General features: G+C 36.9%; 1 pseudogene; it reads right to left on the reverse strand.

Annotated features, from left to right (window-relative positions):
• Positions 1 to 102,164: 102,164 nt before the first annotated feature.
• On the reverse strand, positions 102,165 to 102,701 carry LOC115526232 (annotated as a pseudogene).
• Between the last annotated feature and the right edge of the window lie 185,657 nt (positions 102,702 to 288,358).

Here is a 288,358-nt window from a genome sequence, read left to right on the forward strand (position 1 = left end):
AGTTCTGCCAGCTTTTTTATTAATGGGAATATCTTTAATAGGCATGTATCTTTCATTAGTGTGTCTTTTTACCTCCCCTTCTAATTTGCAAGAAGGTACAAACCCTTGCTTTCTAATACCTCCTTCCATATTTTGATCTCTAAGGAGATCTGTCAACCTCTCTCCAGGCTCATACCATTCACCTCTCCCCCTGCTACTGTTTTTGTTGTCATGCTCTTAAAGGTATCTTTTTATTATTAAAAAAAAACTCATCATGTATATGACATATCTAAATCTTTGACCTATTGATATTTCTACCAACTCTTCTTCATCATTACCCAATAGTGTCCATATCTGACTAGTTACTAAGCCATATTTATTATTATTATTATTATTATTATTATTATTATTATTAATTTTTCTAAATAACTTTCATGTTCATCCTTTGGTCCATGTCCTCATTTGTTCCTTCTTTTGTTATGGTATTCATCTGGTTTCTTCAGGAGAATTTAAAAATAGCTTATTGGGTATTTTCCCAATTATTAGTTTCTTCTCTGGTAACGTATCCTTCATATCCTCACAAAGTGATCTGTTTAAAACATGGATTTATTCATGTCCTTCCTGCCTTTATGTCATTTTTATAATAATGATAGGTACTATTTGCTAAGCATCTTATTGTGTATGTGCCAAGCGCTGTGCTAGATGCATTATAAACATTGCCTTTAATACTCATGTCAAATCTATAAGATTAGCTATCTTTGTTAACAGACGGAGAAATTTAAGGTTTCTGGTGTTTAAATAATATGGTAGAGATGGGCCCAGTTATACCAGTACCTAAAGCTTTTTTCTGTTTATGCAGTTTATTATCAGTAGGATAAAAATATTTAATCCTTGGCCTAGCATATGAGGACATCCATGATTGAACTCCTCCTGTCTCTTTATCAGCCTGTTCTGCTAATTCTGCTTACTTTATTAAGCCATACACAGCAATATGAAGCTTGTCATTCTTTCATTTTTTACTGAGTACCTACTTAGAGATAGGGCCAGGGATTGTAGATGTAACAAGATGAATACGCCTGCCGTCTAGTAGAGGATAGAGATGTGAACCAATAAATAACATAGTATAGTGCATACAATTATAGGAATATGTCTAAGGTGCAGAGATAGTTCAGAGGAGGAAGTAGGGATGGATCAAGGGAAACTTCACAAAAGAATGAGATTGGATCTTAGTCATGAAAGATAAATCACAGTTTTCAGGCATCTCCTCATTTGGAAGTGGGGAAGGGTTAGGAAAATGGAAATAAGACTTTTGAAAGAGAGAAAAGGGTGTCATTAGGCTGAGAGAAGGGGGCTAGCATATGGAACCAGACTCTTGCTCAGAATGAGCATCTGACCAGAGTGGTAACTCTGACACCATGTCTGGCTGAGTTGCCATTTTGGTAGTGTGTGTGTCCTACTAAGAAAAATACCTGCAGTACTGAGCATACTGTATTTTTCTTCAAAACAGATATTTTTTCCTCAAAATATTCATATATTGGTTTCATATTTGTTGGATATTGTATATTTTTTGTTTATTATCTGTATTTTTCCATTAGAACAGTGAATGTGAGTATTTTGCCTGTTTTGTTCATTGCTGTGCGCCTGGTACCTGGAATTCTACTTAACATGTAATAGAGACACAAAAATTTATTAAATAAGTGTTGAATGGATGATTTTAAGTGACTTACGTAGGTGTTTTAAAGATCACTTAGGGGCGCCTGGGTGGCGCAGTCGGTTGGGCGTCCGACTTCAGCCAGGTCACGATCTCGCGGTCCGTGAGTTCGAGCCCCGCGTCGGGCTCTGGGCTGATGGCTCAGAGCCTGGAGCCTGTTTCCGATTCTGTGTCTCCCTCTCTCTCTGCCCCTCCCCCGTTCATGCTCTGTCTCTCTCTGTCCCAAAAATAAATAAACGTTGAAAAAAAAAATTTTAAAGATCACTTAGGACCTACATGTTGACTGTTTGATGGAGATACACTTTGGTGTAAACTTTTGCATTGAAATGATTTAACTCCATGGAACAAGTGGTTAAAAGCATGGGTTTTCCAATTAGTCTTCTTGGGTTCTTATTCTGGCTTTACACTTCCCATTAATGTGTCCTTCTGCAGGTTATGTTAGCCTTCTATGCCTTATTATAAAATGGAGGATAATTATAGTACTTATTTCATGGTGTTGCTCTGAGGATTAAATGAGATAGTACATTAAAGTGCTTAGCACACTGTGTGACACATAATTGGTGTGCAGCAACTATGAGCTATTTTGATTTTGTGAAATATTTTCATGAGCACTAGGGAATGAGTGAAGTGTTATGGAATATGTCAGTTGGCAATATTCAATGAATGAAAATTACATGAGGGATATTTTTGTATAAAATCATTGATATAAATGTTAAAAAATAAATAATTTGCTTATGATATAAATAAGACAGGCAGTTTAGAAGCAACCTTTTTATTCATAACACTCAGTAAATGTTTGAAGAACTGTTTTGTAATTTCAATGTCAAATTGAATATAAAGCTATTTTAGACTTTAATTTTAAAAAATATGTAAGCTTGTCCAATGAGGCATTATCTCAGTAGCATATTTTTCAAATATTTAGTTTAGAGTCTAAAATATTATTTAACTATAAACTGCTATGGAAAATGAATATCATACTGAATTTACAAACATATTAGTCTCACTTAGTTTTTAACGTTTCACATGTGTTGAATACAATTATTCACCTCGTACTCATTCCAGCCCAAATATTAATTAATTAAAAAATTAACTTTGTTATCCTCTTACTTCATTATTTTAAGGAAAATGTTTATTTTTGAAGATTCCTCCATACTTACATAACCTTGCCAGAATACTCTTTTTAAAGCATAAATGTGCTAACTCCCCACTAAAAGCTTTGAATGCATCCCCTTTATTCCTAAATGAAGTATAAAAATCTTGGCATGGTATTTTTTACCTCTATGATCTGGTCCTCAACTGTGTCTCCAGTTTGATTTTATTAGTACTGTTCACTCATAGGTTGCCTTGCCTGTGGTTCCCTAAGAGATCCATTACTTTTACTTTTGACCTTCCTTGGCATATATTGTTGTATCCATCTAAGTTTTTCTTTCTCTCCTCTGAATGCCTAGGATACTTTTACTTGTTTTCCAATGCAATTCAATTTTCATATTTTGAAGCCTCTAAATTTCCTGTAGGAAGTGCTTTTATCTTTGGGTATAGATGCTTTACATATTATTCTTAGGGTGCTTTCACAATATGTAGCATTATTATTATTTTTAAAATATTTATTTATTTATTTTTGAAAGAGAAAGAGAGGAGCAGAGAGAGGGGGGGACAAAAGATCCAAAGCAGGCTCTGCACTGACATCAGAGAGTCCTATTTGAGGCTTGAACTCAGGAACTGAGATCATGACCTGAGCCAAAGTTAGGCACTTAGCTGATTGAGCCACCCAGGTGCCCTGACAATAGATAGCAATATTCTTTATATCTTCTAAAACAGTGGGTTAGTTTTTTTTTTATGGATTAGTTATTTTATTTTAAATAGAGTTGTTAAATGCATATTTAAACTTTAGTTTGTAATGTCTTTAGTTTGTAATTTAATTAGCAATGTCTCTTTCTGTTGCTCAGCTTAATTTTTACATGCCATTGGTTTTAGCATGCCTGAGTTTTGGGTAAGATGCACTCTCTACTGGTAAGCCTGGATTAATCAAATTTTATTTTATTTTATTATTTTATTTTTTTTAAATGTTTATTTATTTTTGAGAGAGATAGAGACAGAGTGTGCATGGGCAAGGGGCAGAGAGAGAGGGAGACAGAATCTGAAGCAGGCTCCAGGCTCTGAGCTGTCAGCAAAGAGCCCAATGCAGGGTTGAACTCAGGAACCATGAGATCATGACCTGAGCCAAAGTCAGACACTTAACTGAATGAGCCACCCAGTTGCCCCTAGATTAATCAAATTTTAAAGCAACATCTTATTTTGAAAAAAAGGGGTGAATTAACAGACTATGAATTCTCTAAGTATGGCAGATCCTGTAGGCAGAAGATCTAGACATTTCATGGTGGTGAAAACCTGGGCATATGTGATTAATATGTGGTCAAGAACTTGGGCTCTGGGGTCAGACAGGCCTGACTAAACACCTATTCCACCACTTACTGGCTGTGTAAATTTCAGCAATCTCTAAACCAGCATGTCTGTTTTGTAAATTTCTTAATCTCTAAGACTTGGTTTTCTCATCTTTTAGAAGGGGGATATTAACAATATCTATCTTAACGTTTAATGGTGCTTTGCACATAAGATGTGTTAAAAATGATAGAGGAGGAGGAAGAGGAGGAGAAGAAGGAGAAGGAGAAGAAAGGGATGAGGAGGGAGGGGGAGGAGGAGGAGGAGATGAAGATCAACTGTGGATCAATTGTTCATGTGTTGACTCCTCAGTGAAATAGAAACATGATGTTACAAGAATCAACTAGGACTTGGCATACAGGACTGGTAAACTATTTGTTAGTGAAATAATATGAGAGAAGTATCTGAAGGAAAAAAAAAGGAAGGTGAACATTTGAATTTGCTACTTTTGCTTTATAATATTACTTTTGTGTGATGATGACACAGCTATTCTGTTTGTTAGATTGTCACTCATATAGTGGAAATTTGTAGGGTTTGTAGGTTTGTGAATCATATATTCATAAATGGTAATAAGATTTAGGTTTGAGAAGTCTGGTTTGTGATGAGTTAAAGCACTATAATAAATCATTATCACAGCCTAGATATAGTCCAAGTCTAACAGAAGATGACAAGAGAGAAATAGAATCAACTCTGCTTGATTGCAGAGTAAGGTTATGTAATTTGTTTTAAAATAGCATTAAAAATTTCTGTAATTTGTAGGGTGAAATCCCAATAATTTTGCTGATTGAATTCTATTTTCCATTTACTTATCCTAATCAAACACATTGACTCTCACTACTAAATCTTAATATAATTTGGCCTTTTAGAGAACATTAAAAAAGAAAAACAAGTCAATGGAGGCTTAATCAAGGAAGAAAGACTAAATATGTATTCTTCCTTTCTGTTCTGGCATGGGGAAGAATGTTAATTTATTCACTCACTGATTTTGTGCCCTTATCCAAATGTACTGTGTTCTCTTTTGTGTCTATTGAATGTTATAGATCCTATATATCTTTTTGTATTATTTTGAACTTGAAATAGAGCTTAATTGGATAAAATTTAGCACTAGAGTATAAGCACCTTAAGACCCAGAGATTTGGCCTTTTCACATTTATATTAGTACAGTGATAGTACAGTGATTAGTACAGTAAACATAGTACAAGTTTACTGATGGTTGAATGAAGTTTTTGGCAAGTGAGTGTATGAATGTGGAGGGTGAGGAGGAGATGAACCAAGGAAAATGTTCTCCTAACTAGTGGATATTGAGGTAAATTAGTACTTTTAATAATTATCCTAATGGTGTTTTTTAAAAGTCCTATTAAGAGGACATTAGTTATATCTAATGATGATTCATTTAGAATGTTGTCACCAGACAAGAACAAAACAGAGTTAGATGGATGTAGACACTTAAATTGAATTGACATCCATGGCTTAATGTCTGTTTTGTTTTATCTTATCTGTGGATGACAGGTATTGGGTATTTTTCTTTCTGGGAAATTTCACTTTACATAAAAAACAGAACTATGTTTCAATGTAATATCCCAATACTTTTGTTTCAGATAAGTTGATTTGATAATCATGAATACTTTGTAACTGAGAAAAAACTGTATGAAAGACAATGTACTATTTTCACACACATTTCCATCTTTTGCTTGAATTATAGAAATAGTTCTTGGTGTGTACTCTTCTAATCCATTTTCCACACAGCAGTCAGAGGTTTCTTTTTCATGCAAATCTTATTCCCCATTCCTTTTCCACTGTTTGTATATATGTGTAGTCACATACACACGCACACTTAAAAATAAAAGCAAAATAAAAACAATGCTCAATGTCTTACAGTTGTATTTTAAGAGAAGAACAAAATACTTAACTAGTATTGGACTCCATATAATCTTGACTCTGTTGAGCTTTGTTTTCATCTTATACCACCTCTTTTTATCCCAGACTCACATGTAAGAGGCAACTTTTTATTTATTTATTATTTCATTATTTTCTTAATGTTTATTTATTTTTGAGAGAGAGAGAGACACACACATGGAGTGTGAGTGGGGAAGGGGCAGAGAGAGGGAGACACAGAATCTGAAGCAGACTCCAGGCACTGAGCTGTCAGCACAGAGCCGATGTGGGAGTTAAACTCATGAACCACGAGATCATGAGCTGAGCCAAAGTCAGAAGCTTAACCAACTGAGCCACCCAGGTGCCCCAAGAGGCAACTTATTAAATGTCTTCTATTTTTTTCCCAACTTTACTGAGGTATAATTGACAAAATTGTAAGACATTTAAATGATTTGATTAATGTATACACTGTGATAGGATTCCTCCTATCTAGTTAGTTGATATATCCATGTATCTATATCAATTAATTGATTTTCAAAATTTTTTGTGACATTTAAGTTGTACTGTCTTAGCAAATTTCAATGGCACAATACAGTGTTATCAACTGTAGTCACCATGCTATACATTAGATTTTCCAACCTTATTCTTTTTATACTTGAAAGTTTATACTATTTTCCAACATTTCCCTATTTCCTCCATCCCTCTAGTCCTTGAAAGTCAATTTTCTACTCTCCATTTCTATGAATTTGGCTTTTTAAAAATTAGATTGCACAATTAAGTGATAACCTGCAGAATTTGTCTTTCTTTGTCTGGCAAGTGTGTGTATGAATGTGGAGGGTGAGGAGGAGATGAACCAAGGAGATGAATCATATCTCACTTAGCATAATGCATTCCAGGTCCATCCATGTTGTTGAAATGGAAAGATTTACTTCTTTCTCATGGTTGAATTATATTCCTCTGTGTGTGTGTGTGTGTGTGTGTGTGTGTGTGTGTGTGTGAATTTTCTTTATTCATTCATTGATGAAACTTAGATAGTTTCTCTGTCTTGGTTATTGCAAATAATGCTGCAGTGAACATGGGAGGGTACATATATCTCTTCAATATCCTGTTTTCATTTCCTTTGGATATATAATTATCCAGAAGTGGGAGTGCTGGATCATATGGTAGTCCTATTTTTAATTTTTTGAGGAACTTCCATACTGTCTTCTTAGTGGCTGTATCAATTTACATTTTGAACCTTTTCCTCCATATCCAAAACTCATTGTGGTTTTGATTTGCATTTATCCAATGACTAGTGATGCTGAGCACCTTTTCATGTACCTGTTGGCCATCTGCATGTCTTCTCTGGAAAAATGTCTATTCAATTCTTCTGCCCATTTTTTAATCAGAATTTTTATTTTTTTTTTTGCTACTGAGTTGTGTGAGTTCTTCATATATTTTGGATACTAACCAAATAGAATTTGCAAATATTTTGTCCTATTCTGTAGGTTGCCTTTTAATTTTGTTGATGGTTTCCTTTGCTGTGCAGATGCTTTTTAGTTTGATATAGTCCCACTTATCTATTTTTTTTGCCTTATTTATTGCCTTTGCTTTTGGTGTCAAATCCAAAAAATCACTGCCAAGACTGTTGTCAGGGAGCTTACCATGTATGTTTTCTTCTAGGAGTTTCATGGTTTCAGGTCTTGCATTCACGACTTGAATTCATTTTGAGTTGATTTTTTGGGGTGTGAGTGAAGATAGTGGTCTAGTTTCATTCTCTTGCATGTGGCTACGAAGTTTTCCTAATACCACTTATTGAAGAGACTATCCTTTCCTCAGTTGTCATAGACTCTGGGTCTAAAGTTCTCTCTTGTCTAGCAAAAGAGTGGGATGCAGTATTGAAAGCGAGAGATGACTAATGTCTGGGAAAAGACAAGAGTCCTGTATAAGGGTCCTTGTCCTGTTTTTATTAGGATCAGAAAGCTTACAAACATGGCGATGGACATGAACAAAGAGACAATGAATCTGTGAACGTTAACTTGTGGACATGAAGGAAAGGGGTTTTTGAGGATATTTGTGGTTAGGGGTTTGGGTTAATACAAAAAAAAATCTGGGCGCTGGGCAGCCGGGAGGAGGGTTGTTTACAGAGGACGTGAGGCAGCACCTCTGTTTATCTTAGCTAGCCTAGGGGATGAGACAGATAGGGGAAATAACCTCAGGGTTGACAAGGCACCTTTTCTTTTGTTAACCATCTCTGCTTTAGGCTGCTTTGCCTGCAGCACAGCAGTCCATAGTCCAATTCACCAATTTATCTAACCTAGCCCTATCCTCCCGTGAAAGCAGCTTTTCTGCTGTAGTACTAAATTGGGGGTGCTTCCACCCTGAACATCTAATCTTGTTTGTTTCATATACCTATGTATTGGGCACCTTTGTGCTGTTTCTATATCAGGACTTTAACTCTCCCTCTCTATTTTGGAGGGCCTTTCCACCTTCCTATTCCTGGCACCTTTGTGCCTCCCTATTCTCGGGGTGCCTTTGCACCCCCTATTCTTGGGATGCCAATCTAGTTTACTCAAACTTGGATGTGAGCATTTTATGGCTTTGTATTTCTTTATGCCTTGTGAACCCATTGGTATAAGCCCAGGGGATTCACAAGCTTATCCCCCACACTCAGTGTATATTCTTGGCTCCTTTGTCGTAAATGTATGCATGTGTTTATTTCAGAGTTCTCTATTCTATTACGTTGATTAATGTGTCTAATTTTATGCCAACAGCATACTGTTTTTGACGACCAATAACTTTGTAATATAGTTTGAAATCATGAAGCACGTTGCCCCCAGCTTTGTTTTTCTTTTTCCAAATTGCTTTCTTTGGCTCATAGGTTTTTTGTTTGGTTGGGTGTTGTTTTTTGTTTTGTTTTTCCTTTTGGTTCTAGACAAATTTTAGGATTGTTTTTTCTATTTCTGTGAAAAATGCCATTGGAATTTGGATAGGGATTACACTGTATCTGTTGATTGCTTTGGGTAATATGAACATTTTAACAATATTAATTCTTCCAATCCATGAGTATGGAATATCTTTCTATTTATTTTCTGTTTTTCAAATACTTTCATCAGTATCTTATAGTTTTCAGTGTACAGGTCTTTCACCTCTTTAGTTAAATTTATTCCTAGGTATTGTATTATTTTTGGTGCAATTGTAAATAGGATTATTTTCTTAATTTCTTTTTCTAATAGTTTGTTACTAATGTATAGATATGGAATAGATTTTTGTATATTGATTAATGTGCAGTAATCCCGGGCCGTCATTTCTTCCTGTTCTTTCTTTTGGGGTGAATTCCTCCATCTTTTCATTTTGGAGGAAGAAAAAGAATTAATAAAAAATCAAAAGTAAAAATCAAAAACAAAAAAACCCAAATCGAATAAAGGAAGCTAAAACCTAGGTGTGTTTCGGTCTGCTTGTTGAGAGAAACTTGATAGAAAATAGAAAAAAGACAAAGAAAAAAAGTGAAAAAAATTAAAAATTAAAAAATTTTTAATGTTTATTTATTTATTTTGAGAGAAGGGGGGGATAAATGGAAAAGGGGTAGAGAGAGAGGGAGAGAATCCCAAGCAGGATCTGCATTGTCAGCCCAGAATCTGATATGGGGCTTGAACTCATGAACCCTGAGATCCTGACCTGAGCCCAAACCAAGAAGCAGATGCTTAGCCGACTGAGCCACCCACATACCCCAAGAATTAAAAAAAAAAAATAATAGAATAGAATAGAATAAAGAAACCAAAATAGAATAAAAAAATAAAAATGTGTTTTTTCTGTATCCAGGAAAGAGAAAGAAAAGAAAAAGAAAACAACATAAGCAAAAACAGAATCAAAGAAAACAAATAAAAGAACAAGCAAGCAGAATGAAACTGGAATGAAATTACATCCAGTTTCCCCTAGAACTGAAATTTTTTTAGCACACCATAGACTAAGCAGGTGGAAGGTATTTGTGCTGGTCTTCTGGGGGATGGGCCTGGCAGAGGCGGGTGGGTGGGGCTTGATGTACCTGCCACATTGGCCACTTGGTGGCACTGCTTAGCTAACTGGAGTGGATCCATGCGTTTGCATGTGCCCCTGTGCGTTCGCTAGAGGTGAAAATGGTTTCACCCAGTTCTTTAGTCTCCTGCGTGAGAATTTTGTGCCCTCACAGATACATGATCAACCACTCTTCCTTTGTCTCAGGCTTTTGTCCGTTCCCTGCCTCTGTCTGTGCCCAAGCTGTCTGCCTACCAGGTGGTTCCTCCTTCTGGACCCACACTGATTCTCTGGGCGAGGGTCTCTTCAAGCAATAGCCAGGTGCAGTCTTGTCTCAGAAAATGTTTGCATGATTGTGCAGAGGCAAAGGCTCAAAGTTTATGGTAAATCACAGCACACAGCTGGCACCAGGTTTTGCTGCACTCTGGTGTCTTTATTCCAATATCAGTAAACATGGCACCTCTCCAGGGTCTGTTGGGACTTTTGTCCTGGGGAGGTCGTATGGCCTCTACCAAATACACTCCAATCAGGGGAACCACTTCTCCCCATGTGGCACCCAAACCCCTTAGACCATGCCGCCTGCTCCTGGGGATTTGTCCTGTTTCCTTACTAGAGCACTGCCAGGCACTGAGCTCTGAAAGTTCAAACTCTGCACCCCACTGTTTATAGAATCCTGGCAGTATTGAAATCCCCTCCTTTCTCCCCTTCACTGGTTTTGGGGAACATATTTCTTGTCCCATTCCCTGCAAGTGTTTTCACTCTTCCCCCCACCTCTCTCCAGCTACTTTTGGAGTGAGTGCTTTTCTCCATCTCAATGGGCTGCATTCTCCCCTTTCTCTTTCTCTGTCTTCTCTCTGTGAAAACAGCTCCCTACCCTCTGCAGCTCTGGCTTTTCTCTCCGTAATTCACCTCTCCACACCACTTACCTGCCAAGTTCCCTGGCTCAAATTATGCAGGTTGTTGTGTTAAATCCTCACATGAATTTCCTAGGTGTTCAAAGTGGTTTGATGTTGATCTAGCTGTGTTTCAGGGATGAGACAATCTCAGGGTCCCCATACTACCTCACCATCTTAACTCTCCTAGTTCAGCTATGTAAATTTGAATGAAAAAAGTTAAAAAAATTATTTACAGCATGATACATGGTTTTAAAGTAGGCTTTCTAAGCATACAGATACAAGCACAGCAGAAAACAAAGAATGATGAAAATAAATTTAGAATAACAGTTATCTTGCATGGGAACTGGCAGGGAATAGAATGGGGCAGACTCATACAGGTGGATGCAAGTTATTGTCAGATATCTAGTTTTCATGTTAAATTATGCTTTCATGGGTATTGATTATCTTATAAACAAACAAAATCAAATGAATGTAGAAGACTTTACATGGACCAATAGTGAGAATATGACATGGACCACAAATTATAATGAATTCAGTTTGGATCCATTAAAAGTAAAAAAATAAAATCAGGCAGCAGCCAGATGAAGGGGGGTAAATGTGCTTCAGGCAGAGAGAGAGGTAAACACACAAGTCTTATATTTGGAAAGCTGTGAGTGAATATTCTAGGAAGTGACAAAAGGCCTGATGGGAATGAAATGTTGAAAAAGGACAGAGGCCTGGCGAATGGTGGGAGAGGTGTGCAGGTGAGAGATCATGCAGGATCCTGTTTACAACGTGGAGTTGTTTGGATTTTATTCTAAATACATTAAGAAGCTATTGATAGGTGTTAAGCAAGGGCAAGGCATCATCAGTGTATGCTTTTAAGAGTTCATTTAGCTGGAGTATGTAGAATGAATTAAAGTGGGATGAGAGGGAAAGGTATCATAGAGACCAGTTATGAGGCTATTGAGTAGGACAAATCAGAGATAATGGTGTTTTTCTAAGGTGATTGTACAGAGAAGTGGACAGACTGAAAATTTTCTTACTGAAATTGCTTAAGCAATGGAAAATGATGCAAGGAAGTATTAGTTGAGAGAGATGAAAAGAAAAAAAAAGGAATATGTATTTTAGAGGTTTGAAAAGTGTAAGACCTGGGTGGATGGATGGATTTTTATCCAATAGTAATTCCAGCTCCACCTAATGTAGTTGTGTCAAGTTCAGCTTTCCACCTTACACCACTATTGCTCCTAATGGGATTTTTTCCTTCTGTGATGGACAAGGAGGAAGGAAGTAAAGATGAGATGGGGAAAGAAGAAAGAGCTATATATATGGGAGTCATTATTATTTTTTAATGAATGTAAGTTTTTGGGTCACATTGTACTACAGTTAGTAATAAAACAGTAATTTCCATTTTACCCACCACAATTTTTAGACTTTATACTTTTAAAGTTATTTTCTATAAACTTCAAGAATCATTGACCTATGTCAATGTTATTGTGTTTAGTATTGGTCATATAAAATGTTAGATGTACATAAAAGGAAAAAGAGATTTGAATATGAATATCTGTTTTCTATAGACATGTTAAATCCATAAGCCAAGAGGTTCACTGTGATTGTAGTGTGTGGGTGTTTCAGAACAAAAGTATTTCCAACATTATCCAGATGAATAGACAGTAACAAAAATAAACTTTATTCTTAATCTAGACCCATAATTGAGCTGGTGAGTGTTTATTTCCTGCTTCATTTCTGTGACTTCTCTGCAAAGGCAGAGCAAATATCCCTGACCCATATATTTTGTATTCATGGCACAGATATTGCATCGTTTCATGTTCATAAATGTTTCTGCCTTTTGTAAATGGACTTCTGACAACAAGAAACTGGGCCTATGCCTGATTTTTTGTAATTTTCCTCTATGATTTAAGTGATGGAACAGAGGCCATGAATATCAAACTTAAAGATGGCATCAAGGTGTCATTTTAAGCACTGGGTTAGAATTCAAAATGATTCTGCTAACTAGAAAAAAGTGTTCAAAATGGAACAAATTCAAATTTTGATGTAACATGTATGGTACTATATGATACATGATGGAAAATAATTAGACACTGAAATGAGAAGGGGCTGAGGGCTAAAGGGCTGGGGCTGGTAATATGCCAAATGAATAATCCTGCAAGTAGATGTCATATACACTTCTTTGTGCACCAACTATCATGCGCCTACTCTAAGAGTATGATATGAAGAAGTTGGTACTAGTATAACACCTATTACATTCAGCAGAAATGAGCCTTGCTAAGGTAAGATAGTGCTTTACTAAGTGATGATATTGTCCACTTTTGACAGGGATAGTAAAATAGGCACTGTTTAACTAATGTTATCTATAGATATGTTTATGTTATCATTAGATAACAGGTCATATTATATTATTTATAGGTATGGTATCCACAGGCACTTAACTCAATTTTTTTTTTTATATATATGAAATTTATTGACAAATTGGTTTCCATACAACACCCAGTGCTCATCCCAAAAGGTGCCCTCTTCAATACCCATCACCCACCCTCCCCTCCCTCCCACCCCCCATCAACCCTCAGTTTGTTCTCAGTTTTTAACAGTCTCTTATGCTTTGGCTCTCTCCCACTCTAACGTCCTTTTTTTTTTTTTTTTTTTTTTCTTCCCCTCCCCCATGGGTTCCTGTTAAGTTTCTCAGGATCTACATAAGAGTGAAACCATATGGTATCTGTCTTTCTCTGTATGGCTTATTTCACTTAGCATCACACTCTCCAGTTCCATCCACGTTGCTACAAAAGGCCATATTTCATTTTTTCTCATTGCCACGTAGTATTCCATTGTGTATATAAACCACAATTTCTTTATCCATTCATCAGTTGATGGACATTTAGGCTCTTTCCATAATTTGGCTATTGTTGACAGTGCTGCTATGAACATTGGGGTACAAGTGCCCCTATGCATCAGTACTCCTGTATCCCTTGGGTAAATTCCTAGCAGTGCTATTGCTGGGTCATAGGGTAGGTCTATTTTTAATTTTCTGAGGAACCTCCACACTGCTTTCCAGAGCGGCTGCACCAATTTGCATTCCCACCAACAGTGCAAGAGGGTTCCCGTTTCTCCACATCCTCTCCAGCATCTATAGTCTCCTGATTTGTTCATTTTGGCCACTCTGACTGGCGTGAGGTGATACCTGAGTGTGGTTTTGATTTGTATTTCCCTGATAAGGAGCGACGCTGAACATCTTTTCATGTGCCTATTGGCCATCTGGATGTCTTCTTTAGAGAAGTGTCTATTCATGTTTTCTGCCCATTTCTTCACTGGGTTATTTGTTTTTCGGGTGTGGAGTTTGGTGAGCTCTTTATAGATTTTAGATACTAGCCCTTTGTCCGATATGTCATTTGCAAATATCTTTTCCCATTCCGTTGGTTGCCTTTTAGTTTTGTTGGTTGTTTCCTTTGCTGTGCAGAAGCTTTTTATCTTCATAAGGTCCCAGTAATTCACTTTTGCTTTTAATTCCCTTGCCTTTGGGGATGTGTCGAGTAAGAGATTGCTACGGCTGAGGTCAGAGAGGTCTTTTCCTGCTTTCTCCTCTAAGGTTTTGATGGTTTCCTGTCTCACATTTAGGTCCTTTATCCATTTTGAGTTTATTTTTGTAAATGGTGTGAGAAAGTGGTCTAGTTTCAACCTTCTGCATGTTGCTGTCCAGTTCTCCCAGCACCATTTGTTAAAGAGGCTGTCTTTTTTCCATTGGATGTTCTTTCCTGCTTTGTCAAAGATGAGTTGGCCATACGTTTGTGGGTCTAGTTCTGGGGTTTCTATTCTATTCCATTGGTCTGTGTGTCTGTTTTTGTGCCAATACCATGCTGTCTTGATGATGACAGCTTTGTAGTAGAGGCTAAAGTCTGGGATTGTGATGCCTCCTGCTTTGGTCTTCTTCTTCAAAATTCCTTTGGCTATTCGGGGCCTTTTGTGGTTCCATATGAATTTTAGGATTGCTTGTTCTAATTTCGAGAAGAATGCTGGTGCAATTTTGATTGGGATTGCATTGAATGTGTAGATAGCTTTGGGTAGTATTGACATTTTGACAATATTTATTTTTCCAATCCATGAGCAGGGAATGTCTTTCCATTTCTTTAAATCTTCTTCAATTACCTTCATAAGCTTTCTATAGTTTTCAGCATACAGATCCTTTACATCTTTGATTAGATTTATTCCTAGGTAGTTTATGCTTCTTGGTGCAATTGTGAATGGGATCAGTTTCTTTATTTGTCTTTCTGTTGCTTCATTGTTAGTGTATAAGAATGCAACTGATTTCTGTACATTGATTTTGTATCCTGAAACTTTGCTGAATTCATGTATCAGTTCTAGCAGACTTTTGGTGGAGTCTATCGGATTTTCCATGTATAATATCATGTCATCTGCAAAAAGCGAAAGCTTGACTTCATCTTTGCCAATTTTGATGCCTTTGATTTCCTTTTGTTGTCTGATTGCTGATGCTAGAACTTCCAGCACTATGTTAAACAACAGCGGTGAGAGTGGGCATCCCTGTCGTGTTCCTGATCTCAGGGAAAAAGCTCTCAGTTTTTCCCCGTTGAGGATGATGTGAGCTGTGGGCTTTTCATAAATGGCTTTTATGATCTTTAAGTATGTTCCTTCTATCCCGACTTTCTCAAGGGTTTTTATTAAGAAAGGGTTCTGGATTTTGTCAAAGGCCTTTTCTGCATCGATTGACAGGATCATATGGTTCTTCTCTTTTTTTTGTTAATGTGATGTATCACGTTGATTGATTTGCGAATGTTGAACCAGCCCTGCATCCCAGGAATGAATCCCACTTGATCATGGTGAATAATTCTTTTGATATGCTGTTGAATTCGATTTGCTAGTATCTTATTGAGAATTTTTGCATCCATATTCATCAGGGATATTGGCCTGTAGTTCTCTTTTTTTACTGGGTCTCTGTCTGGTTTAGGAATCAAAGTAATACTGGCTTCATAGAATGAGTCTGGAAGTTTTCCTTCCCTTTCTATTTCTTGGAATAGCTTGAGAAGGATAGGTATTATCTCTGCTTTAAACATCTGGTAGAACTCCCCTGGGAAGCCATCTGGTCCTGGACTCTTATTTGTTGGGAGATTTTTGATAACCGATTCAATTTCTTCGCTGGTTATGGGTCTGTTCAAGCTTTCTCTTTCCTCCTGATTGAGTTTTGGAAGAGTGTGGGTGTTCAGGAATGTGTCCATTTCTTCCAGGTTGTCCAATTTGTTGGCATATAATTTTTCATAGTATTCCCTGATAATTGTTTGTATCTCTGAGGGATTGGTTGTCATAATTCCATTTTCATTCATGATTGTATCTATTTGGGTCATCTCCCTTTTCTTTTTGAGAAGCCTGGCTAGAGGTTTGTCAATTTTGTTTATTTTTTCAAAAAACCAACTCTTGGTTTCGTTGATCTGCTCTACAGTTTTTTTAGATTCTATATTGTTTATTTCTGCTCTGATCTTTATTATTTCTCTTCTTCTGCTGGGTTTAGGCTGCCTTTGCTGTTCTGCTTCTATTTCCTTTAGGTGTGCTGTTAGATTTTGTATTTGGGATTTTTCTTGTTTCTTGAGATAGGCCTGGATTGCAATGTATTTTCCTCTCAGGACTGCCTTCGCTGCATCCCAAAGCGTTTGGATTGTTGTGTTTTCATTTTCGTTTGTTTCCATATATTTTTTGATTTCTTCTCTAATTGCCTGGTTGACCCACTCATTCGTTAGTAGGGTGTTCTTTAACCTCCACGCTTTTGGAGGTTTTCCAGACTTTTTCCTGTGGTTGATTTCAAGCTTCATAGCATTGTGGTCTGAAAGTATGCATGGTATAATTTCAATTCTTGTAAACTTATGAAGGGCTGTTTTGTGACCCAGTATATGATCTATCTTGGAGAATGTTCCATGTGCACTCGAGAAGAAAGTATATTCTGTTGCTTTGGGATGCAGAGTTCTAAATATATCTGTCAAGTCCATCTGATCCAGTGTCTCATTCAGGGCCCTTGTTTCTTTATTGACCGTGTGTCTAGATGATCTATCCATTTCTGTAAGTGGGGTGTTAAAGTCCCCAGCAATTACCACATTCTTATCAATAAGGTTGCTTCTGTTTATGAGTAATTGTTTTATATACTTGGGGGCTCCGGTATTCGGCGCATAGACATTTATAATTGTTAGCTCTTCCTGATGGATAGACCCTGTAACTATTATATAATGTCCTTCTTCATCTCTTGTTACAGCCTTTAATTGAAAGTCTAGTTTGTCTGATATAAGTATGGCTACTCCACCTTTCTTTTGACTTCCAGTAGCATGATAAATAGTTCTCCATCCATTCACTCTCAATATGAAGGTGTCCTCAGGTCTAAAATGAGTCTCTTGTAGATAGCAAATAGATAGGTCTTGTTTTTTTGTCCATTCTGATACCCTATGTCTTTTGGTTGGTGCATTTAGTCCATTTACATTCAGTGTTATTATAGAAAGATATGGGTTTACCCTCATTGTGATGTCTGTATGTTTTATGCTTGTAGCGATGTCTCTGGTACTTTGTCTCACAGGATCTCCCTTAGGATCTTTTGTAGGGCTGGTTTAGTGGTGATGAATTCCTTAAGTTTTTGTTTGTTTGGGAAGACCTTTATCTCTCCTATTCTAAATGACAGACTTGCTGGATAAAGGATTCTCGGCTGCATATTTTTTCTGTTCATCACATTGAAGATCTCCTGCCATTCCTTTCCGGCCTGCCAAGTTTCAGAAGAGAGATCAGTCGCGAGTCCTATAGTTCTCCCTTTATATGTTAGGGCATGTTTATCCCTCGCTGCTTTCAGAATTTTCTCTTTATCCTTGTATTTTGCCAGTTTCACTATGATATGTCATGCAGAAGATCGATTCAAGTTACGTCTGAAGGGAGTTCTCTGTGCCTCTTGGATTTCAGTGCCTTTTTCCTTCCCAGTTCAGGGAAGTTCTCAGCTATTATTTCTTCAAGTACACCTTCAGCACCTTTCCCTCTCTCTTCCTCCTCTGGAGTACCAATTATGCATAGATTATTTCTCTTTAGTGCATCACTTAGTTCTCTAATTTCCCCCTCATACTCCTGGATTTTTTTAATCTCTCTTTTTCTCAGCTTCTTCTTTTTCCATAATTTTATATTCTAGTTTACCTATTCTCTCCTCTGCCTCTTCCATCCGAGCCGTGGTCGTTTCCATTTTATTTTGCAGCTCGTTTATAGAATTTTTTAGCTGCTCCTGACTATTCCTTAGTCCTTGATCTCTGTAGCAATAGATTCTCTGTTGTCCTCTATACTGTTTTCTAGCCCAGCGATTAATTTTATGACTGTTATTCTAAATTCACTTTCTGTTATATTGTTTAAATCCTTTTTGATCAGTTCATTAGCTGTTGTTATTTCCTGGAGATTCTTTTGAGGGGAATTCTTCCGTTTGGTCATTTTTGATAGTCCCTGGAGTGGTGGGGACCTGCAGGGCACTTCCCCTGTGCTGTCTTCAATAACTTGCGTTGGTGGGCGGGGCCGCAGTCAGACCTGATGTCTGCCCCCAGCCCACTGCTGGGGCCACAGTCAGACTGGTGTGTACCTTCTCTTCCCCTCTCCTAGGGGCGGGATTAACTGTGGGGTGGCGTGGCCCGTGTGGGCTACTTGCACACTGCCAGGCTTGTGGTGCTGGGGATCTGGTGTATTAGCTGGGGTGGATAGGCAAGGTGCATGGGGGCGGGAGGCAGGCTTATCCTGCTCCTCCTTCCGTGATCCGCTTTGGGAGTGGCCCTGTGGCAGTGGGAGGGAGTCAGGAGGTGTGGGTCCGCAGAAGCACAGGGTTGGGTGTTGCGCAGTGCCAGCAAGTTCCCTGGCAGGAATTGGTTCCCTTTGGGATTTTGGCTGGGGGATGGGTGAGGGAGATGGTGCTGGCGGGCACCTTTGTTCCCTGCCAAACTGAGTTCTGTTGTACTGGGGCTCAGCAACTCTCCCTCCCATTGTCCTCCAGCCTTCCCGCTCTCCGAGCAGAGCTGTTAACTTATAACCTTCCAGATGTTAAGTCCCGCTAGCTGTCGGAACACACTCCATCCGACCCTTCCACTTTTTCCAGCCAGACTCGGGGGCTCTGCTTGGCTGGCGGGTCACCCCTCCGCCCCTGCTCCTTCCCGCCAGTCTGTGTAGCACGCACAGCCTCTTCGCCCTTCCTACCCTCTTCCGTGGGCCTCTCGTCTGCGCTTGGCTCTGGAGACTCTGTTCTGCTAGTCTTCTGGCGGTTTTCTGGGTTATTTAGGCAGGTGTAGGTGGAATCTAAGTGACCAGCAGGATGTGGTGAGCCCAGCATCCTCCTACGCCTCCATCTTCCTCAATTATCTATATACCACATCTTCTTTATCCATCCGTCCATTGATGGACACCTGGGCTCTTTCCATACTTTGACTATTGTTGATAGTGCTGCTATAAACATGGGGGAGTATGTGCCCCTTGGATACAGCATACCTGTATCCCTTGGATAAATTCCTAGTAGTGTAATTGCTGGTTTGTAGAGTAGTTCTATTTTTAATTTTTTTAGAAACCCCCATACTGTTTTCCAGAGTGACTGCACCACCTTGCAATCCCACTGGCAGTGCAATGCTCACCAACATCTGTTGTTGCCTGAGTTGTTAATGTTAGCCATTTTGAAGGCTGTGATGATTTTGATTTGTATTTCCTTGATTATGAGTGATGTGGAGCATTTTTTCATGTATCAGTTGGACATCTGGATGTCTTCTTTGGAGAAGTGTCTGTTCATGTCTTTTGCTCATTTCTTCACTGGATTATTTGTTTTTTGGATGTTGAGTTTGTTAAGTTCTTTATAGATATGGATACTAACCCTTTATCTGATATGTCGTTTGCAAGTATCTTCTCCCATTCTATGGTTGCTTTTTAGTTTTGCTGATTGTTTCCTTTGCTGTGCAGAAGCTTTTTATTTTGATCAGGTCCCAATAGTTCATTTTTGCTTTTGTTTCTCTTGCCTCTGGAGACATGTCAAGTAAGAAGTTGCTGCAGCCAAGGTCAAAGAGGTTTTTGCCTGCTTTCTCCTCTAGGATTTTGATGGCTTCCTGTCTCACACTTGGGTCTTTCAGACATCTTGAGTTTATTTTTGAGTAAGGTTGAAGAAAGTGGTCCAGGTTCATTCTTCTGTATGTCATTGTCCACTTTTCCCAGCACCACTTGCTGAAGATACTGTGTTCCAATTCCATTGGATATTCTTTCCTGCTTAGTCAAAGATTAGTTGGTCATATGTTTGTGGGTCCATTTCTGGGTTCTCTATTCTGTTCCATTGATCTGAGTGTTTGTTCTTGTACCAGTACTATACTGTCTTGGTTACAGCTTTGTAATACAACTTGACGTCCAGGATTGTGCTCCAGCTTTGGTTTTCTTTATCAGGATTGCTTTGGATATTCTGGATCTTTTCTGGTTCCATGCAAAGTTTAAGGTTGTTTGTCCTAGCTCTGTGAAGAATATTGGTGTTATTTTGGTAGGTATTGCATTAAATATGTAGGTTGCTTTGGGTAATGTCAACATGTTACCAGTATTTGTTCTTCGTATCCAGGAGCATGGAATCTTTTTCCATTTTTTTGTGTCTTCTTCAATTTCTTTCATAAGCTTTCTGTAGTTTTCAGTGTATAGGTTTTTAACCTATGTGGTTAGATTTATTCCTTGGTATTTTATGGTTTTTGGTGCAATTTTAAATGGGATATAATTTTTCATTTCTTTCTGTTGCTTCATTATTGGTATATAGGATTGCAACCTATTTCTGTGCATTTATTTTATATCCTGCAACTTTGCTGAATTCATGAATAATTTGGTGGATTCTTTTGGGTTTTCCTTACAGAGTATCATGTCATCTGTGAAGAGCGAAAGTTTGACCTCCTTCTGGCTGATTTGGATGCCTTTTATTTGTTTGTGTTGTCTGATTGCAGAGGCTAAGACTTCCAATAATATGTTGAAGAACAGTGGTGAGAGTGGACATCCCTGTCTTGTTCCTGACCTTAGCGGGAAAGCTCTCAGTTTTTCCCCATTGAGGATGATATTAGTGTTGGGTCGTTCTTATATGGCTTTTATGTTCTCGAGGTATGCTCCTTCTATTCCTACTTTCTTGAGGGTTTTTATCAAGAAAGGATGCTATATTTTGTCAAATGCTTCCTCTGCATCTATTGAGAGCATCATGTGGTTCTTGTCCTTTCTTTTATTGATGTGATGAATCATGTTAATTGTTTTGTGGATATTGAACTGGCCCTGCATCCCAGGTATAAATCCCACTTGGTCATGGTCCATAATTTTTTAATCTATTGTTGAATCTGGTTGGCTAATATCTTGTTGAGGATTTTTGCATCCATGTTCATCGGGAAATTGATCTATAGTTCTCCTTTTTAGTGGGGTCTCTGGTTTTGGAATCAAGGTAATGCTGACTTCATAGAAAGAGTTTGGAAATTTTCCTTCCATTTCTATTTTTTGGAACAGCTTCAAGAGAATAGGTTTTAACTCTTCCTTACATGTTTGGTAGAATTCCCCTGGAAAGGCATCTGGCCCTGGACTCTTGTTTTTTGTAGATTTTTGATTACTAATTCGATTTCCTTACTGGTTATGGGTGTGTTCAAATTTTCTATTTCTTCCTGTTTCAGTTTTGGTAGTGTATATGTTTCTAGGAATTTGTCCATTTCTTCCAGATTGCCCATTTTATTGGCGTATATTTTCTCATAATATTCTCTTATTGTTTGTATTTCTGCTGTGTTGGATGTGATCTCTCCTCTTTCATTCTTGATTTTATTTGGGTCCTTTCCTTTTTCTTTTTGATCAAACTGGCTTGGGGGTTATTAATTTTGTTAATTCTTTCAAAGAACCAGCTTCTGGTTTCATTGATCTGTTTTACTGTTTTTTGGTTTTGATAGCATTGGTTTTTGCTCTAGTCTTCATTATTTCCTGTCTTCTGCTGGTTTTGGGTTTTATTTGCTGTTCTTTTTTCCAGCTCTTTAAGATGTAAGGTTAGGCTGTGTATCTGAGACCTTTCTTCCTTCTTTAGGAAGGCCTGGATTGCTGTATACTTCCCTCTTAGGACTGCCTTTGCTGTGTCCCAATGGTTTTGGACTGTGGTGTTATCATTTTCATTGACCTCCATGTACTTTTTAATTTCCTCTTTAACTTCTTGGTGAGCCTGTTCGTTCTTTAGTAGGATGTTCTTCAGTCTCAAATATGTGTTATCTTTCCACATTTTTTCTTGTGGTTGATTTCAAGTTTCATAGTGTTGTGGTCTGAAAATATGCATGGTATGATCTTGATCTTTTTATACTTGTTGAGTGCTGATGTGTCCCAGTGTGATCTATTCTGGAGAATGTTCCATGTGCACTGGAGAAGAATGTATATTCTACTGCTTTAGGATGAAATGTTCTGAATATACATGTTAAGCCCATCTGGTTCAGTGTGTCATTTAAAGCCATTGTTTCCTTGTTGATTTTCTGTTTAGATGATCTGTTCATTGTTGTGAGTGGTGTGTTGAAGTCTCCTACTATTACGGTATTACTATCGATGAGTTTTTTTATGTTTGTGATTAATTGGTTTATATATTTTGGTGTTCTCACATTTGGAGCATAAATGTTTACAATTGTTAGATTTTCTTGGTGGATAGACCCCTTGATTATGATAGAATGCCCTTCTGCATCTCTTGATACAGTTTTTATCTTAAAGTCTAGATTGTCTGACATAACTATGGCTACTCCAGCTTTCTTTTGTTGACAATTAGCATGTTAGATGGTTTTCCATCCCCTTACTTTCAATCATAAGGTGTCTTTAAGTCTTAAGTGGGTCTCTTGTGAACAGCATATAGATGGATCTTATTTTCTTATCCATTCTGTTACCCTATATCTTTTGAGTGAAGCATTTAGTCCATTGATGTCTAGAGTCAAAGATATGAATTTATTGCCATTATGTTGCCTGTTGAGTTGAAGTTTCTGGTGGTGTTCTCTGGTCCTTTACAGTCTTTGTTGCCTTTGTTTTTGTTTTTTGTTTCATTTTTTATTTGTTATTTTATTTTTTTGTCTTTTCTCCCCTCAGAGAGTCCCCCTTAAAATTTCTTGCAGGGGTGGTTTAGTGGTCACAAACTCTGATTTTTGTTTGTCTGGGAAATTTTTATCTCTCCTATTTTGAATGACAGCCTTGCTGGATAAAGAATTCCTGGCTGCATATTTTTCTGATTCATCACATTGAATATCTCCTGCTACTCCTTTCTGGTCTGCCAAGTTTCTGTGGATAGGTCTGCTGCAAACCTGATCTGTCTTCCCTTGTAAGTTAAGAATTTTTTTCCCTTGTTGCTTTGGTGATTGTTTCCTTGCCTGAGTATTTTGCGAGTTTGACTATGATATGCCTTGTTGATGGTCAGTTTTTATTGAATCTAATGAGAGTCCTCTGTGCTTCCTGGATTGTAATGTGTGTGTCTTTCCCTGGGTTAGGAAAGTTTTCTGCTATGATTTTCTCACATAACCCTTCTACTCCCATTTCTCTCTCTTCATCTTCTGGGACCCCTATGATTCTGATGTTGTTCCTTTTCAATGAATCACTGATTTCTCTAATTCTTAAATAGTGCTCTTTTGACTTAGTCTCCCTCTTTTTTTCTGCTTCATTGTTATCCATAAGTTTGTCCTCTCTTTCATTAGTTCACTGCTCTGCTTCATCCATCCTTGCCACCATGGCCTCCACTCAAGATTGCAGCTCACTTATAGCATTTTTTATTTCATCCTGAAATAGGTTCACTATTTCATCCTGGCTTTCACTTCTTTTATCTCTGCAGAAAGGGATTCTAATATATTTTCAAATGCAACTAGTATTCTTATTATCGTGATTCTAAATTCTGGTTCAGACATCTCGCTTGTATCTCTGTTGATTAAGTCCCTGGCTGTCGTTTCTTTGTGCTCTTTCTTTTGGGGTGAATTCCTTTATTCTGTCATTTTGAAGGAAGAAAAGGAATTAATAAGGTAAAAAAATAAATTAAAAAATTAAAAGCAATACACACAAAAATCAAATAAATCATGCTAGATCCTAAGTGTGTTTTGGTCTGGTTGTTGAAAAGAGTTTGATAGATTAGAGAAAAAAGAGAAGGAGAAGAAAAAAAAAGGAAATGTTTGAGAATTTGAAAAAAATGAATGCAATGAAATAGAATAAAATGAAATGATGGGAGTAAAGTGGAATTTGAAAAATTTACAAAAAAGTAAAAAAAAGTAGAAAAAATTAAAGAAAAATAATTTTAATGATAAAGGAAAATAAAAATAAATGTTTTCTCTTCCTGTATTCAAGAATAAGAACAGAAGAAGAAAAAAAAATTGAATAGATGGACTAGCAGACTGAAATACGATTGAAATTACATCAGTTTCCCCTAGAGGTCAAACTATGAAGCACTTTATAGCCGATAAACTAAGCAGGTGGAAAGACTTTGGTGTTCCTGAATAGCGAGGTTGGCCAAGTTGGGTGGGGCTTAGTGTAATGGCTCCATTCTCTACTAGATGGTGCTGCTTGGCTTACTGGGGTGGATTTTTGTTGCGCATGTAGGTGTGTATGCACACGTGTGTGTTTGGGGGCGCGGGGTGAAAATGGCATCGCCTAGCTACATAGTCTCTCGTATCGGAACTCTGTTCTTCCCAACCAGCAATCATGCAACTGCCCTTTCTCTCTGGCTTCGTCCACTCCCTTCTTTTACACTGTCTCTGATCAAGCTATCAGGATGCCAGGTGTCACCTCCCTCCTGAATTTTATCTCAGATGTGACTGTGTTTCCCAACTCCTCACTTCTGAGGGACTGCAGCTCTGGCCCATTCTGACCCTCTGGGGGAGAGTCTCACTAAGCAATGGGTGGATACCCACCCAGCCCCAGGAATGTTCGGGGGACTGTGCTGCTGCCAATGCCCAGAGACTGCAGCTGGTTGCCAGCCTGCCACAGAAAACGTTCACACGATCATGTAGCAGCAGCATTTCAGTGATTATGGTAAATCACAACACACACACCTGGCACCAGGTTTCCCGCTTAATGTTCTTGTTCCAGCACCAGCGAATGTGGTTTTCTCCATGGTCTGATAGGACACTTGCGTGGGGGGGTGGCCGCACAGCCTCTACCAGATATCCTCCCAGCAGGGAACTGCCTCTACCCATGTGACCCACAGACCCTTGGACCTTGCTGTCTGCTCTTGGGGATTCGCCCTTCCCACCAGAGCTCCACCAGGTATTGAAGCACAGAGTTGCAGACTCTGCACTCCCCCAGTTTATGAAGTCTTAATGGAATTTAAATCCTCTCATTTCTCCTTTCTCCCTTTTTTTTGTTTAGTCCCTTGCATACTCTTTTCTCTCAAGCTACTTTTGGGCAGGGACGATGCTCTCCCCAGGGAGCAAAAACAGCTCCTTGCCCTCTGTGGCTACTCTCTCCCCCAGTTCACCTCTCCATGCCATGTACCTGCTGAGTTCTGTGGTTTAGGTTGTGCAGATTGTTGTGTTAATCCTCATATCAGTTTTCTAGGTGTGCAAGATGGTGTAGTGTTGATCTGGCTGTATTTCAGGGACGAGAGATGAAAAATTCTTCCATGCTATACCACCATCTTGGCTCCTCTGCAAGCAATATTTTTTAATAGTTAATACCAATATTAATAAAGTTAAATAAAGTTATACTCTTCAGAGATGCTGCATTTCTCAGATGTTTAAAGGCAGATAATAATTCTTATCTGTTTATCCTCAAAGCCAAATGAGACTTTTATGAAAGTCAGGTCTAATGTCCACTCTTGCATTTTTAGCTCACACTTTATCCCATTCATCCTAAATGTATCCATTCTTCAGCTGATAAACAGCTATTAACATTTTTGTATGTGTATCCTGATGCACATGGGTTTTCCTAGGGTATATGTCTGAAAGACAAATTGTTGGATTTCAGAGAATGCAATTCTTCTACTTAAGTAGGTATTGATAAACTGTTTCCAAAATGTATCAGTTTAGACTTCCAACAGCGATGATGTCACATTGTTCCATATTTTTGCCCAACTTATATTATTAGGATTTTTTGTCAGTCTAGTGAGTGGGCATTGGCTCATTGTGGTTTTAATTTGCATTACTTCAATTACTAATAAAGTTAAGAATCAAGTCATATGTTTTTTGACTATATATATATATTTTTTTTTCTTTTCAAACTATATATATAATTTTAACTTGTTTTTTTATTATTTAAATATATATATTTTTGGTTATATATATATTTTTCTTTTCAAACTATATATATATATATATATATATATATATATAATTTTAACTTGTTTTATTTTATTTTTTTTTAAATTTACATCCAAATTAGTTAGCATATAGTACAACAATGATTTCAGGAGTAGATTCCTTAGTGCCCCTTACCCATTTAGCCCATCCCGCCCTCCCATACCCCCTCCAGTAACCCTCTGTTTGTTCTCCATATTTATGAGTCTCTTCTGTTTTGTCCCCCTCCCTGTTTTTATATTATTTTTGTTTCCCTTCCCTTATGTTCATCTGTTTTATCTCTTAAAGTCCTCATATGAGTGAAGTCATATGATTTTTGTCTTTCTCTGACTGACTCATTTCAGTTAGTATAATACCCTCCAATTCCATCCATGTAGTTGCAAATGGCAAGATTCCATTCTTTTTGATTGCCAAGTAATACTCCATTGTACATCTATACCACATCTTCTTTATTCATCCATCGATGGACATTTTGGCTCTTTCCAAACTTTGGCTATTGTTGATAGTGCTGCTATAAACATGGGGGGGTGCATGTGTCCCTTCGAAACAGCACACCTGTATCCCTTGGATAAGTGCCTAGTAGTGAAATTGCTGGGTCGTAGGATAGTTCTATTTTTAGTTTTTTGAGGAACCCCCATACTATTTTCCAGAGTTGCTGCACCAGCTTGCATTCCCAGTGTGTGTGTGTGTGTGTGTGTGTGTGTGTGCATGTAAATATATATATATATATATATATATATATATATATATATATATATTTAGTAAATGCCTGTTCAAGTAATGCATCAAGTAAATGCCTGTTATTAAATATATATATTTAGTAAAATGCCTGTTCACGCTTTTTGGCCCTTTTTCTACTGAGGTATCTTTTTCTTATTCATTTCTCGGAGTTGGTTATTAAATCCATGAATAAATTCTTTGTTGTATAGGTATTCTATTTTATGGAATATTTTTCATTATTTTTATGGTGTCACTTTTACTTTGTGGTTGGTGCTTTTTGTATCTAGATTAAGAAAAATCTTCCACAACCTGAGGCCGTGAATATATTCTCCTGTATTTCTTTGAGAGCTTCATAATTAAGTCTTTTACATTTACCCTTAACTTTTTTAAGCTCAAGCTCTTAATGGTTTATTTTACAAATGTGCTTCTGAAATACTTAATTTATAAGTTTTATGAAGTTCATTAATCTTTGGTCTCTCTAAAGATAAAATACACTGAAGACAGTTTCTCGGAGTGCAACACATTGAAAACATTTTCCAGGAGTGTTGTATAAGCTTATATAATACAGAAAAAATATGTCAGCAGTCTAGTCCAGGAGAGTGTCTCATTTTAAGATAAAAAAAAAAAAGAAAACCTTTCAAATTCAAGCACTGCTTATTCTCTTCTTATTATTTACATACTTTTTTTTAACTTAAAGGAGTGAAATGGATGAGATAAAAATCATGGTTCAGTTTTTCCTGGTACTCACATCAACCTAGATTTTAGCCTGTAAATTTATGACATAACTAAACAGAGTAAGTGATTTTGCTCAGAAAATTATTGTTTTAAGTGTTTATTTTCCCTGTCATTTGGTATATGGAAAATTTAGCAAAAAAAACCCAATAAGTATTATAAAGGAAATAAAACAGGGTAAGATAAAAAGAATAATGGGGATACTTTGGATGAGGTCAAAGAAAGCCTCTCTGAAGAAGTAACATTCAAGCAAAAAGTGAGTGAAATGAGGACTAAGGCCCAAGAAGAGAATCTTGGGGAAGAGAATTTCAAGCAGAGAGAGCAGAAACCACAAATGCTCTCAGATGGAAATGAGTAAAGATAGTGTGGCTAGCATGGGGTACAGTTGTACATTTATTCAGTTTCTGGCTATACTTGAAAAGTTTTCAAAGCCAATTCTAAATCTGTTGGTTTTAATCCACTGTGATTATATATGACACTGTATATACTTAAGTATCTAATTTCTTAAGTACTTTTACTAGCTCATTAGTAGCTCGTTCATAAACCTCCTGTTTATTAGTTATTTCTGGTTATTTATTTGTGCATTCATTTATAGGTAGCCTGTCAGTGTGACTCAGGAAAATCATTAACCATAGTTAATTAAATTAATTCCTGTTTTTGTTGACCTTGGAGGATGATCCTTAGAATTGTGTCCTTGAGAAGCCACTCCATCAAAAATCAACATTTGGAATATCTAACATTGTGACTTTAGTTTGGGGAACATATTTGGAATCAGATTTTTTTTTCTTTCTGTACCTTAACAATATGGCATGTTTATCCCTATCAGTAATTGTTGAGCCACTTACTATACTTCAGGTCCAGCTGTGAAATGGAGACGATTGTTTGTCCTAGATTGTTTACCTACCTAGGGCCACTTAGTGACTTTTAGTATGCGTTGTAGTCTGTATTTTAAGCCAGATCATCCCCCAAATACATTACAATTTCGGTAAAAATCTTGCTGCTTTTATATGGCATGGGAAAAAGCAAAGAGAAACTTAAATTTATTTATATGTATTTTCTAAAAGGAATTTGAGATGATGAAAAACAAAACAAAAATTTAAAATATAAATAGAATATCAATATTAAAGGAAAACAGGAATACAAAAAAGCAAAACAAATTTTAAAAGTATAATAGAATATCAATGTTAAAGGAGAAGGAGAATACAAATAAATATGTATGTGGGGTATTGTGGTCATGATTACCTGAAATGAACATGAAGGTCTGTAGTATAGTATGTTTAGAATGTCACAGAATGTTTTTATCCACTTGGATGGTTCATTTTCATTAGTTAAAAAAACAAAAAAAGTAAATAGCTTAACCAACTATTAATAGCACTTCTCATCTTTATTTTTTCTCTATTGATCAGACTCTGTTCTACTGATATAGGCACAATTTGTTGAGCACTTATTATGTGCCAAACATCACACACAAACACAAATCTTTGGTAATATGATTGAGTAGAAATTTACAAATGAGGAAAATGAAGTTCATATGATTCTACAAATGGAGAAAGTGAGGTTGAGATAGGTTAATGATTTGCTAAGGCCACACAGTGAGGCAGAGTCAAGATTTTGATGCATATGTTAAGTAAATTTAGTGTCTTTCTATTTATACTATCTCTTTTGCCTATTTCAAAGAAGTTTTGCTGAAATGTGCACATGGCATGTTTTGCATGTGTGCAGTATAGTTTAACTGTACTTGAACATGACATTTAGTTTTTATTTCTGTGTGCAGTTAAAAAAAACTCCAAAGGCTTCAGAATAACTTCTTTTTATTTAGCTGTCATTACCATTTACACTCCATTTGATTTCTAATCAACTTGTGTGTGTTTTTGGTAAGAGCACTCATTCCTCTGGGCCTCATTATGAATTTATATTTTTGAATGTTTTAGTGGCAAAACAGTTAACATTTGGGGATTTTTTGTTCATTGGTTTAAAAGTACTTAAGTTTGTATTATATATGCTCTTGTTACACATGTATTTTGATAAATATGTTTCATTTTGTATATTTTAAACTATATTTAAATATTATTATATTGCCTTTATTCTTCTACAGTTTGCCTTTTTTATCCCATATGTCTATGAGATTTATTCTTATGGATAGTTGTAGCTCCTATTCATTGATTTTTTTCCCCTCTGTGTCATAGTATTCCATTATAAGAGCATTATAAAATTTTCTTGTCCATCATCTTACTGACAAATATCTAGAATGTTTTTTAAAAAAATTTATTGTAATTAGAAAATTCTCATACATTGGGACATATTTGCCAGTGTTTCTCTAGACTAAATACACAGATGTGGAATTATTAGATTATAGTGTCTATCTTACATTGTGAAATGATTACCATAATAGGTTAGTTAACATATTATTCATCTCATGTAATTACCTTTTTTTTTTGCCATTGTTGTTATAATGAGGACATTTAAGATCTGCTCTCTCTTAGCAACTTTCAAGTATACAATATAGTGTTAACTCCAATAACCATGCTGCACATTAGATCCCAGAATTACTCCTTTCATAACTGGAAGTTTGTACTCTGACAAACAACTCCTCATTCCCCCATCCCCCAGCCCATGGCAACCATCAATCACCGCTCTCTGTTAATTTGAGTTCAGCTTTTTTAGATTCCACATTTAGGTGAGATTGTATAGTATTTGTCTTTCTCTGTCTCACTTGTTTCACTCAGCGTAATGCCCTCAAAGTTCCCTCATGTTGTTACAAATGGCAGGGTTTTCTTCTACTTCTTTTTTAATGGCTGACAATATTCCATTGTGTATATATACACCATATATATTTCTTTTTTTTCAGCTACGATTTTATTAAAATAATCAGATACAGCAACTAGATTTCCTCTTGAACCCTAGCCATTCCATATTATTTGAACATCCTTGACATAGAAGATTGGGACGGTACATGACAGGAACATTATGACTCATATACTCCTCCTTTCTGATGCAGGGGATTTTAAGGACTAGACTGTCAGGATGGGTGCCATTGATCCCACCAAATGGAATTAGTCCTTGAATTGATTAACCCTAACATGAGATAGATTTTTTTAGTTGATTGATATTTAAGTCAATGGGAGACGAATCTAAAAGTTAGAATTGAGGGAGAGCAGGAAGGGAATGTGGCTCCAGAAGGCTGATATGCATATTGGAGAGCCATCGCTAGTGTATAAGACAATAACGAAACAGATAGAAACAAAAATCTACATGTGGCATGAGTTCAGGATCTCTATGCTTTGGAATCATGGAGGGAATTAAATAACTCTGGATGTCGTGGGCTAATTAACATAAAGAACTCAACACTTTTGATGTTTATATCCATAGAATATCTGTATTTGTATGTATTTTTATTAACAACTGTAGTCGTAGTCTTCTTACTGACCATGGGAGAGGAGGTGAGTCCTTTGCATTTTTTGTACATTGCACTGTATGTTTGTTGGTTAGGCTAGGGGTCACACTCAGGTAAAGATTTGGGACTTCATGACAGATGAGACTGGAAATTGTGCATGGGACTAGAGTTTCATTACTTCCTTTTTCATCCTCAGCTTTGCCTGCTTAGTGCTTGGATTGTGGCAGATGCGGGTCCTCATAGTTTGAAGCTGGCACCTCCTTGGTGCTTTTGGAGGGAACAAGGGTTGGGTTCTCCTCCAGGGCTGTGGGCAAAGCCTATATTTTCGTTATCCATTTATCTACTAGTGGATGCTTAGGTTGTTCTCATGTCTTGGCTATTGCAGTGATCACGAGGATGCAGATTATCTCTTCAAGATAATGACTTCATTTCCTTCAGATAAATATCCCATAGTGGGATTACTGGATGATATGGTAGTTCTATTTTTAATTTTTTGAGGATCCTCCATATTGTTTTCTGTAGAGACTGTACCAGTCTACATTCCTACCAACAATATACAAGGGTTTCTTTTTGTCTTCCCTTTTCTTATCTTTTTGATAATGGCTATGCTGTCAAGTGCTATCAATGAGGTGATACCTCATTGTGGCTTTGATTTGCATTTCCATGATGATTAATAATGCTAACAACTTTTAATGCACTTTTTACCATTTATATGTCTTTTTTGAAAAATGTCTATTCAGGTAATTTTCTTGTTTTTAATTGGATCATTTGTGGGTTTTTCTTTTCTTCTTTCTTTTCCCCCTCATCTTTCTCTCCACCTGTTCCTTCTCCACCTCTTCCTCTATCTCCTCCTTCTCCTTCTTCCTATTGAGTTGTCTGAATTTCCTAAATATTTTGTATAGGACTCTATAGCAGATATATGGCTTGTAATTATCTTCCCCCATTCTGTATGGTGCTTTTTTATTTTTGTTGATTATTTTTTTCACTGTGCAGAAGGCTATCAGTTTGATTTAGTCCCGCATGTTGACTTTTGCTTTCATTGCTTGTATTCTGGGTGTCTTTCCAAAAAATTGTTGCCAAGTCCATGTCAAGAGTTTTATCCCTGTGTTTTCTTTTAGGAGTCTTATGGTTTCAGGTCCTACATTAAAGGCCTTCTTTAATATATTTTGAGTTAATTTTTGTGAGTGATGTAAGGTAATGGAAAAAAAATTCATGCTTTTGCATATGAACATCCAGTTTTTTTCAATACCATTTATTAAAGAGACTATCCTTTCCTTAATGAGTATTCTTGGCTCTCTTAGAAATATGAGTTGAAGATACAGGCATGGGTTTATTTAAGTGCTTTCAGTTATGTTCTATTGGTCTGTTTTTCTGTCAGTACCATACTGTTTTGATTACTACAGATCTATAATATAGTTTGAAATCAGGAAGTTTGATTACTCCATCTTTCTCAAAATTGCTTTGGCTCTTTGGGGTCTTTTGTGGTTCCATACAAATTCTAGGATTTTTTTTTAATTTCCATGAAAAATGCCATTGGAAACTTGATAGAGATTGCATTGAAAATAGAGATGGCTTTGGGTAGTATAGACATTTTAATAATATTAATTCTTAAATCCAAGAACCTGGGATATCTTTCCATTTATTTGCATCTTTTTCAATTTCTTTTATAAATGTCATATAGTTTTCAGTGTACAGGTCTTTTATCTCTTTAGTTAAATTTATTCATAAGTATTTTATCCTTTTTGATGCAATTGCAAATTATATCGCATTCTTTTTAGTAGTCTCCCCTTATTCATTGGGATACATTCTAAACTCTCAGTGAATGCCTGAAAACCATGGATGGTACCAAACCCTATATAATTTTTTCCCTATATTTTTCTACCTATGTTAATTTAATTTATAAATTAGGCACAGTAAGAATTTTCAATAGCTTATAATAAAAGAGAGTAATTTTAACAATGTATTGTAATATAAATTTTATGAATGTGATATCTCTCACTCCCTTTCACATTCAAAATATCATACTATACTCATTGTTCTTGTGATGATGTGTGTTGATAGCATACTTATGTGATGAAGTGAAGTGGATGATATAGGCATTGTGATATAGTATTAGGCTACTATTAACCTTCTAATGATAAGTCTAAAGGAGGATCATCTGCTTCTGGAATGTGGTTGACTGTGGCTACCTGAAACTGGGAAAAACAAGATTGTGTATAAGGTGGGACTGCTATATTTTTTTTTTTTTAAATTTAATGTTTATTTATTTTGAGACAGAAAGAGTACAAGTGGGGGAGGGGTAGAGAGAGAGGGAGACACAGAATCTGAAGCAGGCTTCAGTCTCTAAGCTGTCCGCCCAGAGCCTGATGCAGGGCTTGAACCTAGGAACAGTGAGTTCATGACCTGAGCCAAAGTCAGGCACTTAACCTACTGAGCCACTCAGGTGCCCCAAGGACTGCTGTATTTCTTTTTCAGATTGTTCATAGTGTATACAAACACAACTGATTTTTGTATGTTCATTTTGTGTCCTTGCAACTTTACTGGATTCATTTATTAGTTCTAACATTTTAGTAGAGTCTTTAGACTTTTCTATACATAAGATTATATCATCTGCAAAAAAGAGAGTTTTACTTCTTTTCCAGTTTGGATGCCTTTTATTTCTTTTTCTTTCCTAATTGTTCTGACTATGAGTTCCAGTACTATGTTGAATAGAGGTGGTGAGAATAGGCACCCCTTATCTTGTTCACAATCTTAGAAATAAAACTTTCAATATTTTACCATCATTTATTATGTTAGCTATGTGTTTGTTGTATGTGGACCTTATTACGTTGAGGTATGTTCTTTCTATACCTAGTTTGTTCAGAATTTTTATTCTGAAAGGATATTGAATTCTGTTGAATGCTTTTTCTGCATCTATTGAGATGTTGTATGATTTTTATCTTTTATTTTATGAATGTGGTTTATTGCATTGATTGATTTGCATATGTTGAAACATCCTTGCATCACAGGGATAAGTCACACTTGATCACGGTGTATGATCCTTTTAATATATTGTTGAATTTTGTTTGCTAATATTTTGTTTAAGATTTTTACATTTGTATTCATTAGGGATATTGCCTTATAATTTTCTTTTCTTGTAGTACTCTTGTCTGATTTTGGTATCTGAGTAATTCTGGTTTTTTAAAATTATTTTTCCCTTCTCTTCAATATTTTGGAAGACTTCGAGAAGGAATGGCTTAATTCTTATTTAAACATTTGGTAGAATTCATCAGTGAAACAATCAGGTCCTATGCTTTTCTTTTTTGGGAAGTTTTTGATAACTGATTGTCTCCTTATTAGTAATTGGTCTGTTCAAAGATTCTATTTCTTCATGATTCAGTCTTGGTAGGTTGTGTGTTTCCAGACATTTTTCCATTTCTTCTGGATTGTCCAATTTGTGAGTGTATAATTGTTGATAGTAGCCTCTTATGATCCTTTGTATTTCTGTGGTATCAGTTCTAATGTAATGTTGTTAATCTTTTCTGTTGTTTTTCTATTCTCTGTTTCATTTATATCTACTCTGATCTTTATTATTTCCTTCCTTCTACTAACTTTGGGGCTTAGCTTCTTGTTTTTTCCTAGTTCCGTGTGGCATAAATTTAGGTTTCTTATTTGACATTTTTTTTGCTGCTTATATAGGCATATATTAATATGAACTTACCTTTTAGAATTGAATTTCCTGCATCTCTTAAGTTTTGGTATATTTTGTTTGTTTTAATTTGTTTTAAGATGTTTTTGATTTCCCTTTTCATTTCTTCTTTGACACTTTGGTTGTTCAGGAATATGTTGTTTAGTTTCTACATATGTATGAATATTCCAATTTTCTTCCTATTATTGATTTCTGGTTTCATACTATTGTGGTCAGAAAGGTTCCTGGTATGGTTTCATCCTTTTACAGTTTGCTAACATATGATGTTTGTGGCTTAACATATGATCTATTCTTCAGAATCTTCTGTGTGTGCTTGAGAAGAATGTGTACTCCACTGTTGTTGGATAAAGTGTTCTGTATATGTGTGTTAGGTCCATGTAGTTTAAAGTATGGTTCATGTACAATGTTTCTGTATTAATTTATATCTGGGAAATCCATCCTGTGTTGTCCCCTACTATTATTGTATTGTTGTCTATTTCTCCCTTCAGATCTGTCAGTATTTAAAAAAGTATTTAGATGCTCTGATGCTGGGTGCATATATATTTACAATTGTTATGCTGCCTTGATGAGTTGACCCTTTTATCATTATATAATGACCCTCTTTGTGTCTTGTTACAGTTTTTTAATAAAAGTCTATTTTGGGGGCGCCTGGGTGGTGCAGTCGGTTAAGCGTCCAACTTCAGCCAGGTCACGATCTCGCGGTCCGTGAGTTCGAGCCCCGCGTCGGGCTCTGGGCTGATGGCTCAGAGCCTGGAGCCTGTTTCCGATTCTGTGTCTCCCTCTCTCTCTGCCCCTCCCCTGTTCATGCTCTGTCTCTCTCTGTCCCAAAAATAAATAAACGTTGAAAAAAAAAAGTCTATTTTGTCTGAATTAAGATTAGCTACCCCTGCTCTCTTTTGGTTTCCATTTGTATGGCTATATTTTTCCATCCCTTCACTTTTAGTCTGAATGTGTTCTTAAACTTAAGTGGGTCTCTTGTAGGCAGTACATTATTGGGTCTTTTTAAAAATTTTAATCCAGTTACTCTGTGCCTTTTGTAGAGCATTTAGTCCTTTTATTATTTGTTTTAAATTAAAAAAAATTTTTTTAATGTTTATTTTTGAGAGAGACAGAGCATGAGTGGGGGAGGGGCAGAGAGAAAGAGAGAGAGAGAGAATGAGAGAGAGAGAGAGGGAGAAAGACAGCAGGCTCCAGGCTGTGAGCTGTCAGCACAGAGCCCGATACGGGGCTCAAACTCACGGACTGCGAGGTCATGACCTGAGCCAAAGTAGGATGCTTAACCGACTGAGCCACCCAGGCACCCCTGAATTTAGTTTTTTTAAATTTAAATTAATTATTGATGGAAGGACTTACTAATGCAATCTTATTTATTAATTGTTTTCTGGCTCTTTTGTGATTCCTTTGTTCCTTTCTTCTTCTCTTGCAGTCTTCTTTGTGAATTGATAATATTCCATAATGGTAGACTTTGATTCTCTTTTCTTTATCTTGTTTATATTTATAGTAAGTTTTTTTTTTCTATGTAATTACTGTGAGGCTGATAGAAGACTTCTTACAGATATAGCAACAGTTTATTGTAAGCTAATAATAACTTAACTTCAATTGTGTATAAAAACTCTGTCCATTTACCAGCACCCCATTTTCCATGATGTCACAGTTTATGTCTTTTACATTGTGTATCCATTAACAAATTATTACAGATGCAGTTGTTTTTAGTGCTTTTGTCCCTTAACCTGTATGCTAGGGTTAAGTGATTAATATACAATCACACTGCAGTATGGGAGCATTTTGAATGTGGCGTATACTTAGTTACACAAGTGTGGTTTATATTTTCAAAAATTTTCATGCTACTAATTAGCATCTTTTCATTTCAGCCTGTAGAACTTCTTTATTTCATTTCATGTGGGTCTAGTGGTAATGAATTTCCTCAGCTTTGTTTGAAAAACCTTTTATCTCACCTTTATTTCTGAAGGACAAGTTTGTGGGGTAAAGTATTGGTTGGCAATATTTTTCTTCCAGCACTTTGACTATTTCATTCCACTCTCTCTTGGCCTACAAAGTTTTTCCTGAAAAACCTTCAGATAGCCTTGTGCGGATTCTCTTGTAATTATGTGACAGGAAACTTTTCTTGTCTCTTGCTTGTTGCTTTCAAGACTTTGTCTTTGATTTTGAGTTTTATTATATGTGTCTTGGAGAAGATTTATTTTGGTTGAATTTGGGGACATATTAGTTTCGTGAACTTGGATATACAAACCTGTCTTCAGATTTGGGAAATTCTTGGCCATTATTTTTTAAAATAAGCTTTCTGTGTCTTTCTTTCTTCTTCTGGTGCTCTAATGATGCATAGATTGTTTCTCCTAATGGTGTCCTATAACTCCCATAGAATTTCTTCATTCCTTTTCATTCTTCTTTTCTTTTTCTCATTTGATTGTATAATTTCAAATGATGTGTCTTGAGCTCACAGTTTTGTTTTGTTTTGTTTTCTGATTGGCCAAGTCTGTTGTTAAGCTCTTGATTGAATTCTTCAGCTCCAAAATTTCTCTTTTTGTTTTTTTTTAATGTTTATTTATTTGGAAAGAGAGAGGGGCGCCTGGGTGGCTCAGTCGGTTAAGCGGCTGACTTCGGCTCAGGTCATGATCTCGTGGTCCGTGAGTTCGAGCCCCGCATCGGGCTCTGTGCTGACAGCTCAGAGCATAGAGCCTGTTTCGGATTCTGTGTCTCCCTCTCTCTGACCCTCCCCCATTCATGCTCTGTCTCTCTCTGTCTCAAAAATAAATACACGTTAAAAAATTAAAAAAAAAAAAAAGAAAGAGAGAGAGAGCACGAGCAGGATGAGGGGCAGAGAGAGAGAGTTGAGAGAGAATCCGAAGCAGGCTCCATGCTGTCAGCATAGAACCTGACAAGGGCTTGATCTCATGAACCATGAGATTATGACCTGAGCCAAATCAAGAGTCAGATTCTTAACCAACTGAGCCATCCAGGAGCCCCTTCTTTTTAAGTTTTTGATCTTTGTTGAAATTCTCATTTTGCTCTTATATTGTTTCTTGATTTCATTAAATTGTTCAGTTGTGTTCTCTTGTAGCTTCTTCAACATCTTCAGAGTGATTATTTTGAATTCTTTGCCAGGCAGTTTGTCTATCTCCATTTTTTAAGGGTCAGTTACTGAAAGTTTACTATCTTCTAAGTGGGATCATGTTTCCCCAATTCTTTGTGATTTCTGTAACTTTGTGTAGGTGTTTTCACTTTTAAAGAAGTTATCTTTTCAAAACATTATAGATGAATATTGGTAAGGCAAAATATTCACTTATAGGTGGGAGCACACTGGAGCATGCTGTGACCCCGAGTTTATTGGCTCTGGGCACCAAGTACCAGGGCATGTGGCAGCTCTGGGTCTAGAGGACGTGTGTCTCCTTGGCTTAGGATTTTGGGAACCACGAAATTCACAACTGTGTGATCCTTGCTGAGGGCCTGGGGACTCCTCAGTGGTTATAAGGGCTGTTGGGGTCCTCACTGGCATTTTTATGTCTACTGCATAGGGGCTGGGGCAGGTGGCAGTGGTAGGCAGAGGTTGTGGTGTGCACATGGCTCCAGGGACTGGCCGCAGGTGCCTGTGTAGTGGGCGGGTGGCTACAGACACACATGTAGTGGTTATGGATGGAGACAACTTTGGACACAATAGTAGCTTCAGAGGCCTTGGCCATTGGCATGCACTTGTTGGGTATAGGGGTTAACTGTGGGTGCACATACAGTAGTGGAGGCTGTTGATGGCAGTTGGGCCACTGGTGTGCAGGTTCGCAGCTACAGAGGCTAGCCACAAGCATGTGAACACTAGTGGGTGTCAGCCAGGAGTTTAGGCCGGCATCTTGTACATGTGTAGCAGTAGAGGCTGGGGCTGGCTATGGGTTCCTATCTTGAGTTTAGGCAGCAGTAGGGGAGGGGTTCAGGCGACTGGAGTCTGCAAATGTGAAAACCTGTGGAGTGGAACCTCAGCAACAAAATCTGCTGGAGTCTGTGGCAGCTTTGATGGCTGTTGTTTTCTTCACTGCTGAAAGCTGCTGGGGTCCTCTCTGGAGCAGTCTACTGGAATCTGCGATGAGGCTCCGTGATAAAAGCTGTATGAATCTGTAGCATCCACGGAGGCTATTGAGGTCCTCTGCAGAGCAGGCCACTCAGCCCTGTGGTCACTCCTGCTCCATGGCTGATACTGGGAGCTCCTACCTTCTTCCTGCTTCCCAAATACTTATAGACATCTCAGCTTTGCTGATGTTGGTAGTATGAAACCGAAGCAGGTCCTCCATGTAGTTCCCCAAAAGGCTGGGAAAGCTGGTCACCCTCATGCTCTCCTTTTCTCAGGGAGGGTAACTTTTCTCAGCTAGCGAGTTCTCTTTTGCTACCGAGCAGTGCTGGCCTGGAAGATGGGATGGTGCAGGCAAAGTTAAATTGTTTTTTTCTCTACTTTTTGTAGGGTTAATTTCAGGTGTTTTGTTCCATGTGTTGCTGAAGTTTCTTAAATGGGTTCTTGAGCTCTCCCAGAGCTATTTTCAGTTATGGATAACTGTATAACTATTGATCTCTGTAGGGGGATGGAGGCTGAAGTCTCCTTCGCTACCATTTTGGTGACATCACTCAGTTAATTATTCTTGATACTAAATCCTTTGTTGAGTGTGTATAGAATAAGTCTCTTCTAGTCTGTAGTTTGCTTGTTCTCTTGTAATGATGGCCTTTGGTGTGTAAAATTAAAAATTTTACATAGTTAGTTTAATCAGTCTTTTTCTTCATTTTTTACACTTTCTATGTCCTATTTACAAACTCTTTTCCTGTTCAAAGATCATAAGGATAAAGCTTTTATATTTTCTTCCAAAAATCTTAAAATTTTGATTTGAAAACTTAGATCTATTTGGACTTTGTTTTAATGCATTAAGGAGTCAACATTTGTGTTGATTTACTTAATTGGTTAAATAAACCACTACCAATTATTTATTGCATATGCTATGTACAGTGCAATGTGTGAAATGCTGCAGGAGATATAATTCCTTTCCTAAAAGAGAGAGATGGAACCAACATCATACCAATTACCATCATACCATCTACTATCCCCTACTTACATCTTCTATTAAAGCCTAGCAACTGTCTTAGTAGGTGGTTGTTATTAATCTGCATTTTACAAATGAATAAACTCAAGCTCTGAGAAGTGAAATAACTTGTTCAAGGTCACATAGTAAGTGGTAGAGTTGAAATTTTAGCTTGGATGTTTCTGACAAACTAGACATTTGATATAATGCGAAAACTATTGAGAAATTAAATAATTTAGACTGATAACATATGGTGGGATCAAAAATACTTATGGTGTGAATGAATATATTATATGGTGTCACAAGATAGTACTATAAAGATTAATCATCACATGTGGGCTTGGAATAGAGAAGTTCCCTTCTCTAAAGGGAAGATTTCCTTCTGTGTTGTAATTTTGAATCTTCCATGTAGGAAATGGGGCTTGAGATGGAGCTTGAAAAAATGGGGAGAATCTGGTAGGGTGGAATGAGGTAAGGATTGAGAGAAATATCAAAAGGGCTAATAAGCCAAAGCACTACAGGTGGAGAGATTTTTAAATAAATTAATTAGGGATTAAGGATGGAGGGAATTGAAGGCTCATTTGACTTTAGAATACAATAATTATGTGAATTGAGACTGGCAATGTAGGTTGCAGCCAAGTTGTGTTGGATGTTAAATTTAATTCAGTACTTACTGAGAACTTACCATCTACCACATTGTATTTGCTAAATCTTTCTTTGCTCTTTTTTCAGACAGCCTTCATCTAATCTATGAGGAAGTAGTTCAGAAATATCTGCAAAATCTGATGATTTCTACCACTTCAACTAGTTCCACCCTGGTTGAAGCCATCATTGTCTCTTATTTGTATTATTGTAATATCTTTATGACTGGTCTCCTTCCTTCCTGCCTTCCCTCCCTTTAGTTTCAACTAAAGAGCTTACAGAGGGATTTTGTTAAAATGTAAATCATGTCACTCTACTGCTCAAAACTTTCGTGGGCTCCTTATCTTACTCTGAGTAAAGCCAAAGTCTTTACAATGGTTTATAGCTCCCTATACAACTTTTTTACCTTTATGACCTGATTTGCTCCTGTATTCACTCAAGTCATTCTCCTTCAGCCACACTGGCCTTCTTTTTGTTCTTATATGTCAGGGTTTTGGACTTACTTCTGCTTCCTAGAATTTTCTTTCTTCAGATGGAAGTGTGGTTTGCTTCTTCAACTCTATTAAGTATTTGTTCAAATATGATTGCTAAGAGGCTGTCCCTGATCATCCTACTTAAAACTGCATTGTTTCCCTCTTGGCACTTCTTGTTCCCTCTCCTGCTTTATTTTTCTCTAAAGTATTTGTCACATTTGACAGTCCATATTTTGCATCTTTGCATCTCACTAAAATGTTAGGGGCTTTGTTTCTGCTATATCTGTAGCATTTAGAACTTGCTGAATGAATGAATGTGGAGTTTTGAGCACATAGATAATGGCTCATTTACCAATCAAAGGTGTTTTGAGCATTCTTTTCTTTTTCAGCTCAACATATATGTCATCTATAATAATCCTCATGCCTTTCCTTGGAATATGCTTCACTTATTCATGCCTCTTTGATTTAGACTGCACTGTCCTCACAGCTTACACTGCCTTCCATTTACTTCCACACTGAAATCTCTTACTGATCATGTAAAACCCAGTATGATTAACAAAATGAAAAGGCAACCTACACAATGTGGAGAAAATTTTTGTAAGCTATGGGTTGGAATATATAAAAACCTCATACAACTCAATAACAACAACAGAACCCCCCCCCCAAAAAAAACCCAATTCAATTAAAAAATGGGCAGAGGAACTAAATAGACATCTTTCCAAAGAAGATACCCAAAGAGCCAACAGGCACATGAAAAGATGCTCAACATCACTAGTCTTCAGGGAAGTGCAAATCAAAACCATAATGAGATATCACCTCAATGAGATATCACATGGTTTATATATGTGTATTCAGGCATGAGAAAGAAGAATATCCTGCCATTTGTGACAACATGAATAAACCTTAAGCATATTATGCTAAGTGAAATATGTCAGAGAAAGACAAGTACTATGTGATGTCACTTATATGTGGAATCCCGAAAGCCAAACTCATAAAAAAAAGAAAGTAAAATGGTGATTACCAGGGTATGAGAGGGTGGGAGATAGGATAGATATTTAAAAGTATAAAGTTGCAATAGGTAGTAAATAAGTCCTAAAGATATAGTGTACAATATGATGAATATAGACAAAAATATTATAATTATCAAACTTGCTAAGAGACTAGAAGTTATTCCAACCCCTAAAAAGAAATGATAATTCTGGTAAATATGAGTGAGGTGCTAATTATTGCTACAATGGCAATCATATTACAATATATAATAGTATCAACATGTTGTCCACTTTATATTTTATTTTATTTTTTAGAGAGAAAGCACAAGTGGGGAAGTGGGACAGAGAGAGAGAGGAAGAGAGAGAATCCCAAGAAGGCTCCATGCTCAGCATAGAGCCCATCATGGGGCTCAGTTTCACCAACCATGAGATCATGACCTGAGCCTAAATCAACAGTTGGACGCTTAACCACCTGAGTCACCGAGGTGTCCCTAACATGTTGTCCACTTTAAATTTACACAGTGTTATATGTCAAATATATTAAAAAAAAAAAAAGACCCACTACAAACGCTCCCTTTTTGGAATGCTTTGCCAATAGTCCTTCCATTTTCAGGCATAGTTTTTCTTTTCCTTATGGTATTACAGCTTTATTCACTTTCTTCTATTACATTCTACTCTATCCAACCCCCCTCCAACTTTTCCTGGTCAGAGAATTATATGTTTTGTTTCAATATTTTACTTGTCCTAATGGATGGTAGATGCCTTAACACACAGTAAATGAATAATAAATATTGTTGAAATTATAAAAGAAACTGTATAAATAAGTTATTAAATTAGTACTGGAGATAGAGTTTAAGAATACTTTTCTGTTGTCCTTTTATGATCATTAAATCATTGAGCTATCTTGAGTTTCAAGTTTGAAATACCTACCATATTACTATTTTTTGGCACTCAAATAGTATTAAATAACATAAATAGCATGATTTGAAGCTTTTCCTGCAGCACAGAAATCACTGGATGAAAATGATATATTTCAGGTAGAGATGATCAGTTCTGAGGTCATGATCTCACCGTTTGTGAGTTCGAGCCCCGCGTCGGGTTCTGTGCTGACAGCTCAGAGCCTGGAGCCTGCTTCAGATTCTGTGTCTTCCTCTCTCTCTGCCCCTCCCCCACTCATGCTCTCTCTCTGTCTCAGAAATAAATAAACCTTAAAAAAAATTAAAAAAAAAGAAATCCTTTTCTACCTTCAAGTCACAAACATATTCTCCTTTAAGGTTATAAAGGTTTTGCCTTTCACACACACACACATCTTAAATCCATATAGAATTTATTTTTGTTTGTATATGAGGTTTTGGTTTGGTTTTATCTTTTATCATATGGATAGCTAATTACCTAGAAGCAAGGAGGCATTCTTTCTTGTTTTAATGTCCTTAAACAGTATGCCTTAACCTTTTATCATGAAGTAATATATTTGCTAGTAATTACCCTTTCTCATATTTTAGAATATTTTCTCTATTCCTAGTTTGCTAAGATCCCTCCTCCTTTCCCCCAAAATAATAACTAGGGTTTGAGCGGGAGGAATATGTGTTGTAGTTAAGTGCGTGGTTTTTAGGTTCAGACAGGCTGGATTCAAATCCTGGTCCTGCTACTTGTAAGCTGGGTGATAAATGGACTTCCCTGTGCCACAGCTTCTTTATTTGTAAAATGAGAAAAATATACATCAGAGGTTGTTGTGAAGATTAAATAAGTTTGTGGATATGTAACTTGGATGGGAACACAGCCAGCAGTCTTAATTGTTACCTGTGTTACCTGGTACTATTGTCTTTTGAGATAATTTTTTTTCTCCTTTAATGTGTTGATTGGAGAAATTACAATAGACCTTTTATTGGCAGGCAAAGCATCCTTGCATTCATAGATTATGTGATATAACTAAATATTATATTATTAGAATATATTCTATTATTTTATTAAATAGTGACATGTCAATGTTCATAAATAACATTGGCTTATTATATGTATTTTTGTATTCTTTGTGGCTGCTTTTGGTTTTTAGTTCATATTAGGATCATTCATGAGTTGAAGAGAGTTCCTTTTTAAAAATTCTATTCTCCGTAACTGTATAACATGAAGAATATATGCTCTTTGAAGATTTGGTAAAGTTGATGTAAGCCATCTGACAAAGTGTTTTGTTCTGCTGCATTTTGATGTATAGATTTTGCTATTAATTTGTTGTCTTTAAAAGATTTAGGTCTATTCAATTTTTTTTTCTTTAAAAAAATTTTTTTTAACGTTTTATTTATTTTTGAGACAGGGAGAGACAGAGCATGAACAGGGGAGGGTCAGAGAGAGGGAGACACAGAATCTGAAACAGGCTCCAGGCTCTGAGCTGTCAGCACAGAGCCCGACGCGGGGCTCGAACTCACGGACCGAGAGATCATGACCTGAGCCGAAGTCGGTCGCTTAACCGACTGAGCCACCCAGGCGCCCCTAGGTCTATTCAATTCTTATGAGTTTTTTTAACTTTTAAAATTTCTGTTTTTTAACAGAAAAATAGATGTCTCTTTCATCTATTTCAAATTTTGGTCATGAAGGTATTATTGTACTTGCTTAGGATTAAAAGTGCTTATTTTTATTATATTTTTTCACTCCCCAAATTGTATATTTATGCATTTTCTTTTCATCTTTCCCCTGATCATTTTTGCTGAAAGCTATCTTTTTTTGTGATTTATTTGATTTAGGGGAACCTGGGTGGCTCACTCGGTTTAGCATCTGACAGGGTCAGTTCATGATCTCATGATTCGTGGGTTCGAGCCCTGCATCGGGCTCTGTGCTGACAGCTCAGAGCCTGAAGCATGCTTCAGATTGTGTCTCCCTCTTTCTTACTTGCATTCTGTCTCTCTCTTTCAAAAATAAGTAAACATTAAAAAAAAAAAGATTGATTTGATTTGAAGAGAAACAGGAGCATGGGGTTTGTCTATTCTCTTAGGCTTTTCAGGAAACCTAGTTTGACTTTGTAAATTTCTCTTTTTTATAAATTTTCTGTAGCTTTGTTTTCTATGTTACTATTTTCTGCTCTTTATTACTTCTTTAATTCTTTGTTCTTTGGTTTTATATTTTTTCTTTGTTCTTAGTGAAGACACTTTGCTTGTTTATATTTAGCCTTTTTTCTTTTCTAATATAAGCATTTAAAGATACAAATTTTCTTCTTAGCACTACTTTAGCTTTACACTATCCAATATGGTAGGTATGTGGCTATTCAAATTTGAATGAGTTAAAATTAAATAAAATTTACTTTCTTACTTACATTTATCACATGTCTAAATGCTACTCTGAGCAGATAACAGTTTTATCATTGCAGAAAGTTCTACAGAACTTTTATATATAGAATTCGTTATAGACAGTGTTGCTCTATATCTATGCATTTGTAGTTGAAAAAAGAACTCAAAAGAGCATAGTTTTCTCCTTGATACATTTCATAAGTTGGATTTTTACAAGAGTTTGCTCTCTAATATTTAGAAGTTAAAAATCTGTCTTACCCTTTAGATCATCAGAGTCCATCTTTTTTTCCTGCTTTGTCTATCAATTACTGAGAAAAATGTGTTTTACAACTTCACCATGATTGGGTGCTTGATAATTTTTTCTTGTAATTTTGTCAAGTTTTGCTTTATGCATTTTGAGGCAATGTTGTAAGATATATTAGAATCAGGTTATTCTTTCAGTTTTTGTTTTATGTATTGAGAGCTCATGTTGTGAAATATCAGTTAAAGCTTGTTCTATCTTCTTGGTAAATTATTCCTCTGATGATTACATAAATACCTTATTTTAAAAAATGTATTCATTATTATATTTTTTAATAGAAAATACCTTCTTATCAATAATAATACTTGCTTTGAAATCTATTTTAGCTCATAGCAATGTAACTATACAACTTTTTGGTTAACTTTTTCATGATTTCACATTTGCTGCTAGCTTTCCTCATTACCATAGTTTAGGTACATCTTTTTTTTTTTTTTTTTTTTGTATTCAGATGGCATTTATTTTTCTCTGTTGATATCAAAGGGATTAAACAAAGTGACCTAATTATTCCATGTTTTAATGTTCCTGTGAAATTAAAAAGGAAGGTAACATTTTCCCTTTCTTTTAATATAAGGAGGGTGTGAATGAGCAGTTTCCAATCGTATCTCATAATCAGGTTTTCTGTTGTGCCATCTTCCCCCATGTAGGCTCATTTACTGACCAGCCAAGCCAGTCCCAGGACTGGATCTTGTTTGAAAGGATTTTTATCTTTTTTCTTGACTCCTTGCAATTTCTTAACAGATATGTTTGTCTTTTCTTTTCCTTTTTTGATTATCTGTTTCCTCTCCATTCCCCACCCCCACTTCTGATTCTGGGTCTCTTTTTTCTAGGAACTTCTGGGCACTTCCAGACTTCCGGCACCTTTGCCCTCTGGCTAAATGCAGCCTGCTAGTCCACTGAGAATCTGACCTTGAAATTCAACATTTGTAGCTAATGAGAAAAACCTGTTCTGTAAAAAGGAAGAGGAGCTTAAGGAAAGTTTTAAAAGGAGTCCTGTAAACAGAGTGCTAGTTGTTGAGTAAGCCATAGTGCTTTAGCATTCTCTTTAACAATTAGGGCTTTTGTGAGTTTCAGGAGTGAATTATTGCAGCAACAGAAAGAAGGTATGATAGTGCTTAAGATCAGAGCTTTTCATTCTAACCAGAGATAAGATAACCTAAACTTTCATTCACTTAGTATTGCTATATTTACCTTTAGAAAATACTATCCACAATACAAAGAAAGAGTGGCTTATCTCTTACATTCTCAGCTCTTTCAGTGTGTGGCTTATTAATTATGCTGTAGTGCCTCATGTAATATATGAATTTTCTGTTCAAGTAAGAGCACTGGCTACTTACAAAGCCCACACAATGGAGTACCAGATCATCCAAGTCTTCAGTGAATATTTTAGTCCAGTAAGAGACGCAAAAGAGCCCACTGGAGAGGGCAGTGAAGGTGGGCAGCACTTTCTAGCAGGAGTTTGGTTATGCACTATAACTGTGTAATTATTTTAAATTAATTAATTAATTAATTAATTAATTTATCTAGCATAATTTTACTTTTTTAGTTTACATCCGAATTAGTTCACGTATGATGCAACATTGATTTCAGGAGTAGATTCCTTAATGCCCTTTACCCATTTAGCCCATCCCCTTCCCACACCCCCTCCAGTAAGCCTCTGTTTGTTCTCCATATTTATGAGTCTCCTATGCTTTTCCCCTCCCTATTTTTATATTATTTTTGTTTCCCTTCCCTTATGTTCATCTGTTTTGTCTCTTAAAGTCTTCATATGAGTGAAGTCATATGATATTTGTCTTTCTCTGACTAATTTCACTTACAATAATACTCTCCAGTTCCATCCATGTAGTTGCAAATGGCAAGATTTCATCTTTTTGATTGCCGAGTAATACTCCATTATATATACATACCACATCTTCTTTATCCATTCATCCATTGATGGACATTTGGGCTCTTTCCATACTTTGGCTATTATTGATAGTGCTGCTATAAACATGGGGGTGCATGTGTCCCTTCAAAACACCACACCTGTATCCCTTGGATAAATACCTAGTGGTGCAATTGCTGGGTTGTAGGGTAGTTCTATTTTTAGTTTTTTGAGGAACTGCCATACTGTTTTCCAGAGTGGCTGCACCAGTTTGCATTCCCATAGGTACATCTTTTGTAAACAGTGTGTATAGTTGGATTTTAAAACTCTAACATGAGAATCTCTATCTTTTAAGTACCTAATTATTTTGTTTACATTTATTAAAGTTTTTCATATGTTTGGAATTATTTCTACCATCTTATTTTATGGCTTTTACTTATTTACTTATTTTCCTATGTTTCCTTTTCGTTCTTGCATTGCATTAGATTGATCATTGTATTCTTTCATTCTTCCTTCTTCTGATTTAGAAGTTGTAATTTTTTTCTATTTTTTGAAGTGTTATCTTTATATTTTTTAACATGTGTATTTGATTCAATAACTCTAAATTCAAACAGTATCTTTACCCTTTTTCTTAATTATAGAACACTTTATTTTTTTCCTTTTTTCTATCTTACATAAATTATCAAACTATTTTCATCTTGATTTTTAAATCCTTAAAATTGGTCATTGTTTTAATATTTTGCTTTTATAATCAATGATTTTTCAAATGTACCCACATATTTACTAATTTATTTCTTCATCTTAACCTCTTATTTTGTGTTTAATTTATTTATTCATCAAGTGTTTTCTTTATTAGTTTTTTTAGCAAATATATACTAATGGTAAACATTACCTTTTAAAAAACTATTTGAAACTGTTTTTATTTCTTTCTGCACCTTTGGATTTTTATTTAAGTGGGCACAAAGTTCAGAATTGATAATTATTTTACCTCATTATGTGGATATCATTCCATTATCTTCCAGTGTCTATTGTTCTTAAGAAGTCATATCTGATAAAGAGTTAGTATCCAAAATTTATAAAGAATTTAGACAACACCCAAAAATAAATAATCCAATTAAAAAATGGGCAGAGGACATGAACAGACATTTCTCCAAAGAAGATATACAGATGGCCAACAGACACATGAAAAAATGCTCGGCATCATTCGTCATTGGGGAAATACAAACCAAAACCACAATGACATATCACCTAATATATCACCACATGCTTGTCAGAATGGCTAAAATAAAAACCACAGGAAACAGCAAGTGTTGGTAAAGATATGGAGAAAAAGGAATCCTTATTGACTGTTGGTAGGAATGCAAACTGGTGCAGCCACTGTGGAAAACAATATAGAGGTTCCTCAAAAAATGAAAAATAGAATTACCATATGATCCAGTAATTCCATTACTGGGTATTTACCCAAAGAATACAAAAACACTAATTCAATTAGATATATGCACCCCTATTTTTATTGCAGCATTATTTACAATGGCTAAATTATGGAAGCAGCCCAAGTGTCCATTGAAAGGTGAGTATCTTATCATTTGCAACAACATAGATGGATCATCATATGTGGAATTTAAGAAACAAAACAAATGAACGAAGGGGAAAAAAGAGACAAACGAAAAAACAGATTCTTAATGATAGAGAACAAACTGATGGTTACCAGAGGGGAGGTGGGTGGGTGGGGGATGGGTGAAATAGATGAAGGGGATCAAGAGTACACTTATCTTGATAAGCACTGAGTAATGCATGGAATTATTGAATCACATTTACATTCATATACAATACAATCCTACTGTACCCCTGAAACTACTATAACCCTGTATGTTAACTAACTGGAATTAAAAAAGTCAAATAGTGGTTCATTATAGGTAATTTTATTTTTTTAATCCAAAGTTAGTTTAATAATTCTTTGCCACTGGTGTCTAGATTTGTCTATTTATTTTTAATTTTGTGTGCTTATTCAACATAAAAATTTTATGTCTTTTCATAAGCTCTTGAAAAATTTCTGCCTTTAGCTTATTTAAGAGTATTACTTCTCCCACATCATTACTATTTATTTCCTGGGACTTCTCTTAGATATATATTGGATTTCATCATTCTAACCTTCATATTTCTTAACCTTCCTTGCTCCTTTTCATGTTTTTATTGCTCAGTATTGTACTGGGATAAGAACATTAAGTTTGTTTTTTCTCTTCATTAGTGCTCCTTTCATTGTTGTCTAATCAGTTTTTAACCAAAGCCATTGAGTCCATTGAGTTAATTTCAGCGACTACATTTTTTTTTTTATGAAATTTATTGACAAATTGGTTTCCATACAACACCCAGTGCTCATCCCAAAAGGTGCCCTCCTCAATACCCATCACCCACCCTCCCCTCCCTCCCACCCCCCATCAACCCTCAGTTTGTTCTCAGTTTTTAACAGTCTCTTATGCTTTGGCTCTCTCCCACTCTAACCTCTTTTTTTTTTTTCCTTCCCCTCCCCCATGGGTTCCTGTTAAGTTTCTCAGGATCCACATAAGAGTGAAACCATATGGTATCTGTCTTTCTCTGTATGGCTTATTTCACTTAGCATTACACTCTCCAGTTCCATCCACGTTGCTACAAAGGGCCATATTTCATTTTTTCTCATTGCCACATAGTATTCCATTGTGTATATAAACCACAATTTCTTTATCCATTCATCAGTTGATGGACATTTAGGCTCTTTCCATAATTTGGCTATTGTTGAGAGTGCTGCTATGAACATTGGGGTACAAGTGCCCCTATGCATCAGTACTCCTGTATCCCTTGGATAAATGCGTAGCAGTGCTATTGCTGGGTCATAGGGTAGGTCTATTTTTAATTTTCTGAGGAACCTCCACACTGCTTTCCAGAGCGGCTGCACCAATTTGCATTCCCACCAACAGTGCAAGAGGGTTCCCGTTTCTCCACATCCTCTCCAGCATCTATAGTCTCCTGATTTGTTCATTTTGGCCACTCTGACTGGCGTGAGGTGATACCTGAGTGTGGTTTTGATTTGTATTTCCCTGATAAGGAGCGACGCTGAACATCTTTTCATGTGCCTGTTGGCCATCTGGATGTCTTCTTTAGAGAAGTGTCTATTCATGTTTTCTGCCCATTTCTTCACTGGGTTATTTGTTTTTCGGGTGTGGAGTTTGGTGAGCTCTTTATAGATTTTAGATACTAGCCCTTTGTCCGATAGGTCATTTGCAAATATCTTTTCCCATTCCGTTGGTTGCCTTTTAGTTTTGTTGGTTGTTTCCTTTGCTGTGCAGAAGCTTTTTATCTTCATAAGGTCCCAGTAATTCACTTTTGCTTTTAATTCCCTTGCCTTTGGGGATGTGTCGAGGAAGAGATTGCTACGGCTGAGGTCAGAGAGGTCTTTTCCTGCTTTCTCCTCTAAGGTTTTGATGGTTTCCTGTCTCACATTTAGGTCCTTTATCCGTTTTGAGTTTATTTTTGTAAATGGTGTGAGAAAGTGGTCTAGTTTCAACCTTCTGCATGTTGCTGTCCAGTTCTCCCAGCACCATTTGTTAAAGAGGCTGTCTTTTTTCCATTGGATGTTCTTTCCTGCTTTGTCAAAGATGAGTTGGCCATACGTTTGTGGGTCTAGTTCTGGGGTTTCTATTCTATTCCATTGGTCTGTGTGTCTGTTTTTGTGCCAATACCATGCTGTCTTGATGATGACAGCTTTGTAGTAGAGGCTAAAGTCTGGGATTGTGATGCCTCCTGCTTTGGTCTTCTTCTTCAAAATTCCTTTGGCTATTCGGGGCCTTTTGTGGTTCCATATGAATTTTAGGATTGCTTGTTCTAATTTCGAGAAGAATGCTGGTGCAATTTTGATTGGGATTGCATTGAATGTGTAGATAGCTTTGGGTAGTATTGACATTTTGACAATATTTATTTTTCCAATCCATGAGCAGGGAATGTCTTTCCATTTCTTTAAATCTTCTTCAATTACCTTCATAAGCTTTCTATAGTTTTCAGCATACAGATCCTTTACATCTTTGATTAGATTTATTCCTAGGTAGTTTATGCTTCTTGGTGCAATTGTGAATGGGATCAGTTTCTTTATTTGTCTTTCTGTTGCTTCATTGTTAGTGTATAAGAATGCAACTGATTTCTGTACATTGATTTTGTATCCTGAAACTTTGCTGAATTCATGTATCAGTTCTAGCAGACTTTTGGTGGAGTCTATCGGATTTTCCATGTATAATATCATGTCATCTGCAAAAAGCGAAAGCTTGACTTCATCTTTGCCAATTTTGATGCCTTTGATTTCCTTTTGTTGTCTGATTGCTGATGCTAGAACTTCCAGCACTATGTTAAACAACAGCGGTGAGAGTGGGCATCCCTGTCGTGTTCCTGATCTCAGGGAAAAAGCTCTCAGTTTTTCCCCGTTGAGGATGATGTGAGCTGTGGGCTTTTCATAAATGGCTTTTATGATCTTTAAGTATGTTCCTTCTATCCCGACTTTCTCAAGGGTTTTTATTAAGAAAGGGTGCTGGATTTTGTCAAAGGCCTTTTCTGCATCGATTGACAGGATCATATGGTTCTTCTCTTTTTTTTTGTTAATGTGATGTATCACGTTGATTGATTTGCGAATGTTGAACCAGCCCTGCATCCCAGGAATGAATCCCACTTGATCATGGTGAATAATTATTTTTATATGCTGTTGAATTCGATTTGCTAGTATCTTATTGAGAACTTTTGCATCCATATTCATCAGGGATATTGGCCTGTAGTTCTCTTTTTTTACTGGGTCTCTGTCTGGTTTAGGAATCAAAGTAATACTGGCTTCATAGAATGAGTCTGGAAGTTTTTCTTCCCTTTCTATTTCTTGGAATAGCTTGAGAAGGATAGGTATTATCTCTGCTTTAAATGTCTGGTAGAACTCCCCTGGGAAGCCATCTGGTCCTGGACTCTTATTTGTTGGGAGATTTTTGATAACCGATTCAATTTCTTCGCTGGTTATGGGTCTGTTCAAGCTTTCTATTTCCTCCTGATTGAGTTTTGGAAGAGTGTGGGTGTTCAGGAATGTGTCCATTTCTTCCAGGTTGTCCCATTTGTTGGCATATAATTTTTCATAGTATTCCCTGATAATTGTTTGTATCTCTGAGGGATTGGTTGTCATAATTCCATTTTCATTCATGATTTTATCTATTTGGGTCATCTCCCTTTTCTTTTTGAGAAGCCTGGCTAGAGGTTTGTCAATTTTGTTTATTTTTTCAAAAAACCAACTCTTGGTTTCGTTGATCTGCTCTACAGTTTTTTTAGATTCTATATTGTTTATTTCTGCTCTGATCTTTATTATTTCTCTTCTTCTGCTGGGTTTAGGCTGCCTTTGCTGTTCTGCTTCTATTTCCTTTAGGTGTGCTGTTAGATTTTGTATTTGGGATTTTTCTTGTTTCTTGAGATTGGCCTGGATTGCAATGTATTTTCCTCTCAGGACTGCCTTCGCTGCGTCCCAAAGCGTTTGGATTGTTGTATTTTCATTTTCGTTTGTTTCCATATATTTTTTGATTTCTTCTCTAATTGCCTGGTTGACCCACTCATTCGTTAGTAGGGTGTTCTTTAACCTCCACGCTTTTGGAGGTTTTCCAGACTTTTTCCTGTGGTTGATTTCAAGCTTCATAGCATTGTGGTCTGAAAGTATGCATGGTATAATTTCAATTCTTGTAAACTTATGAAGGGCTGTTTTGTGACCCAGTATATGATCTATCTTGGAGAATGTTCCATGTGCACTCGAGAAGAAAGTATATTCTGTTGCTTTGGGATGCAGAGTTCTAAATATATCTGTCAAGTCCATCTGATCCAATGTCTCATTCAGGGCCCTTGTTTCTTTATTGACCGTGTGTCTAGATGATCTATCCATTTCTGTAAGTGGGGTGTTAAAGTCCCCTGCAATTACCACATTCTTATCAATAAGGTTGCTTCTGTTTATGAGTAATTGTTTTATATACTTGGGGGCTCCGGTATTCGGCGCATGGACATTTATAATTGTTAGCTCTTCCTGATGGATAGACCCTGTAACTATTATATAATGTCCTTCTTCATCTCTTGTTACAGCCTTTAATTTAAAGTCTAGTTTGTCTGATATAAGTATGGCTACTCCAGCTTTCTTTTGGCTTCCAGTAGCATGATAAATAGTTCTCCATCCCCTCACTCTGAATCTAAAGGTGTCCTCAGGTCTAAAATGAGTCTCTTGTAGACAGCAAATAGATGGGTCTTGTTTTTTTTATCCATTCTGATACCCTATGTCTTTTGGTTGGCGCATTTAATCCGTTTACATTCAGTGTTATTATAGAAAGATACGGGTTTAGAGTCATTGTGATGTCTGTATGTTTTATGCTTGTAGTGATGTCTCTGGTACTTTGTCTCACAGGGTCCCCCTTAGGATCTCTTGTAGGGCTGGTTTAGTGGTGACAAATTCCTTCAGTTTTTGTTTGTTTGGGAAGACCTTTATCTCTCCTTCTATTCTAAATGACAGACTTGCTGGATAAAGGATTCTCGGCTGCATATTTTTGCTGTCTAGCACCCTGAAAATCTCGTGCCAATTCTTTCTGGCCTGCCAAGTTTCAAAAGAGAGATCAGTCACGAGTCTTATAGGTCTCCCTTTATATGTGAGGGCACGTTTACCCCTTGCTGCTTTCAGAATTTTCTCTTTATCCTTGTATTTTGCCAGTTTCACTATGATATGTCGTGCAGAAGATTGATTCAAGTTACGTCTGAAGGGAGTTCTCTGTGCCTCTTGGATTTCAATGCCTTTTTCCTTCCCCAGTTCAGGGAAGTTCTCAGCTATGATTTCTTCAAGTACCCCTTCAGCACCTTTCCCTCTCTCTTCCTCCTCTGGAATACCAATTACGCGTATATTATTTCTTTTTAGTGTATCACTTAGTTCTCTAATTTTCCCCTCATACTCCTGGATTTTTTTATCTCTCTTTTTCTCAGCTTCCTCTTTTTCCATAACTTTATCTTCTAGTTCACCTATTCTCTCCTCTGCCTCTTCCATCCGAGCTGTGGTGGTTTGCATTTTGTTTTGCATTTCCTTTAAAGCGTTTTTCAGCTCCTCGTGACTGTTCCTTAGTCCCTTGATCTCTGTAGCAAGAGATTCTCTGCTGTCCTGTATACTGTTTTCCAGCCCAGCGATTAATTTTATGACTATTATTCTAAATTCACTTTCTGTTATATTATTTAAATCCTTTTTGATCAGCTCATTAGCTGTTGTTATTTCCTGGAGATTCTTCTGAGGGGAATTCTTCCGCTTGGTCATTTTGGATAGTCCCTGGTGTGGTGAGGGCCTGCAGGGCACTTCCCCTGTGCTGTGGTGTATAACTGGAGTTGGTGGGCGGGGCCGCAGTCAGTCCTGATGTCTGCCCCCAGCCCACCGCTGGGGCCACAGTCAGACTGGTGTGTGCCTTCTCTTCCCCTCTCCTAGGGGCGGGATTCACTGTGGGGTGGCGTGGCCCGTCTGGGCTACTTGCACACTGCCAGGCTTGTGATGCTGGGGATCTGGCGTATTAGCTGGGGTGGGAAGGCAAGGTGCACGGCGGGAGGGGGGCAGGCTTAGCTCGCTTCTCCTTAGGTGATCCACTTCAGGAGGGGCCCTGTGGCAGCCGGAGGGAGTCAGATCCGCTGCCGGAGGTTTGGCTCCGCAGAAGCACAGAGTTGGGTGTTTGCGCGGAGGGAGCAATTTCCCTGGCCGGAACCGGTTCCCTTTGGGATTTTGGCTGGGGGATGGGCGGGGGAGATGGCGCTGGCGAGCGCCTTTGTTCCCCGCCAAACTGAGCTCTGTCGTCCGGGGGCTCCGCAGCTCACCCTCCCTTTGTCCTCCAGCCTTCCCGCTTTCCGAGCAGAGCTGTTAACTTATGACCTCCCAGACGCTAAGTCGCGCTTGCTGTCGGAACACAGTCCGTCAGGCCCCTCCGCTTTTGCAAGCCGGACTCGGGGGCTCTGCTTGGCTGGCGAGCCGCCCCTCCGCCCCGGCTCCCTCCCACCAGTCCGTGGAGCGCGCACCGCCTCGCCGCCCTTCCTACCCTCTTCCGTGGGCCTCTCGTCGGCACTTGGGTCCGGTGACTCCGTTCTGCTAATCCTCTGGCGGTTTTCTGGGTTATTTAGGCAGGTGTAGGTGGAATCTAAGTGATCAGCAGGACGCGCGGTGAGCCCAGCGTCCTCCTACGCCGCCATCTTCCTGCGCCCTCGACTACATTTTTTCATATCTAGAACTTTTCTTTGATTATTTTTCAGATTTGCTTATTTTTTCTCCATGCTATATTGTTTCTTCCTTATGGTTTTATAACTTATTTTATCTTTTTACACAGTTCAAATACTGTTATTTTATAGTCTTTTTCAAATTGTTCTCTTTCCTCAAGTTCCTAGGGTGCTTATTCTTCTGTTTGCTGTGTCTACTATCTTTCATGATGAATTCTTTTCCCATGTATTCTGTGAATTTATATTTTAAATGGTAAGTTTAAAAATCCATATTTATTTATATTATACTGAATATAAACATGAGGTTTCTGGAGCAGAGATTAAAGCTATTATTTCTTATATCAATTAGTTCTCCTTGCTCTAATTATTTCCTCCTTCTAGGGTGATATGTTGAGAGCCAAAGTCATTCTACATGTTCTGAAGTCTGTACTAAGGAGAGGGACCTTGAAATTATGAACTTGGCAGTTTATGTAGGATAGTTTAAACAGCTGCTGCGCTCCCCTGCAGAGAGGGGGAGAGAAATCTAATCTGTCTAATGTAAGAAGAAAGGGAAGGCTTCTGGGATTTTACCCTTTGACATGTGAATGTGTGTCTCCAAGGAGAAGAAGAGACTACTGTCTCTGGGTTCACAATGCCTGGTATGTCTCTCTGAACTTTGAAATCGAAGCACATGCTCTCAGGAAGGTAAATCTCTAGGAGCTCTCTCACTATCTGTTCAGTCATATTTAACTTCTAAAGCTGTCATCTAACTCAGGGTCCAGTAAAATTTGCTTAGAAAGCCCTAACCATGTAGAAACATGAAAATACTCATTTCCTGACAGTAACATTTTCAGTGGAACTCATTTTCCCTTCCATGGGAAATCCCATGTGGCCTAGTTTATAAGAATTTTAATCCAAAATGGTTTTGCTTTTGCTTCTTCCAAGTGTCCCAGGGATATCACTGGGCCAGGATTATTATTTTTTTATGTTAAATTATTGGATTGGGGATTTCTGTAAAAACTGTGTAGTTTAATTTGGTTTTTATACATTTATTATTTCTCATTGGAGACACTTTCTCTGCTTGTGGATATCTGGGGAGAAAATGTTCCAAGCAGAAGGAATAGTAAATGTGAAACTTGATGGGAGTGTTGGGCAGTGTGGCTGGAGGGGGAATCAGTGATGGGTAGAACAGCAAGAATGAAGTTAGGGATGTAGTGGGAGATAGAGCTAAAGTAAGGGCTTTGGCTTCTACCCCAAATGAGATAGGAAACCTCTGAAGGGCTTGCACCAGAAGAGGGTCATTATCTGACTTTTGATTTAAATGGGTCACTTTCACACAAATGGTTGTATTAAGAATGGGTTATATAGATGCATAATTGGTAGAATTATCGTATTCAATACTGATTCTCTTCAGTCTGGCCTTTGAGAGAGAAGGTGACTTCTTTTAGAGCTCCATGGAAACCAAATATTTAAAGTAGTCAATCCTTGTTGAATGCTGAAGTGCCAAAATAGCTCACCAGTCTGCCACATCAAATAATAGCAACTACAAGCTTTATATCCTATACCCTGGGAGAAAGGATGTTGTTCTCCTAATTGAAGAATGCCAACTTGGTAGAAGAGGGTTGAAGGCCAAGTTTCTGCCATGACACAATTACTGTAGTTGGATCTCTTTGTAATCATATCAGAGTAGAGATTGATTCTTCCCTAATTAGGTAGCTTAAATCCCTACAACCCAATGGCTGGAGTTTGATGTCCAATCCTGTTAGAGTCTTGTTCATTACTTCAGAATTCATTGGGCAAAGGGAATCTCATAAACATGTTACTGCTCCTTTCACTATGAAATTCCTTCAATAAAAAGTGTTTCAGAAGGCATGGTGTCAGATTGTTTGCTCTTATTTTCATGACTACCGGCTGGAGGTTAGGCTAGGGGGTGGATTGTGGGTAGGAGCAGGGAGACAAATTAGCTGTTGAAATTACTCAGGTAAGAGATGATGGCTGCTTTGACCAAGATGTTGAAATAGAGGGGGTAGAAGCAGTCATATTTGAGCTACATTTAGATGGGAGAGGGGTACCTGGGTGGGTCAGTCAGTTAAGCGTGCATCTCTTGATCTCGGCTCAGATCTTGATCTCACAGCCATGAGTTCAAACCCTGCATTGGGCTCCAAGCTGGGTATGAAGCTAACTTCAAACAACAACAACAACAACAACAACAACAACAACAACAAACAGGGAGAGCTGAAAGGATTTGCTGAATGTGATAGAGAAGATTTATAATAATTTTATGGTTCTTGTTTTTCCTACTTAGAAGAAGTGAGTTTCTATTTATTGAGGTGGGAAGAATATGCACACTCAATAATTGTGTGATGAATGAAGTAATGAAGGAAAAAATGAATAGAAGATTTTAAAAATATGTATGAACATAAGATCCTGTACCATCAGCATGCTTTTGGTAATTAAACTATAGCTCCAGCAAGGCAGGGACTATTGTGTTCACTGCTGTATATCTGGAAAGTAATATAGTACCTTGTATATAATGCAACCTATCTGTCTGTATATCTGTCTTTGTGGCTGTTTTTCTGTGTGTGTGTGTGTATTTATACATATGTATTTAAATATACACACACATATACTTTATTTTTTTTAAATGTTTTTGAGAGAGACAGAGTGTGAGTGGGGGAGGGGCAGAGAGACAGAGGGAGACACAGAATCTGAAGCAGGCTCCAGGCTTTGAGCTGTCAGCACAGAGCTCAACATGGGGCTTGAACTCACAAGCAGTGAGATCATGACATGCACTGAAGTTGGACACTTAACTGACTGAACCATCCAAGTGCCCCCACTCACATATACTTTAAATGAAGGAATGTTGGAATAAAGAAATGGATGCATGTGACATACTTTGAATTTTAGGTGCTGCAGAAATTTTACAATGAATACTGGTTATAGTGTCTTGGTTCCAATTTAAGTCTCTTTTTTGGGATTAATGGAAACTTATGCCTTGTACTTCTATTTGTGCTTATGACCTTACCACAGCATTATAACTTGATGAAGTTAATTTTTCAATATTCAGTATGGCAGACATTTTTTTTTGTCCAGAGGAAATTTATTATACAAATGCTGCAGACAACTACAAACTATTACTGTTTTTTGTTTTTTGTTTTTTGTCTTCTCCTGGTAGTAATAGTCCTTTACCTTTAAAAAAATTGCTTAGAAATTATGAATGCATTCACAATTGTATGAGGCAGGCAGGGTGAGCATTATTAGTCATTTATTTAGCTAAGAGAGATCTGAGATCAGAAGAATAAGACTAGGTCACAGAACTAGTAAGCTATGATGCCAGGATTTAAGTTGAGTCTGTAGCTATTCAGCTAAACAATTCTACCTCTTAATCAGTTGTAGCAGTAGTAACATTAGCATTTAAGAATAAGTACCTTGTGTTCTACAGAGAGAGCTGTGACATACTCAAGTGATGATAGAGTAGAGGACAGTGGCTTGAATCCTGGTCTACAATTTCTTTGGCAAGTTATTTTGTTCATTTCTCTAAACTCAGTTTCCTTATCTGAAATGGGTACAAATCTATCTCAAAGGGTTCCTGTGAGATTTGAATAGGTAGTATATTAAATACATAGTATAATACTTACCTAACAGAAAATACCAAGATAATATAACCTGCCATTATTATTATATGCTCCAGTTTTCTTCACTGTCACTCTCCATCTCTTGTGAAGTAAGTACCAGTCCTTGGGGATGATATTTTTTAATCTGCCCCCACACTTCTCATTTCTCTTATCTTCATTTTATCTCTTTTCAACCTTAAATGGTATATTAATTTGCTGTGAATCTTCTGATGCTTTCTGTTTTCATGTACATGACTTGTTAATGACACTTTATAATTTTGAGGGATGTTCAAGAAAGCACAGTATTGCCTATTTTTCCCCTGACTAAATTTTCATTTTTTACCAGTTTGTAGTTATTATTGAATGATTAATTTAGTATGAGGCCCCTGAAGCAAAGAATATATCCAACTTGAAGTATTCCATAGATCATTTAGATTGTTTTTTGTTCTTAGCTCTATAGCATGAGCTACTCTAGCCCCAAATTCTGGATATGGTGAAATGTGTCTGACTGGGATAGTTTCCCCATCAACTTTGGCAATACTGTCCATTTATCCTTCCAGTTCAATTCAACAAATATTTATTGACTCTACTGTATCAGTTAGGAATTCCATTCACCAGCAAGTAACAGAGACCTCAATACTGTGCTTGAGGAAATGAGTTTTTTTTTCTTTCAAAACAAGAAGTCAGTACTGATGCAGTCGCTCTATTATTTTGTCAATTACTCAGCTTCCTACTATCTTTCTATTCCACTATTCATAACATGTGGCTTTTGTCTTCCTGCCTATCATTTCATTATAGCAAGGTAGTTACTACTCCATACTCATATGCAAACTGCAGGTTGGAAGTGTAAGAAATAAAGAAAAAAAAATTGGCTGTATTAAATAAGAAAAACAAAATTTTCCCCTGTGTTTATTGCTCAGAACTGGGTCACAGTTACATAATTCCACTACCTGAAAGGCAGTCTAGGAATGTGAATGTTTTGGCAGAAAAAATGGGAAAATGGATTTTGGGTTAGGCAGCTGGCAGTGTTTATCACATTATTTGTTGAGCTTAACACTGGGACAATATAAAGATACATAAGGCACAATATTTTTCTTTTCCACAGTCAAGGGAAAAACCATGGAAGGACATTATTATGAAAAGATGTGGTAATATTGACAAATTGATAATAATAGTTGAAATGTAGTATGATGGGAGCACACAAGAGGAGGGGAGGGACTGACTCAACCTTCAGTTCAATTCACCTACTAGTTATTGAATGTTCCAATACTCTTGGAGATGCAAAGAAGATAAAAATATATTTCTTCATTTTGGGGAGTGTGTTAGTCTTCTAGGGCTGCCATAACAAAATTCTGGAGACTGAGGGCTTAGCCAACAGAAGGTAATATTCTCACAGTTTCAGAGACTGGAAGTCCAAGATCAAGGTGCCAACAGAAGTGATGTTGGGTGAAGGCTCTCCCATTGGGTTGTAGACAACTGCCTTCCTTGCTGTGTGCTCATGTGACCTCTTATATGTTCATATGAAAGAGCATGCTCTTTCGTATCTCTTCTTATAATAAGGACACTAAACATATCTGATCAGGGCCCCACCCTTATAACCATTTAGTCTTAATCACTTCCTTAGAAGTCCTGTCTCTAAATACAGCCCTACTAGGGTTTAGAGCTTCAACATATGAATTTTGGGAGAACACAAACATTCACTTTGTACCAGGGAGTTTATCACATGCTAGGCTGATATCTCCCCTTGGCAGTTTCCATCTCCTTTCTAAGGCTGTTATGTGACTTGGAAAAGTGAAGACAGTAGAGACATTGGAGGTAAAAACTAGGGAATATTTTCTCTGGTTTAAGTATACGCAATAAAAACGTTGAAAAATGGACTGAGTGCCTCCCATCTCTGGCCTCCCCAGGCCCAGGAGTGCAAGGATTTCTCTTACTCTTATAGTGTTGCTGTGATATGGACTATGAGCCTGGCATCACACTGAGGCTGTGTAATAGTCATCACCCAGGAAACTGCTAAAATATTTTTTGCCCAATGTCATGTTTTCTTGTCTTCCCTTTCCTTATAGAAATAAGTTTTGTCACAATTGTCAATATACCTGAAAGAAGAGAAAAATCTGTTTTTCCCCTTAACTATATTCTTTTCTCTCTTCTATTCATTTTGGCAAGCATCTTGACATTTAGATGGAATACAGAATAAACTTGAGACTGAAAAAGGAAACCAAGAGAGGAAGGATGACAGTAAAGGTGTTTTACGTCAAGCAGAGAGAAATGACTTTAATATATATCTATTGTACAGCCTTTGTGTCTTTATATATGCTGGATTCCCTAGTGTGTATAACTTCCATAGGAGCCCAAGTCCAGCTAAAGTAATTGCTTTTTTTTGATGAATAGTAAAGTTAGGAATAGAAGCTGCTAATACAAAAATATATTTGCAGCTATTCTTTGAAAAATTGCCCTTCATTTTCTAGTGAAAGTTAACAAATAAGCACCACCAAAAATTAAAACAGAACAAAACAAAATAACCCAAACACGAAACAAATGAAACTATAGAATTCCAACTGCCCTTCCCAAATAAAAACTTAACCACCAGCATCACCAGCAACAAACCTCACAAATGCAAATAAATTATAACACACCTAATCATGGTCTCAGTTTTTAGAAGCAGGAACTTAATTTGGAAGACTGTCCATAAAGAGCACGGAACTAAGCTTCTCTTTAGGATCTTCTAATGGAGAACAGCTGTGAAGAAATTGGAGCAGAGACAAAACAAATTGATTAAAATATTGAGAAGTGGAGGATGATTCTGTAAAATAAAAAAAATGGCTTTTTCGTCATGTAAAGACCTTGAGTGAGTTTGTATCATATGAGAGGAATTATGACCAATTGTCCTCAGCCATATGGAACAACATAAAAACAAGCTAAAAAGGTAAAAAACAAACAAAAAAAAATGCATTAGGTACTTGGGTGCCAGGTAGTGTGCTACATATAGTATAAATATTATCTAGTTTAATTTTATTAAATTATCATTAAATTATCTATTGAGTTAGATATTTTTACTCTCCTTATTTAATAAATGTGGAAATTGAGGCTGAGAAGAGTTAAAAAGCTTCTAGGAAGTTACAAATAATACCAAGTAGTAGCATTAGGATCAGGATCAGAACCAAGCAAAGAATCATGGAAAGAGTATTCTAGGCAGTAAAGGTAGAAATGTTAAAACTTCAAGGTCAGGACAAGTTTGGTGTGTTTGTATGTTTGAGACCACCTTTGTGGCTGATGTTCACTAATGACCCTGATGAAATAGGCAAGGCTAGACAAGCAAGACCTTTCTTTTATGCCAAGTGAAGAATTTTATTTTTTATGTAAGGATACTAAGAAGGCTTAAAGGCAGGAGAGTGATGTGATCCAGTTTAATATTTTAAGATAATTCTGGCTGTTGTAGATTGGGTGGGTGTGTGGTGGTTGCTCAGTGAACAGTGAAATCATCTCTGTTGCAGTAACATAAGAGATGATGGTGACGTGGTTTGGTGGTGAAGATGGGGAGAGAGGTGGATACATTCAAGATACATATTTTTAGGTACTATTTATGGGATCTGATGATGGGTTAGTTGTGGTTTAGTGGTAGAGAGGTTGAAGAAGTTATCAAGGCTAACCACTAGATTTCTGCAAGAGTAACTGGGTTGACGGATATATCATTTACAGATATGAGTTAGATTGAAAGATGAAGTCTGAGATGCCTGTTAGAAGTACAGGGGAAATGTTATATAGGGAGTTGGATATGTAGATTTTGAACCTAAAATTTATTTTGGGAGTTGTTGGTATGTAATATTTAAAGCCACAAGAGTAGTTGAGGTTTCCTAGGGAGACTTTAGAGTAAAAAGAGGATTAGAAACAAACTGAACAGCTCCAGTATTTAGAAATATGAAGGAGGAGGAGCAGGCAAAGGAGTCACAAAAAGAAAAACCGGAAGAGTAGGAGGGAAACAGATTATAGAGTTTTATAATGGAGTTTTAGTTATACTATGGAAGCCAAGAAAATAAAAGAAAGAAAGAGAATTGAATTCCTTTGAAAGCTTCTGAAAGATCAAATAGAATAAGACTCATGGAAAATGGTAGATGAGTTTGACTTTTGTGAGTGTAGTTTTAATGTCTTGATGGGAGTAAAAGCCAGTTTGGAGTAGGCTGGAGTGAACTGAATTCTATTATCTGCAAAATTTCAGATAAGACGTCCTGAAAAAAATCCCTGTTGTAAAACACGTAGAAATACTGGATAGAAGAGCAATGATAATGTTATTTTCACAAGTGAGCTCACAAGGAATTAAGAGAAATCTCTGGGGGTCAAAAAAGGAATTGGAAATCAGAGTTGTTGGTAGTTGCTGGTATTAAGGTTGTCTCTGAGGGCATTTGCTGATTTTAATGACTTTAATGACTATAGTAGAACTGGAGGAAAAAAATCCCTGCACTCACACAGGTGGAATGGTATCCCTGAGAACCCATAGAAAGTTATCACTTTAACTTTATGATTAATGTGAAGATGGAGTTGAAAAATTATATCTCCCTGTCAATTGAAAATGATAACAAGGCAAATTGTGTCTTTTGGCCTCGGATCTGAATAGAAAACGATACATGTGTCTTGAGAACTGATAACCACAAAAGCCTACTCTCATATCACTTTCAATTTTGAATTCTGTGTCATTTTTGTGGTCTGAATGAGTTATCTAGAGCAGAGGGGAAAAACTTCCTTTTTTAAGTTTATTTAGAGAGAGAGAGGGAGAGGGAGAGAGAGAGAGAGGGAGGGAGAGAGAGAGAGAGAGAGAGAGAGAGAGAGAGAGAGAGAGAGAGAGAGAACATGTGCATGGAGGGACAGAGAGAGAGGAAGAGAGAGCGAGAATCCCAAGCAAGCCCCAAGCAGACAATGTGCTATCAGTACAGAGCCTTCTGCGGGGCTTGATCTCAAGAACCATGAGATCATGATCTGAGCCAAGATCAAGAGTTGGATGTTTGACTGAACCACCCAGGTGCCCCAAGGGTGGGGGGGACTTTTTAGTAGTTCTGGGTTGGTAGCACTTTTGGGTGATTGGCAGAAACAAATACCTATCATCCTTTGCTGAATTCAGCTTCAATCCAGGCTTCACAGTTTCCTCAGAAAAAACTTCGAGAAAACATGAATTGACAATCCAGATTACAAAATACATGAAAAATATGTCACCATGAGTGAGACTCAGAAGAAAATCTCTCTAAACTCTTTAGGTAATGTTTAAATGTTTAAAGAATAGATCCTGGGGCACCTGGGTGGTTCAGTTGGTTAAGGTCCAACTCTTCATTCAGGTCAGGTCATGATCTCAGGGTTTGTGAGATCTAGCCCTAGCCTTGCCTCAGGCTCTGTGCTGACAGCATGGAGACTGCTTGGAATAAATCTTTCCACTCTCTCTGTCCCTCCTCCACTTGCACGTGTGTGTGCATGCTCCCTCGGTCTCTCCTTTTCTCTCTCTCTCTCTCTCAAACAAACAAACTAACACAAAAAGAATGGACTCTATAAGAATAAGAAAGGAACAAGATGCAGTAAAGGATGATGCTGGTTAAGAAATACAACATAGAACTTCTAAAGATGAAAGTTACAATAATTCAAATAAAAAAGTAAATTAGAGATTAATGAAATAAAAGATGGAGTTGCAGAAATTGTCACAAAGAGATGACAAACATGGAAGAGAGGTTAAAAGGTATTAGAATGAGAAGGCCTGATATGTCTCATTGGAGTTGTAGAAGAGACTGGACATAGTGTGGCAGAAGTGATTTGCAAGTCCTGGATGAGAATTTTCCAGAATTGGTAAAGGACATAATTCTCTATTTCAGGAAGCACAGAAAATCCCAACCAAGAAAATAAATGTATTAGAAAAGAAGAAAGGATGGAAATTAATGGGCTAAGAATTTAGTTTAGGAAGTTAGAAAGAGGACAGAATAAACTCAGTGAGTAAGGAAAAAGAAAATAATAAAATGGAAAAGACACTGAAAAGGAAGACAAATAGAATAAAGATAACATTACAGTAAATCAGCTTCTGGCCAGTTTGATAATAGAGAGAGTGGAGGAGAGAAAGGAGGGTGGGGGGGAAGGGAGGAAGGAATGCAATTAGGAATGAAAAATGGGTGTGTCAGTGTTTGATAAGCTAAAAGGAGAGAAAAGATCAAGGCTGTGTGTAAATGATTCACATATAGATGTCAAAGTGGACTTATTGTTTGGTTTCCTTCAAAGCAATAAAGTTAAGATAGATTTGGAATACTGTGTCCTAAAAACTCTTCCCTTATCTGAAGCTATTTGCCTGGGTCCTAAATAGAGGTTGCTTATCTGTGTCAAAATGACTTAGATCCTACAGGAAAGAGTGGGATATTTATTCTTATGAATATAATTTCAAAAGCAGTCTCTAATCATTTATGATTTTAGAGTAAGATGACACAGATGAGGTAGCTTAAACAACAGATATTCATTTTCCCACAATTCTGGGGACTAGAAGTCCGAGATCAAGGTGTCAGCAGACTTGGTTTCTTCTGAACTTTTCTTATTGACTTGCATATGGCTATCTTATGTCTTTGTTTTCACATAGTCTTTCTCCTGTATGTATCTGTGTCCTAATCTCTTCTTCTGACACCAGTTGTATTGGATTAGAGCCCACTCTAATTACCCCATTTAATTTAAATACCTCTTTATCTTCAAGTATAGTCAGATTTTGAGGTACTGGGAGTTTAGGGACTTCAAAATAAGGATTTATTTATAGGGGCATGGACACAATTTCATCCATAACAAATATGTTGTTCATCATTATATTTCTGGAGCCTATTACAGTTACTAACCCTTAGTATTTATTTGTTGAATAAATAAAAGGAAGTTAAATGATCAGGATGGGAGAAGTTTGAAGACTTAAAATCATAGTAAAGTTTGGATTTAATAGCAGCCAACATACTGTCAGTTAGTGGAACTCATTCTCCCTAAGGGGCTAATAGTTTAAGATGATCTTCAAACTTTTGGGATAAACATTTCCGACTTTAGCCATTTACTTTTTTATTCCACCTGATCAGTGTGTGGTCAAAGTTGTAGCCATTTTATTTAGCAAAGTAAACTTACTTGAAATAAGAAAACAAGGGAAGATTTCTCATATGAATACTTAAATTTAGAAGCCAATTTAGTTACACATAAAAGATTAAATGGAACAGCTACCTATTGATGTTACATTACAATTTGATTTTTTTATACAACCAATGCATATTCTGTTGTGTCTTTTCTCTAAACAATGTAAAACAACCATGATTCATTAGACTAAAAGGTTTTGTTAAAATGGCAGAATATATTTTTCTTTAACATAAAAAGCTTTTTATTACAACTTTTTCATTTAAAAATAAATTTATGCAGAAAAAGCATTTGGCAAAATACAGCATCCTTTTAATAAAAACCCTCAAGAAAGTTGTGATAGAAGGAACATACCTTAACATCATAAAAGCCATATGTGAAAGGCCTACAGCTAATATCATCCTTAATGGGGAAGAATGGAGAGCTTTCCTCCTGAGATCAGGAATATGACAGGGATGTCCACTCTCACCACTGTTGTTTAACATAGTGTTGGAAGGCCTAGCCTCAGCAATCCGACAATAAAATGAAATAAAATGCATCCAAGTTAGCAAAGAAGTCAAACTTTCACTTTTCACAGGTGACATACTTTACATGGAAAGCCCAAAAGAATCCATCAAAAAATTGCTAGAACTAATACATGAATTCAACAAAGTTGCAAGATATAAAATCATTGTACAAAAATCGGTTACATTTCTACACACTCATAATGGAGCAACAGAAAGAGATATCAAGGAATTGATCCCACTTACAATTGCACCAAGAATCACAAAATACTTGGGAATAAACCTAACCAAAGGGGCAGAAGATCTGTACGCTGAAAACTATAGAAAGTTTGTGAAAGAAATATTGAAAAAGACACAAAGAAATGGAAAAACATTTCATGCTCATGGATTAGAAGAACAAATATTGTTAAAATGTCAATACTACCTTGAGGCACCTGGGTGTCTCAGTTGGTTAAGTGTCTGACTTTGGCTCAAGTCATGATCTCACAGTTTGTGAGTTCAAGCCCCACGTCAGGCTCGGTGCTTACAGCTCAGAGTGTGGAGCCTGCTTCAGATTCTGAGTCTCCCTCTCTTTCTGCCCCTCCCCCCTCTCTCAAGTGAATAAATGTTATAAATAAATAGATAAACACACACACACACAAATAAATAAATAAATAAATAAATAAATAAATAAATAAATAAAATGTCAATACTATCCAAAGCAATCTACACATTTGATGCAATCCCAGTCAAAATAGCACCAGCATTCTTCTCAGAGCTAGAACAAACAATCCTAAAATTTGTATGGAACCACAAAAGACCCTGAATAGCCAAAGTAATGTTGAAAAAGAAAACCAAAGCTGGAGGCATCACAGTCCCAGACTTTAGCCTCTACTAAAAATAATCTACTGATTACAGCACTACTAATCAAGACAGTACGGTATTGGCAAAATCAAAAACAAAAACAAAACAAAACAAAGAAACACACATAGACCAAAGGAACAGAATAGACAACCCAGAACTGGACCCACAAATGTATAGCCAGCAAATCTTTGACAAATCAGGAAGGAATATCCAATGGAAAAAAGAGTCTCTTTAGCAAATGGTGCTGGGAGAACTGGACAGCAACATGCAGAAGAATGAAACTGGACCACTTTTTCACACCATACACAAAAATAAATTCATAATGGATGAAAGACTTAAATGTGAGACAGGAAACCATCAAAATCCTACAGGAGAAGATAGTCAGCAACCTATTTGACCTTGGCCACAGCAACTTTTTACTTGACGTATCTCTGAAGGCAAGGGAAATAAAAGCAAAAATTAACTGTTGGGACCTCATCAAAATAATAACTTCTGCACAGCAATGGAAACAATCAACAAAACTAAAAGGCAACCAATGTAATGGGAGAAGATATTTGCAAATGACATATCAGATAAAGGGTTAGTATCCAAAATCTATAAAGAATTTACCAAACTTAACACCTGAGAAACAAATAATTCAGTGAAGAAATGGGCAGAAGACATGAATAGACACTTTTCCAAAGAAGACATCCACATGACTAATAGACACATGAAAAGATGCTCAACATCACTCATCATCAGGGAAATATAAATCAAAACCACATAGAGATACCACCTCACACCGGTCAGATTGGCTAAAATTAACAACTTGGGAAACAACAGATGTTGGTGAGGATATGGAGAAATGGGAACCCTCTTGCACTGTTGGTGGGAATGCAAACTGGTGCAGCCACTCTGGCAGACAGTATGGAGGTTCCTCAAAAAATTAAAAATAGAATTACGCTATAACCCAGAAATAGCACTACTAAGATTTTATCCAGAGGATGCAGGAGTGCTGATTCATAGGGGCACATGTACCCCAATGTTTATAGCAATACTATCAACAATAGCCAAATTATGGAAAGAGCCCAAATGTCCATTAACTGATGAATAGATAAAGAAGATGTAGTATATGTATACAATGGAATACTACCTGGCAATGAAAAAGAATGAAATCTTGCCATTTGCCACAATGTGGATAGAACTGGAGGGTATTAATGCTAAGTGAAATGAGTCAGTCAGAGAAAGACAGATAATATATGGTTCACTCATATCTGGAAGTTGAGAAACTTATCAGAAGACCATGAGGGAAGGGAAAGAAAAAGAAAATAATTATAAACAGAGAGGGAGGCACACCATAAGAGACTCAAGTACAGAGAAAAAACTGAGGGTTGATGTGGGTGGTGGGGGTGGGGGGGATGGGTGATGGGCATTGAAAAGGGCACTTGTTGGAATAAACACTGGGTGTTGTACACATAGTTGATGGATTACAGAAATCTCCCGAAGCCAAGAGCATTCTGTATACACTGTATGTTAGCTAACTTGACAATAAATTATATAAAAAGAAAAAAAAATTTATATTCTAAATTTAAAAAGGATATGTATAGGGCAGTTAAAATACTTTGTATGATAACATAATGATAGATAACATGTCACTATATATTTGTCCAAACCCATAAATGTACAACATGGAGTTTGGACAGTAAACTATGAACTTTGGGTAATTGTCAGTGTAGGTTCTTCAGTTATAACAAATGGGATACTTTGGTGGGGAATCTTTGATAATTAGGGAAGCTATGTAAGTGTGGGGTCAAGGAGTATATGGGAAATCCCTGTACTTACCTTTACCTCAACTTTGCTCTGAATGCTAAATTGCTCTTAAAAAATAAAGTATGAATTAAAAAAAATGTTTTTGTGCAAACACATACACACATATATACATCCCCCAAATTGGATGTGTAATATCTTTTGTAATGTAGATCTAATCAGGTCATAGTAGAGATAGTATGGGTGTTAGAGTTAGAACCAAGTGGGTTTGCACTGTGGTTGTATTATTCATGCTGTATCATTTAGTTAAGTATTTAAGCCTTATAAGACTGTAAAATGTGAAAAATAGTATTCTACCCCACAGAGTTGGTGTGAAGATTAGATGTTTTTAAAATGCCTGGAATATTTATCTGCTCAATAATTTACTAAATAAATGGGAGCTATTATTATGACTGATTATTATTATTAAAATAACAAATTAATTTTCATGAGAATCTCAAAAGTTTGTCTTTGTTATCTTATAATAAGAAGTTACTTTTTAAAGAGTACGAGCAACATTTTGCAGTTGTAAAAGTAAAATCCTACTTATTTCCCTTAGAAACCTGAAACAAAATAATTTCCTTCCAAGTTAACAAATGGCACTATTAGTTTTTATGCTAATTAGCAAAACTTATTTTGCATTTGATCTGTAAGCATGATTGCAGTAGAGTGTGCATCTTGTGGAGGCATGTTAACTCTGTCAGACTTGAAACGCCTATTGGACTTAAAAGATCTCTAAATGTTCTCAAACATTTTGTCTTTAATATGTCTCAACTTTAAAGTAACAGAAAACACTATACCAACACTTTACTTTTCAAATTGATAAATCCAGAGTATTACAGTTTTTAAGATAAAATTTGTTCTTTTATTTAATGGGTAAGGCATCCTTTAAAAAACAAAGCCACAAGTTATATTGTAAGGGATGGGTTTTAGAATCAGCAGATGTATGTGTGGTTTTTGGATAAATTGTTGAATATCTCTGTGCTCATTTGTAGAATGGATATAGTACATCCAATGACACAGAGTCTTTCAAGATACTGAATTCCTTAACATGCTGTTTAATACATAGCAGGTACAGAATTTTCTGGGGAAACTGGAAGAGGTTGATCCATCACTGTTTTAGTGTATGTTTATCACCTGGATTTATGTTTCATTTGTTCTATTCCTTTGCTTATGTTAATTTTGTTTTTTAATGTGTTAAATTCCACTTCCTGGGCACCTGGGTGGCTCAGTCAGTTGAGCACCTGACTCTTGATTTTGGCTCAGATCATGATCCCAGGGTCATGGTATCAAGCCCTGCATGGAGCTCTGCTCCGTGCTGAGTGTGGAGCCTGTCTGGTTTTTCTCTCTTTCCCACTGTGCCTCTTCCCCTCTCATGCACTCTCCCTCTCTCGCTAAAAAATATAAAATAAATTAAAAAATAAATTCTACCTCTTAATCTTTTTTTCTCCTCATGGCTATATTTCATTCTTAATTTTTTAACCCTTGAATCTCCTTTTCAATTTGCATTTCTATTGATTTTCACTGTATTTTATTTTGTGACCCTTATTTTCTTTATTACTTTTAATACTTTATCTCTGGTAAATTTAAGTCAGTCAGAGAAAGACAAATATCATGATTTAACTCATATGTGGAATTTAAGAAACAAAACATATGAACTTAGGGGAAGGGAAGGAAAAATAAGATAAAAACAGACAGGAAGGCAAACCATAAGAGACTCTTGAATACAGAGAACAAACTGAGGGTTGCTAGAGGGGTGTTGGATGGGAGGATGGGCCAAATGAGTGATGGACATTAAGGAGGGCACTTGTTGGGGTGAGTACTGGGTGTTACATGTAAGTGATGAATCACTAAATTCTATTCCTGAAACAAATAAATAAGCAAATAAATATAATTTTATTTCATTGGTTTATTACCTTTTAATTTCTTTTAAGTTAACATGACTTACTATGTCTCTTCATTTTCACTTCCTCTCCTTATTTAAAATTTTTGATTTTTTTGATGAAAAAAACCCTCATTTCTAAATCTATTATTTTTTGAAAAATTTCCATTTTATTGTCATTCATTGTTTTTTTCTTAACATTGAATGTCTGTAATTTAATTTATTTTCTTTTTATGTTATATTTTATTTTGTGATTTGTTTATTAAGTATCAGGAAGCATGGATTTAGGATGGTAGAAAGAGGAAACTGTACAGAATTAAAAGAAATGATCAGTCTGTCTTCCTCCTGGTAGTCTCTGTTGCCCCTTGGCTCTCCTACAGATATTTCATCACTTTAAAATTTTTTTTAACGTTTTTATTTTATTTTTGAGACAGAGAGAGACAGAGCATGAATGGGGGAGGGTCAGAGAGAGAGGGAGACACAGAATCTGAAATAGGCTCCAGGCTCTGAGCTGTCAGCACAGAGCCCGACGCGGGGCTCAAACTCACGGATGGCGAGATCATGACCTGAGCCGAAGTCGGTCGCTCAACCGACTGAGCCACCCAGACGCCCCCATCACTTTTAAAGAGGGCTTCTAAAGAGCACCACTCCATGTGACTCACCAGATTTCAGGTGACTCATTGGATACAGGGGTCTACCTTCCTCACTGTAGGAATTATTCTTTAATTCCTTCATCAATAAGAAATATTTGATTTCCTGTAGTAGTACTTTCTAACATCCCACACACTCTGGACCTCTCACTGGGAACTGAACATTGTGAAATCCCAGCTGTGTGACATACATAGCTATTAGGTTTTGAGGAAGCTGCCAATGGCATGCTCTAATCTAGAAGGAGATGGTAGGCAGGAGATGATTTTCTGGAAAAGATCTCTTGTCTAACCTTCATGATAAACATTCTAGAAAGAGACACAACAGCCAACTGTTAGAGTATTCTAGCTTTGACTTTATAGAAGTATGCTTCTAATACACTTATGAGAAAGAAACTGCCTTTCTCAGTAAGAACTGCACTTGCTAGACTCATTGAAGGCCTCCATGTTGACAAATCAAGTGTATATTTTTTGATTCTCACCTAGCTTGTGTTCTCAGAAACATTCCCAAGGTTGACAATTTCCTGTGTATTCAAACACTTCCTTTACTTGATTTCCAACATTTTTTTTTTTTTTATTTTCTCCTGACTCACAAGTTTCTTTTTAGTCCCCTGGGCAAATTCCTGCTTTTCTGATGTGTTTCCACATATTGATGATCCTTGGGTCTTGGTGCTTTCTTCTTTCTACACTTTCCCCAGCTGATTGCATGTTTTCATGAGTTAAGATTTTGTCTATAGACTTATGACACCTCAGATTTTATTTGTAGCCAAACATCTTCTCTGAATTTATTTATTCAACAAATTTTTTGAGCACCTCTTATATACATGTTGACTAAGCACAGTGAACAACATATGCATGATTTCTTATAGAACTTGTATTTTAGTGGGTAAAGAAAGGCAATATAATAAATAACTAAAGTATGTAAAAATGTTAAATGGTGATAAGGGCTATAGAGAATAAAGCAGGGAAGAAGCAGAGACAGCACCAGGATGAGAGAAACATTGAAATTTATTTTTTTAAATTTTTTTATTAAAAAAATTTTTTTTTACATTTATTTATTTTTGAGAAAGAGACTGAGACAAAGCATGAGTGGGGGAGGGGCAGAGAGAGAAGGAGACACAGAATCTGAAGCAGGCTCCAGGCTCTGAGCAAGCAGTCAGCACAGAGCCTGATGCTGGGCTCAAACCCACAAACTGTGAGATCATGACCTGAGCCGAAGTTGGACACTCAACCGACTGAGCCACCCAGGCGCCCCAAGAAATATTGCAATTTAAAATGAGATGTTTTGGGAAAGTCTTACTGAAAGGTAATCTTTGAACAAAGACTTAAAAGGAAAGAGGCAACAAGCAAGTGACTATCTGGAAGAATATTTCAATTAAAGAGAATAGTTAATGCAAAAGTCTTAAGGTAGAGTGTTACTCTGAGCTATCTCTTCAGCTAATGGGTTTGGATCTGAAACTTGGCTTAGGTCTCCATGCTGAGGAGGAGATTACGATTTTTACTGGACACCCACCTTCAGCCTCCTACTCCTTTATTGTGGCTTTTTGTGATTTGGGATGTTGCCCTTATGAACATCATGCTCTGTTAACTAATGCCAAAGTTCCCCATGTGTCAGTCCTTTTGGCTGTTCCTCTGACATTGCCACTCATAATGGTAATTATGTCCTCCTGGCTTTTGTCAGTTAAATGCTTCCACTTTTCTAACTCTGTGACCATCTCTGCTTCTATCATCTTAGGCCCACAAAGAGTCACTTCTGAATTTTTTAGTGATTCTGGTGCCCCTCTTTACCAGTATGTTCCTGATGGCCTTGGTTAATGTTGTGTTTGCAGGGAATTTGTATAGAACATAATCCTGGTTCCTTTGGCCTTTTGAAATATATCTATTCCAGTATGCCTACTCCCCTTAACCTCTTTTCCTTGCCTCTACCATCTTCTAGAGAAGCACAGGAATTTCTCCTTAACTGAGGTTTACTGTTGTTTCTCTCATGCATCTAAGTGCCAATCCTACAGAAGCTTTGCCCCATCCCTGGATATCTTGGTTTAGATATTAAATCCCATGTCACAGTGTCTCCAAGTCGAAGAATTCTTGCTTAATTACTCTGACATTCTAGTCCCCTTATCAAGTATCCTCAAAATCTAATCCCAGGTGTGCTTCCTTAGTTCCTGCTAGTATATTCCGGGTAGTTCTTATAATTCTTTAGATATACAGTCTTTTTCCTCCTTTATCAGGCTTGTCAAGTCATCAGCTTGGTTATGCTAGGATTTGACACTAATTCTGGTCTTATGGCAAGGAGAAGAGGTAGGGGAAGCTCTTGAGGGGGCATCTGTTGCTTTGTAGAGGAGAAATTTCATCCATATTCCACTGGTCACAATTAAGTTATCTGGCTATCTAACTCCAAAGGAAGCTTGGTAATGAAATCTGTGTTTTAAGGAAGCAGAAGTAACAGGTTTGATAAGCATGTAGTCAATTTCTGCCAAAATTTCTTTAGGGCTTAAGAGTAAATTGTCCTGGAAGTAAATTGACATGCTACTTTTTAGGCATAGAGTAATTCCACTAGGATTAGCTTTCTTCTTCTGTAGCTATAGCAGCAAATGTTTGGTCAAGCATACTTTCTACCAGTGATTGCACCCCCACCCCTGTTCATTATTATTATTTTTTTTTATTTTTAGATTGTCTAAATTATGTTTCATATGTTTTCATTATGTTTAATTATGTTTCATCTCATATTTTTGTGTTTCTAAAAGATTTTATACATTGGTATATCTTAAATTGGGATAAATTTTTTTTTTTACTTTAAAAACATATTGAGGTAGAAATTAAATAACACAGAACTATTGAACATAAGGTGAATGTTGTATAATGGGATATACATTCTTGAAAGGTTCCTTCCCAATCAAATCAAACTTTGCCATTTGTAGATACTAAAAATTAGAGGTTTGATACAATGATAAAAAAGACTACATTGGTTAAAGCATTAGAAAGATAGGGGTGCCTGAGTGGTTCAGTTGGTTGAGCATCTAACTTTGGCTCAGGTCATGATCTCCCGGTTTGTGGGTTCGAGCCCCACGTTGATCTCTGTGCTGACAGCTCAGAGCCTGGATCCTGCTTTGGATTCTGTGTCTCCCTCTGTCTCTGCTCCTTCCCCACTCATGCTCTGTCTCTCTCTCCTTCAAAAATAAATAAACATTAAAAAATTTTTTTAAATAAAAAAAGCATTGTAAAGATCTAGAAGAGGTTATGAATTTGAGTTATGACCTATAAATACACTCTTGAAAAATTAGGGCACACTTTATTGTTCTTGCAATGATCACATACAAAAGAACAGCTTGATAGAAGATGAAACAAAGAAAAATCATTAGTTATGAATATATCTTTTCAAAATGCAGTACAACATAATTTAGCAGGTAACGAGCCTCATCTCTTATCACAAATCATTTTTAAAAAAAATTCCCTCAATTACAGCATTCTGCTTACTATTCTAATCATTTGACATTTAAATATGGTTTACATCATCAATGAGATTTTCTATGAAGGAGAGCAATATTTCAATTTTCATTTCACACATGAAGAAGCAGAAGCATTGACTGTGTAGCACATTTAAGGTTCATATAAGTCTGGAATTTAAATGATTGCTTCTAACTTTCAGGCTTAATGTTTCCATATATCATAGAGAAACTTTAATCATAGAGTATTAAAGTTGAACGTGATCTTAAAGAGCATCTGCCTTTTATAACTGAGGAAAATGAAGCTCAGAGAGAGTAAGTAACTTGACTGTTACACCCATTTAATGAATGGGTATGTTCTATGTTCTATGTAGTAACAAGTACTATGTTCTAGTTTTTGTGCTAAATTCTGAATGAATTACAGTGAATCCTGCCTTCAAAGAACTCATAGTTTGATGGAGGAGACTGACATCTTAAGGATATTCAGAGAAATTGTGTTATCAAAAGTAAGTGGTGGATCTTTTTTTTTTTAAGTGTTTATTTTTGAGAGAGAGACAGAGTGTGAGCAGGGGAGGGGCAGAGAGAGAGGGAGACATTGAGTCTGAAGCAGGCTCCAGGCTCTGAGCTGTTAGCACAGAGCCTGGTGTGGGGCTTGAGCTCATAAACTGGGAGATCATGACCTGAGCTAAGTCTGAAGCTTAACTGACTGAGCCACCCAGGCACCCCAGTGGTGCATCTTAAGTGGAGGAGTTTTCTAATTCAATTTGTATTTTATAAAGATTAAACTGATAATATTATGGAGATTTTATCCCATTCTGCTTTTTTCTATTCAGAACATTTAAGGTTTTTTGTTTTGTTTTTGTTTTTTGTTTTTTGTTTTTTGTTTTGTTTTTCCTATAAGAAATCATGGTACCATCAGTTTATATTGTTTGCTTCTATTTTATGTTGTCATATCACTGTATTTCACCTTACAACTTACACCTGTCAAAAAGAAACAGGTTTCCCCATTGCTTTTTCCATCACAAACTTTTCCTTATTTCTGATATTCTCATCTGAGTCAATGGCACCACTCTACCCTAAGGCTTCTCATGCTAAACTCTTTGATTCCTCATTTTCCTCACCCCCATGTCCAAACTATCAAGTCTCATTGACCATGCCTCTAAATATACCTCAAATATACTTACATTTCTTGCTTATTCCATTGTAGCTACTTTAGTTTCAAGCTACTTTCATCTTTTGCTTCCATTGCTTTCATAGTTGCCTTATTGATCTACCTAATTATACCTTAACTCCTTGAATCCATTTTTCAAACAGCAACTAGAAGTCTCCTTTAAAATGTAAATTCAGGAGCAATTGGTGGCTCAGTCAGCTGAGGGTCCAACAAACACTTGGTTTTAGCTCTGGTCACAATCTCATGGTTTGTGTGATCAAGTTTTGCTTCGGGCTCCATGCTGATAGCATGGAGCCTACCTGGGATTCTCTCTCTCTGTCTCTCTCTCTCTGTCTCTGTCTCTCTCTCTCTCTCTCTCTCTCTCTCTCTCTCCCTATGCCCCTCCCCTACTCTTTCTCTCTCTCTAAAATAAATAAATTTTAAAAAATAATGTATATTTGATCATGCCATTTCACTGCTTCAAACTTTCCAATGGGTTTCCATTGCACTTAGGATAAAATTCAAATTTTTACCATGTTTTGCAAAACTCTACATGATTTTTGAGCTTTCTGACTTCATCTCTAATTGCTTTCTTTCTTGCTCAATGTGCTTCAGCTTGTCCGTTTCTGAGGGCTTTTACACTGTTTTTTTTTTTTTTTTCTTTTTTTTCTTTTTTTTCTTTTCCTCCTGCATCGGATACTCCCCTTCTGGATCTTTTCATGACTGGTTCCTTCTCATCATTCTGGTGTTAATTCAAATCAGAAAAGCCTTCTCCATCAGCCAGACTAACTAGGCTTCCTTACCTCTACCACGTATTCTTTTATTTATTTATTTATTTTTATTTTTTAAAAGTTTGAGAAAGAGAGAGAGAGAGGGAGAGAGAACGAGAGAGTGAGAGAGAGCAAGAGAGAATCTTAGTCAGGCTCCACACTCAGGGTGGAGCCTGACGCGGGGCTCCATCCCACAACCCTGGGACCAGGACCTAAGCTGAAATTGAGTCAGATGCTCCAGTGACTGAGAGGTGCCCTTCTCCCACATAGTCTTTATAATATCACTATTTATTATATTTCCTTAGTACCTACCACTATTTGAAATTATCCTGGTGCTCACATTTTTTTTTTTTTCTTTTCTGACAGGAGGATCCTTTCTATTGTTCACTGTTATATTTTTAGGGACTGAAACAGTGTCTTCACTTACTATTAGCTGATGAACAGTATTTTTTAGATGAGTAAGTGAACTATAGCATTTACCATACTTTGTGCTATCAATACCTTAATTCTCTTTCTCTAAAGACTATAAGCCCTAGAAGAGTGGGATCCATGCCTGCCTTTCATACTGTTGTATATTCAGAGCTTAGCACATAATAGGGACTAATAAATATTTGTTGATTGGATGAATATATGATCAATTCATTGATTGACATTGGAATCAGAGAGGACAGTTTGGAGACTATTAAAGTGATCACTTGAAAGATAATAAGGGTGTTAACAGAACCAAGGGCAGAAGGGACAATAGGAAGTTAGAGATTTAAGAAACCTGAAGGAAATATACTAGAGAATACTCAGCATTTGTTATAAAGGGTTTACTATGAGAAGGGAGGTGTCAAAGTTTGGGTGAAAATGAAGGTTATGGTACCATTTACAAAAATAAGGAAAAGCAAATTTGGAGTAGAGTGGGATAAGGGGAAGAAGTGAGGTGAGATAAGGGAAGAAAGGGGTGAGTTTAGGTTTGAAAAGTGTGAGTTTGTGATGCCTGGGGGATATCCAGCAGAAATTTTAATAAGATATAAACTTTGGTGCCCAAGGAAGATATCTAAGCTGGCTTTATGGATTGTTGTGATAAATAGGTAATATGGGGGCATTTAAGAAATTGTGATTGTCTAATCATCATACCATATGCTTTTCCTTCTTATCACAACTCCCCACTGGTCCATTATTGAGAGAAAATCAAATGCCCACCCTGCTCACATCAGTCTTGGCCATGTGACTTTCCTTGGCCTATGAATTGTGAAGTTGTGTGCCTCTTATGAAAATAAGTTTTAAGAAGCATCTTGCAGTCCACTATCTTTCTCTCTGTCACAGATGGGTATATTTCAGATAGGGCTACTCCTTCAGTGGAGAACAAATTGCTGAGCCAGGCTGCAGTGTTGACCTATAAGAGACATAACACATGAGTGAGAAATAAACTTTTGTTATAAACTGTTGAGATTTCATGATTATATGTTGCTGCAGCATAGCCTAACAAAAGCTGATACAGAAATAGAGAATAGCAAGTTTCTAGAGTTGAGAATGGAGGAGGGTGAAGGGCATAATTCCTAGGGAAATTTAAAGGTGAGTCCAGGAAAAGGACCCCGCAAAGAAGACTAAGCAACTTCTGTGATGGGAAGAGAACAAAGGTGGAAAGAATATATCACAGAAGCTGAAGGAAATACAGCAAGAATAGAAGAGTGGTCAATGGTATCAAATGATATAGAAGGTTTTAGTAAGTAGGAACTGAAAAGTGTTCATGGGATTTAAAGAAAAAAATAAATCCATTGGTGATCTTATGAGAGCAGTTCTAGGTGAGTGGTTAGGGAATTACTTAGTGACTGAGACAAGGGTAGAATTCATTATTCAAAATTTGTAAAACATGCTTCTTCCTCCATGGTGCCTATTCTGATCCTCCTCCAATCTGATATAAACTTTCCTCTTGTTTAATCTCTTTGGGCTTGTATTCTGTGCTCAGTGTTTCTTTCTGACTGCTAACCTGGTGGGGAGACTTTCACTTTAAATTTAGAGTTTCAGATGAAAAATAGAAAGAATCCCATTACTAAGTTGTCAGATTTTTTTTTTAAAAATTGAAGTAACTATAAATGACAATTTTTATAGATATAAAGAGAAATAGTAAATTTTGAGATGCAAATGCATACTGTTCAGGAAACAGGTAAAATTCAGAGAATGTATTGACTTTGCTTAAAATGGCAGGTAGCACTTTCTGAAATGTCCTAGAAGAGTAGACATGTGATTTTTCTTTTCATTTTTGTGACTTATTTACTAGATGGTGCCCTACCCTCACCTCATCTTCCTTTGTTCCTCATTTTATCTCTGAATCTCCTCCCATTACTGAGATTTATTTCATCCTTACACAACCCTTTCACTTATGCTATCTCCATCTTTAAAACCAATCTGAATTTTAACCAATTTCTGACCCCACCCTTGTTCCCCCTCCTTGACCTCATTTCAAAAGATTAAGACTTAGGAATGATGTGTCTGTCTTAGCACATGGTACACACTAGTCATAAAAGCTAAAAGCTGAGGTATCAAAATGCCCCAATACCAAAACATCCCTGAATCGAAACCCCTGAGTTAAAAGGACATGTCAAGGTGCCACTGTATTTCTGAGAGGGGTTCTACTTGAGATCTTAGTTTTGAGTATACAGAATCAAATTATCTACCTCATAGGGTCACCTAGACTCAACAGACTTGATAATATCATTGACTGTAACTTCTTCCAGGGATTTCCTTTCCTACCTGCTTTGCTTTTAAACCCACTTGTAGACAGTTCAAATCCTAATACATTATTAGACCAGATAGGAATATGATTGTGTTTCCTTCATATATTTCACTCTTGAAAAAAAGAATTAATCATAATTATAATAACTTTGTCCTAATTTAGAGACCCACATTTTTCAAAACTCAATTTTCAAAAACAGTCTATAACCAGAAATTGAACATAAGGACACTTCTGGGCTAATAAAGTATAGTTTGCTGTAAAGTTTCTGCACTCAAATCTTTATGTAGCAAATGAAAGAGCTGTACAAATGACAGATGACTGCCTGACTCATGGGAGAAATGGGAAAAATGTTGGTCTTACAATATAATAAAATAATTGGTGATTAGGAAAGGAAGGCAATTAACATTTATCTCATATTTGTTATGTGCCAGTCATCTTAAATATGTTATCTCACTTAATCCTTATCACAGTTCTACAAAGTTTTTTTTCTTCTTTTTGTACAGATGAGGAAACTGAGACTCAGCCACTGTTGTATGATTTGCCCAAGGTCACACAGCTAGTACATAAAAGGGAGACAGAACAGGTGTTTAAAAATAATAATAGCTGACAATTTTGCGGCAGGCATGTTTCTAATTCCATTATGTATATCAACGCTTTTAATCTTCACAACAACTTGATGAAGCAAATAGTAGTACCACAATTTTACAGATGAGGATATTAAAGCACAAAGAAGATAAGTAACTTACCCAAGTTGTACAGTAAGTGACAGAAGTGTAATTCAAATCTACATAGTCTGACTTCAGAGCCTGTGCATTTTACCCACTGTGATAAAATGCCTTTGCTGAGCATTTATGATCTTACTGAGAAGAAGGCACTGATCTCTAGTTCCTATTCTCCTTCCTTCTGATATACAGCCCTTCTTATCTTCCTTTCTTCAAGAATTTATTCATAAAGCAAGACTTTGTAATATGCAGTCTGTCTTCTTAACCATTATTCTACACTGTCTGTTACTACTCATTACTTTTTGTTTCATACATGTTGTTTACTTTAATTGCAGCAACAGGTCTGAAAGTTATCATCTTTGTGTTAAAATCAGAGGAAGCAAAGAGATAAAGTGGTAAGGTTACTTGGCCTAAGTTCCCCTGGTAAACATGCAGCACATCCAGAACTCAGACTAGAATTGGATCACTCATATATTCTTGATGGGAATGTAAAATGACACAACCATTCTGGGAAGGGGTTTAACACTTTCCTATAAAATAAACATGCAATTACAATATGGTCACACAAAATCCTATACATGAATATTCACAGCAGCTTTATTTGTAAAGGCCAATATCTGGAAGCAACGCAGATATCCTTCAGTAGGTGAATGGCTAAACAATTTGTATCACACTCATACTATGGAACTCAGCAGTGAAAAGGGATGAACTATTAATATACTAAATAACTTGGAGGAATATTCAGGGAATTATGCTGAGTGGAAAAAAGCCAATCTCAAAAAGTTACATAGTGTATTATTTCATTTATATATTTGAAATGACAAACTTTTAGAAATGGAGGGTAAGTTAGTAGTTTCTAGGAATTAGGGATGGAGGTGGGGATAGGGTGAGGTGAGTGGGGTTATCCAAAGGCAAGGGGTTATCCAAACACAGTTACTGAATTGTTCAATATTTTGACTCTGGTGGTGGATACAGGAATCTATACTTGTGATAAATTATACAGAATTATATATGCATGCACGTGCACACACACTTATAAATAAACCTGGGGAAATATGAATAAAATCAGTGGGTGTTATCAATATCCATATCCTGGTTATGACATTGTACTCTATGTAATATTGTATTATAATTTTTATTTATCATTGGGGGAAAATGGTTGTAGTATATAATGCATTTCTCTATATTATTTCTTAAAACTGCATGTCAGTCAATAATATTGTCAATTAACATTTTTATTAAAAAATATATCCGAGAGGAGTGCCTGGGTTGCTGCTCATTTGGTTAAGTGTCCAAGTCTTGATTTCAGCTCAGGTCATGATCTCACAGTTTGATCCCTGCATGGGGCTATGTGCTGATAGTACTGACCCTTCTTGGGATTCTCTCTCTCTCCCTTTCTTCCCCCCTCCCCTGCTTACACTCTCTTTGGCTCTCTCTCTCAAAATAAATAAATAAACTTAAAAAAATTATGTTAGGGAATGAATAATCCTGTAGAAAAGACAGACAAGAAGTACAGTAACAGTTAAATAAAAAATATGTTACAGATAAGTATTAGCTGTGTTGGTGCTTATATACCTAAAATGTTCATAATAGTAATCTACAAATGAAGGATTACAAATAGCTTTTTTTCTTTTACTTTTTTTTTTTTTAATTTTTTTTTCAACATTAATTTATTTTTGGGACAGAGAGAGACAGAGCATGAACGGGGGAGGGGCAGAGAGAGAGGGAGACACAGAATCGGAAACAGGCTCCAGGCTCTGAGCCATCAGCCCAGAGCCCGACGCGGGGCTCGAACTCACGGACCGCGAGATCGTGACCTGGCTGAAGTCGGACGCTTAACCGACTGCGCCACCCAGGCGCCCCAAACTTTTAATTATATATATTTTATTTTTCTAAGTTAATTTGTATTAGTACTATTATAAAAAAAATTAAACACATCCGTACTGCTTATAAAAAACAAACTGGGTTTGATTTGCTCTAAAATATGTGCTCTTAGGTATTATGTGAGGAAATGAATAACTAGATAGCTGAATCGAGTTTATAATATATAGGTTAATATTTTTGAGTCATGTATATTTGTTTCCCACACTAGATCAGTGAGGACAGGGGCAGTGCCTTATTTGTCTTTTATCCTTAATATTTAGCAAAGACTGGGCACACAGTAGATGTTCAATGAATATTTGGTTTTACAGAATGATGTTGCCACATTAGCTCAAATAAATTAATGCTTCCATTTCATGACCTTCTTGGCAACCAATGCACAAAACATCTTATGTAATCCTTCTTAGAAAGTATAAAGAATATCATTACCTTGTCTTTGTAACAAGTACAAAAAGCAGTAATACACAATTACTAGCCCTGAACTTGGGACCAATTCTGAAAATGTTGGCACTTAATGTAAACAGTTTTTTTTTTAATGTGTTTATTTATTTTTGAGACAGAGAGAGACAGAGCATGAGCAGGGGAGGGACAGAGAGAGGGGGAGACACAGAATGGAAGCAAGGCTCCAGGCTCTGAGCTGTCAGCACAGGGCCAGATGTAGGGCTCAAACTCACAAGGCTTGAGATCATGACCTGAGGCTAAGTCGGATGATTAACCGACTGAGCCACCCACGTGCCCCCAAACAGTTTTTTTTTTTAAGAAGAGAAGGAGATGAGCAGAAGTTCTCCATATAATAAAAAAACATCTATACTTCAGGATCCAGTTCAAATGTTACCTTCCTCACTTACCAAGTGAAACTTTCTTGATTATCCTGGGTAGAATTAAACCTTCTTCTAATTATAATCTCATAGCACATCACATATAACTTCTAGTGTAGTATTTATCCCAATGCATAATACTGTTTATAAAATTTTTACCCTTATTAGAATATGAATACTTAAGACGGCATGAATGATTTTTTGTTCTTTGTACTTCTAGTACTTATCACAGTACCTTAGAGTAATGCTCAAAAATATTTATCAATGAATGAGTGAATGATTATATATACATATATTATGTAGCAAAGTGTGCCACTTTCTGAGCAAGATAACCCTTATTAATTTTGTGCAGACTCAAAGTAATAAGGAGAAAAATCAATAAAGAAAGAAATATTCAATAAGGGGGAAAAAACCCTGTAAGATAACAAGGTAAGAGAAGCAATCATGTAGTTAATGTGTTTTGAATACTTAAACCAATAGAGATGGGTCATTCTATATGTTTGACAATGAGAAATTTAAAAAAAAAAGTCACTAAAGCTGATTATTTTAAACAACAATTTTTTTTACACCGTTTTTCTTTACTAACTGAATAGCTTTCCTATTATAAAGATACAGAATGTTTTTCTGCTTGAGTGTTGTACTTTTCAGTTCAGTCCGCTTAAAAGCTGGCTGCAGTTACATTTGTGAAAATTTCCCAGAAAACAGCATATAATGAAACAAATATTGTACTTTAACAATTTTCTTCTATTTTCAACCAAACCTAGTGACATGAGGTTAAATCAGAGCTACCAAGAATATATATACAGAATTGTCAAAATTTGCTTTTTAAAATTTAGGTCATATTGCCTCATGAACATCTCTTCATGCTGTTAAAAATTTTTAAATTGTATTTTTTAATAGATTAAGAATATTATGTTTAATAGATATATAATGATTTTCATAACTAGACTGCTACTATAGAATAATTAGATTTTTTCTAATTTCATCATATTAAAAATTACACTGTAATCAATACTCTCAATAATACACATTTCTTCCCTCTCTTTTGAATTATTTCTTTGTTATAAATTCAGAAAGGATTAGTAGGTCAAAGGGTATAGGTATTTTCATAGTTCTTGTAATGTATTGCTAAATTTTATTCTAAAATGTTTTTTCCACTTTAAAGTATTACCAGTAATATATGAGTGTACTAACTTTACCATAACCTCACTAAAATCAGGTATTCATGATTAAAGATTGACTATTTACTATGTATATTTCCATTGTGATAAATTTTCTATTTATGTCCTGTTCATTTAACTGCTAGCCCCTCTACATTGTTTTAATATGCAGTTGGTTGTAGACTGGATGTTTGTGTCCCACCCAACTGCATATGTTGAAATCCTCATGCCAATGAGATGGTATTAGGAGGTGAGGCCCTTGAGAAAAGATTAGGTCATGAGGACAGAGCCTTTATTAATGAAATTAGTGCTGTTATTAAAAAGGTTTGAGAAAGCTCCCTTGCCCCTTCTGCCATGTGAAGATACAGTGAGAAGTTGGCAGTCTGCAACCTGGCAGTCTGTTCTCACCAGAACCTGGCCATGCTGGCAATCTAATCTTGGACTTCTAGCCTCCAGAACTGTGAGAAATAAATTTCTGCAGTTTGTAAGCCATCCAGACTATGGTATTTTGTTATAGTAGCAGACTAAGGCAGCAGTATTTAAATAAATCCTTTTGAAATTATAGATGTTAATCTTTTGTAGTTTATAGAGTAAATATTTTCCAGTTCTGTGGCTTTCCTTTTTATTTTAGTATTTTTTAAATACTGAAGTTTCAAATTTTATGTATTTAAGTGTTTTCCTCATTAGATCCTCTGCTTCAAACCTTAGAAAATCAACATCTATCAAAGGATCTGGGGGGTCTTAGTTGGTGAAGCATCCGACTCTTGATTTTGGCTCAGGCCATGATCTCATGGTTCATGAGATCAAGCCCTGCATCAGTCTCCACACTGACAGCTCGCTCTCTCTCAAAATAAATAAACATTAAAAAAAAATCTGGAAGTAGTCTATGCTGTTTTCTGTAATTTATAATTTGTTATTCACTTACAGTTTTTTTTTTTTCTAGTTTATGGGGTAAGGCATGGGTTTATGTTTTTTCATTCTCCAAAAGAATTAAGGCCAGTGGATAAAAGCATCCACAGGAAGAAACTAGAGAAAATTAGGACAAAAATAGCAGCATGATATAGTGGAATTAGTTTGCATGGCTTTAGTTGGTTTTATTTGCATGTTTAACCCTTACTACGTGATCTTGGATAAGTTTCTTATCCTCTCTCTATCCTCTATTTCCTCATTTGCAAAATGGGAATAATAATAATAGTACTTACCTAAGGATTGTTGTGAGCTTGTAAAACACTTAATGCAGTGCCTGGTATGTGGTAAGCATTCAGCAAATGCCTACTGCTTTTATTATTGCTTTCATTACTACTCTTATTATCACTGTTATCAATAATATAGAATCTCTATTATTGTCTTAAGTCACTATACTAGTTCCATAAGTAAAACTTAGATCCTGTACTTTCAAATCTTCTAGGTTACTCAAAGAGATAAATAAATGTGAACACATGTTTATTTTATTTTTTATTTTTTTATTTAGAAAAAATTTTCATTATTTTTTATTTATTTGTATTTTTATTATTAGTATTTTTTAAATATATGATATTTATTGTCAGATTGGTTTCCATACAATACCCAGTGCTCATCCCAACAGGTGCCCTCCTAAATGCCCATCACCCACCCTCCCCTCCCTCCCACCCCCCATCAGCCCTCAGTTTGTTCTCAGTTTTTAAGAGTCTCTTATGCTTTGGCTCTCTCCCACTCTATTAAAAATTTTTTTAAATGTTTTATTTATTTTTGAGAGAGAGAGAGAGAGGCAGAATATGAGTGGGGGAGGGGCAGAGAGAGGGAGGGAGACACAGAATCCAAAGAAGGCTCCAGGCTCAGCTGTCAGCACAGAGCTCAATGCAGGGCTCGAACCCACCAACTGTGAGATCATGACCTAAGCTGAAGTCAGACGCTTTTAACTGACTGAGCCACCTAGGTGCCCCAATTTGAACACATGTTTATAATGGAAGTTAGTGATCAGTATCATAGGAGCAATATAAAATTTTATAGGAAATTAAAAGAAGGAAGGATTGTATTCAGTTGGTGAAGCAGGGCTTCTTATGAGTGTAATTTAGAATTAAGGTAATGGAACTAAGGGAATACTAAGCAGAGTTAGCACGAACAAAAGTAAAGAGAGGAAAAAAATAGGTATAATACTCAGTTTGGAATATAGTGAGAAAGAAAGAGGAATTAGGAAAATATGCTTAGAAGCCTAGATTGGGATCAGAATGTGTGAGGACTTGAATGGCAGATTAAGGTGGCAAGACTATTCTGTCGAGAGGGTGGTAACAGTGACAGTTTTGGACTGGAGTATCACATGCAGCATATGTTTTTATCTAGTTAATAAAGAACTGTTTCAGGGAAGACACTGTATTATATTTTATTTTTAATAATTATTTTAAACTTTTTTTAATTTTAAAATAATTTAAAACCTACAGAAAATTTGCAAAAATAGTATATGGGCTCCTTGTGTATCTTTACCCATATTCTCCAGATCTTAACATTTTATCATGTTTACGTTATCACGCTATATATACGTATTATTTTTTTCTGGTTACAGTTGCAGACAACAATGCTTCTTTACTCCTAAATTCTTAAATGTGTATTTCCTAAAATCAAGGGCATTTAAAAATATGTTTGCATAATAAGTAATAAGATTAGGAAATTAACACTAATATCTAACTCACAGGTTTTATTCAAAATTTGCCAATCATCCCACTAATGTCTTAATATCAAGAGAAAAGAAAATCTTGAATAGAACGTAACCCAGGATCACATATTGCATTTAGTTGTCAAATCTTTCTATTCTTCTTTAACGTATAATGGTTCTTTGTTTTTCATGACCTTGACATTTTTTTGAAGAGTACAGGCCATTTATTTTGTAGCATTGTTTCAATTATGATTTAGCTGATCTTTCCTCATGATTAAATTTAGGTTACGCATTTTGGGCAGAAATGCAACAAAAATGATGTATCCTTCGCAGTGCATCATATCAGGAAGCACATGATATCTATTTGTGCCATTATTGATGATGTTAACATTGATCACTTGGTTAAAATGGTGTCAGGTTTTGCAGAGTTACTATTTTTCCCTTTGTTAGTAGGCAGTATTTTGTGAGGACAATATATAAGTATCCCATTTCTGATCAACTTTCACCTACCAGTTTAGTATCCATTAGTAATTCTTGCCTGAAACAGTTATTACTACAGTGATCGAAATGGTGATTTTCTCATTCCATAATTTGTTAGTTGGCTTTCTCCTGTATGAAAAAACTTTAACTTTCCTTCCAGTTACTTATGCTATTATTTATGGATTCTTTTTTCATTCTGTGGTATGTAATCAGTTACTGACATTCTTTATTTTCATGTTCAGTTTATCCTAGATTTGCTACTTTGAGTCCCTTTAAATGGCCTATTATGTCCTTAGACAAATCCTTCTTATTTGAGAACTCCTTACTTTCTGCTATAATAGCAAGATGTTTCAGTTGTAGGCAAGACTGTTTTAAATATTTTTGTGTTCTTCAGGGTTTTGCACCTAATAGATGATGAATAAATACTTTATAAGTGAATGAATGAATATATGATTGACATGAACTATAGGTATACATAAGGACTTACTGGTTTTCTTTCTTTGTGTTTTTAAACATAAATCTAATTATTATTTTCATAAAGACTGGGCCAAAAGAAAGTCTCTTATAGACTTTTTCAGGAGAAGAAAGTAATTTTTATGAAGAAGTATAAAATTAAAAAATTACTTCATTCATTTATTATTGAATTTAAAGTAAATATTGGTACCTACTGTATCCCAATTATTTTTGGCATTGGAGATACAACAGTGAACAAAATAAGATAGATATGGCCTCGGGCCTTATAGAGCTTGTCTACTGATGAATAAATGAATTGCTGCAAGATACTTATAAACAGTTTCAATCTTTAGTTTCTTCTCTTTTACTTTGTTGATATTCTGTCAAAAAAGGCATGGGATATCAACGAAAAATAACAAAATATATTTTGAAAGCTTACACTCTAAATCATGCTAGGCCTCATTTTGAATAGAATTCTAAAAATGTATAAGAAATGCCTCTCATTGTCATACAATTTACGGTTAGTAGGAAAAGAGAAATCTGGTAGTATAGCACAGTAGAAAGAATATAGGCCTTAGAGTTAAAAAAGTAGGGTTTGAATCTCAGGTCTGTTCTTTCTTACCTCATCACCCTTCATCAAATTATTCAACGTCTTTAAGTTAATAATACTTAGTGCTTCACTCTCTGTAATGTACAGGAAGATGATGCCTAACTTGTAGTGTTTATTTCAGTTAAATACTTCATCCTTATGTGACAGAAATCCCGATGTAAATCCCTAGTTTAAATAACAGAAAATGTACAGACTTACCTACCTGGACATCTGGTAGGGCAGGTTTCAGAGTTGTTTTATTCAGTGAATCAAGGATATCATCAGGAATTGAGGCTCCTCCTATCTTACCTCTTTGTCATCCACAGTGTTGTATTATCGTTGGCTGTTCCTTCTCATAGGCTGATGGGCTACCTGCCTACCACAGTGTGTGTTACATGCTTCCTTGTTCTATCCAGTAGGAGAGAATGGATACATCCTGCCTGCTATTGGACAGATAAAAATTTCTGAGTCTCATTGGGCCAACTTAGGTTATACACTTACCTCCAAAATACCACCAGGGGAATGAAATATATTGATTTGCTCAGTCCTGAGAAAGGGGATAGGATTACCATAACTGGTTTAGACTAATCAGAGCTCAAATTGGACCTGAGTTCAGTTACCTAAAGCCCATTGGTGTCATACTATGGCTGAAGATGAAATGGATTTGGGAAGGAGCTTTTTATGTAAATCTTAAATATTCACATTTAAAAGAGTTTGGAGAATTGGAAAGGGCATTGCAGGCAGCAGTGTAGAAGTGGAGGGATTTTTCTTATGTGTAGTATGAATAAGGAAACTAGCTGTTTTTGCTTATTCTCCTTATTTTAGGCTAGAATCAGAGCTGTCTTTTGTATTGGAATTCTCATATTCCTACCTAGAAACTCCTTCCATGAGACTGAAATCACTTTTCCTCAACACTTCTCACTTCCACCAATCAAAAAGCAAATTTATCTTCTATCCTTATATAGATCTTTCTAAGGACAGGATAATTATCAGTTTCCCATGCTCAAAATTTGTATGTGTGCACATGACTAATGATACTGACCACTACAGCTAGGTACGATTTGCTACACCTGTATGATACAGATTGTGAAACGATAGAAATTAGTGGTAGTAAAGTGGTATACTGTTGTACCTTAAAAAAAGTCCTGCAAACAAAATATTTCAACAAATTTGTCATTCGCAAATTTAACATGATAAATTTGAAGTCAAATGCAATTTGAGAATTTAGAATTACTATTTTAGGTGTTTTCTTTATGTAACATGAGAAGTAATTGTGAAATTATCACGCCATAGTTTTATAATTGCAGCCTGACTGGAAGCAAAAAGTAGGTTTTGTGACATTTCTCAAATTTTCTAAGAGATAAGCAATTCTTTTTTGAAAATTACTGCAATTGATGTCATTTATTATCTTCATCTATGTTTTACTTCTAGGGGAAAAGGAAGTACAGAAGTCTCAAACAGGGGGAGTTTCTGTCCTGTCTTGAATCAACTCAGGGAAGAGATGGGTGATGGGGTTTCTTTATTGAATATTTTATCTGGATTCTTGAATTCTGATTTGAAAAACAGAACATTTCTTCAAAATAATTCAGTATATACAATATAAATGTAATTCCAGACTTACTAAATTAAATTACAATGTATAATTAATTATAGGGCATATAACACTGTACTTCTATAAGTTAATCATATCTTCTATTCATCTAAAGTTGATCCAGGATTATTTTTCTTCCATTCCTCATCTTGCCAGCAATGTTCCCACTTATACAGTGTTTTTGTGTTTTACAGTGTCTCTGTTCTTTGTTACAAGAGCCTCTTGACTACTCCTGAAAGTGTCTTGGAGTCTATCTAAATGCCACTTTTCCTCTCTTCATTTCCTGGCTTTTTCTTTCCTTTCTCATTTTTGCTTTCTGTTTTTATTTCTCTCTCTTTTTTTCTTTACATTTAATTTTCTGCAGAATCACACTCCATACCCTACATCATACTGCTCATGTCACTTCTTTTTCTTCTTTTCCATTGTTCATTCTCTGTTTACTAATTCTTTTTGACTTCTACTATTTTGTTTTCTGCTTTGAAGAGTATTTTATCAAATCTCTTTCTTTTACTTCTCATTCATTTTCCTTCCTTCCATTCTCTTTCCACTGGGATGAATTATCTCTGCCTGTCCAGCAGTTCCACTAACTGTAAGGAGAGTTTGTATCTGGAAGCAAACCTGGTTTGTTTTCTCAGTTTAAAGCATCTCTCAGCTGAAGCAAACAGTGACAGTGATGAACATCAACTTGCTCCAAATAATTGGGGCTTGCTGTTTTAGCTTTTATAATCACTTCCATTAAAGTATGAGCAAATCTGTTAGGCAGGGTAAGGAATCCCTCCCCTGTGTTTTCATTAACACCCTGCATTGCTTTCTAACACAGCACTTACTACACCATAGTGTAACTCAAATAAACATAGATTATTTAATTGTGAGCTTCTGTGAAGCCCGAGACTATATTTTCTTAACAATCTACATTTTCAACATTTAATAAGTGCATTTTTATGACAAATATTTCATTCTTTAAACAAAGCCATCGAAGTACAGTTGTACATGTTTGCACTATACAATCCTAGGGGACACTATTCACATCACACAATTTAAAGTTTGTATATTCATTCCAATTTTCTGGCAGATGGCAGTAAAGTGTCTAGTTATAGGAAATCATTATATTATGACAGTTTCTCAACAGATGAAAGTAATTTTTTTTGAGGAAGGGGCACCTTTTTCCAGTTTATTCAGAAGTGCCTTATGGGCTGCTGGTGGCCCTGATTTGTATTTGATTTATATTTATTAACACTCCATTTCCTGAAGATTCCATCTGGCTTATTTTGCTGAAGGCAGGTCTTTCATTTTATTTTATTTTTTACTTATTTATTTTTTTTTCAACGTTTATTTATTTTTGGGACAGAGAGAGACAGAGCATGAACGGGGGAGGGGCAGAGAGAGAGGGAGACACAGAATTGGAAACAGGCTCCAGGCTCTGAGCCATCAGCCCAGGGCCTGACGGGGGGCTCGAACTCACGGACCGCGAGATCGTGACCTGGTTGAAGTCGGACGCTTAACCGACTGCGCCACCCAGGCGCCCCAGGGCTTTCATTTTAAAGAAGGTGAAATGCAGTGTATCTTTAATATAAAGAATGAGGTGCTGATTCTCCTAATGGGAGAAAAATGCCTTTTCTACTTCATTCCTTTTCATATATGGCTTCCTCTTCTTCATTTTCACTGACTTGTCAATTTCTTATTCCTTTTGAATGTGTCAAATAATATCGTAGTAATCATTGTTTCAACATGTACATATCAATGTTGCTGAGAATAATAAGTGCTAACACCATACCATACCCCGACACACATCAATCCACATAAATATCCCTACCAATAAATCCCTTCAAATTGTACCTTTTGGTTCCAAGGCGATGTTCCATCACAGTCCTCTTTTTCCAATTTAAATGGATTTAATTAAGCAGCTCTATATGACCGGTAATAACCATGAACAACATCTACCGATTACTTCCTATGTAGTAGACACTGTTCTAAAAATTTTTAGGTACTTTTGTTGTTCCTGTTTTATAAATGAGAAAACCTTGGCACACAGAAATTAAGAATTTGCTAAAGTTCAGATAACTGTGGTAGAACCAGAGTTTAAACCCAGCAACCTGTTCTTTTCTTCAAAAATACATACTGCGTCCCCTGGCATTATTCTTGATAACCTTAATCAGAATTGTAGAAAGCCCTTTCAGGATTCTTTAGCGTATAAACAAAACTACACTAAAATTGTTAAAACCCTTTCCTTCCAAGATGCCTCTAATTCCTTATTTCTATGCAGTTTATTTTTTCTATCCATTTATTTTCTCTTTCTTCAATGCAACATTAGACTGATAATAACAAACATTTATATGATACTTCCTTCTTATCATACTTTTCAGATTTTAATTATTTAGTACTCACAACTACCTTGATTTAGATGTTTTCATATTCCCCGTTTTAGGGGAAGGTCACAGACACTAAACTGGTTGTGTAGTGTGGCCAAATAGTGTAGGTGCAGATTACATGTGCTTAAACTTTGTGTTATGTATGAATCAGAGTCCTGGCTTACATGGAATCTTCTCTTTTACAGGCTGTGTGATCTTAGGCTAATTGCTTTATATCCTAGTTTTCTCATTTGTGAGATGAAGAGTTTACCTTAGGTAATATCTATAGTCCAAGATGGTAAGTCTATATATGGGAAACAGTGCTGGAAACGGGACATCTACAGTTCAAGGCTTCTTGATCAATAACTAGTGATACAACCTTGAGCAATGCATTCAATTTCTCAGAGACTCAGTTTTCTTTATAAAATGGAAATAATCCTGAGGCACCTGGGTGGCTCAATCAGTTAAGCTTCCAACTGTGACTCAGGTCATGGTCTCATAGTTGGTGGGTTCGAGCTCCACATTGGGCTCTGTGCTGACAGTGTGGAGCCTGCTTGGGATTCTCTCTCTCTCTCCTTCTCTTTCTGCCCCCCCCACCCATGCTTTTTCTCTCTCTCTCAAAAATAAATAAATAAACTTAAAAAGAAAGGAAACAATCCCTACTCTTCTCTTCACAGAGTTGTTATAAGAACTGTAAGAAAACAGGTAATGGGCTGTTAAAGATTTCTATATTAGACATTATATTGTATATCATGTATCTTATTATATAAGTGTTAACATATTTGTTGCAGAAGCTTAAAGATGAGCAGTTCACAAAAAAAGAATATAACAAGCATAGATAATTTTACTAGTAAGAAATAACCACTGGGGCACATGGATGGCTCAGTTGGTTGAGCGTGTGGCTTCAGCTCAGGTCATGGTCTTGCGGTTCGTGAGTTCACTCCCTGCATTGCACTTTCAGTGCAGAGACTGCTTGGAACTTTCTCTCTCTCTCTGCTCTTAGCACCCCCCCCCCAAGTGAATAAACATTGAAAAAAAGAAATAATCACTATTAACATTTTGTGGTATATTCTGTCAATCTTTTTTCCTCTTATGGATGTGTAGCAATGTTACCAGTGCCCCACCCATATCCCTCAGATAAGACTATTTTACTGAGCTCCAGAAGATTTCTAACTGCCAGTGTGTGCCTCTCTGTGCTTGAGGGCTCTTTCAAGAACCAGAGAAGGCCATTCTACTCATGAAATACAGACAAGGGCAAGCTGGAAGTACCTGGAAATGAACAATTCCTAGGAGCAGACTTTAAACCATGACTGAGCTGACTTGGAGTATAAATATGATTCCATCCCCCTTGCTCCTTGGGTGGAAAATTTTGTGTTCTAGTCTATTTCCCAGTGTTTCCCTATATGATTAAGTTTCAGTTGTACACTGCAGTTGTGGGTTTGGTAACAAACATTTTATAGGCTTTTTTTCCTGGACTGTGTCACTTCCCCGCTCTCCTGATGTTGTTTATGTACTCCCCTAATAAGTAAATCACACTCTAATTCTTGTCTCTGGGTCTGCTTGTGAGGGAAACCCAAAATTAGACATGATAGAATAGAGTCTGATGTATAGTAGATGTTCAGTACAGTTTTAGGATTCTTATTTTATATAGGAAGATATCTAGCCTTGGGAATGTTTGAGCCAGGATTTGAATTCCTGGGTTTGACTTCAGAGACTGAGCTTTAACCATTATTCGTTAAGAATAGACAGCAATTCCTTGTGTCCAGGGATATACTCATACAGAACAGCCTCCTAACCGGTCCTCTTCTGCTCTTGCTTCTACCACCTTTGAACATGTAGATAAGGTTATATTACTTCTCTGCTAAAGTTTTTATAAAAGTTTTCCATTTTAGTTATAGTAAAAGCCAGAATTCATATAATGTCCTTACAAGATCATACATGATTTAGCCATTCTACCTCCACTACCTCTTGGCCTTATTTCCTATGATTTTCCCCTCTCACTTTGCTCCAAGCATACTAGTCTCTTGGCTTTTCCTATAGGATGCTAGATCCCCCTTGCCTCAGAGCCTTTGCTTTGGCTTTTCTATGTTCTCATCCTGGTATCTACGTGGGTTGACCCCGTATCTTCTTTAGGTTTCTGCTTGATTGTCAACTGTCCAGTAAGACCTTCCCTCTCAATTCTATTTAAAACTATTGTCCCTATGCTAGTGTCCTATGGCTCTCATTTTCCCTTCCTTGCTTTATTTTTCTTCATAGCACTTAACATCATCTGATGTACTGTATATTTCATTAAAAAATTCTTATTGGACCAGAATATAAAGCTCTACAAGAACATTATTATTCATCTTAATGTGTTTCTAGTGCCTAGAACAGGGCTTCAATAAATATTTGTTGAATAATGAATGAATAGAATTCATGCCGATTATTATTGAATGCCAGAGGAGTAAACTCCATACCATAGTTTTTCTGAATCTCAGCATTTTTTTTTTCTGGCCCTCACTAGTCATAGTGTCTTTATGGTGTAGCCATTAAAGTTGTAATTGGGTTTTCTGTCTCAGCGACATGATGACACATCACAGCAGCTGCTTGGACTTAAGAGAATTCAGTTTTGATAGGTTGTCTAATGTTGTTGAGCGTGCTTTCAGTATTCTAATTTGTTTTGGGTTTTAAGAATTCCTTTGAGAATTTATTACACTTCCCTAGAATGCTGACTCTTAGATTCTCTCATGCAGCTTGACTCTTTTCTCAGTGGTGTTTATCTCAACTTATACAGACACCTTCATTTTTTCCCTTCTTTTTTTTCTCCTGCTGTCTCCATCAGAGAGGATTTATTACCCTTCAGTCTGGTGTTTATATCCTGTCACAGATATTTGGATATAATTGTCTAATGGTCTCATGAATAAGTTCCATTTAGAACCTGAGGTTTGACACTCATCAGTCTACCCTATTTATATGCATTGTGCAACTCTATGATTGAAGAATAAATTGTGTGGAAGCTTAGTACTGCCCATGACCCATGAAGTACAATTTACTGTGATGATTAGATGATAACTGTTGATTTTAAATGAATATATTCAATTTAGTTTTTTTTCATGAAAATGAAACACATTTGTATCATTTAGATCAATACTGTAGTAGCACCTCTTGATAATCTAACTTTAAATCACATCTTCAGATCTATCTCCTTCATGAGGCTTTTTCTGATTCACTGCACTTAATTTTCAATCCCTTGGTGCAGTTCTGAACTCAGTCTTTTAACTCCTCCTTGTAGTTACTCTAATTTACTGATTCAGTTTTGTGGGATGGTGAAGGGCATAGGTTGTGGATTCAGATAAACTGTGTTTGAATCCACTGCTGTCGGTGATTAGCTATGTTACCTTGAATAAGATATTTAACTTCTTAACTTCTTTGTCTCAGTTTCCTTATCTGTAAAATGAAAAGAATAACACTTTTTACCTCAGTGAGTTGTTATGGAGATTAGTAACATAATGTGTATGAAATACTTAGTGTCTAGCATGGTAAGAATTCAATGCATATTGTTTTTAAACACACACACATAACATAATGTGTGCACTGATTAGAAGTAATCTGTATGCTCTCTTCTATTCTCCATGTAAACTTTAATTTCCTGCATGTTATTTAGTCATTTTTAGGTCTCTAACTGTTATTAGGTATAATTGTTATTAAAAAAAATAATTCACAGAGGAGAAAATCTTATGCATAGGGACTTCTTGGTCATGCTGTACATTTTTGTGTATTAGTGGCTTATTCCTTAGAGACTGTGTCTCTTGCTTATATGAGTTAGATTCATTAAGCCACAGAATGTTAGGGCATTCTATTCAAATCATTCACCTTACAAAGGGAAAAGTTAAAATTGGGCATGCCAAGTGGCAGAGCTGGGACTGAACACAAGTTGCATGATGCCTGGGGATGTCAAACCATGCTACCCTACTTGCTGGTATGCAGAATTCTCAGTGTCTGATCAAATGAAATGTTATTCAGCAATTAAAAAAAATAACCCATTATATTTATTCTATTCCCTCTTCCAGCACTCTTTTCCATCTAGGGGAGAATACATAATTTCTATGGAATTTCAAAGGATTTTTTAGAATCCTCTGACTGTTGGAGGATTTCTTTACAGTCTCAATATGGTTAATTTGGGTGTAGAAACTATATAGTGACAATTGTTTTTCTTTTCACAGCCTCTTAGACATGGTTCAATTGCTGTATGATACTCTTAGAATGTATAAAGTGATCACTGAAAATATTTTGAGGGTTAAGAGCTAACATGTTTTATTGGAAAGAGAAACTTGATACAGACTGTAAATCCCAACATTCAAATTTTAGTAATGTCCACATGAGATTGCATTTGCCAGTACTAATGCTATTTCTTGCAGATCCCTTTTCATTTCATTGTTAGAACTTTTCTTGGTTTTTCTTTAAATAGGTGCTATCTTGTGCTGTCCTCATAGCTTGTGAATTTTTGTATTATGGTACCTGTACAACAGTTTTGCAAGAATCTGTTTGCTCATGAACCCCACTAGACAGCAGTCCTTGTGCAGAGACTGTCATATTCGTTTTTATATTGCTACTTCCTGGCACAATGGCTGGTCCATTGTAGGTGATGAATGCTAGTAGAATAATTGGAATAGTGGGCAGTTTGGAATAAATAAAGTCTTATTTCTTTTTGGTCTCCTTCAATGGCTACACTTTTAAAAATCCATTCAGTAGTAGTGTTTCCAGGTCCTATATCTCTGGTTGTCTGAATTCACCTCTGTGCCCTCTCCCTGAGTCATCTTATTGTTTCCTATTTTAAGTGAATATTTGCCAATGAGTCCCATGTATTTATCTCTAATGCTGATCTTTCTTTCTAGCTCAAGCTTGTATTTCTATCTTTTATGTATGTTCACCTAGATCCTACCTTTGTCTTTAATCTAGAGTAGGTTATGGTCTCCAGAGCTTCTCCTTTCATAAAATGATTCAAGCTCCACTTCAGTCTCTTTCTCTTCTATAAATATGTTAGCATCCATTAGTATCTCAGTGTGCCAGTTACAGGCTTGGAACCTTATGTGGTTCTTTCTCCCCTCCATATCCTTTAACTCACCAGATCCTGTTACTTCTTCCTTAGGAACATCTCTTGCATTTACCCCTGGCAATCTTTACTGCCAGTGTCTTATTTCAGAACTTTATCTTCTTTTACTTAATATATTACAATGGCTTACCACATTTGTGTTTTGCCACCTGCTCCTTCCCTCTAGTCTGTCTTCCACATGTCTACCAGGAGCATCTCTCCCTCCAAATAAACAGGAGCATGCCATCATCTTGCTTTCCTCTGTAAGTTTTCACTCTCTGCTTTCACAATCTTGATACTAACCTACTTCTTTGGTTGCGTTTCCCAGATACCAATAACACAAACTCTAGACTCTAATTATACTCAAACTTCAGTTTTTCTCCAAAGCCAGGTCCTTTTATGTTCTGTGCCTCTATCCATGCCCTCCCATTTGCCTGTTATGCCCTTCTCAGCTTTATGTACAAAGCTTCAATGTTACCTCTTCTATGGAGGCTTTCCTAAATATCCTAGTGCTTTGTTCTTTATTAATACTTTTTCCATGTATGTTTATGTATCTGTCTCACAATAGATTGTGAGAATAGGGAAGTTGTGTTATTCTAGTCTTGAATGCTCAGACCTTATTAAGTGATTCACTGCTTAATAAATGTCTATTCAATTAATACAATAATGACTGAATGCTCAGTTATATTTTCTCAGCTTTTTGAGAATTTAACAATTAGTTTAACCATCTTTAGTGCTAAACCAGACAAGGTCATGTATTTCAGTGTGTTTTGGCAGGGTCAAGGCCTGACATCTGCTGTGGGTGGCACAGACATCAGTGTTGTCTTTTGCTGTCACTCACCTGCTGTGGATTGCTGTAGGTCCCAAAGCTTGCCTCTTTTCATCTGAAATTGGCTATTGCCGCACTTACTGGTTTGTAAAAATTTTCAGACGAACTAATGTTTTTAATCTACTGTTTTCATTTGTTTTTAAACTATTTTCAAGTATACAAATCCTACAGTTTTCTAAACTTTTAAGCAGCAGATAAAAGGAAATAGAAGGCAAGACAAACAACTTATATAGATATATTGAATTTTTTCTAGACTTTCCATTTTTAAAATTATTAGATTTTATATGCATTATTCTAGATTTATTGCACTCAGAGTAATATGGTCCCCTTTAAACATTACTGACTTGACAGAAAGTAATAGGATGCCCTTTTGCACATGGTGGTCAGAAATTAGCCAATATTCATGATTCACTATTGAGGTTATAAACAAAGTACTTGGCTTTCTGACAGCTACATTAGTCGCATTGTTCACCATCCACAGCTGCCAGACATAGAATGGTTACTTGGCAGCTGCCAAGGCTTGGATTCATACAGTGGCCCTTCCTTAAACTTTAGTTTTAAAAATGTTACACATTGAGTGCAATTAAATTGAGAGCTCACAAGTAGTACTTGTATTTATTTTATTTAAAAAAAAGTGTTTATTTGTTTATTTTGAGAGAGAGAGCATCAGCGGTATGGGTGGAGGAGGGGGAGAGAGAGAATCCAAGCAGGCTCTGTGCTGTCAGTGCAGCCCCAACATGGGGTTTAATCTCATGGGTTCATGACCTCAGCTGAAATCAACAGTCGGACACATGACTGATTGAGCCACCCAGGCACCTCTAGTAGCACTTGTATTTAAATGAAAAAACTAAACCCAATATTTTCTAACTTTTCAGAAAAAATTGACAACTCCTCCTAATCCAAACTATCACCCAATTTTCAAGCTAGTTAATTCTGAGGAAAATGGACTAAATGCCATCTTATATTTTCTTTACTAGAACAACTGTTAGAAACTAAGGCAGTTAATAAAATGTTATGAGAGATTTTGAAGTAAATTTTGCAAAGTTAATGTATACTGGAATGCTTTCCACAAAGATAAAATATATTTCATGAAGGCAGAATACTCTTCATCCTGACTTTTAGGTTTTTGGTTAGTTTTTGGTTGCCTTTCTATTTTCTTCCTTGCTTTCCCAGTCTCCTTCTCTCCTTTCCTCCTGTCCTCATTCCTCCCTTTCTTGCCTCCTTCTTTTGCATGGATATCTAGTAAATATTTTCTTTGTACTCGGCATGATGTTGGACACTGTAACAGTTATAAGGCCAAATAAAAAGATATGCTCCATGCTTTCAAATGATCTAATAATTTAATGAAGAAAAAAAGATGTGTATACAAATCATGCAGAGGAGTGAACAAAGTGGGGCCAAAGCATCAGGGAGAGTTTTAAGTGTGGACTGAGTCTAAAACTCCCCTAACATCTACATTTCAAACTAGAACAATGGTATGGAGGGGCTGATTCAACTTTATTTATTTATTTATTTATTTATTTATTTATTTATTTATTTATTTATTTATTTTTGCTGTTTTTAGTTGAAGCTAAGCTCATTTTATTTCAATAAAGGGTATTACTTTCTAAAAATCTAAGAGTCTGTAACAATGGGATGAGTAACATAATGAAGAAGATGGAAGTATGAAAATGGAATTTGAAATTTGTAGGTCAGGGATGCTGTAGAAACTATTTCTACTATGACTTGTTATTTTAATTAAATGACCATTAAATATTATGTTTTTTCTTATTTTATGAGTGATAGCTCAGAAAAGCTAAAAGATAGGTGACTGTAATATATGTCAATGTTATGTCATATACATAAACTACAGAGCAATTGATATTATAATTCTCTACATTGTTCTCCAAAGTATCATGAAATTGTATATTTTTTCAGACATTGACAGATCTATCTATCTATCTATCTATCTATCTATTTATCTATATATCTGGGAATATTGAGTTCTGGAAGAGATAATGTGACTACTTTTAAACCCTACAGCATAATCTATGTTAATACTTATCATAACAGAATCTATTTATCATGTATGTACTATATTTCAGGAACTGTGCTTCATATATATATATATATATATATATATATATATATATATATATATTCTTATTTAACCTTCACAATGTCCCTATGAATTCATTCTATTTTGTAGTTGAAGAAAGAGCAATGAAGGGAAAAAAATATCAGAAACAACACATCAGAAGTCAATATAATGAGATAGGAATGTTGTCTTTGGAACTAGGATGACTGCATTGAAATCCTAGTTCTGTCACCTATTAGTTGTGGGGTTTGATCAAGCTACTTTATCTCTCTAAATTTCAGCTATCCTCATCTTTAAAGTGGAATCAATAATAATACCTACATATAGAGTTACTATAAAAGTTAAGAAAGTTAACATATTAAAGTGGTTAGAATAACCAGTGACATGTAACCATTGTTATTACAAGTCTGAAAACACACAACCAGAAAGTGATAGGACAGATTTTCTAGATTCCAAAGCCTGTGCTTCACTCACAATTCCATATTGCTTCCAACACATAGCCAAGTCTTATGGATCACAGAACTTAAAAATTGGTTAGTAATCAACTAAGTTTCTGTTTGTTTCTTAAAGAAAACATATATAAAAAGGATTCTTAAAGACTATTTTTCCTTGGGGATGAACTCTGGTATCTCAGAGCCTAGTAGTACTAAACAGTGGTATACCTGTCACTTTTCAGGGACTGTAGGGTGGAATAAAGAGGAACTTGGAAGTGAGTTAGTTGTGTCTCCTTTCCAACAGGGATTTGAAAATTTGCTAGTTCTTAGGATCGTACTGAGGAGGAGTTCAGCTCGCTCTCCCCAGTTGTTCAGAGCACCTGTTGTTTCTGTGGCTCTCTTTCTTTCTGGTTTCCCTTAAAACTCCCTTCTGGTCTTAGAGGTGGTAGTAGTGGGGATTGATTTGTAAAATCACCAGTTTCACAGCCTTAGCAGTTTTCTAAGTGGGCTTTTAGGAATGAAGACATGAAGAGTGTGCTAATGTGAGCAGTTCAAAATACTATTATTATTTGTTTTCATTTTGGTTGAATCTTACAAGAGAGATCTAGATCAATTTTGGATTTCCAGTGTTCACTATTAGATTGGAAGTTACCTACCTACAGGTTTGCTCTAAAAAATCATTGGTGTTTTTTCATTCTGTTTCTCTTTTCTGTTTATTCATTTATATACAGAACTTTATAAAACTTGGGAGGAACTTCCAGATTTTTTCAGAGTGGGTACACCATTTTCATTCATAACAGCAATGTATTCCATTTTCTCCAGATCCTAATCAATACTTGTTTTTGTCTGTCTTTTATTGTTGCCACAGTTTTCTGGTGTGAAGTGTATTTCATTGCGTGTATTTTTTTTTTCTGCAAAAAGTTCTGTTGTTTCCATTTGTTTCACAGCTTGGGAGAAGGCTCCAGGGTGGTTAAAAAGCTTCCTAGTGGCTGCAGGGAGAGGCTCCGGCACAAGTCTTGGCACCAGGGGGATGCCAGAGGGGCCCCTTAAAGGCTGTTGGACTTCAGAGCTCCTAGTCATGATTGAGGGTGAGCCTTTCGAGGAGATACTTACCCAGCCCAGTCTGGGGGCCATCCAGGCTGTGGAGGGTAGAAGGTGGTCACCCATCTTCTTGATGTTCTTGAGTTTCACTTTATCATCTAAGAAGTGGTTCTCCAGAGATGAGAGCAGGGTTCTGCATGGGCAGAACCCAGAGCATACACATCCAAAAAGGGCCTGGTTCAGGTTCTTCTTCAGAACAAGGGCGGCTTCCATGGCATTCCATGTGTAGAGTTTTACCCCACTAATCTTAGGATGGCTTCTGCACATCCTGTAAGAGCGTGTGGCCACTGCACTGGTTTTGCATCTTTAAGAGATGCTCAGCACTCTCAGACTTCTTCTCAGCCAACTTGCGGAAGAAGTGGCCTATGTTCTCCAGAGCCACATCATGATGGTCGAAATAGAAACCCAGAGAGAGGGAGGTATAGGAGACCCACAGATGCACATTGATCAGGCAGTTGACAGTGGTCTCCACCTTGGTAGAATAATTCTGATGAGTGTGGAAGCTCATGGTTCATCAATAACCATGTTGGATGGTCCTTGAGGCAGAGGGTGGCTGAGATGGATCTGAAAGTTGCAACTGGAATAAAGGTTGGAAGGTGGTCAGAGGCTCGTAAAAGGGGTGTCCCTGGGTCTGTTTCATCCAAACACCTTGAAGCAAGAGACAGATCTGTGGGATCACCAGGTGTGCTGCCTCACTGTGGTTTTGATTTATATTTCCTTGATGACTAATGATGTTGAGCATATTTTCATGTGCTTATTGGCCATTTGTATGCCTTCTTTGGCTGTTCAAATCTCTGTCCATTTTAAAATTGGGTTGTTTGTCTTTCTGTCATTGATTTGTGATAGTTGTTTATATATTGTAGATAATATACTCTTATCAGATATATTGTTTGTAAATATTCCATCTGTGGGTTGCCTTTTGGCTTTACTGATAGTTTGAAGCACAAAGTATGATTGAGGTTCCCCCCCACCGCCTTTGGTTGCTTATGCTTTGATGTCATATCTAAGAATCCATTGCTTAACCCAAGGTTATGGAGGTTTTACACCTTTTTTCTCCTATGAGTTTTGTAGTTTTGGTTCTTACATGCAGGACTTTGATCCATTTTGAGTTAATTTTTATATGTAGTGTGAGGTAGGGATCCAAATCCATTAATTTGCATGTGAATAATCAGTTGTCATAAAACCATTTGCTGAAAAGACTGTTCTTTCCTTTATTGAATTGTCTGGCACCATTGTTGAAAATCGATTAACTATAAATGTAACAGTTTATTTCCTGACTCTCAATTTCACTCCATCTATCTATATCCTATCATTATGCCAGTACCACACTGAGTTGATTATTGTAGTAGGTTTTGAAATCAGAAAGTACAAATTAGTCAATGATATTTCTTGCTTCAAAGATTGTTTTGGTTATTCTGGGTCACTTGCATTTCCATATGAATTTTAGGATCAGCTTATCAATTTCTTTTAAAAAAATAGCTCGGATTTTTATAAAGGTCATGTTGAATCTGTAAATCATATGATCAGCTTGCCACTTAACAATTTATTGTCTTCTAGTTAATGAATATTGGCTTTATTTCCATTTATTTCCATCTTTAATTTCTTTCAATAATATTTGTTGTTTTTAGTGTATAAGCCTTATGCTACTTATAGCTGCAAACACTAGTTTTCTTTGTAGTAAAATGAGTTAGTATTAGTTCATTTTTTTCTTCTAGCATATATGTAGTTACTTTTAAAAGCTAAGGATAGTGGATACTTAATGGATTATTAATCATTAATTAATGATTAGTCATTAAATAAAGTGTTATATACGAAGCATTTTATGTTTTGTCTGTTTAGTAACTTTAGGAGATAAGTATGATAATTTTCATTTACATATGAAGAAGTTGGAGAGCAGATCAGTTAAAGTCTCTCAGCTTGTAAGTGCTAGAGATAGGATTTCTATCTCTCTGTATTTATATCTATTTGTATGCTTGTCAGCCTGACCCCAAAACTGACGCTGTGAATCATTACTAGACTACATTCCATGAATAACCACATGACACACAGTGTTATTGCCAGTTTATGTCAACCAGAGGAATGGAAACATTTTCAAGATGTGGAAATTGTTTCTTCAATTTCTGTATGAATTGTTTAGAATTGTCACAGAGCTCTTCTCAGAGGAAGAAAAGAAAAGACAACATTTTCCAGCAAGTTTCTATATATCATGTTGATTCTGCTGTCTTTTACAGTGGCTCAACTGTGGCATCATGTATTAATCTGCATTCCAGAAAAATGTGCCCCATGGAGAGAATGTGTGGGAACAGCTGGTTATGGCAGCTGTAGGTAATGAACACAGTGAGACAAGTCTGAAAGTTCAGTCTCTTCTTTCTGCATGTATCCCCTTCATGTATCAAAAGGAGGAATTACAATATATATATGCACACATTGTACTTAGCAAAGAAATGGAAGCACCATGATACTGTTATTCAAGTTCTATCTCAGAATCAGAATGATGATGCAAGGAAGCACCTCCTTTTGGGCCTGAGTTCAGTCATTAAAGAAAATGAACAAACTTGAATGAATTTTCTTTCAGAGAGTAAGGAACAGTGTTTTTTAAATTGCTATATCCCCCAAAGTACTTACAACAGAGTTATAAATATATGAGGCTCAATAAGTATTTGTGGATTGCTGGGTTCATTGCCCTATTTCACATGGATGATAGTAGCTGTGGTTATAATCTGAGTCTTTTGACATTTAAGTTCAGTGTTGTTCTTACCCTACTGTGCTTCTTGCCTTTCCATCTCAGAATAAGAATTGCTTCCTCCTTTTGCAAGGAAGAAATTAAAACTCTGAGAGTTTTACATAACTCACCCAAATTCACACAGGTAGGGCAGGGCTGAATAAGGTCTTAAAGTCTAGTCTACTTGACGCTAAAGTTTGTGTTCTTAGAGGCCATATAAACTGCTGCTTCCTAGAACATGAACTCACATCATATCTTATGGGTGTATCTTAAAGCCCTCGTCAAAAAAGAAAACAGGCAATCTCATTTTTAACAGGTGTTAGAGCTGAGTGGTTAAGAACAAGGATTCTATAGCCAGACAGAGTTTAAATCCCAGTTCTACTACTTACATGACTTCAGCTAAATTTCTCTGTGGCTCAGATTCATCAGCCACAAATAGTGTTAATAATAATATCTATCTCATGGGAGTTACTTGAGAATTGAGTATGAGGTGCTTAGAGTAGTGTCTGACATTTAGTAAGCCTCGTATGTGTTCTTATTATCTCCTGCGTATACATTTGCATCAGGAAAAATTGATCTTATAGCCGGTGAAGCTTCATCCCATTGTACTTTCTAGTTCTATCCTCTAAGGACACAGAGACTAGTAGGGCTTCACCTCATTGCATACTACAGTCTCTAATTATCATGATGAAGTTGTTTTGTACTTTTTTCCAACAGGTTTCTTATTCTCTAAGCAAAGATCTGTTATCCCCAGTATTCATATTTAAAATACTATAACAAATGTTTTGTACTTAGACCAGGAAATAACATTAATACTTAGAGGGTAAGAATATTTATTTTCATATGTTGTACAAAGGACTGACACATTTATTATTATAGTAGGAATGAATAAGTCTTTTTTTTTAAGTGCTTATTTATTTGAGAGAGACAGAGACAGCAAGCCAGAGAGGGACACAGAGAATCCCAGCGCAGAGCCCAATGTGAGACTCAATCCATGAATGATGAGTTCATGACCTGAGCCAAAACCAAGAGTCAGACGCACAACCAGCTGAGCCACCCAGGTGCCCCTGAATAGTTTTTTTTGTTTAATGTTGTCTTGAAAGAATGCACATTCTCTTGCCTAAAATTAAGACATTTCTTGGAGGATGATGTAGTAGATAAGCACTGGACTTGGGAATCAGAAAAGCTGGGTTCATGTCCCACTTGATATTTGTCAGTTGTTTGACCTTGGATGAGAAAGTCCTCTTAGCCTCTCAACCCCAATTTCCTGTACTGTGAAAGGACATAATAGTGACTATAATGATTATCTTGTAATGTTTGGTGTTAATCATATATATATATATATATATATATATATATATATATATATTTTTTTTTTTTTTAAGGCCCAAATTCAAATACCACCTACTCAGGGAAGCCTTTCCTAACTCGTCCAGTTTCATTTCTTCTTTATATTTCAATAGTAATTTGCATCTCTATAGTATTCCATTTCTTGGACTCAAAATGACCATATCTTCCCACTGGATTATAAGCTCTTTGTGTGTATATATTATTTTTGTTTTCTGCACACTGTCTGGTATAGTGCCTTGAGTATATGCTCCATACATACTTACTGAGTTGGAATGAATTTGTGTGATAGTGCTTTGTAAACTGAAGTATATACACATGGAAAGTATTACCAACATCCACTTATATTTGGCACTTCTCTTTTTCATGGGCTTTATTTCCTAACTCATTTATGCTATCCTATGTTTAATTAGACTCCGCTCTGCATTTCAAGTATCTTATCTTGGGGAGAGTCAACCAGGAGCATAATTAAAGTCTTTATGAGTTTCCGAATGCAAGTTGTATTCTCCTAACTGCTGTCCAAATCAAATTGTCATGGTCTTTGCTTTACAAGAGCACAGTCAAAAATCATTATCAGATGTCTGCATGCAAGTTATGCTGTCTTTAGTACTGTTTAAATTGGATTAAATAATTAGATCAGTGATGTCTAGACTTATAGTGTAAAGAAGAAACACTTGTGTGGATACATTTATGAAGGACTGCTAAAAACTACTGAAAAAATAAGACCACACTGATTGAAAGATAACAGCTTCTGTTCAGAATTATGACTGACATGGACAGTTTTAGATTTGGATGTTTGGTCTAAGTCCACTAGACAAGAAACCTTCACGTCACTTCTTATTAATTGGGGAAAATCTATGTGTTTGGACTTTTCTCAGATTTTTGATGTAGTCCCTGGTAGTTATATAAGGCATTTTTCCTATCCTATAATATTTCACAAGGTCATAAATTTACCATTCTGTGGTATTTGATCAGTTTGGTCTGAGATGAAGATGTTTTTCTTCCACTTCATACAATTAGAGAAACAAGACCTTACTTGTGATTGAGAAAACCGTTCCAGGATACAAAAATAGAAGTAAAAAAGAAAGGAAACAAAAAATAAGAGGAAACAAATGGAAAATCAAAGAAACGAAAATGAAAAGAAGTGAAAATAAGACCTGGACATTTATATTTGTTATGTGGTATTAAACTATAAGTATATATGATGTGTTGAGATTTAAATGTTTATAAATGATTAAATGAATGAGTGATAGTCCATTGTGTATATATACCACATCTTCATCCATTCATCTATTGATGGACCCTTTGGTTGCTTCCATATCTTGCTATTATAAATAATGCTGCAATGAACTTAGAGACATAGAGGTGCATGAATCTTTTTGAATTAGTGTTTCTATTTTCATGGAGTAGGCACCCAGTTGTGAAATTACGGATCGTATGGTATTTCTATTTTCATTTTTTTTTTGAGGAACCTTCAAAAAATTTTCCACAGTTGTTGCACCAGTTTGCATTCCTACCAAGAGTGTACAAGTGTACTGGTTCTCTTTTCTCTACATCTTTGCCAACAGTTGTTATTTCTTGCCTTTTTGATACTAACCATTCTGACTGGTGTGAGGATATCTCACTGTTGTTTTGATTTGCATTTCCCTGATGATTAGTGATGTTGAATATCCCTTCACGTGTCTGTTGGCCATCTGTGTGTCTTTAGAAAAAATGTCTGTTCAGGTCCTCTGACCAATTTTATTGGATTATTTGCTTTTTTGGTGTTGAGTTGTAGGAGTTTAAAAAACTTAACACTCTAGAAAAATTAAAAGAATAGTACAAAGAAACCCATATATTCTTAGATTATCCAGCTGTTGATATTTTGCCATGTTTGTGTGGTCTCTCTTGTATATACGTGTATTTACTGAGGAATTTGAAATTAAACTGCAAATATCATGCCACCCTAATTCTTCAGCATGTATCTTCTGTGAACAAGGAAAGTCTACAGAACTGTTTCTTTCTTATTATGGATGTGTATAATTATTTTCTGTTTCTTTCTTATTATGGATGTGTATAATTATTGCTTGTAGTTTTCTTTTCATTTTTGAAACATTTTATATTTTCTTGGACCAGCAATCACAGGATTCTTTGAAGTGGTGTTAGGTGCTTAGGTGGCTTGCTAGATTTCTTAGTTTGAATGCCCTCTTTTTTTTTTTTTTTAGATTTTAAGAATTTATTTTTCTCATTTTGAAGTCATTTTCCTTACACTATATGATTCTTTTTTTTAATATGAAATTTATTGTCAAATTGGTTTCCATACAACACCCAGTGCTGATCCTAACAGGTGCCCTCCTCAATGCCCATCACCCACTTTCCCCTCCCTCCCACCGCCCATCAACCCTCAGTTTATTCTCAGTTTTTAAGAGTCTTTTATGGTTTGGCTCCCTCTCTCTCTCTCTCTCTCTCTCTCTTTTTTTTTTAACTATAGATGCTGGAGAGGATTTGGAGAAATGGGAACGAACCATCTTGCACTGTTGGTGGGAATGCAAACTGGTGCAGCCGCTCTGGAAAACAGTGTGGAGGTTCCTCAAAAAATTAAAAATAGATCTACCCTATGACCCAGCAATACCACTGCTAGTAATTTACCCAAGGGATACAGGAGTGCTGATGCATAGGGGCACTTGTACCCCAATGTTTATAGCAGCACTTAATGCCCTCTTTTATTGGTATAGTAAGGTGCATTTAAAAAATATCTGGTGCTGTAAGGTTGCGGTGGGGTTAGTATATTTCTGATTTTGTGCTTCTTGTTTGTTTCTACAGGGTCTTAATTTTAACTACTTGCTTTTTTCTTTCCTATCACTTTCAAGCTTCCAAGAGATTTTGCTTTCCAGGTTGCCTTTCTCTCTTTTTCTCTGCCTCCAAAGCAGATTCAATCTTCACCGAGTTCTACTGTCTTTATAATTAAGGCTTGAACTTGATCCTCAGCAATTTCTTCCTTCTGGCTGCAGAAGATGAGAGAGTCTTTATATACTGCTTAGGAGTTCTTGTGACTTTCACAATTTTCCTTAAATTCATCATTAATCACCCTTAGTTTTGCATTGTCTTTGTCCAAAGCTTTGACCACACTTAGCAACATTCATTCAAATCTTTTGTCTTTATAATTAGAATTTCCTCTGAACCTGTGGCATGACTGAGATATTATACCTGCCAGTGTATTCCTTGCCACCAGTTTTTCATTCTAGTTCACCAGAGGTAAAAGTGTTAACAGTTGCACCATCAACATGCCAGGAGATATTATCAGCACTCTACCTACGACCAATATTGGGGTTCTCATTGGCAGCTGCTGGTGGGTGCTGCAGCTGAAAAATTCCATTTTGTAATTTGCCTTTTTCAGACCACTCTTTATGCCAACTATCTTAGGTCAGTGGTCCTAGGAAACAGATTCTGGGATGGAGAATTTGCAAATAGGGAGTTTATGGGAGTGCTGTCAGGAACAACCCCTGTGAGAATGTGAGGACACAGGACTAGGCAAAGTGATGAGTTTAGCTGCAGAGTAGTTACCACAAAGTCTTTAGTTGATCTACAGGAGCCTTGGGGCTTAGATAACCTTGTTCTAAATTGAAACAAGGGCACAAGATCTTATATTGACCAGTCATTGGATACTGGCTACCTCTGTGGCAGAGGTAATTATAATTCTTGTTTCTACAGGGTTCTATTATTATAAAAATAATTTCAGGTGAGGGAGCTCCTTTTGAGCTGAAAGCAGTTTCTAGGTAGGAACTCAGATATGAGCTGTCAGCAGCCAACAAACCTGGCAGCTAGGGATTTGATGACTTTATTTCTGATGGAGAAATCTGGGCAGTGCACCACAGCCTACACCAGAAGAGGTAAGAGAAAAAGTAGAAAGTCTTATCAAAAGGTCAATAAAATACTTCAGGTGAGAGATAATGACAGCTTGGAGTTTGGAGGAACAGTGGAGGTAGTGAGAGGTGGTTGGATTTGAGATATATTCCAAAGGATTTGTTGATGGATTAGATGTCAAGGAATGAGAGGAATCAAAGGTATCTTCAAAGATTTTGGTGTGAACAACTGAAAGAATAAAGTTACCTCATTAATTTAATGAGAAGTAATGGCTATCAGAAGATTTTAAGCATCTATATTGACTGAAGAATGTAACCTCTTATCTCATTTGTAATTTTAAGCGGCATTAAAGAATATGGTTTATAGTTTTCTGTTTCTATAACATAAATTTCCTAAATTGATCCAATTAGAAATTAAAAAAAAGAATGGACTCATCATCTTGGAATAAATTAAAATTTTGTCAAATAATTATCTTTAATGAAATAAACTCAGGTAGAATTAAAGTCAAATACTTTTAAACTTTCAAAGATAGGTAATTCTCGTGATAAGTATCCATTTCCAAAGATGTGAAATTACAAGAACTTTTTCCAACTGATTTTAAGAAAATAGCATAGCCTTGATAACACTGATAACACTAAAGGTAGAAAATACAGATTAATGTCATTTGTTAATATAGATTAAAAACCCTAATCAAATCAGTCAAATAAATCTGAATCAAGAGTACTTGAGGACATCAGCAAAATGATGACATAGGAATTTCTACTGCTCATCTCCTCTCAGAGATGTCATTTTGAGCAATTATCTCTATACATGAAATACCTTCATGAGAGCCAGGATTTCAGGTGAGGGATTGCAGCCCTGGGATGAAGAACAGAAATAAGAAAGGATGCATTGAGAAGAGTAGGAAAGGTAGATTAACATTACTCCCATTACCCCTCCCCCAAACTCTGGCAGCCTAGAGCAGAGAGAGAAGGAGAATAAAGTGAGTGCCTACCTTCACCATGGACCTGAGAGCCAGCATGCCGTATTGCCAGGTAGGCTCCTGGAGCTCTAGGTGGCTAGCCCTGTAGCCTATTCATGCAAGCTTCTAAGAAACCAGTCCCTGGCCCACCCAAGAGCCCACCTACTTCAACAGCCCCAGATACTTCCTATAGCCCCCAGTGGCTTTTGGGGCAGGATTGACTGCTGGTGGACTATCATGAATCAAGCCCCTGACTCAGTCTGGTGTCTGACAGATTCAGCAGCACCAGGCAGCTCTGATGGCTCCAGGCTCTCAGAGGATTGTGAATCCAGGATTTTCCAGCCCACCCAGGTGCTAGTTTGTTCCTTAAGCCCCAGACAGCTTAGTGGCCCATGGTGCCTCTCGCAGTTCCAGGGAGCTTCTTCAGTTCCAGCCTCCTAATGGATTACAAACCCAGACTCCTGGCCCACCTAGAACTAGCTGGTTCTTGTGGCCCTAGGTGGTTCCCATGGCTTCAGGCTCCCAGTCAATGTCTGCAAACCCAGGCTCAGGGGAGGGAGGGGGTGGTACCTGTGAACCTAGAGTGCTGATGGTACCTGTGAACCTACTGTCCCAAGTTTTCAGCCCATCCCAGGACTAGGCCACTCAGGTACTCCAGCAATAAGCCTCACTGCATACACCACCAGTCACCCTACCCAGAATCTCTGGACAGTGTGAGTGATGAAGGGGTCTGCCTGTTGAAGCCAGTCTGCAGAGATTGGAAGAAGTGCTTATGTCCTCAAATATGCAGACATCACAGAAGGAAAAATCATGAATAATTAAGGAAGCATGACATCACGAAAGGAAACTAATAAAATTCCAATGACTGAATATAAAAACATAAAGATTTATGAATCATCTAATGAAGAATTCAGAAGAATCCTCTTAAATTCAGTAAACTACAAGAAAACCAAGGTAGACAACTAAGTGAAAAACAATGCTCAAACACAAAATTCAACAAAGATATAGAAATATTAAAATGAGCAGAAATCTGAGATTGAAGACTCTAGTGATTGAACTGAGAAATTTAATAAAGGGCTTAAATGGCAGACTTGACTAAGTGGAAGAAACAGTTAGTGAACTAGAAGAGAGACCATTTGAAATTACATAATTAGAGGAGCTATGGGATAACATTTAAAGAAAAAAATCCGTGTAGTTTTGGAATCTTAGAAGGAGAAGAGAGAGAGAGAGAAAGAAGCAGAAATCTCATTCAAATAAATAATGGCTGAAAACTTCTCAAATCTTGGGAGAGATTTAGATATCCAGGTTCATGAAGCTAATAGGTCAAAATTTCAACAGAACAATCTTCTCCAAGACACATTATAATAAGACTGTCTAATACCAAAGAAAAAGAGAAAACTTCTAAAGCAATAAGAGAAAAATATATTCTCACATAAAAGATAATGAAAACAAAAGTGAGCTGAGTAAATGCAAAGATCTAATTGGTTTTTATTAAATAATTCATGAATTGGGCAGCATCCCATCCAGCAAGTAGAGGGGAGGTCCAGGCAGTTTACAAAATGGAAGGTTTTTATAGGAAGAAGTGTGGGGTAAGAAAGTTACTAAGAAAAGAATTGTTTCAGGCAATATCAGGGATATCATCATACCTGTTAGAATAGTTAAAACCAAAAACAAGGGACAACAAGTGTTGGTGAGGCTATAGAGAAAAGGGAACAGTTGTACACTCTTGGTCAAATGCAAATAGGTATAGCTACTATGGAAAACAGTATGTAGGTTCCTTAGATAATGAAAAATAGAACTACCATTGGATCTAGCTCTCCCACTTCTAGGTATATATTCTGAGGAAATGAAGACACTATCTTGAAGAGATATCTGCACTTCCATGTTTATTGAAGGATGATCTATAATAGCCAAGATGTGGAAACTACCTAATTGTCTATCGATGGATGAATGGGTAAAGAAATATGGTATATATACATAAAAAAATGAAATATTATTCAGCCATAAGAAAGAATGAAATCCTGCCTTTTGTGACAACATGGTTGGAGCTTGAGAGCTATGCTAGTGAAATAATTGAGACAGATAAAGATAAATACTGTATGTTCTCCCTTATATGTGGAATCTAAAAAAATGTGAGCCAATGGAAATAGTAGAATGGTGGTTGTCAGAGGTAAAGGGGTAGTGAAAATGAGATGTTAATCAAAGTGTACAGACTCTCATTTATTAGATGATAAGTCCTGGTGATCTAATGTGCAGCATGGTGATTATAATTAACCAAACTATATTATATACTTAAAAGTTGTTAAGAGAGCAGATATTAAATTTTTGTCACCACAAAAAGAAATGATAATTATGTGAAGTGTTGGAAGTATTAACTAACCTTATTGTGATGATCAGTTTGCAATATTACATGTATCAAATCATTACATTGTATACCTTAAACTTATATATGACAATATCTCAGTAAACTTGGGGAAAAAGGAGTACATTGAAAAAAAGCACCAAACAAGATTTATTTTACAAATGCAATGGGGTTTACTATTAAGAAATCTATTTATATATATATATATATATACCACTAATAGCTCAAAGAAGATAAAAGGTATAACTATAATAGAGTAATAATACTAGTTCACATTTTTTGAATCCTATAATACCTATGGTCTAGGTACTGTTTTAAGTGATATCTATATCTCTCTCTCTCTATATATATACATGCAACCACATATTACATATACACATATGTATATATATATGTACATATATACATGTATACACATATGTATATATACACACATACTCACACAATTAGTTTATATAAAACTTCATGACATAGATAATATTTTTATCTTCATATTTTAGATGAGAAAAACTGAAACCCAGAAAAGTTTAGTAACTTGCTCAAATTCACACATTTACTATGTGCAAGAGCTAAAATATGAACCAAGGAAGAATATGTAATATTAAAGTACTATGCTAGATTGCCTCCCAATAGATAACAATAATAACACTATAATATTTATAATCGGCTAACATTTTTCAAGTGGTTATTATGTGCCAGATACTACTCTAAGCACTTTGAGGTAACACATTCACACTATAGCAATATGATGCAGTATTTTATTAATTAATTAATTAAATAATTAATTATTTTTACTTGAAATGACAGAATTTAATTTATTTATTTAAAGTAATTTATTGTCAAGTTGGCTAACATACAGTGGATGCAGTATTAGTTTCAAAAAAAATTTTTTTTAAATTTTATTTATTTATTTATTTTTTTTTTTTTTAATTTTTTTTTTTCAACGTTTATTTATTTTTGGGACAGAGAGAGACAGAGCATGAACGGGGGAGGGGCAGAGAGAGAGGGAGACACAGAATCGGAAACAGGCTCCAGGCTCTGAGCCATCAGCCCAGAGCCCGACGCGGGGCTCGAACTCACGGACCGCGAGATCGTGACCTGGCTGAAGTCGGACGCTTAACCGACTGCGCCACCCAGGCGCCCCTTTTTTTAATTTTAGAGAAAGAAGCTCAAGTGGGGGAGAAGGGCAGAGGGAGAAAGAGGGAGAATCTTAAGCAGGCTCCAACCTCAGCACAGAGCCTGAGGAAGGGCCAGATTCCATGACCCTGGGATCATGACCTGAGCTGAAATCAAAAATCAGATGCACAACCTACTGAGCTACCAAGCACCGCTATGATGCAGTTATTTATTATTATTATTATTAATTTTACAGATTTAGTAAGGTAGAGAAAGGTTAAGTAAACTCCTCAAGATCACTTTTCTACTTCTCTACAAGTGGTGAGTTAGGATTTGGATCCATGTAATCTGCCTTCAGAGCAGATTTTATACTGCCTCCAAAATATTTGAATATTCATTCCTGATAATAAACAGAACAAAAAGCAATGCAAAATTAACCAGAAACTATGTTCCTAAACTAAAAAGGATGTTTCCTTAAAATTATTTTTTAAAAATCTATGTAAAATATCATGCTTCATGAAGTTTTTAGTTTTATTTTTTACATATATAAGATTTACTCTATTAGTATTTTTTATGAATATAATTTATTGCTAGATTGGCTTACATACAACACCCAATGCTCATCCCAACAAGTGCCCTCCTCAATGCCCATCACCCACTTTTCCCTCGCCCCCTTCATGAATTTTTTAACACTAAATACATTACCATTAAATTTAGTAACAGGGTATGATGTATTAGATCGACACTATTAAAAAGAAACTTTTCTAGATGTACATTGTATGTTATGAAAACTACTCAATGGGAAAGATGAAACCACACTGATAAATAATTGAGATGATGTCATAAATAAGGCATTCACAAAAATATAAATTGGTGATCGAAAAAAGTTCAAGATGTAAATGTTTAATGATTGTGTTTTGCACAGATTATGAAAATAATAGTACGTCATAGTCAAGATTAATGAAAATGTTAAAACAGAAAATTTGTTTCATGTTGGTAGAAATGGAAATAAGTTCAACTATTCAACTATATCAAAAACTTAAAATACTTTAACTCTCTTATCCAGCAAATTCCCTAGGAATTTTGAATGTTGAACAACAGGTTATGGGTTTTTAAATTATGCTATGTTCATTTTTTTTTTTTAATTTTTTTTTCAACGTTTATTTATTTTTTTGGGACAGAGAGAGACAGAGCATGAACGGGGGAGGGACAGAGAGAGAGGGAGACACAGAATCGGAAACAGGCTCCAGGCTCCGAGCCATCAGCCCAGAGCCCGACGCGGGGCTCGAACTCACGGACCGCGAGATCATGACCTGGCTGAAGTCGGACGCTTAACCGACTGCGCCACCCAGGCGCCCCTGCTATGTTCATTTAATAGGCTATATCCTTTTAATAAAGGCTTTACTGAAGTTGAGCTCCTAAGTTCCTCCTGTTTTTAATGGCCTATTCAAACTTATGACTTTTCATTTTTATTTGGGTCTGGCCTAAGAATGTTTTAGAATAATAGTTTAATTAATAATTTTTCTTTTAGGGAGTGCCTAGGTGGCTCAGTTGGTTAAATGTCCGACTTCAGCTCAGGTCATGATCTCATGTTTCATGGGTTTGAGCCCTGTGTTGGGATCTGTGCTGACAGCTCAGAACTTGGAGCCTGCTTTGTATTCTGTGTCTCCCTCTCTCTCTTCCCCTTCTCCTCTCATGCTCTGTCTCCGTCTTTCTCGCAAAAATAAATAAACACTAAAAAAATTTTTTAATTATTTTTGCCAGAAAGAAACAAGTCATTTGCATTTAGCTATGGAGCTGGATGAAATGTGTATTTGCGAGAGGATCAAGCATATTTTCCTTATTGAAGAACGGAAAATTGTTGTGAAGGTGTTGAAGGCACAAGCACAGAGCCAGAAAGCCAAAAAAGTGAAGTTTTATTGAATAATAAGAAAATCAAAAGGCTTGTTCTATTTAAAAAAAAAAAGGCAGGGGTAGAAGTGGTTTTTGTAAAGGTAGGGTGAAATGAATATTATAAGGGCCTAATAATTTGGTCTGTTTAGATTCACCTAGAAGAGACCCAAGACAAGGATTCAAGTTCATGTTTAAGTGATTTATTTGGGAGGTGATCCCAGAAAGCATCAGAAGAGCAGTGAGGAAGTAAGATGGTGAAGGTAAGGTACCCTGTAAAGGGTGCATTGTCAAGCTACTAAATGAATCTTACTAGGGAATTCCAGGAGTTAGTTTAGAATCACCCAGCCTCAATCAATCTCTGTTACCTCCGGTGACCAAAGGAGCTACGATATTTATATACCAACATCTATTGCTAAGGACTAGTTAAGGGTTACTTCTTGAAGGGAGAGGATGTTCATTGATTTTCTGGTACTTCCAGCTTGCCTAGCACACTGACAGAATGGGTTCTGGCTCCAGAAAAAGCCCCAAGGCAGTTGGAAGTCTGGCTTGCATCATAATGGTGAGGTGGTGGGGGGGGGGGGTGTGAGGCTACACCACATCCACATTTTTTAGGAGTTAATAATTTTTTTTCTGTAAATAGAATAAACAACAACAGAATCTCATTGTAAAACCCATCTGTTAAGGAGAATTTGGAAAAAGCAGCTTAGCTGGACCTCAACTAAGGGGGCTTATTTTACGAGTAAATGAAAAAAACCTTGCTATAACCCAATTCATCTATAAAATATTGGTGCTCAGAAACAAATGCTAACAATCTGCTTGTTGTTAAATCTTCTATTAATAATAGAGAACATGATTTCTGTTTTAAGATCAGAAGGGACTAGACTTATTTTAATCCTATGAACCAATCATCTTGCAAACCATATGAGAAATGATGCTGTCAACTTGGAATATACAAACTATAATTTTCCTCCATTGCATGGGAAGACAGACTCTGAATTTATCTTCAGTTACAATTGTTATATTCTGACAAACATTTGAAAAGATTAATGAACATTTCCATGTCTTATAAGCATTAAAATACCAAAGCACTTAAAAATTGTTCCAAATGGCTAGATCCTAGCATGGTGTCTGAAACATAGTTGATACGTAAGAGGTATTTTTCGAGACTCAATTACCATTAGCGCTGAACTTTCTGGATTGTATTGATCCATTCTTTTATTTATTCTGTGAACATTGAGTATCTACAACACATCAGGCACAGTGCTAATTTATAATTTTACCTAGATCTATGTATTACTTGGCAGAGACAAATAACTTGAGTCTCTTAATAATATACAACATGTTTAACTTTAGAAGTGTCCCCATATACAGAGGAAATCCTCACCCTTAATGCAAATATTATAGACTTGTTTGTCTTTCTAAAACTCTTCCTATATCTGTTCAAGCTTTTCTTCCTCTCCATTGCCATTTCTTATTGTAGCTGTTTGACAGCATCCTTAATGGGAGAATAGCTCACTAAAAACTTTACACTCCTGGGAACTTTACACAAGATTACACAGAGACATAGTCTCCACATTTCCTGCCTTCTTCTCAGTAGAACATTGCATTTAATTGGTAGACCACTTTGAGCCTAGTGAGTACTATCATGATTTTACTAGTTGTTTAGATGTTCTGAAATTGTCAATCATGTGGTGGTAAATATTTCTTGCCAAGGACTCCTAACCCCACTGCTCTGGAAATCACTCAATTTCTCCTCCTCCTCCTCCTCCTCCTCCTCCTCCTCCTCCTCCTCCTCCTCCTCCTCTTCTTTTATTCTCTGCCTACTCCTCCTTCCTCCTTCTTCCTCCTCCTCCCCTTCTTCTTCTTTTAATTTTTTAATGTTTATTTTTGAGAGAGAGAGAGAGAGAGAGAGAGAGCACAAGCAGGGAAGGGGCTGAGAGAGAGGGAGACACAGAATCTGAAGTAGGCTCCAGGCTCTGAGCTGTCAGCACAGAGCCCCAAGCAGGGCTCAAACCCATGGGTTTGAGTGTGAGACAATGACCAGAGCTGAAGTGACTGAGCCACCCAGGCACCCTGGAAATCACTAAATTCTCATGTTCACTAATTGTTTTGGGTTTCAGGTTTAGTTATCTCTGAAATTTTGTATTTGTGACAGCATCCACAAGGTTTGTGACTATGCCTGTCATAAAATCTGTTCTCACGTTAGTCGCTTCAAATCAGTGATGCTTTTGCAGTTGGCTCAGTAATTGCAGGGAGAAAAACCTTCCCTTTTAAGAAGTGCTGCTCCTCAACTTTATTATTGTCCTTAACAGGCTCAAAATTTTAGAATGAGGTACTGTGTATCAAAAATAAATCTAGACATTTTTATTTTTTCATTTATTCAGCAATTTCATTTATTTTCAAATGGAGTGTTCTATAAAGAAAGCTCAGTGGACTAAGAGTGAGGGCTACCATTTGGTATGTCTGTGCCTTCAGCCAGACAGGTTGTATGACCTATATAGACTCTTTATACCTCAGTTTCCTGATTCATTAAAAGGAAGAAAATGATTTTCCTAGAGTTGTGAAAATACAATGGGGTACTATGGGAAAGAGCTTTGTAGACAATAAGACATTCTATGTATGTAAGGTACTATTACTGCTACCACTGTTACTACCACCACAGTCATTTAATAGTTGGTTACCTTGGCGAAGTTACTTAAGCTTTCTGAGCTTCCATTTCCTCATTTGTACAAAGACAGCTTCTGTGTTCGGTTCTACCTCAGCATCAGGAAAGATTTTACTGAGGAAGGCATCCTAGAAGAGAATTTTGAAAGATGAGTCATTTTTAGCTTGAGAGAAAGGGAGGACATTTCAGGTAAAGTTACCAGTGTGCAGAGCTGAAATAGCCTGGTGATTTGGAACTGCAAACAATTTGGCAGGAGCCTCTCTGCAGTGGGCTAGGAGTCTTAATGATAAAGTTCCACAGGGAGGATCAGGCCAAACCAAGCAGTTAGGACTGAATTCCTTAGTAATGTGTTGGCTCTGAATGATTCAAAGCAAAAATAAGACTCATAGCTATGAGGAGGATGGAGTGGGTCATAGGAAAATTGTAATGAAAGTAAGTCCCAACTTATAATAGTATTCAGTATGTACTAAACGCTTACGTGACATTGAGTTGAGCTCTTTACATGTATTATGTCATTCAATCCTAAGTACAACTATGTAAGTTAGGTCCTCATTTTATCTCCATTTTACAGGTAAGGAAATAGAAGCTCAGGTTAAGTAACTCACCCGTGGTGATACACCTAGTCAGTGGCAGAATGGAAGTCTTTCAGCCTTCATATTCTACCTTCTCAACTGTACACTGTGCTTCATAATTCTAAAACTCGTGTTTTTGGAACTTATTTGGAAGCCACTAAAAATTGTGTTAAAAATTAGATCACAGGATCTTTGAGTTGCAGGGGATTTTGTGCATTTAACAAAATCCTCTGTCCACCGCAGTCATCCTGTGTGATCAGTGCATGCCCTGTGAATTATGCCCTGAGAATAGTCTTGTGCTTCAGCATATGCTCTGTGACAGGAGCTCCTTATAGAAAGAATGGGTCTCTGATAATTTTTCTCATATTGAGCAGAAGCATCTGTTTTTATCTGTTGTTGTCATGGTCTGAGTGAATTGTACTGGAGACCACCTTTAAGAATTTTCAGGAGTGCCTGGATATCTCAGTCAGTTGGGCATCTGACTCTTGATTTTGGCTTAGGTCACGATCTTATGGTTTGTGGGATCTAGCTCTGCATCGTGCTCTGTGCTGACAGCGTGGAGCCTGCTTGGGATGATTCTTTCTCTCCTCTCTCTCTGCCCCTACCCCTGCTTGAGTGTGTTCTCTGTTGAAATAAATAAACATTTAAAAAAGAGTTTTCAGTCAGATATTTCATTTCTGCAATCAGTAGTATTATTATTTTTGGCAAACAAAAGAAAATTCAGATTTCTCCAGTAATCTTTGCAGGCTGCTATTCACTCTCTTTATACATGTATGTTTAGTTATGAATTGTCAGCCATCTAAGAAAGGCTATATGTCTGACAATTAATAGTGTAGGCTTTGGAGCCACATAATATTGAGTCAGACAATCCAACCTGTACCACCTACTAGCTATGTGACAATCAGGTTTTTTTTTTTTTTTTCTGTGCTTCTCTGGGTTTTAATTTCCTCATCTGTAAAACAAATAATAGAGCAATTGACATGTAAGAGATTTGTAAATCATGCTAGTTGTTTTACTCAGTCAACCAAGTTTCCTTTTTATTAATGTATTATTAGTTCTTTTTTTAATAATATTAATACAATAGTCATTGTGGTAGATTGTTGCAATGATGTTAGTGAAGTTTTTATAATATGCTGAATTGTTTGGATTGGGAAAGTGGTCTTTAGGATGGAATCCAAAATTCTTTTTAGATTCGATACTATTCCATACTCCTACCAGTCTAGATTTGACCTTGTTCTCTCTTGACCCTAAATGTTTTCTGTGCCTTTATGTCACTGTTCTTGTAGTTCCTTATCTTGTGATGGCTTCTTCCACCATATATGTTTGTATAGATTCTATTAATATAAAGCTCAATTCAATGCCGTATTCCCTCTGAGGTGTTTTCATCCCCTGACACAAGTAATTGCTCTTGTTTATGACCCCCTATGTTGATAATAGCTTTCCATTTTGCACATCACATGCAGCTCAGTAGAGACTTTTATAAATTCCATGGAATGGAATACTCTGCACCAACAACCTCTACCTCCAATCCCACTGCTTAGAACTCATCTCTCCCTGCCCTCCCCAACTCACTGCTTTCTAACTCTTCTGGTTTTCTTTCTCTTCCTTGAACATGCCAAGTATTCTTCTGGCTCAAGACTTTTTTTACTTGATATTCCACTTGTCTAGAACACTTTTCCTTTAGATATCCTTTTGACTTGCTCTCTCATTTTACTTGGGGCTTTCACTAAGTGTTACTTGTCAGAGAATACCATCTTTTATGATGATTCTACCAAAATAGCAGCCCCAGAATCACTCTTAAATCTTTTGCTCTGTTAGAAAGACAGATACCATATGGTTTCACTCTTATGTGGATCCTGAGAAACTTAACAGAAACCCATGGGGGAGGGGAAGGAAAAAAAAAAAAAGAGGTTAGAGTGGGAGAGAGCCAAAGCATAAGAGACTCTTAAAAACAGAACAAACTGAGGGTTGATGGGGGGTGGGAGGGAGGGGAGGGTGGGGGATGGGTATTGAGGAGGGCACCTTTTGGGATGAGCACTGGGTGTTGTATGGAAACCAATTTGACAATAAATTTCATATATTGAGAAAAAATTAAAAATTAAAAAAATTTAAAAAAATCTTTTGCTCTGTTTTTCCCCCAAATCTTTACTCTGTGTTTTAAAAATATGTATCATTGTCTGATATTGTGCCATATATTAATGCATTTGTATTTCTGTTATCTGTCTTACAAATAGAATGTAAGATTCAAGAGGAAAAGGGTATTGTCTCTTTTGTTCATGGCTAAGTTCTTCTTTTTGAGGAAAGCATGTGACATTTAGCATGTGTTCAATGAAAATTTTCTGAATGAATTAATGATGAATAGATCAATAGAACTGTGTTTGCCAACATAGTTCCCTACCTCCCCACCAGCCTGGAGACATTTGAAATAGGATTTCAGTTTGGGTTCTTAATTCTCCTATCAGTGCCCTTATTAAGACAGAAGTTTAATGAACAGAAAAATATGTATGAAAACTGATACTAATATATTTAAATGAAAAACTAAACACAGAAACTGATTCCTCATTCTATACAAATCCATCTCTCTTGGATGTCCTTCTCATACTCACAGCAGCTAAGGTGCAGCAGAATTGTTAGTACTCCTATTATTGTCCTTTCATGTTCACAGCTATCACCTGTAACTCTATTGAAGAACTGCCCTCAGCTGTTGGAAACACCCCCCTTCTGCTCCTAGGTCCCACTGTGGGTTGCTCTTAACCAATGACTAAGGGGCGTGGAAATATAAATACTTCAGCCCTCTGGTCCTCTTATAAGGACTTCTTACATGTTTTCTGCACTGTTTTCAGAGCATCCTGTGGATTTCAACTAAAGATACTCTTTGTCAGATACTGCATGTACTTTTGCTTGGCCCCTTTCAAGTGCCACTTTCTACTCCTCTACTATTTTTTTCAAGGAATACACTTTCTAGCAAATAGCTTTCACATGAATCCTATTCTCGAGGTCTACTTATGGGAAATCTAAGCTTAAGCTAAGAGAGAGGGTGTATATATGTAGTTGGCCTTCTCAGTAGCCTAGGCTACTAGCATAGAGTCACCATACAGCCTTGACTCTCATCTTCCTCCACAGTTCAGATGTGAGTATCGTCTGTGGTCCTTCTAGGACCCACAGGCAACTGGGTGTTGTCCTTGTCTATGTACTTGCCTCTCTAGATAAATTGGAAATTTTCTGCTTTGCTTATAAACTTAATAGGGGAAAGGAGAAGAAAAAGAAGTTTTGTGTGTGTTTGTGGGAGAATAGGGGAGACCGTTTCCTTTTCTGTTCTGTTATTACTCTATTTCTCTATATTACTCTCCCTATCCTGACCCAGTTCAAAAGTTATTAAAGTTTCTTATTCTGTCCACTTTGTTTCTCTTTCCCCTATAATATTTCATCTCTCATACTATGTCCTTTATTAGTGAAGAGCATTGTGTAAGCTGTCAGCTCTCTAATTACAGTACGGTGTAATTACAACTATGTTAAACAATTGTTCGTTGTGCATGTCACCTCTAGTTGATTGTGAGGTGCTTAAGGGCAGGGTCCATGTCTTATTGATCTTGTTTTTCCCACAGCGCTCAACACAGCACTGTGCACACATTAGACATGCGATTAAGTATATCTTGAACAGATTATTTTGTCCAGGTTGATATTGAAAGGGCATAGATTTTGGTAAATTATTTTTTCTAATCTCATCTTGCTCTCATCTCTGAAGAGAATAATTATTTTCCTCTTTGAATTTCAAGACTTATGGTTTGTTTTGTTAATTGCTTGTTGAAAAGTAGGCTTAAATTAATCTGCTTGTTCTTGGGTACTTGGTGGAATTTTATAGGGTGAAAAGTCATTTGTTGAGTGAAGAGGATTCTTTCTGTTCATCTGATGCTAATTACCACCCATCATTGAGCTATCTAGAGCTTGAAGGTTTATTTATTAAAGAGATTCTAAAGTGAACTTCACTCATTGGGACATCAGGTTAAAAGCCAACTTAATGAGACGGTGTAAATTATTAGTGTGATAAAAACTCCTTTCCACAATCTGAAGAAGATTGGTGTTTCATCTGCTTCTCACTAAATAACTTGCTGAAATTACATTCCTGGAGGTTGTTTAAATTTTTGATTCTTATATGAACAAATGGAAATCTAGTACACATTTCAGATAAAGTGCAGAGTACTGAGTTCTGAAACAGAAACTTAGATAAGGAAAAGGAAAAACATGATTAGCTCTGAGAAAATAGATACCATTTTTTAAAAATGAGGAAGCACACAAGAAATGAATTTTCTACCATTATCTTACAAACAGAAAGGCAATCCTTCCTAAAGTGCACCTAGGTAAGGTTCACACTATGCTGAGTATTCAAAATAATTGAGCATCCGGTGTCTGATCCCAGCTAGGAGTTTAAAATCTGGTTGAGAAGACATTACTGATACACTTGAAGCAAAGTGAACTTTATATTATAGAACATGGGATGTGCTACACCGTACTGCCCTGATAGTATAGCCTTTGCCTTGAGCATTTGAATGTATTGTCCCTTTCACTGTCCTAATTCAACACCTCATTGTCTCTTGCTTTCAATATTGTGATAACATTTAGTGCTTGGAGTGCATTTATTTGTTGCCTGAGTAAATACGTGAATGGTCTAGAATCTAAACACTAGAAAATTATGGGGGAGACTGGGTTCTGGAGTAGTCAGTGTGAAGATTGCCTCTAGAAACTATTATTCAAATTAAAAGCCAAAAAGCCCCCGAATGATACAGTTAAGAAATGGGCAGAAGATATGAAGAGACATTTTTCCAAAGAAGACATACAGATGGCTAACAGACGCACGAAAGTGTGTTCAATATCACTCATCATCAGGGAAATACAAATCAAAACTACAATGAGATATCACCTCACACCTGTCAGAATGGCTAAAATTAACATCACAGGAAATAACAGGTGTTGATGAAGATGCAGAGAAAGGGGAACCCTCTTACACTGTTAGTGGGAATGTAGACTGGTGCAGCCATTCTGGAAAACAGGATGAAGATTCCTTAAAAAGTTGAGTAGAACTACCCTATGATCCAGCAATTGCACTACTTGGTATTTACCCAAAGGGTACAAGAATACTGATATGAAGGGATATATACATCCTGATGTTTATAGCAGCATTATCAGCAATCGCCAAATTATGGAAAGAGCCCAAATGTCCACCAATTGATGAATGTACATACACATACACAATGGAATATTACTCAGCCATAAAAAAGAATGAAATCTTGCCATTTTCAATGACGTGGATAGAGCTAGAGCGTATTATGCTAAGTGAAATAAGTCAGTCAGAGAAAGACAAATACCATATGATTTCACTCATATGTGGAATTTAAGAAACAAAACAGATGAACATAGCGGGGAAGAAGAGAGAGAGGCAAACCATAAAACAGATTCTTAACTATAGAGATCAGATTGAGGGTTGCTGGGGGGGAGGTGGGCGGGCACATGGACTAAATGGGTTATGGGCATTAAAGAGGGCACTTGTGATAAGCACTGGGTGTGATATGTAAGTGATGAATCACTAAATTCTACTCCTGAAACTAATATTATACTGTTTGTTAACTAATTGGAATTTAAATAAAAACTTGGAACATAAAAGAAACAAAGTAAATAAAAGCCACATGGGAAACCTGGTAGAAGGAGGGCAAACACAGTAAGCGAGCTGTGGCTGTCTGTCACAATTCTCAGAACCAGATGACTACAAATAATAAAGTCATATTTATTTTGGTTTTAGAGATTTTTCTGAAATAAAAAGTTTTTACAGAGCCAGGCTATATTTTCCATCAGAGAGAAGATATTTAGCTAGCCACTAGAAAGCCTTTTTATTCAAATGATCTGAAAAAAAAAATTGTAAGTTATATATTAATTTCAAGTAGTTATGGTATTTTTATTAAAAATGTCTATTTGTGGTTGTTAACCTTTTCAGTTACACATATATGAAAATAATGATGTATTGTCTTTAAAATATTCTCTAAGATGTTTAATTTAGTCTGATAACCCCCTACATTTCAGTTATCTTGTCACTTGAATAGTTTTTGTGAAACAAAAACCTGATCAAGTTATTCCTTTGCTTAAAAACCCTAATTGACTCTCTATGATTTTAGGATAAAGTTTGAAGTCCTTAGAAGCATGAGAAAGTAAGATTTTAAGGCTTACTGAGTGCTTACTATATGCCAGGCACCATCCTAAGTGCTTTCCATATGTTATACTATTTATATATATGTTAATATATGATTATGTTTAATGATTCTTACAACATCCTTATGTGGTAGATACCATCATTATTTACATATTGTATGGAGGCAAGTTAAGGTCACATAGATAACATAGTCATATGGGTAATATGTCTTAAAACTGGTATCCAGATCTAGGCAGTTAAACTCCAAAGTCTTAACCACTATATTATACTGACACCTGAAAGGAGATAGCTGTCTAAGCTAAAATAACTTCAAATATCCATCATGTCATATGAAGATCATCTAATCAAAATGAAAATTGGTGGTTGCCAGTATTTACTTCTGTGATTCCTTTTTAGAATATTTCCATAGCTAATGACTTTCATTGTGATGGCAAAAAAAAAAAAAAATTAGATACCATGGTCTGGAAGTTGTTTCTTCCCTCCTTCCCTTCCTTCCATCTGTTCTTCCTTTATTTTTTCTTTTTCAGGTAATTTTTCATATCTCTCTCTAATTCATTAATCTCCATCTTAGGGTTAAATACTCAGAGACCAATTTTTTCCTTTATTTTAAAGTACTTGGAGGTAACCTTTAGTATAGTAGCTAAAGAACATAGAATTTTGAGTCAGACTGTCTGGTTGAATCCTAACACTCCAATTTTCTAGCTTTTGAACCATGAATCTTTCTGTGCCTCAATATCTTCCTCTAAATTGGAGTGGGGGTAATAATACTCACCTCCTAGTGTTGTAAGGATCAAATGAAATAATGTTTAGAACAATGCCTACTGTATGGTAAAGACTGAACATATAGTAGCTACCTAGCCCTCAAATTCCTTATAAGAAAGAGAGCCTTTGGCTAAATAATAACTTAGCCATTATTGACATTTAAGAGTGTCAGGGAAAGAGGAAGTCAGTAAACTAGATTGGAAGAGGTGTAGTCATAGACAAGAATAAAAACAATTACAACAGTGCTGCTTCCAACTAGAGGAGAGAGGAGATGGAAAGGAGGGTGAAAAGTTGCTCTTAAACCTTATCTTTTTTTATGACAATACAAGTCACTCTGCAACTTGCCTCCCTACCTGTCAATGAAAAAACATCAAATAATACTAACAGTTACAACTTATCGATTTTCTATTTGGTGCCATTTTTTTTTTACAGGAGACTGGGGCCTAATTAAGCTCTATAGATTGCCAAATATTATACTTAGGAATTTTAAACTTAGGTTAAAACTTAACCCAGAAATTTTCCAGCAAAAGGCTTTTCCTAAGTCTTTTAATCACATTCTGGAAGCACACTGTTCAGGATTGGGTGGAGTGAGTGAAATAAGTTTTACTGGACAAGATGAAGATACATATATTTTTTTGTTTTCAAAAAAATTGCAAGTGTCTCAATGAATGAATATACATTCAATGAATTTTTATTTAGGGGCCACTGTGTGCTAGGCACTCCTCTAGATGTAGGATACCCCATAATAAACAAAATACGGCAGTCCCCCCACCCCTTACTTGTGGTTTCGCTACACATGGTTTCAGTTACCCATGGTCAGCTGCAGTCTGGAAAAAGATGATCCTCCTTCAGACTTATCTTAGAAGGTTGATAATAGCCTAACAATATGTTACAATGCCTATGCCATTCACTTCACTTTATTTCATCATGTAGGCACTTTATCATCTCACATCGTTCCAGAAGAACAGTGAATATAGAACAGTAAGCATTTTTAGGGAGAGAGAGAGTCCATATTCACATAACTTTTATTATAGTATATTGTTTTAATTGTTCTGCTTTATTATTGGTTACTGTTGTTAATATCTTACTGTGCCTAATATATAGATTAAACTCTATCATAAGAATGTATGTATAGGAAAAAGCATATAGTATATATAAGGGTTGGTACTGTCTGCAGTTTCAGGCATCCACTGGGGGATCTTGAAAGGTATTCCCCACAGATAAGGGGGGACCACTGTAGACATGATTCCTGCCTTCCTGGAGCTCACGGATACAAAAGAAAGAATTCTATCTCTTTTGTAAATATAATAAAAACTTGATGATGATGATGATGATGATGATGGTTTTAATGTTTATTTATTTTTGAGACAGAGAGAGACAGAATATGAACAGGGGAAGGTCAGAGAGAGAGGGAGACACAGAATCTGAAACAGGCTCCAGGCTCTGAGCTGTCAACACAGACTCCAACGTGGGGCTGGATCTCACGGACCATGAGGTCATGACCTGAGCTGAAGTCGGACGCCCAAATGACTGAGCCACCCAGGCACCCCTAAAAGCTTGCGATTATTGATTTATTACTAGAACATGCTCACAGAATAAATTGCCCCTATAGAAATTCACATCACTTTTTGTCATGAATAAACAATTTGTGATTCTCTTGTTCTGAACAGCTCACTATAATAGGTCTACTTCAGACTTACCAAATTGAGCCTCTGCCTCATAATAATTCCATAAATATTCATTTGTTCTCTGGGAGCTTATATTCTTTTCTTGAATTCTCATCTATCAGTATCAAGTATGATTCCCTTTCTTCATCAGTATGTTTTAAAAAAAAAAGGGCAAATTTTGTTACTCCACAGTTTGAAGCAATTCAAACTGTAAAGTATCATACTGTGTTAATGGAAAAAAGTACTTCTGAAGGGGAAAAATTATTCAGCAAGGGCACTGTATAAACAAGAGCACAAAAGAACTTGGATTTATGATGAGCTATGGCTAGTGAAGACAAAGAGAACTGTGTACTTACACCATAGTTTCTCAGAGAAAGACATCCAATGGGGAGTCTGTGGCTCTCCTACCTCTTTTTCTTATAACTTTTATGCAATATGAATGGCTTTGATATGACTAAATGGATAGCTCAGGCAGTTTATAATGGAATTCAAATTCTTTCATCTCTAAGCTTCTGGTTCTAAAGAACCAGAGCTATTACTGTCTTGTGGGTGTTTGGTGATATGTGCAAGATGGGTCACAGCCCAGTTTCTGAAAGACAGATCAGTAAAAAGCTGATATATGATGGGAAAGTACAATCTCATTAGCTGGCTCATTAACGATTTTGTGTTTAGAGAAACACCAGGGTCACTAAACATGGAGATTATATCCTCAGTCTTGGACAGCAAAGAGGCTACATTCACAAGGTATAATGGGAAATTTTTATGCTACTACTGCCTTAGTTGGGGCATAGGATGGATTGATATTGTATTATATAGAAACTTTCATAAACATTTTATTAAAAGGAACAAAAAGCCTTTTTATCTATAAAGTACATGCTTCAAACACAAGTACAGCCTTTCCTTTATAGTTAAACACTTAAATCTCATCATCATCTCCCAGGAGAAAAGCTGTTTTTTATTACATTGGTAACAAAGCTGTTCTGAGAAACCTAGTAAAATTTTAAGTTGATTAGACCAGTTATTTCTTTTGAACATGAGTAACTAATCAAAATTTAGAAAGAATCTCAATAAATATTCTTTAACCTATTAAATTCACAAGGATTATATTGGACTATAATTTTTCAGACGTATTTTGGAAAAAATTAATATAGTAAAGAAAAAAATTAAAAAATTAAAAATAACCCACATCCTATTCCAAAATGTTTTAAATTAAATGATCACCTTCCACTTACTGGATTATAATTTCAATAAAGCATTGATAAAATCTTCAATGCCTAGAAAAATATTGCATGTAATAAAAAATAAATAGTCATTCTTTCATTTAATCAGCGTTTACTGAGCCTTTCCTATGTTTTGAGTACTGAAATGTTTGGTATATGTTGCATATATACCACAAAATTTTCATGTATAGTATTATAAAGCCTTATTTATTTAATGGTGGGTGGTGAGCAAAAAGAACATATTCTCAAAGTCTCTGTGCAAAAAGCAGAATAGATAACATGATGTAGATTACTAGATTGAGAATCCAAAACCCTGGAATATAATCTTGAGCAAGAAATTTAATTTCTCTGTTTTTCTCATTTGTAAAAGGAAGGAATAAGAGTTAATTATCTTTTAGTTGGAGTGGCCTTTGTTCCAAGACATCTGTGAAATGTGGGAGAGACTAGCTAAAATTATTTGAGGAATGAATATTCACAATTGTGTGTGTGTGTGTGGGTGTGTGTGTGTGTGTTGTGTGTATGTGAGAGACAGACAAATAGACATGGAAACAGTGGTCTTAAACCAGACGAATTTGGCAACTCCTGGGAATGATTTAGCAGTTACTAAACAAAGTGCTAGAATACCAATAGCCAAAGACCAAGATGAGATTCAACCGTTGGAGTAATTAGACCCAAGTCAGCTAATGAATCTGGTACATGACTGTCATGGAAGCAAAATGTATTACTGCCTCCATGAGATGATACCCAAGAATTATAAAAGCTAGAGACATGGAGTGCTCTTAGGGAACAAGGGAAAAGAAATAAGGACTTTATGAGAAGGTGATGCTGTGGAGATTTGTAGAACTCTCTTTTATTTTCTTCAGGTAGAAACACGGCCTTCATATATCTGGGTTTTCAGTAATCACATATACAAATAAACAGGTAATATATGATTAATGTGATTGACATATAGGAATTAATAAACACTTAAATCATTTCATCAAGTTAATTTATATCTGTTTTTACTTTACTCTTGGAATAATTTTCTCAAGACATGAGGTTGCTTTGGCATGAAAGTTCTGGTCGAAAAGGAGTAAAAGTTGGGAATCATTTTTCTTTCCCCTGTGTTTTTTGGGCTTATTAGGATAGTGGGCAGAGAAGAAGAGGATAGGAAAAAATGAATAAAAGGAGAGTACCTAAATAGACTTTGGATTCCTGCAAGTGAATAGTGATTATTATTATTTAGTTTTTTAAGTTACAGTGCACAATTTTTTCTTACGGATTTAGATATATAGTTGTTTCTGTTAATCATTTTAAATTTATTTTTTACTTATAAATTCTGAGTTATAATGTGCATAGTTTAAGGATTCAGATATTTCTGTAAGCACAGGTCTTCAGTTATCTTTTGATCCTCTTCCTGCCAGCCCTTGCTCCACAGAAGTAGCCAGTTTCAATTCTTATAGTTTTTGTATGTTTATCACTTAGTAACACGCTTATACATCTACCTATTGTTTTTTAAATAGGATTATTTTTAAGAAGGATTATCTATTAACTTCCTATGCAGGAACATGGAGATATTGCTGTCTTTGATAGGAACTTGCTCCTCCACCCCCATACATATGCACTCATTTTCCCTTTCTATCCTCTTTTGAATAAGGATATAAATTTGGTTATATCAATATGTTTTTTGTGTGTATGTATGTGTGTAACACAACTATATAAACCTTATATACAGTGAAACTATGTAGTATAATTATTATTGTTATTATTATTATTATTAATGTTTATTTATTTTGAGAGAGGGAGAGAGCGAGAGCATGTGACCGTACATGTGCCCGAGTGAGCCGGGGAGGGAGAGAAAGAGGGAGAGAGAGAATCTCAAGCAGGCTTTACTCATTGCGGAGCCCAGTGCAGGGCTCTATCTCATGATTGTCAGATCACGACCTGAGCTGAAATCAAGAGTCAGATGCTTAACTGACTGAGCCACCCAGGTGCCCCTAATTATTTTTTTTATAAAAGATTTTATTTTAAATAATCTCTATACCCAATGTGGGGCTTGAGTTTACAACCCTGAGGTCAAGTCACATGCTTACCAACTGAACCAGCCAGACACCCCCTAATCTAATTATTCTTAATATTCCCACAAATGTTATTTTCCCTGTTGTTAATACTTGACTTTTTTTTCATTTGCTTACTTTTTTATGTATCAAGTGCTAATTTAATTCAAAGTCTCTGAAAGTGTGAAATTAATCTCAATACATTCAGACTCATCAGATATTCTTTTAATTTTATCTGCCTGATGAAATCTCAGTAGCTCTCTAATATGATCCAATGTAGACAGTTTTCTTTTTTTTTTTTTTTTTTAATTTCTGTGGTATACTTCTTTTCCTGGGATCTTTCTTTACCATCATCTTGGGGATTCCCTTTACCTCTCTTTTGAGTTGTAGCTCTTATTTCCTTTATATTATATCTTCTCCCTTATTAGTTTATTCTTATATATGATGGAACGTTTGGTAACTTCTTTATAAGAGATTCACATGAGATACATTCCACGAGATTTTTCATGTCTGAAAATGACTCCAGACTTAATAGTTTGGCTGGATATAAAATTGTAGGTTTGAAAGTATTTATTCTCAGAAATTTGAAGGCATTTCCTACTGTATCTATATTCAAATGTTGCTGTTGAGTTAACTGTGATTATAATTTCTGATTCTTCATACATGAACTGTCTGTCCCCAAGTCTTTCACTCTTCCTATAGGAAGCTTATAAGATATCAGTTTGTTGTCAGTATTTTAGAATTTTATGAGGATATTCTTTGATGTGGATATTTATCAGTTGGCTGGGCACTTGATGAGTTCTTTTAAGTCTGGAAAAATATGCCTTTGGAAACGTGCCTTAAATTATTTTATTAATGATCTATTTTCATCAGTTTCCTCTGATCTACCTTTCTAGAAATATATTGCCCAGATATTGGACCTGCTGGATGGGTCATCTGATTTTCTTGGGCTTTCTCTCTATGTTGCATCTCTGTCTTTTTGCTCTAATTTTTGAGTGGTTTTCTTCATCCTACAATCTTTCTACTTAGCTTGTCATTTTTGCCATCATGTTTTAGATCATTTTTTTTCTCTGAACTAAATTTATAACATTTTCTTCATTAACACAACATCTTCTCATCTGTCTGAAGCTAGTAATCATTAATTTTTTTAAGTTTTCTTTTCCTTATCTTATCTCTGCTTCATCCAGGTTTGTGTTTGTTTTGTACTCTTTTAGAAGCACTAATCAGATGCTTATGATCTTTGATCTTTGATTGTTTGCTCATATTTAAATTTGGGGCATTAAAAGCTGGTAGAGACCTTGAATGGGACTTGCCAATCATGGGCTTCACAATAAGGTGATTTAACTGAATTGTTTAATTGGGGAAACTCCAATTTAAAAAACTCCAATGTCAGAATCTTCTGATCATTTTTTGGAGCTGATGAAACTGTGCAGATGACTTTCCAGTATTTTTCTTGTCTAGTGTTCTTGTAAGTAAGTTGGGCAAGAGGGCTGAGGTATACAAATGCTTTTAATTTCTATGTTTTACTTTATGGAAACTTCTTCTCCCATTGTCTGTGTCCCCTAGTCCAGAAATCCATATTTTCCATGCAGAGAAGAAAGCTCCAATTTTCTTCTGGGAGAAGGACAGTCATCTGGTACACAGTATGGGGTATCTAAGTTTCTGAATAGTTCTTGGATAGATTTTCAACAAGGTGCTCTTATTTTTACCTATATCTGCCCTTACTTCAAGAGGTACTGAGCACTGGCAATTTTTAATGCTTTTGGAAGTTCTGTAAAGTAAATTTTGGAAGTTGTTTCTTTACTTTGTCCCTTCATTGAGTTTTCTAGGTCACTTACTATTTATCTGAGTTGCTTTCTGGAATCTATAATTTTGTATTTGTTGCTTCATTTCCCACTCTCTTTGTCTCTGTGAATTTATGGGTTTTGTAAAACTCATTGCCACTGTCTTACTTAAGAAGGGAGTGAAACTAAATGCATGTCTTATTTTCCCACAGAAGTAGCATTGACTCTAAACTAGAGTTCAGCTCACAAGCAATATAATTAATTTGGCCATAGTCTGGTGGTCTAGGGGAGGAAGTGAATCTTTCCTCATATAAGCCTTTAAAATTCAACTGCATCCGCATCCTCCCCCACCCTCCTTGAGTGTTTTTTTTCCTCCTATAGTTCATACAGTGTATTGCTACCCTCTTAATTTTTTCTCCCTTGATCATTCCAGAACTTTGATGTAGAACCTCAAAGAGCACAAAATTCTGAGTCTGGCATTTGTATCTCTCTATAATAAGTGCATTTCTGTGTTTTTTTTTCCTCTCCCTAATATGAATCCTCATCTGTAGTTAGTCTGGCTTCCCTTCTTTCCCTTCTTCCTTTCATTTCCTTCCAATTATTTCTTTGTTTACCAAACATCTATAAAACCCTTGTTAAATGTCCAGTTGTTTAAGATTCAAAAATGGATAATATCTCTTTCCTTGAGTTGCTTGCAATTTCATGAGAGACAAGATATAAACAATGTAATGCCCTGACATAGAACACATGACGTAAGTTCTGTCAGAATAATGGGAGGTCACTTGGGGAGGTGGAGAATTTCATGTGGGGAGGTGAGAAAAGGCCTCGCAAATGAGAGATATTTAGGTTAAGCCTTAGAGAATAGTCTCTAGGAGGCCCCAAAGCTAGGATTTGGTGAGAGGACAGGCATTCCAAGGAGCATGCATTGCTTGAGGAAGGTGAAGGGACATGTGCAAAAGATCTTGGTGCATTAGGGGAAATGCAGGAGTAATGAGAATGGAAAATGATGGGTGGGTCCAAAGAGGTGGGTATTTGTTTTTTAGAAGCATCACTTTTGTAGCAATGAGGCAAGTAGTTTCCATGGCTGCTCCTTCCAGTCAGTATGCCACAGTCATGAGTTCCCATGGAATGCCCATGTCATTCCTTTTCCTCATTCCAAATCTGGTTTGTGCTTTGAGTTCCAACTCAAGTCCTATCCTTTTTATGAAGGCCTTTTTAACCTATTCCAGCATGTTAGTTTGCCTCTTTTTTCTTGGACTCTTTTTTTTTTAATTTATTTTTTAACGTTTATTTATTTTTTTGAGACAGAGAGAGACAAAGCATGAACGGGGGAGGGTCAGAGAGAGGGAGACACAGAATCTGAAACAGGCTCCAGGCTCTGAGCTGTCAGCACACAGCCTGACGCGGGGCTGGAACTCACGGACCGCGAGATCATGACCTGAGCCGAAGTCGGCCGCTTAACCGACTGAGCCACCCAGGCGCCCCTCTTGGACTCTTAAAATATGAATTATGTAGCACTTAATTATATATGTTTGCAAACTTAATACTATTTGTGTGTGTGTGTGTGTGTGTGTGTGTGTGTGTGTGTGTACTGCATCTCTTGTCTCTTTAACAAATATCAGGTTCCTAGGAGACTAGCATAGCCCTGTATATAGTGTGATCCAATGGATAATTTGCTTTTTACAACATTGGTCAAATAAATATGTAGTTAGCTACCACTATATGCCAAGCCTATGATAGATTTTGGAAATTGATAGTAGATAAGTGAGAATACAGTCTCTGCCTATTTAAGGGGGCAGAATTTAATTTTTTTATAAATCTAAAATTAAATTTACTAGCTATGTCTTTAATAACCACAAACAGATTCTGATTTACTTATTCCCTTTCCACAATTCAAGGCAATTATCAGAGCAACGATCCTTTAAGCTTTTATTTATCCATCAGTAGAAGCTCTGGTGAATGTCTTGATACTGCCTTTCCTTGAGGCATCATTTAAATTAATAGTCCCTTTAATTTGAATTTTTGGGCATAAAGGTTGTAAGTGAATGCAAGAATTTTTAAACTTACATTTATTTATGAGCCAAAAGAATCGCAGAATATTTTACTATTTTTAATCTATTTTTGAAGCTGGTTCAATTTGGCAATAAAAAAAGATATATCTTCAATGTAAATGTAAATATAGGAGAACTATGAATAGAAATTATAACTACATTCTAGGATAGAAATGTGGTTATTTAAACCCTCAGGTGCAGTAGCAAGCTTCGTCTTGATAAAGTACAAATCCGGATTTCAAATTCACTTAAATTCCTCCTTTTCAGTTTACCAGAGTTTAGAATTTGTTTTATATTTCTAAGACCAAAGTTCTTTTATGAATCCCATATATAATATTAATTTATGTACAATAAATTGAAGTACAATATGAGGAGCATTTAACTTAACAGGTTTAGAGGATGATAGAAAAGAAAAACATCCTTTATTATGGACATTGTTGTGTTCATTCATATGTATTGGAAGTGTCATTTAAACTAAAATTTATTTGATTGTGTTACCTAGTTAGATCTAGCAGAAACTAATTAAAACTTAGTTAAGGGGTTTCATTCTTTTATTAGTTGAGCCTTGAATGACTATTGTTTGATCACTATTGGCCACTATTTGTTGAGTATCTGCTGGATACATAAAGATGTTGGAGAGCTGATGAAGTACAATAAGACATAAAAAAATGGATGGCTATTGCTGCGCCACACAGGTCATCATGGAATTCTCTTAACAGTTTGGTTAAATGTGCCCATCTCACATCTGATGCAGGTTCAGTGAGCTTATGTCTTACACTTACAACCTTCTCAGAACCATTACCCTTGGGCTACCCAAGCAGCTTCAACCTGAAGCGCTGTTCCCACCATCTGTGGGCTTGATAGGGATTTAATGGATCTTCACCTGAAACCAACATGTTCTTGCATAATGTGTTGTTTCCCTGACTATCCTACTGGTTACTCCTAAAAGTAGTTTCTCAATAAATTGCATGCATACTCATCTTCATCTTGGGTTCTGCTTCTAAAGAACTTGATGTATGACAGTTGCTATTTGAAAAAATTGATGATGGTGGTTATATTAAACATTGAATAAAGCAGGTCTTGTAGCAGAAAGGATGACCCAAGATTTCAGAGCAAGGCTTGGAAAGAATCATTAGCTAGGAAATTCTTGCAGAAAATGCCTTGTTAGAGCAACTAGCAGTGCTATGTTTCCTGATATTCCCAAGTTGGCTAAGTTTCCTAGGTTCTTAAGTTTTCTATGTCTTCTCATTCTAGAAGGGTCTGGTTATCTTCCCAGAGGGAAGAATTTGAGACCTATGGTGAAGGTGGTTTTAGCAACTTTCTCTGTGTTTTTGTTTATGGATAGTTGAAATTGCTATCTTGCATTAAGTCCCATGTTGAGGTTGGGTAGAAATTGATATGACAAGTATGTTGAGGCAGAAATAATCATTATGCATGAAAAGAAGTTCACATGATTACAGAGTTGGATTGGCTGGAGTAGGGACTGAGGATTAGTTAAAGGGACTCTCAAGGAATCCTTCCTAAGGATTTCTGAAAGTAGTCACCCAGGAAAGTAGTACTGCCCACTAGAGTGCTTTACTGAGTCACATGTGCCTGTAGTTATTTGAAGGATGGGATATAGCTTAAACTTTGCAGTTATTTTCGGCTGAGGAAATGGAGACTCTGACTGGTTAAGTGATTTGGGATTAATAAATGAGAAAATCAAGACCTTATTTCAGATTTTTTCCAGGTCATTCATTTATTCACAAATAAATGAGTTAAAGTAGTTACATTTTGATAAGATTAGCATGTGATACAGCTAAGCACAGGTATTACTTGAGGGATATGAATTGTAAAGGATGAGCAGAAAGGGTAGTTAGAGTTGGCATGACATTTATAAATTCACTTTTTTTTTTCAACGTTTACTTATTTTTGGGACAGAGAGAGAGCATGAACGGGGGAGGGGCAGAGAGAGAGGGAGACACAGAATCGGAAACAGGCTCCAGGCTCTGAGCCATCCACCCAGAGCCTGACGCGGGGCTCGAACTCACGGACCGCGAGATCGTGACCTGGCTGAAGTCGGACGCTTAACCGACTGCGCCACCCAGGCGCCCCGGCATGACATTTAAAGTAAAGGGATATGGATAAGGGACAATATACTGGGCCCAAGGAAGTGCAGACACTTTGATGTGACTGCATTGTAGTATGTGTCTTTGTGGTCAGAGATGAGGTTGAATTGCAAAGTAGAAACTAGATTATGGAGGACCTTGTACATCATATTCAGAAGTTGTAATTTTATCTTGAAAGGGATGGTGAGTGACTAAAGAATATGCATGTTAGAAAGAATACTGTCAGCAGTATGGAAGCATTATAATAATTCAAAGGAAAAATAACAAGAGTCTAAATCAGGATATATTAATGGAGATGTAGATGAGGGAAAAACTGGAGACATGTTTACAGATAGAGTTGAAAAGATTTAGTGATTGACTGGATATAAATCAGAGAGAGAAAGAGTCTAGAATGACTCTTACATTTCTGGCTTGGGTTACTCAAGAATGGTCATTCTGTCTCTAAGAAAAGGAAAGTATAGGAAGGGTAGTTTGCTGCTATGGGGAAGTCTTAGAGGAGAGGAAGAAGATAATAGCTTCAGTTTGGGACATGTTAAAATTAAAATTCTAGTTGGATAGTCAAATGCCTTGATATAGCCTTCTGATCACAAATTCAGATTGCTTCTTTTAAAAAAATTGTTTTAATGTTTATTTATTTTTGAGAGAGGGACACACACACACACACACACACACACACACACACACAAAATCTGAAGCAGGCTCCAGACTCTGAGCTGTCAGCACATGGGATGTAGGGCTTGAACTCATGAACTGTGAGATCATGACCTGAACCAAAGTCAGACACTTAACCAACTGGACCACCCACGTGCCCCCAGATTGCTTCTTCCTATACCAGACCACTGATGGAGATGACTAACAACAAGAACACGTAAATATTTTACAAAGACATCTATATTGTTTCTCTGTTTTTAAGAATGGTCATTTTGGGGTAAGCAGTGATGATTTGAAGTCCATTTTTGTGTGTGGTTGTATTTTATTAAAAATAATTTCCTTCTATGGCAATTCTATTATCATTTCCTCCACTTCTGTAAAGTTCTCTTTGTCAGAACTATTGTATTTTCTGGACTCTGTCTTCTTTCCCTCACCACCTTTTTATAAATTTCTCCCTTCATCCTGCCTTCTCCATTCACTGTTTACTTTCTGCCTCCAACCTTTTAAGGAATGGATGCCTCACCCCATTTGTTGTTTTTGTTTTCTCTTTGTGGTATCCCTTACTGTTTTTGATCTTATTGCATCCCCATAAATCTTATCTATGCAGTCATATAAACCAAATTAATTTTTTTTTCATTTTCTCTCTTCCTTCCTTCCTTCCTTCCTTCCTTCCTTCCTTCCTTCCTTCCTTCCTTCCTTCCTTCCTTCCTTCCTTCCTTCCTTCCTTCCTTCCTCCCTTTCTTTTTCTTTCTTTCTTTCTTTCTTTCTTTCTTTCTTTCTTTCTTTCTGTCATCTTTTTTCTTTTCTTTCCTTTTCTTCTCTTTCTGCCTTTTTCCTTTCTCCCTTCCTCTCTTTCTTTATTGCTTTCTTCCTTCCTTCTGTTCTTTTGTTGTTTTTATTTAAACCCAGGTTAGTCAACATATAGTGTAATAATGGTTTCAGGAGTAGAATTTAGTGATTTGTCACTTACATATAACACCCAGTGCTCATCCCAACAAGAGCCCTCCTTAATGTCCATCACCCATTTAGCCCATCCCCCCACCCAACACCCCTCTAGCAACCCTCAGTTTGTTTTTTGTATTTAAGAATCTCTTATGGTTTGCCTCCCTCTCTGTTTTTATCTTATTTTCCCTTCCCTTCCCCTATAATCACCTGTTTTGTTTCTTGAATTCCCCATGAATGAAATCATACAATATTTGTCTTTCTGTACTGACTTATTTTGCTTAGCATAATACATTCTAGTTCCATCCATGTTGTTGCAAATAGCAAGATTTCATTCTTTTTCATCACTGAGTAATATGCCATTGTATATTTATATACCACATCTTCTTTATCCATTCATCTTTCAATGGACGTTTGGTCTCTTTCCATAATTTGACTATTGTTGATAGTGCTGCTATAAACATTGGGGTACATGTGACCCTTCAAATCAGCATTTTTATCCTTTGGATAAATACCTAGTAGTGCAATTGCTGGGTTGTAGGGTAGCTCTATTTTTAATTTTTTGAGGAACCTCCATACTGTTTTCCAGAGTGGCTGTACCAGTTCGCATTCCCACCAGCAATGCAGGAGTCAAATTAAATATTTTTTAAAGCATTAGTTTCTAATGTGAGATCAACTAACTTTTGCTGTAGAGAAGGCAACCAGAAAGGCAAGTAATCTTTTCCATTTAGGGTAACAAATCTCAGTGCCTTTGTCTTCTGATCCTATCACTAGGCTAGTAGAGGTAAGAATTTCAGGTAAGCAGAAAAAGGAGTGGAAGAGGGGTAGTTTCTGTTTAGGCAGACCAGTTGTGATATTTTATGTGAATAAGATTCTTGCAGCAAATCATGACCTGTGAAGGGAGCATAGCTTTATCATATAGACCTGGTTTGCATCCTGGTTCTATTTCTTCTAGCTGTCAGTCCTGGGAAGAAGTTTACTTAACTTCTTCATGGCTCAGTTTTCTCAAAGAGTTTTATTGTGAAATGTAAGTAATATATATAAAAAAATACTACTTGACATCTAGTAGTAGTGAAAAAACATGTGAGTTTCCTTTTCTCCTTAAGGTCTCTCTCAGGTGACACCCTATGTATCTGCCTATTATTTTGAATTGTAGGAAATCTTCCTTTGGAATGGTAAGCAATATTGTACCCCAGTGATCACCGAGACTTTTAACATGCCAGTACTTACACAAAGCCCAGTGATTACTGTAAATGTTTTTCTAAAGAATCACTCTTAAGAAGTTTCTGGGAATTTTGTCAATATTTAGAATGATATATAACTAGAATAAAAAGACCATGTGCATGATTATTTGAAATAGTCTGTTTACAGTGTTATCATCCAGCCAGATCTGTAAAACATGTAAAGGGTATGTGCCTTTGGTACTTCAACTTTTTGTGTGCCTTTCCTCTAGATATAATGGAAGACAATGGATTTACAGCCCACTTTCTAGGACAAAGAAATGGCTATATTGAATTTTTCTTTATTCTATTTAAGTAAAGTCTTTTTCATTACTGTTTGTACCTTTGGTTTCAAATCATGTATCTGATTTGTACTTTATTACTATTTTAGAACAGTGTATAAAATGCAGTGCTAACATCAGTTTTTTTTTTATTTTCTCTAGGATTTAAAATAAATCTATAACAGAATTTTTAAAAAGCCAGTAAGCAAGAATAGAAAAATATACAATATATTAAGGGAAATCTAACTCATCAATATTGGATAAAAATAAGAAATCAATCAAGGTATAAAATATACTTCGTAGGATTCATAATAGAGCAAATGAAAAGGATTTTGAGAAATTATTAAAACACAATCAAAATGATAAATTGCTATACTTTACACAGTGTCTTGTTGGAATGAACAATATCACATACCATAAAGAGGAAATGGAAAAAAATCACAGTTGAAAGAATTTATTTTTTTTATTTTTTTTTTAGTGTTGTTTTTCTTTTTTTTTTTATATATATATATGAAATTTATTGACAAATTGGTTTCCATACAACACCCAGTGCTCATCCCAAAAGGTGCCCTCCTCAATACCCATCACCCACCCTCCCCTCCCTCCCACCCCCCATCAACCCTCAGTTTGTTCTCAGTTTTTAACAGTCTCTTATGCTTTGGCTCTCTCCCACTCTAACCTCTTTTTTTTTTTTCCTTCCCCTCCCCCATGGGTTCCTGTTAAGTTTCTCAGGATCCACATAAGAGTGAAACCATGTGGTATCTGTCTTTCTCTGTATGGCTTATTTCACTTAGCATCACACTCTCCAGTTCCATCCACGTTGCTACAAAAGGCCATATTTCATTTTTTCTCATTGCCACATAGTATTCCATTGTGTATATATACCACAATTTCTTTATCCATTCATCAGTTGATGGGCATTTAGGCTCTTTCCATAATTTGGCTATTGTTGAGAGTGCTGCTATGAACATTGGGGTACAAGTGCTCCTATGCATCAGTACTCCTGTATCCCTTGGATAAATTCCTAGCAGTGCTATTGCTGGGTCATAGGGTAGGTCTATTTTTAATTTTCTGAGGAACCTCCACACTGCTTTCCAGAGCGGCTGCACCAATTTGCATTCCCACCAACAGTGCAAGAGGGTTCCCGTTTCTCCACATCCTCTCCAGCATCTATAGTCTCCTGATTTGTTCATTTTGGCCACTCTGACTGGCGTGAGGTGATACCTGAGTGTGGTTTTGATTTGTATTTCCCTGATAAGGAGCGACGCTGAACATCTTTTCATGTGCCTGTTGGCCATCTGGATGTCTTCTTTAGAGAAGTGTCTATTCATGTTTTCTGCCCATTTCTTCACTGGGTTATTTGTTTTTCGTGTGTGGAGTTTGGTGAGCTCTTTATAGATTTTAGATACTAGCCCTTTGTCCGATATGTCATTTGCAAATATCTTTTCCCATTCCGTTGGTTGCCTTTTAGTTTTGTTGGTTGTTTCCTTTGCTGTGCAGAAGCTTTTTATCTTCATAAGGTCCCAGTAATTCACTTTTGCTTTTAATTCCCTTGCCTTTGGGGATGTGTCGAGTAAGAGATTGCTACGGCTGAGGTCAGAGAGGTCTTTTCCTGCTTTCTCCTCTAAGGTTCTGATGGTTTCCTGTCTCACATTTAGGTCCTTTATCCGTTTTGAGTTTATTTTTGTAAATGGTGTGAGAAAGTGGTCTAGTTTCAACCTTCTGCATGTTGCTGTCCAGTTCTCCCAGCACCATTAGTTAAAGAGGCTGTCTTTTTTCCATTGGATGTTCTTTCCTGCTTTGTCAAAGATGAGTTGGCCATACGTTTGTGGGTCTAGTTCTGGGGTTTCTATTCTATTCCATTGGTCTGTGTGTCTGTTTTTGTGCCAATACCATGCTGTCTTGATGATGACAGCTTTGTAGTAGAGGCTAAAGTCTGGGATTGTGATGCCTCCTGCTTTGGTCTTCTTCTTCAAAATTCCTTTGGCTATTCGGGGCCTTTTGTGGTTCCATATGAATTTTAGGGTTGCTTGTTCTAGTTTCGAGAAGAATGCTGGTGCAATTTTGATTGGGATTGCATTGAATGTGTAGATAGCTTTGGGTAGTATTGACATTTTGACAATATTTATTTTTCCAATCCATGAGCAGGGAATGTCTTTCCATTTCTTTAAGTCTTCTTCAATTACCTTCATAAGCTTTCTATAGTTTTCAGCATACAGATCCTTTACATCTTTGGTTAGATTTATTCCTAGGTATTTTATGCTTCTTGGTGCAATTGTGAATGGGATCAGCTTCTTTATTTGTCTTTCTGTTGCTTCATTGTTAGTGTATAAGAATGCAACTGATTTCTGGACATTGATTTTGTATCCTGCAACTTTGCTGAATTCATGTATCAGTTCTAGCAGACTTTTGGTGGAGTCTATCGGATTTTCCATGTATAATATCATGTCATCTGCAAAAAGCGAAAGCTTGACTTCATCTTTGCCAATTTGGATGCCTTTGATTTCCTTTTGTTGTCTGATTGCTGATGCTAGAACTTCCAGCACTATGTTAAACAACAGCGGTGAGAGTGGGCATCCCTGTCGTGTTCCTGATCTCAGGGAAAAAGCTCTCAGTTTTTCCCCGTTGAGGATGATGTTAGCTGTGGGCTTTTCATAAATGGCTTTTATGATCTTTAAGTACGTTCCTTCTATCCCGACTTTCTCAAGGGTTTTTATTAAGAAAGGGTGCTGGATTTTGTCAAAGGCCTTTTCTGCATCGATTGACAGGATCATAATGGTTCTTCTCTTTTTTTTTGTTAATGTGATGTATCACGTTGATTGATTTGCGAATGTTGAACCAGCCCTGCATCCCAGGAATGAATCCCACTTGATCATGGTGAATAATTATTTTTATATGCTGTTGAATTCCATTTGCTAGTATCTTATTGAGAATTTTTGCATCCATATTCATCAGGGATATTGGCCTGTAGTTCTCTTTTTTTTACTGGGTCTCTGTCTGGTTTAGGAATCAAAGTAATACTGGCTTCATAGAATGAGTCTGGAAGTTTTCCTTCCCTTTCTATTTTTTGGAACAGCTTGAGAAGGATAGGTATTACCTCTGCTTTAAATGTCTGGTAGAACTCCCCTGGGAAGCCATCTGGTCCTGGACTCTTATTTGTTGGGAGATTTTTGATAACCGATTCAATTTCTTCGCTGGTTATGGGTCTGTTCAAGCTTTCTATTTCCTCCTGATTGAGTTTTGGAAGAGTTTGGGTGTTCAGGAATTTGTCCATTTCTTCCAGGTTGTCCAATTTGTTGGCATATAATTTTTCATAGTATTCCCTGATAATTGTTTGTATCTCTGAGGGATTGGTTGTCATAATTCCATTTTCATTCATGATTTTATCTCCTTGGGTCATCTCCCTTTTCTTTTTGAGAAGCCTGGCTAGAGGTTTGTCAATTTTGTTTATTTTTTCAAAAAACCAACTCTTGGTTTCGTTGATCTGCTCTACAGTTTTTTTAGATTCTATATTGTTTATTTCTGCTCTGATCTTTATTATTTCTCTTCTTCTGCTGGGTTTGTGGTGTCTTTGCTGTTCTGCTTCTATTTCCTTTAGGTGTGCTGTTAGATTTTGTATTTGGGATTTTTCTTGTTTCTTGAGATAGGCCTGGATTGCAATGTATTTTCCTCTCAGGACTGCCTTCGCTGCGTCCCAAAGCGTTTGGATTGTTGTATTTTCATTTTCGTTTGTTTCCATATATTTTTTGATTTCTTCTCTAATTGCCTGGTTGACCCACTCATTCGTTAGTAGGGTGTTCTTTAACCTCCATGCTTTTGGAGGTTTTCCAGACTTTTTCCTGTGGTTGATTTCAAGCTTCATAGCATTGTGGTCTGAAAGTATGCATGGTATAATTTCAATTCTTGTAAACTTATGAAGGGCTGTTTTGTGACCCAGTATATGATCTATCTTGGAGAATGTTCCATGTGCACTTGAGAAGAAAGTATATTCTGTTGCTTTGGGATGCAGAGTTCTAAATATATCTGTCAAGTCCATCTGATCCAATGTATCATTCAGGGCCCTTGTTTCTTTATTGACCGTGTGTCTAGGTGATCTATCCATTTCTGTAAGTGGGGTGTTAAAGTCCCCAGGAATTACCACATTCTTATCAATAAGGTTGCTTCTGTTTATGAGTAATTGTTTTATATATTTGGGGGCTCCGGTTTTCGGCGCATAGACATTTATAATTGTTAGCTCTTCCTGATGGATAGACCCTGTAACTATTATATAATGTCCTTCTTCATCTCTTGTTACAGCCTTTAATTTAAAGTCTAGTTTGTCTGATATAAGTATGGCTACTCCAGCTTTCTTTTGGCTTCCAGTAGCATGATAAATAGTTCTCCATCCCCTCACTCTGAATCTAAAGGTGTCCTCAGGTCTAAAATGAGTCTCTTGTAGACAGCAAATAGATGGGTCTTGTTTTTTTATCCATTCTGATACCCTATGTCTTTTGGTTGGCGCATTTAATCCGTTTACATTCAGTGTTATTATAGAAAGATACGGGTTTAGAGTCATTGTGATGTCTGTATGTTTTATGCTTGTAGTGATGTCTCTGGTACTTTGTCTCACAGGGTCCCCCTTAGGATCTCTTGTGAGGCTGTTTTAGTGGTGACAAATTCCTTCAGTTTTTGTTTGTTTGGGAAGACCTTTATCTCTCCTTCTATTCTAAATGACAGACTTGCTGGATAAAGGATTCTCGGCTGCATATTTTTGCTGTCTAGCACCCTGAAAATCTCGTGCCAATTCTTTCTGGCCTGCCAAGTTTCAAAAGAGAGATCAGTCACGAGTCTTATAGGTCTCCCTTTATATGTGAGGGCACGTTTACCCCTTGCTGCTTTCAGAATTTTCTCTTTATCCTTGTATTTTGCCAGTTTCACTATGATATGTCATGCAGAAGATCGATTCAAGTTACGTCTGAAGGGAGTTCTCTGTGCCTCTTGGATTTCAATGCCTTTTTTCTTCCCCAGTTCAGGGAAGTTCTCAGCTATGATTTCTTCAAGTACCCCTTCAGCACCTTTCCCTCTCTCTTCCTCCTCTGGGATACCAATTATGCGTATATTATTTCTTTTTAGTGTATCACTTAGTTCTCTAATTTTCCCCTCATACTCCTGGATTTTTTTATCTCTCTTTTTCTCAGCTTCCTCTTTTTCCATAACTTTATCTTCTAGTTCACCTATTCTCTCCTCTGCCTCTTCCATCCGAGCCGTGGTGGTCTCCATTTTGTTTTGCATTTCCTTTAAAGCGTTTTTCAGCTCCTCGTGACTGTTCCTTAGTCCCTTGATCTCTGTAGCAAGAGATTCTCTGCTGTCCTGTATACTGTTTTCCAGCCCAGCGATTAATTTTATGACTATTATTCTAAATTCACTTTCTGTTATATTATTTAAATCCTTTTTGATCAGCTCATTAGCTGTTGTTATTTCCTGGAGATTCTTCTGAGGGGAATTTTTCCGCTTGGTCATTTTGGATAGTCCTTTGTGTGGTGAGGACCTGCAGGGCACTTCCCCTGTGCTGTGGTGTATAACTGGAGTTGGTGGGCGGGGCCGCAGTCAGTCCTGATGTCTGCTCCCAGCCCACCGCTGGGGCCACAGTCAGACTGGTGTGTGCCTTCTCTTCCCCTCTCCTAGGGGCGGGATTCACTGTGGGGTGGCGTGGCCCATCTGGGCTACTTGCACTCTGCCAGGCTTGTGATGCTGGGGATCTGGCGTATTAGCTGGGGTGGGAAGGCAAGGTGCACGGCGGCAGGGGGGGCAGGCTTAGCTCGCTTCTCCTTAGGTGATCCACTTCAGGAGGGGCCCTGTGGCAGCCGGAGGGAGTCAGATCCGCTGCCGGAGGTTTGGCTCCGCAGAAGCACAGAGTTGGGTGTTTGTGCGGAGGGAGCAATTTCCCTGGCAGGAACCGGTTCCCTTTGGGATTTTGGCTGGGGGATGGGCGGGGGAGATGGCGCTGGCGAGCGCCTTTGTTCCCCGCCAAACTGAGCTCTGTCGTCCGGGGGCTCCGCAGCTCACCCTCCCTTTGTCCTCCAGCCTTCCCGCTTTCCGAGCAGAGCTGTTAACTTATGACCTCCCAGACGCTAAGTCGCGCTTGCTGTCGGAACACAGTCCGTCAGGCCCCTCCGCTTTTGCAAGCCGGACTCGGGGACTCTGCTTGGCTGGCGAGCCGCCCCTCCGCCCCGGCTCCCTCCTGCCAGTCCGTGGAGCGCGCACCGCCTCGCCGCCCTTCCTACCCTCTTCCGTGGGCCTCTCGTCGGCACTTGGGTCCGGTGACTCCGTTCTGCTAATCCTCTGGCGGTTTTCTGGGTTATGTAGGCAGGTGTAGGTGGAATCTAAGTGATCAGCAGGACGCGCAGTGAGCCCAGCGTCCTCGTACGCCGCCATCTTCAAGGTGGTCCCCAGTAATTTCCCACAGTTGAAAGAATTTATACTGAATACAAGTTCAAGGAAACTAGCTATAGGTTATTATCTCATTGTTGTCCAAAGAGAATAGCATATATGTGATAATTATTTTTAGAGGAAACTAAATTCATACATCTTTATTTTTGTTTTGAGTTTTGCTTCTGCCTTTGTGTGTCATTTGGCTCTAAAGAAACTCACCAACTTCTGTAACAATACCAAGCCCAGAGTCTTTGAAATGGCAATTTAGGGATCATCTTTAGGAGTTATCTGAGAAAGTTTCATAGAAAAACAAATCTCAGGAGCTAAGAGTTAGGGTCTAAACCAAAGATACCTCGCAAGAATATCCTTCTTTCATTGTCTACCATGAAAGATGAAGCTTGATCAGATTAAGGAAGCCAATAGGTCTGCTGAAAGCAATGACAAAGTATTCTTTACACTTTACGCATGGAGGATGGACACAGAGAAGTAGAGTTATTTATTGAAAAATAATACACAATGGTTGGAGAGCTGGAATCAGGATTTAGGATACTTATTTGCAGTGCTTACTAGTCTGCATGCTTTATTTGTTAACGTAAGGTACTGCTATTGTTATATCTTTAGTTAACTTCCTTCACACAGCTTTTACAAATAGGTGATAGATTGGCTTATCATTTCCATTCTGTACCTGTATCTTATTTTCCTCTGCCAAAAGGATGTATGATTTCCATAAACATTTATGCTTAATGCCCATTTTCTGTAGAAACAATCCATGTTTCTTTCCTAATAGCAATACTTGCACTATGTAATCACTGTCATTATCATTCTACTTCAGAAGATTTTCCTAGCTGCTCTATCAGGTTTCTACCTACTTCAGAAGCTGTGTACCATTATTCTGGTTTTATAGTTTCACATGGTATTTCATAGTGGTTGTGGTTGTTGTTCTTCTTGGGACGTGTGTGTGTGTGTGTGTGTGTGTGTATGTTTGTGTGTGCGCTCACGCGTGTGTGTATGAGAGAGAGAGAGACAGACAGACAGAAACAGAGAGAGAATGTTTCAGGTCATAGTATTCTGAAACAATCTTGCTATTAATTAGGAAAAACTAACCTTCCCCTGGTCAAATCAATACATATTTTTTTAAGAACAAAAACTAATAAAAAACTTGACTGTGGTCTGGACCAGACATGGTGTTGTTTCTGGGGATTCAAAAATGAACAGGTCACAATCCTGGACCACAGGAAGTTTGCCATCTAGTTTAGAGAGAGAGATAAACAAGAAATTTAGGAAAGAGAGAGAAGAATAAAGCTCATTGCCACCTCATTGTAGCAATCAGATAAATCCAGAAAGTTAGATATGCTGTAAGACTACTACCTTGGCCTCTTCACCATACCTGTCTCATTAAAAAAGTGAAGGAGAACAGAGTAGTTCTAAATGAAAAGAACACTTAATGGACATTATAAGCAAAAGTAATATATGGACTTGGGAGCTGTGCTGGTTTGTATGAAGCAGTTGTAAGGATATTTTGGGGACAATTAGGGCAATTTGAATATAGACTGCATCAGAGCAAATGAAAATTTTTTGACATAGAAAGGTATAGAGTAAAAATTAAAAAGTTCATATTATGAAAAAGCATGTAAGGGAGACCAACTTTTTAGAGAGCCAACTGAGGACATGCTGTACCAGATGTAAATATTTTTATATTGTAAATATATATATTTTTACATATTACATATTTATACATGTATACTGTTACTTTGTCACACATGTTACATACACATATTAAATATTATAAAATATAAAAATAGGTGTTTATTTGAAATTACATATTATTTATTTTTCTGTTACATAAATGCTATTGTTTAAACACTGAGTACAAAGAGAAAGAGCAAAAAATCCTAGCACCAGGGTTCTAGAAAATCTCAACTCTTTGTGCCTTTGCTGGGAACAAAGGCAGCTGAGAAATTACTAGGAAGACAGAGGTGGGATGTGAAGAGGAAGCCAGAGAGAGAGTTGGAGCAACCACTAGAAAGATTAAATCACTACATCTGAAAATAGTGTAAAATGCCTGGGCGATTTAGAGCAGGAATACAGGAAAGGTATTTCAAAATATACCTTATTTAAATGACCAGCAACACGATTTAGAACAGACTCATCTTGAGATAATCTTCGTTTAAAGACCCAAGTATGATTTAAATCAAAGTTCCATTTAAAAAAATTAGTAAAACAGAGAAACCACTAGATAACTTGTTCAAGAAAGAAAGGAAAAATACAAATATACAAAATAAGAAATTATAAAGGAAAGTAACAACTTAAACAGAAGAAATAAAAAAGATTAACTGCATCAAATTTGTAGACAATTTTGAAAACCTAAATGAAATGGAAACATTTTCAGGTTATCAAAACTGATTCTATTAGAGTTATAAAGTCTTAAAAGTTCAATTTTCATAGAACAGATAAAGTTATCAAGGAACCACTCCACAAACAGCACAAAACAAAACATGAGGCCCGGGTGGTTTCACAAAGGAATTCTATTCAACTTTCAAAAACTAGATATTTTTCATGTCTTATAAGTTATTACAGAGCATTAAAAAGGAAGAAAATGTAACATAGATATATAACTCAAATAAAGACAAACAGAAAGAAAACTGCAGATAAATATTTCTCATCGATATTGATGCAAAATTTTTAAATATTAGCAAACAGACACCAATACCATATTAAGAATATAATACAGGGGTGCCTGGGTGGCTCAGTCGGTTAAGCATCCGACTTCGGCTCAGGTCATGATCTCACGGTCCGTGAGTTTGAGCCCCACGTCGGGCTCTGTGCTGACAGCTCAGAGCCTGGAGCCTGTTTCAGATTCTGTGTCTCCCTCTTTCTCTCCTCCCCCTCTCATGCTCTGTCTCTCTCTTCTCAAAAATAAATAAACGTTAAAAAAATAAAAAAAAAGAATATAATACGCCATGACCCAATGGGGTTTTTCAAGGAATGTAAGGAAGTCCATTAATGTCATGTACCCATTAATAAATCCAAGGAAAAATTATATGATTATCTCCATACAGATTGATTAAATCCTTGTAAAAAATCCCATATCAATTCATGATAGAAACATTTAAGGAAAATATTTAAGGAGGGATACTTTCTCAAAATAATAAAAATATATTTGTTTTTAAGCCAGTATTTATTTTTCTAAATCAAGAAATACTAGAGGCCATAAACATTGGTCTTACACAGTGTTGGTCACAAACGTTAAAAAGTACATTTATATATTTGAAATAAATGGCATCCCATATTAAAAAAAAAAAAAGAGGGGCACCTGGGTGGCGCAGTCGGTTAAGCGTCCGACTTCAGCCAGGTCACGATCTCGCGGTCCGTGAGTTCGAGCCCCGCGTCGGGCTCTGGGCTGATGGCTCAGAGCCTGGAGCCTGCTTCCGATTCTGTGTCTCCCTCTCTCTCTGCCCCTCCCCCGTTCATGCTCTGTCTCTCTCTGTCCCAAAAATAAATAAACGTTGAAAAAAAAATTGTTTAAAAAAAAAAAAAGAAATACTAGAGGCAATTTCACTAGGATGAGGAACAAGGCAAGGATGCCAACTGTCTCCACCACTACTTACCATTGCATTAGAGTTATCAGTCAATGCAGTTAGACAGGATAAATCAATTAGAGGCATAAGAATGGATAAAGAAGAAACAAAATTATCTTTACTTGTAGATGATATAATGTTATTGCAAATCTCCCCATCCCCCAGAGAATCAATGATAAAACCAGCTCACCAACAAAGGGGTTGTTAAAGTACTAGTTATAAAATTAACATGCAAAATTAAGCAGCCTTCATACACACAAGCCATTAACAGAGAAGGTAGTGGTAGAGAAAACACACTTTTTCTTTTTCTTTCTTTCTTTCTTTCTTTCTTTCTTTCTTTCTTTCTTTCTTTCTTGAGAAAACACACTTTATGATTAGCAGCAAAGATTAGATACATAGGAATAAATTTAAGAAACCTGCAAAATCATATACAAGGAAAATTTTAAAACACTCCTGAGAAATACTGTGGAGGGCTTGAACAAAAAAGATCCCGTATTCTTTTTCCCCCAGCTTTATTGAGATATAACTGAAATATAATGTTGTGTAAGTTTAAGGTATACAACATGATAATTTGATATATGTATATATTGTGAAAAATTTAACTCAATAAGTTAGTTAACATAACACCTCACATACAATTTTTTATGTGTATGTGTTGAAAACTTCTAAGATCTCTTAGCAACTTTCAAATATACAATTCAGTGTTAACTATAATCATCATACTATATGTTAAATCTCCAGAACTTATTAATCTTATAACTGGAAGTTTTTACACTTTGACCACCTTCACCCCCTTCCCTGCATCTGTACATGGCAACCACCAATCTACTCTGTTTCTAAAAGTTAGTTTGTTTGTTGTTTTACATATAAATGACATCATAGGTATTTATCTTTGACTTATTTTACTCAGCATAATGCCCTTAAAGTTTATTCAGGCTGTCACAAATGGCAGAATTTCTTTCTTTTGGTTGAATAGTATTCATATATATAAAATCCATTTATCTATTGAGGGACACTTAGGTTGTTTCTATGTCTTGCTTATTGTGAATAATGCTGCAATGAACATGAGGGTGCAGGTATCTCTTCAAAATACTGATTTAATTTCCCTCATATATATATATGTATATATAAAATTATACTCATATAATATACATATATATGTATAAATTATACACATATAATTTTCAAGGAACCTTCATATTGTTTCCATAGTGGCTATACCAATTTACATTCCCGCCAATAGTGCACAAGAATTTCCTTTTCTCCACATCCTCACCAAATTTATTTTCTGCCTTTTTGATAATAGCTATTCTAAAAAGTATGAAATGGTATCTCACTGTGGTTTTGATTTGTATTTTCTGATGGTTAGTGATACTGAGTAACTTTAATGTACCTTTTGGCCATTTGAATGTCTTCTTTCGAGAAAAGACATCTGTTCTTGGAGAAGGTGGCTTAGAGTTATAAAAATGTCAGCTTTTGCTAAGTTAATTTATAAAGCAAGTGTAATCTCAGCAAAAATTCCAACACACTTATTTTATAGTGTTAAGCAACTTGATGCAAAAATTCATATGGAAAAACAAATATGCAGGAATACATAGGAAAACATGGAAAAATAACAATTATTTGTGTGTGGGGGGGAAACGAGACTTATCAGACATTCAAACATATTATAAAACATATATAATTAAAACAGAGTTCTACTGGTGCATTAATGGAAAAATAGACAAGTGGAATAGAATAAAAATTATAGAATTAGCCCTAAATACATATGGAAATACAGTATATGACAAAGGCAACATCTCTAACCAGTGGTATAAGGATGGACATTTAATAAATGGTGCTGGGACAACTGTGTAGTCATTTGGAAAAAGATAAAATTAGATTTGCATCTCATACCAAACAAAACATTGAACTCCAAATGGATTAAGGATCTAAATTTAAAAAATGAAATCATTTAAGTACAAAAATAAATATACATGAATTCCTTTTTCATCTTACATTGGGAAAGACTTTCTACTATGACTCAAATCCTAGAGACAATAAAAAGATTGATAAATTTGACTACATAAAAATGAAACACATATGATAGCTAACATCATGAAGTTAAAACACATCTTACATATTAGTATAAAATATTTTCAACCTGTACCACAAACAAAAGGCTAATGGTCCTAAAATATAGGAACTCTTACAAATTAAAGGACAAATGACTGATAATCCAATAGAAAAATATGGAAAAGACATGAACAGAAAATTCATTAAAAATAGGTATAAGTGTATGATATAAAAAGAGATATAAATGTATCAAATATATGAACAAATGCTCAAATTCACTCATATTTAGAAAAATGCAAATTTATACAGTACTGAGATACTGTTTCTCTCCTAACACTGGTAAACATTAAATTTTTTTTTTTTTAATTTTGAGAGAGAGAGCGGGCAAGAGAGCATGAGTGGGGGAGAGGCAGAGAGAGAGAGGGAGACACAGAAGCTGAAGCAGACTCCAGACTCTGAGCTGTCAGCACAGAGCCCGACGTGGGGCTCGAACCCATAAACCACGAGATAATGACCTGAACCAAAGTCGGATGCTTAACTGACTGAGTCACCCAGGTGCCCCAACACTGGTAAACATTTAAAAACATGACAACATATTTTGTTGGCAAAGCTGTCTGGAAACAGCCACTTTTATACATTGCTGGTTGGAATACAAATTGATACAACCCTTCTGGCAATATCTTAACAAAATTACAGATGCATATATCTTTCAGTCTAGGAATTCCTTTGTGGGAATCTACCCTGAAGGTATGCCTTCAACAAAACAAAAATATATAAACAGAAGCTATTCATTACAGCATAGTTTGTAATTGTAAAATATTGGAAATAACTAAAATGTTCATATATGGGAGAGTGGTTAAATAAACCATGGTTTTATTTTATCTTACATATTAATATTCTGTGTTTAATATATGAAAGAAAGGGACCCAAGAAAACACCAAGGTATATTGCTTATTTATTATATTATTTTTTTATTTTTTTTCAATATATGAAATTTATTGTCAAATTGGTTTCCATACAACACCCAGTGCTCATCCCAAAAGGTGCCCTCCTCAATACCCACCACCCACCCTCCCCTCCCTCCCACCCATCATCGACCCTCAGTTTGTTCTCAGTTTTTAAGAGTCTCTTATGCTTTGGCTCTCTCCTACTCTAACCTCTTTTTTTTTTTTTCCTTCCCCTCCCCCATGAGTTGTTAAGTTTCTTAGGATCCACATAAGAGTGAAAACGTATGGTATCTGTCTTTCTCTGTATGGCTTATTTCACTTAGCATCACACTCTCCAGTTCCATCCACGTTGCTACAAAGGGCCATATTTCATTCTTTCTCATTGCCATGCAGTACTCCATTGTGTATATAAACCACAATTTCTTTATCCATTCATCAGTTGATGGACATTTAGGCTCTTTCCATAATTTGGCTATTGTTGAGAGTGCTGCTATAAACATTGGGGTACAAGTGCCCCTATGCATCAGTACTCCTGTATCTCTTGGGTAAATTCCTAACAGTACTATTGCTGGGTCATAGGGTAGGTCTATTTCTAATTTTTTGAGGAACCTCCACACTGCTTTCCAGAGTGGCTGCACCAATTTGCATTCCCACCAACAGTGCAAGAGGGTTCCCGTTTCTCCACATCCTCGCCAGCATCTATAGTCTCCTGATTTGTTCATTTTGGTGACTCTGACTGGTGTGAGGTGATATCTGAGTGTGGTTTTGATTTGTATTTCCCTGATAAGGAGTGACGTTGAGCATCTTTTCATGTGCCTGTTGGCCATCCGGATGTCTTCTTTAGAGAAGTGTCTATTCATGTTTTCTGCCCATTTCTTCACTGGGTTATTTGTTTTTCGTGTGTGGAGTTTGGTGAGCTCTTTATAGATTTTGGATACTAGCCCTTTGTCCGATATGTCATTTGCAAATATCTTTTCCCATTCCGTTGGTTGCCTTTTAGTTTTGTTGGTTGTTTCCTTTGCTGTGCAGAAGCTTTTTATCTTCATAAGGTCCCAGTAGTTCAATTTTGCTTTTAATTCCCTTGCCTTTGGGGATGTGTCAAGTAAGAAATTGCTACGACCTTCAGTGACTTTTAAAAATTTGCTCACTTTCCTTGGAGGGATTACTTGAGACCTGGTTTGTATGTGCATTCATCCAAAGAGACGTTTGCTTCTGCTAAATTCCTGGGGCTCTACAAATTCTGGCCCCAAACCAGTTATGAGGGATAGGCCTGCATTTAGGAATTTTCCAGGAAGAACTTCTGCCCTTTTTCTCTCTCTTATTTACTCCCATCCATCTAAGAGTTAAGGTGAAGCATACAGGCTTTTTCATCATCTCCTTTTATGAGTTATCTTTTTTTTTTCTTATATTGCCTTATAGGGTCCTATATTTGTTCATATTTCTCATTCTGATTTCTCATCTTTGCAGGGACCAATTTTTATTTCCCACCTTGTACAGGGCCCAGGTCTGTCTTCTGTAAAAACGTAAGCCCTAGGCCACCATGGATTTGGTAGTTGTCCCTAAGATAAATGCTAGCTTTAGAGCTCTCTGGATTTTTCCTTTCTCTTTAATTTTGCCTTCTGAAGATTTTCTTTACTTTTCTCTTTACTCAGCCAAACATGTAAGAAAATTAAAACAATTCTATTCACCATTTTCTTGTGTTATAAATTGAAAAGATTTCTCTGGGGGTGCCTGGGTGCCTCATTTGCTTAAGTGTCCGACTTTAGCTCAGGCCATGATCTCATGGTTGGATCTGTGAGTTCAAGTCCTGCGTTGGGCTCTGTGTTGACAGTTTTGCTCCTGGAGCCTTCTTTGGATTCTGTGTCTCCTTCACTCTCTGCCCATCCCCCACTCATGCTGCTCGCTCTCTCTCTCTCTCAAAAATAAATAAATGTTAAAAAAACTAAAACAAAAAGAAAAGATTTCTCTGGATATTTGATCAGACTTATTGGCTGAAATGGAAGTCTCCTTTTTATTTTAAAGCAGTGAAGGAAATGTAGATACCATTTATTATTCTTATTTTATATCATTGTTATAGTTTCTTTTCATATGAATATATATATCCATTCATTTCAATAGGTCTTGAAGAGGAGAAAAGGTCAGTGTATTCAATCTGCCATACTGAACTGCATGCTCAATTAGACATTTTAAATTTCTATTTTAAAAACTTGTGAAGTATTGTACTAGAAAATTCTGATTAAAATGGTCATCATATAGTTGCAAGATACTTTTACCCTGACATTTTGACCTAGTCAGTATTTTGACTTTACAATTTTAATGGTAAGGACATATTGACTTTATATGATAATTTACATTCTTTTTCTTCAAATTAAAGCAATAGTAAAAAATTGCTTTGAAAAACTTAATATCTTAGTCAACTTGTGCTACAGTGCAATTAAATGATTTCTAATTGAAAAAAATTATTTTCATTTACCAACACTTTTTTCTCAAAGTCATTTTTTGTTTGTTTGTTTGTTTTTTACTTAATCTTTACGAGGAAGTTTTGGTTATAAGTCAGGGCTTTTCTTCTCTCTCATGATCTTATATCTTCAGTTGTGAGCTTTCCTTTGGGGCCATTCTTTTTAACAGGAACAATGTATGAAGTTGAAAATTTTCAGTCAAATATTTACCACTTGCAGTTCAGCCACCGTCAATTTTGTTTTCTATGAATTATTCTTATCAGTAGTAATATGAGTTACTGGATAAATTGAATTTGAAAGTAAATTTTATTTGTTTCTTAGTCAAATCTTTAGAAAATAAAGAACCATTATCTTCAGTTATTTCAGAATAATTTAGTTTTCCAGGTTTATTTTATTGCTAATATGGTTTTCCATATTATAATTAGTTCATGTATCTTATAATAAGTGCTTAAAGTAGTACATTAAAATGGCAGTGTGAAACAGCATAGTGAAAATGGGGGCCCAGAACATCCTGCCTGGACAAGTTTCATACTGTTTTCCGCAAATATTTGTGACAAGACTAGTTGGGAATTTGGTTGTTAAAGGCAACCTAAATTGTTTTTGTCATAGCTAGAGGCTGAATATTATGTGGAGGGAAAATTTTAATTCTTTTTCAGAAAGTGGAGAAATAATCTTTAGGATTGCAAAAAAAGTTATGTAATTTTTAAAGACTATTTTGAGAGAGAGCAAGCGAGAGTGAGCGGAGGAGGGGCAGAGAGAGAGAGAGAGAGAGAGAGAGAGAGAGAGAGAATCCCAAGCAGGCTCTGTGCTATCAGCGCAAAGCCTGACATAGGGCTCCATCTCATGACCCTGAGATCATGACCTGAGCTGGAATCAAGAGTCAGAAGCTCAACCACCCAGGTGCCCCAGTAGTGTCATTTCTTACTAATAGTTTAGAAGACAGTTTCATAGTGGTACTTTTTCTCTTTGGTTTTGTTTGTAAAAAGTAAGAAAAAGCCAAAATATTAGGGGAAATATATTTTCTTAGTATAAAGCACCTAGAATGGCTAACCTAGACTTTCTCTTTATTGAGTTTAATCAGCATAAGTAAATGGACTCTGACAGAGAAACTGCAAACAACTGAAATAATGTTTTTGGTGCCGAGATTAAAGTCTAGAGACAGAATTTCCTGAATCATCTAGAGTATTTGCTAAAAATGCAAAATCTTGAATCTTACATCCAAAAATTCAGTGACTTCGGTGTTGATCCCAAGAAATTGCATTTTGTAGTAAGCACCCAGGTGGTTCTAATGAATACTAAACTTGAGAATCATTACCAAGAGATGTGTACATCAGATTAGAGTTGAAATATCTCCAAGAGAAGAATTCAGAGTGACATAGATATATTTTAATTATGTTTGGAAATAAAATCCAGGATAAATTAAGCTGCAGATAATGAGTGAATAATGTATCTCATTCACTTAAGTGTCTTAGCCTTTAGGACTTCTTTTCTAATTTTACTCAAGTACTCAAGTTTTTGCTTAGTTGGTTCAGTGAAGAGGTGTATTTTTGCCCTTTATTTATTTATGAATTTTAAGAAAGTGTCTCAATAAAAGTTTATATGTCATACTAGGCAAATCATGACTATAGTTGAAGCCAGTATTTCTTAAAGCCTATAGGTGAACACTAGTGTCATCTATGATCTTAATAGGTGGTTGATGAGAAAATGGATTCATTGTTAAATATATCTGTGAAACAGTGGTTTAGTAAAGTTTTAAAGTTTTATTGTTTTCAGACTCATTAAAATTGAATATATATATTGTTATTCTCCAAGAGGTATGCATATTAAACACTTCTTAAAATTTTTTTTGACCAGGAAGCTTTTTTAATGGGACTTCTATCACATATTTGGGATAATTAATATTCTCAGGAAAGTAATTTGTGGCCTCCTTATTGAAAGCTATGCCACATTTTTACGGGCAGTGACAGCACACTAAAAAAATCAGGTTTAGATCTTTAGGAAACTGAATCTATAAGTGTAGATAGGTAAAGTGAAGTAAGTGCCAACCTCCTGGGTTTATTTTTGTTTTTGAGTGTATTTTTAAATCTTACATATGTACTAGATTGTAAACAGACAGGCATCTTATCTTAGATAAATGTTTTATCATTCTTGCATGTCAAAGTGTTTTGTTTTGAGTGGGGTAATACTCATTATACATAGAAGGTAGCAATAATCACTTCCACATTGTTGAGAACCACCAGGTGGAAGTAGGAGTTTGTATGTAAGAATTTGAACAAAATAGGACAAAGGAAAAAATTTACTTCTTGTCTTACTTTTTTCCTTCTTCAGACATACCATCTTTCAGTTACTTACAAATCATATCTCTTTGTCCTCTATTCTTCAGAAATATAGCAGAGTTCAAAAGCCCCATATGTGGCTTTTTCCTTTAGGCAGCAGTTTTGAGATATGTTAAAAACTGCTAATGATAAACAATTTTCAAAAAAACATTGACTTCTAGCTGTAATTTTATTTAGTAAATGGAGGTGAAGTTATGAAAGTTTAAAGATAATAGTGTATCAATAATCAGGTATTTAGATGATTTCACTACCTCCTCACTTTTGGATAAAAATGTTGTAGGTAAAATAGGTATTAAATGCAACTCAATGTATACATACCAAGTGTTCACTGTGTAATAAGAGCTAGGGGTATGATGGTGATAGGAATGTAAAGCTACCTCCGTGAGCTCACGGTCTAGCAGGTAAGAGAGACAGTTAACAAATAATTGTATGTGTAACAAGTACTTTGAAGGGGAAGTACAAGGTGTTATTTTGGCTAGTTAGAAAAGAGATCCTTTGGAGTTGATATTTCAGCTGACTATATTTTAGGAGACTGTTAATGATGGTGATGGTGGGGAGACAGTAGAATGGGTCAAAGTCCCATAGGTAAGAGAGAGAGAGAGAGGGGGGGGGAACTCAATAGAACATAGAATAAAGGGGGATAGTAGCAGGTGAAGTTAAAGGAAATAGATTATTAGCGGCCTTATAGACCATAGTATAAATTTTCTACTTTATTTTAAATGCAATTCACAGTAATGAATGGTTAAATTAAGGGGATTTATGTGTATCATGATCAAACTTATAGGTTTGAAAGATCATTCTGGCTAGAGTGTAGCAGCCGTAAGCCAAGGTTCTTGTGGTCGTGCAGATGCAAAATGTTGGTTAGTTGGATTTGGTTAGTGGCAGTGGGAATGGAAAGAAATGAATAAATCAAGAAATATTTATTATATAAAATCTATGGATTTGATAATTGATTAGAATTCAGAAGTAACAGAGAGGGAGGTGTCAAGGATGACTGCAACTGGGTGATTGGTGGAGATATTGCCAGACATAGGAAACACCGGTGGAGGAGAAGAGGATTTTTGTTCTTGTGGTGGTGGAGCCATTTACTATTTCATAAGAGTAGGGTTAAATTGGGGCCTTTTTTGTTTTGTTTTGTTTTTGATTGTTTATTTGTTGTTAACAAATTGAAGAATGTACATTTTGAAAAATTTCATTGTGGAAAATGGGAAAACAATCTGGATAGGGAAATAATACCAGCTAGTATTGAGGGCCCACCTGAGCTAATCGCTAATCTGGAGTAAAGCGAATCTTTCCTGTTGTGTGATTTTACTTAAACTGTGTTTAGTAGCCAAGATGCTGGTATGGGTTAGGCAAATAAGTTTTATCCAGTGTTGGAGCTTTTCTGTTCTGGATAGATTGAGGAGAATTATGTACACTTACCATTCACACCTCCTCTCCTATAATCTTCTCTCGAGTTCAGTCTTCTTGCCTCCCACTCCACTGCACCAGTCTGTCAGGATCCCATCTGTGTCACCAGTGACCACACACTGACCTAGTCCCACACCTCATGGTACTTGACTTATCAACAGCCTTTGACATAGTGGCTCCCTTCTTCCTCCTTGAAACACTTAACTCCACTTGGCTTCCAGAATGCCACAGCCTTTTGATTTGGCTCTCACCTCACTAGTTGTTCATTCTTAGTCATCTTAGCTAGATCTTTCTTTTTGTTTTCCCTCATATCTAAATACCGGGGTGTCTCAGTACTTAGGCCACTAGTTTTGCTCATTTCCTTCCCTTCTGCACCCTATTTTCCCTAGATTATTTTGTTCAGTCCCATAGCTTAATTTATATAATTCCAACTTCTAAATCTATATCTCTAGCTATGACTTTTCTTTTGAACTCTAGACTTACAAAACCAAACACTACCTAATATTTACCATAAGATATCTAACAAGCATCTCAAATTTACCACGTGCCATACTGAACTCTCCATGCTGTGCTCCAAGCTTGTTTTCCTACTATCTTTTCCATTTCAATAAATAGCAACTCCATTTTTTCAATTGTCCAGGCTAAAAAAACCCCAACAAACAAAAAACCTGATTTTTTTCTCATAGTCTTCATTTAGTACGTCAGCAGTGTCTCTTGCTTTCAAAACATATCCAACAATTTCTTATGACCTTGTCTATTATTACCCTAATTTAAGCCACTATTATCTCTTGCCTTGAGTGTTGAATAGCTTCCTACTCTCCACACAGTAGCCAGAAGGACACTTTAAAATGGAGTTAACCTCTTGCACTATTGGTGGGAATGCAAACTGGTACAGCCACTCTGGAAAGCAGTGTGGAGGTTCCTCAAAAAATTAAAAATAGACCTACCCTATGATCCAGCAGTAGCACTGCTAGGAATTTACCCAAGGGATACAGGAGTCCTGATGCATAGGGGCACTTGTACCCCAATGTTTATAGCAGCACTCTCAACAATAGCCAAATTATGGAAAAAGCCTAAATGTCCATCAACTGATGAATGGATAAAGAAATGGTGGTTTATATACACAATGGAGTACTACGTGGCAATGAGAAAGAATGAAATATGGCCCTTTGTAGCAACATGAATGGAAGTGGAGAGTGTTATGCTAAGTGAAATAAGCCATACAGAGAAAGACAGATACCATATGTTTTCACTCTTATGTGGATCCTGAGAAACTTAACAGAAACCCATGGGGGAGGGGAAGGAAAAAAAAAAAAAAAGGTTAGAGTGGGAGAGAGCCAAAGCATAAGAGACTCTTAAAAACTGAGAACAAACTGAGGGTTGATGGGGGTTGGGAGGGAGGGTAGGGTAGGTGCTGGGCATTGAAGAGGGCATCTTTTGGGATGAGCACTGGGTGTTGTATGGAAACCAATTTGACAATAAATTTAATATATTAAAAACAATAAAATAAAATAAAATAAAATAAAATAAAATAAAATAAAATGATGGATAATATACCAAAAAAAATAATAAAATGGAGTTAAATCATGATATTTCTTTACTTAAAACCTTCCAGTGACTTCCCTTTTTCTGAAAAAAAAGCCAAAGGTCTAAATAATAGGCTACACTGTGTTTTCAACACCATCTTCTATCAGAATTCACTTCTGTTCACTCTGCTCTGGCCTCTCTGGCTTTTTTGCTGATTCTTCAACATGCATAGCACATTCCTGCCTTAAGATTTTTTTTTTTTTTTTTTTTTTTTTTTACTTTCTGTTCTCTTTTCCTGGAATACTTTATCCCTATATAATTACATGGCTTGCTCTATCCCTTTCTTCAAATGTCTGCCTAAGTTTCACCTCACTACTTGATATAAAATAATGCATTTCTTCACTCTTCACTCATTTTCCCTTTACCCTACTTTAATTTTTCTCCAGAGCATTTATCACTACCTGACATATGTATCTATTTTAATGTAATTTTTGTTTTTTTTTCCCCCTACACTTGAACATAGGCTCCATTAGAATAGAAAATCCATCTATTATGTTTCATTCACTGCCCTAATCTCTGTGCTTCTCAATAAATTTTTGTTGTGTTAATAAATGTATCTTCTTTATTGAGAGGCTGTATCCTACAAAAGTAAAAATGCTGAACCCAATGTAAGATAGACTTGAATTCTCAGTCCAGCTTTGGCTTTAGTAAAACCATTTAATTTCTCTGAGCTTCAGCTTTGTTATCTGTAAAACTTGGCAGCTAGAACTACATGAATTCTAAGGACTTTTCTATCCCTAAACAGTGTCCAGAATCCTATAAATCTTCATTATTTAGCCTCTTTCACAGATGTTTCACTATAGCATGTAGTTGAGATGTCTGCAGGATGATGTTACAGAGGCCCTCTGTAAGGTGGCATGTGCTGGTAATACATGGCTTTTTTTGTTTAGGCATTTGTATAATATATGAGGAGCTCTCAGAACATGGTTTAAGAACTTTTTGTAACTACATCAGTGTCATGGGCTTTTCCTGATATGAAGGAATGAAACATGATTGAATACCCCAAAATGATGCCATTTTTTAATTTTTCACAATGAATATTGCCAAGCTATGAGTTTGACTTAGGAGTGATTTAAAATCACAACTCCTTGTGGCGCCTGGGTGGCTCAGTCGGTTAAGCGTCAGTTTCGGCTCAGGTCATGGTCTCGTGGTCCGTGGGTTTAAGCCCCGCGTCGGGCTCTGTGCTGACGCTCAGAGCCTGGAGCCTGTTTCAGATTCTGTGTCTCCCTCTTTCTCTGACCCTCCCCTGTTCACGCTCTCTCTCTGTCTCAAAAATAAATAAATGTTAAAAAAAATTTTTTAAATCACAACTCCCTATAAATAAGAGTGTAGAGAGTTGAGAGGGTTATCAAAGGTATATTATTTTAAAACCCTAATACCTTACAAGCTAGAGAGTGCAAATAGTATTAAACTGTATTGAATATGTTATTTAATCCACATACACTTTTTCCATGGATGGTGCCTCAGTGAACTCTATTGGCAGACTGGTTGCTTCTTTAATAATTTTCAAACCACTCAGATACTGTGTTCCATTTCTCTTCTCTAAGGCACTTCACAGATGATATCTTCTTACAACATGAGTTTCATAATTCAACACAAATTGCTGAAACTGCACCTTAAAAGGCTTTTCTTTAAGATTCAGAGGATAGTGTTTAAATAGATTGTATCTTGTAGCCCTAACAAAAACATTATATAGCAACAGTCCCAGAATTATTGAATAAATATTTGTAGTATTATAAAGCAGTGGAGAAAATCACAATGAAGGAAGCATTTATTACAACATTTCATAAAGTTAATGGCCCATAAGAACATGCTTCAAGTTTACTATTGTTAAAATTTTAATATTAACAGTTTCATATGAATTGGATGAGAAATTGCTATTTCCAACTTAGTTTTGGGAAAATGAAAGATTTTAAGACATTGTTGATTTTTTTTTCATTACTCTTTAAGGTTATAAGCCTTTGTGATTTGGGACTATTAAGAAATAATATATTACATGCTTTTATTTTGGGCCTAAAGGAATTGCTTAGCTGTGCATTATCCTGAAATAGAGATGTATAAAAAGAAACAGATCATTAACTTAGAGATAGAATCATTTAAAAACACCATTTTTAAAAAAAAAAATTAAAAAGTGGTCATTTGAGATGTTCCTTGTTTGAAATAACTTGCTTCCATCTATAGAATAGTGGAGACTAGTTTGTATTGCTTTTGTTCATGATGGCCTTATTTGTGGATAAAATAAACAGTGGTAGATGATTATGTAATCATTTGCATAATGTGATAATTTTTAATATCTTGAATCTGAAGTTGTCCTGGATTCTTAACCTCACTGGTGTGCTTACTTGGAAGAAAGATTTGGAGGGTAGCCAGAAGGGGTGGTGAGAGTGGGAGGGAAAGGGGGAAGGAGGTAGATGGAAGGTAAAGATATTGCAACAGTGTTCACCTTTGATGTTTTCTTAGGGTCTCCCATTACTTTCTGAATCTTGAAATTATTTTTCTTAGACATTTTTTTCCATTTGCTTTTTGCCAAAATTCCTGCTTTTCTAATTTTTTCTAATCCAGTTGACTTCATATTTATCCCCCTTTTTCTCTCTTCTTATATTTCAACCAAGAATAGGCTCTAAAGCCTTTTAGGAAACATTTTGTTAGCTCAAAGATGATGAAAAATGAGAACTTGGCCAAGTAAGGCTGCCTAACTTTTCTGTGCCATTATTCCAATGTATCATGTAGTTCCCTCCTTTCCCTATTTATCGACATTGTGAACTATTTATATCACGAGTCTACTGGCCTTCTGGTACTTGATTATGTGTTGTTTTTTGTTTGTTTGTTTTAAGCACTTGATAAATGTCAACCAGGAGCCTCTGGTTCTCAAACTATAATTTTGGGGGATTGATTTGGCTACTCTGGAAAACTGCATTAGCTTTTTATGCTACTAGGACTCCATTTAGCATGGGACAAATGCATTTCCTGATTCAGTGATCATTTAGGAATGCCAACATGCTGGCTTAGTTCATATGATCTTAAAACTATACATTTATAAAAGGGTCAAGTTATTGATAATCCCTCAAATGAAATCACCCTTCCACTATTGTTTATTTACCTGATTGTTTGTTGACTCCCTAGAAACACTGGGAAGTAGATGAGAGCCTCCTAAGTGTGCAATCCTCACCCTGTAAGAATAAGGATGGAAGAGAGACTATTTTCATAGCATCCACTGCACACCACTAATTTTGCACTCACAATATTTTCTTCAAATAACATCTTGTCTTTACCACTAGGCCATGAAATCCTTGAAAGCAGATCCTTAAATTCTCCTTCACTAATTTTCTTCTAATGCAGAGCCTGCTGCATACTAAAGAAACAAATATTTTCAAAGCATGAAACTATATCATCAATCTTCCTTCAATGCTATGATCCTTTATACCTCCTGACATGGGGATCCTGTGATTTACTTTAGAAGTTCTGTGGATGGTGATCCTTGTAAATTGTTTGTTGTGCCTGTAACTCAAAAGTGTAGAAGGTGGGATATTGTTTGTTCAGTGATTTTTACTTAGGATAAAGGATTAATACTGAACCCTTTTATGGCTTTATATTATTTCACAATAAAGACCAAAATGTGGCTCCTTCATTTCTGCAGCCTTTACCTCCATGCTTTTCTAACTTGATGTTAGGCCACTGGTCTTCTTTCAAGTCCTCAAACAAATCATGTTCTTTCCTCCCTCAGAGCCTTGTACTTTTGGCTTCCTCTGCCTGGAATATAATTCTGTAATCATTCTCCCCATCCTGCTATCCTTTACCTTGATAACTGATATTCATTCTTTGGATCTTATCTGGGAGCAAGGGAAGCCTTTCCTGATGCTCCAGAATAAGTCATGCTCCCTAGTGGAGTTTTTTTTTGTTTTGTTTTTTTTTTACCTTTTTTCATTGCACTTAATATGGGTGTTATTTATTTACATACGTATTTGATTATTTTTTTTCCTTCCACAAGATTTTAAGATTCAGGAAGGTGAGAACCATGCTTTATTTTGTTTGTCACTTTATCCTCTGTGTCCTGCTTAGTCTCTGGCACAGGGAAACACTTCTCAAAATTATGTTGAATAAATAAAATCTGTTTGTTTTCTTTCTGGAAAAGCAGATTTTATATTTTTCACATGAATGTAGTAGGGAAGCCCTCTATATACACAGAGCAGAATTCATTCCAGCCACTCTGTCTAGATCCCTAGCTGTATCTCCTTTAATCTTTGCATGTCAGAAGCATTGGCTTTGAGCACCAAATAGGCACAGGAAAGCAGTATTTTTCCTCCGTTTCTTCTACTGCGTCATCTGTAATTCTCACTCATGCCTCTTCTTTCTTGTATTTACTATCTACTATCTACTATCCTGCTATCTACTCTGCCACATAATTATGCCCCATAATTTCAAGGTAATGTCTCAATGTCAATATTGCTTCCACTTTGTGGGAGACAGTATCAGATATTTTGATATTAAATTCTTGCAATTCTGACCAATTTAGGCCCAAATAAATGAACATCAGGGTAGCTCAAATTAGTACTTAGATTGTAAAAATATTTTTTACAATGTAAATATTAAATATTTAATATGTGAATATTAAACAACACACTACTGCACAAGCAATTGGCCCAATAAGAATTCAAATGGCAAATCAAAATATTTCTCAAAACAAAAGAAAAAGAAAACAAAATATTCCAAAAACTATGGGTTGCAGCAAAAACAGATGTTAGAATGTGATTTATGCTATAAATGCTTGTTATAAGAAAAAAAAGTTCAGGGGTGCCTGGTGGCTCAGTCAATTAAATGTCCAACTTTTGATTTTGGCTCAGGTCATGATCTCTAGGTTAGTGAAATTGAATCCCCCCGCATTGGGCTCTGCACTGACAGCGCAGAGCTGGCTGGAGATTCTCTCTCTCTCCCTCTCTCCCTCTGTCTCTCCTCTGCTTGCACATGCACTCTCTCAAAATAAATAAATAAACATTAAAACATTTTTTTAAAAAGGTAAAAGTTCAAATGAACAACTTAACACCACACATAAGGAAACAGAAAAAGAAGAAACTTAGCTGAAATTTAGTAGAAGAAGGAAATAATAAAGGAAAATTAGAAATAAATAGAGACCAGAATAAAAAATAACCTAACAATGAAAGCAACAAAACATTGAAACATTCTTCACTGATGGTGCAGAGCCTGCTTGGGATTCTCTCTCTCCCTTTCTGTCTGCCTCTCCTCCCATCTCATACTTTCTCTGAAAATAAACAAACTTTAAAATGAAAAAAAGTAATGACCAGTTTTTTGAAAAAAACAACCCATAAAATTGGCAATGCTTTAACTATGGTAATTAAGAAAAGAAAAACAAAATGATTCAAAAACCAAAATGAGAAATGGAAGAGAAAACAATACAACAGATAGCCACAGAAATACAAAGTGGTAACAGATTCCTCTAAACAATTATATCCTAACAAATCAGATAACTTGGAAAAAAAACCAGATAATTTCTAAAAATGCACAGGTTACCAAGACTGAATCATGAATCTTGAATTCAAGATGTTGGAAATCTTAGACCAATAACAAGAATTAAAGTTGAATTAGGAATCAAAAATCTCTCAGCACAGATAAGTCCAAGACCACATGGCTTCACTGGCAAACCACACCAAGCATTAAAACAAAAATTAATGACAATTTTAATCAAAATCTTGCAAATAATGAAATAGAGGGAACACATTCCAAATCATTCCATTAGGACAGTACTACACTGATACCAAAGTAGGACTAAAACTACAAGAACAAAAAAGTCTAGTTTGTCCAATATAAGAAGTGCTACTCTTTCTTTTGACATCAATTTGAATGATAAATGTTTCTTCATCCCCTCACTTAAAATTTTTTTTTAATGTTTGAAGGAGAGAGAGAGAGACAGAGGGTGAGTGGGGAGGGGCAGAGAGAGGGAGACACAGAATCTGAAGCAGGCTGCAGGCTCTGGGCTCTGGGCTGTCAGCACAGAGCCCGATGTGGGGCTCGAACTCACAAGCTGTGAGATCATGATGTGAGCCAAAGTTGGATGCCCAATGGACTGAGCCACCCAGACAACACTCCACCCCCTCACTTTAGATCTACAGATGCCTTTAGGTCTAAAATGAATCTTTTATAGGGAGCATATAGATGGGTCTTGGTTTTTAATCTATTCTGATGCCCTATGTCTTTTGATTGGAGCATTTAGTCCATTTACATTCAAAGTAATTATTGATAGATATGTATTTATTGCCACTTTATCACTTGTTTTGTCATAATTTCTGGAAATTTTCTCTATCCTTCCTTTGTCAATTTGGTTCTCTCCTTTGCACTCAAAAAGTGCCCTTTAATATTTTTTGCAGGGCTTGGGGCGCCTGGGTGGCTCAGTTGTTAACCATCCGACTTTAGCTCAGGTCATGATCTCACAGTCTGTGAGCTCAAGCCCCATGTCGGGCTCTGTGCTGACAGCTCAGAGTCTGGAGCCTGCTTCAGATTCTGTGTCTCCCTCTCTCTCTGCCTCTCCCCCTGCTCATGCTCTGTCTCTCCCTGTTTCAAAAATAAATAAAAACATCAAAAAAATTAAAAAAAATATTTCTTGCAGGGATAGTTTAGTGGTCCTTTTGTTTTTCTGGGAAAGTTTTTATATCTCCTTCTATTCTGAATGATAACTTTGCTGGATAGAGTATTCTTGGCTGAAAAGACTTTTCCCATTCATCACTTTAAGTATATCATGAGACTCCCATTTGGCCTGCCAAATTTCTGTTGAGAAATCTCCGGCTAGCCTTATTGGTTTTCCCTAGTAAGTTAAGGACTTCTATTGTCTTACTGCTTGTAAGATTTTTTTCTTTATTTTGCAAATTTAATTACAATATGTCTTGGTTTTGGTCTGCCTCTGGTCATTTTGATGGGAGTTCTTTGTGCCTCCTTGATCTGGATGTTTGTTTCCTTCACCAGTTCAGGAAGGTTTTTTCAATTATTTATTGAAATAAATTTTCTGCCCCCTTTCTTCTCTCTTCTTCTGGGACTCCTATAATATGAATATTTTTACATTTGATAGAGTCACTGAGTTCCCTAAGTCTCTTCTCATGTTCCATTGTTCTTCTTTGTCTCTTTTGTTCATCTTCATTATTTTCCATTATATTGTCTTCCAGATCACTAATTCATTCCTCTGCTTTTTCCAGCCTACTGTTCATTGCATTGTCTGTTTCCAATCTCATTTATTGCATTCTTCATCTCTGATTTATTCTTTTTTTAACTCTTTTGTCTCTTTTGTAAGGGTCTCTCTGATGTCTTCCATTCTTTTCTCAAGCCCAGTGGGTGCCTTTATGATTGTTGCTTTAAACATTCCATCAGGCATATTACTTATATCTGTTTCACTTAGATCTTTTACCTTGGCCTTATGTTGTTGTTTGATTCAGGATGAATTCCTCCAACTTGGCATTTTGCCTGTCTCTGCCTTTTTCTCTGTGTTAGAAAATGCAGTTATGTCTCCTGCTCCTGAAAGCAATGGCCTTGTGAAAAGAGGTCCTGCAGTGCCCAGGGTCTGGTGCTTCAGGGAGTTTTTCAGGTGTGTGCTTTGCAGCTGTGTTGTGGCTGCTCTATCCTTCAAGAATATGAAGTAGTCTGTTGTAATCTTACCTCAGGTTGTTAAGATGACAAGGTCATGCCACTACTTAGTCTTCCTACTGGCCTCATTCCTGGTGATCAGCAGAGCAAAGCCTTTTATCATGCTATCTCTGAATTGATTGTACATAGGCAGCCATTACAGTTCGAGTGGCTGTTTACCAACCTGACTAAAGATGCTGTGAGATAGAGCTGAATGGTAAGACAGGGTTAGATGAGGAAAGACTTGGCACATGCTAAGGCAGATGAATAAAGAAATAGGAAGAATCAATAGTGTTTCTGGGCTTTTTCTGGCCTTTATACTGGTTGTTCTTAGGTCTCAAATCTTCAGGCTTTCTACTGGAACTTATAACACAGACACCTTTGGTGCCCAGGCCTTCGGACTCAGACTGGAATTACACCATCAGCTCTTCTTAGTCTCCAGTTTATTGACTACAGATCCTGGGACTTCTCAGCCATAATAATTATTGATTTAAAATGGTATTTGAGTGGGAGCTTGGTAAGATGGAAGATTAGGAAGACCTGGCACTCACCACATCCCATGTTTTCAACTAGATACTGTCCTCATCCAATTCAACAAACCAGAGACTGCTCTGAAGACTGGCAGAACAAACTCTACAATTCAATATAGAGATGAAGCTGCAAAGGAAAGGTTAGGAAGGTCATAAAGGCAGAGGGAAGCTGCCCATCGGAGGGAGGGAGCTCTGTACAGAGAGAGGGTGGAGTAATGGTCTTTGCACGAGGGAGTTCACACAGGGAAGACTAATTCCCATAAAATTTTACTTTAGAAAACAGAGGGGCTGAATTATGTAAGCTTATAAAACTAGTGGTACTTGGAACCTGGAGCTTTAAAAGTCTACTGACTTGGCACTGGACTAGCCAGGAGGGTGAATGATAACTGGGTTGCTGCCCTTACAGAGAGTGCAGCTGGCGTGGAGAAGCAAATGAAAAATGACAACACAATATTTTTGTAAAAAATCAGTGAAAGAATTCACAAAAAGGATATAAAATATAATAACATATAAATGAAATGTGAAGAGGAGTGGAGAGAATAATGGGTTCAAATTAAATGACTATCAACTTAATATAGACTGCTATATGCAGAGGAGGTTATATATAAACCTAATGATAACCATATATCAAAACCACCAATAAATATGCAAAGAATAAAGAGTAAGAAATACAAATATATCACTAAAGAAAATCAACAAAACATTAAAGAAGGAAAGATAAGAAAGGATCATAGAAAATCTTCAGAAACAACCACAAATCAAATAATTTGTGGAAAATGGAAAAAAAAATATTCCTTCATTGGGGAAAAACTGAGAGCTTTTCCTCTACGGTCAGAAACAAGACAAGGCGGTCCACTCTTACCACTGTTATTTAACACAGTAATGGAAACCCTAGCTACAACAATCAGACAACACAAAGAAATAAAAGGCATCCAAATTGACAAGGAAGTCAAATTTTCATTACTTGCAGATGACATAGTACTTTATATAGAAAACCCAAAAGACTCCCCCAAGTAATCACTAGAACTGATACATGAATTAAGTAAAGTTGCAGGATACAAAATCAATGTACAGAAATCTGTTTCATTTCTGTATATACCAATAATTAATCATCAGAAAGAGAAACTAAAAATCAATCCCAAATATAATCATACCAAAAACAATAAGACACCTAGAAATAAACGTAACCAAAAAGGAGGTAGACCTGTACTCTGAAAACTATAAAACACTGATGAAAGAAATTGAAGATGATAGAAAGAAATGGAAAGACATTCCTTGCTCATGGATTAGAAAAATAAATGTCTATGTTATTGAAAGCAACCTATGCATTTAATGCACTCCCTATGAAAATACCATTAGCATTTTTCACAGAGCTAGAACAAATAATCCTAAAATTTGTATGGAGCCACAAAACACCCCAAATAGCCAAAACAACCTTGAAAAAGAAAAGCAAAGCTGGAGGCATCACAATTCCATACTTCAAGTTATATTACAAAGCTGTAGTGATCAAAACAGTATTGTACTGGCACAAAAATAGACATATAAATGAATGGAATAGAATAGAAAACCCAGAAATGAAACCACAACTATGGTCAATTAATCTTTGACAAAGCAGGAAAGAATATGCAATGGGAAAAAGATTGTTGTCTCTTCAACAAATGGTGTTGGGGAAACTGGACAGCCACATGCAAAAGAATAAAACTGGGCCACTTTTTACACCATACACACAAAGAAATTCAAAATGGATGAAAGATCTAAATGTGAGACCTGAAACTGTAGAAATCCTTCCTAGAAGAGAACACAGGCACTAACCTCTTTGACATCAGCCATAGCAACTTCCTTCTAGGTATGTCTCCCTAGGCAAGGGAAACAAAAGCAAAAATTAACTATTGGAACTACATCAAAATAGAAAGCTTCTGCACAGTGAATGAAACAATCAACACAACTCAAAGGCAACCTACAGAAGGGAAGAAATTTGTAAATGACATATCCAATAAAGGATTAGTATCCAAAATATATGAAGAACCTATACAACTGAACACCCAAAACCCAAAAAATCCAAATAAAAAATGGGCAGAAGCCATGAACAGACTTTTTGCCAAAGAAGTCATATAGATGGCCAACAGACCCATGAAAAAATTCTCAACATCACTCATCATCAGGGAAATGCAAATCAAAACTACAATGAGATATCACCTCACACCTGTCAGAATGGCAAAAATCAACAACACAAGAAACAACAGATATTGGCAAGGATGTGAAGAAAAAGAAATCCTCATGCACTGTTGGTGGGAATGCAAACTGGTGCAGTCACTGTGGAAAATTGCAGGGAGTTTCCTCAAAAAGTTAAAGATAGAACTACTTTATGATCCAGGAACTGCACCCCTGAGTATTTACCCAAAGAATACAAGAACACAAATTCAAAAGGATATATGCACTGGTTTTTTTCTAGCAGCAATATTTACAATAGCCAAGATATGAGAGCAGCCTAAGCATCAATAGATTAATGGAGAAAGAAGATGTGGTAAATATTGAGTGGAATATTATTCAGCCACAAAACAGAATGAAATCTTGCCATCTGCAATGACATGGATGGAGCTAGTGAGTATAATGCTATATGAAATAAGTCAGTCAGAAAAACACAAATACCATATGAGTTCACTTTTACATAGAATTGAAGAAACAAAACAAACAAAGGGAAAAAAATAAGAGACTGAGAGATATAAATCAAGAAACAGACTCATAGAGAACAAACTGATGATTACCAGAGGGGAGGTAGGAGAGATGAGTGAAATTAGTGGTGGAGATTAAGGAATGCATTTGTGATGAGCATAGTGTGCTCAATTACTGTATTATATTCCTAAAACTAATATAACATTGTATGTTAACTAACTGTAATTAAAATAAAAACTTAAGAAAAAATTGTGGTGCTGTGGGATACTTTGAGAATAGTGGAAAACACTTTGAAATGTGGCAGCTCGGTGATGGTGCTACCAGGGACTTGTTTTGTTGCCAGTGACAAGTTACTCTCATTCCCCTGTCTTTTCCAGATTGGAAGTCATATTTTTTGCACGTTTTATCCATACACTTTATATATGCCTCAAATCCTCACAATAACACTAAGTACTTGGAGCCCCAGACCTCCATGTCTGTAAGTCTCATGTGCCAATCCCCAGTACCCTGAGTCACCTCTCCCTTCCCAGGCCTGGAACCACTAGGGAGCTGCATGACCAAAGTATGGGGGAATTCGTTCCACATGGGAGTGAGATGGAAAATGGGAATACAGTACAAGGTGGACCCTGTGGCTTTCCTTCCTTCCCCTCGTGCCCCCCCACCCCCATTAACTACTCCAGGTGCAGTTTCTCCTTGGAGACCTTCCAAACAAATATCCTGTGCTGAGAGACCTGCTGGAGCACTTCATGGCTTTTCACGAAGATAGTGTTATTACACATTGCACTGCATTGTTTAGCATTTTTAATTAACATACAGGCCAAAAGAATCTAGAATGATGGAGAAAAAATTTTCTTCCTCTACAGCTTCTGTCTTCTAAAAGAAAGTATGAGCATTTTAATTTTTCTCAAGCTTTGTTTTCTAGGGCATCTGAGCTAAGACATAACAGTATTTGAAATTTGACAAAGTTAAGATCTATATCTACATTATATAAAGCATTTATATATAATATATATTTTTATTTTTATTATGTATTTATTTTGAGAGAGAGAGAATGAGTGGGAGAGGGGCAGAGAGAGAGGGAGAGGGAGAATCCCAAGCAGGTTCCATGCTGTCAGTGCAGAGCCTGACATGGGGCTAGATCTCATAAACTGCGAGATCATGACCTGAGTCAGACTTTTAACCGACTGAGCGACCCAGTGCCCCTATAATATATATGTTTTAATAAAATATATATTTTAAAATCTGATGCCTTCTATGGTTGAATCTTTCCCTAACTATCCTATAATTTTGTCCTTCATATAACATCTAATTCTATCCACAATTCAGTGATAGTTCAAAAAGATCCTTTATTAACCATGAGCTTGGAGTTTGCTTTATTTTTCTATCATATCATGCACAAATATTTTAAACTTCAGAATAGTGTAAGAAGACAGTTAATTACTTGTGTTTTTATTTTTTATACAATCCTAGAAAAATCCAGAGCCAATTTTATAACCCTCATGTTGCTTACCAAACCTAACACATTGTATGTTCTCATTAAATGTTTCTTGAATGAAGGAATGACAATAACATCCAGCCAGCAAAATCTAGATGCCACCTAGATTTTCTTTAATTTTTTCTCTCTTTGGACCATTTCTTAAGTTTTCTATAAAGCTTCTCTTTATACACAGCTTTTGCTGTCAAAATTTTTAACTCAGAGGGAGTTGATTGCATTATTTAAGTTTTTCAGGAATTCTATTGACTTTTCGTTATAGATCAGATTGATTTTGAAATTACTTTGGAGAGACCCAGTGAGTTTTGCAATTGAGGTCGTATGTTCAGAGAAAGGTATTATCTCAGTAGGATCGTAGTTATTACTGAAGATGTTCCTGCTATTGAATATTTTTTAAAAAAGACATATCGGTACACCCGTAACAACAACAACCAAGAACTCTTTTAGCCTCAGAGATGTAACAGTTTGCAATGAGGAGTCAATAGAGTTATTCACATTTAAATGTTAGCTAATAATGGCTTTGTAAAGATTACTTTGTGCTTATCTCTATGCAGCACCCCTGTTGGGATGCTTGCATGGAAGACAATGTAAACACCCTGACTATTTAATATAGACTTTACAATTATTTTATTCTCTCATTATGCTTAAATGTCCATGAAGAAATAAGGAGTTCTTTTCATGTGTAGGAAATTGAGTAAGTTGATCTGTCTTTATATTAGTTGATAGCAGCTGCTATAACATAAATCAGGGGCTTTACACAATAATAATTTATTTCCTATTTACATCAAAGTCTAATGTAAATTTACATAGACAGTGGGTTTTCCCTCCAGTGGTGACTTGAGAACTTAGGCTTCTTGGACCTTGTGGTTTTGCTATTTGCCATCTTCAACAGACAGTTTGGGGGAGGATCTCAAGGCCGTCTGTTGGATCCTTAAGAGCAAAAAGGGTACATGATGAAGGGGTCACCTGTGAGAAATTTTTATTGGCCAGGTCTGGATGCAAAATACATTATTTCTACCCCTATTCCATAAGCCAGAAGTCAGTTATATGACCACATCTAAATGAAAGGGAAGTGGGGAATTACAGCCTGGGTGTGTACCCAAGAGTTTTGGTGTTAACCAACAACCTCTGACATAGTTCCTAAATAGTGTTTTGCTCCTAAAGGATTGAGGGTAGCTCGGCTAGTTCAGTTGGTAGAACATGAGATCTTAAAGGATTTGAAGATATTTTTAAGGATGAATCATTTCTCAACATTTTTCTAATGTTATTCTTTCCAAGTCACATCCATCAGCTTAATGATAAAAGCTGCCTGCTCTATGGAAAACAAAATGAGGTGAATATCAGGCTGCAAAGACGGAAAATAATTTTTAAAGGATTCATGAGTCTTGGGTGCTTTTTTCTTTTCACTCTAAAATATTTGATTTTTCAGGCTCCTGAGTGAAAACATACTTTTAAAAAGTGTATGGAGACAAATCTGCCTTGGATTTTTCCTGGTCAGAATTTTGTCTCCAGAGTCAAACTGCAACTTTAAGATCTAAAGTCTTAAGAATTTGGGAGGCTTTTCTTTCTCTCAGCATGAAAAATCATCTCAATAAAAACAGTGGCCAGTGTAAAATTTAATATTTATATAACCTCAAAGAATGTTAAATATTCTAAGTTTATAAGTTATAATCACAAGTTTTACAAAGCCAAGAGGTCTCACTTTTAGGTTTGACATTAGCTGCCTAAGTAATATTGACTAGATTTGGATGTTGTTATCACAAAATAAGGTATTATCCATTCGTTTTTTTCTTTGTTGAGGTATAATTGAAAATAAAATTATAAGAAATTTTAAAGTGTACAATGTAATGATTTGATATACATATACTGAGAAAGGATTTCACCCATAATTAATGAACATGTTCATCACCTCATATATTTACTGTTTTTATTTTCAGGTGAGACTAAGTTCTACTCTTATCAAATTTCAGTTTTACAATACAGTGTCATCAACAATTGTCACCATGCTGTACATTAGACTTTTTTCATCTTGTAACTGAAAGTGTGTGGTATTATCCATTCTTAATTCATATTCTCATTCATACAGAAATGAATATGGAATGTTATACTGGAATGAACAGAATTTGGTTAAAACACAGTTGAGTTTTGAAAGATGATTGGAAGTTTGGTCCATAAGAAAAAAAAGAAAGATTATTTTGCCTAGGCAAATAGCATTAGCAAAGTCCTAGGGTCATGAAAGAGAATGGTGTTTAGTGAGTGTTGACTAAGCCCATGTAGCTAGAAGATAATAGAGATACTTGGTATCTTACAGTTCTCAACATCCCTGATCATACATTATGCTGTAGCCTTAACCAAGGAGTGTGACTAGGGTGGTGAGAAAGCCTTGAAATTCCATTAAATGAAAAATAGTGAAGAATGCTTGAAGAGTAGTTGAAGGATGTGTAGGATGAAATAAAGCTTTGGAAAAATATGGACATGCTTTAAATATTTGAAGAGCATGTAATAAGGATGTAAATTTAGTCTGTGTGATCCAGAGAAAACAGATGTGACTAAGGGATGAGAGTTATCTTGGAGCTGTCACATAATTGCAGAGTTCATCTCAGTGTTGGTAACTGGAGACCAGATAATCCTTTGTTAGAATTACTACAAAAGGGATTATATGCTGACTTTAAGATGCTATGATTCTGTTGATTTTGGTATTGTATTTAAATATTTTGTATTTTGTATTTGGTATTGTATTTAAGTATATTGTATTTAAGTATTGTAACATTGACTGTTTAACTGGATGATGCGGATTTGAATCCAGGATTCAGAATTTACTAGAGGTGTGGATATAGGCAAGATATTTAAACTTTCCACATCTGTCAATAAGGCTGTAATAGTACTGACTACAAAGGATATTTGTGGAGGTTAACTGAGATAATCTATGTAAAATGCTTAGCATAGTTCCTGGCACATGATAAATATGCTATAAATATTAATCCTCATCCTTATCATCATTATCAAGTGCTAGATAAATTATCCTTCCTTATGATCTGCAGTGGACAACATTGATATAGGGCAAAGGTTGGCAAATATTTTCTGTAAATATAGTAAATATAGGCTGTATGGGTCATTGGCAGTCTTTGTTGCATATTCTTCTATGTTTTTGTTTGTTTGTGTTTTTACAATGCTTTAGAAATGTGAAAACTACTCTTAGTTCGTATGCCATATAAAACAGGATAAGGGATAGATCTGGTCTGTGGCCTGTACTTTGCTGACCTCTGATACACATGAATAGAGAAACTAACATAATAATAAGCAGCATAGAATTAAGAGAAAGCAACGATGCTCATTAAGTTAAGATAACAAAGTCAATATTCGTAGAGCATACATATATGAATGGGACATTTCAGGTCCAGACTTGGAAAAGGAAAGGGGTGCTTGTATGTCAGAGCTCCTTAGATGGAAGAGGAAGAAAGTAGAATTACAAAAATGCCTATTATAGCATCAGATATAAATGTTATGTAAGAGCCCCAGAATAGCACGATGGCTGTAAACATGTCAGATATAAAAGCCAAGAGCCTAATTACAGTTCCCATCTAGTCTAATCCTGTTACCATTAGCAACAGGGAGGACAGCATCTGGGTTTGCTATTCCACCAGTCTGATTTTTCTAGTTTCCCTTATCCACACCCCACCCTCCCCCTCTGCCTTCCCCCAGCAGTTGCTGCCACTGTAGAGTACTGTAGGAAAAGAGATATCCAAAGATAACTGCTGGTTGCTTTAAGCTAGGTCTCCTGGGGGAATGGGATAGTCCCTTGGTGGACTTTTTATAGGTCAGGATTATTCCCTTGCTTTGGAAATCCTACAATAAATTTTTAGTTCATTCAAAAGATATTAATTTCTGGAATAGACTCATGCTAACCTATTTCTATAAAGTTTGGTTGGCTCCAAAATAAGACATTGACTGTTTCAGTATTTTTTTCTTCACTCCAACCCTCATCCCTGTTACTACCTCCCCTTGAGAAACCAACTTAGACAGCAGCGGTTGCTTGGTTAGCAAAGAATTAGACAAAAGAAGATTAGATATTCTTGAGGAATATGTACCCAAAGTTAAGGCAGCCTGATAGATTGCCTTTTTCTTCTCTAGGAATATTTGTATCAAGAACCAGGAATCAAAGTACCTTTCCTTCTAGATAGTGCTGAATTAAGATTGACAAACTATTACTCCCCAATTCCCTTTTCTATTAGTCACCAAAGCACTATTTCCTCCAGTGCAACTGGATAGTTTATAGCTTTCTAAAATGATTGTGTGAACGTTTCACAGCCTGTTATGTACTAGGTAGCATGTTATGCTGTGGAAATATGGTGATGAATAGAAAGCAAATTATTGGCCCTCAGGTAACTCACAGTTAAAATATGGTACTACAATGGCTATGAGACAGTTAAATAGGCAAGCATAGAACACAAAACAAGGGCACCAGACTTAGCCTGCAGGAACTAAGGTAAAGTGATACTGGAGGTATGTTAGGGGGTAACAGGTATTTTTCTGGGAAAGAGAACAGTATGTATAAAGGTATAGTATTAAGAACCTGTAGAGGATGCCCAGCTAGCTGTAAATAATTTTTTGCAACTCTAGTGATGGGAAAAAGCAGGGAGAATATCAGTTTGGAGCATAAAACATAAGCAGGGGCCAGCTTGTGAAGAGCCTTGTAGATTATGGTAATGAATTCATATTTCATTGAAATGGCAATTGGGAATCTTTTTTGCTGTTAGTACAGATAGATATTCTAATGGTTTATAACTTGGTTTTACTAGTGGGTGACTTTTATGGAACTTGTACTAAATTTTCTGGGTAGAAAACCTCACTTAGAGCCAATGGTGATTGATACATGCAATTGGGTTTGTAACAGTTTGTATTGTTAAAAAATTTCTGCACAACAAGGCATCCAAAAATATCAATGATTTAAAATAACAATCTTTTATTCTCATGGATCTCTGGGTCTGTGGGATCTATGGGTTCTCATGGATCTAGTGGATCTTAAAATTATCTGATTTAGGCTTAGATTGGTTAGGAGGTCTGTGCTGGGTTCATGCTACAGCTCTCTGGGAATGGATTATCCATGTTATATTCAACTGGAGTGGCTCTGGCACATGTGTTTCTAAATCTCCTCCTGAGACTAAGAGGCTAACCTGGGTATGCCCTCCCCATGATGATGGTAGAGGTATAGGAAAGTGGGAACCTCTTAGACCTAGGCTCAGAATTGTCATACCATTATTTCCTTCCTATCCAGAGACTAAAACAAGTCACAAGACCAAGCCAACATGAATGGAGTAAGTGCAGTTGTCCTATGGAAATGAGTAGGATGTAATAAATACATTAGAACAATAATGTAATCTATCACAGGAATAAAAATAATAATAACAATAGTATTTTTGTGTGAGGATTAAGTGATAAAGTAATCCATGTGGAGTACTCAGCATAGAGTCCACCATATAAAAAGGATTGAGTAAATACTAGCTATTATTATCAGTAGTAGTAGTAGCAGTAGCAGCAGTTATTACATGGTAAAGTAATTTTATATATTAGTCAGAGTCCTGGCAGGAAGTAAGTGGTACTCCTAAAAGTTGGATTGAAGATAATTTATTGGAAGGATTATTTACACAGATAGGCATGGAAGCCATTACCACCCTTAGGCTTGAGAGACAAAGTTTTATTAAGATTCAGTAAGAGCTTCAGCCATAGGAGAGGTGCTGCCTGATGGGAGCTGTGGCCTTTGAGGAACGAATACAGCCATTGCCAAAACCTTGCCCTGGCAGGGAGCGAGCTGGTGGAATAAATACCCTGACCTTTCTCTCCTCCCACTCTCTGGGCTTCTGCCAGAGCCTCACATTACCTGATCCCAACCAAAAGCCAAAAGGCAAAGAATCTTAATGACCTAGTCCATAGAAGTCAGCATCCCAGGGTGCAGAGCAAGGGAGGGAAATGTGGGGAATGGATGTGAAGGGGCAGGTAGGATAATCAGCATACTGTATAAGGCAGTGAGTTTTCAAATAAAATATTCCTTTCTTTCCCTTTAGTATTTTTATTAGTATCTAGCATTCCAAAAAGGGGTGTTGCTTTCTGTTTCTCTTTTATTTTAATGTGAGTACATGTCACAAGCAAAATCATTATAAGCCTAAAATGTCAATGGTTTTATTATTCAATTAAACCCAAATAAAACTGCCTCAATAAGGGGACCAAACTAGCTAGCACATGGATAAGGGACCAGTAGTAGAGAATGTATTTTCACAGTTTTGAAATGGGATAGTGCTGTCACAGATTCAGAAAACACCTCTTCACTCATTGCCTTTAGAAATTACTTTATGCTATGAGGTGATTCAACATTTCTGTGAAATTGGGCAGAGATATCATCATAGTTTAGAGAAAAATGACCTCATCATGAATTTGGCCCATCTCTGCTGACAGCTAGCCAAAGGCTGCTAAAAATGCTAGAAAAAGTATTTCCATATAAAGTAGTTCTCTTCATAATTAAATTCTGTACTAACTAAAAGGATTTTTTTCCCACATACTTAGAATCTGGGCAGAGAATTTGATTCTTTTTCTTTTTTTCACCCCTCTCTACAGCCTGTCAAATGATCTTATTTTTTTTCTATAGCTTGAAGAATCTTTCTTTTATTACTTTTCTCAAATATTTCTGCAGTTTCTTACTTAGATTTCTATTTTATGCAATTTTTGTTTTTCCTTTGGTTTTATTCAGTTCTATTTGGGAAGAGCATGGTTGTTCTGACAGTATTTGTGGAGAACATGACTTTTGCCCCAGAGACAGGTCAGCCTCTACTTTCTTTGTGTTGTAGTATGATCAACTTACCTTAACCTGCAATGGTTTATTTAGTTCCATTTTTTTTTTCTAATTTCTCATAGTATTTTTTACCCCTCCCCACTGTCCCCTGAAGTCTCTGCATTTTTTCTTAAGATTATATTTACTTAGTCATGAATTACTAAATTGATGACTCTTAAGAGTATAACAGTATAAATTGTTTCTTTACTAATCAGACTTAGAGCTAGGGAACCTTTAGCCTTCCAGCTTGAAGGTAATGCTAACTTAAAAATGGATCTACTACTGACCTGCATGTGGTCAAGTTTCTACTTATTGTTCCTGAAGGGTTGGTAAGCTTGTTCAGGCTCATTGACCTGGAAGCAAACAAGTAAATCTTGAAATTTTATAGTTGATCTCATAATCCAGAGCCTGGGACTAGCTGTATTTCACTAATATGAATCTCAAATGTTTATCTCATTGCTTCCATCTGGCCCAGACATTTCATAGAATGCAAGCCCCCTGAAAGCAGGAGCCTTGTTCTCTTCTATGTGCATAGTACATAGAGCACTGACAGATATATAGGAGGTGCTCAATAAATATTTGTGGAATAAATTCACCATAGTGGTGATGGCATAGGAGAGACCTGTGGAAGAGAATGCAACCAGGAGATGGAGAAGTAAACCTATATTTAATGTGTCCTGCACTATTCTATACATAATTTAATTTATTCTTACAAGAATCCTATGAAATAGGTATTACTTCCCTATTTTATATGAGGAAATTTAATCTCATAGGAGTTAAGTAGCTTGTCCAAAGTCTCACAGCTAATTTGTGGCAGAGCTAGAACTCATATCCAGGTTTGTCTGATTCTAATGTGTATCTTTTTCCCCCTTTATATCCTTTACTTAGGATTTAGTAACATGAAAGTAGAGGAACTAGGACCATGGGTGGAGGGGAGTTAGATATATATTAAGTGCTGCAAAAATTTTCTATGACAATGAAAACTTTTTTGGGTTTCTCTTTCAATCATAGTATAAAAGAAACAAATTTAAAGCCTAATTTGGATCGTCTGGATAACCACTTTATAACTGAGCATTACTGCATGATTTACTGGAAGGATCATACTTGGGCTTGTGTTTAGTTTTGCTGCAGACCAATGGTACTCTTTAAATGTCACAACCTATTGTAAAGAGAACAGAAGTGGAGTTAATTCATAATCACTGCTATACACCAAGTTAAGGCCAAGAGACATCAAGACATGTTTAATAAAAAAGAATTTGTATGGTGGTAGTAAGTGTCCTTTACGTTGGAAGTAGCAGCCTAGTTTCAGCAAGATAGTATCATTCATCACATTAGATTAATGTTAATTTGAATTTTATTATTTTTATAGTTTTGATTTATTCAATTTTTAAATTTCAGTTTTTGTAGTTGTATAGGAGCACTAGTAGTTTATACCTAGCTTTATGTTTGTACATTCTTAAATGATTCTATAATAAAATGTTTTGCCAGCATGACAGTGTTTTATACTTCAATTATTTTTTCTTTTAAAATAGTTACACACTTTCTTCAAATGTGAAAAACAGTGATATAGTTGGTTGTGAACTAGTATATGTCTCTTATTAGGTTGTAAATTCTCAAAGACAGAAATTGTGTGATTCTCATTTTTTAATCCCTACTTTATCCTGATGCCTCGCATAATATGTGGTCATTCAACCATTCAGCAAATATTTACCGAGAACCAACAATTCCAGGCACTATTAGGACCCTGCTAATACAGAAGTGAAAGTGACTGGTAAGTTCCTTGCCCTTATAGAGCTTACATTCTAATAGGGGTAAGACAGACAATAAATGAATCAACACATATGGAAATAAAATGCTTACAAAGTGATAAATGCTATGGGGACATAAACGAATCATTTTCATCTTCAACACTTCACTGATGCTGCTCTTGTTAAAATTAGCAATGACCTCCGTGGTGCCAAATTCCTTGACTGCCATTATCTGTTTTGCTCAATAGGTGTTTTATACTAAATCTTTTTTTTTTTTTTTTTTTGAGTTCTGTTAAATAACATTCTTGGACCCTGAGTGATTCTTTACTGTGTATTTCCTCAGAACCTAGATTTACCTTGTTTGCCCAGATTTTTTTTTTGCTTTGTTGTTTTCTTAAAATTAATTCCAAAATTTATGCCTAATCTCTTCATGAAGACTGTAAGCAACTTGAGAGGAGAAGGTACATCTATTTGTCTACACCTGTATATTGCTATACACATAGTGGGTAGACAGTAGTATTTACTTGACTAATTGGGCTCTCCTCTCTTTTTTGCCATAGTTTTAAACCTATGTTTACTGTAAATAAGTAGGGTTCCATAACTCTGACTCAGACAAGATCTGATGGATCTGATGATCGGGCTCTCTTCACCCTTTCTATAACAAAGCTTCCCTCCTTCCTTCTTTCTTTCCTTCATCCCTCACTCCCTCTCTCCCTTCCAATCTCCCAATCTCCCTTCCTTCCTTCCTTCCTATCTAATATTTTGTTTGATAAAAAGGTCTGATCCCAGCCCTTCACAAAAAATTATTCTTGAAATCATAGTAAGCTTGTTTGTATACCATTTTATTAAGTTCTAGAAATTGACTGGTACATACTTGAAGGGTATACCTGCTTCTATCTGGTAGAAGAGAGGCAATTAATTTTACCATTTTGTCAAAAAAAAGTAAATTACAAAATAGCAGAACTTCATATCTAAATGTCTCTTATGTTCTGTCTTGTTCAGTCACCCCATCTTTACAGGTGAGGAAACTGGAGTCAGAGAGGTAATGTGATCTTTGTAAGGCTAGGTAGCTAGTCAATGGTAATTGATACCAGAACTCAGATCTCTCAATCTTTTCATGACCTCATGCTGCATGTATACATACACAATTTCTGATTTTTCTGTAAACTCTGATACATTACAGTGTGGTAACGAGAAGTTACAGAGATTGAGAGACATGAACATAACACAGTTATGTTGTGTTGCAACTTTTTTTTTTATCAATCTGAGTTATGTGGAATAAGTAGGTGGCTAGATGAAAAACACACATGGGCATGTGTACATTTGCATGCATGTAGATAGCACTTAGTAAATATTTACTGAATTGCATAGGCCAAGATATTTACATATATGTCCCCATGGTCTAGCATTTTTCTTTTCTCCCTCCATTATCATCACTGTTTTCCATGGCAAAAGTTATTGAATGATGATGAAACTGATGCAGAGTAGGATGTCAGAATGTGATTAAGATAAATCTAAATGGATAATGATTCAAAGATCAGAAAACATAACTCGAGGCCTTGGTACTCTAAAACTCAGCCCTGAAAAGTATGCCTAAAAAGCATACTTTTTAGGACCAGAGTTTCACCTATCCTGTGTTGCATTTTCCTCAAGTAATAAGAGTTTGCTGTACCAATTAAGATGCAAATACAAAAGGCAGGGATGTCAAACACTGTATGAAGCCTGAAATGTCATTTCAGACATAAAACAAGCTCTAACTCAGGAAGGTAGTTAAAAGCAAGGATTCCAGAATCAAACAAATGTGGGTTAGAATACTTATTAAGGGAGTGACCTTGTGCACTTCCTTAATTTCTCTCTGCCACAGTTTTCTCTGCTGTGAAATGAAGATAAGAAGAGTACCTACCTCATAGTTGTAAGGTAGTTGTAAAGTAGAGATGGAATAATGCATGTAAATTTTTTTTTACCTTGTCTGGAACATAGTGAGGGCTCAGTAAATATAAGCCTTTATCATTATTGTCGTTTTGTTGTTATTAACTACTAGGTTATCTTGCCATACCCTCAGAGACAGTGCTCCCAACTCTAGTCTTTACCACTATGCTAAATGAAATTCTTCATTTCAGCTTCGGGTTCTTCCTGCCATTATTATAACTGACTTTTTCTGCTTTTTTAAAAAACTTCTTAACTGAGAAGATGTGATTGATTTAGACTATCACCACCTTTATAAAGCAGAGTTCTTTTACTAAGCCATTTCATAGCCTACTGGCTAGTCTAGCAATTGACCAATCTTGGTCAGGTTCCTCAGCACTCACCAGGCAGGCTGGGATAGTTTATATGTAGGAAATCCCTCAGAAAGGAATGTAGGCCAGAATCAGGTATTCTGATACTTCCTAAAAGAGGATAGTGTTGCTTGTACCTATCATGTTGCTTGACCAATACAAGAAATTTAGAAGAAAAGAGCCAAATGATTTTTTTCTCATTTCCACATATGAGTGAAACCATATGGTGTTTGTTTCTCCTTGTGACTTATTTCACTTAGCATAATACTCTCTAGATCCATCCATATTGCTGCAAATGTCAAGATCTCATTCTTTTTTATGGTTAAGTAATATTCCATCACATACACACACACACACACACACACACACACACACACACACCACATCATAAACAGACTCTTTTTTTTTAAGTGTATTTACTTTTTTAATTTTGAGAGAGACAGAAACAGTGTGAGTGGGGGAGGGAGAGAGAGAATCCCAAGCAGACTCTGCACTGCCAGCACAGAGCCTGATGCAGGGCTTGAACCCACAAAACTGTGAGATTATGACTGAGCTGAAACCAAGAGTTGGACCAGCTAGGCCACCCAAGCATTGCTAAACAGAATCCTAAGTACAGAAAAGAAGCTGAAGGTTGCTAGAGAGGAGGTGGGTGGGAGAATGGGAGAAACAGATAAAGGAAACTTAGAAGTATAAACTCTCAGCTATGAAATAAAACGTGGAGATGAAAAATAACATTGTATGGTGACAGATGGTGACTACACTTATCATGGTTAGCATTGAGTAATGTATAGAATTATAAGATCACTGTGATGTTGTACACCTGAAACTAATATAACGTTGTATGTTAATTATACTTCAATTAAAAAACAAGCAGTTTAGGGGCGCCTGGGTGGCGCAGTCGGTTAAGCGTCCGACTTCAGCCAGGTCACGATCTCGCGGTCCGTGAGTTCGAGCCCCGCGTCGGGCTCTGGGCTGATGGCTCAGAGCCTGGAGCCTGTTTCCGATTCTGTGTCTCCCTCTCTCTCTGTCCCTCCCCCGTTCATGCTCTGTCTCTCTCTGTCCCAAAAATAAATAAACGTTGGAAAAAAAAAATTAAAAAAAAAAAAAAAACAAGCAGTTTAGAAGAGAGCCAGAACAGTGAATAGTTAGGGTGGCCAAGGTGGTATTGTCAAGAAGAAAGGAGTGATCATCAGAGTCAAATGCAATAGAAAAATCCATCCAGTCTGATGAGAAAGGAGAAGCGTTCACTGTATTTGACAATCAGGAGTTCTGTGGTGACCTTAGTGAACATAGTGGTGGCATATTATGTCTGTAATGAAGATGTCTAATAGAGAATTTTATATCATTAAAAATGCAAGAATTAAAAAAGAGAGCCAAATTGTAACACTTGGATTAATAACACATATGATGCTTAAATAAGTCAAATATATGCCATTTGTTTAGGTAATAGTATTGTTAGTTAATCTGGGCAGCAGAGAAAAAGAAGTGTACAAATAAAATAGATTAAATGAAGGTCACTCAGGGCAAAACCTGCATTTGTGATATATGATTAGAGTCTGTCCAAGTTTCTGACAAACAGTAGTTACCTAAGGAATAACAGAATGTGGAGTCAGCCTTTCAGAATTCTATTGACTAACCTCCTGTGAGTTATAGGTAGTCATATAGCTGCTTGGAGAGATTTCTCCCCATGACAGTCTGACCTCAAGTACTCTCAAAATTATTTTGTGCTGTTTTCAGTATATCATTTGTATTAATCCTTTTAGGCTGAAGATAGACAAGGAATAGTAACAGTGGGTTTTTTTTTTTTTTTGAACTTTAAATGAACCTGATGACAGGGAGGAATGGCTTTTTTCTTGGATCTCCAAAGCTATGTCCTAAAGCTGCAAAAAATTGTGGCAGCTGCTAGCTATGCATCGTTTAGGGATAAGGTTCTTATGTGCTTGGCATCTGCCTGCCTAGTGACTGTTAGAGACTTATTATTATGCTTCTAGGTATAGAACAAGCCATGAAAATAGTGGAAAGCTTTTTTGGGCATCAGGAGATTCAAGTCCCGGTTTAGTTACTACTAGCTTTGTGTTCTTGGAGAAGTCACCTTAATTCACCAGCCCCAGTTTCTTCATCTGTACAGTAAAGAATAATTAAGATGATTCTTAGCCCTTTCATGGGTCTGGAACTGCATGATTCAGTCTCACAGGCTTGTTTTCTTTGTTATGTTGGTCCATTTAGTGTTTTGTTTCCAGATCATGCCATGCATTGTATGCCTTTGTCTTTGATACCATATATACTCTTTTCTTCCATTCATTCATTAATTCATGCATGTATCCATTCATTTATGTATCACTTATTCTACCTTTATTGAGCATATACTCTCTTCCTGGCAATAAAGCTATAAAATTTATTGACATTATCTCTGTTGTCAGGTTTCTAAAAGTCAAATATCGGTGTCCCTGTCTGCTTTTCCAACCTCATTTCATACCACTGCTCTCTTTCTCTTTTGGATTTCTTTAAAGTCGTTGTCAAAGTTTACTTTCTCCTTCCTTAGGTTTTTGCCCATTTTCCATCCCTTCCATTTCCCTGTGTCCAAACTCCCATGCCTGCAAATCACTACTCATCCTTAGGTCTCAGTTCAAAGTTCTCCCTCCTTTGAGAAACAAACTCCCTAAAATAGGATTTTTATCATGTATTCTCATTATATCCCATACTTCTTCTAGCCTGACATTCATGACACTGTAAGTAATAACTTGACTAAATCATTACATATGTCCATAATATGTTCAAGAAGAAAGTTTACTTCTGGGCAATATGAATGTACATGAATTCCCAAGTTTCCTGCAAAACCCTTGTTTTCCTTTACCATCTGTTTATACAGAGTACATCCCTGATGGGAGTAAGGGGTCTCTACTGTATGTCTTCCCACCTCTTCCTGCTTTTATTGTGCCTATCTGTTTAGCTTCTCCTTCAGTGATATCATCTGCTGTCCCCGAGGAGCTAGTGGGACAGTGTCATATTTTCAAGTCTGCATATCTTTAAAGATTAGTTTAGGCTCTTCAGGTACTTCACAGTGAAAAATTCTGATACAAACAGATCTTTCTCTGCTTAACCTGTTATAGCATAACTTGAGTGTGTTACTATGCTAATTCTTTGCTCCCCGAAAAACAAAATAGAAAATAAATAGAGGTGGAGGTAGAGAAATTTGTTTTGCCTCACCTGTTTAGTGTCCTTTTGTTCTTTCTGCTAGACGATTAGTTTTTGTTAGAACCATTCTGACTTATTCACTGTTGTATCTTTATTACCAGATACATAATACATGCTTAATAAATATGTGTGAAGTAAATGAGTGAATGAATAAAAGATGGGAAGGATAGAGGAACAAATTAATTGTTGCCATATAGTGAGAGTTGTTGTATAGCAAAGATATATAAAGGTATATAATATTCAAAGTGTTACAGAACCAGGCTGGAATGCTGGTGGAAAAACCAAGCGGCACTTGGAGATCTTGGAGATCTTGTTAAATAAATTGGAGATTTATTTAACACTGGTGAGCCCAGAGGAGACCGTTTCTCCAAAGATCTGAGTTCTGAATGAAGGGGGGAAGGGCAATTTGTAGTTGTCGGCTTCCATATCTGTGGCAAGTTTTCGCATGCGCGGCAAACAGGGCAAGAAGAACCTGGAAGAGGGGTCTCTAAGCTAGAGAACAGAGCTTGTTTTAGTCCTGTTGGCCATCTTATGGTGTAAAACTTTATTCATTTTCCCAACATTCCCCCCTTTGATGCCTGTTTAAAAATCTTTTATTAGGCATCGTTTTTTAGCTCTAGGGGTTGGTACCCTCGGAGGGCTAAGATATGTGCTGCAGTTTGGCGAGCAACAGTGTTTTCAATAAAACGTACCAGGGTATTTAGTATACAGGGGCCGATGGTCACAAGTAAAATTATGGAAAGGAGGGGCTCTGCCAGGGCAGGGAGCCAGGATGCCCAGGATCTGTGTGATCCCATCCTCTCCACTGACTGATATTTTCCTGTTGTCTGCGTTGAATTCTTTCCTTGAGTTCCTTAACCTTAGTCCTGACTATTCCTGATTGGTTTACAAAATAGCAACATTCCTCCCCCAGAAAGATACAAGTCCCTCCTTTTTCTGAAGTGAGGAGGTCGAGGGCTCACCTATTTTGGAGGGACACTGCTGCCAGGGAGTTTATTTGGCTTTGTAAGGTTCCCAGGGAGTCTGCCATCCATTCCATGTCCAGTTTGTTGGTGCAGCCTCTATTAGCCCAACATCAAGAGGCAAGATCAGGGCTATGACACAAGTAAGGGGCAAGGGCTGGCAGAGTTGCATCTGAACCCTTGGGCTCGGTCCACACGTTGATTCCTCAAGTTTCTGCCGTGCACAGGCCAGCCGGCTTCTGGGGTGTGGCTGGAGCAGGGTTGAAGATCTCAGGGGTCAGTGTCTTTTTGAGGGTCAGTTTAAGTGGGTTGACTGGATCTGGATCACTTCGCTAGGTTGAGGGTTCCTCTGAGTTGGCCTTCTGAACTCTGTAGTGATGGACCCATGGGGTGATACCTGAAACTGAATCCTCTATTTGGTTGTATATCTGTAAAGTCCATCTCCAAGTCTTCAAAAGGGGTGGGTTTCTGGTAACTGTCGGATTAGGTTTAAGGAAGATATGGTTTGCATATTTAGAGATCCATCCTGTTTTCCAGTTGTTTAAGTAATCATATGACCATGGGGTCTTATTATTATCCCCACAGAATAACAAGCACAGAAGATTATCTATACGTGAAATATTGTGACAATTTTTCTGAAGTTTACCTCAAATTGTCTAGTTTAGGCAAACAACAAACATTTAAAGACAATCAGAACTAGAATTTAACATCCATAATGGTGCATTGTTGAAGCATAGTTTTTCTCTCTAAACCCCCCTTTCCAGAGATAGCCAAATTGAGACCAATGCATTTGTAGAACAAGTCCAGTCTTAACAAACCTGGCCTGATTATTTACATAAGCTCAGCAGGAATAGTGATTGATCATGAGGATCTTTTAAAGTTTGCTTTGCTGGAAACTTTTATAAGGAATCTCCGGGTTGAACTTTTAGCAGCCTCTCCAGACCAGAAGCCAAGCCAAATACTTGCCATCAGACAGGCCTGCAATACCTGTAGAATTGGGCGATTTCCTCTTCATGAGGTCCCCAAGATATCCTGAGGTTCCTGCACCTGACAGGAAGTGACTTTCTTTACTCACCTGATGAGGCTGCTGGGAACTCTGGAAGCAAGGTATCAGGCCAACATTTCCAAGGGGCTTTATGGCTCCATGTTTCATAAAGCCAACCTTAGTTCCTTAAAGCTGTCTGGTCATATCTGAGTCTATGAATGTCGCTCTCAAATAAGACATTCCAGTCAAAGCCTTGGAAAAATAACCAGAATTTCCAATGGTGAACTGTTACAAGATGAACAGATTCTTATTAAATTTATGCAAACAATTGTAATTGCCTTGAAAGAAAGAATACTCACTGAGAGATTTTGAATTTCAGGGGAGTTATAGAGAGAGAAAAGATAAATGCTTCAGTTTACAAATGAATACTTTATGACATTTCTGTATATCATAGATATCTTAAGAGAAAGTTTATTTAATTTAGAAGAGCAAACATTAGAGAACCAGCGATATTTTTTTATATATATATGAAATTTATTGACAAATTGGTTTCCATACAACACCCAGTGCTCATCCCAAAAGGTGCCCTCCTCAATACCCATCACCCACCCTCCCCTCCCTCCCACCCCCCATCAACCCTCAGTTTGTTCTCAGTTTTTAACAGTCTCTTATGCTTTGGCTCTCGCCCACTCTAACCTCTTTTTTTTTTTCTTCCCCTCCCCCATGGGTTCCTGTTAAGTTTCTCAGGATCCACATAAGAGTGAAACCATATGGTATCTGTCTTTCTCTGTACGGCTTATTTCACTTAGCATCACACTCTCCAGTTCCATCCACGTTGCTACAAAAGGCCATATTTCATTCTTTCTCATTGCCACGTAGTATTCCATTGTGTATATAAACCACCATTTCTTTATCCATTCATCAGTTGATGGACATTTAGGCTCTTTCCATAATTTGGCTATTGTTGAGAGTGCTGCTATGAACATTGGGGTACAAGTGCCCCTATGCATCAGTACTCCTGTATCCCTTGGGTAAATTCCTAGCAGTGCTATTGCTGGGTCATAGGGTAGGTCTATTTTTAATTTTCTGAGGAACCTCCACACTGCTTTCCAGAGTGGCTGCACCAATTTGCATTCCCACCAACAGTGCAAGAGGGTTCCTGTTTCTCCACATCCTCTCCAGCATCTGTAGTCTCCTGATTTGTTCATTTTGACCACTCTGACTGGCGTGAGGTGATACCTGAGTGTGGTTTTGATTTGTATTTCCCTGATAAGGAGCGACGCTGAACATCTTTTCATGTGCCTGTTGGCCATCTGGATGTCTTCTTTAGAGAAGTGTCTATTCATGTTTTCTGCCCATTTCTTCACTGGGTTATTTGTTTTTCGGGTGTGGAGTTTGGTGAGCTCTTTATAGATTTTAGATACTAGCCCTTTGTCCGATATGTCATTTGCAAATATCTTTTCCCATTCCGTTGGTTGCCTTTTAGTTTTGTTGGTTGTTTCCTTTGCTGTGCAGAAGCTTTTTATCTTCATAAGGTCCCAGTAATTCACTTTTGCTTTTAATTCCCTTGCCTTTGGGGATGTGTCGAGTAAGAGATTGCTACGGCTGAGGTCAGAGAGGTCTTTTCCTGCTTTCTCCTCTAAGGTTTTGATGGTTTCCTGTCTCACATTTAGGTCCTTTATCCATTTTGAGTTTATTTTTGTAAATGGTGTGAGAAAGTGGTCTAGTTTCAACCTTCTGCATGTTGCTGTCCAGTTCTCCCAGCACCATTTGTTAAAGAGGCTGTCTTTTTTCCATTGGATGTTCTTTCCTGCTTTGTCAAAGATGAGTTGGCCATACGTTTGTGGGTCTAGTTCTGGGGTTTCTATTCTATTCCATTGGTCTGTGTGTCTGTTTATGTGCCAATACCATGCTGTCTTGATGATGACAGCTTTGTAGTAGAGGCTAAAGTCTGGGATTGTGATGCCTTCTGCTTTGGTCTTCTTCAAAATTCCTTTGGCTATTCGGGCCTTTTGTGGTTCCATATGAATTTTAGGGTTGCTTGTTCTAGTTTCGAGAAGAATGCTGGTGCAATTTTGATTGGGATTGCATTGAATGTGTAGATAGCTTTGGGTAGTATTGACATTTTGACAATATTTATTTTTCCAATCCATGAGCAGGGAATGTCTTTCCATTTCTTTAAATCTTCTTCAATTACCTTCATAAGCTTTCTATAGTTTTCAGCATACAGATCCTTTACATCTTTGGTTAGATTTATTCCTAGGTATTTTATGCTTCTTGGTGCAATTGTGAATGGGATCAGCTTCTTTATTTGTCTTTCTGTTGCTTCATTGTTAGTGTATAAGAATGCAACTGATTTCTGTACATTGATTTTGTATCCTGCAACTTTGCTGAATTCATGTATCAGTTCTAGCAGACTTTTGGTGGAGTCTATCGGATTTTCCATGTATAATATCATGTCATCTGCAAAAAGTGAAAGCTTGACTTCATCTTTGCCAATTTGGATGCCTTTGATTTCCTTTTGTTGTCTGATTGCTGATGCTAGAACTTCCAGCACTATGTTAAACAACAGCGGTGAGAGTGGGCATCCCTGTCGTGTTCCTGATCTCAGGGAAAAAGCTCTCAGTTTTTCCCCGTTGAGGATGATGTTAGCTGTGGGCTTTTCATAAATGGCTTTTATGATCTTTAAGTACGTTCCTTCTATCCCGACTTTCTCAAGGGTTTTTATTAAGAAAGGGTGCTGGATTTTGTCAAAGGCCTTTTCTGCATCGATTGACAGGATCATAATGGTTCTTCTCTTTTTTTTTGTTAATGTGATGTATCACGTTGATTGATTTGCGAATGTTGAACCAGCCCTGCATCCCAGGAATGAATCCCACTTGATCATGGTGAATAATTCTTTTTATATGCTGTTGAATTCCATTTGCTAGTATCTTATTGAGAATTTTTGCATCCATATTCATCAGGGATATTGGCCTGTAGTTCTCTTTTTTTTTACTGGGTCTCTGTCTGGTTTAGGAATCAAAGTAATACTGGCTTCATAGAATGAGTCTGGAAGTTTTCCTTCCCTTTCTATTTCTTGGAATAGCTTGAGAAGGATAGGTATTACCTCTGCTTTAAACGTCTGGTACAAGTCCCCTGGGAAGCCATCTGGTCCTGGACTCTTATTTGTTGGGAGATTTTTGATAACCGATTCAATTTCTTCGCTGGTTATGGGTCTGTTCAAGCTTTCTATTTCCTCCTGATTGAGTTTTGGAAGAGTGTGGGTGTTCAGGAATTTGTCCATTTCTTCCAGGTTGTCCAATTTGTTGGCATATAATTTTTCATAGTATTCCCTGATAATTGTTTGTATCTCTGAGGGATTGGTTGTCATAATTCCATTTTCATTCATGATTTTATCTATTTGGGTCATCTCCCTTTTCTTTTTGAGAAGCCTGGCTAGAGGTTTGTCAATTTTGTTTATTTTTTCAAAAAACCAACTCTTGGTTTCGTTGATCTGCTCTACAGTTTTTTTAGATTCTATATTGTTTATTTCTGCTCTGATCTTTATTATTTCTCTTCTTCTGCTGGGTTTAGGCTGCCTTTGCTGTTCTGCTTCTATTCCCTTTAGGTGTGCTGTTAGATTTTGTATTTGGGATTTTTCTTGTTTCTTGAGATAGGCCTGGATGGCAATGTATTTTCCTCTCAGGACTGCCTTCGCTGCGTCCCAAAGCGTTTGGATTGTTGTATTTTCATTTTCGTTTGTTTCCATATATTTTTTAATTTCTTCTCTAATTGCCTGGTTGACCCATTCATTCTTCAGTAGGGTGTTCTTTAACCTCCATGCTTTTGGAGGTTTTCCAGACTTTTTCCTGTGGTTGATTTCAAGCTTCATAGCATTGTGGTCTGAAAGTATGCATGGTATAATTTCAATTCTTGTAAACTTATGAAGGGCTGTTTTGTGACCCAGTATATGATCTATCTTGGAGAATGTTCCATGTGCACTTGAGAAGAAAGTATATTCTGTTGCTTTGGGATGCAGAGTTCTAAATATATCTGTCAAGTCCATCTGATCCAATGTCTCATTCAGGGCCCTTGTTTCTTTATTGACCGTGTGTCTAGATGATCTATCCATTTCTGTAAGTGGGGTGTTAAAGTCCCCAGCAATTACCACATTCTTATCAATAAGGTTGCTTCTGTTTATGAGTAATTGTTTTATATATTTGGGGGCTCCGGTATTCGGCGCATAGACATTTATAATTGTTAGCTCTTCCTGATGGATAGACCCTGTTACTATTATATAATGTCCTTCTTCATCTCTTGTTACAGCCTTTAATTGAAAGTCTAGTTTGTCTGATATAAGTATGGCTACTCCAGCTTTCTTTTGGCTTCCAGTAGCATGATAAATAGTTCTCCATCCCCTCACTCTGAATCTAAAGGTGTCCTCAGGTCTAAAATGAGTCTCTTGTAGACAGCAAATAGATGGGTCTTGTTTTTTTATCCATTCTGATACCCTATGTCTTTTGGTTGGCGCATTTAATCCATTTACATTCAGTGTTATTATAGAAAGATACGGGTTTAGAGTCATTGTGATGTCTGTATGTTTTATGCTTGTAGTGATGTCTCTGGTACTTTGTCTCACAGGGTCCCCCTTAGGATCTCTTGTAGGGCTGGTTTAGTGGTGACAAATTCCTTCAGTTTTTGTTTGTTTGGGAAGACCTTTATCTCTCCTTCTATTCTAAATGACAGACTTGCTGGATAAAGGATTCTCGGCTGCATATTTTTGCTGTCTAGCACCCTGAAAATCTCGTGCCAATTCTTTCTGGCCTGCCAAGTTTCAAAAGAGAGATCAGTCACGAGTCTTATAGGTCTCCCTTTATATGTGAGGGCACGTTTAACCCTTGCTGCTTTCAGAATTTTCTCTTTATCCTTGTATTTTGCCAGTTTCACTATGATATGTCGTGCAGAAGATCGATTCAAGTTACGTCTGAAGGGAGTTCTCTGTGCTTCTTGGATTTCAATGCCTTTTTCCTTCCCCAGTTCAGGGAAGTTCTCAGCTATGATTTCTTCAAGTACCCCTTCAGCACCTTTCCCTCTCTCTTCCTCCTCTGGGATACCAATTATGCGTATATTATTTCTTTTTAGTGTATCACTTAGTTCTCTAATTTTCCCCTCATACTCCTGGATTTTTTTATCTCTCTTTTTCTCAGCTTCCTCTTTTTCCATAACTTTATCTTCTAGTTCACCTATTCTCTCCTCTGCCTCTTCCATCCGAGCCGTGGTGGTTTGCATTTTGTTTTGCATTTCCTTTAAAGTGTTTTTCAGCTCCTCGTGACTGTTCCTTAGTCCCTTGATCTCTGTAGCAAGAGATTCTCTGCTGTCCTGTATACTGTTTTCCAGCCCAGCGATTAATTTTATGACTATTATTCTAAATTCACTTTCTGTTATATTATTTAAATCCTTTTTGATCAGCTCATTAGCTGTTGTTATTTCCTGGAGATTCTTCTGAGGGGAATTCTTCCGCTTGGTCATTTTGGATAGTCCCTGGTGTGGTGAGGGCCTGCAGGGCACTTCCCCTGTGCTGTGGTGTATAACTGGAGTTGGTGGGCGGGGCCGCTGTCCGACCTGATGTCTGCCCCCAGCCCACCGCTGGGGCCACAGTTAGACTGGTGTGTGCCTTCTCTTCCCCTCTCCTAGGGGCGGGATTCACTGTGGGGTGGCGTGGCCCATCTGGGCTACTTGCACTCTGCCAGTCTTGTGATGCTGGGGATCTGGCATATTAGCTGGGGTGGGTAGGCATGTGCACAGGGGCAGGAGGGGCAGGCTTAGCTCACTTCTCCTTAGGTGATCCACTTCAGGAGGGGCCCTGTGGCAGCGGGAGGGAGTCAGATCCGCTGCCGGAGGTTTGGCTCCGCAGAAGCACAGAGTTGGGTGTTTGTGCGGAGCGAGCAATTTCCCTGGCAGGAACTGGTTCCCTTTGGGATTTTGGCTGGGGGATGGGCGGGGGAGATGGCGCTGGTGAGTGCCTTTGTTCCCCACCAAATTGAGCTCTGTCGTCCGGGGGCTCCGCAGCTCACCCTCCCTTTGTCCTCCAGCCTTCCCGCTTTCGGAGCAGAGCTGTTCACTTATGACCTCCCAGACGCTAAAGTCGCGCTTGCTGTCGGAACACAGTCCCTCAGGCCCCTCCTCTTTTGCAAGCCAGTCTCGGGGGCTCTGCTTGGCTGGCGAGCCGCCCCTCCACCCCGGCTCCCTCCCGCCAGTCTGTGGAGCGCGCACCGCCTCGCTGCCCTTCCTACCCTCTTCCGTGGGCCTCTCGTCTGCGCTTGGCTCTGGCAACTCCATTCTGCTAATCCTCTGGCGGTTTTCTGGATTATTTAGGCAGGTGTAGGTGGAATCTAAGTGATCAGCAGGACGCGCAGTGAGCCCAGCGTCCTCCTACGGCGCCATCTTCCCAGATCCTCGAGAACCAGCGATATTTTCAACAAGAATCACAAAACTATAATCTTCCTCAGTTCATTTAATCCCATGTTCCTAATTCTTGTTCAATTTGAATGCGGCTTTTTAGTTCTGGAAATTCTTACCCATTTTAGTATTAATCTTAAAGATGTTGAACATCTGTATTTGTCCCCAAAGTCCTTTTTATAAATCTCCTTGAAGAAGAAACACATTTTGTGAGAAAATAAGAACAATTATAAATGACAAAATCTCAGAAATAAACATTGTTAAAGATATGATGAGAGTTCATTGTGATGCAATGACAAAGAAATTCGGTTATTTTTGTGACACATAACATTTCAAATAATCAGAATATTAAGTGTGACCTTATACCAAAAAATTAAAACTTTAGGAATTGCACATATATTTGGGCAGTTAGAGCATTTACCTGTGCAATACAACCTAAGGTTGACCATTGTATGACAGTGCTTTTCCAAGTAACTTATCTTCCCAAATAAAAGGGCCTAATTGGTCAAAAAAGACTTCATTTACCATTTAAATCCCGGGAAGTTTGTTAAAACCATAGGAAGTTATAAGTACATCCTAAATAGGATTACAGGTCATTAGAAATCTTAAAACTTTATTCAACCAAGGTGGCAATAAAAGATCCTAAAGGTGAATGTATACCATTATATAGTTATTACCAAAACCTAGCTCCTTAAACATTGAGAAATTTTAACTAAGTAATCAAAGACCTGATAAAGATGAAACCTAAAACTTTGGTTTTCCTGAAAGACAAACCTGTGTTTGCATTGTCTTAACAAGAGCAGATTAATAGTCCAAGAAAACTTTGTCATTTGAGCAGAAAAAAAAGCAGAATTTCAACCTTATACCAGTGTACTTTTAAAATTCCATTAATCTCAACCTTAGTCCATCCTGAACACACATAAAATTTCTTTCCAAAGATTTCCCTTCATGAACCTTCTACAACTCTCCTTTGCCTTCAAACTTTGTCCCAAAGCCATTTCTCTCCAAATAACCAGTCTCATTTAGGACAAAATTATTTTCTTCTACTATCAACAAAAACAGATTTCCATCCCTTATATCTTTCTTACATACTTCCTACTTTCCTATATACAGGGTTGCTTTCCGTATTTCCATCAGTCTTAAATACACTTAGCAGAATTTTAACTCTTAGGAAACCTTAGTCTCCAATTGAGGACTTAGTAACCAACTGAGAGGAGTTTACACCAGAATTTTTTTGATGGTAAATTCATGAACCAATTAAGTACAAAGCATGCTTTCCATTAGGTCCAAATAGCCTTAATTTCTCTGCAATAAGAAGTTAAAAACACAAACCTATGTTCAGTAATCACAGCTTTAGCAATTTATTCTATTTGGAAAAGACCTAGATGTCCAAGGGGTGGACTTTACTCCTTGACCTTTGTTGCATCCACATGACTCCTGAAACAGAATGCTACAGGCACCAGTGACAGTCGCAACAAAGTTTATTACAATGAGAGGCAAGGCCGACTGATCGGGACCAACACTCTTGATAAGAGTGTGGCCCGAACAGCTGGGATACAGAGTTTTTAAAGCCGATCACATCATTTCATCATTATCTGGGAACAGAACAGAGAAACAGTTCCCAGATGAGTTAGAAACAGTTGCCAGATGAGTCAGAAACAGTTATTGAATGAGGTGATTATTTTAGATTTTCTGCCTCTAAGTTGCAACCAGTGGATCTCCTTGACCTTCTCTGATGCTCTTTTTTTTGAGCTTTTGTTTCCTTCATTGGTAAAGCCTGATTCACAAGAGTATGAAGTATGATTTACAAGAGTAAAAGCAAGGCTGTTATCTTTTGACCTTTAGTGTCAGAACAAAGTTGTTATCTTTCAAGCTAAGCATTAGCCCTACACTACAATTTAACCCTTACGTCTTGAGGATGGGAAGAGGAGCCAATGGTGCCTGAGGCACTGAGGAGGGTATAGGAACCAGTTATGTAGACCACACCCAGGGTGGTGCAGAAACAGCAGGGGGAGGGGAAGGCAGAAGAGGCAAGGTTCCAGTAGAAGGCAGAGAAGGAAAACCTAATTCAAAACCTTAACTCAGACAGAGGAGCAAAAACCATGTTTTTTTTTTTCCCACCAAAGTGGAAATATGGATTCCACATTAGGCCAGAGAAGACCAGGAATTTACCCCCCAAAAAATGGAATTTCAGCAGCTGCTTGGGAACATTCCTTAAAGTCCCCATCCCGAGGTAGACTAACCACAGTTGGCTCCAATTATAGCTGTTAACCTTGGAAATGAGGGAGAATCCCTTACATCTATTAGGCAGAACAGGGAGAGAGAGAGTCAGTGTCCCCTTCAGTCTGGTTCTATCTCAGCCAGAACAATAAGGTCCCTTTCTCAAGGTTCCTCCTGATATCGGCTGGGTTTCTGGGACTTTCCCTGGGTGGGACATTATTCTTTTAATGTCCTTTTTCCTTGCCGTGGGCTCACTGACCCCTTGCTAAGGAGGTTTGGGGCCTCCCCCCTTTTGGTGGCTAGACCTTCCCCATCCTTTTGTTGTGGTTCTTTTGTGCCTCTGGAGCAAACAGGATGTAAGCCTTGCATGGTCTTTTATAATAATCCCCAGGGGAATGCCCTTGCTGCTGGGCATATTTATGGGCTTCTCAGTCCCTGTTCTGATCCCCCAGGGGAGAGCCTCTTTGTACTGGCATATGTGGACTGGCATCTGGAGAGCACCTGTGCCTGGTGAGGGTGCAATCTGGCTCCTGGACCTTGTTGGGGAGGGTTCTCCAGGTCCGGAAGGGGAGGAGAGATGGGCAGCATTGGCCGTGGCTGCAGTGAGGAGACAGACAGGGGAGGAATTTCAAGCTCAGGGGCAGCAGGGAGGGAGCCCGGTGAGTCATAAGGTCGCAGAAAGATGGGATCTTCCTCCAGGTCTCCTGCAAGCACTAGGGGAGTGGTGGGTTGCTTCTTTGGTTCCCTGGGTGAGTCTCCGGATAAGTTTGCTAAAACCTTTGCCTGAATCGCACCCAAGACGGAGGATTTCGGGCAATTTTAAGCCAGGAGTTGATGTATGGAAATTGATCAGGGTGACCTGGGTCTTAGGAGACAACATGCCAGATGCAGAGGACCATTGGGACATCCAAGGTTCCCTCAGAGGGCCCTCTTACACCAAAAGTGGGCCATTCTAACTAACATAGGGTCCTTAACATGTGAGGGTTATCTTAATTCCATAGTCTCTCAAAAACCCCTTTTTCCTTTGTCCTGACCCCATAATGTTCCCATGAGGCAGAGTCGCAAAGACAGAGGGATAGGGGTGCCCCGTCTAATGAACAGCCCAGTCATCTGCCCATCTGGCCGTGTCCTGAAGGAACTTGGGTGAGGCTTAGCCATAGGGTCTCAGCTTTGTGACTTATGATTGGAAACTATTCTGATGCCACCATAGACTGTATGCCATTCACCATGGAATCGCAGATGAGCTCACTCAGACTCTGGGCTTTTGGGGACCTTATGGGTGCCCACCCGTGGAGCCACAGAATTGAACTCGGCAGGTAAGCTAGACCGAGTCGCACATTCACACTCACATACACACCAGAAGTTACTACATTCCCTCCTACAGAATTCCTACCTGTGAGATCTCTGAGGTCTCCAGGGAGTGATCAGGTCCCCCTTCCACTCTTGCGAGTGGGCCTGACTAGATTGGGCCCCAGCCTTACTGGTTCTGATGTTGGGTGCAGGTCCTCACCTGCCAAGTCTCCTCCAGTCTGGCAGGAGTGGTGGAGTGGGACCGGGCTGAGGCGACCGAGTGAGAGACTGCCGAAATTCAGGCAGGGCGCGTCTTCTGCCTTGTGATTGATTCCTCATTCCATCACTGCCTCGCCGTTCTCCCAAACTGGTGGCAACAATAGGCCAGCGTGGTTGGGTTTCCCGGTCAGGGAACCAAATATGTTACAGAACCAGGCTGGAACCCTGGCGGAAAAACCAAGTGGCACTCGGAGATCTTGGTGGATTGGAGATTTATTTAACACCTGCGGGCTCAGAGGAGACCCTTTTTCCAAAGATCTGAGCTCTGAATGAAGGGAGGAAGGGTAGTTTATAGTTATCAGCTTCCATTTCTGTGGCAGCTTTTCGTGCATGGCAAACAGGGCAAGAAGAACCCAGAAGAGAGGTCTCTAAGCTAGAGACTAGAGCTTGTTTCAGTCCTGTTGGCCATCTTATGGTGTAAAACTTTATTCATTTTCCTAACAAAAGAAATTATGTATTATAGTTTTGTAAATCCTAAAACAATATACAGCTACTTTGGCAAGACACTGGTAAGCCATACAATGCAGTGGTTCTTAAACTGTGGTCTCTGGACCAGCACCATCAACACCATATCACCATATCGAAATTTATCAGAAAAGTACATTTTGAGTCCCACCCTAGACTTACTGAATCAGAAACTGGTGATGTGGCTCAGTAATCTGTTTTATTAAAATCAGTTCTTCAGGTGATTTTGGTGCATGATAAAATTAGACAACCACTGCTTGTAAAGGATGAAAAGTGGAGTGTGACTTGGCCTTTACCTTTGTAAAGCTTCTGTGTAGGGAGATAAAACATATTTATCAGTGAGCTATAAGAGCTCACATGGAGCTATAAGAATCACAAGATAAATGCAAAGTGCAAAGGCAATAAAGGGAGGAAGGGAGAAATGACTTTTGGTGACAGACGCTTCAAGGAGAAGGAAGCTTTGAGGCGGAACTGCTGAGTCAAGGTCCATAAAATACTCTGGATGAAAAGAAAAACAAAATAAACAAACAAAACCCATGTAAACCCAGAGCAAAACAAAGAAAATCCAACAATTACTCTAGACATAAAAAGGCAGTTTGTAATATTTAAGACGTAGACTTTGCAGTTAGTCATATGTGATTCCTATCCTGGCTCCAACAGTTATGAACTAAACAAACCCGGGGAAACTTCTTAACCTTTCTCTTCCTGAGTTTCTCTTTTGTAAAGTGAGTAAAATAATAGTATCTATTTCATAGAATTGTTTGGAATAGTAAATGAGATAATGTATACACATTGCTTAACTTGCAATCGTAAAGTCTTGAAAAATAGTACTTATTATTATTACTAACACAAAAATAGACTATTAAAGTTGAAAAATTAGGTAAGGTATCTTCATCTAGCAGCCAGGAAGAATTTACATCTGCTATCTCCTAGATACAGTCTTTTTTTTAAAAAAAATAATTTTAACATTTATTTTTAAGGCATTAAAAAAACATCAAATTTGAAAATACAGTACAAAAGTTTTTATCCCTTGAAACATTCGAGTGTAAGTGGTCAACCTGTTGTTTCATCTTCTCCTAAACACATTAGTGCATATTTCCTGGGAAGAAAGACATTCTCCGGTATAACTGCATTTTGACCATCAAAATCAGGAAATTAACAAATGTCCCAATACAGTGTGCTTTATAGCAAAGAATTCAGTTTATCATCACACATTGCCTTTAGTTGTCCTGTCTTTTTAGTTCCTTAATTCTGGGACATTTCCTCAGTCTTTACTTGTTTTTCATGACTGACACTTTTTTTTTAACATTTTTATTTTTGAGAGAGAGAGAGAGAGAGAGAGAGAGAGAGAGAGAAAGAGGGAGAGGGAGGGAGAGAGAGAACAAGTGAGAAAGGGGCAGAGAGAGAGGGAGACACAGAATCCAAAGCAGGCTTCAGGCTCTGAGCTGTCAGCACAGAGCCTGACGTGGGGCTCGAGCCCATGACCTATGAGATCATGGCCTGAGCCAAAGTTGGAGGTTTAACCGACTGAGCCACCCGGGTGCTCCTCATGACGGACACTTCTAAAGATAGGAATATCACAGAAGCAAGGCTGTGTTCTTTTCATTCATCCTATTAGGTGGTACATGATTATATTTGTTCCATTTACTGATGATGTTTATTTTGAACACTTGATTGAAGTTGTGTTCCAAATTCTGGGCTTCTCCATTGTGAAGTTACTCTTTTCCCTTTGCTATATATTAACATATACACACATTTACATCTGTAGCAATACCTATATCTTTTGAAAACCGTGAGATCACACTGATGCCTCCAGTTCTAACCCAGTTTAACATAGTTCATTATTATTTTCTCCATTTCCATATTTTGAGTCCCTTCTCTGATGCTCTCAGTATCCCTATGTTATTTACTTATTTGATCAATCTCCCTATATGTAAACAATTTTCTGTTACCACTGCCACAGATGCCCCCTCACCAAATTTAGGCTCTTACAAACTAGGCCTCTCTAGCTACTCCTCTGCATAGACAATCTCCTCACCCTGCTTAACGGTCGGGTTTTGACCCCATGCTCTAACATTATCTAACCTGTTTAGCCTTCTTCAACCTGTTTTGGTTTCAACAGCTTATCAGGCTACCTCTCTGAGAGAACTTCTTCCTCAGCTTCTCAGCCTGTATAGATCAGCTCTGCGCTGCTTTTACATGTAGATAGCCTCTTCACCTTGCTTGATCTCTAGTACCCTGCTCTGGGCCACCAAAGCTCCTTTGCTCAACTTCTTCTACCAACCAGAATAGACCTTGCTGTACTTTACCTAATGGCTTTTGGATTGAATTGTCCAGGAAGAGGATGGAAGGGAAGGGAAAAGGAGGAAGGGAATGGGAAGAGGAAAAGGAAAATGAGAAGAGGGGTTCATAAATGCATTTTTCAATAAAACTAGAGCAAGTATTACTATTTTCCAAAGATTGTGAGTGGAACTATTACCATGAAGTTTTCCTTGTCTGGGAACCTTCTGATTTGATTATAGGGTCTGATGTGGCTTTCCAGCCGCTTCAAGATTATTGAGCAACATTAGGGAGTCTGAGAGAGAAACAGAGTTTCCTGTCACACTTGTGGACTGCAACAGATTGGATGGTTCTTGTACCATAAAAACCTGTCATCCCCAGTCTGGCTTTCCACACTCACTTCAGAACAAAAGGCCCTATAATTTATTTAGCCAATACAAAAATAAGCTAATAATAGCTTAAATACATAAGGAAGCATATTTTCTAATCTGTATTTCTGTATTTGGGGATATAATTTTCTCTGATATTTGGACACAAAATTTTCTCTGATATACCCTTTAGATATTGAGGAAGTTGGGAAGAAAGGAATGACATATTCAATGGCTCTATATTGTAGTTTTTGCAGTTTTACTTAAGCAATGCATTTTAATAAGATTACTTGGCACAATGGAGCACAAGCTTAATATAACATAATGGATATGATTATACCTGTGCTATAATGATATGCATATGATAGCTAACTTTATATAATTAATGTAATGTATACACTATAGTGAATTATAACATAATTATGTTATTTATATATAATAATGTAATTAAATGTAATGGAAATTATGCCATAATTATAATAAAATACCATAAATTTTATAGGAGTATATTTTCAACAATTTGACAGCCTAAAGTTGATCTTTCAGATAAATTGGTATTCTGATACTGAAGAGTAGTGTTCTTTTTGAAATTAGCCATCAGCTGTCACTTCTTGGACCAATTCCAAATGAAGTGATTACAGACTGCCATTTGAATCAATCTTTATGGAACAGTGGAATGTGACACTTTTCTCAAGTTTATGTTAGGTGTTTAATCTGCCAAAAGAAGGACTAGGCTTTTGGTATTTATGAAGAAAGGTTTATACAGTCTTGTCTTATGGTTCAGAACTTTATGTCCAAAATGTGAAAAAAGTAAAGAAGTGAAAACCAAAAATAATATTTTGGCAAATTGTATTAAGTTGTGTAAGAGTCCCTCTATACCACATTTAAAGAGATGAGAGGGACACTTTCTTTTTGCATATCAGATACAGAATTTTATTTTCCTACTTAACACATGTCTCTGTGGACAACTTCTCCCTGTAGACTGAATACTGTTCTGGCCTCATTTAGTTGGTTAATTGGTTTGATTATGAAATTGCATAAAATCACAATTAAACAGAATATTAAGTAAATCTATATTTATGTGTCTGACAGTCAAATTTCCCCCACAGTCTTATCTCTTATTCCATACCTATCTTGCCATCGTCTTCCCTTCTGCTTTTTATTTTTTGTTTGCTCCAATTCCACAGGAAAAAACTGTTACAATATTATTGCATAATTAATATTTGTTGAATACTGTGTTCATAGCATGTGTAAAGCAAACCTGAGAAGCTGTTGATGCCAATAAAGTCATCTGTAGTAATCTCTTTTTAACATTTAATTGTCTTCAAACTTAACTGTGCTGACAATCTGTAGCTACCTCTATATAGAAGCATCCTTGCCTCCCTGTGGCATTCATCAGCTAGGAAGATATGGTCCCTGGAGCCCAGAGTCTCATTCTGTTTGAGTTTTTGCTGATGGAGAGAGAAGCGAAATAGCTTCTGCTAAGCACTGTGCAGTTGCGATTAAAGTATTCTTGGTAACAGGACTTGGAAAGTTTTTGAAAGAGTTCCTTAGGTTTGATTTTCCTTCCATCTGGTGATCTGAAGAAGTTCCTAAATGATATGCTAGTCATGCATTTACAATGAGATATGCTTGTTTTAGCATTGATACCATTCAATTAACCCACAATGTTCCATTAGGCAGATTACTGCTGCATGTTGTAGCAAAAACAGTGTAGGCTTTTTCGTCAAACATGGATTCCAATACTAGCCTTGCTGCTGCACAGCCTGGTGACCTTGTGCAAGTCTCAGCTTATCTCTAAAATAGGTGTAATAATAATGCTTCATAGATATTTAAGATTTTTAGGGGGTGTACAGGAAGTATGCAGGAATATGGAATTTAAAACTGTACTAGGATCATATAATATTACTTATAGTTACTCGTCAGTCCAAGATTTATAGAGTTTACATCGTAAATCTTTGTGAAAGAAAAAGGATTTTTAACATTCCTGTGTCTTGGATGATTGATGTGAAATTGAAGGTTAATTATCTCCTAGATATAGAATAAGACACACCTGGTGGTGGTTTGGGAGTTTATGTGCCGGTAAAAGGTAGCTGATTTGCATTAACAATAGCTTGAGTTTATTTAGTGCCTACTTTTAAAAAAAATTTTTTTTTTCAACGTTTATTTATTTTTGGGACAGAGAGAGACAGAGCATGAACGGGGGAGGGGCAGAGAGAGAGGGAGACACAGAATCGGAAACAGGCTCCAGGCTCTGAGCCATCAGCCCAGAGCCCCACGCGGGGCTCTAACTCACGGACCGCGAGATCGTGACCTGGCTGAAGTCAGACGCCCAACCGACTGCGCCACCCAGGCGCCCCTAGTGCCTACTTTTTGAGCAGCTTGAAGTATCACACTTATCCATCAAAGAGATATTTTGAATTAAAATTTGTTTTAGGGGTTGTATTTTTAAAAACATTTTTGGAGGAAAAAATACTGTGTGTTGCTTCATGCACATCTGACTGCATTTCCATTAAAATTTCTGTTTCAATTAGATATATATATTTATTTTACTTATAAATAACAGTTTTCTGCCTCCTCAAGTATTAATTCTATTTCACTATTCCAAGTGTCTGCATCCTGACTGTTCTAGAAGAAATGACTGCTATCTAGACATATTCTGTGTTTAGGTTTCCAATATTTAATGAGACTTCCTGTGTACATGGCATTGTTCAAAGATGATGCTATTAATCAAAAGAATAACAGCTAGCATTCCTTGAGTACATTCTATGTAGCTGTTTAACACTTTGTAGTGCTTATATATGTAAATTTTTTAAGTGAAGAAACTGAGACTTAGAGAAAAATTTAGTAAGTAGCAGAGCCACAGCCTGTTTGTCTGACAAGCTCATGCTTTACTCCTGGATTATTACATTACTTCCCTTACGTTCCATTGATCTTCTACCTCTTCACATTCTGTACTTTAAACTTTGTTTATCTTTGAGTCTATTGCCTCTGATTTTTTTTTATTTATGTTATTGGATATTTCTCAATTCCATGCTTATCCACAATATATCCTAGTTGCCTTACCATTTTTAAAAATGTTCTATTTTGAGATAGTTTCAAATCTCTGTACTAACAGAGAGCTCCTATATACTTACTTTATCCAGATTTCACCAATTGTTTACATTTTCCCCTGTTTATCATTTTCTCTATATGTGTGTCTTTTTCTTTGTGTTTACATATACACAGATACACACACACACACACATACATGTATGTACATATTACCAATAAACACTTTGAATGTGAGTTGGGGATATTAGTCCCCTTTATCACTAAATACTTCCATGTATACTTCCTAAAAACAAGCATATTCTCTTACATATAGCACAGTTATCAAAATCAGGAAAGTTAACATTGATATAATGCTATTATCTTATGCACAGTACATATTCAATTTCATTGGTTGTCTCCAAAATATCTTTTACAGCTCTATTTTCCCAGTCCAGGATCTATCCAGGATCACACATTACATTTAATTGCTGTGCCTCTTTGGATCCCTTTAATCTGCAATACTTCATCCACCTTTCTTTTCTTTTTTCTTTTTAAAATAAAAACGCTGGTTTTGGAGGTAAGGTAACACAGTGATATGTAGTGCCTTAATAAACCATGTGGAGGAGGATGTTGTGTTTATTTTCTAATTGGAATAGAATCAAGGGTAACGACTGAAGAGGCAGCCAATGGCGAAAGTGAGTGTGGCCTGGGAGGCTAGCAGACTGCCCAGATGTGTCCTACAAGGAGTCACTCTCTTCATGGGGGCACCAGTCTGTGAAGTCTGATCTTTAGTTTGGTAGGCTTAAAATTAAACTTTGCTAGAATAGCAAGGTGACTGGCCTTCTAGAGACTGACTACAAGAATTGTAGTCACAGAACACTCTAGCCATCAGAATATAATCTTAAGTCATTAGTGAATTCTCTTCCTCTAGACTAGTCTAGCCCAGAGCCTTTCTTTTATTGATCTTGACATTTTATTAGATTATAAGCCACGTATTTGTAGTACATCCTACTTTGGTTTTATCAGATGTTTCCTTATGGTTAGATTCAGTTCATTCATTTTTGGAAGGAGTATCACAGAAATGATGCCGTGTTGATCTTGGTGCATGATAATGGGAGGTGTCAGTTTAATATGTGGAGAGATACTATTAGACTATGTAACATTATGTTCCTTGTCAAATTTTTACCTACTACTTGCAGTGTCCATTAATGATTTTCTAATTCTACCATTTCTCCTGTATTTATTAGCTGGGGTTCTACTGTAAGGAAGAGCTTTCTCTTTTTCTTTCTCTTTCTTTCTTTCTTTCTTTCTTTCTTTCTTTCTTTCTTTCTTTCTTTCTTTCTTTCCTTCCTTCCTTCCTTCCTTCCTTCCTTCCTTCCTTCCTTCCAGATGTACTCATGGATTCTTATTTTTTTCAGTAGGTTATAATCTGCCACTATTATTAAGTTATTTTAATGCTCAGATTGTTCCAGATTTGGTCTGTAGGAGCCCCTTTAAAGTCTGTGAAGTGACTTTAAAGTGACTTGTGTGTCCTTTGCTATGATCCCATAATTTTTCATCACTTCCTTACATTCTGGTGCAAAAGAATGTCCCAGGTTCATCTTATAATTTTCCTGCTCTAACATTCAAGTGAACCTTTCTCCAAAAAGTCCTGCCCTATTTAATATTTTGAAAACAAGATTGCCTCCCTCATCCCTCCTTTTCTTCCTCCCTCCCTTCCTTCCTTCCTTCTTTCCTAACTTCCTTCCTTTCTGTGTGTGCTTTGTCTAGGCATAGAAAAAGCACAATTATATCAGAACATTGTGCAAATTTGCTGGAGCCTTTGTGTGTAAGCTTTCTTTCATTCTCTTATCTTGCCTTTTCAGTAGCTATTTTGATTGATTATGTGTTAGTCTCTGGACTCTGGGTTTCACACTTATCCCTGTTTTGGTTTAGCCTCTTTTGTTCCCTATCTTGGTACTTGATTTGTGCCTACCACTGACCTTGCTTCCACTCTCTATTCTTGGCTGTGAAATTTAACTTATATTTTCTTTTCATCCACATTTAATTTTAGCCTGCTTCTCATATTCAACTCCATTCTTCTAGTCCTGGGTAATATCCTTAAAGAATCTTCTCTGGCTGCAGGCCTAAGATTAGGACACTTGCTACACTGATAAAGCCTTTACTGGGAATTCTGTGTTTTTTTTTTTTTTTTATGTTTATTTAATTTTGAGAGAGAGAGAGGGAACAAGTGGGGGAAGGGAAGAGAGAGATGGAGACAGAGTCTGGCTAGGCTTTGAATTGTCAGCACAGAGCATGATGCTGGGCTCAAACTCACGAGCTGTGAGATCATGACCTGAGCTGAAGTCAGACGCTTAATCGACTGAGCCACCCAAGTGCCCTGGGAATTGTTTTTGCACTTCATTGTCTAGTATTCTTGGACTCAAATGGACTAGGGCAAAGATAATTTTTTTTTTTCAGGAGGGAAAGTAAGGTGTCTGGGTGCAACATAAGGAAATTGCATATGAGCATTTATCTGGCTCTCCAAACAGAACCAAGTATTCAGGAAAGACTAATGGAACACCAAGACTGCACTCTGTAACATCTTTAAATATAGCAAGATCAACTGTGTTATACTGTTCAGCTGAATTAATTATCACATATGTGATATGGAAACCCTACAGGGAACAAGAGATGCTAGAAGAAGCATAAGGCATATATTTTAAAAGAAGGCACATCTTACAAAGATTACCATCTTTTATTGAGGGTGTAAGGCAAGAATCCTCAGCTGATTTCAGTGAATTCCTGGGATTAAACAGCTTTGGGGAGTTATGGCCACATGTGCCAATCACAGAAACTAACCAACATTAATAACAGGCTCCAAGGAGGTTTTTGCTTGGCAGGGGTAGAGGTGGCTACAATTGTCCCCATCAATACTATACCTCACAGAATGAAAACTGGGATGGGAGGAAGCAAAAAGAGCTTTTCCCTAGACACTCTTATTCCAGCCTGTGAGCTAATAGATAAGAAAGTATGCAAATATGTTAAACATTCTGCATTCTGGTTACTTTTTTGTTTTACTCTAGTTAAGTAGATAATTGCAGAGCAATGTGTGAGTCATACAAGAAAAAAGTTTCATGATTTAAGAGTCATATTTTCATGATTTAATTCAAGTCATGTAAGGAAATCCATTCTCCATCACTTACCATAGTCACAATTTGTCCAATGAATTTTGGTCATTTCCAAAAAATCCCCAAATCTTCCTTATATGAAAAAAGACTTGCCACTTCTGAGAATGAGGATATTCAAAATAAATTCTTCAGATGCTTGAAGGCACTTCTCAAAGAGGAATTCTAAGGGTCTTCTGAGGATATAGCAACATCATTGAAATAAATATGCCATGTTGGACTGTCTGTGCTTGGATGGAGATGAAATATCTTAAGTATATGAGCTTTTAAGGGTGTGCTTAAACAGAGAATCCTATTTTTAGTGGATGCCCTTGATCATGCTATTTGACATTTGAAGACCTAATGTTACAGAATCATCATCTCATTAGGTTGAAAAAAAAGAGAGAGATTAGACCAAGTAGAGACTGTTTCAGATATCACCTAGAACTTGATTTTGTTTGTTTGTTTTAATGTGTCCTAAAGTCAAAGTACTGAAATATAGCTCCTTTTATTTAAAAAAAATGTTTATTTATTTTTGAGAGAGAGAGAGAGCGAGACAGAGTGCACGTGGGGGAGGGGCAGAGAGAGAGGGAGACACAGAATCCAAACAGGCTCCAGGCTCTGAGCTTTCAGCACAGAGCCTGACCTGGGTCTTGCACCCACAGACCATGAGATCATGACCTGAGCTGAAGTCAGACACTCAACCAACTGAGCCACCCAGACGCCCCTGAAATATAGTACCTTTTAATTGAGTTTCTAGCTAGTTGAATCTGAATCAGTTTAGTCAATAATATTTACTGAGTATTTATTATTATTATTATTATTATCATTTTTCAATCAATGGGCGGAGTTCTTCTCTTGACAATTGGATCCTCTTAATGAGATTTTCCCCCATCCTTCTGTACCCCCCTCACCCCCACCCCAACTCTGAAGAAGATGAGTATTGTAAGAATTCAGCAAGGATATTTGAAATAAGAGTATGAAAACTTGGGTTCTAATTCCATAGGTGCTATTTCTTAGGTCTAGTGTTACTGGTGGATCATAAGTTGGTGGATCACCTGGGAGCTTTTTAGAAATACAGAGATACAGGTCTGACTCCTGACCTTTAATCATAATTTGAATTTAACAAGATCCCTAGGTGATTCAAATTCATGTATACATTAGAGTTCGAGAACCCTTATCTGTAAATTTGACAATAATTTATAAGCTATTTCAAAAAACAATTGTGAGGTCAAAATGGGTATGCCTTCAAGAATTTGAGGAATTTGACTCTTTCCTCAGAGGTGGCAAAACTTTTTTATTTGTGGGAGGATTTTGCAAAATAAAAAGTGCTAGCAGTTGTAATCAAATTGGTTAAGTCACACAGAAACATAATCTAAAGAATATGCAGGTTTTCTGCAGTCCTTAGTGTGAGGAGATTTGCCTTTATTCTATGGTTTTTATTTTATTTGAGACTTCAATAGAGAGGGAATGCAAATAAACTAAAATTAGCAAGCATTCATTGTGTGTTTACCAAATGTAGAGAATGAGGCTAGATAGTAGACAGTAACATGATTGGCTAGGACATCATCTTCACTCCTAAAGGCCTTACCTGGAATTTAAAAATGACTTACTGAATTGAAATGTTGAATTGAGAACAGGTGGGTGAACAACTACTTGTAATACAAGGTAGAATGATAACTATTAAAAGGATCTAAGCAATACATTGTGGGAATGGGAGGAGAGAAGCAGCATTGCCCACCTGCTGCCACAACTCCCCAAACCAGCATTTTTCCTTTTTGATGGTAGCTGCTTGGTGTTTATACTCTTACCCACATCCCACTCAATTGAACTCCATTTTAGTAAGAATGGTTTCTGTGCTGAAGACATTGCATATTCAGATCTCCGACGTCAAATATTCTTTTTTTTTTTTTACGTTTATTTATTTTTGAGACAGAGAGAGACAGAGCGTGAGTGGGGGAGGGGTAGAGAGAGAGGGAGACACAGAATCTGAAACAGGCTCCAGGCTCTGAGCTGTCAGCACAGAGCCCGGTGCAGGGCTCGAATCCACGAACCCGTGAGATCATGACCTGAGCCGAAGTCGGACGCTGAACCGACTGAGCCACCCAGGCGCCCCTCGAATATTCTTTTTAAAACACATATAGTAGTGGGAGTGGGCATTGAAAGAGAAGTAAGATTTCCATGTGTGGGAAAGGGCATCCAGGCCTAAGGAAGTGTGAGCAAGAGATAGTGAGTGCCTCAACTCTGGCCCTGGGGTGGACCAGAAGTGACCAGAAGTGGTGGTGGGGATAGGAGAGGATCCTATCAAAAAGATATGCTTGGAAAGTGCCAAACAAATATAGATCAGGCCTTAAAAAAATACAGCTGACTAAGCAAGAGTAAAAAATGACATTGGTTGTAGAATTGTCTTCAAATTTAAATAACCTTTGACTTAATTGAAGTTACCTTTTTCCTCTCTCTCTAGTGGTTGATTAGGTAGGAATGCTAAGTAGACAAAAGATGAAATAGACTATGAACATATTATCAGGCTTAGAGTTAATTAAGATTTTCAAATTTAACATGAAAGTACTGTCCATAGCATTTTCCTAAGTATGATTAAGTCACTGCTATCTGTTATGTTTCAAAGTATATCTTGTTGGTATGTATCTTTAACATAAATATGATAAATATACTTCCATTTCTGGATAATTTATACACCTAATACTTCAAAATTTGGCAACTTGTAAATGCTGCTTACAAACAGTGTTTACATCCTTAACATCAATGCAAAGAAAAAGCATCTTGAAATTTGAAAAAAATTTTTTTTACAAGTCATTATTCATTAGAGAATATACAGATTCTGGGAAGATGGCGGCGTAGGAGGACGCTGGGCTCACCGCGCGTCCTGCTGATCACTTAGATTCCACCTACACCTACCTACATAACCCAGAAAACCGCCAGAGGATTAGCAGAACGGAGTCACCAGACCCAAGTGCAGACGAGAGGCCCACGGAAGAGGGTAGGAAGGGCGGCGAGGCGGTGCGCGCTCCACAGACTGGCGGGAGGGAGCCGGGGCGGAGGGGCGGCTCGTCAGCCAAGCAGAGCCCCCGAGTCTGGCTGGCAAAAGCGGAGGGGCCTGACGGACTGTGTTCCGACAGCAAGCGCGACTTAGCGTCTGGGAGGTCATAAGTTAACAGCTCTGCTCGGAAAGCGGGAAGGCCGGAGGACAAAGGGAGGGCGAGCTGCGGAGCCCCCGGACGACAGAGCTCAGTTTGGCGGGGAACAAAGGCGCTCGCCAGCGCCATCTCCCCCGCCCATCCCCCAGCCAAAATCCCAAAGGGAACCGGTTCCGGCCAGGGAAATTGCTCGCTCCGCGCAAACACCCAACTCTGTGCTTCTGCGGAGCCAAACCTCCGGCAGCGGATCTGACTCCCTCCGGCTGCCACAGGGCCCCTCCTGAAGTGGATCACCTAAGGAGAAGCGAGCTAAGCCCGCCCCCCCTGCCGCCGTGCACCTTGCCTTCCCACCCCAGCTAATACGCCAGATCCCCAGCATCACAAGCCTGGCAGTGTGCAAGTAGCCCAGACGGGCCACGCCACCCCACAGTGAATCCCGCCCCTAGGAGAGGGGAAGAGAAGGCACACACCAGTCTAACTGTGGCCCCAGCGGTGGGCTGGGGGCAGACATCAGGTCGGACAGCGGCCCCGCCCACCAACTCCAGTTATACACCACAGCACAGGGGAAGTGCCCTGCAGGCCCTCACCACACCAGGGACTATCCAAAATGACCAAGCGGAAGAATTCCCCTCAGAAGAATCTCCAGGAAATAACAACAGCTAATGAGCTGATCAAAAAGGATTTAAATAATATAACAGAAAGTGAATTTAGAATAATAGTCATAAAATTAATCGCTGGGCTGGAAAACAGCATACAGGACAGCAGAGAATCTCTTGCTACAGAGATCAAGGGACTAAGGAACAGTCACGAGGAGCTGAAAAACGCTTTAAAGGAAATGCAAAACAAAATGCAAACCACCACGGCTCGGATGGAAGAGGCAGAGGAGAGAATAGGTGAACTAGAAGATAAAGTTATGGAAACAGAGGAAACTGAGAAAAAGAGAGATAAAAAAATCCAGGAGTATGAGGGGAAAATTAGAGAACTAAGTGATACACTAAAAAGAAATAATATACGCATAATTGGTATCCCAGAGGAGGAAGAGAGAGGGAAAGGTGCTGAAGGGGTACTTGAAGAAATCATAGCTGAGAACTTCCCTGAACTGGGGAAGGAAAAAGGCATTGAAATCCAAGAGGCACAGAGAACTCCCTTCAGACGTAACTTGAATCGATCTTCTGCACGACATATCATAGTGAAACTGGCAAAATACAAGGATAAAGAGAAAATTCTGAAAGCAGCAAGGGGTAAATGTGCCCTCACATATAAAGGGAGACCTATAAGACTCGTGACTGATCTCTCTTTTGAAACTTGGCAGGCCAGAAAGAATTGGCACGAGATTTTCAGGGTGCTAGACAGCAAAAATATGCAGCCGAGAATCCTTTATCCAGCAAGTCTGTCATTTAGAATAGAAGGAGAGATAAAGGTCTTCCCAAACAAACAAAAACTGAAGGAATATGTCACCACTAAACCAGCCCTACAAGAGATCCTAAGGGGGACCCTGTGAGACAAAGTACCAGAGACATCACTACAAGCATAAAACATACAGACATCACAATGACTCTAAACCCGTATCTTTCTATAATAACACTGAATGTAAATGGATTAAATGCGCCAACCAAAAGACATAGGGTATCAGAATGGATAAAAAAACAAGACCCATCTATTTGCTGTCTACAAGAGACTCATTTTAGACCTGAGGACACCTTTAGATTCAGAGTGAGGGGATGGAGAACTATTTATCATGCTACTGGAAGCCAAAAGAAAGCTGGAGTAGCCATACTTATATCAGACAAACTAGACTTTCAATTAAAGGCTGTAACAAGAGATGAAGAAGGGCATTATATAATAATTACAGGGTCTATCCATCAGGAAGAGCTAACAATTATAAATGTCTATGTGCCGAATACCGGAGCCCCCAAATATATAAAACAATTACTCATAAACAGAAGCAACCTTATTGATAAGAATGTGGTAATTGCAGGGGACTTTAACACCCCACTTACAGAAATGGATAGATCATCTAGACACACGGTCAATAAAGAAACAAGGGCCCTGAATGAGACACTGGATCAGATGGACTTGACAGATCTATTTAGAACTCTGCATCCCAAAGCAACAGAATATACTTTCTTCTCAAGTGCACATGGAACATTCTCCAAGATAGATCATATACTGGGTCACAAAACAGCCCTTCATAAGTTTACAAGAATTGAAATTATACCATGCATACTTTCAGACCACAATGCTATGAAGCTTGAAATCAACCACAGGAAAAAGTCTGGAAAACCTCCAAAAGCATGGAGGTTAAAGAACACCCTACTAACGAATGAGTGGGTCAACCAGGCAATTAGAGAAGAAATCAAAAAATATATGGAAACAAACGAAAATGAAAATACAACAATCCAAACGCTTTGGGACGCAGCGAAGGCAGTCCTGAGAGGAAAATACATTGCAATCCAGGCCTATCTCAAGAAACAAGAAAAATCCCAAATACAAAATCTAACAGCACACCTAAAGGAAATAGAAGCAGAACAGCAAAGACACTAGAAACCCAGCAGAAGAAGAGAAATAATAAAGATCAGAGCAGAAATAAACAATATAGAATCTAAAAAAACTGTAGAGCAGATCAACGAAACCAAGAGTTGGTTTTTTGAAAAAATAAACAAAATTGACAAACCTCTAGCCAGGCTTCTCAAAAAGAAAAGGGAGATGACCCAATAGATAAAATCATGAATGAAAATGGAATTATGACAACCAATCCCTCAGAGATACAAACAATTATCAGGGAATACTATGAAAAATTATATGCCAACAAATTGGACAACCTGGAAGAAATGGACAAATTCCTGAACACCCACACTCTTCCAAAACTCAATCAGGAGGAAATAGAAAGCTTGAACAGACCCATAACCAGCGAAGAAATTGAATCGGTTATCAAAAATCTCCCAACAAATAAGAGTCCAGGACCAGATGGCTTCCCAGGGGACTTGTACCAGACGTTTAAAGCAGAGGTAATACCTATCCTTCTCAAGCTATTCCAAGAAATAGAAAGGGAAGGAAAACTTCCAGACTCATTCTATGAAGCCATTATTACTTTGATTCCTAAACCAGACAGAGACCCAGTAAAAAAAAGAGAACTACAGGCCAATATCCCTGATGAATATGGATGCAAAAATTCTCAATAAGATACTAGCAAATGGAATTCAACAGCATATAAAAAGAATTATTCACCATGATCAAGTGGGATTCATTCCTGGGATGCAGGGCTGGTTCAACATTCGCAAATCAATCAACGTGATACATCACATTAACAAAAAAAAAGAGAAGAACCATATGATCCTGTCAATCGATGCAGAAAAGGCCTTTGACAAAATCCAGCACCCTTTCTTAATAAAAACCCTTGAGAAAGTCGGGATAGAAGGAACGTACTTAAAGATCATAAAAGCCATTTATGAAAAGCCCACAGCTAACATCATCCTCAACGGGGAAAAACTGAGAGCTTTTTCCCTGAGATCAGGAACACGACAGGGATGCCCACTCTCACCATTGTTGTTTAACATAGTGCTGGAAGTTCTAGCATCAGCAATCAGACAACAAAAGGAAATCAAAGACATCAAAATTGGCAAAGATGAAGTCAAGCTTTCGCTTTTTGCAGATGACATGATATTATACATGGAAAATCCGATAGACTCCACCAAAAGTCTGCTAGAACTGATACATGAATTCAGCAAAGTTGCAGGATACAAAATCAATGTCCAGAAATCAGTTGCATTCTTATACACTAACAATGAAGCAACAGAAAGACAAATAAAGAAACTGATCCCATTCACAATTGCACCAAGAAGCATAAAATACCTAGGAATAAATCTAACCAAAGATGTAAAGGATCTGTATGCTGAAAACTATAGAAAGCTTATGAAGGTAATTGAAGAAGATTTAAAGAAATGGAAAGACATTCCCTGCTCATGGATTGGAAAAATAAATATTGTCAAAATGTCAATACTACCCAAAGCTATCTACATATTCAATGCAATCCCAATCAAAATTGCACCAGCATTCTTCTCGAAACTAGAACAAGCAATCCTAAAATTCATATGGAACCACAAAAGGCCCCGAATAGCCAAAGGAATTTTGAAGAAGAAGACCAAAGCAGGAGGCATCACAATCCCAGACTTTAGCCTCTACTACAAAGCTGTCATCATCAAGACAGAATGGTATTGGCACAAAAACAGACACACAGACCAATGGAATAGAATAGAAACCCCAGAACTAGACCCACAAACGTATGGCCAACTCATCTTTGACAAAGCAGGAAAGAACATCCAATGGAAAAAAGACAGCCTCTTTAACAAATGGTGCTGGGAGAACTGGACAGCAACATGCAGAAGGTTGAAACTAGACCACTTTCTCACACCATTTACAAAAATAAACTCAAAATGGATAAAGGACCTAAATGTGAGACAGGAAACCATCAAAACCTTAGAGGAGAAAGCAGGAAAAGACCTCTCTGACCTCAGCCGTAGCAATCTCTTCCTCGACACATCCCCAAAGGCAAGGGAATTAAAAGCAAAAGTGAATTACTGGGACCTTATGAAGATAAAAAGCTTCTGCACAGCAAAGGAAACAACCAACAAAACTAAAAGGCAACCAACGGAATGGGAAAAGATATTTGCAAATGACATATCGGACAAAGGGCTAGTATCTAAAATCTATAAAGAGCTCACCAAACTCCACACCCGAAAAACAAATAACCCAGTGACGAAATGGGCAGAAAACATGAATAGACACTTCTCTAAAGAAGACATCCAGATGGCCAACAGGCACATGAAAAGATGTTCAGCGTCGCTCCTTATCAGGGAAATACAAATTAAAGCCACACTCAGGTATCACCTCACGCCAGTCAGAGTGGCCAAAATGAACAAATCAGGAGACTATAGATGCTGGAGAGGATGTGGAGAAACGGGAACCCTCTTGCACTGTTGGTGGGAATGCAAATTGGTGCAGCCGCTCTGGAAAGCAGTGTGGAGGTTCCTCAGAAAATTAAAAATAGACCTACCCTATGACCCAGCAATAGCACTGCTAGGAATTTACCCAAGGGATACAGGAGTACTGATGCATAGGGGCACTTGTACCCCAATGTTCATAGCAGCACTCTCAACAATAGCCAAATTATGGAAAGAGCCTAAATGTCCATCAACTGATGAATGGATAAAGAAATTGTGGTTTATATACACAATGGAATACTACGTGGCAATGAGAAAAAATGAAATATGGCCTTTTGTAGCAACGTGGATGGAACTGGAGAGTGTGATGCTAAGTGAAATAAGCCATACAGAGAAAGACAGATACCATATGGTTTCACTCTTATGTGGATCCTGAGAAACTTAACAGGAACCCATGGGGGAGGGGAAGGAAAAAAAAAAAAAAAAAAAAAAGGACGTTAGAGTGGGAGAGAGCCAAAGCATAAGAGACTGTTAAAAACTGAGAACAAACTGAGGGTTGATGGGGGGTGGGAGGGAGGGGAAGGTGGGGGATGGGTATTGAGTAGGGCACCTTTTGGGATGAGCACTGGGTGTTGAATGGAAACCAATTTGTCAATAAATTTCATATATAAAAAAATAAAAAAGAATAAATAAAACATATAACAAAAAAAATAAAAAAAAATTAAAAAAAAAAAAGAGAATATACAGCTTCAGAAATATTTACAGGGATTCTTTTTTCTTTTATGTTTAATTAATACTTGAGACCAGGTAATGTCTTTGGATTCCACTTTTGTTTTTAATTTTCTTAATGTTTATTTATTTTTGAGAGACAGAGAGGGACAGAGCATGAGCAGGGGAGGGGCAGAGAGAGAGGGGGAGACTCAGAATCTGAAGCAGGCTCCAGGCTCTGAGCTGTCAGCACAGAGCCAGATGCAGGGCTCGAACTCAGGAACCACGAGATCATGACATGAGCCGAAGTCAGCCGCTTAACTGACTGAGCCACCCAGGTGCCCCGAATTCCACTTTTTTTTTTTATTCCTTATTCTTCTGACTTTTGTCAACCCAATTAGTACCCTATCATCCCTTACTATATTCAAATATCTGAGAAGGATTTATGTCTGTATGACTTTTATCTTCCTTTTATTTTTATATTTATTATTGAAGTGTAGTTGACATATTTTGCTCAGCTATAGTGTTGCTATATGCTCAACATAGTGTTGTAACAATTCTGTACATTTCTCTATTACTCAGTGCTCACCACAGTAAGTATAGTCACCATCTCTCACTATACAACAGTATAACATTATTATAATATTATCGACTATATTCCCTATGCTGTACTTTTTATCTCTGAAACATTTATTTTATAACTGGAAATTTATACGTCTTAATCCCCTTCGCCTATTTTGTTCATCCCCCCCCCCATCACCCACCATTCTGGCAACCACCAGTTTGTTCTCTATACTTATCAGTTTGTTTCTGTTTTTGATTGTTTGTTTTTGATTCCACATATAAGTGAAATCATATGGTATTTGTTTTTCTCTGTCTGACTTATTTTACTTTGCATAATACCCTCTAGGTCCATCCATATTATTGCAAATGGCACAATAGCATTCTTATTTATGGCTGAATAATATCCTATTGTGTATTATACCACATCTTCTTTATCCATTCATCTATTGATGGACACTCAAGTTACTTTCATACCTTGGCTATTGTAAACAATGCTGCAATGAACACAAGGATGTGTATGTATTTTCAAATTAGTGTTTTTGTTTTCTTTGGATAAATACCCAGGAGTGGAATTACTGGATCATAGGGTACTTCTATTTTTAATTTTTTGAGAAACCCCCATACTCTTCCCACAGTGGTTGCATCAATTTATATTCCCACCAATAGTGCACAAGGGTTCCTTTTGATCCATGTGCTCACCAAACACTTGTTTTTTAAATTTTTATTTTATTTTATCAAAAAATTAACTTTCTTTATTTTTAGAGAGGGAGAGAGAGAATGAGTTTGCAAGCAGGGGAGGGGCATAGAGAGAGGGAGACAGAGAATCCCAAGTGGGCTCTGCACTGTTAAGTGCAGAGCCCCATGCAAGCTCAAACTCATGAACTATGAGATCATGACGTGAGCCAAAATCCAGAGTCAGGTGTTTAACTGACTGAACTACCCAGGTGCCCCCATTTTTATTTTTATTTTTTATTTTAGAGAGAGTGCATGAGTGGGAGAGAAGGGGGTGGGGAGAGAGAGAGAGGAAAGAAAGAGAGAGAGAAACTTCAAGCAGATTCCATGTTCAGTGCAAAGTCCAACATGAAGCTTTATCCCACGACCCTGGGATCATGACCTGAGTCAAAATCAAGAGTTGGGCACTCATCCAACTGAGCCACTTGTTTTTTGTTTTGTCTTTCTTTCTTTCTCTTTCTTTCTTTCTCTCTCTCTTTTTCTTTCTTTCATTAGTAGACACTTGAATTGGTGTGAGATGATATCTTATGGTTTGGATTTGCATTTCTCTGATGATGAGTGATGTTGAGGATCTTTTCATGTGTCTGTTGGTTATCTGTATGTCTTCTCTGGAGAAATGTCTGTTCATGTTTTCTGCCCATTTTTTAAATTGGAATTTTTTGGTGTTGAGTTATATTTTTTAATATATTTTGGATATTAATCCCTTGTTGGGTATGTTGTTTGCAAATATCTTCTCTCATTCAGTAGGTTGCCTTTTCATTTTGTTGATGGATTCCTTTGTTATGCAAAACCTTTTCATTTTGGTAATTGCAATAGTTTATGTTGCTTTTGTTTACTTTTCCTGATGTAGACCTATCCATAAATATGTTGCTAAGGCCAGTGTCCAAGAGATTACTGCCTATGTTTTCTTTTAGGAGTTTTATGGTTTCAGGTCTTATATTTAGGTCTTTAATCCATTTTGGGTTTATTTTGTGTATGGTGTAAAAAAGTGGTCCAGTTCCATTCTTTTCATGTAACTGTCCAGTTTTCCCAACACCAGGGGTTGAAGAGACTGTCTTTCATTGTATGTTCTTGTTTCCTTTGTCATAGATTAATTGACCATATAAGTGTGGATTTATTTTTAGGTTCTCTATCCTATTCTATTAGTCTGTGTCTAGTTTTGTGCCAGTGCCATACTGTTTTGATTACTATAGTGTTGTAATATATCTTGAAATTTGAGATTGTGAGACCCACAGCTATTATTCTTCCTCACAATACCCTTCGCTATTTTGGGTCTTTTGTGGTTTCATGGAATTTTTAATATTATTTGTTCTTTTTATCTTTTGTTCTTACACATTTTCCAAGCTGACTTCACAGTTACTTTATTGCCAGTGGCAAAATAAAGTTGTAACTCGGCGTAAAATTTGAGTATTTTTAAGTTTTCTATGTAAATCTTGATATTTATGAAACACTTAAAATTTTTGTTATTTAAAAAATATATAATACAGGGGCGCCTGGGTGGCTCAGTCGGTTAAGTGTCCGACTTCAGCTCAGGTCACGATCTCGTGGTCCGTGAGTTCGAGCCCCACTTCAGGCTCTGGGCTGATGGCTCAGAGCCTGGAGCCTGCTTCCGATTCTGTGTCTCCCTCTCTCTCTGCCCCTCCCCCATTCATGCTCTGTCTCTCTCTGTCCCCAAAATAAATAAACATTAAAAAAAAAATTAGAAAAAAATATATAATATATACAAGACAATATGTGTGATTTATAGATAATACATGCAGCATAATAAAACAATAAGCATTTCTGGAATCACAACCCAAATCTAGAACTTGACCATTGCTATTTGCATCTACCTGTATTCCTCCCTCACCCCATTTTCTTGCCCACCCCTTCTGCTGAGGTAATTATATCTTTTCATGTGCTTCTTTGTTTTGGTCTAAATATTTCTTCACATATGTATATATGTATGCCTAAAAATACATATATAGTTTAGTTTTGTGTGTTTGTGAACTTTACAAAAATATTTTCATGCTGAGACTTGCTTTCATCATTGAGCATTGTTTTCAAGATTTATTCATGTAATTTCATGATAACTGGAATTTATTCATTTTCACTACTGCATAAATTCTATTTTGAGAATATGCCACATTTATTCATTTTCCTTTTGATGGACATTGGACTGGTTCATAATTTTTTGCTATTATGATCTCTGCTACTATGAAAATTTTGGTTTGTTTCCTGGTGCATATGTGCAAGAGTTCATTTAAGATGTGTACTGGGTAGTAGAAATGCTAGATTATAGGAGAAATAAATGTTCAATTTTACAAGATAAGACAAGATTATTTTCTTAAGTGGTTATAGCAATTCCACTCATCAGGAATAAATAAAAGTTGCTATTGATCCATATCTTTTTCTTTTTTATTAATTTTTTAAATGTTTAGTTATTTTTGAGAGAGAAAGAGAGCGCAAGCGGGGGAGAGGCAGAGAGAGAGGGAGACACAGAATTTGAAGCAGGCTCCAGGGTCTTAGCTGTCAGCACAGAGCCTGACATGAGGCTTAAACTCTCGAAACATGAGATCATGACCTGAGCTGAAGTTGGGCAGTTAACTGAAGAGCAACCCAAGTGCCCCTATATCTTTTTATTTTTATCAGTGATGTACATTTCCTTCACTGTGAAATGCCTGTTCATACTTTTGACCTGTTTTTCTTCCTTTTAACTTATATGTCTTTTCCTTTTTGATTTGTTGGGCTTTGCATATGTAGATACTGTTCCTTTGCCTATGTGTGATGAAAATGTCTCCTCTAAATTCATACCTTGTCTTTTTCACTTTCTTTATTGAAGTGTAATTGATACATAATAAACTACACATGTGGAGTGCATGGTTTAATATGTTTTGAAATATGTATATTTTAGTGCAACTATTAGTACAATCAAGATAGTAAACATATACATTGCTGCTTAAAGTTTCCTCTTGTCCCTTGATAATCCCTCCCACTCACCTGTTCCTGCCAGCCTTCACCCCAACCCCCATTCCTAGGCACCACTGAATTTTTTTTTCTGTCAATATAGAATTTATATTTTCTAGAATTTTTTTAACTGGTATAAAACATGCACTCACTTTTGTCTGACTTTTTTCACTTGATTATTTTGAGATTCATCTATGTTGTGTGTATCAATAGTTTGTTACTTTTTATTGCTGAATAGTATTTTACTGTATGGATATTTCACAATGTGTTTATTCATTCATCTATTGACAAACATTTGGGTTGTTTCCAGATTTGACTTTTCATAGGGACATATATGTGTTCCTTTCTCTTAGATAATACCTAGAACATGAATGGTTGGATCATACAGTAGTTGTATGCTTAACTTTTTAAGAAACTGAAAAACTGTTTTTCAAAGTGGTTATAACATTTTTCATTTTCAGTATCAGTGTCATGAGAGTTCCAGTTCCTTCACATCCCCATCAATCCTTGGTATGATCAGTGTTTTTAATTTAGCCATTCTAATAAATAAATAGTGGTATCTCATTGTGGTTTTGATTTTTCATTTCCCTAGTGACCAATGATGTTGAATCTTACCATGTGGGTTTTTTTTTTTTTTTTTTTTGCCATCTATTATTTTCTTTAGTGAAGTGCCAGTTCAAATCTTTTGGCCATTTTTCAATTGGATTGCTTAGTGTCTTATTGTTTTGAGCATTCTTTACATGCTCTAGAAATAAGGTTTTTTTTTTAAATTTTTTTTTTTTACATTTATGTATTTTTGAGAAACAGAGTGAGACAAAGCATGAGCGGGGAAGGGGCAGAGAGAGGAGACACAGAATCTGAAGCAGGCTCCAGGCTCTGAGCAAGCAGCACAGAGCCTGATGCGGGGCCCAAACCCACAAACTGTGAGATCATGACCTGAGCCAAAGTCGGACGCTCAACTGACTGAGCAACCCAGGTGCCCCAAAGTTTTTTTTTTTAAATCAGATATATGATTTGCAAAGGAACATAATTCTATGCTCATATTTATTTTCTCTAAAAAATTTTAAGTTTTTATTCTACTGTTGTCTGGCTTCCATTATTGCTTTTGAGAAGTCTGATTAGTCTTTTTTCTCTGACTGATTTTAAGATCCTTGCATTGTCTTTGGTATTCTGCAATTTTATTATGGTATGTACATAGCTTTTGTTTATTCTCTTTTGTGTAAGTTCTTACTTTCAGTATCTGTGAATTCATATTTTCGTAAGTTCTAGAAATTTTATATCTATCGTCTCTTTAACTAGGACTTGTTATTTATCCTATTTTCTCCTCAAAGATATCTATTAGAAAAATACTTGGCTTTCTTATCCATATTTTATACATTCAAATTATAATTTCATATGTTCTATTTCATCTTCTCTTATGTTGAATTCTGGGTAATTTCTTTGGGAATATTTTCCAGTTCTACTTTATTTAATCTGCTGTTTAACCCACCAATTGAGTTTTTAACTTAAGAAGCCCTGATTTCTTTACTGAAACCAAGATCTGGGGCCTAGGTGTACTTGCTCTTGGATTGTTTTTCCCGCTCTGCCCTCTCAGCCTACAAATGTATAATAGAACTAGGAAACATATAGATACATAATCATTTTTATTTCCAATCATAGTTTTCTGTATCTGTCTCACTCCTTTTCTCCCTTTTACCCTTCCTCCTCTTTCTTCCTTTGTCCTCCTTCTTCCTTCCTCTTTTTTCCTTCCTTCCTTCCATTCCTTTTAAAAATTTTGAATTTATACACATAGCCTCAATTCTAATCCAATACTACTTTATTTATTCATTATTCTTATATATATATATTCTATATAGCGGAGAATGCTATATAGAGGCCATATGAATTGTTCATATATTAATTGTGCTTATTCTTACTGGGGTTTCATTAATTCTAGGTCCTTTCAGCATATTGATTAAGAAAACATCTGTGTGTGTACTAACCTTTGTACATACACATCTGCAAATATTTCTATATGTATTCATTTGTACCCATATTAAGCTAAAAAAGAGTTTATACTGATGTTTCCAATTGAATCCAAAATCATATAGATCATTCTAGTACCCTACTCCCTACCTGTCTCCACCTACTTGTTTGTAACCCCCTACTCCAATAGTGAGAAACCTGGTGCCCACCATCCTCCATTCATTTAACTGTTTAATTCTAGTATATATGTACAGTGGTTCCAAAGTTCCTAACTTGTACTATTCCATGGGAAACAAATTTACCAACTAGAAAATAGAGAGGGTTCTTTTGTAATAATTCCTTTGTCTTTGGTTTTACAGTTTCTACTCGTTTGTAGGACACCTTTTTCTCCTACTGCCTTCAGGGAGGTTGTTTCATACATTTGTAATACAGTTAGATTATTTTGTCTTAATCTGTGTTTCATCTTGGGATTCCCTGACCTCCAAAATTATTTTTAAAAATTTGCATACATTAAGGTTTACTCTCTGTGCTGTAATGTTCTATGGGCTTTGACAAATGCTTCTTGTTAGGTGTCCACTACTGCAGTATCATTACAGAATATTTTCATCACCCTGTGCTTTATCTATTTAATCCTCCGCCCCACTCCCAGAACCTCTAGTGATCACTGATAATTTTACTGTCTCTTTACTTTTGCTTTTTCTAAAATATTATATAAGTTAACTCAAACAATAGGTTGCCTTTTCAGACTGGCTTTTGAAACTTAGCATTTAAGAATCTTCTATGTTTTTGCTTAACTTGATACCTCATTCCTCCTTATCATTGAATATGAATTTACTATATTTTATCTATTCATTGATTGAAAGTCATCTTGGTTGCTTCCAGCTTTTGCAATTATGAATATAGCTCCTATAAGAATTCTCATGCAGATAAAAATGCAGTTTTAATGATTTCCTTATTTTTGTTATTGTTCTTTGGGATCATGTGTATGTAGTTCTTTTAATTAGCAAATTTTTTCATATATACATATATGCAGAAGCAATTTTTGTGATGGTACATGACATTTGATCCTTGCCTTAAATATTTTCACAGATATTCAAGAATTTTATGAGTTGACATTGCTAAATTCTCAAAAAAGTTGTGATCAGAAGATAGAAGAAGCCAATCAAGTTGCACAGAAATGGGAGAAAGCATCCCTTCTTGCTCCATGCCATGAAAACCTTCAAAAATCTGCAGAGGTATATACTGAAACATCTAAAAGAACTAAAGAATATTATCACTTACTTATACCTGTAAAGTGGTCACAGTCATAGTAGTAGTAATCATTATCAAAAGATGACAACAACAATAATATAAACATAGTTGTACTATACTGTATGCAGTGTTTTATATATAAAAATCCAGATTTTGCCAAGAGAAAATAGGGCATAGGAAGGACATGATTCTTCCATAGTACAAGTGAGCTCTGTTATGAATATTGTGATAGTTTGAATTAACTCAAGTTTAAGGCATTCTGGAATTTCACAACATGGCTCTAGACGCAGTGTGGCAATAAAATGGGTAGTGGGATTAGAAAGTGTGGTCTATGGCTGTGATCTCCATAGCAGGGCCCTATATCTTTGGGAGTTTTAAAATGATCCATTAAGGTTTAGGGACAAAATACTAGAACTTCCATTTATATTTTTTATCATGTTCTTTTTTTAAATTTTTGAATAATTTATATTATATAGTATATTAACAGTAATACATACACATTTAAAAATAAATATAAGGCTAGTAGAGTTGTGTGTTCAAATGATTTTTATAGATAGGGTTATGAGATCAAATGTTTGGAGACTACTGTTGGAATTAACACTTACCAAGAGTAAGGCAATTTGAGGAATGTCTCAGGTTCATAACAGAAGATTAATATGGAGGCAGGGGCAGATCAATGATATTTTTAAGTGGCATTCAATACTTGGAAAGCAGGTAGTACTACACACACACACACACACACACACACACACACACAAACACACAATCTGTCAAGACTGGTATAGTGAAGCTGACTTGGAAGGTACATGGAATCCTAGTGCTAATCAATGGCACTTTGCTGAATCTTTGGATTATTAACTGAGGCCTGTGATACACTTTTTATCCTGCTCAAAATTGATTTGAAAATCAGAAAAGACTAAGACTAATGATTGCCTTAGTTAATTACTTGAAGAAAATGTTAACAATATGTGTTAATTAACAATAATGTGTTAATTGATACCAAGTATATGAAGTTTATAAAATACTAAAAGCATTAAAAAATCTTAATTTCAATACATAACATTATTTTCACTTTTTTAGTCTTTTTTTATGTACAAATATATGTTCAAAAATTGGTACATCAGAATATAGAGTATTTTTTCATGACTTTTAGATTTAATGCTATACTAATATTTGCCCATATCATGTCATTAAATATTTTTGGCTACATTAAATATTTAATGGCTACAAAAATATTCCGTCTTTTGGCATTTACTTAAATAATTCTCCATTCCACATTTAGGCCATCTCCAGTTTTCTGCTATGAATAATGCTATAATAGACATCTGTATATATAAACCATTGTGTCTTTTCGGATGATTTCACTGGGGTTAATTTTATAAATGAAACTACTGAGTTCAAGGACATTGACATTTGTAATGCTTTTGGTACAAATTGTCAAAGTGCTTTGCAGAAAGATACTACCAGCAATATTTGAAAAGGCATATCTACCTATGTTTTCTATTTCGTTGCATCATCTTCAATTTCTTTCATCAGTGTTTTATAGTGTTCAGGATACAGGGCTTTCATCTCTTTGGTTAGGTTTATTCCTAGGTATCTTAGTGTTTTTGATGCAGTTGTAAATGGGACTGATGCCTTAATTCCTCTTTCTCCTGCTTCATTATTATTGTATAGAAATGCAACAGATTTCTGTACACTGATTTTGTATCCTGCAAATTCATTTACTGAATTCATTTACCAGTTCTAGCAATTTTTTGGTGGAGTGTTCTGAGTTTTCTATATAGAATATTGTGTCATCTGTAACTGGTGAATTCCTTGCAGATTTGGATTCCTTTTATTTTTTTGTGTTGTCTGATTGCTAAGGCTAGGACTCCCAGTACTGTGTTAAATAACATTGGTGAGAGTGCATATCCCTGCCTTGTTCCTGATCATGGAGGAAAAGCTCTCAGTTTTTCCCCCCTGAGGATATTGGCTGTGAATTGTTCATATATAGCCTTTCTTATGTTCTTGCTCTGTTTTGATGAGGGTTTTTATTATGAATGGATGTTGTATTTTGTCCAATGCTTTTTCTGCATCTGTTGAGAGGGTTCTCAATAGATAGGGTTTTATCCTTTCTTTTATTAATGTGGTGTATCACATTGATTGATATGATTTGTGAATATTGAACCACACTTGCAGCCCAAAAATAAATCCTACTTGATTGTGGTGAATGATTCTTTTAATGTACTGATGGATTTGATTTACTAGTATCTTGTTGAGAATTTTTGCATTCGTGTTCATCAGGGATACTGGTCTGTAGTTCTCTTTTTTAGTGGAGTCTTTGTCTGGCTTTGGTATCAGGGTAATGGTGGCCTCATAGAATGAATTTGGAAGTTTTCTTTCCATTTCTATTTTTTGGAATAGTTTGAGAAAAAAGATATTAACTCTTCTTTAATGTTTGGTGGAACTCACCTATGAAGCCATTGTGTTTTGGGAGATTTTTGATTACTGATTCAATTTCTTTGCTTGTTATCAGTCTGTTCAAGTTTTCTATTTTCTCCTTTTTCAGTTTTGGTAGTTTATGTTTCTAGGAATTTATCCATTTCTTCCAGGTTGTCCAATTTGTTGGCATATAGTTTTTCATAATATTCTCTTAAAATTGTTTGTATTTCTGTGGTACTGGTTGTTATTTCTCTTCTCTCATTTGTGGTTTTATTTATATGGGTCCTTTCTCTTTTCTTTTTGATAAGCCTGGCTAGAGCTTTATCAATTTAATTAATTTTTTTTCAAAGAATCAGCTCCTGGTTTCATCAGTCTCTCCTATTGTTTCTTTTAGTTTCTATATCATTTTATTTCTGTTCCAATCTTTTTTATTTCCCTTTTTCTGCTGGCTTTAGGCTTTGTTTGTTTTCCTTTTTCTAGCTCCTTTAGGTAAGGTTAGGTTGTTTGAGATTTTTCTTACTTCTTGAGGTAGACGTGTATTGCTGTAAAATTACCTCTTAGAACCACTTTTGCTACATTCCAAAGATTTTGGCCCATGTATATTCATTTTCATTTGTTTCCATGTATTTTTAAATTTCCTGGTTGACTCAGTAATTCTTTAGTGGCATGTTATTTAACCTCCATGTAGTTGTGGTCTTCCCAAATTTTTTCGTGAGTTTGACTTCTAATTTCATAGCATTGTGGTCAGAGGTATGGTATGAAATTGACCTTTTTGTATTTATTGAGGCCTTATCTGTGATGTAATAGGTGATCTATTTTGGAGAATGTTCCATGTGCACTTGGCAAGAAGGTATGTTTTGCTGTTTTAGGAAGGAATGTTCTGAATATATCTGTTAAGTACATCCAGTCCAGTGTGTCATTCAAAGTCATCGTTTCCTTGTTGATTCTCTGTTTAGATCTGCCCATTGATGTATGTGAGGTGTTAAAGTCCCCTACTATTATTGTGTTATTACCAATTAGTTCCTTTTTGTTTGTTATTAATTGTTTTATATATTTGGATTGTTCTATTTTGGGTGCATAAATATTTACAATTGTTATGCCTGCTTTTTGGATTGTCCCCTTTATGATTAACATCATGCCCTTTTCTGCCTCTTTTCCAGTCTTAGTGTTAAAGTCTAGGTTGTCTGATACAAGTATTGCTACTCTGAGTTTCTTTTGGTATCCATTTGAATGATAAATGTTTCTCCACCCCCTCACTTTCTTTTTAAAATAATTTTTTTAATGTTTATTTTTGAAGGAATGGGGGAGGGGCAGAGAGCGAGGGAGACAGAGAATCCAAAGCAAGGCTCCAGGCCCAGAGCTGTCAGCACAGAGCCTGACTCTGGGCTTGAACTCATGAGCTCTGAGATCCTGGCCTGAGCTGAAGTCGGACGCCTAACTGACTGAGCCACCCAAGCGCCCCCTCCACCCCTTCACTTTCAATCTGCGAGTGTCTTTAGGTCTAAAATGAATATCTTGTAGGTAGCATATTTATGGGTCTTTTTTTAAAAAATCCATTCTGACATCTTATGTCTTTTGATTGGAATGTTTAAATCATTTACATTTAAAGTAATTATTTTTTAAAATCTATTTATTTTTGAGAGAATGAGTGAAAGTGGGGGAGGGGCAGGCAGAAAGGAGACAGAGGATACAAAGTGGGCTCTGTACTGACAGCAGTGAGCCAGATGTGGGGCTCAAACTCATGAACCATGAGATCATGAGCCATAGTCAGATGCTTAACAGGCTGAGCCACCCAAGTGCCCCAACACTCAAAGGAATTATTAATAGATATGTATTTATTACCATTTTATTACTTGTTTTTTCATAGTTTCTGGAGGTTTTCTCTGATCCTATCTTATCTTTGTCACTTTTGTTCTCTCCTTTGCACTCAAAGAGTCCCCTTTAGTATTTCTTGCAGGGCTGGTTTAGTGGTCATGAATTCCTTTAGTTTTTGTTTGTCTGGAAAACTCTTTTTCTCTCCTATTCTCAATGATAGCTTGCTGGATAAAGTATTCTTGGCTGCAGATTTTTCCCATTCAGCTCTTTGAATATATCATTTCTCTCCCTTTTGGTTTGCCTAGTTTCTGTTGAGAAATCTTCAGCTATCCTTATGGGTTTTCCCTTATAAGTTAATGACTTCTTTTGTCTTGCTCCTTTTAAGATTTTTTTCTTTATCACTATATTTTTTCAAATTTCATTACAATGTCTTAGGGTTGTCCTTCTTTTGGTGACTTTGATGAGAGTTATTTGTGACTCCTGGATCTAGAGATCTGTTTTCCTTCCCCAGTTTTAGAGAGAGTTCTGCTATTTTTTCTTAAAATAAATTCCCCCCCCCCCCCCCCTTCTTCTCTCTTCTTCTGGGACTCCTATAATACAAATGTTATTACATTTGATGGAGTCTTTGAGTTCCCTAAGTCTATTCTCATGTTCCATAATTCTATCTTTGATTCAGCTTCATTATTTTCCATTATATTGTCTTCTAGGTCACTAATTCATTCCTCTGCTTTTTCCAGCTTACTGTTCATTGCATCAAGCTTGTTTCCAATCTCATTTATTCCATTTTTCATGTCTGATTGATTCTTTTTTTTAAACTCCTATCTCTTTTGTAAGAGTCTCACTCAAGCCCAGTGAGTATCCTTATGGTTGTTGCTTTAAATTCTGCATCAGTCATGCTACTTATATCTGTTTTGCTTAGATCTCTGGACATGGCCTTATGTTATTATTTGATTTGGGATGAATTCCTCCATCTTGGCATTTTGCCTAAGTCTCTGCATTTTTCTTTGTGTTAGAAAAGCCAGTTATGTCTCCTGCTCTTGAGAGTAATGGCCTTATGAAGAAGTCCTGTAGTGCCCAGGTTTTGGTACTTCATGGGGTTTCTCAGGTGTGTGCTCTGCTGCTGTGTTGTGGCTGCTCTGTCCTTCAGACCAGACATCTGTAGAGGCTCTTCTTGCCTTCTATGAGCAGTGTTTGATCCCTTGCCTTAATGTGGTTACTTTTAAGTGGGTGTGTTCTCATCTGCTTGTGAAATGAGACCTGACACCAACTTCACCAGTATGAGGCCCTGCAGAACTTTCTGGCTAGGAGATGTAGAGTGGGCAGGGGTTTGTGCTGATCTTCTGGGGAAAGGGCCCATCACAGTGGGACTGAGGCAAATTTGACTCAGAAGGGCAGTCCTGGCTGAGCAAAGGGCAGTGGAGCTTGGTGTAAGCAATTTGGGAAGCCAGTGTTGGAGATGTAAGCAAGTTAGGAAGCCAGTGTTGGAGCTGTGCTGTTCTGTGTTTATACTGAGTGGATGGGGAGGGAAATGGTGCCATCCAGCTCCCCTGTTCCTGGAGAGGTGTTTCTGTGAATTGTGCCTACCAGCAACGTTCTGCCCCAGACATTCTTCCAGTTGCTATTTTCACACTGTCTGCCCCTGTTGTTGTTTGCCTGCCTTCTCTCCATGAGCAGGGCATACCCTCAGGTCTCTATCCTAGCCAAGCTTGCTGATCTTTCAAACTCCACGCTTTAAGCCCAGCTGGTTGCAAGAACTCATGAAATTTATCTCCTTTTGTTTTCCAACCCAATGGCTTTGGGGTAACATTCTCCTTTTGTGTTTCACTGTGTGCTCCTCTTTCTCTCACCTTTTTCCAGGACCACAGCTTCCTCCCCTCTGCAGCACTTATGATCCATTTCTCCCCTATACCACATCTCTGTACTTCCTACCTTTTTCAATGTGGCCTCTTTTCTCCTTTGAGTTGTGTTTTTTTTTTTTTTTCTGTCAGGCTTCAGGCCAATTTCTGGGGTATTTAGCTCTTTTACCTCTGCTGTAAGGGTCTCAATAATATCTTCTTTTCTCAAGCCCAGTGAATATCTTTATGATTATTGTTTTATATTCTCCATCAGGCATGTTACTTATATCTGTTTTACTTAGATCTCTGGGCATAGCTTTAGGCTGTTCATTTGGGATTGATTTGGGATGAATTCCTTTGTCTTAGTATTTTTTTAGAAAAATGCTTAATGTTTATTTATTTTTGAGAGAGAGAGTGTGTGAGCAGGAGAGGGGCAGAGAGAGCAAGGGAGACACAGAATCTGAAGCAGGCTCCAGACTTTGAGCTGTTAGCACAGAGTCTGATGTGGGGCTTGAATTTATGAACCTTGAGACCATGAACTGAGCTGAAGTTGGATGCTTAACTGACTGAGCCACCCAGGCTCCCCCCACCTCTGTCTTGGTATTTTGTCTAAGTCTCTGCCTTCTTCTTCAGTGTGGCCTCTTCTCTCCCTTTAGTTTTGGAGTTTGTTCTGTCAGTCTTCAGGTCAATTTCTGTGGTATTTCAGATGATTTGGTAGTTATCTCATTGTGTTCATTGGACGAGACAAGCCTAGGGTACTCTACTCCATTGCCATCTTCTTCTCCCTCTATTTATTTCTTTTGTTATTCTTTCATGCTCTTTGTTTTTCAAAGTGGTATAAAATTCTTACTGTTTTGTAAAAGCATTTTATGTATGAAATATGTCATCCTATTGTCATAATTATTGCATTTCTTGTTTCTTGATTTCTATTAATTCTGCTTATAGTGTTTTTTGACATTTAAAGTGTTAATTTTTTTTTAATTTTTTTTAACGTTTATTTATTTTTGAGACAGAGAGAGACAGAGCATGAATGGGGGAGGGTCAGAGAGAGGGAGACACAGAATCTGAAACAGGCTCCAGGCTCTGAGCCGTCAGCACAGAGCCCGACGCGGGGCTCGAACTCACGGACCGCAAGATTGTGACCTGAGCCGAAGTTGGCGGCCCAACCGACTGAGCCACCCAGGTGCCACTAAAGTGTTTTTAATTTTTTTAATGATGAAATCTACCACTATGTTTTCTTTTTTCTTTTTCTTTTCTTTTTTCTTTTTTTCTTTTTTTCCATTCCAGCATTAGTTAGCTATTCTCTGATGTTTTTTTCTAGGCTCTTATTACTTTTTTTTTTTAATTTTCTGAAATTATTTTTAGTCAATTTAATAGTCCCATGCATATACCTAATTTTACATATATGATCAATTATACACTTTTTGTTTTAAAGTCAGTGCTCCTTTTATGTTTTCCATTTTTGCATGTTTTCCCTGTTACTCACTCCTCACCCTATGCTGTATTAGTTCTACCCTCCCTATGTACAAGGTACCCTATATTAACAACTTAATGTGTTTAATCCTCTGTACTCATAAAATGAGTATTCATGTATAAACATATGCATGTATCTATATGTATATCTATATACAATTTATACATATCCATGTACACATAATATGTAGATACAGAATTTTGAAAAGTAATTGTTTCTCAAAAAATCTTCATATTATATGAATGTTTTTCAAGTTGTCTGGTATACCTTTAATTCGTTCTTCTAATGGATGCATAATTTCATAGTGTGCGTGTATCATAGTTTATTCAGTATTCACCTTTCAATGTAAATTTATTGTTTTCACTTTTCTCTCATTGCTATTAATACTGCAATCTAATGATTTCATGTATTTCTGAACATATTGATATTTTTATTCTACAGGATAGATTCTTAGGGGTAATATTATTGGCTCTAAGGGTATACATACTTTTATTTTATTTTATTTTTTTAATTTTTTTTTTCAACGTTTATTTATTTTTGGGACAGAGAGAGACAGAGCATGAACGGGGGAGGGGCAGAGAGAGAGGGAGACACAGAATGGGAAGCAGGCTCCTGGCTCTGAGCCATCAGCTCAGAGCCTGACGCGGGGCTCGAACTCACGGACCGTGAGATCGTGACCTGGCTGAAGTCAGACGCTTAACCGACTGCGCCACCCAGGCGCCCCAATACATACTTTTAATCTGAATAACTGTTGCCAGACTGATTTCACCTTTCATATTTTCACTAACAATGCACGTTGGTACAATTTTACTTCATGTTAATCCCAGCTATAGGTGTTGCTGTTCTTAATTTTTGCCAGTTCAATAGGCCTAGTGATCCATCATCTTTAACTTACTTTCCAATTATAAGAATATTAGTGAATTTGAGGAGTTTCTTATGTTTGTTGGTTATATTAATCTGCTTTTCTGTGAATTTATTCATATTCTTTTCTCATTTTTCTGTTGTATGTCTCTTTGTTGTCTATTTATATGGGCTTTTTGTATATTCAAATGATTCAATTTACACACTCTCACTAGATAGATAGATAGATTTTCTCAAGGATAAAAATTTTACCTGAAATGTAAATTCATGTAAAGGCGTGTGATGCCTTTGGTTTATATTAATATCCTTTCAACAAATACATCAACTAGATAACTGATTTATTAAAAAGAAAAACAAAGCTTTAGGCTGTTTACTCAGTAGTTATCTAAGATTGTCTGATTGAATGCATATAGATCAAGACTTATTTTAATGTTTACTTATTTTTGAGAAAGAGCATGAGCAGGGGAGGGGCAGAGAGAAGGGGACAGAGGATCTGAAGTGGACTCCTTGCTAACAGCAGAGCCCTATGCAGGCTCTAACCCACCAATGGTGAGATCATGACCTGAGCTAAAGTTGGATGCTTAACTGACTGAGCCACCCAGGTGCCCCTAGATCAGGGCTTTTACTTGGCTTTTGAACAGATGATGGTGATATAAAGATGAATGGTGAGAAAAAAAATCACATGGGTATAAGACTTTTGAATATCAAAATCTAGATAGGCAAGACAGAATTAATGTAATGTGGATTTTCCCAATGTTTAGGAAGTCTTCAGCTTATGGTGATTAGCCAGTTATATCTAAAACATCAGAACATGAATGCTCACTAACTCAGTCAGGGTGCTTCTGAATTGAGTCTGATTGTTTTTCCTTAATGGATTATATAAGCTGAAGAGACAGATTTGACTGGTCTGTCTCACTGAAGATGCAGATGAGCACAGCAGGAGAGTGTATCTTTTTTGAGGTCTCAGTGTACTGGGCCAGGGAAACTGAGGCTCTTGTTTTGTTGGGATTGGCTTTCCAAGGTCACAGTTTGGAGAGTGAGTCCAAAGGAGAAATGGAACAAAAATGAAATTTATAACTGGGAAACCTTCAAATAAGGGACATTATCCTGGGTAGATTCTGTTGATGTAGTACACAGACTTGTTATGTTTTTTAATTTTAACCTGTGTCCCTTCCTTTGTACAAGCCGAGTTTATTTAAAGCTGTTGGAAGGATATATAAACTCTTTAAGTGGAGCACTCAAAAATCGTCCTTATCTGTGATTCCTCAGTATGCACAAGAGTGTTTATCACACGGTGGGCTCAAGAAGCAACTATTGAACTAGAAAGAAGTCTGTAAGCACATCTTCTGGTTCCCTTCAGTCTGGCCATATGGCTCTTTGCCTGTTCCATTATGCTTCTTCTTTTCTATTCGTTAGCTGGATCTCCCCAGGATTTAGGCCAGAATAGAGAATAAACAGGTGTGCCTTAGTTTATCAAAGCTGGCATATGAGGTCATGGATAGTATCCTCTGAAGCAATAAGGATGATATTCTTATGTGGCTGGTACACTGGCTCTGCAAACAGAAGTTTCAAAAACACTTAAGACAATGGATAAACCAGTGGGATACTGCTTTCTTGTGGATTATATATGTGCTAGTACATTTATTTATTTTTTAAAGGTTTATTAAACCTTTGGCTTTGGCTGCAAGATGTCAGTAATATTTTCTTACCAAGAAGGTATCTGTCACCCCCAGTAGAGGGCTTCACAAAGAAGGGCACTATTGTGCACTTAGTGTATAGCACAGTGCCTGGCACAGGAGGACTCTTAAAGAACTATAATACTGAATAGAATTTTTAACTTTATTTTTCTGTAAATCAACATGATCTTAGTGCTAATTTTAGAATATGATGAGAGGCAGAAAACATAATATTAGTCAATTCGGGGTTTTCTTAAGACATTTTTGCTTTACATTTAATCACTCCCACATTTTCCCTCCACCATCATTTTTTCTTTGAAGGAACAATTCCCTGGTGCATATATTCTCTCAGAGCATGTCAGTGGAAGTAGAGACACTGTGTAATATTGTATATCACTGTATTGAGGACAGAGCCTCAATGACTCCTGGTGGACTGAATGATGTTGGTGGGGGAGGCATGCAGGGAAACATTATGGTTATCAATCAGCATCCAAAACAAGATAATTCCTGTTTGGACATTTCCTTCCTAATCTTTGAGAGTCACTCCTTTATGTTGGCATATGCAACTGAGATGCATATTTCCACTTGATTTTTAGCTATTAGGTCCACTCTACCATCTGTTCTTCTTCCTCATTCTAACCACAAAGCTTCTTCACTTAAATTTTTTTTGAATCTCCATCAGTGTATCTCATGGCTACATGAGTAAAAACTGGTAGCAAAATGAGCATTTGGCTGCCCCCTATTCTTCCTGGGGTATAATAACATCTTGTGAGGTTGCACAGGATCATATTCCTTTACCAATGTTTCTGTTTTATTCTCCTAACCCCTATTGGTGCCAGGGAACTTCTTTAAAGACTTAGGGTTGAGAGAAGGATGCAGGTTGAACTGGTTTGCAGCAAAGTTTCCTTTTCTTTTAATCTTTTTCTCTCAGTATTTATTATTATTATATTAATTATTAAACTTATATCTAAGTTAGCATATAGTACAATAATGATTTCAGGAGTAGATTCCAATGATTTCATCCTCTTTGTATAATACCCAATGCTCATCCTAACAACGGTCTTATTTTATGCCCCTTACTCATTTAGCCCAAGCCTCTACTCACAACCCCTCCAACAACCCTCAATTTTTTCTTTATATTTATGACTCTTTTATGTTTTGACCTCCTCCTTGTTTTTATCTTTTTTTTTTTTTAATTTTTTTTTCAACGTTTATTTATTTTTGGGACAGAGAGAGACAGAGCATGAACGGGGGAGGGGCAGAGAGAGAGGGAGACACAGAATCGGAAACAGGCTCCAGGCTCTGAGCCATCAGCCCAGAGCCCGACGCGGGGCTCGAACTCACGGACCGCAAGATCGTGACCTGGCTGAAGTCGGACGCTTAACCGACTGCGCCACCCAGGCGCCCCAACCTTGTTTTTATCTTATTTTTGCTTCCCTGCCATTATGTTCATCTGTTTGTATCTTGAATTCCTCATATGAATGAAGTCATATGACATTTGTCTTTCTCTGACTAATTTTGATTAGCGTAATACCCTCTAGCTCCATCCACATAGTTGCAAATGGCAAGATTTCATTCTTTTTGATTGCTGAGTAATACTCCATTGTGTATATATACCACATCTTCTTTATTCATTCATCCATCAATGGACATTTGGGCTCTTTCCAGCCTTTGGATATTGTTGACAGTGTTGCTATAATCATTGGAGTGCATGTGCCCCTTTGAAACAGCACACCGGAAGATGGCAGAGTAGGAGGGCGCTGGGCTCACCTCATCCTGCAGATCACTTAAATTCCACCCACACCTGCCTAAATAAATCGCCAGAAGACTAGCAGAACTGATTCTCTGGAGCCAAGCATAGACAAGAGGTCCACGGAAGAGGGTAGGAAGGGCGGAGAGGCGGTGCACGCTACACGGACTGGCGGGAGGGAGCTGGGGCGGAGGGGCAGACTGCTGGCAAAGCAGAGCCTCTGAGTGTGGCTTGCAAAAGAGGAGGGGCCGGATGGAGTGTGTTCTGACAGCAAGCGGGACTTAACATCTGGAAGGTTATAAGCTAACAGCTCTGCTCGGAGAGCGGGAGGCTGGAGGACAACGGGAGGGAGAGTTGTTGAGCCCCAGATGACAGAACGCAGCTTGGCGGGGAACAAAGGCGCTCGCCAGCGCCATCTCCCTCGCCCATCCACCAGCCAAAATCCCAAAGGGAACCAGTTCCTGCCAGGGAACTTGCTTGCACTAGGCAAACACCCAACACTGTCCTTCTGCAGATGCATCCCTCTGGTGGCAGGTCTGACTCCCTCCTGGTGCCGCAGGGCCCCTCCTGAAGCGGATCACCAAAGGAAAAGCGAGCTGAGCCTGCCCCTCTTCCCCCTGTTCACTTTGCTGATCCACAACAGCTAATACGCCAGATCCCCAGCACCACAAGCATGGCACTGTGCAAGTAGCCCAGACGGACCACGCCACCCCACAGTGAATCCCACCCCTAGGAGAGGGGAAGAGAAGGTACACACCAGTCTGACTGTGGCCCCAGCGGTGGGCTGGGAGCAGACATCAGGTCTGAATGTGGCCCCGCCAACCAACACAAGTTATTCAAGACAGCACAGGGTAAGTGCCCTGCAGGTCCTCACCACGCCAGGGACTATCCAAAATGATGAAACGGAAGAATTCCCCTCAAAAAAACCTCCAGGAAATAACGACAGCTAACGAACTGATCAAAAACGATTTAAACAATATAACAGAAAGTGAATTTAGAATAATAGTCATAAAATTAATTGCTGGGCTTGAAAACAGTATAAAGGACAGCAGAAAATCTCTTGCTACAGAGATCAAGGGACTAAGTAACAGCCAGGAGGAGCTAAAAAATGCTATTAATGAGCTGCAAAATAAAATGGAGACAACCACAGCTCGGATTGAAGAGGCAGAGGAGAGAATAGGTGAATTAGAAGATAAAATTATGGAAAAAGAGGAAGTTGAGAAAAAGAGAGATAAAAAAATTCAGGAGTATGAGGGGAAAATTAGAGAACTAAGTGATGCACTAAAGAGAAATAATCTATGCATAATTGGTATTCCAGAGGAGGAAGAGAGAGGGAAAGGTGCTAAAGGTGTACTTGAAGAAATCATAGCTGAGAACTTCCCAGATTGGGGGAAGGAAAAAGGCATTGAAATCCAAGAGGCACAGAGAACTCCCTTTAGACATAATTTGAATCGAACTTCTGCACAACATGTCATAGTGAAACTGGCAAAATACAAGGATAAAGAGAAAATTCTGAAAGCAGCAAGGGGTAAACGTGCCCTCACATATAAAGGGAGACCTATAAGACTCGTGACTGATCTCTCTTTTGAAACTTGGCAGGCCAGAAAGAATTGGCACGAGATTTTCAGGGTGCTAGACAGCAAAAATATGCAGCCGAGAATCCTTTATCCAGCAAGTCTGTCATTTAGAATAGAAGGAGAGATAAAGGTCTTCCCAAACAAACAAAAACTTAAGGAATTTGTCACCACTAAACCAGCCCTACAAGAGATGCTAAGGGGGATCCTGTGAGACAACGTACAAGAGACATCACTACAAGCATGAAACCTACAAACATCACAATGACTCTAAACCCATATCTTTCTATAATAACACTGAATATAAATGGACTAAATGCGCCAACCAAAAGAAATAGGGTATCAGAATGGATAAAAAATAAGACCCATCTATTTGCTGTCTACAAGAGACTCATTTTAGACCTGAGGACACCTGCAGATGGAAAGTGAGGGGATGGAGAACTATCTACTATGCTACTGGAAGTAAAAAGAAAGCTGGAGTGGCCATACTTGTATCAGACAAACTAGACTTTAAATTAAAGGCTGGAACAAGAGATGAAGAAGGGCATTATATAAAAATTACAGTGTCTATCCTTCAGGAAGAGCTAACAATTATAAATATCTATGCTTGAATACAGGAGCCCCCAAATATATAAAACAATTAATCACAAACATAAGCACCTTATTGCTAAGAATGTGGTAATTGCAGGGGACTTTAATACTTCACTTACAACAATGGAGAGATCATCTAGACACAGGATCAATAAAGAAACAAGGGCCCTGAATGATACATTGGATCAGATGGACTTGACAGATATATTTAGAACTCTGCATCCCAAAGCAACAGAATATACTTTCTTCTCGAATGCACATGGAACATTCTCCAAGATAGATCACATCCTGGATCACAAAACAGCCCTTCATAAGTATACAAGAATTGAGATCATACCATGCATACTTTCAGACCACAATGCTATGAAGCTTGAAATCAACCACAGGAAACAGTCTGGAAAACCTCCAAAGGCATGGAGGTTAAAGAACACCCTACTGAAGAATGAATGGGTCAACCAGGCAATTAGAGAAGAAATTAAAAAATATATGGAAACAAACGAAAATGAAAATACAACAATCCAAATGCTTTGGGATGCAGCGAAGGCAGTCCTGAGAGGAAAATACATTGCAATCCAGGCCTATCTCAAGAAACAAGAAAAAATCCCAAATACAAAATCTAACAGCACACCTAAAGGAAATAGAAGCAGAACAGCAAAGACACTAGAAACCCAGCAGAAGAAGAGAAATAATAAAGAGCAGAGCAGAAATAAACAATATAGAATCTAAAAAAACTGTGGAGCAGATCAACGAAACGAAGAGTTGGTTTTTTGAAAAAATAAACAAAATTGACAAACCTCTAGCCAGGCTTCTCAAAAAGAAAAGGGAGATGACCCAAATAGGTAAAATCATGAATGAAAATGGAATTATGACAACCAATCCCTCAGAAATACAAGCAATTATCAGGGAATACTATGAAAACATATCCCAACAAACTGGACAACCTGGAAGAAATGGACAAATTCCTAAACACCCACACACTTCCAAAACTCAATCAGGAGGAAATAGAAAGCTTGAACAGACCCATAACCAGCGAAGAAATTGAATCAGTCATCAAAAATCTCCCAACAAATAAGAGTCCAGGACCAGATGGCTTCCCAGGGGAGTTCTACCAGACGTTTAAAGCAGAGGTAATACCTATCCTTCTCAAGCTATTCCAAGAAATAGAAAGGGAAGGAAAACTTCTAGACTCATTCTATGAAGCCATTATTACTTTGATTCCTAAATCAGACAGAGACCCAGTAAAAAAAGAGAACTACAGGCCAATATCCCTGATGAATATGGATGCAAAAATTCTCAATAAGATACTAGCAAATGGAATTCAACAGCATATAAAAAGAATTATTCACCATGATCAAGTGGGATTCATTCCTGGGATGCAGGGCTGGTTCAACATTCGCAAATCAATCAACGTGATACATCACATTAACAAAAAAAAAGAGAAGAACCATATGATCCTGTCAATCGATGCAGAAAAGGCCTTTGACAAAATCCAGCACCCTTTCTTAATAAAAACCCTTGAGAAAGTCGGGATAGAAGGAACATACTTAAAGATCATAAAAGCCATTTATGAAAAGCCCACAGCTAACATCATCCTCAACGGGGAAAAACTGAGAGCTTTCTCCCTGAGATCAGGAACACGACAGGGATGCCCACTCTCACCGCTGTTGTTTAACATATTGCTGGAAGTTCTAGCATCAGCAATCAGACAACAAAAGGAAATCAAAGGCATCAAAATTGGCAAAGATGAAGTCAAGCTTTCGCTTTTTGCAGATGACATGATATTATACATGGAAAATCCGATAGACTCCACCAAAAGTCTGCTAGAACTGATACATGAATTCAGCAAAGTTGCAGGATACAAAATCAATGTCCAGAAATCAGTTGCATTCTTATACACTAACAATGAAGCAACAGAAAGATAAATAAAGAAAATGATCCCATTCACAATTGCACCAAGAAGCATAAAATACCTAGGAATAAATCTAACCAAAGATGTAAAGGATCTGTATGCTGAAAACTATAGAAAGCTTATGAAGGTAATTGAAGAAGACTTAAAGAAATGGAAAGACATTCCCTGCTCATGGATTGGAAAAATAAATATTGTCAAAATGTCAATACTACCCAAAGCTATCTACACATTCAATGCAATCCCAATCAAAATTGCACCAGCATTCTTCTCGAAATTAGAACAAGCAATCCTAAAATTCATATGGAACCACAAAAGGCCCCGAATAGCCAAAGGAATTTTGAAGAAGAAGACCAAAGCAGGAGGCATCACAATCCCAGACTTTAGCCTCTACTACAAAGCTGTCATCATCAAGACAGCATGGTATCGGCAAATAAACAGACACATAGACCAATGGAATAGAATAGAAACCTCAGAACTGGACCCACAAAAGTATGGCCAACTAATCTTTGGCAAAGCAGGAAAGAAAATCCAATGGATAAAAGACAGTCTCTTTAACAAATGGTGCTGGGAGAACTGGACAGCAACATGCAGAAGATTGAAACTAGACTACTTTCTCACACCATTCACAAAAATAAACTCAAAATGGATAAAGGACCTGAATGTGAGACAGGAAACCATGAAAACCCTAGAGGAGAAAGCAGGAAAAGACCTCTCTGACCTCAGCCACAGCAATTTCTTACTTGACACATCCCCAAAGGCAAGGGAATTAAAAGCAAAAATGAATTATTGGGACCTCATCAAGATAAAAAACATCAGCACAGCACAGCACAGGAAACAATCAACAAAACTAAAAGGCAACCAACAGAATGGGAAAAGATATTTGCAAATGACATATTGGACAAAGGGTTAGTTCCAAAATCTGTAAAGAGCTCACCAAACTCCACACCCGAAAAACAAATAACCCAGTGAAGAAATGGGCAGAAAACATGAATAGACACTTCTCTAAAGAAGACATCTGGATGGCCAACAGGCACATGAAAAGATGCTCAACATCGCTTCTCATCAGGGAAATACAAATCAAAACCACACTCAGATATCACCTCACGCCAGTCAGAGTGGCCAAAATGAACAAATCAGGAGACTATAGATGCTGGAGAGGATGTGGAGAAATGGGAACCCTCTTGCACTGTTGGTGGGAATGCAAATTGGTGCAGCCACTCTGGAAAACAGTGTGGAGGTTCCTCAAAAAATTAAAAATAGACCTACCCTATGACCCAGCAATAGTACTGCTAGGAATTTACCCAAGGGATACAGGAGTACTGATGCATAGGGGCACTTGTACCCCAATGTTTATAGCAGCACTTTCAACAGTAGCCAAATTGTGGAAAGAACCTAAATGTCCATCAATTGATGAATGGATAAAGAAATTGTGGTTTATATACACAATGGAGTACTACGTGGCAATGAGAAAGAATGAAATATGGCCCTTTGTAGTAACGTGGATGGAACTGGAGAGTGTGATGCTAAGTGAAATAAGCCATACAGAGAAAGACAGATACCATATGGTTTCACTCTTATGTGGATCCTGAGAAACTTAACAGAAACCCATGGGGGAGGGGAAGGAAAAAAGAAAAACGAAGTTAGAGTGGGAGAGAGCCAAAGCATAAGAGACTCTTAAAAACTGATAACAAACTGAGGGTTGATGGGGGGTGGGAGGGAGGGGAGGGGAGGTGGTGGGCATTGAAGAGGGCATCTTTTGGGATAAGCACTGGGTGTTGAATGGAAACCAATTTGACAATAAATTTCATATGTTAAAGAAAAAATAAAAGAAACAGTACACCTGTATCCGTTGGATAAATACTTAGTAGTGTAATTTGGTGGTTTGTAGGGTAGTTCTATTTTTAGCATGGGTGTATTAGTCTGAGGTAGAGTGTGTAATTGGAAGAAATATATTCCATTTGACTGCATTTTCTTGTAAATCTTTCTAGTCTTACACTGGATGATAGCTTTTGAATTTAAAAATAAGAATATGGTATCTGTTCTGTTCTGGAAGCCTCTAATAAAGCAACTCAAATGTAGGATGGTTAGGGTAATAAGGATATGCAAAGAAAATCCATTATTATTAAGTTACTCTATCCTTCTACAATAGGGGCAGAAAGATTTGCTGCTTTTATAGAAGATACCTCATGTTGTGGAAATGTTGGGGTTCAGAACAAATGGTCAAGAAAGAATTCTTGAGACATATTCTGTGCAAAAGTTGGGTTTATTAAACCAGAGGGGGGCAGGACCTGTGGGCAGAAGGAGTTGCACTGGGATTGTGACAGATGAATGATCATATACTTTCAAGTTGGGAAATGGTTAGGGATAGCATAAGGCTCTTAGGAATTTTGGAAGCATGGTTTCCAGAACCTTGATGGGGGCTAGCTATTGTTAAAAAAAGGTCATTTATAGCTGTCTAATAAAGCCTTAATCATGAGACCCTTCAGATGTATATCAGTGGGCCATATTCTTGGAAGATAATTACTAATATATATCTTGGGGAGGGGGTAGAGATAAAGAAACTTTACAAAGGAATATTTATATGTCAAAGGAGACAGGATCCTGAAGGTCAGGATAATGTTAAGCTAAGATTGCCTTTTGCTCTTAACAAAATATTAATATCGACGCAGTGCGTTCCTAGAGGAAGGTCACTCTGCCTGTCTCAAGGACTTGTCAATGAGCTGTAAGTGGTAAGGAAATTTAATTTCTTTCTTTTCCCTTTGTTTCCCACATCATCCTGCAACTTGAATTTTAATGTTTGGCTTACTGCAAGAAAATTTGCTATGAGGAAAAGAGGATAGTAGAAATCCCTTAATCAAGTTCTAGAAAACAAGAAAAAAAATAAAGTGAATCTTAAGACTCAACAAAAGTTTTTTTCCTTCCAGTTTTATTGAGATATAATTGACATGAAGCACTGTGTAAGTTTTAGGTGTACAGGATAATGACTTGATTTATATGTATTGTGAAATGATTGTTACAATAAGTTTAGTTAACATCATTATATAGTTACAAAAAAAGAAAAATGAAAATGTCTTTTTTCTTTGTGATGAGAACTCAGAATTTACTCTCTTCCCAACTTTCAAATATGCCATACAGCATTGTTAGCTGTAGTCATCATATTGGGCATTATGTCCCCAGTACTTTTTAAACTTATAACTGGAAATTTATACCTTGTGAAGAGTTTGCTTTTAAAATATCTTTGTGAAAAATTCTGCACATCTTATCTCTCAATCCAACTTAGTAGACTGAGATTTTTGATTATGTGGTAATATTTCCAAGCTTTCAATTTTTGCTATAAAATCAGTCAAGAGTGATGGAAAATTGAGATTGGAATTTTGTAGCATATACTGACACTTCATAATATTTAATATAATTTTAAGTGATTGGTTTTCTACTGCCCTATCTTCAAACAGTGTACATGCAATTGAGAAACCTTTGTAAAAGTGAGGTCATTAGCATTTCCAGTGGAATATAGACAATATGGTGTCACTCCTTTGTAAAAACATCCCATTGTCTTCCCACTCAAAGTTTAAGCTAGGTTCCTTACAATTGCCTGTAGAGCTCTACAAGTCATAACCCCAGTTACCTCTCTGATTTAATCCTATTACTCTATCTTCACTCACTCTTGTCTGACTTCCCTAGCCTCCTCACTGCTCCTTAAACACATACAGCCTTTATTTCTTTGCACTTGTTTTCTCTTCAGGAATAGCCTGAAATGCTGTTTTTTCAGATATCTGCTTGGGATGAGGGTGAACTCTTTTCATGTGAGTCCTACTACACTCTATTTAAAACAACCTCACTTAGGGACACCTGGGTGGCTCAGTTCGTTTATTGACCAACTCTTGATTTCAGCTCAGGTCATGATCTCATGGTTTATGAGTTCAAGCCCCAAGTCAGGCTCCTTGCTGTCAGCTGAGTCTGCTTGGGATTCTCTCTCTCTTTCTCTCTGAGCCCCTCCCCTGCTTGATCTCTCTCTTTCTCTCTCCCTCTCAAAATAAATAAATAAATAAACAAACAAAAAAATAACCTCACCTACCCAGAACTCCCTGTTACAATTCCTTGCTGTGTTTTTGTTCAAGCACTTGTCATCATCTATCAGAGAGACATTATGGCCTAGTTGTTAAGAGAAAGCACTTTACAGTCAGAACATTTTGGGAGGAATGCAGGCTCCACCACTTACTGACTATGTGACTTGGAGAAATTACTTAACCCCGCTAGATCATAGTTTCTTCCTCTAAAATGGGAGTCTTATAAGAATTAAATGTCCATTTGCTCTCAATGAAATGTAAATTTCATAAGGGAAGGGATTTTTGTCTGTTTTGTTTATTTCCCTTTCTTCAGAATCTAGAATGTTTCCCCATTTTATCAATCATTTGTTGAAAAGTTTAGTTCTCTTATTTTAACTTACAGGATTTTTTTTTTTTCCTAAGAAGAAATATACTAAAATTACCTTTCCTTTTTAGCCAGGGCCATCTGAATCTTCCATGAGAGTCCACTGTATTTTTAGAATAAATGCATAGTACAAGTGACAGTTGATGGAATGACTCACTCATCCATTAATTCTTTCATTTAAATATTTATTGTTGAAGCTACTGTATTTTGTTAGGCTCTGTGCTAGATACATTCATTAGGAGACACTAAAATTAAAATATATTTTTCCATTGACCCTGACATCAAGAAGTTTGTTTTTCAGTTGAGAGTCTGGATGTTTAAGGATGAATCCATGGAAATGGTGAGTGGAGCACTGACTTCATAGTCCAACAAATGTAGCCTTATATATCTCACTTCTGCCATTCATTAGCTATAGGACCTTGAATAAGTTATATAAGCATTTTAAACTGTGGATTCCTAATCACTAAAGCAGGATAATATTTGTATTTATTTCAGAGGGCTTTAAATCCATTAAATGAGATTATCTATATAATATCCTTAATACAGTGCCTGACACATAGTAGGCGTTCAGTAATTCTTATCTGCTATTATTATTGCCTCAAAGAATGACTTGGAGGGTGGATAAAATAGGCAAAAAGGGCATTCCAGGAAAAACAGTTGAGTTAAGCCAGAGAAGTGGTAAGGCATGGTGTGCATTTGGGAAATTACAACTGGTTCTGTTCGACTGTAGTGTAGAACACTTTAAGTAGGTAGGAAAAGTAGGAAGATTGAAATTCAGTCATGTAATTCTTCACCCTGAAGTAACCCCTGGTAGCATTTTGACGTATTTCCTTCTGGCAACTTATTTATATGGCAGAAGTTAGTGTGAAAGATTGCTTATCTCAAAGAATTGAGATTAGAAGTACAGGTAACAATAAATACCTATATAGTGCTACTTATGTGCCAGACACTGTTCTAAATGTTTTACATGTATTTAATCCCTTTTGCATTCCCTATGGGGCTTTGCAACAGATCTGTGATCTCTTCTAAGATTGGCTTCAAGAAAGAAAAGAACAACAACAACAATAAGAGAAATGTACTCTGAAATATTCTGAAGGTAGTATGGATCTCCATACATAAAATAATTCTGGTTTGACTCTCCATAGCTGGTTGTTTGATAGTATTTCCCTAATAGTCTTTTAATATGACTGTCTGATTCAGTCTACTTCCGTTTTTATAATAGGAGTTATTTTTTGGAGTACAGTTTTCTTTAGAACCTTTCTTTTATTAGAAGGGGAAAGAAGTTGGCTAGTACAGGTGTTATCCATTACAAAAAGTTTTAGAATGAAGTTTATGTTCTATATTGGTTCTCCCTCTGACCCTTATTTGGTAGTATTGTCTGTCCATATTACCACTTTGCAAGAAGATGAAGAAAAAAGCTCTTTTTCATCTCTTCCCCACCCCCACCCCCACCCCCTACATATCCAGGGAAAGGCTCTTAAGGCAGAGAGAAATGACCAGCATCAGCTTCTCTGCTTAATCTTCTGTCTATAATCTACCAAGAAAGAGATTACTCTGTTGATATGAGAATTCCTGGGTGTGGGTTTGGGGTAATTGTTCAACAAGCAGAGCTTTATCCCTTCAGTTTAACAAACTGAGGGTCCTAGAGAAGGAAAGATTTCTGCTATTTTCAGCCCTATGAAGCAACATTTTTCCTAAGATCTCCAGCTGAAGATCTTGTTCTTCAAACTGTCCTTCCGCATTGTCTGACTCCAATTTTCATAGTCATAGTTTATAAAACTGTCATTTTCTGGATGAGTCACTAAGCCTCAGTTCTTAGCATTCATTCATTAATTTATTCTATCAATATTTGTTGAGTATACATTATATGTCAAGTATTAGATATATATCAACAATATTTTTGCCTTCATTGGGCTTATATTCTAGTGGAGGGAACAAACAGTAAATAATTATCAAAATTAAATTGGGGCGCCTGGGTGGCTCAGGTCATGATCTCGCGGTCCGTGAGTTCGAGCCCCATGTCGGGCTCTGTGCTGACGGCTCAGAGCCTGGAGCCTGTTTCAGATACTGTGTCTCCCCCTCTCTCTGAACCTCCCCCATTCATGCTCTGTCTCAAAAATAAATAAATGTTAAAAAAATTTTTTTAAATCAAGTATATGAGGTATTAATATGTGATGACTGGTATGGGAAAAATAAATCTGTTTGATAGGCATTAGGAGTGCTGGTTACAAGAGATAGCAATTTTAATTGAGTAGTCAGCATAGGCCTCAATGACAAGGTGATATTTGAGCAAAAGCTTGAAGGATATGAGGGAGTTATTCGTGAGATTATCTGGGTGAAGACCATTCAAGGTAGACGGACTAGCCAGCATGCAGGTCGTCTAGGGAGAGCATATCTAGTATATTCAAAGAATACTGGGGGTTAGTCTGTTTGGCTGTAGTCAAGAGAACAAATGAAAGCAGAATAGAAGGTAAGGACAAGACATAAGTGGGAGGCCACATTATTAACAACCTTAGAGGTTATTAGAAAGGTTTTACTCGAGAGAAATGGGAAGCCATTGGAAGGTTTTGAGCATATGAATAACTTGATCTGACCTTCCCTAAAGGCATGCAAAACCTCTTTTATTTTTAGAAAATGGGAAATATTTTATTTTTACCTGCATTGGGTTGACTTGTCATTAGTTTTCATAGGCTTCTTTATTGTAGCTATATATTTAGTGTATATTGAAGTGGATAGCAAGGACAGTGGGGTCATTGTTTTGGATCCTGTGATGTCCCTGTAGTATGCCTCCCAGTGATTGATTTCTCCCTTGAAACAAAATCAGATGAGTTCTCAAAGAAAAGCGATGATATAGTTTTAATAGTATGTAGTTTTAAAAGACTTGGAGATCAAGATTTAGACTTTTCTTGTCTTGAAAGAAAGTGACATTTACCTGTTTGCGTTCATCCTGGAATCATTTTATTATTTTAGTTTAGTTTGGTGTAGTTTAGTTTAGTTTTTAAAGATTTATTTTTTAAAAAAAAAAATGTTTATTTTTGAGAGAGAGAGAGTGCATGCACAAGTGGTGGAGGGGCAGAGAGAGAGAGACAGAGACAGACAGAGGATCCGAAGTGGACTCTGCCACCACAGTAGCGAGCCTGTTGTGGAGCTTGAACTCACAAACTGAAAGATGATGATCTGAGCTGAAGTTGGACACTCAACCGACTGAGCCCCCAACCTGGATCATTTTAAATATAAGCTTCACCTACTAGTTCTTGCAATTTCATTTCAGCTACCTAGAGGGAAAGATCTCTCTTCTCACTTCATCAGCATATTATGTGATAAAAATTATAACTGCTTAATTTAAATTCTGATTTATATAAGGTTTTTAGAAGATGTAAATCAGAAAGGTTTTTGTTGCTTCTTTATAGCATTTTGACTTGTAATATGTTGTTGATATCAAAAGGTGGTAGCAGTAGAGTCATCACTGAGCTGCTATTCTATGTTGTTGAGCTTTTGAAACAAAATGGAAAATATTCACTCAACCTTTATTTTAGGAATATAACAAAGAAATTGTTTTGAAACAAGCATATAATCTGAGTTTTGATTTTTTGTTTGTTTCTTAGGGTTTTTTTTTTTTTTTTTTTCCTGAGCTATATGTGATTTATCTCTCTCATCTTTAGTGTTCTGTACTGAGGTGTATATCACTCTCCTATTGTCTGCCAACACTATATTAACTGATTTGTAGCTCCCAGTTATGGAGAGTTTTTGGCTTAACTATCTTTTATTCTTTTGTGAAAGAAATGGGCATAGCATTCTCCCCAGTTCTGCTTTAAGAATTTATATATATTAGCCATTTTTCCCACAGAGCTTGAGTTGCTGTGCTGAAACCTACAGTTCTCAAGCATTTTTATATTACTGAACAATTATTGAACCATGTTGCAGTAGCAGCACTGGGCCAGGAAGGAGGCAGCTTGGCATAACGCAAAAATGAAGAGTCATCTGAGAGCTCTGTGTTTGAATTTTGGTTTTTACTTTTGCTAGTTGTATGGTCATGGACAAATTTCTTAACCTCTCTGGACTTCAGTTTCTTTATCTGTTAAGTGTGAAAATAATAATAATGAGATTTACCATATAAAATTATTTTGAAGGATGAATAATATGTAAGGCATGTAAAATGCTTAGTATACTTTCTGAGCCTAGTAAATATGGGATAAATAGTGACCATATTGACAATGATCTTGTGGAAAGTCCTTCCACATCTCTGAGTCTCGATTTCGTCACCAGTAAATGGAGGAAAAAAACCTATATGTTGGGGAGAATCAAATGTAAAGATGTATGTAAGAAATTCAGCTTTGAAAACTGAATTTTATAAAACTGTATTATATTAGAATGTATGGTAAAAATAGAATTTTATTTCTGTATTTGATCATTTTTCCCTGGGAATTCAGATCAAATAACAGATGAGAAAGCATTTTACAAAGCCAAAGCATTATGTGAACATAGATAATCTCATCATCATTACTGTATAGTATGCAAGTACCTTCTCATATGCCTGTTGCTGTTACTTGGAATTCTTTCTTTGGATATTTTGGTGGGGCTGAAGAAGAGAAGAGTACTAGTGGTTCTTGTTATTGTAAAATATGCATATCTTCTCTAGGACAGTACAATACTGCTGTCAGTATGCTTTTGAATGAGCTTATCAGAGCTCCCTATTGACATTTAAATAAGAGCAGAGTCTTTTTTTTTTTTTTTTTTGTAATTTTTTTTTTTTGTTTATTTGTGCTTGTTTGAGAGAGTGGGAGGAAAAGAGTATTTAGGTGGCCTCAGGGAACCTGAGTGATGGTGAGAGGGAACCACCTGATGATAATGGGAGCTGGGAGAGGTGTGGAATAAGAGAGAAGAGGCATAGTCATGGAAAGAGAACTTAAAGGACAAGTGAGTGGTCTCAAACAAACTTTAACTTCTACTTAATTTTTTAAAAATTATACCAGCCCTGCAAGTGGCACAGAAATTAGGTCTTATAAAAAATGATGAAAACTGGCCTCCTTTTCTTTCCCCTTCCTTTTTCTCTCCTTCTTTCCTGTCTACTTTCTCCTGCTTTCCCTTCCCTTGTCACCTACAGAATATCTGCTTATGGGTATTCATCTTTGCTTAGCGTCTTTAAGCTACCCCCCACCTTTGCACATGTTGGCTGGTGTGTAAACATGAACGTCAGATATGCGGTCCTCTTTCATATCTTCAGTTCTGCCCAGCTTTCTTTGACCTGTTCCTTTCACTTGGTACCTTCTTCCAGTATTCTAGTACCTGACCTGGATACTAGTGGTTTTCTTTTTCTTGGATTTGTTATCTTTCTTTATATCTGTAGCAAAGATGAGGAAGACCAAGGCTCTTTATTTGATCTTATACTTTAGTAGGAGAAACATGTCTCATATGTGTAGACCATTATATAATTTAAAAATATCACTTATCTTAGTTGATTCTCAAAATGGCTTTAGTGATCCAGATAGAATTGATGTCACTATCCATATTAGAAATGAGGAAGCTGTGGATAAGCAACTTGTCCAGGATTATTTTGTTAGAAAGTGATAGAGTCAGAGATTTGACTTTAAGTCAAGAATTTCCCTATTACAGTATAGGAGAAAAAGGCTAATTTTCACAAGGATATTAGGCATAGTGTCATGGCCAGGTGGCGTTAGCACTGGGCTATGTACGATGCTAAGACTTGGGTTGAAGAGACAGATATTCCAGGAAGAGGAAACTGCATGAGCAGAAGCTTAGAAGAGTAATAGAACCTGCTACTTAGAAATGAAGTCCGGGCTAGGCACTTTTATTATGTTTGTTTGTTTGTTTGTTTGTTTGTTTATTGAGAGAGAGTGAGCATGTACATGTGAGTGGGGGAGAGCCAGAGAGAGAGAGAGCGCGCACAGAGCCTGACATAGGGCACAAACTCACGACCATGAGATCATGACCCGAGCTAAAATCAAGAGTTGGACACTTAACTGACTAAGCCACCCAGGCACCCCCAGGCTAGGCACTTTTAATGTATTACCTCCTAATCTCTGTAGCAATCCAGCAAGATTGCTTGATTGCTTACCTTGTTTTAAATAGGATTTGAGGTGGTAGGTAGGTATTATTTCTAATTTGCAGAAGATGAAACTAAGCCTCAGGGAAGTTGAGTAACTTGAGTAAAGTCACAGAGGAAAATGTGCTGTCATGGGGATTAATAAGCATATGCCTGACATTCCATGGACCTTCCCAGGAAAGATGGGAAAGGCTTTATGAATAGTGAGTGGTCAGTAGTCAGGTTTAGCAGACAGTGGAGTCAAGAGTTATAAGATTGATTAGGTGATTCCAGCTGTCTGATTGAGAGCTTTAATTACAATATGATAGAGTTTAGACTCTGTTCTTTAGGAAATTGTGAGCCGTAGAAAGTTTCTGTGCAAGGAAGTGGCATTATCAGTTCTGCTGAGGAAGATTAAGCTGGCAGCATCATGCATGATAGATCAGAGAAGGGAGAGACTGGTGGCAGGGAGACCAATTAGATGGCTGTCACACTAGGAAAATTCACCTGGGTACCTGGAGACCTATACGTTATCCTTCTTGAGGATACTGAATAGTGGATTTTTCTTTTTAAGTATCATTTCTCATGGATAGTAACTTGATTTATAAAAAAGAAATTTATGTTAAATTTAGAAAATGCACCCAAACTTATAAAAGAAAATTAATTACCTAAGGAAGCCTGTGAGTAATTACAGAGCTGGTGGTTACTTTGCTGAGGCTAAATGTTAGTTCAGCATTTATCTGTGAATAATTTATAGTTTATATATATTTTTTGGCGTATGCTAGCTGACTTTCCCCTAATATGATCCCAAACCATGAGAGTATGTTAGTTTTCTACTTAATACTGTTCAAATGTAATTGAATTTGAAATTGGATCATATTCCTATTTACTAGAAATACTGTACCATGAAGGATATATTATTGAGATGGTGAAAAAAATACTTAAGTGTAAAATTCCACTAATGTTAATCACTTTGAAATTTCTCTAAGTTTGACATTCTTCTTCATTTGCAATGGTGCTGTCTAATACAGGTTTACATAGAATCTTACTGAGAGATGTAATAACAGGCTAATTGATCATCATCTAGTGTGAAATCTTCTAACTCTACCTCCACAAGCCAACAGTTTAAAAAGTACCTACTGGGGAGCCAGGGTGGCTCAGTGGGTTAAGCATTTGACTTCAGCTCAGGTGATGATCTCACAGTTTGTGGGTTTGAGACCCGCGTGGCGCTCTTTGCTGACAGCTCAGAACCTGGAGCCTGTTTTGGATTCACTGTGTCCCTCTTTCCCTGCCCCTCCCCTTCTTGTGCTCTATCTCTCTCTCAAAAATAAATAAACATGAAAAAAAATTAAAAAGTACCTATTGATCTTCATTGTTTATTATTGTTCCATTTCCTGAGCATCACATTTACTTGAGTATAGCTTTTATTTTATTTTTTTTATTTTTATTAAAAAATTTTTTTAAAGTTTATTTATTTTTGAGAGACAGAGAAACAGAGCATGAGTGGGAGAGGAGCAGAGACAAAGGGACACACAGAATCCGAAGCAGGCTCCAGGCTCTGAGCTATCAGCACAGAGCTCGACGTGGGGCTCGAACTCACAAGCCATGAGATCATGACCTCAGCTGAAGTCAGATACTTAACTGAGTGAGCCACCCAGGCGCCCCAAGTATAGCTTTTATAGTCTGGTCCAAACTTGAGTTAAATGTTACTTAATCCTTGTTGTTTCTTCTGACTAGAATATTCTTCCCTTAGTTTTCATCTGGAAATTTCCAACGTTATCTCTTCAAGGCCTACTTGTTTATCAACAATCGTCTAATGACCTCAAGTATAACAAATTCTTCTCTCCTGTGTGTTTCTCAAAGCCTCTGTTACAGTGTTCATCACATTGTAATAGAACTGGTTGCTCAAGTGATTCACTTGTTAAATTGTGAACATCCTGATATCAATTATTATATTTATTCATACAGCTATAATACAAATCAGAGCTTAGGCAGGAAGTATTCAATAAATGTTTATTGAGTGGATGATTGACTATAGTTACCTTGATGTCAGAGAAAAACATGCTGTCCTGCTAAATATATAGCTATTGTACTAGAAGCGTGTCTTAAAATCTCCTGGTTGGCTCAGGGGAAAGATTTCTAGTCCCGGGTAAGATCCTAAAAGAAGTTGTTTTAAGTACAGAAATGAGTCATGGTTGTCCATAGCTCACTTCATCCTTTTACATACTTATTATGTGGCAGAATATGGGACAATGATGGGCTAAATGATGTCATAGTTCTACATCCTTTGTTGTGTATCAAACCATGTTAGCACATTGTGTTACTATCAGAGATGTTACTTGGTCATTCCTTAGCAGTCTTGAGAGAAGATGGTTAGGTTGCAAGAACTATCCCTTTTCCTGCTATACACTTGATTTGGGTTGATTAGTTACCCATTTTGATAACTTGTTCTTTTAAAAATTATTTATTTTTTGCCATTTTAGCAATTATGCAATTTTACATTCCTGTTCCTTATTCAACAGGATATCCTGGCACAAGACATAGAGGAGGCTTCACATTCCCTAAAGTTTTGCTCCCATAGAGAAAGGAGCTTACATTATATGGTAGCCAATGCAATTCTCAAAATATTATGGTGAGGGAGTGAGATTTGTTCATGTGGCAGAACTATGAATAACTTGATAAAAATGTCACAGTGAAAATGTTTCAAAATATTCATACTTTACAAACTTGATGCGATGCTACCTATATAACAATACAATACATCTAAGGAAGTCTACCTGCCTTAGGCCCTGTGCATGGCAGCTTTATATGGAAACCTCAAAAGGACTTAGTATTCTTATCTGGAAGTATACAGTAGTGCCGCCCTTTATCTGCAGGGAATTTGGTCTAAGGCCCTCCTCAGTGCAGTTCTGAAACCACAGATAGTACTGAGTTCTATACATACTATGTGTTTTCCTACACATACCTATGATAAAGTTTAATTTATAATTAGGCACAGTAAGAGGTTAACAATAATAACTAATTATATAATTTAATAATTGTAATATTATACTATAATAAAAGTTATGTGAATATAGTCCCTCTCTCTCACACACATACTCTCAAAATATTTTTATTGTTCTGTACTCATCATTCTTTTCCTTGTGATGATATAAAATGATAATATGCCTAAATGATGAGATGAAATGAGGTGAATGACACAGGCATTGTGACTTAGCTTTAGGCTACTGTTGACTTTCTGAGGGTCAGAAGTAGGATTACCTGCTTCAGGCCTGTGATTGATTGCATGTTACTGAAACTACAGAAAGTAAAACCATAGGTAAGGAGAGCCTGTTCTTGCTTTGAGTAGCTGAGTTTTTACTTTCTCCTTTAGGAAGCTTGCCACTTTCCACACTGTATTATAATTATTTGTGGGCAGGCTAGAATTCTCCTTCAATATTATGGAGCCAGGGACTGTGCCTTCATATGTGCTCTTATGTCCTCTTGGTACTAGTCTGGATTTCTGTGTCTAGTGGCCAATTGGTAAATGTTCATTAGATAAATAAGTGGATTATGTTAGTCTTATCTAAAAGGACTATAGTTTTCAAACTATATAAACATATGGATCCAGGGGTAGTTGAAATTGGTGGTGTTTCAGAAAATTTCATATCTATGATTATCCAGCTTGTAACCTTGTCAAAGAACAGAATCAGATAGTAGTTCCAGGACCAGACGACCTGAAAGTAGTTTGAGGACCAGAAAATCTATTGAAACACTATGAATTAAACATTTTCTGAAATGTTCACAGACATTACTATTCTGTTATAATGTCATTATTACCTTAGTACATATGATTTATTTGTATTTATGTAGCTGTGATCAAAAGCAAATAACATAAGATCATGGCTTAATGTATGAATAATCTTTGTTACTTATTTAAAGAGAGAAAATTGTTTTATTTTGACATTTGTTGTCATCCTCTACAACCTGATGAAAAATGCATCAATTAATATGATGCCAGATTTTATAGTAGCAGAAAAACCTGAGTTCTCTTGTACAAGAGTCTACAAGAGTGAGTCATAAACCCAAAGCCATTAATGCCTTAAGTCATTTACTAAACTAATTTCTTAAAGAAACACATAATACAAAATCATCATGAGACTTCTTTATAGCTCAGGGATGTTAAGTTATTTATATCAACTTGGCTAGGCTATAGTACCCAGTTATTTAATTAAACACTAGATGTTGCTGTGAAGGTGTTCTGTACATGTGGTTCACATCTAGAACCAGTTGATTTTAAGTAAAGGAGATAACTCTTGAGAATGTGGGTGGGCCTCATGCAATTAGTTGACGGCCTTAAGAGCAAAAACTGGTTTTTCCCAGAGAAGGAACTCTGCATCAAGACTGAAATGCCAATCCTGCCTGATTTCCAGCCTGCTGGTTTGCTCTATAGATTTCAGACTTGTGAGCCTCTACAGTTCCAAGAGTCAGTTCCTTAAAATCAATCACTTTTTCTCTGTCTCTTTTTCCTTTTGGTTCTGTTTCTCTGGAGAATGCCGACTAATGTAAGCACTAACCCATTTTAATAATAGGTAACACTTATACAGTGCTTATTATATTCTAGGCAATTATTAAGCATTTTGCATATATTATCTATTCCCATAACAGTTATACAAGAGAGGTATTACTATTACTCTCATTTTACAGATGAATGAGCAAAGATGCAGAAAGTTTAAATGATTTGCCCAAGGTCAAATAGCTAGTAAATAGAAGAGCTGGGATTCAATCCTAGACAGTCCATTTTCTAAACCACTCTGCTATATACTTTTCAAATAATAGACTGTGTTTCTGGACACAAATCACAAAACAAAATAGATCAAAAGCAGAGCTTCATTTAATTATTTTTTCTTTTCTTTTTATGGTGGATTTGAGGTTCAAACTGGTACCATTATACTTGCTAGTGTTCTAATATTAACACTGTTATGAACCTTTAACATTTATTAAGTTTATTAACTATACACCAAACTCTTATGCGCACAATCTCATTTAATTCCCTCAATGCTGTGAAATCGTTTCTATTATTTAACTGTATTTGACAATGTAGTAGAGGATTATAAACTCAAACTCAATTCACTTTGATCCTGAAATATGTAGTTTTGAATCTTTCTGCCTCTTGGGGAATCATGGAATACTAAGAATTTTGAGGAGTCTTCTAGTTCAAATAGTCCAAGGACTTAGCCAAAGCAGGGTGTTTTCTCTTGAATTCCATCTGATATTCATCCAATATTATGTGCACTCTCTCTACCATTGCAAAAGCCTGAGCAGGTCATCTAAATGTTAGCTAGTAGAATAAAGAACAGGTCAGACTTTTTTTCTGAGGCAGGTCTGAAGCAGAGAGTGCGGCAAGGGCTGGAGCTCACAAGGGAGGATGTGAAAATCTGGAGAGTGAGTAAAAAGATGCAAATGCGTTTGCAACAAAGTAGTAGTAGGCTTGTAAATGAAAGGATCTAGGTAAGAAAGGACTAGATTGCAGCAGATACTTGGACTGCCTGGGTGGGTCAGTCAGTTAAGCATCTGACTCTTGATTTTGGCTCAGGTCACCATCTCATAGTTCCTGAGTTTGAGCCCTACATTAGGCTCTGCTCTGACAGTGTGTAGTCTGCTTGGGATTCCCCCCCCTGCCCCCCGCCCCTCCCCTGCTCGCTCGCTCTCTCTCTTAAAATAAATAAATAAACTTAAAAAAAAAAAAAGCAGATACTTGCCTGGGATACCATAACAGGGCAGTAGTTTCATGACTGGAATGTCAGGTTATTTTAAAAGTATAGTATTGAGATACAGAGTTTAGTGTTTCCATAATGAGAGTGTTCTAGCTGTTAGAAATTTCTCCCATAGATGGAATAAAAGCATGCTTTCCTAAAATTCTACCCATTGGCTGTAATTCTGTAACACAGTGCAAAAATATGTTCTTTTCCATCAGTTTGAAAGCCACCAATTATTCCCTTATTCTTCTCCCAGTCTTTCTTACCAAGTATTTATCTGATATATAGGCATCACATGGAGCTTTTTGAGAGACATTAGCAGCTCCAGTTATGTGTTATTTAAAACATTAAGTAAGAAAATAGGGTGATAAACAGTGAAGTGTCTACTCTCATTGTAATGGTGCTAGCTGAAAATTATTGGGATAAGGCTTTCTGAAAAAGGGATCATAACAATTCAGTCATGTTTAGTGATGGCCTAGATATCTAAAATAAACTACCCCACTTTATTCATGGGGAATATGTCAGTGAAAACAGAAAAAGAGCTCTGAGAAGCCAGAGCCAATTACATAGGCTCCTAGAAATTTGACAGGATTAAGTAAAGTAATGCAAATAAAGTACTTAGCACACTGCTTGTCAGTAAATATTCAAAAAAATAAAGTTATTAAATATAGAGAACAATTGCTATTGGCAAACACATTCATATCCCAAGGAGTGAAATCTGAAAGCTTGATAGCAAAATAAGGCAGAGAAAGAAAAAGAAAATGCAAAAAACAAATAGAAAAATACAAAAAGCACCATAGTATGAGACCATTTTGTGTGTGGTAAACTCACTGAAGCAATTATTCTACCACAGAGTAAACAAATAGCTAAGGTTCAAAGTAGCTCAAATTATTTTAAGTGTGATTTCCTTAAGAGGAATTTAGAAATATTTCCATACAAAATAAAAATAAAAATTTTATCATAAAGGTTTAAACTCTAACCTATGTGTGTGTGTGAATTATTTTACATGGTATCAGATATCCAGGCATTTGTTTGGCTTGGGTTGGTTTGGTGTTACTGTGTCAGATTAATTGACTATACCCATTCAACACACATAGATTAAATACCTTGTACCAGGATCACTGTTGGTTGTTTTAGGGGACATGGAAATGATTGGGACTATGAGGGCATATCTTTGCCCTCTAGAAGGAAGGCCTGTGGCTTAAGCTTCCATGTAACTTGATATCAAGTGCTAACATAGAGATGGATAGGCTTATTAAATATGAATTATGTAAGTGCTCCCCAATGAAATAATGAAAAAAATGTTATTACTTAGAACAGAAAGTTCTTGCTCTCTAGAATTTGTAGTACAGCACTAAATGGCTTTGTTTTCTAACATTTTGCTGGGGCTGTGGTAAAATGACTCACACTGAGGCAACTATTTCTTCATCAGCATTGATTGATTCAGAGGAAAAGAAAGTAACGTGTGCATAAGAAACACTTAAATAATCATTTCTTCACTCTATCAACACATTCTTATTGAGTGCCTAGAGTTCCTACTATGTGCCACAGACTAGGGATACAAAGGTGAATGAGACTTCACTGTATGTATTGGGAACCAGAGTGCAGGCGTGGAAGGAGCAAAGGCCTTGGAGCCAAATGGGCTCGGGTAGGAATTCTGCTTCCTCTACTTACAGCAATGTGATTTGAACCTGCCCTTCCTACTCTGTACAATAAGGATAAAAAAATACTTGTTTTGATAGTTATTTGGAAGGTGGAGTTGCAAATGTAAAACACCTAATGTGTTTGGGTTTGGGCACATCGTATATGCTCAATAGATGGAAGCTATATAAAGGACAGTGCTTGAAGTTCATAGTCCACTGAGGGCATGCAGATATACCATCCATAATATGATGTCACAAAATAAGGAGTGCCTGTTTGTTGAGTAGGAAAGGGAAGGCTTCTCAGAACAGCAATTTGAGAGAAGTCTTGAATAAAGGCAGTAAATAGAGTGGAAGAAAGAACAAAATTGGGAAATACATGGCATTTGAATGACAGCATATCTTTTTTTCTTTTTTTCCCTAAGAACTGTAAGAACCTCAGCATGGCTAGGGCATGGTGGTGCATGGTGCAAGGTTAAGACTGGAGCATAGACATGATCAGACTAAGAACCTTGCAGTGATCTGTAAGGATTTAGGTAGTGGGAAGGCATGGGACACTTTTAAGCACAAAATAAAGCAGAAATTCAATGGCAGTAGTTTGGACTGTTGGGAAACTACATCCATGAGACCTAAAAGAAAGTACACTTGGATTCTGAATGACTTGTTCTGAGAGTGTTCAATGAGATAAGCAAGCATTTCTAATAAATTTTATCTTTATAAACAAGCAATGTCTTGCAATATGAGTAGTACATGACGCCGAATGTCACATGATCACAACTGAGCCAATGGTTCTTGAAATTCGCTTTGATATACAAGTGCTTCGGATCAGTAGCATGTTTCCAGAATGAATTATGCTCGCAAGCCAAAGTTTTACTGTACTTTCCTTGTGAAAAAACCCTGTGACAAATACTGATTTTGAGAGGGAAAGATGTCCAGCACCACAGAGTCTGAGAAGGGGCTGCATTCTTGGAGTCCTCAGCAAATTCCGTGTGGATAGAGTGGTGCAATCTTGGCTTGGCTTTGGTCTTTTTAGCTAAAATGGTACTCTGTCAATAGCATTGACCATCAACAGTCATTATCTATGGCTTTGGTGAATGTAGTACAGCAAAGCTGAGTGTCTGTTACTTTCAGACAGAAATGTACCTAATGATGGGCTATGACTGGCATCCTAAATACTGCTCTTGCTGGTAAAGTTACATCTTGTTGCAGCTGCCATAGGCTTGAAGTTCCTTTGAAGGGAGAAATTCACAAAGACCGAGAATAGGCAAATAGACACTTTGTTACTATATGGGCTTTTAGCCCCAGGCTCTGGTTTGGTATTTTACTGACGTGAGTAGTACTGCAGAGTTTGGAGCTCTTCTGTTTATGCTAAGCCTAAGGCCTACAAAAAAGCTTGCTGAACTGCTTTTTTTGGTGGCTTTTGTTTTAGGCCTTTATCCTTATGTCAGCCCTTGAGATGTTACTGCTTTATTAATAACAAGAGGCAGGATTAGACGAACCTAAGGGGAAAATTGCCAAAGAAAAGAAAATATTTCTCCATAAGGCCTAGAACTTTGTTTTTGCCTCCTGTGTCCTGAGACTGATCCCTGGTTTCTGATTGGTTTCTAAGGGCCAAGGGGGAAGAAGAAAGTCTTCTGTCAAGAAGATGGAGATTCTAGGCTTGTTTGTTCGTTCAATTTTGTTTTTGTTTTGTTTTTGTTTTTTGCTTATTGCACTGAATATATGAGATGAGAGCCTCTAAATGCAGTGAATCCCTTAAAGGGAAAACATCAGGAAAAACTTTAAATAAAAAGGCACCCCCCATTTGGATCCACTAGCTTTTAACTCCTTCCCTATGTATCCCACCCCTACTATGGCCCATGTGGGCTGGGCTGGGACTATGTCTATATTGAAAAGACTGATGTGTCCTAGCCTATGGTTCCCTATGCATCCCACCCCTACCATGGCCCATGTGGGCTGGGCTGGGACTATGTCTATATTGAAAAGACTGATGTGTCCTAGCCTATGGTTCCCTTCCAGCTAGAGATCAATGTAATAAAAAAGCGATGCTTTACTTAATGCTGATCAGATGTCGTGCTCTTTTGTGAAGAATATAGACAAACTTGAGAGCATTTGAAGGAGAGAGACCAGGAGGGCCAAAGTACACAAAATAGAAATGTGTTTTCTGAAGGCAGAAATTGTATTTGGTTCATCTCCACATTCTATAGCAGAATGCCTGGCATACTGTAGGAGAATAATAGATGATAGATGTTTTTTTTAATGAGTGAATGAGGGAGGCAATGAATGAACACATATAAGGAATTTATACTTTTAATTATTAGGGATGTATAAACGAAAAAGTAATGACCATAAGGACATGAAAGTCTTGACTTTTCATGTGGAAGAAGATCCTCAAAGGACAGATCTAGAACAAAAGTGTTGAGGTTGTATGGAGGCTGCCATAGGCCTGATGGAAGAAATAATCATCCAACAGTCAATTTCATTATATTATAGTCATGGATATTCTATCCAAAAAATGTCCACTAAAAGTCAAGAAGTAGAACTCTATTGACAGTGGTTACAGTTATACACAATATAAGGTAAAAGAGAGATGCACTTGAGTGCTTATATTTTGTCAAGGTTATTTAAGGATGCCACATGAATTCTCTCATTTAATTCTCATGACTACCCATGATGTGGGTTCTATCACTATCCCCCTTTTAGCAAATCAGAAATCTGAGGCAAAGAAGTTAAATAACATGCCAAAGTTAATATAGCCCTTGGTGGAACTAGGATTGAAATCCAAAAATTCTGTTCACAGGGCCTGTAGTCAGAGGAAGCAGAAAACTCAAGGAGTCAGTTTCAGGTACCTTAACCCAGTGCTTATTGATATATTCATCCATCCATCCATCCATCCATCCATCCATTATTTGTTAGAAAAGTATTTAAGGGCCTACATGTACCAGATACTATGTTAGATACATGGGATATATAAATGAATATAAAACATTTCCTACCCTCAAGGGGCTTATCTTGTCAGTAGCTCTGAATTGTGTCAAATATGCCTGAAAAACAATAATTAGAGGGAATGCTAATGTGGATTTATTGAATAGTCTACAACTGCTGGTCAGGAATTCAAGGAGAGGGTAAGACAGAGAGAGGCTGAGAGGGGAACTAGAGTCAGAGTCAAGCAAGAAGAGCTGGAACCTAAACTGGCCAAGGCCTTGATAGCACCCCAAAATAAGCACAGTGAGTATGAAATCCCCATTAGAATCCAGAGAATCCAAAGAAAGTTTCTTGGACAGCTGGACTGTCCATGGTTGACATGACAGAACTAGTTTCAAACTGAGGGGGCTTAGAGCTATGACAGAAACTTAGAGAAGGCAGAATGAACCAGTTGATTTTGAATTCCAGTTTTGTCTTATGTTAGGTGTATGATCTTTACTCTGAACCTCAGTTTTCTTATCTGCAAACTAGAGATGATAATACTCATATCAAAAGATATTGGGAGGATTAAATGAGATTAAATTCAGACAAAACATAACACTTTCCTGAACAAAGTAGGTACTCAATAAATGTTAGTTCCCTTCTTCAGTGTCCAATTTTGAGGAGGACAGAGCTTGAGCCTCCCTTTCCCCCTGTGGATGCTTGCTGATCCTAAAATGCTTCCGCCCCTTTATTAACTCGCATTTTATATGAGCCCATAAAAATTAGATGTTTGGATAGAACACAATTGCCTATTATAGAAGGATTTTTGGGAGAAGAGTATATTGATCTTTTAGTTCTTTTCTCTTAGAGGACCTCTTTCAGAACTATTACCTGGTACATGCCCATAAACATTAAAAATATACCTCTGGGTGTCCACTTATCTTAAAAGTCAATTCAGTAAGAGTATATTGAAATTCATTGTGGTCAATCAAGATGCTCAGGGCTTTACATTCTGACAGTAAAGTCGTATATCCCAAGAAATAACATTTCAGTTCTTTGAATTTTGTTCTTTAAGCAGAATACTAGGTCTGATATATTGACTTAAATATTTTCCTAAAAATGTGTTTAAGATAGTGCCTCAACCATTTCTTGATTTGCTGATCCCTGTCACTTAAATATTACTTACACAAGAACAGGAAATACCCACAAGATCATGCTTTTTCAATTCCAGTTTTAAAAGGATAAGGAATGGCAGAGAGGGACATCTTGAATAGGTGGGTCAAATAATCTGTATCCAGTATTTCTAGAGCAGGAAAAGGTGTTTGGAAATTGCATTTGTCATGGAAGAAAGAAAATGAAAGATCATACATTGCATATTGCTCTAAATTTGTTCCTTTGATACATGTTTTTTTAAAAGGAGAAAACTAATTCTTTGGTAATATGACAGATGCAGGTGAAACCCTCTCTTGAAACTGTTTTGGGGCACCTGGGTGGCTCAGTCAGTTAAGCGTCCGATTTCAGCTCAGGTCATGATCTCGCGGTTCGTGAGCTTGAGCCCCGTGTAGGGCTCTGTGCTGACAGGTCAGAGCCTGGAGCCTGCTTCGGATTCTGTGTCTCCCTTCTCTCTCTGCCCTTCCCCTGCTCACGCTGTCTCTCTCTCTCTCTCTCTCTCTCTCTCTCTCTCTCTCAAAAATGAATAAACTTAAAATAAAATTGAAACTGTTTGCAAGACCACCACAGTATCAGTTCCTGGGTCCTCAGATGAAAAGGCATATGTGAGATTTTCTACAGAGCCAGACTCTAACTATTCAAAACTTCATTTGAATCCTGACTTTGTAATATATTATCTTGTGAACTTTGGTAAATTTCTTAACCTCTACAAACCTCCATTCCCTCATTTGTAAAACTCTTCAAATAGTATTATATATCAACACAGTTTATAAACTTAAATCCTCTATAATATTGTTGTTGTTTTAATCTTCTGGAAGTGTTCTTTTCCTGGGAAAGTAGCAAACTCAACCAAAGCTTTGAAAGAGTCATTGTATAAAATAAGATGACATCAGTTCATCTACTACCTCATTGCTGTACCAATAGATATAGGTCATTATTGCCTAAATATTTCCATTATAATTTCTCAGCAGAGCATATACAAAATAGCAAGTTCCTTCATCCTTCTCATAAGCCTTATAAAGGCTTATAAAAAGCTTTAATGCATTATTTAAAAATTCTAATCACATTTTTGTCAATGGAAAATCTGTTGAATTGTAAATAACATTTCTCACAGACACATCTGTATTGTGCTTGTCTAGTTTATCTAGTTGCAGAAATCCTCCAAATATAAAAATCTAACACCGATTTCCAAATGTCTGCTATTTTGCTTCTTATAAATAGCTGTATCATGTTTTCTTTCTCCATGCACTTCTATTTAGGAGCATGCACTTCTAAGTCTAACTCCCTCTACATTATTTTGAACAGATTTCATTTGACCAAGAAATATTAGCCCTCTTAGGCTTGATGTACACATTTGTATGCCAATAAATGGGATGTGATTTTTACCTCATGGCTATTTTCATAGCAGTGATGATTTTTGGTTCCCAGAACTAAGTAAATGTGTCTAGATGGCTCAGGATCCACTTTTTGTATCATTAAGCATAATAAAATTACTCATTCGCTGTATATAGCATGCATCAATCTTTATCTTACATCAATAAAGGCTGACATCATTTTATTCCTTTCTTCCCTGTTTTTGCTCTTTCATTTTTTAAAATTTAGCTCACATGTACTTATTTCCATTTTTTATTTCAGCCTGAGTAATTTATTGTCATGCTTTTTTTTTTGGTCTATTTAATCATCTTAAGAATTTGGAGTTATGTTGCATAAGTATAGCATACTTATTCAGGTAATTATAAATTATTTCATATTAGGTAGCTTATATGAATGTAGATTTTCTTACCATCTCTGTTTTCTTTTTTTTTAAACCAATATCTCCATTTAATAATATAAGGTGGCATTCTATGTTAAAAAGAACGTGATTGCATAATGTTCTGATGGTTCAAGTGTTTTGGTTATTATAGACAGTGTCACAGAGAGTATTCCTAATGGTGTGCAGTTTTTAGGCTTTACATACTATTGCACTGATATATGCACCTCTATGTTTATTGCAACATTATTTACAATTCCACAACAGAGTTAGAACACAAGCTGGAATCAGGGACAATCCAAGATCAAATCTCGAGAGGCTGAGCCAAGAATCACACCAAGGAACTAGAATATTCTGAAATAGTCCAGATGAATTTTCATATTGCCTTATAGCAAAACTTCATTTCTTAACCCATTGAGAACTCTGTCATTTTAGGCATTGCTATGGACTGAATTATATCCCCTCCAAAATTCATATTTTATAGCCATGAACCCCCACCTGCCCCATGTAATGTTATTTGGAGATGGAGTCTTTGAAAAGTAATTAGGTTTGGTTGAGGTCATGAGAGTGAGGCCTTCATGATAGGATTAGTGTCCTTATAAGAGACACTGGAGAGCTCTTTATCCTCCCTCTCTCTCTCCACCATGTTAGGAGAAAATGAGAAGGTGGCCATCAGCCAAGAAGTAAGTTCTCTACGCTGGAGAACTGAATCATCCAGTAAGTACTTTGATCTTGGACTTCTTAGACTCCAGAATTGTGGAAAAGAAATTCCTATCCTTTAACCAACTGAAAAAGATACATGTTCAACACAGCATTATTTGCAATAGACAAGATATGGAAACAACCCAGGTGTCTACCCATGGGTGAATAGATAAAGAAGATGTGATACACACACACACACACACACACACACACACACACACACACACACTGGAATATTACTCAGCTGTAAAGAAGTGTGAGATCTTGCCATTTGCAATGACATGGATGAATCTGGAGAGTATAATGCTAAGTGAAATAAATCAATCAGAGAAAGACAAATTCCACATGATTTCACTCGTATGTAGAATTTATGAAACAAAACAAATAAAAAAAGACACAAACAAATAAGCAAAACCAGACTCAAACAGAGAGAACAAATTGGCAGTTGATAGAGGGCAGGTAGGTAGGAGAATGGGTGAAATAGATAAGGAGGATTAAACTTACACTTATGTTTCTGACTATATTTTAATATGCTGCAGGAGTATTGCAAATAATAGTATTAGATGTATTAATGTAAATAATGCACCAGAACCCAAAAAGAAAAAAAAAATAAAATAAACCCAAACACACATGTGCAAAAGAAGAAAAAAATAATCCACTAGATTTTCTATTAAGGCTTTAATTTTTTAAAATGGCCAAAGGGTATAAAGCACCTTCCTTATCTAGTCATTTTTAGCTAAAGATGCTGATAATGTTCCTGAAAATTCTTTGTACCTCTTTTGATCACCACTGACCACGGTTATAGCATAGCTTGATCAGATTTCCAGGTTACCTGGTTTTAAAGGGATAACTTTTTTTCTTTTTCTCTTTCTTTCTCTCTTCCTCCTTCCCTTTCTCTTTCTCTCTCTCTCCCCTTCCTTCCTTTCCTTTTCCTTCCTTCCTTCCTTCCTTCCTTCCTCCCCCCCCCCCGCCACCCTTTCTGTCTTGTTTCTTTATATTTTCTCTGTTTGTATTTCTTTCTTTCTTTCTAATTCTAGCCATGAACAAATATAATTTTAAATTTAACCAAAGATCATATGGATAGTTAGAAGTCATTTACAAATTTAGAAGTGTAAGAGATATGTTTGCATCCTGAGTTTTTTATATTGCTCTTCAGATGTACTTAGATCTATTTAGATTGCCTTGTGTTACCAGGGGTGCAGAGTAGTAAAAGATGTAACAAAATAACTGAGTGGCAATCATGAAGTGCTTCTAAAAGAGTTAAAACTTTGATTTTTCACTGAGTTCTTTGAAAATTAGATATTTGGAATTTTAAGTAAAATTAATTTAAACGTTTAAACATTTTAAGGAATATATGGCATTCTTTTTTATAATTTTTAAAATTTTTACTTATTTTTGAGAGAGAGAAACAGAGTGTGAGTGGGGGAGGGACAGAGAGTGGCAGAGACACAGAATCCGAAGCAGGTTCCAGGCTCTGAGTTGTCAGCACAGAGCCCCATGCAGGGCTCGAACCCAGCAACCATGAGATCATGACCTAGCCGAAGTGGATACTTAACTGACTGAGCCACCCAGGTACCCCTATATGGCATTCTTTAATGCAGTTTATACATAATTATTTACGTGTATATGAATGTGGGTATTAATGTCCACATGTGTGTTTATTTGTGTGTATAATTTTCTTTCTATAAATTAAAGTTAATTGCAAACATCAAAGTAGAATAAAAACACTGGCAAACATTAGAAACCAAAATACTGGGAGCCTGGGTAACTCAGTCAGTTGAGCATTGGACTTTGGCTCAGGTCATGATCTCAAAGTTCGTAAGTTCCAGCCCCATGGCGGGCATTGTGCTGACAGCTCAGAGCCTGGAGCCTGGTTCAGATTCTGTGTCTCCGTCTCTCTTTGCCTCTGCCCCACTTGTGCTCTCTCTCTCAAAAATAAATATATAAACATTAAAAAAAAAAAGAAACTAAAATACTTATAATAGTGTGATAGTAATGGAGTTAAATAGGAGTCATTTTAATTATAAGCCCACAAAAGGATATACTGTCAATTTTACTTTGTTATAGAAAATGTATTCAGATATTTAATGACTATAGTGGATTATTTGTGCAAAAAACTAGTTATTTAATATAATTTTAGTTTTATTTTCATTCAATTTTTATAAAATTATTTAAGATTCACTAAATAATTGCACAGAAGCAACTATAATTATTAGAAACATAAATGACTGATGTTGGAGGAAAAAATTTCCTCAACAGTAACCTGTGCCAAGATTCTTGTGAAATCATGTAGGCAAAAGCTAGAGTTAAATATTTTCAACTTTTCAACTATAATTTGATGACTTTCTTCCTATTTTCCTTTTATAACTTTTTTCTAATAAGAAAATAATATATGTTTAATTTTGAAAGCTTAGAATATATGGGACGCCTGGGTGGCTCAGTCGGCTAAGCGTCCAATTTCAGCTCAGGTCACGATCTCGCAGTTCATGGGTTCGAGCCCCGCATCGGGCTCTGTGCTGACAGTTCAGAGCCTGGAGCCTGTTTCAGATTCTGTGTCTCCCTCTCTCTCTGACCCACTCCGTTCATGTTCTATCTCTCTCTGTCTCAAAAATAAATAAACGTTAAAAAAATTTAAAAAAATAAAAAAAAGAAAGCTTAGAATATATAAATGTGCCTAAATTAAAAACAGAATGACAGAGCAAATCATTAATAATGCCATTAAACAACGTAATGGCATTTTGTAGACTTGACTTTTTATAGAGTGTTTTTCTAATATTTTCCTATGTAAACCTATGCACACATTTATTACAAAATTGTATCATGTAATACTGTTAACTTAGTAATATAGATGATTTTCCTTTTTTTGATAATTTTCCATTTTAATAAATATTGTTGCCCGTATGATTTTTAGTGAATTAACGATAATCATGGTAATATGTACCTTATTTCAATTAACAGTTTCTTGTTTTTGTTTGTTTGTTTTTGTCATCTCTGGATGGACATTAACAATAGTTTCTTGTTTTTACATTGAATTCATTGAGTAATTCATCCTCAAAATGTCATATGTATATAAATTTTGTTTTGCCACATATGTAATTATTTCCTTAATTAATTCCTAGAAGTGGAATATTTGGGTCAACCACCTCTTTAATTTTTACTTTCATAACTATGCATATTGTACCATTTCTCTCAGATTTTAAAAATAAGTTACTCTATTTTCCATATTTTCACTCTTCTGAGACAGTTCTTAATCCATGATCACTGAGTTGGACAATACCCAAGTTTTGTGTCCACCTTTAGTGCTGAGTTAAGCTGCAAATATGTGTGAATTTGCTTTCATCTTTGGCCCTTTGAACTTTTTAGCTCAGCAATGCTGCTGAGGTTACTGGTCAGGAACTTTATAATTTCAGTGCTAAAAAAAAATATATGTCAGAGAAACATTAACTAATGTAAGAATATTTTATGTTTGTATGTTTCATAGTAGATGATAGAAAGCTAAGGTTTTGAATAAACCAAGAATATGCTAGGCCTCAAGAAGCAAGAAAAATCTCAAATAAAGAACCTTACCTTACACCTAAAGGAGTTAGAAAAAGAACAACAAACAAAGCTAAAACCAGCAGAAGGAGCAAAATAATAAAGAGTAGAGCAGAGATCAATGACATACAAATTAAAAAAAAAAAAAAGGACAAATCAATGAAACCAGGAATTGGTTCTTTGGAAAAAAACAAACAATACAACCAATAATTATAATATTTGGACAAACTGATAATCAGCAAAGAAATTGAATCAGTATCAAAAAATTCCCAACAAACAAAAGTTCATGACCAGATGGCTTCACATGCAAATTCCACCAAACATTTAAAGAATTAGTATGTATTCTTCTAAAATGATTTAAAATAATAGAAAAGGAAGAAAACTTCCAAATTCATTCTATGAGGCCACCATTATCCTAATACCAAAATTGTTTAAAGATACCACTAAAAAAGAGAACTGTACGCCAAAATATCTGATGACCATAGATGCAAAAATCCTCAACAAAATACTAGCAAACCAAATCCATCAATGTATTAAAAAAATCATTCACCATGATCAAGTGGGATTTATTCCTGAGTTGCAAGTTTGGTTCGATATTCACAAATCAATGTGATGCATCACATCAATAAGAGAAAGGATAAGAACCATATGATCATTTCAATAGACACAGAAAAAAACATTTGACAAAGTGCAACACCAATTCAAGATAAAAAACCCTCAACAAAGTAGGTTTAGAGGGAACATACCTCAGCACGATAAAGGCCATCTATGAAAAATCCAGAGCTATTATCATCCTCAACGGGAAAAACTGAGAGCTTTTCCCCTAAGGTCAGGAACAATACAAGAATGTCAACTCTCACCACTTTCATTCAACTTAGGTACTGGAAGACCTAGCCACAGGAATCAGACAACAGAAAGGAATAAAAGGCATCCAAATCACTAAGGAAGAAGTAAAATTTTCACTCTTTGCCGATGACATGATACTTACAATAACAAACCTGAAAGACTTCAGAAAACTGCTAGAACTGATACACAAGTTCAGTAAAGTTGAAGGATACCAAAATCAATGTAGAGAAATCTGTTGCATTTCTATACACTAATAATGAAGTAGCAGTAGGAGAAATTAAGGAATCAATCTTACTTACAGTCGTACCAAAAACAGTAAGATAGCTAGAGTAAACCTAACCAAAGAGGTGAATGACTTGTATGTGAAAACCGTAAAACACGGATGAAGAAAATTGAAGATGACACACAAAAAAGGGTAAGACATTCCATGTTCATGGATCAGAAAAACAAATATTGTTAAAATGTCTATACCCAAAACAATCTATAGATTTAGTGTAATCCCTATCAAATACCAACAGCATTTTTCACAGAGCTAGAACAAACGTTCCTAAAATTTGTATGGAACCACAAAATACCCTAAATAACCAAAGCAACATTGAAAAAGAAAAGCAAAGTTGGAGGCATCACAATTCCCGACTTTAAGTTATATTACAAAGCTGAAGTGATCAAAATAGTATGGTACTGGCACAAAAATCAACATGTAGACCAATAGAGCAAAATAGAAAACCTAGAAATGAACCCACAACTATATGGTCAGTCTTTGACAAAGGAGGAAAGAATATCCAATGGGAAAAATACAGTCTCTTCAACAAATGGGGCTGGGAAAACTGGACAGCAACATGCAAAAAAAATGAAACTGGACCACTTTCTTAGATCATACACAAAAATAAATTCAAAATGGATTAGAGACCTAAATTTGAGACATAAACCTTAAATATCCTAGAAGAGAACATACGAAATAACCTCTTTCATATTGGCCATACCCACATTTTTTAAAGATATCTCCTGAGGCAAGGGAAATGAAAGCAAAAATAAACTATTCAGGTACATCAAAATAAAATTCTACACAGCAAAGGAAACAATCAACAAAACTAAAAGGCAACCTACAGAATGGAAGAAGATATTTGCAAATGACATATCCAATAAAGTGTTAGTGTCTAAATACACAAAGAACTTCTACAACTTAACACCCAAAAAACAAATAATCCAATTAAAAAATTGGCAGTAGACATGATTAGACATTTCTCCAAAGGACAAATCTAGATGGACAATAGGCCCATAAAAAGATGTTCATCATCACTTACCATCAGGGAAATGCAAATCAAAACTACAATGAGATATCACCTCACACTTGCCAGAATGGCGAAAATTAATAGCACAAGAAACAATAGGTGTTGCCAAGGATGTGGACAAAAAGGAACCCTTGGGCACTGTTAATGGGAATGCAAACTGGTGCAGCTACTGTGGAAAACAGTATGCAGGTTCCTCAAAAAGTTAAAAATAGAACTACCCTATAATCCATCAATCACAGTGCTGGGTATTTACCCAAAGAATGCAGGAATATTAATTCAGTGGGATACATGCACCCCTATGTATCTATAATAGCCAAGATATGGAAGCAGCCCAAGTGTCCATAGATTGATGAATGGATATAGATGTGGTGTATATATATACATATGTGTGTATATATATATGTATGTATGTGTGTATATATATAGATAGACACACACACACACAATGGAATATTATTCAGCCATAAAAAGTGAATCTTGCTATTTGCAACAACATGGAGGGAGCTAGAGAGCATAATGTTAAATAAAATAAGCCAGAGAAAGACAAATACCATATGATTTCACTTATATGTGGAATTTTTTTAACATTTATTTATTTTGAGAGAGGCAGAGAGAATATGAACAGGAGAAGTGCAGAGAGAAAGGGAGAGAGGGAGAAACCCAAGCAGGCTCCTCATGGTCAGTGAGATCATGACCTGAGCCAAAATCAAGAGACAAGCACTTAACCAACTGAGACATCCAGGCACTCCCTCATGTGTGGAATTTAAGAAATAAAAAAAAAAAATGAGCAAAGGGAAAAAAGGAGAGACCAAGAAGAAAACAAATCAAGAAACAGTCAAGAACAAACTGATGGTTATCAAAAGGGAGGGGGTTGAGTGGATGGGTGAAATAGGTGATAGATATTAAGGAGTGCACTTGTCGTGATGAGTACAGGTGATGTATGTAATTGTTGAATCACTATACTGTACACCCGAAATAAATGTAACACTGTATGTTAATTAGCTGGAATTAAAATTAAAAAATAAAAAAAGAATATGCTAGGTATTACATAGGGAAAATGGAAATTTATTTAGAATATAAGACATTTCTTTTAAATATATTTGCAAAGATAGAAATGATTGTGTGCATGCAATCATAAATATGCAATATAAGTTATGGACTATTTTTCAGAGATTTTTACCACCAAGTTTAGACTAGTTTTTCTGAGATTTGAGAACTTAGGAACTCCTGTTACCTCAGGAGTCTCAGTTTTACAAACAGTGGTTTGGGGTGCTTGGGTGTCTCAGTTGGTTGAGTCTCCTACTCTTGATTTCAACTCAGGTCATTAGGATCGAGCCCCATGTAAGGCTCTGCACTGAGTGTGGAGCTTATTTAATACTCTCTCTCTCTCTCTCTCTCACTCCCCTCCTCCCCTCCCCTACTCACGCTCTCTCCCTCTCTTTCTAAATACAATACAATAAAATAAAATATTAGAAACGATGGTTTAGATTAATTAGTTTTCAATTACTGCAGAGTTAGATTAGATAGAGTACCTTAGATATTCAAACTGATATTTACCAATACATTAAAAAAATATTTTTATCCTTTCTACCCGTTCATGTTTACCCTTCCTCTAAATCTTTTCTGATACTTTCAATTCCATACAAATCTGCAAGTACTGGCCACTGCCTTATATTGTGCAAATTGATATATAAGAATATACACTGGAATGATTTTGTCAGTATCATTCTGTAGCCATCCCTTTCTTACACCAAAACAGTGGTTCCAGACATTCACCAAAGACCACCCTCATCTTACTCAGTTGACTCTGTGCTGCTACTCTGATACCCCAGACTCAAAAACTTTAGTTTCTACATCATTTGTAAAAACTTCCTTGGGCTGTCTGCACAGTTGGGTTCCCTTCCCCAGCTCAGATCTCACTTAATGCCTTTTTTTAATTGTTTGTTTTTTTACCAACCAGCTTTGGCCTGTGGGGACCCCTTCCTCAATGGGCACTGACCTTTGCTATCTTATAGGAGAAGAAAATTTGGACAAAAGAAACAACTGTTATAGTAGATCCAGTTTGGCATGGCCTAAAGAATTTATAATTTGGGAGCCAGTCTTTAACTGTAAAGAATATAAAGTTACCAATACAAAATTAAACAAGAAGGTGAACATTTCTTTAGAATTTAGAAGTTACAGTAAATCACAACTTTAAAAAGTGGAAAATAACTGAGTATATAACAAAATCATAAAATATTACATAATATTTTATTTAATTATGACCTAACATACTTCTGTAATACTTTCTCCCCTATTTTATTGGCTAATGGTCACTAATAACTTCTATTAAGAAGGGCCCAAAACTTATAATATTATTTTCCTATAGAGAATAGAAGCACATTTCAATCTTGCCTATGGTATTGCTTATCAAAATTTATTTTTTATTCATCATTTTGAAGTTTCCACTTCACCAGTTGTTATTTATAATTTTTATATTAATTTGTAATTTGTATATTTTAATTAGTAAAATTTAGGATATTTTAGGATCTTCAAATTTGGTAAAACATGTATCACTTTTTTCATAAATGAGCTGTGAGAGACATGCTTATGATTTATTGTAATTACTATGAATTTTTACTGTTTAAGCATAGGAATTCTGATATAATGTCTATTACATTTATTTCTATAAAAAATAAAAAAAATATGGAACACTTATAACTGTACTTGTTGCATAATTAAGTATAATTGTGACAAGTGAGAACTTTCATTTTTACTAGGTATTAATGAAAATTGAATATTCTGCTTACAATAATACATGTCTGATGATGGGAAGAATTTTCCACTAACTTCTGACTCCATATATTCAGACTTTTGTCTCCTCTACTTTCCTCTCACTTCTGGTTCCAGGCATTATAAGACATATTCAAATCATAGTGCCACCTCTGTTCCTGCCACAGTGGATGGTAGGAGTGTACCTAGGAAATATTTTTTACAATGAGAAGGCTAACAATCTATTGATAGAAATGATCATGAACTTCATAAATCCATCCTACTAAGCTGAAACTAAATGTATTCCCAACTCAATAAGTCCTTTGATACATCTCCAAAATGCCTTTGGTCACTCAAGATACCTTGTACAAGGGAAATATAATGGAGAAACTGGAATAAAAGGACACAAAGATTTTAAACTTTGTAGTTAAATATCTTACTTTTTTCACAAAGTTTGCAAAAACATATGACCATGTGAAGACCTTTTTTTTTTCTCTTATTTTCTCCCATCCCCCACCTCTGGTAACCATAAGTTTATTCTACACTTGATCTTAGCCAAAAGGCTGAGAAGCGATCATCAGTTTATTCTCTATCGTTGAGTCCAGTTTTTTGTTTGTCTCTTTTCTCTCTTTATTCTGTTTCTTAAATTCCACATATAAATGAAATCATATACTTGTCTTCCTTTCATTGGCTTATCTCCTTTAGCATTATAGTCTCACAAAGATAGAAGGATGTAAGAGGAAGGATTTTGGGTATATACCATATACCTAAAACATGGGGCATGGAGGAGAAGAGTAAAAAATGAGTTCAAATTTAAGTAACCATCATCTTAATATAGATTGCTATATGCCGAAGATGTCATATACAAACCTAATGGTAATCGCAAATCAAAAATCAGTAGTAGATATACAAAAAATAAAATCTATTTTTTTCTAAACCAATAGATTTAGAAAGGAAGAAATCTGTGTATATCACTAAAGAAAGCCAACAAATCATGAAAGGGCAGAGAGAAAGGATCAGAGAACTACAAAAAACAACCACAAAGCAAGTAACAAAATGGCAATAAATACATACTTATTGATAACTGCTTTGAATGTCAATGCACTAAATGCTCCAATGAAAAGGCATAGAGTGATGGAATGGATGAAAAAACAAGACCCATCTATAATGCTACCCACCAGAGACACATTTCAGACCTAAAGACACCTCCAGATTGAAAGTGAGAATGTGGAGAAACACTTATTATTCAAATGAATGTCAAAAGAGAGCCATGGTAGCAATATTTTTATTGGACAAAATAGACACAAAGACTATAATGAGAAACAAAGAAGGGCACTGTATAATAATCAGGACAATCCCACAAGAAAGCATAACAATTGTAAATATTTATGCATCCAACATGATAGCACCAAAATATGTAAAACAGTTAATAACAACCATAAAGGAACTAATCAAAATGATACAATAATAGTAGGGGACTTTAACATTCCCCTTACGTCAATAGATCATCTAAACAGAAAATCAACAAGGAAACAATGACTTTGAATGACACACTGGAATAGATGGACCTAACAGATATATTCAGGACATTTCATCCTAAAACAGCAGAACATACATTCTTTCCGAGTGCAAATGGAACATTCTCCAGAACAGATCACATATTAACCCAGAAAACAGGCTTCAACAAATTCATAAAGATGAAGTCATACAGTGAATCTTTTCTGACCACAACACTATGAAACTGGAAAATGCACAGGGAAAAGTCTTGAAAGACCACAAATACATGGAGGTTAAATTACATGCTACTCAACAATGAATGGGTCAGCCAAGAAATCAATGAAGAAACCAAAAAGTACAAAGAAGCAAACAAAAATGAAAACAGTCCACAAATCTTTCAAAAGTGGTTCTAAGAGGAAAGTTCATAATAATAAAGGCCTACCTCAGAAACAAGAAAAATATCAAATAAGCAACCTAGTCTTATGCTTAAAGGAAGTATAAAAAGAAGAATAAAACCCTAAAACAGCAGAAGGAAAGGAATAATGAAGAATAGAGGAGAAATACATGGTATAGAAACTCAGAAAACATTAGAACCAATCAATGAAACCAGGAGTTGATTGTTTGAAAAGATCAACAAAATTGATAAACCTGTAGCCAGACTCATGAGAGAGAGAGAGAGAGAGGGAGGGGGAGAGAGAGAGAGAGATGGAGAGAGGGAGGGAGGGAGGGAGGGAGAGAGAGAGAGAGAGAGAGAACTCAAAATCATAAATAAAAGAGGAGAAATGACAACTGACACCACAGAAATACAAAGAAAGGACTGTAAGAGAATATTAGGAAAAATTATATACCAACAAACTGGACAACCTAGAAGAAATGGATAAATTCCTAGAAACCTATAACTTACCAAAACTGAAGACATGTTTCAGGGTTCCTCATAGGGCTTGGAGGAAAGTTGTCTAAGAGAGAGATCCTGAAGCTTAAAGTTTATTAGCTTTGCTAACTGTGTCCTTGATTATTGCTCTTATCACTTTTAATTGTGGTTAGCTGCTTATATTTCTCTATTGCTAAATTGTAAGCTCTATTATCTGTTCATCTTTGTATCTTCAAATGCCTAAAAGAGGACTGGGAGCAAGCAAATGCTAAACAATTATGTGATAAGTATTGGATGAATAATATTTTCTTTTGTAAGAAAAGAATACATTCAACGTGAGAGTGCACCTCCAAAATTGGGCAGTGAATTTAAACCATATTATCTCAAGGTAAGTGCATGTGTAACTCTTCAAGGGTTATTTTTTCATCATGTTATTTAAAAATCAGTGCATTAATTAACTACAAATTTTGAAATAGGTATATTGCTATGATAATTTGCCAAACAGAATATATATACATATTATAAGATATTAATCATACATGAAACTAATCCAGTGACTGACACATAGCAGACAGACAATAAATGTTTGATCAATAAATACATAAAACTGATACAGTACAAAAAAAGAAAACTAATATGTAGTTAACTATTTAGGGCATCTGACTTATCTGGGTATGTAGAGTAATAATTATGAATTTTAAAGAGAAATTAATTTGGGAGGATCTTGGGAAGACAGCAGAGTAGGTGGACCCTGAGCCTACCCTGTCTCATGTTTACAACTAGATATTGTCTACATCCAAGACAATAAACTGGAAAGCAATAAGGAGACTGGCAGAACAAACTCCACAACTAAATAGAAGAAACTGCATCTGAAAGTTAGGAAGGTCAGAAAAGTGGAGGGAGGGGGCGCCTGGGTGGCGCAGTCGGTTAAGCGTCCGACTTCAGCCAGGTCACGATCTCGCGGTCCGTGAGTTCGAGCCCCGCGTCAGGCTCTGGGCTGATGGCTCAGAGCCTGGAGCCTGTTTCCCATTCTGTGTCTCCCTCTCTCTCTCTGCCCCTCCCCCGTTCATGCTCTGTTTCTCTCTGTCCCAAAAATAAATAAACGTTGAAAAAAAAAAAAAAAAGAAAAGTGGAGGGAGGCTGCCTGCAAGAGAGAGGGAGCGGCACATGTAGAGAGGGCAGAGAAATGGGCCCTTGTACCAGGGACCTTACATGGGGGAAGACTAATCCCTGTAATGTTTGGTTTTAAAACCCACAGGGGCTGACTTCCATGAGTTATAAAACCAGTGGTACTTGGAACCTGGAGCTTTAAAAGTCAGCTGACTCATCACTGGGTGAGCTGGGAGGACAAGTGAAAGCTGGGTTGCTGCCCTTAAAGAGACTGCAGCCTACTTGGAAAGTCACATAAAAACAGCAGTTTACACAACACTGGGGTCAAACATGAGACAGATCTGTTCATACTGATTTCAGAGTGTATTGGGGGACTTCTGTGAAATGAGGGAGCTGGCAGGTGCCATTTTCTTCCTTGCCCTCTAGCGTAAACACAGAATCACCTGCAGACGCAGGGCTGCATAGACATTAGTACCCTTGGTCCAGGGCTCAGAGAAATTTTTTTAAAGCTGCATGTATGCCCTACCCAGCTGCGCACCCTGAGGCTGTGCCTCACACACTGCACCCAGGTGCTAGGTACACAGCTGCTGTCTTGAATGCCATGCCCACCACACCTACCTGTACACATCCAATCCCTATCATGTGCTGGGCCCAGCCAAGCGCAGCCATCCTTATGCACCGTGCCTAGCCTCCTGCCCTTGGCCTCCTTGTGCAGTCCCCAGCCACTACAGTGCTTCAGAGATCTGGCATAGGTCCAACACATGTTTTGCTAGCACTGCCACCCCATTCCCAAGTTCCCCATCAGGCATGTCCTCAGAGCTGGCCTGCCTAGGTCCCACTAATATTGCAGAAGTCAAGAATAACCCACAACAGGCAGCGTCAGGCAAATGCACTGAAAGTCACTTAGACACAACAGCAAGGCATAAGCAACACACATAGGATACTCTCCTGAAGTACCAGGATCTGGTGAACAGGGGACACAGCACTGCAGGGCACTCCAGGATCTCCTCTTCATAGTCACTACTTTTAAGAGCAGGAGACTTATTTGGCTTTCTTAACTCACAGAGACAGACACAGAGAGGCAGATGAAATAAGAAGACAGAGAAATTTATACCAAATGAAAGAACAGGACAAGGTCATGGCCAGAGATCTAAATGAAACAGTAACATGCCTGATAGAAAATTTAAAGAAATCATCATAAGCATATTCACTGGACTTGAAAAAAGGAGTGGAAGACATGAATTAGACCCTTAACACAGAAATAAGGAATAACATAGCAGAGATAAAGGGCTCAAAAATAAAATGAGAAACAGCCTTGATGGAATGAATAGCAGGATGGAAGAAGCAGAGGAATGAGTTGGTAACCTAGAAGACAGAGTAATGGAAAGTAATCAAGCTGAACAAAGGAGAGAAAAAAGAATTACACAAAATGAGAATAGACTTAAGGAACTCAGGGATTCTGTCAAATGTAATAATATTCTTACTATAGGAGTTCTGGAAGAAAAAGAGAGAGAAAAGGGGACAGAAAATGTATTTGAAGAAATAATAGCTGAAAACTTCCCTAATCTGGGGAAAGAAACAGACATTCAGGTCCAAGAGGCACAGAGAACTCCCATCAAAATCAACAAAAGTAGGCCAACACCAAGCCATCTTGTAATTAAACTGGCAAAATATAGTAATAAGAAAAAAATCTTAAAACGAAAAAGACAAAAGAACTCAGTAACGTACAAGGGAATGCCCTAAAAGTTAGCAGGAGATTTTTCAATGGACACTTTGCACATTCAGAGATCCCTAAATTAAATAATTAATTAATTTTTAATTTAAGTATACTTGACACACAATGTTACATTAGTTTCAAGTGTACAACATAGTAACTGGAGAGTTTCTGGCCTTTAGAACAGTCAAAAGCATGCGGAGACCATATTCCTTCCTGTATGACCATTTTCTTATTCCTTTTTTACATGGATGTAAATAGTCCCTCCTTTGGGCCTTTATATAAACATCTATATTAGCCTTTTAGTACTTCATTGTAGTATTTGTGAACTTAAAATTCTTATCCGAAAGCAGATTTTGAACTGTTTTATTGGGATACTTTTCACAAATCTGGATAATGTCCTATGTGCCTACACTTCTTCCTGTTTCTTAGGCTGCCATAAAAAAATATAAACTGTGTAACTTAGACAACAGGATTGACATACAACATGGGTACAGCAAGTGTACAGTATGATTCAACACTTGTGTATATCTAGTTAACATCTGTAGCCATATATAGTTAAAAAAATTTTTTGTGTGACGAGAACTTTTGAGATCTACTCTCTTAACTTTCAAACATGCAATATAGTATTATTAACCGTAGTCACTTTGCACCATGATTATTTTATAACTGGAAAAGTTTGTACCTTTGGTTCCCTTCACCCATCTCATCCACTGGCCCAACCCCCATCTCTGGCAATCACCAATCTGTTCTTTGCATCTAGGAGCTTGTTTTGTTGTTTTAAGTTTGCCATATATAAGTGAGATCACACAGTATTTGTCTTTCTCTGACTTATTTCACTTAACATAATGCCCTCAATGTCCATCCATCATGTTGCTAATGGCAGTAGTTCATTTATTTTTTATGGCTGAATAACATTCTATCGTATACATAGACCACATTTTCTTTATCCATTTATCCGTTAATGAACACAGGTTGTTTCCATATCTTGGCTATTGCAAATAATGCCGTGCTGAACAGGCTGGTTGGTGTGCATGTATCTTTTTGAGTTAAAGGACAGGAATTTACTTTTCACAATTCTAGAGACTAGAAGTCCAAGATTGAGGTACTGGCTGATTCAGTTCTCCAGGGTAGGCTTTACTTCTTAGCAGAAGGCTACCTTCTCACTGTGTTCTAACATGTTGGAGAGAGAGAGAAAGGAGAGGGAGCTCTCCGGTGTCTCTTATAAGGACACAAATACCATCATGAAAGCCCCCTCTCATGACCTCAGCTAAGCCTAAGTTCCCATCTCCAAATATTATCACATGGGGGAGGTGGTCATGGCTTCAAAATATGAATTTTGGGGGGGGGGATGCATAATTCAGTTCATAGCACTGCCAAAACAATAGAGGTCCTCAATGGCTTCAGAAATGAGGTCCTGCTACAAAGAAAGGCACAAATTCATCTGGACTACTGCAGAACACTCTACGTCCTTGGTTTGATTCCTGGATCAGCCTCTCAAGATTTGATCTTGGACTTGTCCCTGGACTCCAGCTTATGTTCTTACTGTGTTATAGACACGGTGTCAAAGGTACATGTAGCTGGGAATTAGTTAAAGTACTGAAAACAGATTTTAATCAGAATATACTGACAATAGGGACGCAGAAAATGAGGGAGCGGGGAGAGCAGGGGGCTCAGCAGAGCCAGAAAAATTAAAAGTTACAATTTAAAATTTAACATTAAAAGTTACTCCCACAGAGAGTGGGAGACAGAGGCCCTATACTGCCTCATGATTACATTTTAGAGTAACAGTTCTCAGATCCTTGAGGAAGACACTTCTGAGTTTCAAGGGATACATTACATGTAAGTCCTTTTTAGTAAATTCTCTAAGAAAGGTAAATTCTCACCTATGCCAGGTGTTGGCTAGAAAAGCAGTAAATTCTTCTGGCAGTGTTGTGCTTCTCAGGCAGACATTTTAATGGTGGACAGTGGTCAATAGGGAGTCATCCTAGGTACATGGCTTCATGCTGCTAGGAGCCATGCTAGAGTTTGGCCGGATATCTTAGTGCAGTGGTTTGGATGGAATTGTTATGTGTTGAGAGTCCTGCAGTTCCCATGGTGCCTTTGTATATTTGATAAATGCCCTCAGTCCACCGTTCAATGTACCTTTGGCATCCACACATTCTTTCAGGCCTCTGACCTCTGCCCAGTCCTTTTCAGTTGTTCTATCTTCACCAGTGTCAACTCACAAGGAACCTACTCTGTTACCTAAGTCAACGTATAATACTCATAAAGCAGATTTTAAGCTTACAAGAAAGGTATTCATTTTGTTAGACAGTATATATATATATATGTATATATATATTTATATATAACATATGTATACATGTGCATACATACACATACAGAGAGAAGGTACAGAGATATCCTATATACTCCCTGCCCCCACCATGCAGAGCCTCCCCCACTGTCAACATCCCTCATTAGAGCACAACATTTGTTACAATTTGTGAACCTACACACTGATACATCTAATCATCCAAAGTTCATAATTTACATTAGGGTTCACTCTTGGTGTACATTTTGTGGGTTTGGACAAGTACATAATGACATCTATCCATCATTATATGTATTCATGTTCCATTATTCATCCATACAAATATTTTCCCTGCTCTGAAAATCCTGTGTGCTCTGCCTACTCATCCCTCAAAATGCATACACCCTGGCATCCATTGATCTTTTTATTGTCTCTATAGTTTTGCTTTATCCATAATGCCATACAGTATGTAGTCTTTACAGATTAGCTCTTTTACTTAGGTATTGTATACCTAAGGACCTTTTATGCCTATACAGGATGTGGCAACTCATTTCTTTTTAGTGCTGAATAATATTTCATTGTCTGGATGTTCTCTTTCTTAAGCTGCATCTATTATCACAGGTAAAAAATTTGTCAACATCAAAGTAGTAGTTGATTAATATGCAGTTGTAGGGGCGCCTGGGTGGCAGAGTCGGTTAAGCATCCCACTTCAGCCAGGTCACGATCTCGCGGTCCGTGAGTTCGAGCCCCGCGTCAGGCTCTGGGCTGATGGCTCAGAGCCTGGAGCCTGTTTCCGATTCTGTGTCTCCCTCTCTCTCTGCCCCTCCCCCGTTCATGCTCTGTCTCTCTCTGTCCCAAAAATAAATAAACGTTGAAAAAAAAATTTAAAAAAAAATGCAGTTGTAATTAGTTTTCAATCTCATGGCACATGACCATTGTATCTAGTATATCTGAAAAAGTTGCACATGGTCCCAAATAAACATAAGACATTCAGAAATAAAGACATAAAAATAATCATTCCTTAAGAATTAGTCAGATATAAGCCATTCATAAAGAATAATTTATTTCCAACATTTATTGGATGAATTGGTTTTTTTAGTATTTACAGTGGCCACACTCTTAAAAAAAAAACACCCAGATTTAGGGTTGCCTGGGTGGCTCAGTTGGTTAAGCACCTGACTTCAGCTCAGGTCATGATCTTGCGGTCCGTGAGTTCAAGCCCTGCATTGGGCTCTGTGCTTACAGCTCAGAGCCTAGAACCTGCTTTGGATTCTGTGTCTCCCTCTCTCTCTCTCTGCCATTCCCCCATTCATACTCTGTCTCTCAAAAATGAATAAATTAAAAATGCAGATTTGTATTGCCTCTCAGAACAAATTAATTTCACTGAATACAACACTTGGAATTCTTAAATATCCTTCAATATCTTTGCTAAAACTGTGAACTAAAAGAATTCCTAGAATTTGTTCCCTAGTCAAAAGATCCCCAAGTCCAAATCTGTGGTACTTTGTCTTTGGTTACCAGACTATCCTTAAGCCCTCTAGCCATTGGAATGATGCAAAATGATACTGTAACTGCGTATTCTGAAATTTTGTAATTATTCTTCGTGTCACTTTCTGACAGTCTCACATCTTAGCATATCCTCATATCGTTCCCTGTTTGGACTTAGTAACCTTGCTCCAGACTGCCTGCTTATATAATGGAATGGTCATCTCCCCTGGCTGCTTTCACTAGGGGTTTTTGTCTCTTTCTTCTTACTCACACTGCCACCTCCACCGTCCTTTCTACCCCAATCCCAGACTGCATCTTCTATCCTTGGCAGGTGTGATTACAAGTTGCTACATCTTAACTCATACCTATGAGACATGGCTGGCCAGAAGGAGGGTCAGAAAATTTCTGCTAATTTTGAAATATATCTTTAAATCTTCTGTATTTTGAACTTAAAAAAAAGCTGTAACTTCAAAAAACTTATGTTGAGAATTTTTAACTGAACCAATATAAGCACATTACAACTTTAAAATAGTGATAGTTTTAGCACACTTTGCAAGAGTGGCCACAACAAAAACGTGTGAACATGCTGGCATCAGGACTAAATGATGAGGCAGTGAGAACACTAAAAGAGGCTTTGCCATTAAGTCACTGAGCAAATAGGCTTCGGTTCCCTTGGTTGTAAAATGGCAGAATAGCACTTTTCTCAGCCATCTCACACAGTCCAGTGAGATACTGAGAGTGAAAGTGCTTTGAAAAGCAAAATGTGATGCACAGATCTGAGGAATGATGACTGTGCATCTGGTCTACCTTTCCAGGGTGGAATGACAGGGAGTAAACTGGCAATTATATAGAGGAGGTTAGCATCTGGGATCAGAGAACTGAAATAAATAAGGTCCTAAGTTTCTTTAGGGTGGCATCTTACAGAAAATGATGAATGTTGTCAAGACGATTGAATTTGGAAGTGGACCAAAGCAGTGATTGAAAAATGTGGTTTGAGTTGCTGAGACATTGAAATACAAGGGCCAACAGAAATATCTAATATAACATATAGTGCTGTGATTTAAGAAGATGATGAGCTAGTCTATATATTAATGTTCGTGCTTAGGATATAAAACAAAGCCTTTGATCTCTTTGTTGTATTTGGAAAATCAGACTTCTGGGAGATGGAAGGTATTTTTCTGTAAATTCCTTGGCTATCCCTTGTCTCTGATGTAAGGGCAGCTGTTAGGTATGAGTAGGGAAAGATTGCACCCCCTTTGAAGGTTTGGAAAGCCACTTTGTCACCTAAAATCTAGCAATAAGAAAATTGAATAAGCAGAACAATGATAAGTGCTAAGGAAAAAAAATGAGGTAGGAAAGGCATAGGGAATGTCTGGGTAATTTTGGATAGAATGACCAGGAAGGATCCATATCATATATGAAAATAATATATGAGTAAAGATCTAAAGAATGTTCCTATGGTCAATAAATGAATCATGCTTCGTTCCTTCTCTGCTAACTCCACTGACCTCAAGTTCTGGAGGAGGTGGATGGATGCAGCAGCAGTGAAATTACCGTTTAACCACACAGTATTACACACAAATGAAAATTATTTTATTTCTATTCCTTAACTATCTCCTCTTCTAATATTTTCCCAAATGGTACTGATAGTGAAAGTGCTACTCTTAACTTTATATTTGGGATGAATGGGACAAACTTGCACACAATGATTTAAGAAAGTATGTGATGAAAGCTGAACTTTTTTTTTAAAAGTTGAACTCATTATAAATTGAGATAGAAGAAAATAGAATAAACATTTTAAATTTGAATATTAAATTTCATTAACCTATAATGTGCACTTTGTTATTTCAGTGATTGACAAACATGAAGTTTCAGAATGCCATTCCAACTTATATAGATTAAAAAAAATTTTTAATGTTTGTTTTTGAGAGAGGGGGTGAGGGGCAGAGAGAGAGAGGGAGACAGAATCTGAAGCAGGCTGCCTGCTGTCAGCACAAAGCCTTATGTGGGGCTCAAACCCACGAACCATGAGATCATGACCTCACCTGAAGTCCCACACTTAACCGACTGAGCCACCCAACTTATTTATATTTAAGAGATTCTGGAATACTATTCTAGTGGGCTCCCTGGCAAAGGCAGCAGTGTTCTTAAGTTATACTAAAAACCTAGTTACTGTATAATACTGAGAAGATATTTATGTTAGTCATTGTTATCTTTACTTATATCTTCAGAGTGGGTATAGACATGTTCACATTATATGACTAGAAATACAAGTGTATAATTATATGACTACACTACAATTATGCAACTATAATACAATTATATGGCTACTATCAAATACAACTATTCTCATGAAGACACATCATAAATTTAGTTAATGAGAATGATTCTCCATTGTATTAATTGAAAGCTCCATGTTTGCCTTATTGTTTTCTGGTAGATAAAACTAGATAATATATAGGAGAGAGAGGGAGGGAAGATGGGGAGAGGCGGGGAGAGAGAGGGAAAGAGAGAGAGAGGAGGGAGACATTAATAAAGTGTTAACATTTGGGAAACCTGCATGAAGGGTATGTGAAAATTACTTGAATTATTTTTGGTTATGTTTCTGTAAGTATGATGTTATTTTTAAAAGAAAAAGTTTAAAAATGACTTTACTTAACCCTCACCTCTTATTGATAGATGGATGATTTGGGTATGGAATTCAAGGTTCATTTTCTACAGAAATGAATGACTTTGTTGCACTGTTTTCTATTATACATTGAAGCTAGTCTGATGTTTGTTTCTGAGTAAACCTGGAATTCTCCATCCATTTCATTACTTGTTTCTTGAATATTTATTTGTATCTTTGTTACCTATTTACTACTTACTTGTTGAATTCTTAAACATTTGTTGATTCTTGTAGGCATTCAAAATGGACCCATTAGCAAAAAAGATAAAGATTCTTGCCATTCTGGGGCGTCTGGATGGCTCAGTCGGTTAAGCATCGGACTCTTGATTACAGAGCAGCTCATGATCTTGTGGTTTGTGAGTTCCAGCCCCATGTCTGGCTCTGCAGTGACAGTGCAGAGCCTGCTTGGGATTTTCTCTGTCTCTCCCTCTCTCTCTCTCTCTGCCTCCCACCCCTCAAAATAAAAAATAAACTTTATAAAAGAAATTCCTGTATCCCTTGGATAAATTCCTAGCAGTGCTATTGCTGGGTCATAGGGTAGGTCTATTTTTAATTTTCTGAGGAACCTCCACACTGCTTTCCAGAGCGGCTGCACCAATTTGCATTCCCACCAACAGTGCAAGAGGGTTCCCGTTTCTCCACATCCTCGCCAGCATCTATAGTCTCCTGATTTGTTCATTTTGGCCACTCTGACTGGCGTGAGGTGATACCTGAGTGTGGTTTTGATTTGTATTTCCCTGATAAGGAGCGACGCTGAACATCTTTTCATGTGCCTGTTGGCCATCTGGATGTCTTCTTTAGAGAAGTGTCTATTCATGTTTTCTGCCCATTTCTTCACTGGGTTATTTGTTTTTCGGGTGTGGAGTTTGGTGAGCTCTTTATAGATTTTAGATACTAGCCCTTTGTCCGATATGTCATTTGCAAATATCTTTTCCCATTCCGTTGGTTGCCTTTTAGTTTTGTTGGTTGTTTCCTTTGCTGTGCAGAAGCTTTTTATCTTCATAAGGTCCCAGTAATTCACTTTTGCTTTTAATTCCCTTGCCTTTGGGGATGTGTCGAGTAAGAGATTGCTACGGCTGAGGTCAGAGAGATCTTTTCCTGCTTTCTCCTCTAAGGTTTTGATGGTTTCCTGTCTCACATTTAGGTCCTTTATCCATTTTGAGTTTATTTTTGTAAATGGTGTGAGAAAGTGGTCTAGTTTCAACCTTCTGCATGTTGCTGTCCAGTTCTCCCAGCACCATTTGTTAAAGAGGCTGTCTTTTTTCCATTGGATGTTCTTTCCTGCTTTGTCAAAGATGAGTTGGCCATACGTTTGCATAGGGGCACTTGTACCCCAATGTTCATAGCAGCACTCTCAACAATAGCCAAATTATGGAAAGAGCCTAAATGTCCATCAACTGAGGAATGGATAAAGAAATTGTGGTATATATACACAATGGAGTACTATGTGGCAATGAGAAAAAATGAAATATGGCCCTTTGTAGCAACGTGGATGGAACTGGAGAGTGTAATGCTAAGTGAAATAAGCCATACAGAGAAAGACAGATACCATATGGTTTCACTCTTATGTGGATCCTGAGAAACTTAACAGGAACCCATGGGGGAGGGGAAGGAAAAAAAAAAAGAGGTTAGAGTGGGAGAGAGCCAAAGCATAAGAGACTGTTAAAAACTGAGAACAAACTGAGGGTTGATGGGGGGTGGGAGGGAGGGGAGGGTGGGTGATGGGTATTGAGGAGGGCACCTTTTGGGGTGAGCACTGGGTGTTGTATGGAAACCAATTTGTCAATAAATTTCATAAAAAAAAAAAAAAAGAAATTCCTGCCATTCTGCAGTTTACATTCTAGCAGGGTAGGTGGTTGGTGGGGGGAGACGAAATAAAAATAATAAATAAATAAATTGTATAGTTTGTTAGAAAAGAAAAAGTGCTATGGAAAAACAAAAAGTAGAGTAGGTAAGGGTGATCAAGAGTAGAGTGGGAGTGGTTGCAGTTTTATATATGGTAGCTTAGACATCAGAGAAAATCTGAAGATTGAGCAATTCTGAAGCAGGTGAAGGAATTATTTGTGTGGCTATTTAGGGGAAAAGCATTGCACAGAGAACATGACCAGGCTAAATGTCCTAAGGACAGTGCCTTTGGTTGTTGAGGAAAAGCAGAGAGAACAGTGAGGCTGGATTGGAGGGGACAGAAGGAGAGTAGTAGAGCATAGAAGGTGAAGTCAGAGCAGGAATGGAGAGTCAAATCATCTGTTTGTTTCTATTGGTTATTTTCATGAATTTGGCTTTTTTTCTTAGTAAATGGGTATTCATTACTAGGTATTGAGAGGAGAAGTGACATGGTCTGCCATGTACTAAAAGGATTGCTCTGGCGGCTATGCAGAGCATAGTTTATAGAGGCAAGAGTAAATGCAGGAGACTAGGCAGAAGATCACTGCATAATCCAGGTAGGAAATGTTAGTGGGGCAGACCAGGTTGTAGCAATGGAAATGGTAAGGAGTGTTAGGATTCTCAATATATTTTGAAGGTAAAGCCTCATTAT

Source organism: Lynx canadensis, chromosome D1 (assembly GCF_007474595.2).
Source record: "Lynx canadensis isolate LIC74 chromosome D1, mLynCan4.pri.v2, whole genome shotgun sequence".
Classification (NCBI taxonomy): Eukaryota; Metazoa; Chordata; class Mammalia; order Carnivora; family Felidae; genus Lynx; species Lynx canadensis.